Consider the following 288,358-nt stretch of genomic DNA (forward strand, 5'->3'; position numbering starts at 1 on the left):
AACAATAATTTGCACGATTGACTAATATCTCAATTATCTTCTTGATTAATCAGTTAATTGTTTGCATTTCAAAATGTCACGGAATAGTTTAAAATGTCATCACTATTTTAATATAGTCCACTAAGGTGATTTCTTTTTTTATCACTTTACTATCACATAGCACACTATGGGTGAAGCTAAAAATTAATTTATGTTATTATTTCTTGAAAAACAATTCATTTATAAAATTGGTGTTAATTATTTTATTTAAATTTTCTGACTAATCAGCTAATTATTCTACAGCCAATCATTTGTTTATCCTTACAGTTGGTATACACTATGGGTACAGTAGTCCAAGTGTTTTCTATAAAAAAAACTGTAAAAGTGAGGGAGGAAACATATAACATTATAATAAATGCACACGCATCTTTTCTCATGTTGTAGACATGCCTCCAGACCTCAGAGCACACAGGTAGAGCAACTGTAATGACCAGACCAAAGACCATCCGGCCTCATCCTGCATATTCATGCCTTTATGGGGTGAATAACCCTGGCAGCCAGTGTATCCGCTTAATATCCTTAATCACCTGCATCTCATTGTGGGGCCTGGACACACCTCCACTCATTAAAATGATGGATGGAGGCATAAGGGGATGCTCTCCCCTGTTCCAAATTTGTTCTTGTTTAGAAAGGTGCTTATTAGAGAACACCTGGGGGAATGAAGGGGGAAGGGAGCTCCAAAAGCTGAGAGAACAGAGGAGGAGAGAGAGGAGGAGGAGGGGAGCGGGGTTTCCGAGATTAGAGTTGTCATAGCTAAATTATTAGGCTATAAATTACTTACTACCAAATCATTGTTTTAAAAAAAATGCTGTATAGAGGGTTGTTTGGCTTTTGATTAGATCGCTTCTGTAGATTCCTGTATTCTTACATTGAAAAAATTGTGATCTAAACACAAAATCAAATCAAAATCAAATTAAATGTCTTTGAAAGGACCCGCTTTAAATTGTGGCAGTAAATGAATGTGGTGCATGTAGAATCGCTCGTCGCTCTGATGGCTTTCAGCAGAGGACTCAGAGCGCTCAGTCTCACGAGGCCCCAGCATGTTGAGGTGGGCAGCACTCTTCATTAACTTGTAAAAACAGGACTTCCATTCCAGTTCTTTGAGACTCCGGGAGGGTGTATAAAGGGGAGGAACCATCTCTTTTTCTTCATCACTGATGTTTGAATAAGCCAGGCAGACAGTGGTTGACATTAAAGACTCCCATAGGCCAGGTTATTGCCTCTGCGAGGACAAGCAGTAGGCAGGTTAGATGTAATAAACTGGAACAAATGTATTTCGGTCTCCAATTAGGATAAGTCGCTGTCTAGAGTCGCTCTGTGGAGATAATGTCATCTTCTGATTTTATGGATATTTTGTTTTGCCGCGTCAGCAGCCATCGCACCAGCTAGTGAGTGATGAGAAATAAGATGAGTACTGTATTCTGTCTCTTATGTAACCTCATTGGAGCCTCCTTACGCCTAATTGGCAGCAATCTAGGCCTGTCAAATTGAATATAATCCCTTCACCATTGGTTTTTAGCTTCACTCTGTGGCTCCAGATGCCTTCATGGAATGACATGGGATGGTGATATTGTGAGTAATGGAGAACACTAATGGAATTGGCATTAGGTAATATATTTGAATAGCTACTGTACAGAACAGAAATGGCTGTTTAGCCTCTTAGCTGAGGATATTGATAGTTCCCCCCTTGATAGTGTTGTTGAAGTGCATTGTGTCCTCTCTGGTGAGGCCAGCTCGGAGGATTTCACATTCACATGCAATAGATGCAATGACATTGAGCTTTATTATGATGCTTTTCAATTATAGCTATCATAAATATGTCAGTAAAATTGATTGATTACGTTTATGAAAAATGTTTCCTATCTCCACAACATTTGTGGAGATAGGAAACAAGTGTTGTGTACTTTTCACACATTCTTAATAACAAAATCAATACAACTTGAAGTTCTTTTTGTGTTTATAGTACTTAAAAAAATCGTGTTTTTAAAGAAAGATGAGGATGAAAAAGCTGCTATATTTGTATAGCCAAGAAAAGTCTAAAACCAACAATGAGCGGATTGTACTCTCAGCTGTGTAGCCAAAGCCAGATATAACTTGTACCTCTGTCATAAACCTCCATTGTTGTCTAAAAAAACATCACTGTTGCACTGGAAGTGATCCTTAATTACCATGAACTGGGGCACTGTAAGTGCAGTGTTCTGGGGCCTGATGTACATGTACGAACAATGTGTACAAGAACCGTGAATAAGCTGTTTCAGAAACAGAAATTGATTTTTAATTATGTAATATAATAATGTAATTATGTTTTGATGTGAGTGATATAAATATATAAGCTAGATCGATTACTACATTTAATGATGGTAATTGAGATATTACTGGTACAGATACACAGTGATGGAATTACGAGGGCAATTGGGGGTTGGACCCCCCCCCCCAAAAAAAAAGAAAAAAAAAACAAAAAGAAAAAAAAAACAAAAACCAAAAAACAGTAGGGGGGGGGGGGGGCTGAGTCCATTGGAGTTGAGCTCTGTTTCCTTCAATACCAGCGCGGAAAGCACCATGCGACCCTCAGTAAAATCAGTTTGCTCTGTGTTAAGTTTAAGGCATCTACAGAAACACACGATGAGTTTATAAAACAGCCACATCTATGTGTAATGGCGCAACAGCTGCTCCAGCACTGTTGCCGAAGCAACGTAATCAGTGACTCCTTTGTAATTCCCTTAAGACTGGGGGAGCAGGCATGTTAGGATAAGTGCGGTCATAGAAATCAAGCTCATTTTCCAGTTATTGATATCTATTAAAACAGTGTGCATGAATGGCTTTGTAGATCTGATGACAATGCCTGCACCTTTAGTCCTGAATTTACAGCTTTGTGGATTGATCCACAACAGAAAATAGTCCCCAGGACTTGCCCTGTTTCTCCACTTTCAGTGTTACATGTTTACTAAAAGCACCAGTGCAGGTCCAGCTGTTTAGGAAATTTCCTCTCTTCAAATTTTTTATTCATCTTTTTTTTTTTTTTAATTGTGTCTTCAGTAGGAATGAATGGGCTCGAGTTTCACAGACAGGATATTAAAATGGCAAAATACTGAGTGACAGAATGATGCATTGTTGGTTCTGGCTTTTGTTGTTGAATTTGCTGATGTTAAGAAAAATCTAGAAGAATCCACCCTTATTCTTTCACAAATCTTTGACAAATGACCAAAGGAACATGTTTAGTTTGAACTTTTTTATTCATCTTTTTTTTAGTTCTTTTTTTACTTTTTTGCTTTACGAAACAAATGTTTGCAGATGTCCTATGAATAAACAACAGCACCCTTTCTCTTCAAAAACAAGGATCCAACACCCCTGTCTTATCAAGAAAAGAGACCCTTCTTGTCCAATAACAACCTCTCCAGATTCCCAAAGTGACTCTTATTTCCTGTACTTGAAATTCATTTAAGTGCATTAGTAGACAACATTACCGTTTCGATTAATGTGCAATAGCTGAGTTTATGGTCAATGCGAAAAGATATTTACATTGCAGCTATGACTCACATTAACTGTCTGTTTTATCACTTGAGATAGCATCAGAACTGGAGAGGGAGACAATCACAACGCAAGGAGTCTCCTTTCAAGCACAGCCTTCGTAAACAGCAACCTTTACCTACATCATTATCATCACCATCATCAGGATTAACTAGACTCTTTTGTCATACCTGTTTTCCTCCAGTAAGACAAAAAGGTTAATAGATAGAATGGTTTAAAATAAAGTTTAGTGATTGTGCTTTTAAAACCAAAGTAAAACAATTAACAAACATTGACGACAACACGAAACATAACAGTGCATTACAAAAAAAAACAACAGAAAAGAAAAAAAAAAAAGAAATTTCCCAAAGTGGCACTTTCTTGGGGCAGCTAAATAATATTGCAATTTACAACATGAATGGAAATGATAAAATAATATTTATATTTACTGGCATAATAAAATTAGAATTTGCAAAATAAAACAAGGAAGACAAATTTGAGGTACCACAATGGGTAAAACAAGAGGACATCATGTATACACGTATATTTACAGTCCACCCCTGCTTGCAGCTATTTTATTACAGTAACATCTGACTGTATGGGCTCTCCAAAGTTCTTGTCAAGGCAAGCCGAGTCATGTCAATGACTGGAGCAAGATTTTCACTCCATATTGCATTGGAATTAAACATAAATATACTACTGCGTATTTTGTTTTGAATGCACCACTCTTTTATCTTCAGACACGCTTTCCTTTTTTTTTTGTTGTTTTTGTTTTTCTTTTTTTTTCAAATGGACATAAAAAAATGAATAGTTAGAAAAAAACCATTGGTCTGTTTTCCAGATGTAAAGAAACACTACTGATGTACAGTATGATGGCAGCCAACATGATGGTGAAATACTGAGATATTTAAAATTGTAAGAGAAACAATGGTGCTCCACTCTTGGAAAATCAGGACAGTTCCTCCTTTTATCCCCTCTGTTCTTCAGCTTTCTACCATCTGGGTAAAGACACAAAAACAAACATTTTGGTTAGCATCCATCTTCCATAACTACAGCTCGACTGCTAAATCAGCCAACATTAGCTTTTTGTAGACAGATCAGTGTCAGTGGATATGCAAGCTGATAACAAGGAACTGCAGATTGCAGTGTTGTTATGTGTTTGTGTTACAAAAACTGCCATCAGTCAAAATATTGTCACTGTATTTCACTAAACTTCCAAATATCGATGTTGGGCTATATTCATATTCTCATCTGCTACAGTCAGATCTGTTGAAATGGCTTATGTACTTGATTGATGGTCTGTACCTCTAGCTCCTCATCTCCTGGTTGTAAGGCCCCCGTGGTGGTGAGGCCCATGTCTGCAGGGTTCCTGCGGCCTCCTTCTCCTCTCCGCCGTCCCCCTGAGCCCCTGGAGGACATGGAGCTGGAGGAGCTTGGATCTCGGGGGCTGTTGACTGTCGGGAACTGTGGTCGGCTATAGGGCAGAATGTCCTCTGAACCTTGGGACAGACAAGAATTGCAGAAGGAATTGAAGCTTGCATAATCAAAAATACTCCACACGGCACTAAAGGATTCCCTCACGTTGTATTTGCTGTAGTACCTGCATGTTGGCGTGCCTTGCTGGCAGTGCTACCCTCATGTCTATTCCCTTTTTCTCCATGAGCAGTCTTTTGTCTCTCCTGAGCGTCTTTGCGTTCAGATGAGCTGGTTCTGTGGTCTGAGCCCTCCCGGGGTCTATAGCCCCCTGTTGCTCCTCTCTTGTCTCGACCCTCACCTGCTTTGGGGGAGACCACCCCCCGGCCCTCCAGGGCTGCCTTGGATGGATGTGTAGGGGACTTAAGCACCGCTGGAGGTGGGATGGGTGGAGGTGGGAGATCTGAAGGATAAACACAGGAAGTGAGAACGCATTAACAGCCAACATCAAAAACTAGGGTTTAGATAATTGCACAAGACTGAGGAGCAAGAATCTGTGTACTTTAGTGTGTATCATCTGTCATTCAGCTGTCTCACACCTGCAAGGTGATACGCAAACACAGCTGCAGTGTGTGTACATACACTCATGTCTGGACACATGGCTGTGCTGAACAGAAACCTCCTCCTCCTCCCAACAGACAGTAAACAGAACGGATGACATTAGACAGGCCGAATCTGACCACAGAGTTATGAGATTTGAGTGAGAAGAGAGAAAAGGGGAGCGTGACGGTCAGCAGCTGGCTCTCTGACCTGCTCGACTTCCTCTGTTGATGAATCAATGCTGCTTGTCCTTGAGCCATTATTCATATGAGGCCAGCCAGTGGGCTGCCTAGCCTCACACACATCACACAGCCATGCAAACAAAACGCCCAGAGAAAAGCCTTGTGTGCCTGCGATCGATGGCTTTTCATCTTCTAATCAGCTTCCTACCTGAAGGATGGTTTTGTCGGCGGCCAGACCCATAATCCACATAGGATTAGAAAGTTAATAAAGGTAGCAAGTGCCAACTCACCTTTCTTGCATCCCAATGGCTGCCTTACACTTTTAAGATTGCACAAAACTGGACTTTGTGAAAAATAAAAGCTTTTATTTTACGCTTTTTTTATTCATGTTTTTTTACAAATGAAAGGCTAATAGGGCAGGTGATGTCTTTGCTGCATCCTGTTGGTGGAATCAGACGGCTTCAATACACTTTTCTGATTATCCTCCACCTCCATCCACTCCTCCTGAATACAAAAGGGGGCCAGTCAATATCATACAGCAGAGAGGCGTCTGCAGTTTTTTAATATCTCTCTTGCCTCCTGAGTCCTGCCTCAGTTCGAGTCCGATCAATGCCACCGTCTGTGAGATATAGCTCACTACAAGGGAGGAGCGGAGTGCCTGTTAGATTTATGAGGAAATATTGTCGAGGACAGAGCTCAGGTCTGAAAAGTGTCTCCGGGCTTGCCAAGGAGGGTGTATAGGAGGGCCTGGTGGTTAATTAAGCAGACAAGGCCGAGGCAGACCAAGAGACGGGAAAGGGTTAAGTTCAGAGAGGAGGTAGACAAAGGTATTAGAGTCGAACGCAATATGAATCATGGGGGGGATATAACCTGGGTGTTTCCACATCCACTGTGCAAACAAGAGTGAAATGAGTAGGTCAAACAGGGGTAAAGGGTGGGGAAAGAGTGTTGGCTCCCTCGCCGGTTCACCTGTTTTCCAAATTTTTTTCCTGCTGCCTTCACTGGTGTTTTTCATGTATTTACAGTGATGCTGCCTGGAGAGTAGTCTGAGTGTGGAGGAGTTGGAGAGGTAGAGAGATATAAAAAAAAAAAAAAAAACGTAGAAGAAAAAACTACAATGCTATGTGTGAGTAGTTTTCTTTCTTTTCTGTTCTTTACATTTCATTAAATCACCTTCCCTCACCTACCACCTCAGCACCAGTTGTCCAGACCACAGTAATGTAGGGTGGGGGTGGAAAGAGAGGTGGGGGGTGGAGGGGGGGTACAGGCAATAACCTCCAAATGAAAAACAATCCATTCAGATCAAATGCAATCAGCAGGAGGACTGATGGACAGACAGAGCTGCCGAGCTGTCAGTCCGCCCCCTCGCTGCTCAAACAAAGACAGAGGAGAGGGGAGCAGGGAGAAGAGGAGAGAGTAGAGAGGGATGGAGATCACTCCAAAGGGAGGGGCAGCGGATGGGGAAGAAGCCAGGATATAAGGATGATGGCAGGGGGCGGAGGTTTGGGGGTGGGGTGGGGGGGGGGGGGGTAGCGTTGGATTTTCTGCAGTGATATAGCTGGTCTGGCTCCTAGTGAGCTGGATATTAAATCTCCCTGTCAAGTGCTTCCAACACTCAAGGACACCTGACACTAAGAGGAGAGCCAGCTCTGGGACAGCACAGACTGTACACAGCAGAGTGAGCGCGTGCACACAACTCACATATAGATACATCTTGAAAAAAGGATCTGTACACAAGAAGAAGTGCCTCTCTGCGGGTCGGATGTGTGTTGTAAACAATGATCCTGTAAAAAGTAAATTTCTCTTTTACTTAAAAAGCTTTTGTTGTACAGCTGCTCTGGTATTTAGCCCCTGTTTGGTTTCTGTCCGGCTCCGGCCGACACAAAGGTGGCACCTCAGTATGAGCCTGAGCACCTGGATCAATTTCATTAGTGGTTAGAGTGGAGAGACATCCCAGTGTCAGCACAGCAAAACTGGGCAGAGCTCCCCTGAGACAACACCCCCCACCACCCCCACCACCCCCTCCACTCCCACCCACCATGGCCCTGGCCTCCCGCCCACCACTACTCAATCTGTTCAGCACTGTCGCAGATTAGGAGGGATGCCATGTATGCATGTGCATAAAAGACGTGAAAGACGACGATTAAAACTCTGGCTCAGAGCACACCCGTGCTCCGTGTCATTTACGGACACTACATTACAGAGAACTGCACTTTTCGCTTCCATATCTGCAGAGGGAATAGAGGCAGAACCATTGATACAAACCTGGTCATCTGTGTAGTGGTGGGATACAGCTGATCCACGACTGCTGCTACATGTCTGTCTCTCTATCAGCGTGTTGGCTGCGTTAAGCTGTTAATGTGTTTTACTGACGAACACGCACATATAGCACCTGACTACTGAGAGTTTCTAAAGTAATGTGTTTTTTGGAGGAGTATTGAACAAGAAATGTTTGCAGCAAGCGTAATCACAAACTTAGCTACTGCACATAATGTAGTTTCTCCATTTGAGAAAATCATGTTTGTCTCTTGCTGCTTGTTGTTCCTGTCCACAATGAAACAAGTCATCCTCAGCTCATGTTCTACACTTAGCTCACTTCACATTCATTATTTGGGTAGGAATCTACAAGAACTGTACTGTATTTTTGTAATAATGAGAGAATCATATGTGTACCTTCATTATATGCTTCACGTCGCTGGTTCCCTGGATGGCATGCAGGATGTTGTTTCTGCTTTTTAGGAGGCCTCCTGTGTACCGCTGCCATACTCATGTTACTGTCTGTAGACACCGGGCTGCCAGGACGGTGGCCTGATGGGTTTATTTGGTATTTTCGTGCTGAGAAAAGAAACAGAGGATTCGTTTGTTTTTTCCATTCCCTCAGAATTCTCGCAACAACATTCTCTGTGGATGTGGTTGACTTCATAAATCCTACCTGAAGCTCCTCCGACTTCCTGGCCCTGTGTGTTGGGGTACTTGGCCACTCTGAGGCCTGAATACTCTGCAGCTGCAGCAACTGCTTGAGCAAAGTCGGCATCAGTGAAGAAGGATCCATCTGATGAGCTGACGGCACTGGACCTCCCTGAAGAGACATTATCCTCTTCAGAAGCCGACCCCCATCCGTTGATCATGGAGCCAGTCACTGAGCTCTCCAGGTCACCCATGCTGGACGCAGGCGTTTGCTCAAGCCCTCGTAGCAGCAACCTTCGCGGGTGCATCTGGGGATGGTGAGGGTGTGTGTGGGGGTGGGTGTGGTGGTAGTGCATCTTGGCCACCTCTGCATCTGTCTCGTCGCCCTCCTCTTCTTCCTCCAATATATCGTCCTCCTCGTCCATGCCATCAGTGTCCAAGGCCAATGGGCTGGTCATGTACCCATATGTGTGTGAAGGAGACAGGGGCCTTGGAGGGGGTGGGGGACTCACAGCATGGCGTCTGTGAAAAGTAAGAAACACACTGTATCAGAACCCCATCAAATGTAGAATATTTTGGACAAAGCAGACATAGAAAGAAAAGTTCAGTTATCATCGCTGCAGATTTAGCCAGTAAACTACAAATCGCATGTACTTTGTAATAATGCTGCTGATTTTCTGAGGTACATCTGAGCATTTTATGTTCAGGGTTTGAGAGTTTACAACAATGTTATCTGGAAATTGGGCCCAGAAAATAAACAATAACAAAACAAAAAAGCCAACAGTTTGGATTTGATAGTTAAAATTGCTTCTTTTAGCAGTTCGATCCTAAATTTATGATGTTTTCCTGCTACTGCAGGAACTCATTACCACGCAATGGTAAAATAGCTTTGACAAAAAAAATAAAATGGACTAAATTTAGACTGTGATGTATTACTTATTTCAAACGACTTGCAATTCGCTGGAAGTTGATTTTCAAGCTTGAAAGCCTGAAATGAATTGAAACAAATGGCTCCCTGGGAGGTAACAAATCAATCTAAAAGCTAAGATGTGTCTTTGGAAAGTGACCTACAGACTATATGGAATTTGGATTTAATGGGCTAAAAAAAATGGAAAACGTTTATGAATTTCAAACACTTTGGAGATCATGTCTCTCTGTAAGGATTTAAAGAATCTCCCGAACATCTTTACACCGGCTGCCCACTCTTCATTTTCTACTTGTTTGTATCGTAGTAGAGCGTTTGATTTCATGCGTGTACCTGCGTTCATGGCTGTCAGGTGCGTCCTGGAGCATCGGCTGCATCTCTTCCTGGGGTGAGGGGGTGAGAGTGGCTGTGGACTGGTGACTGTAAGAAACAGCGGCAGGGGAAGATGCTGCCCCTCGGATGGGGGGAGTGGGGCCCCTCTCCATCTCCTCTTCCTCCTCCAGCTCATCAGGCTGCAGGTACATGTGAGAGGGGGGCATGGGGCACTGCATGTCTGGGTCACAGCTGCCAACAGAGAGAAAGGAGCCTTGTTACCTTCACATCACTCACTGAAAACATGAATGTTTATATGCTGAAGCCAGAAAAACATGCACTTAATATTCATGCTATCTGTCTATCAAGGTTTGACATGAACCTAGCACTAATAGATAGAAAACCCCAAAGGCACAAACTTGGAATGAATGCGAGAAACAGGGGAAAAGGCAGGAAGAATGAACTAGTAGTTAAAAACAGTGTGTGCATGCCTGTCAGATTGTCTGTGTCTTTTTGTCTGCGCAGACATGTCCCACCTTTCTTCCATTGATAGAGAGTACTCCTCTGCGTTCCGACTCGGGGGTGGGTTTGCAGGGGGAGGGGGCAGCAGGTCAGCCCAATTCATTGTGCTCTGTTTGGGTAGTTTGGGGGTGCGCATTCCCTTCTTTTGACCCTGACTCCCTGTTTAAGAAAATGGGGAAAAAAAGCACTCAATCAGTCATGAGACACCTGCATACACACATACCTATATTCTCTCCATCTCTGAAAAACACATCAATTATTAATGTCGAAAAAACCTCAAGTTAATGAGCAAGGATATGACAGCAGATAAAATGCATTAACTAGACTGGCTGACAAAGAAAAGCTCGTTTTACACGTCAGAGTGGCAAGGCTAATGCAACCCTCCACTTTATGCAAGTGTGCACACATACCTCTAAGTTATTAAATGGTAGAAAATACTATTAACCACAGTAATTTCCATTTCCAGTGGTATTAAAGAGTACCAAGAAAAAAGGTAGGAAGAAAACGGGCAGGAAAGGATCCAATTAATACCAAACTATTAGAATTGTGAACCAATGAGCTGTGAGGTGCAGTGAGCACTAAAGGCTTCTCCTTAATGGCTTGAACTTCAAACGCAATATCAGAATGGATACATGGCATTAAGGTGGCAGTGTTGCATGCCGTCTGCAATGTGTTATCATTTGTCCTTGTCCACAGACAGACATTGAGGCCCTGATGAAATTAGGCTGCTGAATTAAAGTAAAGCCAATTAATGGAAGCAATGCAAAAAGAAACAAGGACAAACAGAGGAATAAAGTAGGGAAACAAAACAAAAAAACTGAACTGATAGAAAATAAGGGAGTTTTTTTTTATCTAATTTGCTTTAAACATCCCTTGGATGACATTGCATCCAAAAAACAAAAGGCACAAGCAAATTCCTAGCATGGTGCTCATGCCTTTGTTAGGAGGCATTGTTGTCAGTTTCCTCTTCTCCTTTTATTCAGCAATTTTCCACTTTCTGAAGGCATCTCCCTTTCAATTTCTCTTCAAAATAGGCTGACATGGAAATTAATCAAATTACCATTTTAAAGCAACCATTATTAGTGTCTCAAAGTGATTTATTGCTTTTGAGGAAAACTGGGATTTTCAAATGGAGCTGGGGGGGTGTATGTGATTATATGGTTCACAACTATAATAAGCTGGGAAAATACATTGGCAGTTAAATTGAAAAGAGCAAAAAAAAAAAAAAAAAAAAAAAAAAAAATCAAGAACAAATCCCTGAGTCTTTGGATGTGTTGGTTTTTTATAACCCATGACTGTCTTTCCTGCAGCTAGTCTTGTTGTCCTCTATGCCACAACCCTCTTACCGGAGGTGCTACTGCTGCCTCGGTCAGAGCTGTTATAGGAGCCCCCAGTATGGCTGTCATGGGTCTGGTTGTAGGGGATGGTGGCTGGCATAGGGCTGTCACCTCCTCTGTAGCGGTCTGATGGTGGGAAGAATGAAGTGTATGGTTAGTGTGGCCCCCGGGCAGACAAACTCAGAAACATTGAAGCAAAGCAACCCCTTCATAATGGACAAGGAAATGAAGAACTGCATTTGATTAGCAGCACAAAACCATTTCACAGTGGAAATATGAAAATATGTATACCATGAAATGACATTACACTGAGCAGTGTTCAGTGTTACACATGACAAGAGTCGTGCAGTTCATGCTTTATAGTTTTCACGTGAGTATGTGAACACATGCAACGTCTGCAGAAAAAAATCTCAAAACTATCACACCAGATGTGGTTCCTTTCTGCAGGTCCAACAAGGTGATGATAGCTTTGTTCAAAGCATCTAAAAAGCCAAGACTTATCTTTGTCTTGCCTTGAGAAATCAGACACCAAAGATAAACCTTCACACCTGCCTTGATCACAAAAAGACAACCCAGATACTGTACGACGACAGCAATTCAAGCATGGCTCACATTTAGCGGCAAAGATTATACATGATTGCTTGAAGGGTGATGAAGGCTTACATGAATGCCATACAGACAGGCAGAAAGAAAAGAGTGATGACGCCTATGTTGACTTGAAAAAGGACCGAGACAGAACCAAGGAGAATATGAGCATGAAACTCTTCTACAGGCTTCCACAGGGAAGCTGAAAGAGCCGCGAAGAGGAGAGAACAGAGGGGGGGGGGTCAAGCGGAGGAAGATCATAGCTCGGAGTTGACCTCTTTAACCATGGCTGTTGGGTATTCCACACACTCACCCTTGTTCAGCTTGTTTTGCTCCATGATGATGTACTGCAGCTGGGAGCCCATTTCCTGTTTCTGCTGCTGGACCGAGGTGGGCTTCCAGCAGTGTTTCTCATTCACCTCCCCTCCACCCCCGGGTCCACCTCCACTCCCTCCGGTTCCTCTGTCTGAGTTTATGTTGTTGCCCATGATGGATGACTGGATGAGCTGGGTGGTGGCGTAAGGTGTCGGCTGGCCCCCTGGACCCACAAAGCGTCCGTCTTTCAGGTTGGGGCTGTTGAAGGTCTTCATCTCATTGATCTTGTTGGACAGGTCTACATCCCCATACACTCCTGACTCTGGCACCATGAGGTTGGTCTGCTTGTTTTCCATCTGGTTGTTATAATTGGCGATGCAGTCGGCTGGAGAACATGAGCAGGGGGTTTAGTGAATCTCGTCTACTGCTGATCAGCTTTGCAGCAGTATGCCAGTTTGCTAAAAGCTTTGAAACAATCGGGCATCATCTTATCTACAGAGCTGAGAGTATTTATTTGAAGAAAGCAAGAGACATATACACATTCACGTCAAGCTTTTGACAGATCACTATGCCCACCAGAGAGAGCGAGATCTCTATTTCCATTTAAAGCCTCAGTTTTGTTTGGGAAATGATGATCTAGTTAAGGTGAGTGACACAGGTGGTATTACACCTTTCCCGCTCATTCTCTTCTCAGCCTCACCCGTGACTCAATGTGGGTGTCATCTCTGTTCTTTTCCATCTGACGGTGGGAACGTCTTTGCTCATTGAGAGGGACAGAGAGACATGTCTGTATCAAAGACCTGGAATGAGGCGCGCGGTAAAAGCACAGCTCCACTGACAGATCCAATTTTCCCTGGCTCATAAAATATTCAAATCCTCCAGCAGATCTGAGAGCCAGCCTTGCGGTAAATACCAAGAACGGCCATAGGTGCACGCTGCTCGTGCCATGCGCCTCACATTTCAGCTGCACGGAAAAGCTCGACACTTCAATGCTTGATCTGTGAAAGCGCCCCTATGGCTGAGATAAAGGGACATTAACTCCTATTTCTTTGCTCTGTCACCTAGTCAGTGATCCTCTTAATGTTCACAGAGTTTAGGTTTGGCACACACACAAAGCATGCGTCTGGCAAGCTCCTTAGTGTCATACAGCGGGGTGTCATGCGAGGAGTGAGGGTTGCCTTTAGCCTGTTATTCCCTGTTAAACATCTCACACCATGTTAAGGTAGAGTTAAACACTTCAGCCTCAGAAGGGTGATTAGCACAAAGAAAAAACTGCACTTGATGACTATAAAGTCTACAAAATGAATTATTAATCCTCATTGGGAAAGGTCTGAGGCAAGGAGAAACTATTCAATGGCTGGATGGATATTAGGCCGAACAGCTGGATAGGAATTATGGGCTGGGCTTAAAGGCATAGTCCCAAAGTGCATAATTTAGAACATAAAGCATTTCAATGCAGTCCAAGTTTCCATGGATAGGGCTTTTTTTTAAAGACTTTCATGCCTGAAAATTAATAACATTAAGTCCTGTGCCATCCACACTGAAGTTTTTGGCCACAAGTTTTGCTCTGCTCTCTTTTCAGGTAGGTCACTGTGTGCCTGAGTGTGTGTACATACTCAGTAGTGTATATTGTATAGCAGTAGCGTAAAGGCTTTTGAGGCCGAATGTGCTCCCTTTTGTTGACATCTGTAGCAGTGCTGAATAAACTAAAAGGCCACCTGGAGGTGTTCCATACGTCTCTTCCCTTTTTTTTTTCACCCTCTCCACCTAACCTACTTAACTTTATCTCATTCACACTCTCTCCCTCCGCCCATACATCTCTGTGTATGTTTTAGCATATACTTATTCTTCATCACTCCTTTCTTCTTTCCTCCCATCTGGTCTACCAGGTGCACCTCTCCCTCTCTCTCTCTCTCTCTCTCTATCATTCTCTCTTTCCTTCTTCCTCTGCTTCTGGCCACCGTCTGCAGTCCAGCCTTGACCTCTTCGCCCGCTGCACATTTCTTAAATAACTGAGCACTTAGGGGAAATTACATTACCGGCTATAACAACAGTATGGAAATCAGCAGAGCAATTCGATTAGCAACAGAGTAGGGCCATAAGCCCCTCTCAGTGTGCTCCTTTTATTTCCTGCCTAAAACAGCTCTACTTTAACCTCAGATAAATCAAACACACAAGCACACAGCCACTCTTAATCCTAATATTTCTCCAGGTTTTTCTCGTGGAGACCTACAGAAAGGAGAGATACACAGAACAACTCTCCAGGGAGCTAACCCAGATATCAGATTTTACTTCCTTTTGCACTGTGGATTCCCCCAGTGCCTATATTTCTTATCTCTACAGTTATTTTGTCAAGGACTGCATCATTGTCTTTGAGGGGGATGTTTATTTTGGTTGTTGCCTACGTATGGCAGGGTCGATGCAACATACCTGGTCGGCTGTATGTCGCCAAGTTGCTGTCGCTGTTACCATTGCCTGCAGTGCAGCAGTTGATGCTGCAGTCATTGTGGTTGGAGCAGGAGTTAGGCCATGTGTCAGCCAGCCAGGGCTGAGTGGCAGATTCCCCAATGTTTAGCAAACCAGGCCTGTAAAAAAAAAAAAAAAAAAAAAAAGAAATGGGACCAAAAGGTTAACAATAGTAAGAGACTAAGCCAACACCACAGTGACATTTATGTGAATGAACTGAAACACCCACAGTAACACAATATTTGAAAGAGAAGATTATGTGGAGTTTATTTATCCAGCAGCTGAGAATAGAAAAACTAGAAATCCGGCTTTAGTACTTTTTGCCTTTTGGCCACACACACACACACACACACACACACACACACACACACACACACACACACGTAGGCCCATGGCGCACATTAGAAAAAAGCCCAGCTAAATAGATTGTGTGTGCTTGACTTGCTCACAGCCGATGACACTTTCCCTGAGCCCTCGTGAGCATTAGCGATCCGCCTGGATTAGACAGCCAGATAAAATTCACTCTCAATGTTGCGAATAACGCGTCCTGAGCAGGCAGTGAACCAAAAACTCTCCCAGAGTAGATTCCATGGTGTCACACAACATCTCTATCAGTTTAAAAGTTTTTGTTTTTTTTAGCTCTGTGAAAGGAAAGAGGAGAAAGTCGCGCAGAGGAAAAACCCATGTGGACCAGTCTTTCACATCATCGCCTGGCCATCCATCTCTATTGTTTCCATGTCTTTCCATGTCCTATTTCTTCGGCTTTAATCCCAACACGATACAAGATCACTCGTTCAACAGGATTCTACTGTACAACCTGACCTCAGGCCAAACACTAAGCGTTAAAAGAGCTGAGAATAAATAAGCCTCCTATTGCTCATGAAATGAATCAATCTAGCATATGAAGAGAAGGCAGACTACTCTAGAAGTGCCATACATTGTTTCTGTATTCAAATCTCCGCAGAATGACTCCAGTTTGCATATCCCAACACTGAATTAGCATTGAATTACGTTTCCTCATTCCCACTCAAATGACTCATTTCTTGGATTCATTTTGCGTAATGAACACATTTGTCTTGTACAGCCAAATACAATCTCACAATAGCTCCTCAATCACCCCGGCAGTTGTATGTTGATATTAAATGGCCATTGTCTTTGCGCAGAGCTGACACAGCCATGCTGCATATGGGATTCAATCATAGAACTGGATAATATAATGAATATGGATTTACTGCTGATGGCTCCAAGCTAACTATTCATTAACACGTGAACATCACATACACACACACACTCGCACACACACACACACACACACATGTACACTTACAGTACAACAATGTATACATTTTGTACTCTCAGTAAAGAGGGGGCAACAAATGAATATACATTTCCTCTTTTTTTGTCTGCACTTCCCGGCTGTATGAAAACATGCCAAACGCTATCCAGTAGATATTCAAATGAGTATTAGCAAGTTTGCCCAGCCTAATTCTGTACAATGTTTGTGCACTATTCCACAACACGAGGAGGTGTGTTGTTGCTGCTGCTGTATGTGTGTGCGTGTGTTTCTCCATTATATATGAGTTTTATGGTGATGCTATGGCACAGCCTTGTGGTTGGATGTGGCTCTCCACTGTATGGGATGGGAATGGGGCTCCTGGCAGACTATAGGGCTTTGTTCCTGTTTGTATCAAACTTAGTGCACCTCCTTACTGCTCCTCAGCTCTCTGCTGCTTTTAGAAAGGCACAGCACTCCCCCTAGTGTTTGTCTAACAGAAGTACACCTGCCCAACCCTCATCTATTCATAGGAGATTTAACATCCTTTTGTATATGTGATTAAATTCCATTTTTCGTCTAATTTGCTAAAATGTGGTAAATATTTAAAATATTATAATATACTTTTATTTTTAAACAGTAAATAAACTCTTACCTTCCAGCGCTGCTTACACCTTCTCCACCTCTCTGATATGCCACTGAAAAGAGAGAAGATAATGACTTTCCAACATGAATTCACTTCTGTTACCACTGTCGTCACATCGTCATCTTCGCCATTGTCATACCAGGTCATCACAAAATTATTAATTTGATCCTGAATTGTCAGGTTACCAAGTGATGATGGAAATGCTTCTTTTTACCAGCGTGCGTGTCTGTGTATGTGTTATTGTTTCTGTTCAAGTGAGCATGTGCACGAATGTGTGTGGCATCATTTCGGCTGAGTCACACAAACAGCAACAGGCGCAGGAGGAGGATATGTAAGAGGCTTATGAAGAACAGAGAGGCAGAGCTCTTTGGTTGTCTGGCTCGGGTTCAGTGCGTTTGAAGCTCCGTGTGCTGCAAGTTGGACTCTTTCAAGGAGCTCTAAGCTGCCGGTGTGTGAAGGGGAGATAAACTTCCAACTTTAATTACAATCTCTTCCCTGAGAGGAGAGATGGTGGAAGAGGGGTAGGTAGGGCCTTAGCCTTATGTCGATTCCCTGTCTCTTTTTCAAAACAGGAAGTGTGGTTTTGGCCTCTGCATGTAGCCAGAGGAGCTCTTAGATTAACTCTCTTTAATGCAAAGTATAACAAACTCGTTTGAGATTAAAATCAGCATAATTCCCTTTTACATCCTGGTTTTACACTGGGTACCAGGGCAAGGAATTTCTTCTTAAAGAGACAGAATCCTAACCACACAAGCAAGGAGTGTGTTTCGCCTTCAAGATTTCCAGCAGGTCATTAATCAAACTTGCAACTGCAAAATTATTCTACCTGATTGCAAGCCTCAGGGCAGACAGAAACAACACTACTACTGTAAACGTACAATCTCTGCACAGATAGGATCAGTTAGTGTAATCACAAACACACACTGTACAATACTGTCTTCCCCACTTTTGCTTCCTCTCACCCATTCACTGTTTCACAACCGCCACTGCACTGAGCCCTGCCAACACCGCTGACACACCTCTGAGGAAACAAAGAATTTCAGATGAATGAAAGTCCACGAGTAAAGGAAAAGGGAGGAGAGGACTGTAAATACAGAGTCGCAGAGAGGAGAATGATAGAGAAGCACAGAGGGAGCTTTTCTTTTTTCTGTTTTACGCCGTGTCACTTCGGTTTGCAGATAACCTTCTTAGCTCTGCTGCCACTCGCCTATCTAATTGGTGTGTTGGGAGTGCTGGTGGTGTGTCATTCTCTTAAATCCCATCTGAAGTTGCCAGCAGCCCTTTGATCAAGTTACCACTAGTTTTAACAGCTTCTCAGTAGTGTGGCCTGCTCCTATTTGAGCATTATGTTCTGACACGACACAAACATTTGGTGAAACATTTATTTCTAAACGGTGCCAATGACTGGCTCCTTTTACTGATAAACATCAAGAGTCCCTCTCTGACTTCTCTACATTCAAGAGCCCGTTTTATAAGGCGGGAATGTCGTTCTGTAGGAAAGGTACGAATCAGGAATCGGGGGGGCAATGTTGTTGTAGCAATAAGTGGAGCCAGATCAACTTGTGTGTAAAAGGGAGAGGTGGTACAGCAGGACAGACGCTGATGCTCGTGTTGCATGTCACGCCACCTGAATGCCATCAGGAACAGCATCTAAAACTGCATACTGAGGCAGTGTTATTCCAGCTTTGTTTGGTTCAGTGTAAACAAGCTAAGCCATCTTAATGAGGGGGTCTTCTTAAGGGCAATATAGCAGGATCTATGTTTAAAAGAGGCCAATCACTCTGAGAGGCTGTTAAAGGTGGTGTTTCATGAAAACAGAGAGAAGGCTGGTGCACAAGTACAGTGAATGAGTAAAAACAGAATGAACTTACTGTTTATAGAACGAAAAAAAAAGAACCCAAGAGATCAGTGCTTACCTGTTGGTGTGAAAGTAAAGGACGGCACTGTTGGAACAGAAAAAAAGGAAATCAAATTATTGCTGAATTATTGTGCATCTGTGGTGTGGAATCAGTTCCTGTGAGATGATTTTTATGCTTCATAACCATATAACTTCTGTCAAAGTACATAAATCTATAAAAAGTATTTTAGCCTGTATTCTCATGCTCCTTGCTGCCCCCAAGTCTTTGATCCCCTCAGACATCCCTGGACCCTGACTGGGGGAAAGCGAGTGTTGAACCAGCTGCTGGTTCAAATCCTGGCCCAGACTGTCAGAGGCCCTGCTGGGTGGGGGTCACACACCAGGGAGATGTCTGTTGCTATCTGTAACACTCACATCATCACCCACACGGCTCAATTACTCACACTCTGGCATGGTCCTTCTGCAAAAACATCCACCTACTCTAGATTCTGTAATGGGTGGATATCTTCTGTAAAATTTAACATTTTCTTTGTCGCTGCCTTCTTTGAAGAAGTGAAGAATGCTATTTGCAGTTGATGCAACATTGCACCATGCTGGTAGTCATCCAGTACACTGCCTTAAATTAGACATATTGACATTTGCCTTTTAACTTAAAACTGCATCTGAGAGAAACATCAGAGAGGACAGATACCGCTGTTGTCACATTTTCATTTCCCCAAACAATCAATTCATGCAGCACCTGTGCAAATAAGTATCCTCTAAATGCCACAATACTCTTGCTGTGTTTGAATCTCTCCTCTTGATGCTCAGAGAAGTCTAAAGATTTGAGTAGTTGGATGTCTTTTATCTGTTTGCTGAGTGCCTTGGAAGAGGAGACACTACCACTTGGTAGGCAAAGCAGTCTGTGAGAAATGTAAACGTGACTGAAATATATAAATCAGCTTCCCGTTCTGTCACAGACGTTCACTCCCAGGCTTGATGAAGCTGTAGCTGATTATTTGGATGCTACAGTTTTACTTTTTTACTTTTTTTTTTTTTAGCTGATTTGTTTGGGCACCATGAGGTTTGTACGACTGGAATCATTGTCTCAGAAATAAGAAAAAGTTATTTGACTTTTTCTTTTCCTCTTTTAAGTTGACAAATTGAAATACATAATCTGTTAGGAGACAACACTTGCATACACTATAGCACACAGACGTACACAGTCAGTCCCAATCCAACCTATTTCATCCTGAGCGCAGATTGTTGCTTCATGTGGTTGCAATTATACTCTTTTCAAAACATTCTTAGTTACCAGTTCCAACAAAGACCATGGCCTCTTGTGGTCTGGAGACACGAGGAGGAGAAGAAAGGGGAGCGTGACTGCCTACTGTGGCCCTGCAGAGCTCTTTGAGTTTATGTGAGTAAACATCAACACAGAGCATCACACAGGGCCGGAGGGTAATCTCAGCCTACACCGTACTGTCGTGTACCGCCTGGCCACAGATCATTACTCCACTAATGAAGCGTTAGAAGTTACTTCTTCTGTATCAACACATTCCCTCAGAATGACCTTTGTTTTTAAAGAACACAGGCAATTTTTAATTTTGTTTATGAGGGTGTTGCCTTGGATGAAGATGTCTCAGATTGCAGGCGTATCGTTTCCTCACGTAGCGGCACTGAAATGTGTTTTCAAGGTAATCTAAGCTGTAATGGAAAAAAAGCAACAGTTGTGACCATTTTAATCCACACAGGTATTCGTAAAAGACAAGAGAGCCTAAGGAAAAGCTTAGCCAAGGGATCTCTCACTTTCACATGACTCACAGTTCCCGCTATTAAGAGGAGTGCTGTGGATTCAGAACATGGATAAACCGAGTTTTCTGTGTGACAGCCACAGATTAGCAACAGCTATGTCAGTCTATTGCCTGTGTGTGTTTCAAGGTTGAAGGTGGATCTCCTCTAACCCCGGTAGTCGGGAGTAAACCTGAGTCCAGAAGTGGGGATGGCGCAGGTAGCACTCACAGGCAGCAGCTGCACAGCCCAAGGCCACACATTAAGCCAGCCTACACATAAATGAGACTCAGAAAGAGAGGCTAATAGCTCTCTTTATACTCTAACAATTGTGGGCAGAGGTTGGGCAAGTCATGAACCCTGTCACTTCCACTTAAGTCAGGTGCAAACCCACTGGGTTACGCTGTGGCTACTCTAAGAGGGTTGCACCGCAGCCCAAACACCCATTGGCAGGGATTTTTGAGATTGTTAAGAACATAGTAAGCAGACACTATGAACAGGATTGCTAACTGCTCAACTCCTTCATGTCTAAAGGCCTCTCTCTGATAGGACAGCAAGAGTACTTCAAACGTGCGAAAATGTCAGTATGTCCTTGATAACGATGGCGGGGTATTCTCTCCTTCCCGACACAGTCGGAAGGGAGTTGCTAAAAGGGGAGTTGTTGGACCTCAAAATATACTTTACTGGAAACACTCCTCACACACCCTTGCTACATCAGCATGACAGAAGTATGAAAAAGAAAGAAAAGACGTCTTCATGCAGCACTCTCAGTGGGAGTCACATCACATCTTAAAGTACTCTACTGCAGAGTACTTTCAGTTAGACTTCACCCAGAGTGCTCTACAAAGACATCCCTCTGTGTGTGTGACGGGGAGGATGTGAGGGAGGGTTGGCAGCATTTTGGATGAAGAAAACAGAGAGGACTGGATCGAAACACAAGTGAACACGCTAATAAATACTGCATTGCATTTCCCACCACACACTTTGTAAGTGAGAATACCTCTTGCAACCTCAAACCAGCACAGCAAATCAGAAATTCAAGTGGATCAAGTCAAATGTTGCACGCATGCACCGACCTTTGCGTATGCCTGCATAGCTGCTGGAGAGGCCGTTCCTTTTCTTTCGGTGTCTGTACAGCCAGATGCTGAAGACCATGAGGATGATCCAGCAAGCAGCTCCTATGCCTGCTATGAAGGCTGGCTGCTTGACCACATCTGAGATCTGCTGAGACAGGGGGTTCTCAGGGGACTCAGTCTCAGTCATCCGCCCAGATGCATCTGAGGATGGGGAATTGGGGAATGGTTGGAGGAGACGTATTAAAAAAAAAAAAAAAAAATTTAGTTAGTGTGCAGCACAAATCAAATGAAAGGAGTTAGGCATGTGAAAGCAGAGGAGGTAGGGAGGGAAAAAAAATATTTAAACCTAAAACTCAAACCAAGTGGAAAAAGCCTGAAATAGGGAAAATATGTTTAAAATAAATGGAGTCAGAACAGCACATAACTGTGAACATTCCTCTTTCTTCTGACGCACAGAAAGAGTCTTCATCTCAGTGGGTGTGTATGAGGCTGGGTTGAGAAAGCGGAGTCGTCTCTCTCTATTATTCAAAAGGCTTTCATCGCAAATCTCAGTCAACAATGGTGAGCAGGCGAGAGCAACCAAAGGCATTCAAACACAGCCTGTGCACCACGCCAGCCTGATGGAGCCAGATAGGAAAACACAGAGAGGCATCATGTACACTGAGCGGTGCTGGTTTCATAATCATATAAATAAATCCAGTGAGATCATCCTCAAACACAGGCACCACAGTAATTAGCAAAACTGAGACGCGTCTGTGAAAAGCCGAGGTGTGAATGCCTTGAAGCTGTTCCTACTGTGAGCTGCAGTGTACAGGCACCGTCTGTATGGCAGCTCACAACAACCCGCGCTCGGTCTGTTTTTCTCATCTGTCTATTCTCTCTGTGCTTTTCCCTCATGTGTGATACATGAAAGCCTTCTCTAGGACGCCCCACACCCCCATCACCCCGCCCTCCTCCCTGCCCCCCCGCCATTCTGAAGTTTCTTCATGTTCGTGTTACTTTGTCTTCATCTCTTTTCCTCAAGTCTTTCATGTTGTGGCCACTCTCCTCTATCAGCTCTCTCAGCCAGAGGCAGAAACACTTCCCCACAGAAACCAGCTCCACGCCTTCATCCCTCCATATCCTTCTCTCTGTCTTTGTCTCAGCCACTCAGTCCATGTCTCCATTCGGGTTTGCCTCTCTGCTCACTTCTCTGTCTTCTCAATTTGTGGCTCTGTCTGGCCCAGTGAAGGGAGTATGCCAATGTGACTAAGCAGCCCACAAGGGACTGCACAGGTATCTAGGCTGGGATGACGCATACAAGCTCAGAGTGTGACAAATGCATTTGGGTGAAGCGCTGGTCCCCGAGGCACATTGTTCCACTCCAGTGTTGGAACATGGCAACAATCACCACAGGAACTCTTCAAGTGAGAGAAATTGTATCAGTCACAGCCGATGCTTCTTCATGCCCATCCCAGCCCACTCAATCTCACATTTAAAACCAGAAGGAGTTCTCTGTCTGTCTGTCTGTCTGTCTGTCTGTCTGTCTCTCTCTCTCTCTCTCTCTCTCTCTCTCTCTCTGCCTCATCCTGCTATTCATGTGTTTTCCATCCCTCTCTCTTGAGTAGGCCAGCTCAGAGCTTTGGGGAATAAAAACTGACAAAATATCCTAAAATATCTGTCTGTCTAGACTAAGAGGACAAACAACAAAAAAAAAGGAGTAAATTACAACAACTAGCCCCAGCGCAGTCTACACTGTGGTTCGTAGTATTAATAACATGTCATGCCTGAGCCCAGAGCGCAGGGTTCATTATTGCCTTTGCTGTTTGAAGTGAAGCAGAGACAGAAAACATTGCATCCTTGACTGGAGACTGGAGCAGGGTGGGGCAGCCGGCTCAACAGCTCTGCCACACAGGAGTTGAATGTGCCCGTGTTGCTCACACTGCCAGCTACTGAGGCTAAAGGCCATTTCAGAGTGCGCAGAGACTGTGAAAGCTCCCTGTCATTCCAACTCATCACACTCTCCCGTGGCAAGTTTGATGATGTTTGTGTAACAGTGTTGACTTCAATTACCGTTGTCAAGTATCGCTGTTGATAATGAAAGGAAAAGCAGGCAGAGGCTTGAACATGTCCGTTACCACAGAGAAAGGAATTACATAATTGCCTGTTTACTTGCCAGAAAGTCATATTACTGAAAACCTCTTAATTTTAGATGACTGGATTAATGCGATAATTATTCATCAGATGATTGATGGCTCTGTGTACAAGGATTGCTAAGGGAGAAACACACCGGAACACAGCAAATCCACAAGAGGAAAGACGAAAAGATCATATAACCTCCTGTGAGAGAGAAGTAAAACTTGTTTTTAACTCACCAAGCTGGAAGAAGGTGACTTCGCTCTTGACCCCGGGACCTGCCCCGGTGCTGGCTGCTACCTCCACACTGTAGCGGATCCCCGGGGCCAGACTGGGAATCATCACAGATAAGGTTGTGCCGTCGACTGTACGGTTGATGTGGTACCTGCTCTCGTTCCCCAAACACCAAATCTGCCATAACACAGACAAAGAGAAAGTGGAGATTGAGGAAATGTTATGAGGGTTTCCTGACGACATTCGGTTTGGTAGCCGCCACCAGTCTGTGCCTTTATAATTGGTTGGTGCTGCTAGTACAACATTTTAGTGCACCGTGGGTATTATGTTACATCTCTGAGGTACCAAAAGATTTTACAACATGGCTTTATGTTTTACAGGCTGCGCTCAACACAGGGTCAGTATTAGCTGAGGTAGCCATAACATCTCTCAGTGTAGCCTTAAGCCCATGAAAAACAAATGGGGATCACGCCTATAACCCAATTTCAGTAGAAACTAAGTGCTGTCAATCACACTCTCCCGGGCTGACTCAAACCAGGGTCACAAAGACGAGTATACATTCACCTCAGCATGAGACCTCCACATCCTGAACCCCTGACAATCTGCTTTCTTTGCCACCCACCTCCTCCCAGCAGTTAACTAGGTTAACATACACACTTCCTTGGGTGTGTACTATACATGTGTGCATGTTTTCGCGCTTCTATGATAAACCTACACCCCCCTGAAATTTTCATGTGTATCTAAAACATTGCGGTGAGTGGAATTGCCGCTAGGGACCGGGCTCGGTAATGAGCAGGGAACCCTCTCAGGCTGGACTTAAAAACCATGAAATGACTCTATCACTCTATCACCAGAAACATTTACCTGGAAAATTAACAGCGGCTTAACTTTTTCACTGGGTCTGCTTCATCTTCGCTTCCACCACTAACCTATATTCCCTGTGACATAAAAAAGGCTTTCCAATTAAAATACAGGACTTCTACAGCATAACGAATGAGAGGACAGTGCTGTCCAAAGTGAGGCTATTACAAAAAGAGCACACACTGTCAAGTAAGGAGGAGGAAAAAAGAATCACTGTAGATTTAAGAATGCATTAGCACAGCTCCAGACCAAAGAAATGACTGGAATTATAATACACGTCTGTCTCTTCATTGTTATGTCCTTCCTCTTTATTGTAGCTTCTCCGCTCCACAAAATACACTTTTAGTTGCCTCTGCATGGAGGTCTCCACTAAAATATCTGCGTTTTATTACGTTTTATGAAGTCTGTTCTCTCATTCTTTTAATTTTCTCACTGAAAAGGCTCCTCACTAGAAAGCCCCTTTGAAACCCCACAGGATGTGTAAGTCTGCTCTCTCCACCTGATGGCACTGTTTCACAACAGTTTCCATCAGCTCTCCTGCTTTTGACTCCTCTCCTCCTCTGTCTCTGAGCCTCCACTGCACACAGAGGAGTAACACCGAGGAAAGGTGTGCCCCCACCAGGAATTCATTACCTTTCCATGTGTGTGCATTGTCCCTTCCTCTGTTGACTGCTGTATCTCTGTTGGTTTCTCCTTTGTGTCTCTACAGTACGAGTCCCACTTGCTCAGACCTGAGGGAGCTGCTGGCTGTTTTGTTTTTTTTTTTTTAGCTTTTTTTTTTTTTTTGTTTTTTTTGTTACCTTGTACTCCTGGACCACCCCATTCTGCTCCTCTTCTGGAGGGGGTTGCCAGGAGACCATGATGGCGGTCCCATTGTCCCCACTCTCCGTCACTGTAACCTCACGAGGAGGGGCGCTGGGGGCTGAAGGGGGTAGACAAAAGATTAAAAAAAACACACCTTCATACATGATACTGTTTTTTTTTCCATAACTGCATACAGTCTCGCCCTGCCTCCCCTCATCCCATTCAGCTGTCAGAATTTGTCCTTTATCTCTGTGTGAGACTGAGGTGAGAACAAAGGACTAATTATCAGAATTATGACACTTTTATCTGTTTGTTTAATACAAATGATTTGGTGGACAAATAAAAGCAAATAACTGTTTCCTTAAAGTAGACAGGGAGTTATGATAGTGGGGTGCACGGTGGTGTGTGATCGCCAACCTGCGGTCCAACAGTAATTACACTGAGATAATTATGAATGCAACATAAAAAGAGGTAATCAAAGTGTGAGTGAGTGTTATAAAAATAAGCATTTTTCTGCTCATGGGAGAACAAACATTATGTATAGAACCCTGAAAACAATTATCAACCAAACTGGGAACAAAGGAGAATCCAGGAGAAAAAGATCAAAACACTCCCACACACTTAAGACACACAAAAACACACATTCTCTGGTAAACACTCTGCACTCACACTTCTCTTAAGTGTTTGCTACAAATTAAAATTCGCAAATGGTTTTTAACCAAACCTCATGAGACTTCCACAACCACACTCTGTGAAAAATTAGTACAACACTCGCACTGGGGTGTTGTGTACAGGTTTCCATAGGGCCTTTTAAAGAGCCGAACGTCCACACCAGCATGCTTGAGCGCACCACATTTGAACAAAACATAATCCTGCCCTCACTGCCTGCTGTGAACAGCTGTTGTATGCTCACACACATACAAGCTGTGCATATAAAATTGTGTAAACATGACAACATGCATGCGCACATGCAAGCGAGCGAGCACTAAAGCGCACTTGCACATAACCACACACATTCACATCCCCCCACCTTCCTCCAGCGTCTTGCCGATTTTGACATCACTGTCTGTTCCCTGGAATTCATTGAAGAAGGGGCGGACTTTGAATTCATATGTGACTCCCTTCCGAAGCTGCGGCACAACGGCGCTGTCCTCCCCGGGGGTGCGCACCTCAAACACAGCCCATTCAGTCCTCTGCATCGCCTCCGGTGAAGGCCTGTACATCACCTTGTAGCCCTGTATGTACTGTGACTGCTGCTCCACCTAGTGAATGGCACAGGAACACAGACAAAGGCAGTGTCAGCTTGACTTCATTATGTGCTTCACAGTTCACGGTGGAAAAATGATACAGTAAGTTAATAGATTGTAGCATCACTGGACAGCTATGGATTCGTGCAACTGATACAGCAGGCGCTGGATGGTATGGGGGTGCTAACTCATCACATCACCCCTCTGTTTATCCATCCACATCTACATCTCTCTTTTCGGCTGTCTGTCTATGCGCCATTTGGAGCAGCAGCGATTTGTGAAAACCACAGTATGAGGTCATTGGCCAGAGGTTCCTCTATGTCTGGAGCTGGTTAAAAAGGGCCCAGGCTCCCAGAAAAGTCTGTCTCATCCTGTCCTGCTCTCCAGTGTACTGAATGGCTGCTGAAGTCAAGGAGGACGAGGAAAAGTGGATCTTCGTACGGAGAACCAGAAGGTGAGAAGTTAAACAGTGTCTAATGTAGCTAAATAAAGACAGCAAATGCAATTGGAAGGGATTTGTCTGTTAGTTTAATCTAGGGATAATTAATGTTGCTTTCTGATCCAGCATGGTTGGAGAAAAGAGTAACTGCTAACCGGTATGCTAATATCCCTACAAGTCCCTGTGGAAGGCAGGCAGCACTGGCTTGTAAAGATTTTAGTGATTTCTTTATCCCTCCCTTGTAAAATATGCTGCCGGCTCAGGTGGTCTTCATTAGCCTGAAAACTGTGCAACCAGTTACCACAAGACAAAGGAAAATGTAAAACCAAGAAACTCCACACTGGGAATAGATTTAACACCACAAAACCAGGGAACTGTGGCGCTTTACTACAGCGTTTTTCATTTTCCTCGTACCGCGTGTTTTTCTGGAACATTCCTGGGTGACAGGGCAACTGGGCAGTTATGTCTTAAATCAGTCTTGACGTGTCACTATCCTTTTCACGTCTCCTCAGTCCCATTCATCAATCACGGTGACACTTCATAATACCTGGGAATATAAGGGTGGCCTCATGTCAGGCTGTTCTTTGCCTTCACTAAGCCAAAAATATAAAATTGTACTACCTTGTAATGGAAAAAAAAAAAAAAAAACAATCCTGAAACTAGATTTATTGCAGTTGGAGTACAGTACATTTCATATTCAGCTTGTACCAGCAAAGAAACACCAACATAAGCGCCCAGTTCTACTTCTACTTCCTCCTCTTCCACCTATCCGTTTTAACATCTGTAAGCCATTTCCACTTAAGAGCATGAGTTGGCCGCCTCTTCCTTCTCACTCTTGTATTATTTTAACAGCCGTCAAGTGTTTTCAATCTGAGAGGGCACAGACTGGCACGCCACACACTGTTATATGCCACTATATGGCCTATTGCAGAAGGCTGGGCTCTGTAGTTAAGCTTTTGGGCAGCTGAGTGGTCTGCTGTGGGCAAAGCTGCAGATTTTTGGTCTCTGGCCAGCTGACCAGTTCAGGCTCACACCAGATGGATGCTAAGAACACTTGGATTGTGTTCCAGCCTGCTCACTGCAGTGTCCTTGCTCTGTAGGGTGCTAGGACGTTAGCACATTAGCTCGGCTGAGTTGCCTGACAAATTGACCGTAGGCTTATCACTAAACTAACCTTGGAGCCTTGGTGGCCAGTGATACCAATGATCCATATGGCAATCTGTATGTGGCTGCAGCTCTGTGAGAATGTGACAAGAAAATAATGCATTCATGAAGAAAATGATACTCACTGTCCACTGCACCCTGACAGAGGAGGAGGAAAGAATGGTGGGGTTGTGCAGGTGGATTAACACTTCTCCCAACTCCCTTTGGATCTGACGATGGTCCACACCCTGGCTGGTGGGAGGGATATCTGTGTGCAGAAGCACAGACATTAAAAATGAATGATCTTATACACCAAAACACCAAGTGTACTGTTCATCAAATTCATATGAGTATGAGTGCGGTTCACACCTTGTGTTTTCACAGCATCAGTGATAGGACTGGGATCACTCAGCCCGTAGGCATTGGCTGCCCGTACTAAGAAGAGGTAGACTGCGCTGGGCTTCAAGCCCTTCAGTACAAACGACTCAGTTTTCACATGCTCTGCCAAGGTCTGCCAGCTGCTCCCTGATGCATGACTGAGGAAACAACAGAGAGAATGAAACTTTAAAAGGTTTGAAGAAAGCCATGGAATAATTAGTTATTGATGGTCAAGTTGATTTGTTTTACCTGAAGGCCTCTATTATATAGGAGGTGGGTGTGGCTCCAGCATTAAGGTTAGGCTTCCAGGAGAGGGTGACGGAAGTGCGGGAAACATCAGTGACCTCAGGTTTAGAGGGGGCACTGGGGATCAGGTTTGGGTCAGTGGGTCTGTTTGGCTGGACTGCAACTCCAAACTCTACATGCAGAACAGAGAGAGGGGAAACAAACAAGTACATGTAATTTATTGCTATTTTCCAAAAACCAAAGCCATGAAAAACTCTCAAGCATTTTGTTCTTTCATCGATCAGAATAAATAATAGTAAAACATACCCACTAACTGAGAACAAAACTAATGGTGAAAAACCTGGACACTATTGGATTAGCCTTACCTTGAACCTCTAAATAGGCTTTCCATGAGGCCTCTCCGCTGGGTGTGGAGGCAATGCAGGTGTAGGTCCCAGTGTCACCAAGCTGGAGGGGGAGAAGGGAGGATATTCAGTTAAATGAAAATCATTGAAATGTGTGTTACAGTTTCCTGAACTGGTAGTAGTCGCTTTTTCTCTTTCAGCCTCTTTCTCTCTCTCTCTCTCTCTCTCTCTTTCCCTCTATGCACTACTTATTGACATTCTGGTGGGGTCAGTAGCAGGCAGCTGTCATTGCCTGATAATCTCAGTATCATCTTTTTCATAGCAGAAACTGGGGGTAAGCAGCTGGAAAGGCCAAGTGACAGCCATTCCTAGTCAAATGGAAAAGGTTTTCACAGGATCATAGACTAATTGGAGACCTTTTTCTCTCGCTACCATCCCCCTGAGTATCAAACATGGAAGTCACTGCCCCGTTCAACAGATGTGGTGACAATCTGCACTGAAGATATATGTTCAGACCTCCATTATTTATACGCTTTTAGACATAACTTTGCAGGGAAAAGTGGGGTGCACAGACTGCATGTTCGTTTCGGAACAACACAGGAAAGCACTCACAGAGCTCATACTTCCCTAATCCTCTACCAAGGCTGAACAATCTTCTAAGTTTGTTATTTAAATAATGGCAAATGTAATCTGCATTCGATCTGGACCTGCATCAAAACATACAGTGAGAGACAATCATGTGGTACATGTGCCAGATTTTTTTCACTGAAAGTGCAGTAGTTCATGAGAAGTTTCTCTCTAAAGACTCTTGGATCTGAACCTGAATCTGAATCCAGAACAAAAACAAACCATTGCTTCTTGGCTCATGAACCAAATTTCCTCCAAATTGAACTGAAATCGGTTGATGACTAGCTAGCTAACAGGCTAATAAACGAAACGCAAAACATAACCCTGCTGGCAAAGGTATGTGGCATATTTTCATACCGCAAAATGTTAAAAAAATGTCCGTCCTGTCAACTGCAGTAAAGGTCTGTGGGTAAGGCAGATAATTCTGTTGTGGTTTGTTGTTGATACATTGTGTGCTATGGGCTACTGTGCTGGTGTTTAAGCAAAATAGAGAGAAAAACATGTCCTGCAAATGACCCTCAGGATGTGTATTTTTTTTTTTTTTTGTCTGGCTGGTAAGAAAATCTATTAAACTCTATAAATTACCTCACGCATCAAAAACGTTCTGATTAAAATGTTGTCGGGGAGAAATGACAAGTTCATTAATGCACAATGCCTGCGGTGTTGACTCGGCTACAGCAGGAGAGGGGTTCAGACGCATCCCCTCCTGCCTGCCTCGCACCGGCAACCCAATCACACCGCAATCTTGTCACCACAAGACATGCCAGCATTCATCAGAACACCACAAACTGACGTGAACTCTGACCCCGTGACGCCTCCGTCTGGAAGACACGTCAGCACCCCCTGCTTCTCTATCCCTGAGAGTGTGTTCGGCATCACACAGCTTGCCATCTCGAGCGCACACACGCATGCTCGCACACAAAGTTACACACAAAACCCACTGTGTTTGCTGACTGACAGGAACTACAGACTCTTCGACTTCACAGACTCCATTTCTTACCCGCGACAACTGACTGACAGCCCACTGAGGGCTGGTTGCTGGCAGGGAACACATGCTTTATTTACTGACCAGCAGGGGTTTACCCAGCACATTATGGATGAGATATGTACAACTTTGAAGTTTATTTGAATGGCTTTAGACATTAAAGGCAGCCTAATAGAAAATCTCCATTAAAAACATCATTATTTTTTTATATAAACATAGAAATACAAGGTGAGTTTATACTTCCGTAGTCAAGTTACAAATTAACTCCAAATGTCACAGAACAGTACTGGGTCCAGTGTTGCATGTTTACTTTGCTTGATGTTAAAAAGGGATCTGAGCGTGTTTGTACCTGTGTCCAGGTGTCTCACCTTTGCATAGCGTATCTGCAGCGCGCCTGTGTCCAGCTGTTTGACCCTGGAGTCGTGAGTGGACACCAATACACCATCCTTCCTCCAGAGGATGGTAGGGGTGGGATTACCCGTTGCCACACAGCTGAGGACCACTGTGCCATCCACAGCCACCGTCTGATTGGTTGGGCCTTGTCGGATAACTGGTGGCGGGCGGTCTGACACGACTGTGGAAGGAGGACGGAGAATGAGCAATTGTGTGGAGAGGTGGAAGGAGCAAAGCTGTGAAGGTGTTCATGTGGTGTAATGGGGACCGAAAGAACGGGGGATTAAGACAATTATATCCAGCTTGTGTGAGAAAACACACAAAAGGCAGAGAGCGTAGTGAGAATCTGACGAACAGCATGTAGCAATGTAAGCATGTGAGAACTGCAAGGGTAGTGGGAGAGGAATTAAATCCAATTGTAAGAACTGGAAGCAATTTTCTAATCATTCAGCAGCAGGAGTCAAACTCAGCCAAATAAAAGCAGCGTAATTAAAATGAAACAGCCTCAGATACTTCAGTCCTCTCGCTGCAGCTCTACCAGATGCCTGGCGCTAAGCATACGAACGCTCGTGGCCAACAACCCCATGGCCCATCCCCCAGCCATAAAAAACAAAACAAGGGAGAAAATGCTCAAAAACATCCAGCCAGAACTGACAATGTTATCAGCATGAGGACGCTTAAACTCCTCCTCCCTGACTCACAGCCTGTGAACCCCGGGTGTTCAACCAGCAGACACAAACAACAAACAAAGGCATCGAGAGAAAGCATGCATTTGACGGACAGAGAAAGGCAGGGGAGAGGAGGAAAAGGGAGAAGATGTTTTTCATTTTTATTCCGTCTCTACTGTGTGTGATTCATCATGTTCCTGCTATAGGTTGTCTGCCTCCCTCTGATTATTATTATTATTCATAGGACTATTGATGACCATTGCTGTCAGCTCCACTGATTTACAAGCAAGTTACAGTCAGTGAAGAGCAATCAAATTAATACCAAACACAATGTAAAGGCAACACATGATGATGTATGTATGTGTGCACGCATCCTCAGAGCCATGCTGCGGTGTAATCTCTGGGCCGCTTTGTCTTTGCTTTTGTGCCGGGGATGGTGCAATTACTAAAACACTGTCAGCATGACCTGTAATTACCAGATCTGCCTGCGGAGAAGTTGTGGCCTCAGAGCGGCCTGCTCACTTTAATAACTGTTATTATTATCCAGAGAGCACGACAGAATGAGAAAGAGAAGAGGAGAGAGAGATGGAGCACACCGTCGTAGGTCTGAAATGAAGAAGGACATTTGGTAAATGAAGGGATGAATCTAGGTGTGTCATAGACAAAATAATAGCTGCCCAGATCTCTGTGGGAATGGTGGAAATGAAACCAAGGTTAGTCCACCAGGCTGACAGGGATTGGCTAGCAGAGTAATTAGAGGACCCAATCCAGACCTCACCACACAGCCACAGTCTTCCAACGGTAGACAGCAGCAAGCCAGCCATGGAATACCAAAGGAGACGTAGCCAGTGTGAAGCCAATGAAGCCAGATACTGAGCCATGGTCTGGGTGCACAGGCACCAGAGAGTCTCTACCTCTGACAGGAACACACTGAACAGGCCAGACCAAACCTCACAAACCTCAATTCAGATATTAATATGCTCTACAGTAGGACCACAGCATTTAAGATGAACAGCTTTAACCTCATGAGCCAAAGACTATCTGAAATACCAATATTCATCCACTCAGTGTCCCTCTAATTCTCTCTTGAGCTTTGCTCTGTGCAGAGACTGAGTTTACAGGGAGGCTGCTTACCATCAGTGACCTCCAGCAGAGCCTTGGTGATGACGCTACCAGCGATGTTGAGTGCCTGGCAGCTGTAGTAGCCCATGTCTGAGCGTTCGGCATCAGTGATGGTCAGGTCCCCAGTCTGAGATACAGAAAATCTGCTGGAGGGTTGTGGAGGCTGGTAGGAGAAGAGCAGGTTCTGTGGGGTATGAAAACAGATCTCAGTCAGGCTTTTATTTTGCAGGAATGGTATAGGCATGCAAACATCTGTCTTAGCTATCTACTGAACCATGCCTACAAAAGGACTAAACAAGGAGCAAGGAGCATTTTGAAATGAAAACCTTTATCAAAGTTGATTTTGTTTACCTGACTGCCTTCCCGCTGCCAGAAAATGGCTGGCTGTGGGTTTCCAGTGGCCTCGCACTGGAAGGTGACAGTTCTGCCAACCCCAACCACCTGGTTCCTTGGTCTCACCACAAATGCCGGGGGCACTAGAGGACAGTCATGACAATGGTTAGCCATTGAATAGACAAACACACCATAGTATATTATTATAGTTGTCATAATATAACAGTTACAAGTGGTTTGGGTTATTTGAATGAAAGAAAGGAAATTTGACTGCAGCTCTGAAGTCGTATTCAAATCAGATCTTAAGAGTATAGGCTCTCTTTCAAAACTTTGCATGGTGTTTGCACAGCAGATTAAACAGGACGCTGATCAAATTCAAAATGCAGGTAGATTATAGATGTAATGAACAGAAAAAACAAGAGTTACTCCCATGCCCCCTTATTTGCATGGGCAAGGGCATGCACCATTAAAATTTACATGGAAATGGGGAATAAATTTGAGCCATCTGTCCATGCTGACACCCTCCAACAGCACAGGCCTCAACCAGAATGCAGTATCCATGCATCTTAATGACAAATTCCATCTCAGACTAAGTGTGGTGTCATAGCCCAATGTCACCCATGCCCCTCTACAGCAGACACAAGTCCTTGCCGGTCTAATAGGCCATCTATGTGAGGAGACACACCTGAAATATAGATGTTGAGAGGCAGGGCAGTTCACACGTTTACTGTGGATTTGGATATTTAAATGTCTTAAACCTCCTAACATTTGAATCCATTTTTATAGAGGCTATGCTATACATAAAAAAAACAATCTGAAAGCTGCCATTTGAAATACAGACATAATTTGTCCATTAACAATCCGGCGTGTTTGGTAATGCATAAAGGGGGGAAATAATAGAATGAAATGATGCGGCTTTACCTTGGAGGCCCAAGCTGAACATATTTTTACCCATTAATGTCCTTTTGTCACTGTTGCCCATGACAACAGAAACATGAGTGCTGATTGGAGGGTGGAGAGGTGATGGGAGGAGGATGAAGGGGGGTGGTGACAGCTTCCTGTCTCTGTCAGGGCGGTGAATAGGTGACGGGTGACATTTCAACTTACCAGACACGACTAAAAAGGAAACAAAAACACAACAACAAAAAACCCAAAGATGAATAACTAAATAATAAACAGCATGGCAGAGAAGAGCGATAAGGAAAATAACAATGTGATGTCCATGAGCACAAAGAATCATGTTGTTATTTATTCAGTGAATAAAAGACATGTCATATTTCACCCTCCACTCACACCCTAGGGACTACATGATGCAGACAACAGAGTAATTACCATAAGTAATCAAGAATGCATTAAAAAAAAACACACACACACAAGAGAATCACTGGAAGAACATCTGAATCAACAACAACAAAAAAAAACACAACGACAAAAAGGCAAACAGACAATACCATGAAACACACACGACAGATGTTTTATGCCGAGCAACGTCATGCTTTGTTTACTTTTTCCCACTCTTTACCTTCTCCATCTCTTCCCAGGTGTTGTGTGAAGGTGAACATCCCTGTACCGTTAATGAAGTTTAGAGCACCCCGAGGAGCAGCTAGATCACAGTCCCTCAAACACAGCCTTGCAAATGTACACCCAGTCCATAAAAGCACAAGGTGAATGTTAACTGTCACTCTTTGGCCATAAATCTCCCCCAGCCAATCACTCACCTTATCTAATCTGTCTGCTCCAACGGCTCCCTCGGAAACATAAACGCTGTCAGTCAGAGTAATGACCAGCCCCTCCCTCCTCCCTCTGCCTATCGCTGGCCTTTAAAATGCAGATAAGACTTACATCAAACACTCCCAAAAGAAGACGCTCACCGCTACCCATGTGTGAGAGGGGCTAGATACACACGATCGTGAGAACGCACACACCCACAAATACACAACCCCCCCACCACCACCCCCCACAACACCCACACACATCCATCCATGTGTGTCTAAGCCTTTAATTAGGTAACCCTACCTCTCCCATGCTGCTGTGATCACAGTTGCGGACCTGGAGGGAGAGGTGAGCCTTAAATCTGACCGGGCTACTTTGTTGTGGGATTTCTGCGAGCTTACAGCGCAGAGGGGCATCTCCATCAATAAGCTGATCAGAGCGGCTGAGGAAAACACACTGAGTATTGTGGCCTCCAGCCCAATAGGAGGCAGGCTATGAACCAAAGACTTACAGCAGAGATATTAATGGGGATTTGAGCGGTGCTGCTGTTCAGTCTGCCTGACATCCACACTGGAGTAGGACTGCATGCAGAGGATTTGGCATGATTAATAGCTGATCCCACTGGGAGGAGTGTGGCATTCTTTAAATACTCTGCCCCACTCTGATATTTTGTTTACTGTACATCAGCTGAAATGTGGCTCTCACAACTTTGTGGTACGGAGTGACTCAAAGCATCAGCTTTTTATACATGACACCCAAACAGGTCTTGGTATTTATCATCGCTGTAACAGCACACACACTGCTGACAAGAAAGTTCCTCTCATTCACTCTCTTTTGGCACCAGTTCCAAGTCTCCTTCCAGACCCTTTACATGGGTTATTAGCAACGCTGCTCTGGGGACTCCCATTCCATTCAAGACCTTACAACACATAAATCACTACTAGCGGCAAACTTAACCAGCTGAGAAAAAATACATAACACGTTGATTTTTTTTTTTAACTCTGTCCAAAACAGTCTGAGTCAGTTCCTATGGCGGAAGTCCGCTGGTGAGGTTTAATTAAGAAAATACTGCGTAAACATTATCTAACCATACCAGACCCAGATCAAAATACTTTCATCTGACGCTTAATCCTTTTAGAAATACACGTCCACACATGTACTCACACCCAAAGCAGACTTAAAACCCATCTCACAACTACAGTCTCATGTGGCTTAGATTAATGATTTTACGATGAAACTATAAATACGCCAGAGTGACTTGGCCAATTATGCATTTCTTCCATCAATCAATGAAATATTGTACTTGACATATTTATAAGTCCAAAAGAGGTGTAGTAGACTGATAAACACATGTGTAAGACAATAATTCATTGATTAAGTTAGTAACGAGAGCAGAGCACGTTGAAAGAAAAATAGCCCAGGGCGCCATTCCCACAGTGTTGACATTATTCACTGATAGTCTCGCCATGGAAGTTGTGAAAATCCCCCTCTGTTCACACAAAGCTGGATTATTCTCATAAACTGTCCAGCTCTTTAAAAGGGTTTATTTAAATGACAATATCTTCAATTCTGTGTGTCTTGCTATATTTCTAATATCATTTACACACAATATAATGCTATCATAAGCAAATTGCATTAAGGCTCTTCAGGGAATTACTTCTATATTTAACCATTCCTTTTTTTTTCTTCTTTTTTTTAATTCACTGGTTCATTCATTGGTTTTATCGTCCATTTACACATCAGAGCAGATTTAGCAGAAAACTTCAAGAGTTCAAAGAGTATTTACATTAATTCCACTTTGGTCTATTTTACCCATTCTTTGGTGTAGCTCTCTGTGCCAGTAGTTCACCACTGAAATGATTTTATTCAGCTGCTCAGTTATTCTTAAGCCGTGGCTCAGCACTCTTGCCATTCTTCGACTCTTGATGTTGAGCGACAGCAGTGCCCACTAAACCCACAGACTAAACTCTTGCCCCCCACATTACTGTTGTCTTCACTACTACAGCGACATCTCACTACCTATACATCGTTTCTGCTAGTTTCGCCTGTTTAGACCTACAATTACCAGTCTTTTCTTTCCTTTCCTGTGCCCGAATCTGTAATTAGAAGCATGTCATTTCCGGGCGTGGGACTGTGGCCTGCTTGTCTTTAATTAGCTGGACTATTCAGTGCCCACAGCTTCCCTGGCCTCCTCATGTCCTGGTCTGGATGAAGCTTAGGGATCTGAGGAATAGATGGAAATGTTTCTAGGAACTTTGAGAGCTTGAAGGTTCAGGCATCAGGCAGATTGAACTGTGACACTAGGATTCCCATGATTTATGTTACGCGACTGTCCTTTTCACCTGATTTTACAAAGCACCAAGCATTTGTCCTTCAAATCTATGGCAGGGCTTCTTCTTTGCTGACGTGTAATCAATTTAAGTGCTTCTCCTGCAGTTTTCACGCTTGTCTAACTCTTATAACTTGGGGGGGTTGAAAGGCATAATGTATGAAAAGAGGGTCAGTGCCTTGATTCTGCATGCAGGCCACAGGGAATTGCCCTGAGGTTAAGACATTTTATTTCCACTGAGGACAAGGGAGGTTTAAGCTTTTCAAATATGATTCTAAGCCAAGAAAACAGCTTATTGAACCAGCACATCAATGCTGTTCCCTTTCATTAACTAAGCTTTCATCAGGGAGAGGGAAACTGTGTAGAAAGGCAATAAGAGAAGTAGATATATTGATGGGTGTATTGGCAGGTGTGCCTAATCTTGCTCCTCCAATCTGTGTATGGCTGTCTTGAGGAGAAAATCAAGAAATAATTGCAGGGCAGCCATGTGAGGATGAAGTATCTGTGTTTGCAGGTGGGGGTCGGCAGAGGGATAGAATTGCCTTGTTTCCTTATGTCTCTGCTACACTGACTCCTGCGAGTGACATTAATATGACTGACCTCACCGCAGAAACCCCTCTCCCCCTCTCCCCCTCTATCCTCTTCACCACAGTCGCCCACAGCCCCAATTCCCGACCCGTTCTGCATCAGTGGTGAGCCGTCACCAAGACCAACATATTCACTGTCCTTCCATCCAATCCCACTCTCCATTGCCGTCAGCCTCCTCCTCCTTCCCTCCCTTCTTCTCTCACCCGACTCCCAACATTCCCATTAGTTTGGCGTTAAATAGCCCCTGTGTTCCTCTGACTCTCAGGAGGTTTTGGGGGGTGATCCCAGCCCCCCAGTTCCTCTGAATGGGTTCTTTCTGAATGTTCACACTCTGTGACCGGCTGCTTTATATTCCAACTGTGTTAATAAGACGTCCAATGGAGAGGGCCACAGGAGACACAAAGATATTTCATAGGTTCACAAATAGCACACAATGTCTTAAAATGTGAAGGAAGACAGGCCTCCGGAGAAATGCCACTTGTATAGGGCAAATGAAATCGATTGTTGTTGAGATCCCACATGTGCAGCTCTACAGCTGTTATAGATTTTTGCCTTTCTTTTTATTAGAAATCAATCAGCTAATTGAGAGAGAATAGCTGAAAGTGATGACCATGTAGCACTAAAGCTGAAGGCTATTACTGCTATGTGGCCGAGCTAAATTGCATTGGAATCAAGCTGCACAATAAACCGAAATGGAAATTAATTTATAATGGCTGTCCATGGGGCTGTAAATGAAATATTTTGGTCACTCCACAGTGTGAAAGTGTGTATTCTGTCTTACCGTGGACGGTGAGCGTGGCCGATGCCTCCGCCTTGCCCACCAGGTTCTCTGCCACACAGGTGTAGGAGCCAACATCAGCTGAGGTCAGACGACGGATCTTGAGGGTGTGGTCCTCACGAATCTCGTATCTGGATTAAAACGGGTGTTCATGTTGTCAAACTTGACACAAAAAGTGTCCACACAGACTCACTCAATGCAACATGCGTCAGCTGACAACACAGACAATAGCGAGCAGTGGATCAAACAAAGGCAGGGAGAAGGTGAGGGAGGAGGGTATTGTGTGAGGAAAGGTGACAAGCTGTTGAGTCATACCTTCCTTTGGGCAGGTCACCATCGTCTTTCCTCCAGCGCACGGTGGGAACTGGGTCGCCGCGGGCCTCACACCTGAACTCTACGCTTTGGTCCACTAACACCACCTGGCTACCTGGGCGACGCACAAAACTGGGACGCTCTGCAAAGATGAGAGCAGCACAAAAGTTAGACATCACAAAGCAGAGACCGAATCTGCATAAAATCTGTAGCTTTGAATCCTTCGACAAATCTTGCTCTTGAGCTACTCAGACTTTAGAACTAGGCTTGAAATGAGATTGAAAACTGAATAAAACCCAGTGGAAAAATAACATCTTGGAGAGAAGCCTAAGTTAAATAATTCAATTTAAGGTGTCCTGGAATGAAAATGATGCAATCATGTGAAATAATCTTTGTATACAAAGACGTGGCATGACAACATAATAGTCAATTTATGATTAACAACCCACATTAGACAAAAATACAGTCTAGACTTATAGAGACTAGACGGTACACTTCAGTCAAAGAAAAAACACAGGGCAGGAAACAGTAACTACTTTGTGGTACAGTATATGGCTTTAATTACATGTGACACGACACTAGATTAATTGAAGACAGGATGCCCTGACAAAAACTCTAACTCCTTTTGTCATCTTGTTAACCGCAGCAACCTTAGGTCCAGCTCTGGCCATCAAATCCCAGCGGTACAGGGTCACCACAGCATGTCCAGTGTTTATTTTTTAGATTTTCCAAGGATTAAAAAAATCATAGCTTCCAGTTGCTCTGAAAACATTCCTTCAGACAACACTAACCAAGGTGGTTTATGATTAACCAGAGTTTCTGTGTTGCTATACTCACTCATGTGGACAAACACAAAAGCTATGAGCTGACCTCATTCCAGCCCTGGCAGTATTATTTCAGTATGATTATTTATCCTTGCGAAACTGCCTTTTGTTGTTGCTCCTTCTGACAGATTATACGAGGTCTCTGAGGGAAGGAGGTGGAGGAAGTGAAAAAGCCGGCGATAAAATCAGGAGTCTGGACATGCTCTCTGCTTGGGACACAGGAGAGTATCAGGGTCAGAGGTCACTCATGATGAAATAGGGGGCAGCTGATGGTGAGGAGAGACGCTGCGGGGGTCAGTGTGGGATACGTAGCGAGGTGTGAGATTGGAGGTCGTCTCACACTCTATCTGATAAAGGTCAGTGACACCATTTACTTCCCAGGGAGACAGACAATCAAAGCTTAACATCTGGATTCTGTTTCGCACTGCAGAGAAACAGAATGTGTGTGGATGTGTGTGTGTTCATGTTTGTGGGTTGTATGTGGACAGAAAGTAAAACAGAAAACAGACTGAAGTACTGCAATAGAGAAGAAAAGGGGGTTAATTACCAAGCACTGTCAGTTCAGCTATTTCACTTTCACGTTCTCCAACCATGTTTGTACCGACGCACACATACTTCCCGGCATCACTCTTCCGGGCATTTGTGATCATCAGCTTCCCTCCACGTATCTGCGGAAAGAGAAGAGGAGGTGAGAGGTTAAACAAGGAGAGGAAAAACGGTAATATTAGAATCAGAGAGACAGTTGGGGTCTGCGGTTTGACACAGAGGAAAAAAAGAAAACAGCATAGCTCAAACATTACAAAACATTTCCTGATTGCTCTCAACAATGCCTGTGAGCATTTACCAAAAGGCCATTACAATGCTATGATAAAATGTGCTCACAAACACATAATGGCTTGATGCTAAAGAGGTATTTTATTGGGTTGTGGCTCTGACCTCACGGAGACAGAGACCATCTTTTGTGCTGTTTCTCGCTCAGCCTCCACTTGAGGCCTGAAGCACTATCAGTCGGCCTGCTCTTCCTCAGGGTAAGCTGAGCCAAAGAACACTTTCCCAATCCAACACAACCACAGGTCTCTGAGGGCACACCTGAGGCACTGCAGGACCGCAAGCACCGCTCCAGTCGCCTCCAAGAGCTGGAGGACACTTTTGTCTATTATTGTCAGAGGAATGTTTTAAAGAATAGGTTTCTTGAATTTCTCTCTGTGTGTGCATACAGCTACAAGTGAGAGCATGTTAACATACATTCAAGCACATATGAACGGCACACACACCCAGCAGTGAATGTGTGTTTGTCCAGGTGAATGTCATGTCTGTTATTTCCCAGGGCTTTGATTACAGGCTAGAGGAGGCGCTTTGTTCTCAGGCAGTCAGAAAGGCAGCACAGACCCCAGCACAGGCCCCTCAGCCCTTCTCCCAGCTGACAACCATGCCAGTCACAGCAGACACGGACAATAGCACGGTGCACCCATGATCTCCGTGCCTTGATGGAGCTTAAGGTTTTAAATGCGCACATCAGCCTCCAAGACCAGGACCACCACCTGCAAGCATGTAATCGATACGCTCATTAGGGAGCCACTGACAGAGAACTTGACACACAATATTGCAAAAAAAAAATCAGCTTTCTCCGTGACTACCCTGTAAAATGCAAGCCCTTTTATGTTTATACTCGCATGCAAGCTGCGTCTCAGTAAATCTCCATCACTGCACCTCACATACCTGAGCAGTCAAGTTTTCACCACGAGCACATGACGAACAAACTTCAGAGCGTGGATGGATTTTTAGTTTTTATGAAGTCTAAATGGGCAACGTTGCAACTGGACACATTCTTCTGGTTCAGAGGCATTCCTCAGCCCTTCACCCCTGTTTAATATTCATGGTAAAAAGCAGGAGGCAGAGGGAAGTGAAGAGGCTGTGCAAGGCTGGCTTATTTGGGGGGGTACCCCGTGGTGCTGGAGGGGTTTGAAGTATCATTATGTTACTGTTTGTTTGAGGAAAGGCTTAACAGCTAAAACACTGTGACACTCACAAAGGCCCAAGGTCAGGGCAGACCATGCAGCAGAGAGGGGGGGTGGGAGGTTGGAGGTGGGGGGGGGGGGGGGCACTGTTGGTACCACAGGGCTTTGACATGAGGATCCACTTAAGGGCCCGGCCACTCTTTCCATATACTTACCTCTGTCTGTGGCAGTTTCCCATTCTCCACAGGCATATTTGGAGTGCCAGAGCAGCAGGGGCTCTGAGAGCAGGCTAAAGTAAATGGATGCAGCAATGGTCCTCTTTTTCTCCATATGCATATCCTCTGCACACAACACAGTGCAGCACACAGGCTGCTGAAAGCCCCCACAATCTGACCATTATCCCTGCATTACAGGGAGATGGCTCTATCCTGTTGCCTTTTGTCTCATGTCATTTGGCAATGCTGATAATGCAAAATCCCCCATTCAGCATGCACTGGGTTGGTACTCTCACAGCAGTTCATTTTCCAGGCTGATAATTAGCCACAACTATTGCACAAAAGGAGGAGGACAATGTGCTGCATTTTGGCCATTTATAATGCTGCCGACAGACTCCAAAGACAGACAATGGTCTAGGCTTAAATACTGGCAGTTTTCCCTTTTCTGTTTATTTATCCTTTCCTCATTGTTCCTGAAAGACCAGTTAGACAAAGTTGAGAGGAATGTGGCCAGCTGCTGCGAGTGGCACAGCAGCATTACAGGGTAATAGACGTACCTCACATTTTACGGCTCAGTGGGAAACTTTTCACAAACGCCCCACATGAAGTCATGAATATATGTGAGACGGCACACAGCATGTCATTGGCGTTTACACACAGCTGACTAAAATAGATAGAAAAACAGGAGGGTTTCCTCTGATGTGTCTTTCTCTCTGAAGTTCGCTCCCTCGTCTTTATGCTGCAGCCACCAAAGCCAAGCCGACCCATCCCAGCAAAGTGCAGCACTGAGAAAAAAATCCCCACTGCAGGTGGTTAGGGACCTCGCTCTGATCACCAGTGATCACCAAGGAGACTGCACGTTCCAGCATGTTGCATGGTGGGAGGAACTGACTGAACCAAACACAACAATGCAGGCTGGACGGGGGGGCTTTGACGAGCTCAGCTGTTCATCACATTATAAAGATTCCACCTTCTGCTTCCCTCTCTACAGTCGTGCATTCACCGTACCCTACACAAATTCTTCACATTGCCCCACGATCATCCTATTTCTAATACAACCTGATCTTTTAACATGGGTGTCCACAGGACATCGTCCAGACTCCCGTCTGTCACCACAGCTGGTTACACATACTTAGATGGTCATACGTGATGTCGAGCTCAACTTTGAAAATGGTCATTTGGGAACACTCAGTGTGTGAGGTTTTGTGCTTGACGGGAAGTTTACAGTGAGCAACACCAGCTGTTAAATCTACCAGACCCTGTTTTCAGTTTCAACACTGCTGCAGGCAACAAGGACACAACTCTGAGTCATTTAGCCTGTGTTACAGAGGCAGCGTTCACAGCGTTTACTCAAAGGATTTCACCCATCAGCGCACAAAACCACATATACAGCACTGAGATAAATCCTCACTTCCACCATGCAGGAGGTAGAAATGATGTTACAGTGGAAATGATTTATAAACAACAGAGATAGGGTGTGTGTGTGTTCAGTGGGGATAAAGTATAATTCTGGGAAAGGCCATGTGTGCGAGAGATGCTTTGTCCACAGTGTACCTTGCCTTTAACACTCCATAGTTAACAGTGTGAGGTAGTTTGTTATTGGATAATTAACTAAAAAGGTTAATTGATAAAAATAAGCGAATGCACGGAAGATCTAATCTCCAAACTGTATAGTCTTTAACGTCAGTTTAGGAGAGAATGGGATGTTTGTTATATATATCTTCTATACTGCAACAGTGGCCACAGAGAGGCAGTCAGCTGAATGGATGGCTGAATGTGTAAACACAAGACAGAAAGTAAATTCCTCTAAGGCTGCAAGAGTTCACTTTGTGGCAAAGAGGCTGCGTGCTTATCAGCGACTACTGACTCAACTCAGGAACAGATATGATTTGATTCTCTGTAAACTAGATTTTGTGCTTGTTTCTTTCAATCATGCTGCTCAGCAGACAGACACGGATGCTTCATGTTTTGCCTGTGAATCTTAGAAAATAACCGAGAGACGCAGAACACTCGCACTGTTCAGGAGCTGGAATGAAGGGCTCAATGCGCTCAAACTCAACCAGACCTCACGGAGCAAAACTGTATTTAGTCATGTACGGTCCTCCACTGAAGACAGCCAACAGCAATGAATCACTGTTTTGACTTACCCAGTAATGAAAATGTATTGAGCACAACTAGCCCCGGCTGGACTTCAGCACCAAGCTACAGGCACACACACAGTGGAACATCTTTATTGGTACCTTGTATTTATTATCTGGGGAAGATTTGATTTTCCATGACTGTACTGTAAAGTTAGCCATCGTCAGCACTTGGGGGGCAAACTATTCGACTGCTCCACAACTGCACAATGTGCAGTCAGACCTTCAAAACCCCAACAGTCAGATTTGAAAATGGGAGCCAGACCCACTGCAAACTGCTCACAACCTGCTTGTGTTAGCTGAGTGCTGAGTCAGAGTCTTAACTTCCCTAAAGCACACATCCAATCAGAATAATCAAACACAACTAGAAGTCTCTTCCTGCTTAAAGAAGAATGAACGGACATCAAGTCGTGTTTGGCTGAAACAGCTGGAGCTAGGATTATTCAAGACAGATCTTTAGTAAGCAAGCATGTAGAGCTGATTGATACAGTAGTGCTTGGCTGTGTGCTGTTTTAATTAAAGCGGAATAATTGGTGGTTTGGTTGTAAATCAAATGTAAAGAGTTGTTTGGATTCTGCAGGTGCTGCTGCTGCTGAGTACAACCTTGTCCTCTTTGACTCCAGTCAGCTCATTTCTTCTTCCTGATCTTTGCTGCTCCTGGTTGATTTCCTCAGCAAGCCATCTCAATCAATGCAAGGCTGCTGACTAATGATGCAGGACCTCTGTCATTACAGGTTGTAGCCACCAAAATGGGTTGCTTAAAAGTAAATCAGTCTTTCAACAAACACTGAGGTCATTCTGGGTCATTATATCTAATACAGTTAAACACATCATCCCCATATACAAAATATAAATTAGGCTACATGTGCGCAATAACAATGTTTAAGTCACCACAGTTTAAGGAAAAAAGTCAGTGTACTTACAGTGATCCTCTCATCTCGGTCGTCAATGTTTACGCCATCTTTTTTCCATGATATGGTGGGTTCAGGGTGACCACGTGGAGGTTGACACTCCAGAACCGCTGGCTCTCCTGCTGCCACGATCACATCAGCAGGGTTTTGTCTGAAGTCGTCACGTAGAACTGCAAGAAAACAGAGGAAGAAGAAAAAAATTAGCAAAACGTCATTATGTCCTCCTTTAGGAAAAGCACAGCAAAGGAACAGTTAATGAAGCGGATGACTGCATTGAAAAAAAAGAAAAAAACAACAACAACTAAAGCTGTTGCTACATTCATAAAGCCGACGGCAGCTAGTAAAACAGCAGTCAAGGTGTTTAGACACAGATAATTAGTTCTGCACAGACGACAAAATGTTGGGCGGGTATCACTATTGATTTACTGAATCCCGCCCACAATGAAAACTGCAATAAGGCCATCAAAATTTTACAGCATATGGCACTGACTAAATAAAAAACATATGCATATAGTGTAGACCAGTGTCTATACAAGGCTGATACGGCTGCTGTTTTTAATGGCCTGCTTTCTTCCTCATAACATTCCTGTCAATAAGCTTCAGAGCAGCAGTGATGAGCACATATTTGTGCCCATCATCATGTCTAATAGTAAATGACCTTCTTCCTTGTTGACTGTACCAAACAGATCTACATACAATCAGCCACACACACTTACACACTGATCATCACCTCTCCATCATCACTTCTTCATCTCCCCCTGACACTCCGTATTTACGTCCTCCTCGCTCATACACCCGCGCTATCTTGACATAGATGAAAATCTACATTAGATCCAATCTACTATTGCTGCCTTGGTAAGGACTCAGGATATGGTTGTTATTTGCATTGATTTCCCCCCGGTAAAGGTGTAAAAAAGATGACACAGCCATGAATTTTCATTTTTCAGACATTAGAGGTCCACAGCTTCTCATTCCTAGGTCTCATTGGTGATACAAATTTGACACTGAATAGATAAGAAGGTTTAGAGAGATTAACTGAGCAATTCTGATTTTCATTTGGGGCTAACTGCAAAATTACACCACCTGCCTCACCTAAAATCATTAGTCTTAGCCTGCCTGCCTTATCTGAATGTCACATCAATATCATTACGAACTGGTAGTTGCAACAAAGCGGATCAATGGATATCTATTTTCTGAGGGGCAGAGGCGCAGCATATCTCTGGACTCCATATCTGTAGCGTTAGAGATAAACTGGAGGTTTATTGAGAGGGGAGAAAGTAATGAAAAAGCAACAAACTCAACTTCTGAGGACAGCGTGCCAGTAATCATTTTCCCAGCTCCGCTGCATATACATATAAAAACATATGAAAACAGTGCTTGTAAATTTCAGGCTGTAACTCAGGCCACACACAAAGTGCGTGAGGTCAGCGCAGTGTGTGTGCATGTGCATTTAATCCCTCTGGATGCATGGAAAAGTCATGCGAATGGATGCTTGTGAGTTATTTCGTCTGTGTTTTGGGGATAAAACTGAGCTTTTGCCGCCTATTGTCTCACGCTACTCGGTTTGCTCTAAAGTCACCTCAGTCACAGATCAAAGTCGGACTCACCCCAGGACCCCTCACCTACTGACAGCCAACAAATTCCTGACTAAACCCTTTAAGCTGTTTCTGTTAGATACTGCTCTCTGCTTCTTCTAACGTGGAGTGGGAATCCAGTCCAACAGTAGGAACCTGGCTTTAGAGGCAGATGGGTGGTAATAGCTTCCCCAGTCTTTTGCTGCATAATCAAATCCAAATCTTCCTATGAACAGCTGCAACGTTACCCAGCCTCAATTCTTAAGCACAGGAGCAGTATTCACCAGAGACAATGCAAAAGGATTCATCGGATATTTTCAAACTTGCATGCTGTCGCCGCCAATGAGGAGGGGACATCTACAGATATATTGACACTGTGCTGCACACAGATGAGTAATGATTATGACCATGTGCATTTTCGACACTCACTCTGATCCAACTCAAAGTCAGTGGTGCAGCTGTGCGGTGAGTGAGCTCATTTGGTGCGTTTAAAAGCAGATACAGTCATCCAGGAATGCAAATGTAAACACCAACCATCCGATCCATTAGAGCACCAGCTCCAACTGAGGAAACACTGCCTCTGTTTGTGTCAGCAAGCTCGACCTGTTCTGACGAGAAGTCAGCCATTGAAGATGCTGCTTGGCTCAGATAAAATGCAAACTTTTTTTTTTTTTTTTCATGTTCAAACATCTCTCCTTCTTGTTTTTTTCTGATAGTAAAGTATAAAAGTGTAAACATCCTGAGTCAATGATAACGATTGAGCAATATCCTGCTGATGAGGACTGTGAACACTTAAGAACTTAACAGTGAAGCGTGGGTGAGAGAATTCATGCTTTTTCTGCACAGTTAATTCAAAGTCTGTCATAAACGCTCGAGTGAGTGAGCTCAGCAACTTTGACTGTAACACGAAGTGCACCTCTGCCTCCCCTGCTGGCCTCGCTGTAACTCTCTCAGCTCACATGCAGATGCATCTGTCCCTCTGGAAAATAAAAAGGGATGTGTGTGGTGGAAAAGAGGAAGAGAAAAAAGGGATGCTGTATTGACTAGTTGGAGGCCAGAGGGAGAGCTGGCATCATCCAGTGTTTACACCAACAGCGCAGTGACCTCCACCCCTCCTCAACAGCACTCACTCCCCCACCTCGCTGCCCTCTCTGCTCCTCCAAACCAACACCTCTTTGTTATAAACACAGCTGAGTGCAGCGCAGCAGACAGTCCCGAACATCTGTGTAGTGAAAAAACAAAATCCTTTGGGACGGAGGCAGAGTGAGCAAGAGGGAAGCAGAGGCAGCCAGACAGTCTGTCAGACAGACAGATGGACCCAGATCTGGATGGGGTACAAAGCCCCAACTCTTCCGCCAGAAGCCCTGTCAGATCCGGAGCTGTGGTGGAATTGGTTGCCTCTGGCCCCCCTGGTTTAAATAAGGTATCCAGCGTCCCTCTTTCCTGTATATGTACTGCATAAGGCCCTGCTTGCCTGACTCCCTCACTGGTCCTGTTCTGGGACCCAGAATTGGGTGAAAAATAGGGTAGAGAGGCTCTCATGCTGTGCGCTATCCTGAAAGTAAGTGTGTGTGTGTGTGTGTGTGTGTGTGTGTGTGTGTGTAGTGTGGTCTGTGTCTGTGTTTGGGATAATGAGCCTACTCTCCCACTCTGTCTCTCTAGTGAGCCTGCAGCTGTCCCCTAGCAGATAATATTTCCTTCGCTATTAACAGGGAGGCCAAACTCAATGTGTGCGTGTGTGTGTTTGTGTGTGTACAGAGAGATTTTCAGTTTGTGGCTTAATATGTGGAAATGGGCCAAAGTCACAGGTCCCAGCATGAAGACGCCTCTTTGTCCGTCCTGGATTTGCTCAAATATGCTGATGATGGGATGAAACAGAGTGAACATCCGGACCTGGACAGATATCAATACATTTAGGCAAGGTAAAGGGATCTGTTCTGCATTGCACTTCCTCTTTTCCTCTTTTCAGTAGGCTGAAAACAAAACAAATCATCTCTCATCTGGATGTCTCACTGCAAGACAAACAGCTGACTGTACATAAAACAACCATACCTATCAAAGCAGAGCTTTAGTTTGCAGTGGCAAAAATCTGTTGGGCCCTGCCAAGCTGAGTCTGACCACACTCTGCTGTACGTTATGATAAATTGCTCTCTCAGTTCACAGTAGCAAATTGGAGCTGTGCTGAGGCTAACACAATTAGCTGCCATTATTTTTTACACCCAAACCCTCCTTTAAAGGTCAGCTGAGATGGCTGCTCTCAGCTCTGAAAACTCCAAGGTTCATCACCCCCACAAACTATCCCCTGTCCACCCACACACTCACACACACACATGCAATCTTTGCCTCAGGAAATTGAAAACAGATGTTTAAATGTCAAATTAAAATGAGATTCCCGTGCTGCCCCTCCAACATTAATGAAAATGAAGACTTAATGCCACACACAAGTCTGGGTGGGAAGATCAGATGAGCTTTGTTCTGAGGAAATTAAACCAAGTACAACAAGCTTCCCCACAAATCTTTGGAAGGATACAAAAACAGACCCACTGGGGAATTAAAGATTTATCAGAAGGCACCCAGAGTCAGTCCTGCAGAGACACAGAGCACAGCATGGGTCTCGCCTTTGGCTTTGGATTTTTCTTTGAAACAGAGAGGACATGGCTTGCCCCATGAGGGAAGAAGAATGAATGATAACGAGAGAGAAAGGGCACTAAAGACAGGAGGAACAGTAGAAGCAAAAAAAAGCTGTTCCATATAATGGAAGATGATCTCTCTCTCCTCCTTTTCATCTGTCCTCCTGGTTTCCTGAAGGTAGTTCTGCTTCTTTTGTGCGAGTTGCTCCATTTGCTTCACAAGCTGCCATAATGTCAGGCTATCAGGGGTCAAACATCATCAAACATTACCTGAGGATATAAGGTAGGGATGAATGGACAGTGCAATGAATACCAGGAAAATATCAAATGGCTAAGCAGCGCCAGATGTTCTTGGTTATTTGTGACTGCTTCCAGCCCCAGCTGCAGTAGACTCAGTCTCTCTCTCTCTCTCTCTCTTTCTCCCTCTCTCTCTCTCCCCCCCTATTCATTTTATTTAGCTCAACAGTTTGAAACAGCGACAGGACAAGTTAATATACGAGTAACAGCAAAATATAATTGAACATAAAAGAAATAGGTCAAAGCCTGGATGTTTCAGTTATATTTCACATGTAAAGAAAACCGGATCATATTAAAATCTGCCCCATTCTGGTCAACAATGACAGGTTTATGTGCATTAAAACAGGGCTTACATTGGTTGAGCTCCCCTCCAGTGTATTTGTGCTTATTGTACAACATAATTCCTCTGCCCCTTCCAGAGTGTTGTTTATGCCATAAGCAAAAAATCTGCCTTATTCACAGTGCGGCTATGTTTGTGTGCTAAGCCCTTCCATACTGATGCTCTTCACCTTGCCTCCAGCTCTGTCCTGTGGGACAAACACCTCTCATTCTCTCCCTCTATGTGCCTCCCACTTTGTCTCTACATTTCTCTCTCCCCTCTCAGCATTTGACCCCCTTATCTTACCTCTCTCTCTCTCGACTCACACACTCGGTGAGCAGCTTGCATCAAAGACACGCTCATAGCGATGGTGTGTTAACCCATGCCACTCTACTGCAAAGGCTGTAGCAGGTGGATAATTTGCCAGCGGCGTGCGTACAGTGTGTGTGTGTGTGTGTGTGTGTGTGTGTGTGTGTGTGTGTGTGTTTGCACTGCACAAATCTGTAGTTTGCTGGTGGGTGTGAAGATAAAACAGGACTCCTACTGTACTCTGGAGAATCTCTGCCTCCCTCCCTCCTCTTCCTCTCCCTCCTCCTTCTCATTCCCTTATTCCCTCCTGACCCCACCACTGGAGAGATCAGATTGGACATGGCAGCCTCCCCTCTCTTTCTCAATCTGGCTCTCGTTCTTCAGCTCTGAGCTCATGCCCTCTTGCCCACCCTGTGGACACTCTATCCTATCCTGCAGCACACAAGCTGCACTGAGCATGCCCGTAATACTGCCAGGGATGGGTGATTATAGATATAAACTTCACAGTTTATGTGCACACACACAAATATAGAGGTAAAACTGGCAAATAGTAATAGCGGTAGACATCGCGATAAAGCCGTCACGCTTTTTCCACACCTACATGTTTTGTTCTTTTAGGATTTAATTTATAGATTTCACATTTATTTTCAAATGCTCCATTGATAAATCATTTTGAAAACAATAGCAGCTCTCTAGACAACCGTGACATTCAATACGAGGTCACATCTGTGGAGGCGCACTGGCTAAAAACGCCTGACAGCCTAAGTGCCTGGTTGACCGCAAGATACCTTGTGGACACCCGTAAATATGTCAACAAGAGCAGACAGACTATTACCCAACTGGCCTTTAGGGTTTGCACCTGCACACCTTGAACGCCATGAGGTCATCCTTCACACTCGGATGTGATGTCATGTCCCTGAACATAGACAGGATGTCCCGATTAACTATTATAAACATTCAAAGTCCGAATAATAAACCATGTGAGTCCATTAGTAAATAAACAAAGCACAGACTGACACAGTATCTGCTTGTCAACATGTTCTCTCAATGTGTCTTACTTGCTGTGGTAGAAACACTGGAATAAATGCACATTTGAAAATCATTTGAAGACTTCGACAGTTGTAGATCAGATGAGACCCTGACACCGTGTTTTGATCGGCATCCAGAGGATGAGCAGCACACGTGCTACTAACTGTAGAGATGTACAGATGCAAATGTAAACCAAGCCATGTAGGGAAAAGAACCAGGCTGGGCCTGCTGCTGTGTGCGTGTGTTGAGTGAGGCAGGGGTAAAGCGAGGGGGGGTAATGGGATTTACACTGTGATGTGCCAGGTGATTAAAGTCCATACCTGGCACTGGCAGCCGGGGCAGATGGCTTTGTGGCCCTTTCAGAGGCACAGCAGAGGCCATGTCTGCACTCACAGTGGCCCAGTGAGGCTGCAGAGAGCCCAGTGCAGAGGGCTCAATCGCAGCGCTTCACCCTCTACCATACACACTTCAACAAACACATGCAGACCTCATGGGCATTAGTATCCAACAGCAATTATGTCTGTACATGAAGAAACACAAACATGTGCGCACACAAAGGCACACACAGGGGCACACTCATACACCACATAAAGGAAACCCTGCCACGCAGCCGCACAGACAGAGAGGCCATTGAGTGCCTGTGTTTGTTTAAATGGTCGTAAGTCTTCTCGTCAGGCTTGCAGAGGGAGATGGCGTTTGGCGAACACGGCGAAAAGGCACAGAGGGCAGCGGGGAGGCAGGTTTATGTGAGTGACTGAGTGAGTGAGTGACTTGGCACCTCATAGTTCAATAAACAGTGCCTGTTTGATTGGAGTGCTCGGAGAGCAGGAGTTGGACTAAAATAAAGAGTGTTATCGAGTGTCGGGGCAGCACAGGCAGGAATGTCACAGGGAAAAAAAAAAACAGCTCCAGAACCAGTCTCTCTCTCTCTCTCTCTCTGTCCAAAAATGTTCTAAAAAGCAAAATCATATAAAAAAAAAATACAAACCCCATAAAATCCTGATAAGGAACACCCACTGCCACAATGTAAACTGTGTCATAAACATCTGTATGGGATTATCACATTTAAGTGTAATGAGTGAAAAACATCAACGAGCCATTTGTGTCCTTGTCGGCCCCTGACAGATCAGCCCATACACTCTGTCTGCATATGAAAGTGATTTCAAGGCTGTTTTGATTCTCAAGGAGAGCCCAGTACCTGTTGTGGAAAAACAGCATCAACTATTGTGGTTACTAAATGCACTCGGACATATGTAGTTTTCTCATTAGGAGCTGGCCAAGCTAAATAAAATATTCAATTTACACAGCACAGAGCTGATGCCAAATTAATTCATGGTTTCCACTCTCGGATGCTGTTTCAGGAGTTTCACATTGTGGAAAGTAACTGCATGTCCCTTGCAAGAACAGGTAACTTAACTTAGGGATTGATGTTTATGATCTGCCCCCTTTGGCAGGTCTGGTTGGAGTGGGTACAGCCTATCTTCACTGCTGTAAGTCTTGTCTATAGGTGGAGCTCTGCCACCTACTCCCAGGGCAGGAGGAAGATCTGAGAACCCTGGTAACCCTGCTCTCACCACTCACTGCATAGCCTCAAGTCTGAAGCGAACAGACACAAAAGAACAGATGTAACACTATCGCGCACACAAACATGTACACCTGTACAGTATGCTCTCTCCTTCTCTGTCTCTTTCTCTCCTTTCACACACAACACAGACAGAGGCAATGGGGATCTGTTAGTAGCCTTTCTGCCCTCTTTGAACTATGCTCAGTGTATAAAATGTTTTCTCCATACACCTATGTAGATGAAACATACACAGTGTACACAAATGTGGCTGTGGCAGCCAGAAAAATCTTGAAGGCAGAAGAAGAATTTCCTCAGTGTAATTTGCTGTTAGTAAATGACGAACCTCCACAATCCAAACATTATTTGTTTTTTTAAGTTTGTCTTTGATTGTCTGTCAGCATTTGGTTATACATGTGCTAAGTGTTATTATAAATCTATATCAACAGACCTCAGAGGAGGTGATTTCCTAATAACTCTATCTCCCTGCAAACATTTCCATTGGAAGTAAATTCTACTGAAGAAATGTTTCCTTTGGTTTCTCTTGAAAACTGCTGACACTACGTTGTGTAGATTATCTACAGTAACGGGAACATTGATTCTGGAAGGAGAGTTGGCTGCCGAATTTTTAAATGCTACCAGCACCATAAACAAAATGCACTTCTTTGTATTGTGGTGGAGGCTAAAATCTCAGAGATAGCTATCCCAAAAGCTGGCCAAATAAAACAAGCTATCAGTCGGGCTAAATGCTACTTGAGATAAGCGGGGAATATATATATATATATATAAAATTTCTCTGCCTCTAAATTTCCCACTCCTTTCTCACAGCTGTTCTCTCCTCTCTGCCTGTGTTCAGCTTCACTCGATGGCGTTAGTCAGCCTGAGTCTTCACACTGTAATAGGATTTTACACAACACAGAACTGGTGAAAATATGCAGATCACAGAATTGTCACCATAGAATGCTCATTACAGTAAATCCCTTTACATCCAGAAAAGCAGGCGTAAACACGCCAAGAGCCATGGAATATCTTTATCCACTTGTGCCTAAATCCTGCTACGTGTTTCACACAGCTCAGTTCACATTGTCTCACTTATGTTTGCTGACAATATCTCACTGTGAGCTGCCCTCCCGTCTGTGTGGCCCCACCGGCGAACCCTCTCCCAGCATCTGCAAAGATGAGGGCCTTATTAAAACAATCTTCCCAATTAACATTCCTGGCCCCTGGAGCCCCCCTGGACCTCCTCCACTGCTCCTCCAGACCTGACCCCTCCTCAGCTCCACGATGACAAAGAAGCTGTGTAGGACTCAGACGGGCCACGGGACTCTTATATATGACTATGACTAGGGTGAGAGGGGGATGTGAGGCAACTTGTTTTTCTTCCTGAGAAATCTAAATCTGTGTGGTTGTCTGTTTTCACATGAGTGTTGTTTGTGTGTGTGAGAAGAAGAGAGAATGAGGGTGAGAGAAGGAAGATACTGGAATGGATAAACGAGTTAGCACCAGTCGGACGGCACAGTCATCACAAACGCTCCTAATTTGATGTGACACACAATGATACGGGCTAATTTGCAAAGGGCGGATTGCTCATGATCTTGAGCGGGAAGGAATAGCGTAAGAGGAGCCTGCTGGCTGGCTAACTCACACCATCAGAGAAATTACATCCATAAACACAGCACGCTTTCGTGACATCTGACCCGCCGCTTACCGCCATCTGAGCATTTTTAAGACACAAACATCTGCTGCAGATCTTTTCACTTCTCTATTAGCCTGAGATCTAACGAGCAGATAACAGGATGCTCCACAATCTCTCGCACATCTTCCAAAAACAAAGACATATTATGGACAAACAACGGTGACTGACTGAGTGTTATTCTGTGGTGGCGCTGTGCAGACGGGAGGGGGGCAGAGCGTTTACACTGACTGGGGGTCTGCCTTTGCTTCATGTCAGAGATAATGTAAATCACAAACTTTATACAGCTCCCGCTCGTCCCTTTGCTCAGCTGGACTTTCCAGTTTTTAATGTGCAACAACTTGTGTGAGCACTCATGTGCAGGCAGGTGTGTTAGCTTGCGTTTTACTTCTCCCTACTGACTATGCTGCCAGTCTGTTTGGGCTACGACTTATTAATGCATGCTTAATGAGATCCAGCGGACACGCAATACGCGGATGTCTCCGTAGCATATGTCAAACAAGCTAATTCAAAGCAGAAGTCGTCTCTCTTTCATCTTAAATTGGTGTCATGGAAATGTCAGCCTAATGCACTTAGTTTCCAATGAAAGTCTAATTTGAGAGTGGTTTAGGAAACGGTAGGAGTGAACGATTGTTCTGGAGAACAGTGCGCCGTGGTCGGGACGGGACCATAAACTTGGATTACATCAGCGGCTGTTGCGGAGGTGACTGGAGAAGAGTAATATGATAGCGGCTGTGTGGAAGGAAACAGGCAGGCAGAGAGGAAAATGGGGAAGGAAAAAACACACAAGGGGATCCAATGCAATGTTACAGCAGATCCCGTAGCCTTTCGTCATGGCCACTTTCATTTCCACCATGCTGATCCCTCTCCAATCACTTTACCAGGCATCAGGGGAGACAAGGGAGAGACGGAGGGAAGGAGGAAGAGGGACAAAGGGGGGGAAAGGTTGTACAGGTTAAGCAAAAGTGTGGAGGTGGGGGGTCCTCCAGAGATATAGGGCACAAGAATGTTAAAGAGGGTGAGACAAAGCAAATAAGGATACTGGGATCCAAACATGTGCTGCAGCTCCAGAGGGGCACATCTTTCTCTGATCAGTTGCCGTCCCTATTTCAATGGTTTCCACATGGACCCTAAACTCTCCCAGATGGGCCCTGAGAAGATGAAAAGATGTCCATATCCCTATCGAAGAGGGGATCTGTTACAGTGGGAAGAGATACCGAAAGGAACGGAGCGAGGGAATGCTGTCAGAGATACTGTGCCAGAAAGAAATAGAGAGCTGAAATTTCATCTGTAGCACTTGTCTACCACGTGAGCATGTATGCCTACGTGATCACTGCCAAACACTTTGCTGCTATAGCTTTTCACTGCACTTGTCAAGTTGTCCAACATGCAATATTGAGCATGGCTGATGCCAAGGAGAAAGTTTTGTGAGTGTGCCAGAAATTACCCTGATCCCTGTGAAATTGACACTGTGTAAGGTTTCAAGACTGATGTTAAGCCCCGGATTTTCCATCTTTACATTTTCATTAGATGGAGCACAGACAAAAGAAAAAGTGCGTTCATAGTTTTTCCCCTTTGTTTTATGGGATACTTTGCTACTGTTAACATGGCTGAAACATCCTGGTGAGGTGATTTATGATCCCTCTCCCCAGGGTACAAAGCCAGGCCCTGCAGCAAAGGAAATTTAAGGCTACTGCACCAACTCTGCTCACAGAGGACTCTAAAATATCTACTAGATTTATAGATGTGGGGGAGAAATCTTTTCCTCCTCTGAGGTACTTTTGTGTAGACTCCCTGAATTGAAGCCTGCCAGCCGGAGACTTGCCTGATGAATAAAGAGGAGTGCCGAGGTGCATTTGGTCTAAGCATACTTTATGTGGTGATGTTGGTTTCTTAACTGTATCTCTGCTCCAGTGTCCATTCAAAGTCTGTCTTCTCCATCTTTTTTATCCCTGGCAATGCTTTCATGAAGCTCATCTTTCATAAACCGCAGGGAAAGACGTCCCCCGTTTATGTTTTTTCAATCCAATCCCCAAGACAAGAGATTTCTGTCTGATGAAAAACATCTAACTCATACAAGCATGTCTGTTAAAATCGTTTTTTTGTACATTAGTACTTATGATGTGTGTATACTGTGACCGGTTGATATGAATTAGCTGCTGATGTTGTCAATGAAAGCACTGACTGTCATGAGGAGGACATATAATAAGACATTTGAAAAATATAGAAGGTGCGATTGAAAAATTACCAGGAGATGATGGACGAACTGCTGGCTTTACTGGGTGACATTAAAAGAGAATATTAAATACTGGTCTCATATCTTTTCAATCCCATCCCCTGCAGGCTCTCTCTGTAATATAGCTGCTGATGACTCTTCAAAACATCGACATCTGAAAAATTAATATATGAACACCTAATCACATTGAAGGAGCTTCCTCTGGCAGTTAATCCTCTTGGGAGAAGAGAAGCTCTGATAAGGATGGTATAAAAACCTATCAAATGCACAATATGACGAACTTATTAAAGATCAGCTGTTGGCATGTTTCAATTTTCTTTTAATAAGGGCAACTTATCCTCCTGGTTCTACTTTGTATTTTATTTTCCCCTTTTCATTTCCCTGTTGCCCAATCTACTCTGTAAAAGTGTGTGTAAGTGGGAATGTCATTTTCATTTTGATAAAAGTTATTCTTATTTTTCATTAAACCTCGGCCCTTAATCTTATCTCTTCCCCTCTCCTCCTCTTCTGCCCTGTTTTGCTGAGCAGGTGTCTACAGGAACAACCACCGGAAGCAGAAACCTCTAGTTCACCCCTTCATGAAAAAAAAAAAGAAATAAATAAATCCTACTCAACACGGATGCCATTCCCAACATCCAAAAGGCATGTGGTCAGCCCAAAGCCCCTGTGCATCGTAGACAGATTACTCTGAAAGGAACAGAGGAGGCCATCTGGAGCAGAGGAGGGGCGAGGAGCGAGGGGGAAAGGAAATTTAAGAAATGGAGGAGAAAGAACTGGCTGGATGATTTGGAGGATAAGGGAATGCAGGGCAGAAAGACGGAGAAGTGTAGGGGGGTGGAGTGGGGACAGATGTTTAAGCTTTTCTGCCAAAGGGGGATGCAGGGATGCATGAGAGATCTGGACTGCGGGAGCACCAACTTGGGTGTGCAGTACAAATCAGGCTATGAAAGAGGCTTGACAAGGTAAAATAAGAGCTCACGTGAAGGACTGTTTTTAAACCTTGGAGGTCCGGATTATTTAAAAATACTCAGGGTTAAATATAATCTCATAAAACCTTTATGACACACGCAGTATAATGCCAGGGAGGACTTGGCTGCTGGGTACTTGGCTGAGATAGCAGTGTGTGTTGGCCTACAGGTTCCACACACAGGTCTGAGGGAGTGACAGGTTCACTGGGTGTTTGAGGTCAGCAGCCGTGTGTACACACACAGCAGTGTGTTAAGAGCTGCTGGGTTGTGTGGTCAGTGGTTCATCTCATTAGCACCTGCTGACCCGACCAGCTCACTGCACTCACGGAGCAGCGGAGCTGGGGCGTAAAAAACAAGCGAGCGTGAAAGCAAACATAAAACACTCGACTGTGCCAGCAAACAAACGGTCCCCTGGCAGAGAGAGAGGAAGAAATCAACAAGCAGAGGAAGAAGCCCCCACAACCATCATCCTCTCCCTCAGTATCTCTGCAACAAACGGAACATCCTCAGCACAGAGGTCGGCACTCGGCGAACAGATAAACTCTCCCTCCGTTCTCCTGAGATAAGACATGCCTAACGTGCCTCACACAGGGAGACAGTTTACCACAAAACACTCCCACAACCCCCCCCCCCCCCCCCCACCCCCCGAGCAAATCATCAAATACATCCATGTTTAGTTTCTGCCGAGCCCAAATATGCCAACAAAGCCATGATAAGAGAGCGTGCAGCTAAAAAGCTACATTGTGCTCAACAAAGGGGAAAAAGCAAATCAGGGCTAGGATGTGACAGGGCTTGTTGCTGCTCTGGAGAAGCAGATGAGGGTGCTGAGTTTGTTGTGGAGAAGAGGAAAATAAAACAGAGCAGTTCACGTCATGCGGGTGAGACCTGCCTATATATGGGTGACATCAATAAAATGTTCCTGCACTATCTCAATTGCAGGGAGTGGACGTATCCCAGTATGGCACTGAGCAAATAAAGCACAGAGCTCTCTTTCATGCACAGCTGCAAACATGCCAAAGCACAAGGTATAAGGTATGATGTTGGTGGTGGAGTCAATCTCCTGCCACCTCCTTTCCAATCACCTACGGTTCAGCACACAGCCATATACTTCGCTCTATCTCTCCGCCAAATCGTGGCAAGAATTTTCAGACTGTGACTGACACACAGACCATCTCAAAAGGCAAAAGTATCGTGTAGTTTCATGCTGGTGGAGCGCAGACAGCCAGACACTCGACAGGCAGCTAACGGCTTCATTCCACCTGATTTGCATCTATTTGGAATGTGGGATGAAACTGGCACAGCCGGGTCACATTATGCAGGAAGGAAAACTCTGCTAAACACTGCACATATTTTCACATCACATTCCCCTGACCCGACTGCATCTGCCCGCAAAGTTGAGCGCTGATTACAAACACCACCAACCCCCCATCCCCACCTGCAGTACCAGAGTCCACATGCCTTCTATTGTCTGAGTCCCCACCATGTTGTCTGTATCTGGGAGAGATAGCATCTCAGCAAGTCCTTCTCTCTGGTGCTCTGTGGTTTTCTGAGACCTCCAGAGCCCGTGGGAGGCAGAGCACCTGCACAGCAGACAATAGCAAAGTCTCCTACAGATTCTGCTGGTCTTTGAAGTGGCAATGGATGTGAGCTCAATACCTCAGGCCCTCTTTTATCGCACGCATCACTCTGTGGTTTCACCGCACAGGCTTTGTGATGAGAGACGGCTTCGAGATGAGTCGAGCAGAGCTTTTAAGGACATTCAAGTGTTTGGTTGACCAGCCGTTCCACATCAGACAAGGTGTTCACATTAGATAAACACAAAGAAGAAATTACTAGGATGTCTGTAGAGGGATACATGCTACTGTACACACCCGCTGCGGTCTGATCTGCCAGTTAATTGGCATGGGGTCAGGTATCAAAATAGAGATAGTGAAAATATACGTTTATGAAGGGGGGGGCAGATCATTGAAGAAGAGCTGAGCGTTACAGCGTATTTACGTTGTGGAGGGAAAACACCACACACACAGAACTTTACATTCCTTACCAGAGTATCACAGCCGCATCTACCGTCTCCTCCTTCAGTCTCCGTTGTTAACCGGCTGTCTAACAATCCTCCTAAGCATAAACTAGCTGTGAAATATGGCATCATAAAAAGCAGTGGGTTTTTTGATTATGAAGAATCCATGAATTATTCAGAGGCAACTGATGGCAATTTTTTTTCTCTGCATGTAGCTGCTTCCATCCCTGTCTCATCCCTTCTCTATCTCTGTTTTCTCTTATACTGCTGCTCTGTTTAGATTTTTCTCTATGTATCACATTTTTTATTCTCATCTGTTCATCCCTCTCTCCTTCTTTCTGATTTCCATCCTGTGGGATCAGTAGCACAACAATTGAGGGAAGATGTTCCTGAAGACAAAAAACAAAAAAGGAGCAGAGGGTGCGGCACTGTGACTGACTGGCGCTAAAGTGGACACCTTACTGCTTGAAAGAGCTACGACAAAGTCAAGTGAGTGGAAACCTTGACTAGTAAACAGAGACATCCCGAGCATGCCTGCCCCAGCGTCAGCTCTGTCATCATGTGGCTAAAACTCCGACAGTGTTGTCCTTAGAGTCCCAGTGTCTGACCCTCTATCTGTCACCATCTATTTTACCATGCCCCCTTAACTACACACCATCAGCCTTAGAATAAAGACTCTCCTAGTGTACATCACAGTGGTTTACTCTGCTTGCCTGAGCGTGATAGTTTAGCAGCCACGGGGGAACGAACCAGTCACAGAAGTGCATCTTCTCTCAGCAGTGACAGACAAGGCCGTACAGTGCGTCTCTGCACAGTGATGAGTAATGATCTCTCTGGGGTTCTTTGCTTCGCCGCCTCTCGTACATACATTTCACTGTATGTCCTGCTTTCTAGCTGTATGGTTTTTCATCAAGAAAAATTCCTGATAATAATTCAACTACGACAACTACTGCAATGTCTACAGTGCTTTAAAATGTTTCATTTTAAGGATGCTTGGGGTCAAAGGTCACTTTTGTAGACTGACTGTTACCCAAATTTAGACACTGTCGCGACATTATCTGTTCTCGGCGGTTGTTGCTGGTTATCAATGTTGGTCTGTTTGCATTGTAAGCAAAATGACGACTATGAGAAAAAAAAAATGCAGCTCAAAGTCAGCAGATCCATATCCAAATTTGGATGTGTACTCCGCTCCAAATTCAGATTCTACATTCTTGAATGGTATATGTAGAACAAGATAATGTTTTGCCTCAGACTTCTTAAAGGGATTTATAAATGAGTTATCTGCACAAACTTAACTTGTTTTTGGCAGCAGCCTGTACGGAACAAATTCATTTTAGGTCAGTGTACATTCTAACAAAGCCTACTCAGCCGCTTGAACTCCACACTGGAATGAGTGAATATTTACTTGGCCCACTTCCAGTTACACATTTCGGGTTGAAATTAAAGTCACCAAGGAAACGTGCATTATATGTGTTTATCAAATGTTTATGCTTCCAAGTTTTCTGTGTTCTCCTTCCAAGGATGACAGTTATTATTACTGTGCCAGATGGTGATTATCAAAGTTATAAAGAATATACTAAGATATGATATTCTCTTCCTTACCTGCAGTGTGTTTTCTTAGATTCAGAAAATCATGGTGGTGGAGTGCCAGTCTAGCACATACAGGTACAAGGCCAGCGACAGAGGAGGATACAGTCCATGAAAACTTAATTTCCTGAACCAAAGCCCATTTTTTTTCTTTTCTGTAATAGCTCCAGTAATGAGAAAGAAAATGAAATAACTTCTAGGAATAAATGAAGCATGACATCCATTCACCAACTCGGCGACATGCTCTGATTCTCCCTCTGCCTCATTCAGGCCTTCATATGCATAAGTAAGTATACATACACACTATTGCAAACGCCACACAGGCGTAAGCAGGACACTGCTGCTGAAACACTGCTGTATCTGTCACTAATGTACTCCAAATGATGTTCTTCAATTCAAGTCAGCACTACTAACAAAAGCCTTTGTTTAGAATGGGTGAAGTAAGAACCGGCAGTGATGAACCTGAATGATGTAGTAAGAGCAATCCATGGCCACTCCACATGAGACAGAAGAGCAATGCCCAGGCTGAAGAGGCCCTCCACCTTCTCATCTGTCCACTAAAAGCCCTCTGTCGCTGCTTCATGCATGCATCCTCGTCCACCCACGCCCTCTATAAGCCCATAATGAGCCCTGGGCTAATGCATAGAACAACACAATTAAAGACAAAATGGACAACTCCCCACTCCAGTCCTCGCACGAGTACGCAAGAGAGCACTCGCTGTGGTGATGTGTTTGCGTGTCCTTCGATGTGAGCTTGACCACTCGTGCATGTATATTGTATGCCTCTGTGTGTTTGCTCTAAGAAGCAGAACGGGGTTGACAGCTCCAGCCAGCAGCCCTTTGACCTGTGGTCTGAAGGCCTAACATAAGACAGCGGTGCTGGTTTGCAGTTAGTTCCTCCCTCTGGCACAGGATCCTTGGCCGGTCACCATGAAACACAGAGGCCACAGGCACATGGACCTGATCCAGGATGCCACGCTTGGTTTGAACTCTCTCTTGACAAAGAGGCAAAAAATAATTTCCCTCTAGAAAATCCTAGAAGAAAAGGAACTGAGGAGCAGTCCAGCAGCAACCAGCCCCAGCTCATGACAATAATTTCAAGGAGGCAATATTTGCTTCAAACTACACTATGTGCAAGTTAAATTGTCTACACAATGGCATATTTGTTATGGCCCTGATATATTTGTCTTCTTCTGTCTCACTTTACTCTGGGCCAAGAGGAAAATCATTCTTGGTTTCTGTGCTGCCTTGCTTTTCCCCGTTTCTGTCACAGCTATTATTTCATGAAATCTGACTCCTGGTATTCTGTTTCTTTTCAATTTCCCTTTCAGCAGAGCCCAAGCGTTCCCTCCTCCCGTGTCAAACACCCCTTATTGCACAGCACAATGTGCCAAAAATATCTCTGTACCAAGAAACAATCTTAAATCTACATTCAATGAAATTTGCCATTCCAGTTCAGAGCAGAAGGAACACGCTTTGCTTTTTCCACAAAAATACAAAACTACTCATGGTGGGATTTCAGTCTGCCTTTGTTCTTTGTCTCTGTCAGTTTGTTTATTTACTCCTCTGAGAGTGTGTGTTTGAGCACTTGTTTTGGACAGACAACATGAGTTCAACAGACTACCAAGGAGTCCCTGACAGCCCTCCCATGATTTCCTTTTCCCAAAGATAATATACACTGTAATGCAGAAGAAGAAAGCAGCTAATTGACCTGAAATCAAAGCTAATTGGCTTCTATTTAGCCTCTTCCTGTCCTACAGCAGTACGGACACTGGGGGAATATTCTGTGGCCCACTTCACAGAGAACCACCAACAAACAGCAGCAGCCAGCAGTGGGAAGTGTGATACCGGACTGTATCTGTATCTGCAGGGTGTGGTGGGCCCCTGGCTGAGCTACTGGGTACAGACAACCTGACCTGTGTTTGCCTGCATGCTGCAGACTTAGCTGATAGACATCTCTGTCTCCGGCATTTCCCACCATAAAGTCTCATTCAATCTTCCATACTTCACCAGAGGAGTCACCCGAAGACCTGCCCCCAACTTCCCATGGATCTTTTTGTAGATTTCTTTCCGGCATGATGTTGTTCCACTTCCTAAGCATATGTGCATGTGTGCATTTGTGGTTATGTGTGACCAAGGGCGTGATTTACACTGGGGAAGAGAAGGATATGCCCTCCCCCCTCTCTCACTCAAAATCCTATTTTTGTTCTTCAGCTTTTACAGGTTCAATCTGACATTGACCCACTAAACTCCCTCTCTTGATAGGAATGTTGAGACGTTCATCTTTGTTGCTTTCAGTTATTACTGTAACAGCAACAAGCTTTACAAACAGCAGTGAGTGGACTTCAAAATTATTTTTATGCCCATGGTTTTGCCTCTCAGACATCATAAAGGCTGCCCAAAAATATGTGGTGGCCCTCAATTCTAAAAGCAAACTTATATAATAATGTGTGTCTGGCCTGGAGAGATACGTTGATTTGATTTTATTTAAGCTCCTTGGGTGCAGCGAAATAGCAGAGACAAAGTGGAGCAAAAACACTCGATTTGATCTACGAGCAACAACTGGAAGAAAATTCACAGTACACAGTGATGGGTAATAAAACAAATGAAGCAAGACCCGAGTGCTGCTTGCACTGTTGTGGCTGCATGACCTACATCTGCAGAGTGGAGGAATGCTGATTCTTATCTAATGGAGGATATGGCCTGAGGACAAGACGAGTCATCCTGGCACACAAACCTGTTATTCACTGTATCTTCTCATTCACTGTGTTTGCAACTACAACAGGGATCTTCAGAGTCGCTGAGTGTGCCGCTTTAATTGATGCAGCAATAGAGTTTGATTCATGTTACGTTCTACAAGGAGAGCCATGAAGTATCCGATGAGAGCCCCGGCAGGCTTACATTAAAGGCATTCCCCTGAACCATCAGCACTTCACAGCACAAGATCCCGGTCTCTGTTTCCCCCTTCCAGACAGATGCCAAAGTCATTGTTTTTCTGAGCCCTGTTTTCAGAGAGAAAACCCGATCCCACTGGCTGCCGGTGTCACCAGTGGCCCCCTGTCCTCCCCCGTCATTCAATCCCATCTCCCCTCCTTTCAGGAATGCACTTCAGTCATTCTTGCTTATTCTCCCTCCCTCTTTTCTCTGGACCATGGTGCCCTAGGCAGTCTGGGGGAAGTGTGCGTTTGGTCGTCCCAGATCTATTCATCCTCTCTGGTGAAATGGGATACAGTGACCTCCTCTGTGTCCGGTGGTCCCGATCTCAGGCTCCTGTCTGGTTAAGTGTCAGGGATCAAGAACCTGTGAGGGGAGGGGGAGGTATCTGGATGGCTGGTCAGGAGACGAGCCCAGAACATGAGCCTGTCGGGCACCGCTGAGAGATGATACTAAATCTGAGAGAATGGACCAGCAGGAATGTTCTGCAGTGAGTTTATGTTAACTGTGGCTCAACACTGTGGACCGAATTGTCAGAGCCATCTGTTGTGCTGTCATCATCTCACTCCTGCGAACAAAGCAGCAGAGAATATCCAGCATCCACACTATGACTAATAAACAATGTAGATTGGTGAAATGTGCCACACTGTACCACAGCAGGGGATATGCACATAAATGTGTCACTTTCTCTGCTATTTTGATACACTGTGACATCATCGCCACGAGCAAACCCTTGCTTCCCATTAATGTACAAAACTAGGGGCAATTACAGGTATGGTTCCTCCATTATAAAACGGGATATATACGGCACCCCCTACCTCATGAGACACGACAACCTCTCTGCACCTCACATTAGCATAATCTGCGTTTGCCATGCGAGCTGCAATTTGTCTGGAAAATCTTTCCCCCCACAGGTTCATTATTGAGAGTGTGTCCATTAAAAACAACTGAATTACCATCACAATTGGCTCACCATAAGGTACAGTGCTGGCACTCTTTGCAAGAGTAATTGGATCCATTAAAGCAGGAAAAAATGCAGGAGACTGTAAGATGCATGTTCTTTTGTGTGAAGCATGTATGTTTGTGTGTGTGTGTGTGTGTCAGTGGATATCTGAGTAAATGCCAGTACATGTCAGTTCCTCTCGACTTTTTCTGTTGAAGCTGCTGAACAGTGGTTAATTGGGACCAATTAAGATAAGGTTTCATAATTTAATTTGGTATTCTTTGGGTAGTAAGTCATTTTTATTTCAATTCTCAGCAAAAGCAGCACAGAACAGACATTTGACTGTGACTCTGTCAGACACACAAATGTTCCTCACAGTGTGAATCCCAAGATAGAAGCCTTTTTATTTAATGCAAAATAACTTAGAATAAACACCTCAATTGTGTTTCAACCTAGACTTTTCTATATTATGCAGAGCTGGGGATAAAATCATCATTCTTAATGCTTCAATTTTATTCTATGAGGACAATCCAACATGTGGTACTGCAGTAACACACTTGTGTTATATGTAAGTTTGCAGAGGAAACAGTCAAAAAAACCCAAAAAAAAAACCAAAAACAAAAAACGAAAACAAGAGCAAGCAACTAGCATGATCCATGCGTAGACTGGTCACCTGTGTGTAGCAGCTCAGTGATGCCAATCCATTTACAGTTTAGCCTTAATAGAAGCCCCTCTAACTTTGCAGCACCTGCAGCTCTGGACAGCTCATCTAGCTAATGTGAACAAGCCGAAAACACGAGTTGTGCTCCGTGATAAATCTGACCTCAGCCGGAGAAAAGCTCCTCCAAACAGCCCTTCCCTTATGATGAATGAACAAGCCTGCGAGAGTCCTTGAAGCATGGGGGTTACTAGGAAATGCCACAAACCTATCTGTCTCAATTGTGTTCAATGGCCTGTGATTTCTGTGGCTCCATGCAGGAATGTGAGCGCCTCTGTGTGTATGCCCTAAAAAAGAATGAATGCTGTAAAGCCATTACCTGTCTGAAAGGGTGGCCCAATTATGATAGTCTCCTTCAGCACGCAGCCTTGCAAAACCAAACGCCATGAAATTGATTACCCACACACCTGGACCTCATTTGTGACTGTTTTTCTCGCTCTCCCCTGTCAGTGACTCTCTGCTGTGTCCTGTTCATTTCCAACCAAAATTTTTAAAAGAAATGCTTTAATGTTGCATGAACACAAAGTATTCAGATATTAAATCCTAGACACCAAGGCAACAATTGTTTTGGGAGATGTAAATGCGAAGAGAATTAATTTTTGCTGATACATAAGAAAAATCCAACAATAGCTTTTTCACAGCCAGGGCAGGAGATGAATTCATAGATACTGAATAATCACCAGGCTGCCACAGTTGCCCTCCTTCCTGCTATCATTAGCAACCCTGAGTCTTTTATTCCCTCATTCAATTCTGTATTCCCTTTTTTAAAAGACCCCCGCCCCCCAGCCCTCCGCTTCAGGCTGACCTCCTCCATTAGGCTCAAGGTTACTGGGGTGGGCACAAGGACATTCCTTTGAGACAAACAGCAACGCTTGGCTGCCACTAAATAAACAGAGATGTTTTATGGGTGCTGGTGACAGTAAAACTATATGAGATGACAAATCTGCCAGTTGGGCTGTTCTGAACACGCACAGGGGAAATACGTTTTATCACTGAAGTACGGATGAATACTGAGAGGTTTTACAACACTTAATCATCTCTCAGAATATACAACCGTGATCTGTTTTTTATTCATTCATTTGGTGTGGTTGAAACATCAGCCCCAACAGTGATGGGGCGCACACTCAGCAGCTGCCAGCAGGACATCAGTGATGGCATTTCAGTGTCCGACCTTTTTTCCATCTGGTCTCTGCCTTTTGTCTTCGTACTTCCACTGTGCTTCTCTGTGGTCTGTTATAATGAGCTCTCAGTTCTCAGTGGCTGATCAGTCTGAGAGGTGCACATACAGCTCCTTAGGAAAAAAAAAAAAAAGCCTATTTGTGTTGCTGTTGACCTCCGTCTCTCAGTGGGAAAATCTCTGGGGACTCCCTTCACTCTCCATCTCTCCATCCTTCCGCCTGTCCATTCCTCCCTTCATCGCTGACTCCCCGGTAGCTATGCATATCTGCTGATAATGTTACAGGGCTCACAGGGATACGTTGCGGGGAAGTTGGATGACAGCACAGTCAAGTCAAATTGCACACAGATGGCTTATATCGCTGGTTGTTTTCAAGCAAGCACCAGTGTTGAGTTTTTTTTTTCCTCTGGGTGCAGTTTCTTGGCTTGATCTAAGTTTTTTCTTTGATGGACTCCAGGGACTGTCTCAACTCCCACTCAAATGTGAGTGGATTTGGTCTAACTTGCTGGCTTTGCTTAGAGTATATTGATGAGCTGCATCTCAGTAAACAAAGCTCTGTTAGCGGCAAGACCAAGACCTCTCAAGAGTGGCAGCTGGTTGTAGACACAGGTTATAATGGGGAAAGAAAGAAATGACTGCAATACAAAGCTCAGGTAGGCAATGTGACTGATCTATATGGTGATGTGTGTGTGAGGTAAGACAAGCAGCCACGCGGTGGTGGGTCCCACACAGCAGTAGCTGGTGAGTTAGTCTGGCGTAGGGCTGACTGTGAGGCGACCTCTCCTGTCTCTCCTGACCGTTGTTTTGCATTCTTCATAATTAGAAGCGCCCAAGCATGCCAGGCATTCCTAATAGAGGTGTTTTACACTAGCGGCTGACACCATCACTCAATCTGAAGCCAATGGTCCTTTCCCAAAGGTCAACAGCTCAGCCCTCTCCTCCTTTGAGCTGCCTCCTTCCCAGAGATGGGGGGGCCCACTCGTCAGTGTGACAAAGCCACACGCCTCCTTCTTTTGTTCCCTCCCCCCTGCCCTACCTCTGCAAACCCTGACAACCTACACCAGGGCTCGCTACTAGTTAAACCAAGACTCCCCATAGTGACGGATGGCTCCTCTGCTCCCTATACCAATGGAGACGAATGCTAAGCATGAATTATTAAGGGCCAGACCAGAGTGGAATATTTTGATATTGAACTCCTTATGAATAATTCCAGCAGGGCTACCCCAAAATGAATTACCTAGTTCTCTATGTATTGCAGAAGGAGATGCAGCCCTTTGTCTCCAGGGGTTCAGGTAGTGGAAAGAGATGTTGGATGCAATATACTGGTTAGAAAAAAAAATCCATGCCATGCTGATATTTGGTACTGTAAGTGAGGTGAGAGCAGTCAGGGCTGCAAAGTATTTGGACAGTGCAGGATTGTATATTCCTTTTGATCCAGTGGTCAAAGACGGGGTCCATGGAGAGACCCACACTGGGATGAGAAGTGTGGGGAATGCAGAGGGGCCTGCAGTGATTGGGATGCGAGGGTCGGGGTTGCATGTCCAATTATCTACCAGGCAAGGAGAGTGGGGAGCTGGCCAATTAGAGGGGAAGGGGAGAGACCTCTGCCACAGACCTAGTATATACTCCCACAGAGAGAGACAGACAGGCAACCAGACAGAAACAGAGCCTATAGAGACACAGGCAGGAAGAAAGAAAGGTCAAGTAAAGAAAGACAAAGAAATACAGACACAATATATGTATCTAATAAATTCCTGAGAGGTGAAGGAAAAGGAAAGGTGAGCAGTCTAGGGTGATCCCTGTCTCGCCTTACTGTATAATGTAGTATATTGAATACTTTATTATGATAGGTTCATGACTAATTCTTGCATAATATCAATGAATCTGGGTAAAAGCATACATTTCACCATCTTTTCATTCCCTGGTCATATGTCAAGACTTTCCTGTTTGGGTTTCCAATTTAAAGAACATACTGTACGGTGAATATCGTTACCATTTAATGCACTCGATCTGTTGACAGTAAAATCAAGAAAATTATGATTATGACCCTCGAGAAACTGCAGCCAGCCAAATCCTTGACTGAATAACTCTTAATAGGGTTATTACTTAATAAATAATGTCATGTATCCACCTCTACAAAGCTCTCTGTGCTGCTGCCAGTGTTCATGGGGTTCACTATAATTTACAGTGAGGCTGAATATAATTACCCACTCTCTTAAAGAAACTTGTCAGAGTGACTGGGGATTAAATCCAGGGGTAAACAAAGAGGAAGACAAAGTCTGCTTTTCACTAACACAATGCTGTTCTGTCTCCCTTGGATACTTCATTCCCTGTCAAGTGGAAAGATGCTGCTGTAATTCAGACCCCGCAGCACATCTGGAGCAGAGATAAATGCAGCGATTAAGAATCATCCATTCTCACTTTCTAATTAAGGAGGTCAATGACTTATTGACTTTCAGAACATAACTAACTGGTGGAGTTAACAGTACGTAAAGTCTTTCAAAGTTTGAGGTAATTTGATTTGTTTCTTGTAAGGAGGTTCAATGGTTGGAGAAACACATGCTGAACTTTCAAGACTCATAGTTGCTTTTAAAGATATGAGCAGAGGAATACTCAGTCACTGCACGGTTGACAGGCATAAACATGAAACATGGAGTTAAGTGTTGCTCAACTAACTTAGTCATTCACCCACAACGAGCACGATAGAAAACACCTAAGAACCTCTACAGTTCTAACACCTCAGTTCTCGGGAACATCTCACGTCCCAGTAAACACTACCAATATTTGTGGTAACCCATAGATCTTTCCACCACCTTCAAGTCATTATTTGATTACTTTCCTCTATCATTACGATGCCCTGGACAATGCAGTGTGATTGCTCACTCATTTCAGGAATGTCTGGTGACTTCCCAATGTCTCATTTAAGTCTAAGCAAATTGAGGGGTTTTGAGCTAAACATCACTGCACTCCGTGGCCTAGTCAAGTCCAAACAGCGGATTCTGTCGTTACAGACCAAGTGTATAATTTCTGACACCACAGGAATGGAACCACAGCTCTAAACTGAGACAATGCTTACTCGCTTTGAAAGAAGACTAACACTGCCCTGCAGTCTGCAGTCTGCCAATGGACTATCATACACTGCGATAACGGGAAATGGTCTTCACCGCAATCATGAGCGTGGCATTCTCTCTTGAGGCACCTGCATTGCAGATTATCATCTGCTTCGAAGACCGGAGGACATGCCCAATCATCATCAAAGCAGCAGCCTCCATTTCTGTCTTGCAGGAATGCTCCTCTCTGATACTGAGAAACGTTTAGGGGCTACAAACAGGATATTAAAGACCTTAGTCCTCTAGTCTTACAGCTGGCTCCCAGTACAAAGGCTCTCGCAAGCCAATAATTAGCCACAGGTCCACTTCACACACTCGCCTTGACCTCCGACCTTTTTTACTCACCACTACTTCCTGTGAGCATATTTAGGGTCCTGTTGTAAATGGCCCTTTGATCAAGGAGCAGCACAGATGTTTAATACATGCAAAGTCATTAGCAGTCCTTTGTCCTTTAATACATCATAATGTGGAGTTAAGCAGACAAAGGTCAAGAGAGCAGCCTGACCTGACCTGGCAAGACCCTTGGTGCTTGATTAGTGGTCAGTCTTTAACAAGCCTCTTCAAGTAGAGCTAGTGTGCTGGCTAAGAGAGGAGTGGCAAGGGGCTGCTTGGCGATGTGCGAAGCAATACAATTTACTTCACATCAGAGCAGACATTAGAAGTAAATTGGAAAAGGACAGGGTCATCAGTCTTTTAGCCCTCAAGGCCACTCCCCCTTCTTGCATAGCCACTTCCACAACTGCTCCTGTATAATTATGCTAAATAGAAAACATACAGAAAATGAGCAGAAATGAAACAAGCCATCTTTCTATATAATATGGGGGAAGAAAATGTTGAGGTTTGGTGGGGAATAAGTCTCAAGAAAATGTGCATCTGTTCAAAGCTTTGTGAATACTTTTTGGGAGAATTCCTCAGATGTGCAGCCATTACAGTTGTATGTACCACAACACACGCACAAAGCAACAAAAAAAACAAAAACAAGTGAATCGTCGCTGGTCCATTGCTAATTAACCATAATCATGGTTTTATCTTCTCTTTTGTTTTGTATCTCAATTCTCTCCACATTCTGTCCGTCCTCTGCCTCCACTCTATTCCCTGGCCTTCTGCCTCACACTCCATCTATCTCTAATGTCTATGTTGCTCTCAAAACCACATGATATTTTACACGCTAAATTCTACAGTATGGGATATATTTCCCTGTAATATAAGGAGGACTGTGATAAAAAGGGTACATAATAGGCCCTTTCCATTTTAGGTCACCCGAGTAAGGAGTTAATTATTGCAGGCACACAGATGGGTCCAATGTAAATCATCAGAGGGGCAGCAGTTTGTTAAATGTGCTGATGTGGATATATAATGAAGACATCAATAAAAATTTGTACAAAGTCTGAAAGCACATTAAGAGCTATGCTTTTAATAAATCGATCTATTTCTATACTGTGGCAAAATAGCAATTTCTCTGTCAGGAATTACAAAGCTGCATGGCGCGCTCACTCAGTCATTTATCATCAAATACCATGATTTATGCAGAACTAAATAGCTCTAATAATTCTAACCCCTTCCCCGGCACTCAAAAGACACTATAAAAACTTGAGGCAGCTAAAACAAGATGTATTAGCAGAGGACGTGGAGTGGGAGAGGAGGATTACTTGGTGGCATCTGGACAGATTAAGATGCAGGAATTTTACAGCTCAGCATGTCTTTAGTGTCCTCAGGCTTAAAGAAGACCTCGGACTGTGCATCTCTCTGATTGTCATCTGCGGGTCACCGCAATCAATCAAGGCCTCTGTTTGCCAGATCAATGGAGGACAACAGTAGGTGATAGGAATTTATCATGCTGGAGTGGCTTTGGGAGTGTGTATGTGCGTGTGTGGGTGTGTGTTACAGCATCTCAATGCATCCTTACACACTGTAACAGCAGAACAACAGTCCCCCCTCCATTGCCACTCATCTGACGAACTAGAAGAAATGAAGGATGATTGGCAATCATACCTCTTACTGGTCACACCCCAGGAGCTGCATCCATCAGCAAGGAAGAGCATACACACATACACACACATGCACACACACATGCAAAGTCATTGTATACAAAAAAGACAAATTTTATTGTTCAATAGTGTAATTTAACATAGAATATATTGATCAAATATTTTGTTCTAGCATCTTTAAATGCAATTTATATTTTATCAGAATAAAATAACATTATTCATTAATTCTTTAACAATTCTAAAATCCAATCCAAACCTCAAATACGCACTTTAGCATTTTAAGCATTTTAAGTTTTTGGGAAGTGCGTAAAAATCACCAGAATGATTGCCTGCACACGAATAAAAGGCAACGATGCGATGAAAGGAGCAGTGTCCATCCATAAAAGGCTGGGCTCCAAGAGATGAGAGGAGAGAATGTAGGTTACTAATCCTCCAAAATTAAAGGCATAAAAGAGATTATGTCTACCAAAGCTCTCACTTCTAGGCCAGTACACTGCTGGCCCCTCTGCTCTCAGCTTGACTTACTTCTGTGTAATCAAACATTTTTTTTCCATCCCACTTTAATTCTTGCAAGCGATGCAAAAAGATAATGAAGATCAGATGTGCATCATAGAAACATAGTAATGAAAAGACAAAAAAAGTAATGGGAATATATGTAAACAAAGTCTTAAATCTTGTACACATTCTAAACACATAACTTTTACACAAATGCATGACACATGTGTGCCAACAAGTGTGTGTGTGCATGTGTGTACACACATTATGCACGCTCGTCTAACACCACCATGAATGCACTGCAATTAGAGTAATAAACTGTGTGGAAAGCGCCATAGGGAAGACACTGTTGATGATTTACCAAGGGAATATAGCCCATGGAATATGGTGGATTCAGTGGAATATGCATGTAAACACTACTTAGATGCACTTACCTCCCTTTTAACACCTGTCTAAATACAGCACAACATTCAAATGGCTGTTTATGCTGGAGCGTAACGCCACTGACCTTGCTTTTATCCTTGGGAGAATTTTAAAAATAGCAAACCTCATCCAGCTTGTGCATATGTTTAACACACATGCATAGTGACCTAGCTTCAAAGGCAAGCACGTTTTAGAACCGGCTATTTAAGAGGAGCTTCAGCTGCAAAGTGTGGAAAAGAAACACCCCACCACTGACCTGACTATTTTAAGTCATGACCTTTCACCTTTAGACAAGGTGATGTCAAACATTGAGCAAAACCAAACACAAACTCCAAACCTCTTTTAACAGCAAGCTGCAAAAGTCTGTAATGCTTGTAATTAACAAACCAGTCAATCACAGAGTAATTCCATCGGACTGATGAGTATGTAGGCTGAGCACGCCTGTATCATATGTGCATTACATTTCAGTGAGTGAGACAATTCTCTTCCAGTCTGCAGAGCATTGGCTGCTTCTTTTCATGTAATGAGGCTACACGATGCAACTGCTCGTGGCGAACAGCACAGAGATGAGTGTAAATACCGTTCACTCCCAGTTGTGTCTGCTCGCCTCACTAAGGGAGCAGTGGAGGGGGAGAAGAAAATGCTAACACAAGACCAGGGAGCAGATAACCTGAAGCAGTGCTCCTCTAGCATGACGGTTATTTGCATGCGGGCCAAATAGGAGAGGAAGGAAGGGAAACTACAGAGAGCGAGATGCACCACAGACCCACCTCTGTCCCAGGTAATGACAGAGCAGCGCCTCAAAATGAGCAGGTGTGAAGAAACATGTGGAAAGACAAGTGAGTTAAAGTAGGGAGAAGGGGAGGAAGGAAGAACTCACAGGCAGAAATGTTGTCATCTGCTGCTTTTCTGACTTTTTTTAATCTCCAGAGGAAAAGTTACCCAAAGTTTCCCTTTAAAAGAAATGTTCAAACGAAGGAGGATATCCTCAAATGTCTGCTGCTTTTTCATTGTAAACCTAATTATCACTAACACATCTGTCAGAGAATAAGGCCTCAAAGAAGAGTTTTGTCAGAGAAAATACATAAAAGATGAAAAGAGAGGAGGAATAGACGAAATATTCACTTTGATGAGAACACATTTATGCTGGTTATGGACGTCTCTCCCTGTGTTGTGTTTCCATTGCCCTCCCTCATGTTCAGTGAGAGTTTAAGGTCTTCTGGAATCTCCCAAATCTCTGTTGGCAGAAGGGCTCCTTTGAGAGCAACCACATCCTAAGAGAAATGCATGATGGGAATGCTTTCATCCCTCAGAAAATTGTCTCTCTCTGCATGAATTTTATCGTACCAGAGCTGATACACACTGAGATTCCGCCCCTGCAGAGTTCAGACGGGTTCAGAACAAATGGATCGGTTGGTTTTCCAGGAGGTGACTGTTTACAGGTATAGTCTCTGTGCAGGAAGACATAAATAAAAGCGTTTTTCAGTGAAAGTCATTACGTCTGACGTTAGCACAGGGCTCATTAACAGCAACACTATCATCTTGTGTGATAATCTCTGCCTGTCTCATCCCTCACACTCTCCTCCCTGCTTTTCTGAAAGGTTAAGAGGAAGGTGATTTGTTATAAGGAGAGGATTAATCCAGCTGTCTGACTACCACTTGGCTGCAGGACTGTGCTGATAACTGTGCTGCCTTCTTGCACAAAGTTGATGTAGAAAAATTAGTAGTATCCATTTAACAGATACAGAGGTAGATTCATGATGGAGGAAAGCAATGCCACGCAGATTCATCTTGAATGAGTCCATTTATTTGATCAAATCTGAAGAGAAGACTCAGCTACATACGTGTGCAAACATGGTGTGTCACATGTGAACATGTGCATGCAATGCACAGCCTCGTGGCACAGCTCTACACACAGCTACTCTCACAAACTATGACATGAAATGCGTTGCCTATCTCCCTTTATATGATAATTCGCCACAGTTGACGTGCTGGAAGCCAGATAAGCCGAGTCAGGCTGAGAAGATAAATGTGACAGGGTTCGCCTGGGACCATTGCTAACATATACTGAGTTTATTTGGGGACAGTCTGGCGTGAAAGTGAGGATATGGCCCAGTGATCTTTCTTGTTCCAGGTGAGGGCTTTGGCTATTACATTTAGTTTCATTACAGCAGCAGCTGACATCCATGTACAGGGAGCCACAGCAAAGATCACAAGCAGCCTCGCACAGGTGATGGGGAGGGAACAGCACTTGAGTCTGTGATTCGAGAGTAATCTAACAAGACAAGAAGCTTTGTTTATCTGGGGGCAAATTGACAGGGCACACATGCCCATGTTAAGCAATGCAGTGTTTTACATTCAGCCAACAGTCTGTCGCTATTGGCCACTGACCAGTTCCACTTGCGTAGCTGGAATTTAAAAGCACCTCAACAGCAGCTGTTGGGAAGGCGTCAAGCATGAAGGTGGCGGTGCAGTGGAAACTAAATTGAAGCTGGTATGCTTACATAGGCAAAACCTCCTGTTTTCCTGTGGGGAAAAAAAAGACGATTGATGGGATCAACCTTAGCGAGGCGTGTCAGAGACTGATCCTTAGCAATTCCCCCCTTACCCTGTGTTAGCAAATCCTATCAATATAACTAATGTGACTGAAACTGTACAGCAGGTCACCTACTGTAGCAGGCCTGAATTATAACCCATTATGGATAACTGATCCTCATATACTGCTCTAGTAAAGATAGCTGGGGTCACGAGGCCAACCTTGGCGACCGATTTCACTGCTATATATCAGTAAAAACAGCTTAGTGATGAAACAGATGATGGGCAGGGATAAAGGGGTAGGCTACTCCTCTGAGTTCATGGGCCTGTATTTACTTCCGTCAGTGGACTCAACCATCAGTGTGTGTTTTTTTTTTAATTTTGTCCCATAGAGACTTAGTGGTTTCACTGAAGGTAAGACATTACAGTCAGGAATAATAGTGCGACTGCAGGCAGGCAGGGAAGCTCAAGGATCTTTTGCTGATTGATGAACAGACTGACAAGTGCTGTGGAACACTGATACGCACCTACTGCAACCAAGGGGGACCAATTAGTTATTACGTACTACAATCATTCACACTTACCTGAAGATAGTGATTAAGTATCTTTCAGCACCCCTCACTTTATCTGGGTGTGTGTGCGAGTGTGAGAGAGGGAGGGAATGCATGACGGAGGGAGACAGAGAGATAGAAGGAGGGGAGAGGGGAGAGATTTCACACACATCCCATCAGACTTTGAGGTATGGTGATGAAGTGTGGCAAACAGACCTTATTAACACAGAGTTAAGCTTTGAGGCCGCCCTCGCCCCATCTCCACCTAAACACAACAAAACAAACAGGGTGACCCTTCTTTAACCCTGGCTCTGTCCATCCATCACCCAGCAGCGCACGCACACACACACACACACACACACACACACACACACACACACACACACGACTGAAGCCCATATCTCTGCACTGTCGACATCAGGCCTACCCTGTGGAGAGATTCATGCTGCTTCCCTCCAACAGCTCCGGCTCACACACACAGTTCACACCGTGAGCAGTCTCACAGCGCTCCCACATTTGAACAGCTTCATATGGTTTCTTCATTTTAAGAGTTAAAAAAAAAAAAAAGCTTGTAAATTGACGACAAACTGTTCAAATTAAAGAACAGATGTTCCAGACTTTTACATTTAAAGGCTTTCCACCTGCTCAGGAACAGAGCTGCAACAGTAAATGTGTGCTGTGCTAAAAAAAATATAGTTCCACGAGAATTGTTCTTTATTTCCTGGAACATATTTTTACTGTGAAAATGTACTTTCCAACTTTTACAAGGAATTTCTCCTAAAGACGAGAGCGGGCTATAATAATCTCTCTCTCTCTCTCTCTCTCTCTCTCTCTCTCTCTCTCTCTCTCTCTCTCTCTCTCTCAACAGCCTGCATTACTGCCAGTGCTCCCTCTGATCTCTTTGACTTTGTTTACCAGTCTCTGTTTATTGTATTTCTAAACTATGGGTAGAGCAAGGTAGTTAGATGGTACGTCCATTGCTCACACCAGCAGACAGACAGATAAAAGATAAGGGCTGAGACAGTCAGACGTGGTCAGCAAGGCAGAGGAAATCCCTGTCATTTGTCTAAGGCCCTGCAGACGTATGTTCAAGCTCAAGTCTCAACCCCCCCTATCTCTCTCTTTGCTCCTCTCACCAGTTTAAGGTTCACGTGGAGGTGAGGGTTCCTGCCCCCCCTCCCTCTCCTGTGACCCCTTGCTCCCTACGTGTCTCAGTGTAGCAACAGACCCCCTCAGGGATCGACCTCTTTCTCCTGCAACCAAAAAAAAAAATACACACATACACACGTGTTGCTTTTACGTGCTCTGCAGGTGTTGCAACACACAGTCAAGTATGAACATTCCCAGCACACACACACACACAGACACACACAAACACACACTCACTAAGAACACTAACAAAGGGCCAGAGAGAGAACATGATGATAGTACGGGCATTGTTCCTTTTCCAAGAACAAAAAGAGATAGGAGCTGACATTGCTCTTACTCTGATGTCTCTACCCCTCTTGACAATAGCTCTGCTTAACCCGGGGGTGAAGAATGACAAGAAAGACCAGGGTTTTGCCTCAAATGGCAGGTACGGTCTGTGCCCTATTGTTCATGAGTGGATTTAGAGGATTTAGACAGTGCTTGGTGTGCCAAAAACTTTGAGAGGAGGTAATTATTGTAATGTGATCCAGAGTGGCGCAACAACAGAAGAGAAACTAGTACGACTGCTTGGTGGGAGGGCGTTTCAGGACAAGGGGCAGAGAGACCCGGGATGACCCTGTGATGCATAGAGAGAACTATCAGTCAAAATGCCACAGTGACTTTAAATCACCAAACATTTCACTGCTTCGCCTGTCTCCTAACACATGTGATAAGGGATGTTTCACAGTGTGAGATGCTGTCCAGGTCATGCGTGTAGTCCCACTTACAGCCGACCCATAAACCCTGCAAATGTCTCCTGTTTCTTCAGGTCTGTCCGTCCTTTTCAACCAAAGAGTCCCAGTAAATAAAAAGCTCTATAAACCGTTCCCTTTCCTAAAACACACTGTTCAGCCACACCTACACATGATTGCAGTTTCCTTGTGCATCCACACAGATAATTCTGTGCAAGTCAAAGAAGCTCAATCAATTTTCATCATCTATAATCAATAGAAGAGAATATTAAGTTCGCTCACCCATGAAAATGCAATGTGTGATTTTTAAATATATACCTGGGTGTCATTGCAGGCAGAAACAGCATTGTGCCCTGACCCAGCTGCCTCACCTCTCAGTGCCCTGGCAGCACCCCTGGGTGTGCGGTGGTAATGAGAGGGCAAGGGGACAGGCAGCAAGGTTCACCCACGGAGCAGGGAGCAAGGGGCAGGCAGGAGAGGCCAAAGGATATGCAGGCCTGAGGTGCATACTAAAAAGGCATCAATTACAAATTCAATTGGCAGCAATCTTTGTCAGTCCCATCACAGCTAATAAAACTGCCCTGTGATCCAAAAACCCTGCTGAGCACAGAAAATCTAGAGGGAGAGCTGTGCATATCTTAATCCCCCCCCTCGTCAAAGGCTGCACATCTTGACATTAACTGTTCTTGTCACCTGTAGTGGGGAAGGTTGATAGGAGGAGGGAATCTCTTTCCATCATAGTGGCAAAGGGGAGATGAGCAGACACACATACCACTCCTTGGAATATTTTATGATAACACAATGAATATATTTATTGATCTCTAACACTAACATATGGACGTTTGAGACTGAGACAAACAGAGTGTATGTTATGTCCTTTATTTCTGCAGCAGCAGTTCATTCCCCCACAGGACTGTGGGTTAAGTGACAGCTTGGGTCCATCACTAAGATGAATGGTTCTGTCCTACCCAAGGCCTTTTAATTAGCTCCACAAGCTGCCTTTTATAAAGAACACACACACACACACACACACACACACACAAAGACACCCCCACACACATGGTGTTATGCACATGTGTTCACAAACATGTGCCCACAAGCAATCTCAAAGACATTTGGAAACACACATTTTAGGTTTTGGATAAGTTTGAATGGTTGCATGTTTTATGAAAAACATTTTTTTTTGTCTCACCACAGACAAACATGACAACACCAACAACAACAGACAACAAACACCTTTGGCAAACCCCATTTATGTACAACAAAAAACTGTAGGTGTTAAAAGTCATTTCCGCTGGTTGAGATCAATCCATCATCATGCTAGTGGCAGAAACAGGGGGTGGGTGGGTGGCAGTTGGTGGATGGGGAGAGGCACTGGAGGGGCAAGCAGCCTGGTAACCAGACGGGTGCCATCAAGACCAGGACAGGAAGCAAGAGATCACACTCCTCCTCCTCTGGCTCCCCTCCATTCCCTCCCTGTTTTTCTCCAAGAATCTTCCTCCACACATGTCTGGGAATGAAGAGTCCCATCCGCCATTAGAGCGTGGGTGGGGTTGTAACAGGGTCTGGGAAGGCTACAATGAACCACCAGGGCTGTTCCAATTACAGAGTGACTGATACCAGATGATGAAGCTTGCGGCAGCTCACATTAACATCCACCAGATCCGCAGCATCTGCCGAGATGAAGGGCTATGGAGGGACACTGAGCTCCACGCACATACAGTACCATCCAATTAGTGGGGCTGCCAGCTATCCAGCATTATGTTGGTGGGTGGAAAAATAGAAGACTATCTGAGGAGGAAGAACTCTGTCAGACCTGAGCCACTGAGCAAAGAAGCTGTTATTTTGCTACATGCTTTCATTAGCTAAAGGTTGTCTGCTGGGCTGCAGCATACCAGCTAAGCTATGTGTGTGTTCAAATGTGTGACATAGAAAGAGAAAGGAAGAGTCGTGGAGAACGAAAGAGAAAGAGAGAGAGAGAGAAACAAAAAGAGAGGGAGAGAGAGAGAGAGAGATATCTTTTTTTCCTTTCATTTGATACAGCCAAAGATGGTCAGTGAAGTGCACATAATGGCTTGATCTGCCAAGCTCGTCCTTTGGAATGTTCCCCCTTTTCATCCTCCTTACCCGACTCGTTCAACCACTAACACACACACACACACACACACCCAGACACACAGTCACAAAACACATAGACAATAAAAGCAGCAAAGGGGCTTACAGTACATCTGTCACACTGCTGGAGCAAACACTGAAGCCTCGCAAGACACCACCAGCTGTTCTTGAGCCCTGACTCAAGGTTTGTTTATAGCCCATTGTTTTCTCTGCCCTGTCTTTCGCTCCTCAATTTCAATTTACTCAGATACACGCTAACACAAAAGAGGGCAGTGTGTCAACGCCCACAGGCCTTTGAAGTGCAGACTGAATGTTAGTTTAGACATCTGAGAGCAGCTTTCGAGAGAGCGCGCTCTCCCCTCTGTCTGCTCTGCACCCATTCATTGCACACATATGGCAAGATACAGGACACTCGGAGAATGAGGAAGGGATGGAAAACGCTCTGCAGCTCGCTGCCCAATTCACCTGTCAGCTGACCCAGGCTGTATCACTCCCAAAGATATAGAGGTGCAACAGGAGCAACCCAATGAGAACAAAAGCGTGAGCACAAAAATATAATCTATACTGAACATCTTGGAGTGGTATGTGCTTCTACCACTTATTTCCTAACCTGCTCCCCATGGAAATAAACATAACTCTTTATCAGAGCTTTTTTAAATACTGACAGTCCTATAAATCTGTCAGGTGCACTGTGAGTAACTGCATCCTCTGTCTGCGTGGAAAATGGTCATAGCTGCCGGGCAAGTCAAACAGATTTGATTTCACTTATATCTAGTAACAGTACGTTTTTCTTTCTCCTGCACTGGCTGTAACAGAATATGCCTTGTTCCCCTTGGCCTCAGGAGAAATATTCTGTCTAGCAGAGCTAGAGATGGACAGAGAGAACCCTGACTGACTGTGGCTGGCGGCAGGTCTGTGGGGAGCGGGCTCATCAGCACTCTGTTGGAGAAGGAAAGAGGGATGGATGGATAGAGGGGAGGGGGGCGAGGAAGGTATGAAAGGGGGAAATCAATGATCCAGCCAAGTATATCAATTTCTCTCCTATGTGCCGATCCAAATTTCCCTTTTCTCCCCTTCGTATAAAGGGATGGTCCAGGGCACTGAAATCACAGAACCACTCAGAAAAAGATATCTAGAGACAGATATTGTCCGAGTACCTCGGGAGGACAAATCCAATCATACACCACAGAGAACTTCTCTTAGTTTTCCAGCAAACATTGAGCCCAAACTTATTGTAGTGAGAAGGTTATAGTGCTAGATATATCTACAGGCGCAAACTACACCAAAACCAATATCACTGAAACAGCCATAGGCTGCTTCTTCCAACACATCCATATACAGTATTCCCCCTGTTGGGTATTTATTCATTTCATTAAACACACAGACTTTCTCTATTTCCTTTTGTTTCCTCACATCAGTGTTTATTGCCCGGATGTCTCGGTATGCATCTAATCCTTGTGTCCCTGAACTGTCAGCATATGTGGAATGTATAAAGCTCCGACTATGATGAGACATAAAGAAGCTGGACTCCTGAGGGATGACGGTTAAAGACAGCATCCTCTGACGAGTGTCCTGACACCTCTTCGGAGACAACTCAAGAGCGCAGACACAGGAAAGAGGAGCTCTTTCTCCAACTGAAGAAGTTATTCTGCATTTGAAGCTAGAGGCGAAATATATTACTGAGCAATACACCCATGTCTGACAAATTCTAGGTTGAAATCCCACTCAATGTCAATGTGTTCAAAGGGCATCTCTGTTACCAGCGTCATTAGGACAGAATGCATTAGTCAGCTTGGCATTAGGACACTTAACCTCTGTCCATGAAGCCAGCAAACGGCCTAATCGATTCCTTCAGATCAGTTAAGAACAGCAAACAACGGCCAACAATCACTGTGAGCTCAGTGCTGAGGGCAAGGCTGTAAGCCTCTCCCAGAAGGTCAACATGGGAGCCACTCTACCCTGATAAGAAACCAATGGGTGATAAAGAGAGGGCAGAGGCGGTGAAGAGTTGACACTGTGGTACTTTACAGTCAGCCTGATTCATAAAGAAGACGACCCCATATCCTGTTTGTCTTTGTCCATCCAGCCAGGTCAAGAATCCTGAATCGAGGCAGATGAAAAGATGGTACTACCAAGGCTTTGACTTCTATTTGTAGTACAAGAGCCCTGAATCTGCCTCATACAACCTACAGCTCCAAAGTGGCAGCTAAAATCATTGATCCTGACTCTTGTCAACAAAGCTTTGTCACTGTTATTCAGACTTCATCTATCTGAAAGGGCCATGTTTGATGAAAGGACAGCTGTCATAGTGGGGGACCGGCATAAGTAGTATGATGACAGAGTGATGCTGAGAGAAAAGGAGGTCATGTAGCTGAGAGGCACTTAGGAGCCCTGGACCAAGAAGGCCAGGATATTGTTCGTCAACACGACTAACCCCACGGGGCTCACAGAAAACAGTCTGGCTCTCATTTAGCCTGTCCCTGTCTCTCCAAGTGGAACCACATTACAACAAACACACCAGCACTTAAAAATGGATATTGAAAATAGAGATTCACTGGTACGCTGCATGTTTTTCATTCCACATATTATAGGTCATTAGGTCGAGAGCATGTTGATTATGATTCAAACATTACTGAATGTTAGGATTATAAAACATGAACATGCATGATAAGATGAGACTCAAATGGTCTCTAGAGAGAACATAGGTATTACATGCATGTTGATACTGCATGCACAGACCAAACAATTATATAAATCAGATTTTAACTGGAGTATGAATTAGTTAAATGTCAACATCTGCTTCAAGCCGTACCTGAGAACCTACTGTGTGAGTCTAACTGACAGAATCACACTGTAATAAGAGAAGAGTCCCATTCCAAGTAATTAATCTAGTCTGTTTATCAAAGTAAAATTCATGTATTAACTCTCTGCTCACAGGAAATGACTCATAGACACACAACCTGTTTTTCTTTTCAACAGAAGCATTGATTACTCCATCCAAAGAGAGCTCCACTCACCAGATCCTGACACAGTAAGGCACCACAGACTGGCCGACTTGTTAAACATAAGCATGATATCTACAGTTCACATTTTCCTGGCGGTGTTCCTGGTAATATATGTTTCAGTTTTTCAGTTTTCTCTCGCTGCTATTTGAAGCCACCAATGTGTGAGTTGGCCAGCGTAACCTTAAGTCCAAAAATAAAGGAAACATTGAACAAGCCAAGGCATTAAAATTAAACCTAGACAGTAGCAGAAGAAAACACAGCAAACACTGGCTTGTGTCTTGTTGGTTTAGTGTAACATACAATCAACTTGTTTTCTCATTTTCATCTTTATTCCTAACAAGGGCTTGCAAAAAAAAAAAAAAAAAAATCCTACCTCATTCGAACAATAGAGTTATGATTGTTGTGGGCACACAGTGAAACTTATCTGTCAAGTATCCCCTTCCAGTATGCAGCGCTGAAGCCTTTAGAAGGAAAAGAAAAGCCAAAAAATGTCCCTCTGGTACAATGGCAGCCTTTGTCAAGCTGCCGGCTGATACATAGCAAACAAAATGGTAAATGTTTGAGCAATGAAACTGAATATGTGCTCATTGCTCAAAGCAAGGCCTGACCTGCTCAGTTGTTTGGCAGGCTCTTTAAGTGTCTGGGGAGAGGAGAGGAAAGTAAAGGAAAGTGATGGAACTTATAAAAAGCATTTTCAGTGCTTTACAAAATACCTAGCTATTATCAATTTAAACGCTCGCTCCCTCTTTCAACTGTCTGCCTTTTCATTTGGTCTGAGGCATAGCTTGTAGCATGGATTTTTTTTTTCATTGCTAACCAGATGAGTATACAGTATTTCCACATTTGGTTCTCTGGTGACAAACCTATGTTTGACTTTTGTGCTCTGTTTGGATTTGGGCCCCTGATCTTGTATTGCCAACACATACAGAACAAGTTCATAAGTCACTCAACTGGCTTGTTGAAGGAACCAAGGCACTGAGTGTTTCTTTAGTCCAAGTGAAGAAAAAGCTGAGATGATGGAGGCTTTGCACAGGACAGATAATGACTACTTTCTTCGGGTTTCTGACTCTATCTAGATTTTGGATGAGGGCCCTGCAACATAAATGGACTTTGATATCAGGGCCCTGATTTAGTGATTTGGTACCAGCCTTTGACATACTTGTCCAGATTCAGAGCCACGGTCGTGTTCACTCACCCACTGAGAATATCCAGATTTATCCTCTTTCACAAAATCTCAGGCAGGGATACAAATTGCATGTGACATCACGCTGTAAAGACACTGAGCAGAGCTGCAGCATGAAAGGAGGTATGGACAGGAGGAAGGAGAAGATGAAAGGAGGCACCAGGATGTCACAGTGAGTCTATTGTGGATTTTTTCAAGACCCAACGTGCCCTTTTGTAGGGGGAACTCAACCATGTCTTCCTGTGCATGTCTGGTAATGAGGGTGTCCAACCAAGCTAACAACTACCAACAACCCAACACACACACACACACACAAACAGCTGAAAAAAAAAAATTGTCAAAACATTTTTAATACTGAAAGCAGCTTTGCTTAGTCTACCTATTCACATTGTGTAGTCCTGGCCCATAAATAGACGCAGCCAAATGGTACAACATAAACTTAAGACCGAGTTGTGTCCCTCAGCAGCATCTGCCACAGAGTAAATCTGCCCACAGCCTGCAGCTGTCAACAGGAAGCCCAGAATGACCTCCACAGACACACACACATGCTGAAAGAGTCAAACACACACTCAGAATTACACACACACACCAGTCTTTCATCCATACATGATTGGCCCAAGTCCAGCACTGCACTGCATATCAGTTCCACTCCCTTATAATAAAAGTTAATATTCAGTCTTGTTCAGCACAACTCTGGGTTATTATTATTACGGCTAAATGGAATTAGCGAAATAAATTCTGTCAGCGCACTGCTAGAAATAAGCAAATGAAATAGTGCTATTGGACATTTTGTAAACACACGCTATATTTAACTGCAGTGCCAGCCCAGATGCCCTGTAGCAGAGTGCCGACAAATGCACGTTCTCGAAGGGGAGACGGGTTTCTGGTTTTTGTCAGTGCAATAGCTCCTAGCACCTCAAGTGCTGCGCCTCAATTGTCAGTTTGCTCATATTTTCCCCCAGCCTGTTTGCGGAAAATTTACAAGAAGCGTTTTAACAGTTTGTTATTTCATGGGCTGGCAGAGTCAGTTTTGCTGAGAGCCTTGTAAATGTGCTTTAGGACCTCCAATAATCAGTGGGGATATAGGCCCTTCAGAGAGTTGAGAACATGAAAGTAGCAGTTTCCAATAATCTATCATGGAGACACAGAGGGAAAGGAGTAAAGTAATTGGTGTGTGTAACTGTGTGCCCGTGTGTGTTTGTGACTGACATCATGTCATGTTTCATAACTGTCCATTTCTCAAAGCATATCTGCAGTTTTTAACTGTACTGAACGGTTTTAGAGAACAGCCTCAGCAGCTACCCTGCACAAACCACTTCTCTCATCAGTCTTCATTAAATAGACGACCGAACTGAACAGAGTCAACACCCTTGATGAAACAGTACGTACACATACTCAGCCTCACGTGCAAAGCAGAACAGACCGAGAGCGATCCATTAACAGTAATGAGCGTATACTAGTCAGGCGGATCTCAGGGTCTGACAGCGGTAGAAAGACAGGGGGTGTGCACCCTGTTTCAGTGCCAACCTGCCATCTGCGCCCAGCACTGGCTGAGTTAATGAGGGGATTAGGCCCACATGCACAGCCCTGGGACAGGGCCCCTACCTTGCCACTAGCAGGAGCCCACAACGCCAGTGCTTTAATATTGAAAAACATGACAGAGGTAAGGTGGACTACTGTTCACATGCTGAGCAGAAACCCTACAGACTGTCAACGTGCAAGGACATGTGGGTCGTCTGTTTGGCCATTCCTTTATAGATGAGATGTGTGTGTGTGTGTGTGAATTTCATGGACATACTAATAAAGGAATATGAATCTGAACATTCAGCACAGGGAGCACTGGGGATCACAGGGACTCTCTCCTCATTTGGCACAGACAAAGAAGCTGCTTGATGAAAGGAAACCAGGAGGCAAAAGAAAAATCTGTTCACCTAGAACAGATTAATATTAGGGGAAAGGGACAATCTGTTGAACAAAGCAGGAATATGTTAGCAGCTCCGTTAGGCAGTGACCCCTGCCAGCACTGGGAGCAGACCACTGTTTACACCCAACACGCCATCAGCACCCTCCAAACCACCTCTTGAGACTGCACGTCCTGAGGCAGTCAGACCCTTTACACCAGCCCACAAGGAGCACAAGGGCCCTCAGGCCTTCCCAGCTAGTGTGTTGTCCCTGGCTTCCTCCTCCCTGCCCATCCCCACCTCTGCCCAACATATAACACTGAGGAAGTGCTCTGTTGCAGACGAGGTGAGGAGAGGAAGGCTACAGCCAAGGACACAATGGCAAACAGCCACAGAGACAAATTTACCATAAAAAAAAGGCTGATTACAAAATAAATCAACAGATAAATGAATAAATCCACTGACCTTGGGTGCAATTAGTCCTTAATTACTACACACTATCTGCCCTGGGAGATACATTAATTAAAGAAGGATAATGGAAGGCAACAAGGGAGGCTTTGTGTGGAAATACCTGCCAGAAAAAAGATCCACCACAAGCATCCAGCATGATGCTTTCTATGTGAAGAATGCTGTGTATCTATAATGCATGTCATAGTGTAGTGTGGTGTTGATGGGCTGGGAGTGAAAAACGCAAAAAAACAAAAGTATACACTAAGAAAAAAAGAGTGGCTGGCATTGTAATCCAACACTCAAACCTCATGAAGCTCTGAATTTATTATTATGGCTTTGGGAAGTAATGAAACATGAAATGACACAGAATACTCATATGCCACTGAAAATGCCTACCATTGTAGGTATTATCCGCAAGCATCTACCAGCATTCATGTTGGACGTTTTAATTCAAACCTTTCATGGCCAATACTGCCTCCTGACCACAGCGAGGAAACTTTAACGACTAGTCAAATTGGGTTTTGGCAAAAATGTTAATTTGCCCTGTCCCCCCCTTTCTACTCTGTCTATGTCTAAGCTCGTTTCAGTTCACAAGCTGCTGCTGGTCCTGCTCCTGCAACTAAGATGGACGTTGTTTCCTCCTTCTTTCCTTTATGGCTGTGGAAAGTATCATTACCGTGCCCACCACCCATGCTACAGCACTCCTCTGTGGATGAGAGCAGAGAGAAAGCCCAGTCTGTATATGCATCATATCATAAAGGTCAGATGTAACCATTACTTTTATGATTTGGAAAACATTTTTTCTTATTCTCTTTATGCCATGTGAATTCAGCAGTCTTAGGGACTAAGTGCCAGTCTTCTTATGACCCTAAAGGACAATTATGTTTATGTGATGACCATCCCTTTCTCCTCCCCCCGCCCCCTCCAGTCTGACTGTCTCTCCACACCGGCTGATCAAGGCCCTGGGAGCCCAGCAATAACAGTCTGTTTAGACACTCATCACTGATTGTCAATTAGAGCCTCTGTCTGCTGTGACCCCCAACACAGAAACTTTAAGGGGCTGTTGACAGACTCAGTCGTCTCTACCTGGTTAGTCACCGTCCTATTTAAAGACCATGTCACCTCCAAACATCCACAAACTGCTGAGCGTCTCCAGAACTGCCCAGACAAATGGCCACAGTTTGAAACAATGTTAGCAGACGACCAATAAAGAGTAATGCACAAAGCTAGAGCCTAATGGCTGAATGCAGTATGTGTTAAAAAAAATCAAATAAAATCACTGGCACTCTCAGAATTAGGAATGAGTCATCACTGTTTCACCAAAGCCTAATAAAGAAAAACAGACCCCAGAATAAACTGAAATGGAATGAATGGCATGGCTTTTCTGGGACTCATATACAGCCTATCAGGCCACTGGTGGAGCTGGCAGGACATTGTCCAGCGGTGGTTTTTATTGGAAGCTTGTATTTGTTAATGTGTCTGGGCCCCTGCACTGTTGAGAGAGAGAAAGTCGAACAGAGAGGCTGTTGTGCATGGGTCTGGCTGAGCTCCACTGTCCCCTCCAGCCAAACTACCATATTCACACTTTTCTTTTTTATTTTTTATAAAGCCTTATGAACTGGGGGGCACTCTGTGTGGGTGAATAGTCACTCTACCTCTTCACACATAGAACACTTCTTTAGAGTTCACAGTGTCAGCTGGGCTGAGAGCAATTGTTCCAATGAGAGTGCTTTTGCTTTATTTCCATCACTGTTTCTTGTCCAGCCTGCCTCTGTGTCTTTCCGGGCTGCTGAATGGCTGCCTACACCCTCTCTTTCATGGTGCCCTCTCTGTTGCTGGAATAGTGACGCCTAGGCAGGGCCTGGGTCTTAAATAAGGGCTTGAGGCCTGACACATGTGGCCCGTGAACTGACAGCAGCTTTGTGGCAGAGGCAAGCAGGGTGGGAGTTTGGGGGCCAGGGGCCAGGGACACTCAGGGAGGAGAGACAAGCTGAAGGAGCCCCTTGAGAAACAGCCTGGCCCAACAACCACAACAACACCTCAACAAGGGCTCCAGTCATCCAGCGGAGTTGAGATGGAAGGAAAGGAAGAAACGGTACCGCTGCTAGATGCCAACAGGAATCAAGACAGCCTGCGTCAGAGAGGGAATTGGAACACTAGGACAGAGGGAAACCGAAAAGAGTGAGTGGATAGGTGATGGACAGAGGGTTGGAGAAAGGAGGAAATAAGGTGAGGGGAGGCTGAAAGGAAGGCAGACACTTTTGGTGGGCTAATAGCCTCAAAGAAACCCCCTTTTCTGTTTGTCCCAGAGAGGAAGCCAGGATAAATTCTCGGGTAAGTTGGCTGAGTATAAGGGATGTTGTGAAGAAACAGACCGAGACAGGTGAGAGAGGATAAGAGAGCAGCTTGGAAGTGTGTTGAGTGTCACAACACATTGACGCACATATCGTGGTACCTGTGAAAAGGCCAGCAGGGAGATAAACAACTCCAGAAGACAAGAGGGAAAAAAAAATAAAGCAGCCTAGAATAGTTCAATGTGACAGCAGGGAGAGAACATAACAACAAAGATAACAACAAATTAAAGTGAAAATGCATAAGAGAGTCAAGTTTTTTTTAGAATTACATAGGGATCAGCAAACTGTCTCCGCAACAGAAAAGGTATTTAAGATTGATATTATTGGTTATTAACTATGGGATTTCAGCAACAGACCTACAAAGCTGAAAACAGTTCAATGGGAGGGAGAAGGAAAAGGCAAGGAAGAGGAGGAGGAGTGGGTGGTTTTCCAGGAGAGCAGACAAAGAGAAAGACAATTACAGAGGCTCTAAAATCTATTCAGTGCATTTTGCTGGGAACCATTCCTCCTCCATCTTTCTCTCTCTCCCTGCCTCCCTGAGTCACTGCGCTCTCCTCTGGCCTGATCCCAGCCTAATCCTCCACTTTACCTCCATCTCAGATGATTTCACAGTTGTCAGTGAACACTGAATTTCCTCTTTCTTCCCACAAATGTTAACTGGGGGACATGCCAACATGGCACAGAGATAGTAAACTAGCTAGAGGACGGGAAATGTGTCTCTCAAACTGGCAAATGTTTCCCTCACGGTTGTTAGCATTCTTCACAAGAGCAAGTTAAAACTCTTGGCGAACGGTTTCATTTAGCAGGTGAAAACATCCAGACTGGAGCGGCTGTCCTTCGGAGAGCCAGAAGAGCCGTCACACCAGATGATGCCCTTCGCCTGACATTGGAACCATCAACATTTCAGTAACGAGACAAGAGACCCTCTGTGAAGCTACACGTCCAAGTCTGAGGACTCGTCAGAAAGACGCGCAGGCTTGCAGAGGCACACAAGCACGCTGAAGGTCATGATGACATCCCCACCTGTTCCCAACCGATCAACTAATGTCCACACATTGTAATGGCAGTGGTGTCTGTCACTGGTCTTGAAGGGGCTGAGCAGGGGCAGACTCCCTGTCTAATCACAGTTACAGAGGTCACTGTCCTTCCTGCAGCTAATGTGGATTTACTGACAGTAAATCCTGCCTTAACGAGCCGTGGAATCTATCTGACACAAAGATAAAAAAAAAAAAACAAAACACAAAAAACATACGGCTGTGTAACATGGACAATCTGGGTAACAAGACAAGAGACGGTAGCTAATGGTTTAAAATGCCGCTGGACAGTAAATCCCCCCTGTCATGTCCACAATTGTGCCCAGTGATTCCCCTCTACAGCTGCAACGCTGTTTTGTTTTCTACACTTCACATCTCCTGAGCTTTGTGCCATGAAGCTATGCCACTGGTATGTGACCGCTGCGGGCGGTGGAGTGAATTAGGTTTGAAAAAGGGGGTCAGGATAACCACGCTGGGGTAATGTTCTTGGCATAGAGAGCGCCATGTGTTACCCTGGCCGGTTACCGCTACACACAGAGGAGCGAGGTGTGGTAACAGTAAACAGCCCAGACGCAGGAATGCACAGGGCAGTAAAACGCTATACAGCACCATTCATCACAGCATCCGCAGCTCAACAGGGGCACAAATATCAACAGGGGCACAAATATCCCCCCCCCCCCCCCCCCCCCCCCCCACACACACACACACACACACACACACACACACACACACACACCCTGTTCCACAAACAGATTTCAGCATACTTTTAGTCTATAATTCTCCCCCATGTGCTTTACTCTCCATAACTGACTGCTGCCTGTCACTGATGTGCTCCTCAGTGAGGTTTTTTTTTCTTTTTATTAATAGCTCTGTGAGTAAACCATTTGAGGTTTAGCATAATGCCACATAGGCCACGGTGGTGGATGCCATAGGAGTCACCCCTGGGACAGAACCTCAGAAAATGGCTCCAGAGTGGAGGGCTGCAGCAGCTGAGGATTGAGAGCTGGGTAACACAAATGTTTTCAGGAGGGGCAGGGGGACAGGAGATGTCACTCTGAATGACACTGCAGTAAATTGTGCCGCACTGATAGGCAAAGATGATAATATATGTACAGACTGACCTGGTAGATTCAATAAAAGCAAGTGTCTGTGACCAATGAGAGGAGGTGCAGTCCATATACAACGCTATGGATCATTTAGTCCACTGTCAACAGAGGAGGGCAGAAGAAGGGGAAATGTGTGTGACATTCAGGAGTTGGAGGTGTGTTCAAAAACCGAACGTTACGAGCCCCCTCCAACGCATTCGGTGATAAATCCAAACATTTCTGGCCAACTTGAGCACAACACAAATCTGTCCTCGGAGCCGGTCTGCAACAAACAGCCTCAGGGACAGATGTGTGACGGAAAAAAAGCAACGTGTGACAGTCAGCGATCTATTCTCCGCTCAGCGTGTCCTTCCTCATGGCGAACACAGTCACCGTTTACCTCACTAAAGCTTTTAAACTTTCAGTTCCCACCGTCTCTGGTTTCCTGTATGTCACAGTATATGTAAAAAAAAAAAAAAAAAAAAATCTAGCAAGTGTGAGATCCAGAATAATATGTAGCTTCGTGTGCTGTGCTCTTTCTATTCTTTGAGAGATTCCCAGGGATATTGGATAGGCAAATGATTTAACAAAGAGCCAGGATTAGAAGAGTGTGGAACAAGGTGCTTGAAGCAAAAACAAAAAAAGGAAACAATGAGCGATAAGGAAGACTGTGCAGGGAAGATAATTAATGAATAGCAGCATCAAATAATACAAGCTGTAACAGTGGGACCTTTTGTCCTAATTCTGCTGTGCATTACACACACACACACACACACACTAATATGGGGGGAAGAAGGAATTAAGAAGCGATTCCAAAAGGAATTTAATAGTAATTTACCAACAGACTTTCCCATGAAAATGTCCTGAGGAAATAAAATATGAAACAGCATTAAGGGTCGTTGGGAAACACAATGAAAGCAGAGGAAAGCTGGCACACAGTGACAATCTAACAAAAATGTTGGTGAGGCCACATTGCATTTGGTCAAACAGTGGTAAAACCCAAAACTTGGGGTGATGTGGGGGTCAGGGATTTTGTCCTGCAGAGGGGGTTTTAGAGTTCACATTTCTTTGTTATGCTGTGTTGGCCAGCCGGGGCCACAGGGGAAACCGACATGCCCCAAAAAAACACTGGGCAGAGGCAAATGCCCTGAGAACTGTTTTATATGGAAATCCTGAAAAGACGTTTGCATTAAAAATGCACAAAAAAAAAAAAAAAACCCACATCGACCAGGCAGTTCACGAAACCAGTTTCCAGAGGTGCATATTTACTATATATGATGTGATTTGTAAATGAATATTAAAATATATTTGGCTCATGGGTCCTGCCTTGAATTATGTGAGGTAATTTTGCCTGTGTCAAGAAAGTGCCTTATTTCTGTGGCAGGTAATTGAGAGCAGTGATGTGAATAGAGTGTCGGATATGGTGAAAGCCTGACTCTCCCCTCAGCGTCAATGTCTTTCTGAGGCCCAGGAAAGAACCATTGTTCCATCAAGGGACACAAAAAAGGGATTAATTTGAATTTGGTTTACAATGCCATGCCTTTCAAGTTAATCCATCTGGCCTGTGCCCCGGAGTTGCCAGCTACTCCCTCCATTCCCCATTCATTCTGCCAGCGCTCTTTGTCTACAGGAGGGGTAAATGTCAACTCTACCACTGCTTGGACTGACAGAGTCCTGAGAGATACTGAGACAGAAAGAGAAAATGAAGACAGAAAGAAAATAGCCTGCGTTTAATTCTAATCCTTAAAGTTGATCTTATTTACAAATCACTCTCACATCTGTCTCATTCCCATTTTGTGCTACATATTTGTAATCTATACACAGTCAGATGTATCCGATGATAATCTCTCCATATGCAGAGGAATTTTTTCACAGCAATGCTGTAATTTTGCTTTCACAGATGGAGATCTGGCTCTCAGATTTCATTAACAACAGGCTTTGAGAAAAAACAAAATAGTCACGTCCTTCCTTCCTGTGAAGTTACTAAGTGGCCCGCATTATCTGGCACCCCTGCTGAGAGTGTTAAGATGAGTCTCCGCATACATCCATCATGTCTGTTTCCTTCCCTTCCCCCAGATTCTACCAAATTACTATAATGGGCTGCTGAGGCACAGTTTGGCCGCTATTTGTTTGTTTGTTTTAGTCTAATTATTTCTTAAAAAATGTACTTTGTGTCATTTAAACTCTTCATCTTTCACATTTCCCAGACGCTGTTGCATTAAACATTAAAAACATGCATGTGGTAAATTGAGCAGCTAAAAAGCAGAACAAAAATTTGAAAAAAAGAACCCCAGTACTTGATGCAGTCACTTCTGAACTCTGGTTTCCAGTTAAGTATCCACAACTTCATATAATTATATTACATTATCATGACAGGGTGACTGTGAGGCTGCAGTGGTGGAAGCATCTAGGGGGAAAACTTATTCTCTACCATCACAGGCCAAGTAGTACAGCCTCTCCTTCACTCGCTCTCCCGTATCCTGTGGGTGCTGCCAGGGGGACGGTGAGACTACTGACCTGTGGTTTTGCTGCACAATTCCCAGCACACCCTTGAAGGACGCACACCTCGGCAGATCTACAGAGGACAAAACTGAGCAGTTGCAGCAGACATCTGCATGGTGAATGTGATGTGGCGAAACAACAGAGGGATACAGATGGGGTTTTTGAAGTCTCCTGGCTGTTACCTACTTAACAAGCCTTTCAATTAGCAGGCAGAGCAATCTACGGCGACAAATACCACTAAACACAGAAAAACGGTTCATTTGGAGCTGAACTTAATTAATACAATTTATCTAGCTCCCGAGAGAGCAAAGTAAAATACAGATAATATATACAAAGAACAACAGCGAGGAAACACAGATTTTAATTAGAGATGTTTTATCAAACAACTCTACCGTCTCAGCTGATGTCCTCCTGGCACCACTTAAATACTCCTCTGCATTAATCAGGCAGCTCACAGTAGAGTAGATTATGCACGGAGGTTGTCAGTATAACTCTCCACAGATTCAAAAACATGGCAAAAACTCTCTACTTTCGCTTCAATTAACTTCACTTCCAATAACAGTGCTTCTTACTTTGTCCTTATTACAGTGAAGAGGTTTCAAAAAAAAAAAAAAAAAAAGGAGCCGAACAGGCAGGCCACTCTCAGAACAAATCCAGATTAACAAAGCCCGCTTTGATATTTTATTTATACACACAGTAGTTATATGCTGTGCACGGAGCTTTTCAAAGGCTCGCTGCTCTGCACAATTTTCAGATTCATTCCCCAACTTTACCTTAAAAGGTTTTGTGAAATTGGATGTCACAACAATGCAAATGTAGACAAACCATCTTCAGGATATATGTAAAATCCACATACAGCTGTAGCAAGACTTTTTTTCCTTTCCTTTTTTCCCTGGAGCAAGACTGATGATGAAGACAAAGAAAAAAGAAAAAAAAAGTTTGATGATCTAATTAAATCAGGTCAAAAACAACAGTAGAAGACCAACTGTGATGCCTACAGGGGGTACCGTACTCCAATTACAGATTTGGGCTTTTTTTTTTTTTAGGTCAAATCTCACTAGTATGGTGCGGATTTAACTAATATTCAATTACACAGTTGCTTAGTTCTAATATAAGCCAGCCGATTTAGCTGTCACTCAGTGTTTGACAGCATGCAGCATGTAAAACTGCAATAAATGGACATAGTGTTGTGGTCATGCCAGATGTGTTTAACCTACAAAGATCCTGCATCCTGCTTGCACTTCCTGGTACACAAGCATGCTGTCAACTTTGTTTACCAGAGGGTTTTTTTTCCACAGGCCAAAAAATGTCACTTTTCTGGTCAGTGTCAAAAGTCAGACTTATGCATAAACTGCAGCGTGATTTCTTCAATGCTGCCATTCTTCAGCATGAAACTTTATAATTCAGCCAGAAGTACAAAACACCGTGAAGCTGAGAATTGGAGAAATGCAGAGTGCACAGCCCCCCACACAGTAAAGAGGTGTATTGAGGTAGACAGCTCATACCACCCCACTCTCATACCCCATTAGTCCTGGCTGTGTGTTGCACATTCCAGCCCCCCTGAGTGTGTCAGGGAAGTGGGGCCCCTCCACTGTGGATCCCATCTATAGAGTGCTAATCCACCGCTGGGCCATGCAAAACAGGAGACGACCAAACATAAATAAATAAGAATGAGCTGAATCCCTGTCTACTTTTCCCATTTCAATCAAGTGCGGGGATGGAAACCAGACGGCACGGTCACATTCAGGGGTCAGTCCAGGCTCAATTAGAAAGGCCCTCACTGAAAACAGTGTGTGATTATTTTTAAGCCCTTAAAGTGTCTCTCCCTGCTGACTGAGAAGTGGGGAAATGGGGCTCAGGAAGATAAAAAAAAAAAGTGCCCCCCCCCCCCCCCACACCCCAGACTTGCCTTTCTCTCCACACCGGCTGTCAAAATGTATAAAGTTTATAAAAAGAGACAGACAGGATTAAAGGTGCAAGGAGGGAGGTCAAAGAGAAGGGGAAGGGAGACTGAGGACCCCCAACTCTCTCACTGACAGATACCAGTCACTGGCAAATGGCAAACTGCGGCTGATCACCAAGACCACACTGCTGTGGAAAAAAATAATAGAAGACTGCAGGACCAGTAATGTCTGGAAACTTAAACCCACTCTATTTATTCTTATCATTCGTTTAGCATTCAGTTCTGGGCCAGTATATGCAGTATAATGACAAGCAGAGGCACCAGGCGGAGGGAAAAAGAGTGGAAAGAGTGGAATACATGGTAGTGTTCCTGGTTTATATTCCCAGGGAGCATTATCATGTAAATGGTAGTTACTGTACAGTAAAAACCCCACTTTTACAAATGATAGCAGCTGAGCCTCTGAGAGGGAGGGATGTATCCTGAACATGAGTGCTCTTCAGGGACACCATCCCTGCTTTTTGTCTACTACATCAAAGAGATGCAGCTGAAGAGCTTCCATTTCCATTGCTGAACACTATGTACTTTGGCTATGAAATTTCCCATATTGCTTTTTCGCTGACAGTATCCATGTGCATGCACAGGTTTGTGAAAATCTATGATCCTATACCTGGGCGATGTAATGTCTCCTATTATTCCTCCTTCATTAAAACTCTGCATGATAGCTCAGTTCATTTGATTACCTTCATGACATCCAGCCAGTTTTATGTTCTACAGCTGAACACTATTAACGCACTACCTCTATCAGGTTTCACTCATCGCTCGAAGTGTAATTCCACCCTGAGCATTGCACAGAGCACAACAAAATTTCATTGCCTCAATCCCTGTAAATTTGTTTTGCAAATATGGCGGTGACACCTCTTTGGATCAGGAACAAGGGGAATCCTATTGGTAAGAAAAGGACAACTGGGGGCAGTCGCTGTAGTTCGGTGAAGCAGCATGCATGGTGGGCAAATGAAGTCCAAGAAATCTGAATCAATTCTATCCTCTGTCTAAGTGGACCATTGCTTACTGTCTATGTTAGGGGCACAGAGTTCTTGACCCAAGGGTCAGACCGTGGCATTGCCCACATCGGCCTGAGCACCTCTCCCACTGGTCTAGTCCGGACACATGTAACTCCGTTACTCTGCCCAATTACGGCCCAGTGCTGTCAGCGGAACAGAGCGATGCTGGAGCTCCCTGATGGATACAGGCATGTTGAAGATATAAATCGGTTTCACATGGAGTCTGCCCATACATCCAAAGTGCACATACAAGTATGCACATGTGCACACTTCCACACCCACACACATCCCTGCTGAAAGATTTTCCCTTGGGTCTCATCTGTCTCACTTTGTTTCACAAACTCACTTGTGATCGTTTGCAGAAAAAACCTTAGTGAGCATCTGTTTAACTTAGTTCTACAGGAGGACAGCCCAACAGCCTTTTAACTTGACATCAAAGCTGACTGATGAATAAAGTCCCAAAAGTACTTAGCCACTATGAAAACTTGCTACAGATCAAGTGGAGATATGGGACTAAGATGAACTATGATTACCATATTCTAAGCTGTTCTACAGCGGTTGTACCTTAGCAGAGCTCTAAAGGTATAAACAGTCTCATTCTGGTACATCCAGGCTAGCTGAAGAAAAAATCTGCTGCAAATTGAGTGAAAATGTTGGATATATTCATTTAAAATGATCCATTTGAAGAATGACTCGATAATCCTTTACCCATGAAATGTATCAATTCCTTTGGCATTCCCTGTCTCCTCAAAAATATTCCCAAAACCTCAAGACAAATGGGAAACCTGTTTTAATGTCTAGTTTTCTTTCAGCAAATCTTTGGTCTACAAGCTGGATAGATGCTCATTCTCCATCTGTGGATGAGGGGATTAAAAGAGGGGCTGAGGGAGAGTCTTATCTCACTTGCAGAGATAAATCAGAGAGAAACACATGACACTGCTCACACAATGCTCTGTGGAGCACCAGAGAGCGAGACAGAGGCATTTGAAAAAAGAAAAGCCACACACAGCCTCCTCGCCAGACTGTTTGTTTAAAATCTGCTTTAAGGGTTTAAGCTCTGTTCTGCATGCCCTCAGGAATGAGCGGCCAGTGACTATGGGCTGCAGGGTTGTTTGGAATGGGCAGGATGGTCACATTGATCTCCTCTCCTGTGACAGTTTCCAGACAACATGAGACAAAAAGGTTGTCTGCCAAGAACTTGGCCCAGTTTTTCTTTACCTCGGACCATCCTCTGATTTTTCACCTCTCTTGGGAATGTCCTGACACCTGCTCACATAGCCTTGTTTTGTGGTATAAATACAATCAAAAGTCCTGCTGTTTTAACCATACAGAAAATCTGTGAAATGTGTGAACCTCAGAAATCAAATTTATACATAAAACATCAGGAAACACTATGACACTGCCATATATCTGACATCTACATGTGACATCCACCGCACAGACTTAAATGTACAGTTCTGCATCACAAAAAAGTAAATGCCAACATTTCCCCTTCCCTGCTTGCCAAAGTGAATGTTATAGGACAACTTTATGGTCAAGATGAATAACAGTTGATGGTCAGAATGAATATATTTATAGTTATATGAGGACAGCTATAATAACATCTGTGTGTCTGGAGGACAAAGCTGACTTTATGTGGCTTTGCCTCAGGGGAAATAGCTTGAATGTCGTGAGGGATGAAAGGAAACCATATTCTCTGATACAATTCAAGTTTGAAAGCACTGCAGCAGAAATTCTTTTTTGTGGCAAAGGGAATCTGAAAAAAATGACCCTGTCTGTGCAAGTACTGTGTGATCTAGGAGTTGCTAAGGATTTCTTCTTGCAGCACAGTCATTGCTGAGACTCATCATTGCTGGTATTTTTCACACAAAAACCTAGATTACTAGGGATGGCCACAATTTTCAAATTTTTGCAGTCAATAAATTATTAAAAAATCTAATAGTTTATGCAACTATTGTCTAAAAGGAGCTATTTGTAAATGTTGCTATGGTTACATAGCCAAGGTTCACATTAACATCTGTTTTCTTACCAGTTTTGCCAAGAGCTTCAGCCAACATTGTATTTATAACACAACAAGGCTATAATATGTCCCCTCTGAAAGGCACTACTTCTTCAGGATAGCTACAGTGACTCGGTATCAGAAAGTGATAAGACACTCTGGCCAGCCCGAGCTAAGGAGTTAGCATGGTAGCTTCAGTAGAAGAAAGGAACCAATAAAAACAGAAACAAAACAAGAGTTAACATCCACTGCTTTAGACAGCTGTTGGTGAACAAAGGAACAAGATTTGATGCTGAACTTGTAATGTTTCTTCTTGACTGTTAATGTGAATATTGGCTATTTGGCAATAGCAAAAACTTACATATAGCTCCTTTAAAAAAACATGTATTTTCCCTTGTTTTTACTAGCACCTGGTAGTAAGTCACATTAAACAACAAAAGAAAAAGAAGGGGTGCCAATTACTGCCAGGCCCAGGTAAAGGGGTCTGGTGCTGTGAGATTAGATGTTTCTGTACAAACAGGAGAAACATGCAAACCTAGCTGTCGAAAAGTTCTGTGTGGACCTCCTTCAGATTTTTGAAGAATGGTTGAATAGTTCCCAGTGAATACTGAATAGTATTTTTTCTTGAAATGCTTGATCTCTAAAGGAGACACTCTAGATTGAATTTGTGTGAAAAATGAAACTGTTATTTTGCAACAGAAAAAAAAAATCTTCTCTTTTTTTATATTTTTGAGCAATTTCCATTAAGAGGTGGGCATGTGTGTAAAACACCCCAAGCAATTAGAAATTATTGATCTGCAGAATTGTCCTAACAATTGTCAATTACAAAGTGCTTCAGTCTAAATGATTACCTGATGAGATGCACATTTCAGAGAGAATAAGCTAACAGGAATCTTGATAGAGTCAATGTGCATAAATGATGAAATATGTGTGCCCAATGGACTGAAGGCAAGTGTAATTATGGTCTTGAAGGGATGTTCAATGTCATTATGGGACTACTTTAACAGCTGATTAGATCAGGGATATAGCCCATAGCTGTGATTCATATGTGGTGGAGGCTATAGCTTATAATCAAGACAGATAGGGAAGAATATATTTAGAGAACGGTGGAGAGTAGATACAGATGGTGCTGGTGCAGAGAGTTCTTTGATCTTAAAACACTATCATTAATTTTTGCATATGAAAAAGTTCCATGCCACAAAGAGGGAACCCTAGTCAAGGTGACCTCTGGGGCGTGAAACATCAATGGATCAGGTGCAGGACAACTGCTCTATTGAAGGTGGGAAGCTGAAAGGAATCATGGCAACTTCAAAGAAACCACTGGCAAAACAGAAAAAAGAGGACACTTATAACGGTTGACATCAATCACTAATGGTCTAGGATATAGACTCCCATTCTGTTGACCAAAAGCAGCGCTGGGGGGGGAATCTTTATTCTAAGCCTCCACCAGAGTGCCATTGCCATGATGCATTTAAGAGCATGAATTACAATTAAGAGCAACGTGCAGTTTGAACAAACTCCGCAGCACCGAGGGATAAAAGCCAGCTGTCAGGCCACAGTGGTAACTGAGTGCTTCACCACTGAGGACAGTGTCTGTTTGCCAACAGCAAATAACTGCCTCTGGCCCATTTAGTACCATCTCTTTTTCTTTTCTGCAAACAAAAGCAGTCTGCCACAGCGATGACACGAGCCCTTCTCAGTGACTAGCACTACACAGCCCGATCAAACACAGAGCTGGATGTGGAGCAAGCCCAAAGCCAACACAGTAAAGAACTCTGAACTAACCAGAGCACATGAACACTACATACTGCCAGGCCAACACAGAAGTATTTGAAGTCTCCTCTGTTTCGGCTCCATTGTGATCCTGGCATCTAACTCTGCATGGAAAAGTGTTCACTGGTCATGTAAACAAGTTTATGAGAAAGACAAACTTAACACAAATGAATAAAATACATTTTTATACACCAGACAAGGAAAGTACTGAATTTTGTCTGTTTTACAGTGAAACAATACTTCATACAAAATACTAGACCTGAAGTCATGACAGAAATAGTAGCAATAGTCCAACAGTATGTCAGAGCCAAAGTCCCATAAAAAAAGCAGGGAGCTAGGTAAGTGGAAATGGAAAATAAACATCAGACTAAGTAACATGAACAGACCACTCCTTAAGTTTGAAGTGGATCAGAACAGGAGTGAACCTGCTAGGCTTTCACACACTATTGCTCCACACTGCAGTCCTAACACACAGGAAGAAAAATATTCCCATAGGTTGGTATGAAATGGCCCAATGCCTTGAGGCTGCCAGTGAGTACAAAAGGCACAAAGACACAGTAAGAAAAAAAAATAGTCTAGGAATAAGAGTTGAGACATGACTTTAGGGAGATATCTTCACTGGCAAGTGCTCAAACTACCACCAAATGCAGGCACATGTACCTATAAACACACACACTCACAAAGAAATGTCACACAAACGCGCATCTACACACTCAGGGACACGCACGCATACATTCTGTGGCAGCACGCTTATAGCAAGAGAGTTGCCAGCTGTCGGAGATCTTTGAGAGAACAGAACACCACCTGTCCCCTTATCTTCCCCTCACGAGCCAAGAGACACTCTTCGTCCAACTGGAGCCACCTCCTTCCACTCTCTCATCCCGCGCTTAATGGCTGCTTGTCCGCTATTTTCTCTTCCACAATTTATCCCTGTCTTTGTTGTTCATTCCCATCTCTCCTCCTGCACATGTGATCTCAAAGCACCAGATTCCGTGCAATTATTTTAAATCACATCAAGGCTTTTCCAATCAGAGACTAATCTAAATGTTATACCTGTAGTCCTGCTAGTGATGAGACCTGATGAGGTTTAGATTTGGATTCGGGTGAGGGTGGACACAGATGTTCCTCCTGTTGTTGCCAGATAGAAATTTGGCCGTCAGGTCAGTGACGGTGTGTGTGCGATGGGGTGCGAGGTCAACATTTCCCTATCTCTGTGTTTACATTATCCCACTCTCTCACCTCTCTCCTCTCTGTGCCATTGTTTTGCTTTTGGTTAGCTGAGTATTTGGGTGCAGACAGGTTGACAGAAGCCAGGCTCAGGCACAGGCAAAGTCCACCCGCAAGCTAAACCCGGTTTTGCTGCTTTCTGTGTTAACACAAGCTAATGTGTTACATTCACAGCATACTTTGAGAGTAAGCACGGCGGGCAAGAGGTTTTGGTCGTAAATGATAGCACACGCAGTCCAGGCTGGCCACTCTGGGGTTAAAACAGTTACTCAACTCTGTTACATGTGCTGAAGTGGAGCGCAGTGTTAACGCCAGTTGTGCTTGAAGGTGTTAATATAGGGGAGTGTTCTCTCAATCTGCGCTGGCGGCGAGACGGCCATCAGTCAAATAACAGCAGCATGAGCAGTTTCCAGGTAACCAGCCGTAGTGAGAATATGTATATGATGGCAGTGCTAATGAGCCAGAGTTCCTCTGAGTCGCACACACACACAGACCTTCCTGTTCATACTGTATACACATGTACACACTGCACAGGAGCACTAAAGCCTGGGAAAGGCGAGTGGAAGAAATGAGTGATGGTCCAACCAGCTGTCTGTGAGCTACGGTCTGAATCGTGGAGGCCAGGCTGATGTTTTTCAAACAACCTGAGCAGCACTATAGCAGATGGAGATCACCACTGGGTAGCATAGCTAAAATTAACCCAACAGCTTAGCATGAATTAAGCTGGGCCCCTGGGTGGGGAGCCTGCATCCTACAGGATTTAGGAGGGAGCTGGGCAGGGAGTACCAGGCCGGCAGGGACCAGACCGCAGCTGAGGAAAGGTTTTTATGAAATCAGCAGGGTCCTGTCTTTCTCAGAGCAGTCACTCCAACTCCTCTGAGGTTGAGCGTGAATTTACATGGCAGTGGTGAACCTTGGGTAATGTGATTAAATCCTGGCAACACACTGAGCGATGATTAACTTATTCTCTCCCCTCTCTGTGCCCTTCCATGCTGCTTCTTGCGTCTCTGTCAGGCAATCAATAAGCTATTATAGCTCCAAACAGTAGGGTAAATTAACTTATGGCTCCACCTGCAGAGTCGGCACTCTCCACTAATCCCATTGGCAGGGAAAAACGAGACCGGACGCAAAGGCCAGGCCCTGAGATCATCTGCTACCACACCATGATTATCGGCACGATGCTCGCAGAGAAAACAAATCAGGCTCTGAGGTCCAAACATGGCCCTGGTGTTTACACTGTAAAGCTGCGGGGAACTAAGGGAGTTGCACAGTGCCTCTAATGAGTGAGTAACACAGCACTACAAGCACAAGAACGGGATACTGGTTAAATAAGTGATGAAAATTGGCATTGGTGAGTGACACAACCTTAGCTATCTTTAGGGAAGTGAAGAACTCTGGGAAAAGGACTAGATGTATCCCACCCGATCACTGAAGGGCTTTTCTATCCCATCCATCAGTTGGGAGCCAATCAGCTAAATGGAGCTGAGGCACCACTGACAGATTAGAATCTGATACTGGTGCAAGGCGGAGAAAGAGAGGGAGGTCTGGAAGGGAGAATAGAAATGTCACCCTGGAGCCTAACAGCAGCACTATGGTCACACAATACCGGGCCTCACTGAGTCAGATGTCAGCTATGTCAAACTTACCCACAGCAACACTGACTACTGTTTGAATTTTGAATGGATCCTCTCTACTTTCCTCCTTTTACACATGACGTCCTCCTGTCTGTCTTTTATCCAACTCTTGGCAGTATATGGTTACATGGAGATCCTTTTGTGTCCTAGCCACACCCTGTTCAGAAAGGTCAAGCAGGCACAAAGAAGAGGTGAGGGTGTATCTCCCCTATATTCACCGTTTAGTCGAGCTGCCCTTCTCCTTATGGTCCTAATTAGGCTATTGTACATGTTTACATACACTCCATTGAGGATGATTATGTTCACCACGCATCTAGTTAAGCCTGAGGTGTGTAAACAACATTATCTAAGTTAATAAGATGAGACAGATGTTTAAACAAATCCTGCCAAGATATGACCCACATACTTTCAATTATGCTCAGTGTTAGTTTGTTGCTGTTCTTTGTTCATCCATTTCTTTTTATGTCCCGTGTTATTAGCACAACATTACTGCTGTAATGAAGTCAGGGCCTCCATTTGTAACATGAGACCTAGTATGCTGAATATCTGGGGCTTGGAAGTGAACTGCTAGCATTACAGAAAGGTCAGGATAACAGAGAGCTTGCATAAGAGCTACACCGCGATAATGAGCAACAACTCTCACTCATACCGGACCTATTTTAGGACACACTCTTACATCCGTGACGCGACAAGGAGAAACTCATTTTCTCCCAATTGTTGCTTTAATGATCAGATTAGCTACCACAGCAACCAAGGACAATTAGATGACAATTGAATGCCATCATCTATCCCCTGTTTGCGTTTGTCATTGCCTGATGGCAGGGCTGCGACTACCCACAGTCAGGAGCAAGTAGACTGCATTTCATTTGTAGTCAGATAGCGCAAAGCAGATCATTATCAGTGTTTGGGTCTACTGCTTACCTCACCAGCTCTTCCTGCCTGTCACGCTCCAGGCTCAGCAACAAGCTACAACTCTGATAAAATTTCAAACGTCTTTTTTTTTTTTTTTTTTTTCACCCCCGTCCCCTTCTCCTTCACAGAGGTCTTGGAAATACATCTCATCTCTCTTGCCTCAACCCTCCTTCTCTCTATCAATTCACAGGAGACAGAGTGAGGGAAAGCAACATAGCGCGGAAAAAAGTAGAGGGGAAAAATAGAGAGGAGAGAGAACAGAGGAGATAGTCTGTTGAAAGGAAAGATATATCAGATAAAGTCTGATATAGAATGAGTGCGGCACAGAGACTGTTTCCTGTGTTATCAGTCCATTGAACCTGAAGAGAAACAACCTGCCTGTAGATGGCTACTGTTGGATGACCCAAACTTTGCTCCTTAACGCCCCAACAAACCATACAAATATACAAATTATACACTATATGCCACCCATATCCTGGCTAAAACAAACTCTGCAATCAACATGAATGTTCAAGTTTCAAAAACTAGAGGCAGTTTTGTTTCCCTTTGCAAAAGCAGCTGAGACACAGTATTCAGGGAGTATTTTGAGGCAAGCTTGTCGAGTATGTGCCTGACATTTCACTGCTCTTGTTTTGTACCCTGCTGCACTTTAACCAGGAGTTCACAGCTCGATGTCTGCGCTCAACCGAGAGTTAGAGGGTGGCTGAAAAACTATCAATAGGTGGTGAATTGGTGGTCTGTCTCTTGGGAGTAAACAGTGAAGACGAGGGAAAAAAAAAAAAAAAAAAAAAGGCCATCACAAGGTCTGTGCAGGCTCACCTTAAGTTGACTGAGTGTGCCCCTTGAGCACATTTTTCTAACTTTGCCAAAATGTTGGCTGAAAATCCCCGAAGTTCCAGTCTCCAAACCCCTTAATCCTCCCTAACTCCATCGTCTCGGATCGAGGAGCATGATAGAAGGTTTCAAGTAAGGGCTTAACCCAGGTTTAATAACCAGAGCATGTCCATCGAGCAGAACGCCTCGTCATATGACCAGACACCAGAATGCTGGCACGTACGCACACACTGACCTCGCAGACGCATGAACACACATACGCACAAGCCTCTCCAGCCACAGGAGAGGCTCAGACCAAGAGGAGATTACACCTCACAACAAGAGTAATACCCAGGTCTCCGCAGAAGAAGTGGAGATTAGAGTCAGCAGCATACATTCATCTGCTTCTCACAAGCACTGACACACAGCTTACCACCGAGAGCATTTATCACACATGGATCAGAGCCAAACACACACCTCAAACAAATATGGAAACATGTTGATAAAAGATGCACATAAAAAAAAAATACACTTAGTGCTCACTGAAACACACACACACAAGCACCATGGATCATTTTTAAGAGGAGAGGAAGTGAAGGTACTCTGCTATCAGTGGTCCTCCAGAGTGCTAGCAGACAACCACTGGACTCAAGAGCTCACATACTGTATCTTATCTGCTCTAGACAAGCACTTCATAATGTTAATATCATACTCCACTATCCCAGGACCCAGCACCCATCCTCACCCATGTGTTCTCTACTGTAGCCAGAGGCAAGGATTACATAGACATGAATAAGCAGTCACTGTGGCGACAAGAAAAAAAAAAAACACTCTGACGCACAAGAGTTTAGGGGAGTGTCCAGACACCCAGAAAGTAAGCTGTGCAGTAGCGCTGGTTTTTCAAAGACATCCCTGAGATCTCTGGGAAATGTCACCCTGTGCAAATGGATGGACTGCTGCAAAAGCCTCCACAGAAACAGAGGAAAGTGCTTAAAGTGGACTCCATAAGTCAGCATCCCCTTGTTAACAGGGACAAGCCATTTCTTACATGAATGCACACTCAGAGGTGATCTGAAAGGAAAAAAAGACATCAGTGTGAAACAGCTGTGTTTAGCACATCTAATGCATTTCACTCTCTATTTTTATAGAGAGATCTAACAGGAAAATATCTATAACACTAAAGAAACTAACTCAAGTTTTGGCAACTGAAGAGTACTTCAGGTGGCAGTATTTATGGTGCAGTTTCCTCATGAAGTCCACTGGTGACAAACTAATAAAGCAGATGATAAAGATACAGAGTGGGAATGAAAATGATTGACTGATTGATCACATGATGATCCTTCGTCTTAAAATCTCAAACAGTGCTCAGCATTGTCTTCATTCTGTAAAAGAGAGGGTGTACTTTTTGAGGACATGTCCCCCCCGTCTTGCCTCGCTCAGTGGGCTGTCAGAGACGGGTGGAGCATGGCGTGATTGATGGGACTTTGGGCAGGCTCCTTTACCCATGTCTCTACACCTGCGCCTTTAGCTTATTTACAGACTTCTTCACACAACCCTCTGCTACACATTGTTCACTAGACCAGTGTACACACACTGATTGATGGAGTCAAACACATACAGAGACACGCACACACTCTCCCCAAGCACAGGAAGTCCTGCCTCACCCAATCCTCCTCTATCCGTGGCTTCATTCTTAAACCGATCCATTGGTACTACTTCCTCTCCCTCTGCAGGATGTGTGATCTCTTTAGGCACGGTGCCAGTGTTCGCTGTAAAACAACGCCAAGCTCCTAAAACTCTGTAAAAAACGCTGCCCTGCTTCTCCGCTCTGGCTCTTATCCACTGCTACGCCACTCTTTCCCTTGGTGAGCATTTTCAGCGCTTGGCCTCGCATCTAGCCAGCAGTATTAGTTTTTGGTGAGGGAGTGCTATGTGTGGGCGAGGTTGCGCTCGTGTGTTTTGCGAAAACCACCGCTCTAAAAATAACAAAATGAGTGTGACGTTTGACAGATTCTCACATGAGTGAAAGAGACATGAACATCTCCTTCTCCTTCACTCCGGGCTGCTGTCACTGCAGGGAGTGACAACTGCATTTTAGGTGAGTTCTGTCAGCCAATATCTGCCAGCTGGGATCTGTCTTATGCGTATTTAGTCAAAGTCTGAAGGTAAATTTCCAGGTTACTAACAAGCACAGCATGAATCTCAGAATATCAGAAGCACCACACATTTCTGGCCTTTCTGCGTATCATAGAAATTCCTTGCTCAAAATGGCATTTAGGTATTGACCAAACACATTTAATTAGATGCCTTGCATTGATTTATTCAAACACCCTCAAGTGCTAAATATGCTACATTAAACAGGCCACACGCAATGTGCATGATAAAAATCCTTCTCTGCATATATGGATTTAGAGACCACTTGACATGCATGTGCTGAATGTGTCTTCTCAGCAGAGGTTTCAGAGAGACTGACCTGACAGTTATGTGCTGAGGGGAGGGGAACTAGACAGTAGCCAGTTGTTTCCCATGCTGTAGTTTCAAGATTAACAGCATCAGACTAAAATAGCCTGGACCGGTGGCACGCACCCAGCAAGATAAACTAAACACACAGTATAATTCATTAATGAAAAAGAGGCATTTGTTTTAAAGCCAGCGGCATGCATGCAAAACTTTTAACACTCGTGTAAAACAAAGAGTTTTCTTAGCGAGCAGAGTTCGGCGTCGACCGCCACACACACCACTGGGCTCTGAGGTTGTGGAAGGGGCTCCGCATTCCAACATAAAACAGATTGGAGTGGAGGCCAAGGAGAGTCTGTGGTGTGGAGCCCACGCCTCAGCTGCGTGTTGACTCATGAAGCAGACCCTGGCTGTGCCGTTTGCACCAATTTGCTCTGAACCTCCCTGAGACAAATAACTGCCACAGAGCAGTAACACACTCTGCCTCCAGTCTCCTGGCAGCTCGCCAGCACACTCACTGCTGATTCTGCTGGGTTTTAGCTGTCCTGATTTTTTTTTAGCGGCCTGCTCTGGCTCTCTGCTGTTTCTTTTTCTCTACTTCACTCACTCTTTCTTACCCTTCACCTCGTAGTCTCATTTTATGTTTGGAACTTCTTAATATTTGCAGAGCAGGAAAAGGAGGTTAACAGTCGTCTACATGACGCCCCAAAAATAACAAAAACAGAGGGACAGATGTGAGGGAAAAGTCAGTGGAATTCAAAAACAGAGAGCTGCCGAACTATATCGCCACTCTTAATGAAAGGCAAATACCATGACAAATAAATAATTACCCAGCCACCAGGTAGTGGAAGAAGCGGTTTTGGTCAGAGGCTCGTTCTGTTTCAGTGGAGAAATAATCAAGAATAAGGAGGAGAGACAGGTGGGGGCAGAGAAGAAAGAAATGAGATAAATTAAACTTGGATGGTTTGTGTCAAGAGGAGTAGTTTAGTGTGGGAGGGGTTGAGCTGAAGAGGACAACATAAAGACCCCCGAGTCTTTGTGAGCCAACAGATGTACTACAAGGGATTTCCTGCAAGAAAGACAGGCGGATCCTCAGATCAGTGGGAGGCGACCATGCTGCCTTTAGACTGGTGCATGCCAGCCAACTGTCCTCCGGTCAGCAGATGCACCTTAGGTATGGCCCCAAATATATCAGGGAGAACCCTGCCTCCTTCAACACATCCGACAGCCCGACCTTCCCCCTACTTATCAGTCAAAGAAAGCCAGCTGGCTGCACATGGTGACAGGGGTTTCACAGAAGCATCCAGATCAATGAGAGTTTGAGATAAACTTGGCAGAATAGAGTTATATGCAGTGGACCAAATTCAAGTCAACATCCCTTTGCTTCTGTTGTTCGTGGCTGTAAAAAGTAAACCCTGCCTCTGGAGAGAGGAGTCTGTATGTGTATACAAGGACTGCAGCCAACCCTGCGCGGTCAGGACTGTGCAGTCGGCCAGGCCACCAGACAGCAGGCCCTGAGGTTATCGCCTGCTCGAGTGGAGCAGTGTGCCGTCCATTACCTCACTTTACTATCTCCATATCCAGGAAAAGGGAAACAAGCTATTCATAGATCCTCTCAGGACCTCATGCAGAGCACCGGCTGAAGGAAACTACTGTGACATATCACAGAGCATCCAGTATACTGCACACACACTGTATGCGCCTGTCACTAATGTCTAAATAAAAGTGGGCACATTTGTTGCTCACTGATGACTACATTTGTATTCATATACATAGTACAGATATATATTAATGAATGAATGGCTATTTATTTCCCCCTTAGTGGAATGGTGCTAGCAGATTTTAATCAATGTGTCGTATTTTCATCACAAATACATTTAAAATGTATTTAAATTCACAAATGCATATTCTTTTCTATTACTTTTTTATGCTCTCACTGTTTTTTTAGCATCTTCTCTACTCGGTGTTTGGCAAAAACACAAATGGCATCTAATGGTACACAAATCAATTAAACATTATCACAATGTTTCAAATATGTTTTTTTTTCAATGAGGCCTTACTCGTAGTTCCTTATCAACTGTCAGTTGTTCAGCACGAAGGAAGTTCATTATTTGACGCTGACATCTCTAATGCAAACACAACAATAACACAATAAGAAAATAATCCTGGCTGAGCCCGTTTGAATACACAAGGCAAACAGGATTCATGGTAAATGCATTAGCCTTTGGGTTAGCAGGCTGAGATAGAGAGATTGTGGGCTGTACTGTACATGTGGTTAATGATAAGCCAAACAAACTGGGTTAGCTCTCCTAGTCTGGCAAAACAAGATTTGTTGAAACTTGGATTATGCTAACAATCGCTGGTGAGTAAGGGAAACTGTAAAAGCCGGGCTCTTAAAATAACATTTCCAAAAAGCTGTGTTTTTAGCTTTTAAAGTGAAAACGTTTGAGGGGGAGAGCAAGGCAAAGCAAACACAATTAAAACCACGACTTCCTGCTTCGGAGTTTCATTGGAAATTAAAAGCTTGGTTGTACCCAGTGTAAAACACACTGTCTACAATGCTCAGCTTATAACAGTATTGGTCCGACAAGCACCTTTAAAAGCAACAAAGAATCCAAAAAGCTTTAAAACTTTCTTATACACCCTCATGAGATCAGATTTATGGCTTGTAGTTTCTTCACTCTGCCTTGTAAAGAAAATCTCAGTTTCTGGGCTTTTTCTTCTTCTCCGGCCTCTTTTTCTGCGGCAGCCTTCCATCCTGGTTGCTCCGACAACATAATTATACGTAGTTAAGCATGAGTTGCAGAGAGGGGGGTGAGAGACACAAACTAAGCGAGAAGGAGAGGGAGAGCTGGAGCACAGTGGCTTGTCATTATGGGTCTGTTTGAACCTTATACAGAATAAGCAGCCCAAACCTGAGACTGAGCCAGTGCTGCTCTGCACTCTCGTCCTCGCAAAGCCCTGCCAAGTGTCCTGTTTTTCTACTTGAAAAACCCACCTCTGAAATAAACACTGTATATCACCCACTACTAGGGAAGAGTATTGCACTATGACCTGTGGCAACCTCTGTTGTTTTTTGTTATGTTTATTCTTAGTCTAATTAATTTGCCTCTAAAGTAGTTTGGATGGCTACATTTTTAATCTCGCCTTGACCACCCTGCATTTCTGCAGTCCATCTCCTGTCTTATCATCTAGAGGGATCCAAAAAGCAAAGCTTGGGAAATTCCCCATTAAAACCAAGTTTATGATCGGGAGGCCCATAAAGGCCCCTCATCTGATGCTTCTCACTTTACATTTCATCAACATTGAAGATGGAAAATAGCGGAAGCAACACTCGCAGCAGAGAAGTTTTGTGTCACCTTTACACTCCAGAGATCCCGCTAATACAACTCAAATGCAAAAACACACAGCACGCAGCCACACTCTATCTGAGCACCACCTAATACCCAACACCATTACCCTCAATAAGCCAGCAGCCCATGCCCAGCCCCGCAACATCCAAACTCCACATCCACTCACCCACACACACCATTCTTTCTTTCCCCATCTTGATTAGATTACAGTGAGCGGGTTGGTGACAGCCTCTGGGCATGCTAGAGGAGCGGCTGATATCTGAGCTTTCCTCCTCAGCCTTCACTCTCAGCAAGTCAAGAGAGCAAAGAGATAATATATCTGAAGAGCTGACCTCACCAATGAGAGCAGCCGTTAAAGAATCATGGGAACAAATTTGTCAACACAGATCACCACTCACCAAAAGACCAAATTGTTTAGAAAGCGTATTTACTCTTCCTTCATGGCATACCTGCTGACTGTCAAACACTCTCCATGCTGATATGTCTCCAATTCTGCTTGCTGACCCCAGAGATGCTTAAATCCACTTTACATCAAAGCTAGCCTGTTGCTGCACAAGTGTAGCAGACAATAAATTGACTCTGATATTTCAGTGAAACAAGTGGGAAAGCTCTTCATTAAAAGATGACTAAACACAGATGCAATGATTGCATTCCTTTCGATATATATAACCTTCTATTTGTATCTGTCTCTGACAAAAATCAGAAGCAGGACCAAAACAGAAAGGGCTTTGTTCTCATTGTAGCTCCTGACCACCTACCAAGGGCCCTTTAGAGAAGCACTCACCCTGGAATGATCAGGCCACTTCTCCCCCAAGGCTCTGCAGGCCTGCAGAGACCGCTGGGCCAAACACATCCTGCCCATCTCCTGAGAGATTATTCAACTCAATGAACACATTGAATACAGAAACACTGGAAGAAACTGGAGCCTGCTATTCAAATGCATCTAAACCCAAACTCCTCCATTCACACCCACACTCGAGGCCAAGGAAGAAGTAGGGAGACATGCACTTACTGGCTACTTCGAGCGAGGCATTGTGGCTGACAGCCTCTCCCAGGTAGTTGCGGGCGACACAGACATAGGAACCTTCGTCCGGTTTGCTCCGTCGTCCGTGGACGATGCGTAAGAAGAAGAGGGAGCCACTAGGCAGCAGCATGCGCTGCGAACGGGGATTGTCCCTGTCTGTTTCCACCCGCTCTCCATCCTTGTACCACTCCACTGTTGGAGTTGGCCGCCCCTCTGCTTTACAGTTCAGAGTGGCCGGCTCCCCTTTGGATACAATCAGGTCAGATGGGTGCTCCACAATCCGGGGTGGGGTGTCCTCTTGGCGCAGACGGGATCCTGAGAAAAAAACATGACAAAGATGAAAGTTGACATTTGCAGGGATTTCTAACCTTTGAATGGATTCTGAAGTCCTTATTTAACTCAATTTTAATAAAATATAGAATCCCGGACATGTGTTGACGCAATAGGACACTGATGTATTTAGCAGCTGATGGTGGGCATCTTTGCAATACCTAGCAGAAAACAGTTTACCACACAGGGTCAGTAGATGTGTTGCAGCTGTTGCCCACATTCAATTCTGCAGTTCTACCTATGTTTCTCTTCATGTTCTACTTATTGACATGTCATGTATTACTATGGTGCCTTTTTGTGCCTTTTTGATCAGCTCAAGGGAAACAAACTTCAATGTGCTAGGATAAATCATTTCCTACATATATCACACACAGAACATACTGAGTTATCTACAGTATATCACGTTTACATACAGAAAAAAGAATTTGAAAGTAGTGGAACGTATTCTTTAAGGTACAATAACAGGTAACGCTGGTAAGTCGTAAAGACTAAATAAACTACCAATCTGTGTGTGAAGTCACCCTTTAATTACAGTAAGAGCTCCTTCAGTGAAGCTAAGCACTGCTGCAGGATGACTCTGTCATTCTTCAGATGAAAGAGAAGAGAAGAAGAAAAAGAAGGGTAAAGAACGGCAAACAAGAATATGAAAGGTAAAAGGAAATTAAGAGATAAAAAGATATAGATGCACTGCATGTCTTAGCCACAGAAGCAGCAAGCTCACAGCAGTGCCAACAGCAGTGCCAAGGGGGTTAATACCCCGGTGCTATCTCAGGTCATTATTATTGCTCTCTGACTAGTCAGCTGTGTCTATCAAACCTGCTTTACATGCAAATTAGCTTCCTGTTGTTAATTCCTGAAGGGAGGGACTTGAATGCATTGTGTGCCTACATACAATAGTGTGTGTGTGTGTTTGTGTGAGAGAGAGAGAGAGAGAGAGAGAGAGAGAGAGAGAGAGTTCTTCCCTCCTCACCACATCTCCCAGCATAGGCCTTTGGAGCTCGTTCAGCACCAATTAAAGAGAGTCGGGTCTAATTGGAGGCACAGGCCTGCAATTAATTTACCCAACATCCCGTGAACTTGCCACGCTACCTCATTTCTGTGCCCTCCACCCATCCCCCGTTACCCTCGAAGTCTGGTGCTGAGAAGGCATCTTCTGGTGGTCGCCACATATTTTAGGTAAAGTCAGCATAATTAGTGACAGCTCTGTGGAAAGATTAATCACTTCAACGCAAATGTGTAGCATGGTCAATGAAATGTAATTAATCCAGTAGCCCAACGAAGGACATCAGGATTAAGGGTCTTTTAAAGTCATTCCGAAAGGAACGTTCATGGCAGGCTGGGGCTGTGCAGACTTTTTGAAAATGACTTGATCAGCGGTGATGGTCAGAAATGGACTGACTGTTATCAAGGATGGAGTTTGTCCTTAAAGCGTTGACTCTGGGAAATCATCTGCTACACCTGTTGTTCATACACGAATAGCCTGCAAACACTGGGCCGTCCCACCACACTTGACCTTCATGTTTATACGCTGCTCACGTGTTTTCTACAACTACTGGTCACAAACTACAGTGGCTATGTATGGCTGTGCGAATGAGCTACTCCTAATAGGCAACAACAGGCAGTGGTGCTGGTTATTTCTTCACATAACTGCTTCTTTTCAGATATAGCCTATAGCTAAAAATAATGAAATGAGATACTGTATTTAAGATGCAGTGCAATGGATTTTATGCCACAGAACCCTGCACTCAGAAACTTCCCATAGATTAACAGCTGCTGTATTTGGAGCAATTAGAGTAAAGCCAATCAGTTGATGTTTCATTATTTAGTGCCAACATGACACATAAGAAAAAGTCTCACAGAGAAATCCCCGTAATTCTTGGTGCTACATGTCATTGTATAGATAGTCTGTGGGTATGAAAAATAAATCAATGGAGATTAAAGCATTTCGGAGATACAGACAGATGGGAGAGAGAGAGAGAGAGCGGCACATCAAGCCTTTAGCGAGAATGAATTAAACTGCTATCTGATGCTGAATAAAGTTTATAAAAAATACATATTTGTGCTTCCTGGCTGTTGGAGCTGTCTGAAGCACAACTAGGCTAATTAACCCCCATTTGTAACCTGCTCCTGTCACACGCTTTTGAACCTACAGAGCGTATGCTGAACAGGCCCCGCCCTTTGGTCGGGCAGCACACGGAGCTAACGCCCCTCACTACGCTAGCATACGCAGGCCCATTACCACCACACCAACTGCAGCTCTACCAGCAGCACCCTTCTCCAGACAAGGCAGGCTAATATGTTTTATTAAACAGGACTTTGAAGAGCTCTGCCACTATCTGCTCTGCCCATTCCCTTCCTGATTCAGATAGCTCCTCTCTAATTTGAAATGGTCTGAAGTTTGGGGTTTTAAGGCGAAATCATTAACTATTTAGATGTGGGCCCACTGTGAGGAGAGCCGTGCAGCAGGCAGTGCTGTGTTTGATCAGTGACTGTTTACTGTAGGTGATTACACGGGATCTGCATGATTAAGATGCAGACTGAGAATATGATAGTGGGTCGCAGTATCATGTTACAGGGAAGCTGCTGAGAATATGCTGGCAGATAAATATTCAGCACTTCATATAAGTCTAATAAGTGTTTTGTGTCTGATTCCTAAAAGGGTTGTGTATGTTTTGGGCAGAGGGTGGGTGCCAGCATGTATCAGTTACATAATGCTATTATGCTGTCTCTGTCCCTGAGTGAATTTGCTGTATGTGTGTACGTTTGTGTGCATGCTTTGCCGTGCTGATCCCCACAGACACTCCGAGTGACCCTGGTTACTTCAGCTCCATTACCCCTCGTCAAGGGAAAAAGACCCAGGCGGTGTAAAGGATTATTGGTGCATGCTCTTAGAAGATGGCCAGTGAGCTAGATTCACTCCTTCCTTCCTACCAAACTCACTGAAAACCAGAACTGAGTGCACACTTCACTGCCAAGCCAAGCTGTTCAGCGTCTCTTTCTCGCTTCGCTTTGAGTCGTCTAACGCTCCCTTTATTTCAAAGCGCTGCCCTTCCTTCTCCTCTGCTGCTTTCAACCGCCCTCTCTCCTATTCTCTATCCCCCTCTTCCCCCCGTCTTCGCTTCCAGACAGAGAATGTGAGATGAGCTAATGCAATACACAGCCTCACCAAAGGGAAGCTGGGACTTCTACTGCAAGGATCTGATCGATTGGTGCCTGAGGCAAGATTCTCCTTCTCCCTTAACCCTCTCACTTGCTGGAGCGCTCTCTGTTTCTTTTCTCTCATTTACTCACTCACACACACACACACACATGGAAAGTTAAACTATGCTTGAGGGAGCCTTTGCTCGCTGTGGAGGTAATTAAAAAAACCTACAATTCTCTGTGACTTCTCTCTCACTGCTAAAAGCAATCTCAGTAATGAACAACAAACCACAGGAGCCCAGCAGCAACACTGAACACAGCACACTGAATTGAAAAGACTCTGACCCATCAGTACAGCCACCACAAGGGTCCAGACCCAGACATTGACCCGTATGCTCACAGTGTCTGTGTGCATCGGAGGATTCATGAAGACCTCCGGGGTATTTGCCCACTCTGAAACGCTCTTCCAATCATTGACAGACAGGTACGATCATGAGATTTCTGATCTTTCTCAAGAAGCCAAGGTCATTCTGTTGGCCATTAGATCACTAGGCATACATTGTATATTAACATTATGGCTACTAGCTTCATATCGATTAATCCGTGTCTTGGGGCTAAACTTGATTTTCACCCTGCAACATGAGTTGATGCGCTGTGAATCTATATTCCAGCAGATCAGCATCCCTCCTCAACCCGATCTTCATGCAAATGTATCACAACATCATGTGGCCAACAGAGCAGGGCTCTCGAGCTGCAGTGGACATAGAGCTAAAATATTGACACTATTACAGGACCTGTGCCATTAATTGTATAGAATTACATAATGCCTCTTCGAGTAGCAGAATTTCATTGAGAACATTTACTGTCAGTATAAATAGCTAAGATGTCAACAGCAAGAAAATGCAATAACGTCCACAAGTTTACAAATCTGTGGTGCAACAAAGCGTATGTGTCTAAGAGGCAGCAATCGATATAACTACTCCGACTTAAAGTATAGAAGAAGGAACTCAAGACAGGGTCAGCTCTGTCTGAGCAAGGGTCCTTTCTCAAACGCAGCACGTTTGCCCTTTGCAATTAAAAGCTCACAGACCCCCACAGGCAATATCATGTGTATTGCATTTCTATTACGAATCACTCTGCACTGAATTAATCCATATGTGAAGGACGGGCATTAAGACGGAGAGGGGCAGAAAGGTAGGCCAAAAGGCAGACAAAAACAATCACCTAGCTGCAGTAATAAGTTCAGGTCCAGTGGTTTCCTTAACTTAAAAAGTAAATGTGTCTGTCTTTCGCAACTCTTTTCCATGGCTACTATCTTGGCAGAGTGTGAGGGAGAGGAGGGGAGCCAAGCACCTGCCCTTTACCCTGGAGAACTCACAGGGGAGAGGGACAGTGAGGCAATTTAGATCTGTTGTCACTGTGGTCCTCTGAGGCAGGGAGACGGGATAATGTGTACTTCCTTGAATGATAAAACAATTCCACAGCGCTAGGTCATTCGGTCCATTTCTTACCATAAAACAAATGATCCCAGTCGCGGATTGCATGTCATTATATGAGCAATATCTCTGCAAAGTTCAATTTGCCCCATAAAGATTTTCAAGGTTGCAGAATCTCATAAAGACAGATGCTAAAACTGAAAGGTGTTGCAGGAGCCCGCACCATATCATCACACCCCATATCAGATGTCCAGCTGAGCAAAGGCAGAGATATGGAATATGGATCAGTGATAAGGAAGGCCAAGCACAGTAGGGCACTCCCTATCTAGAGCCCCATTAATCTGTGATTAGGGGACTTAAGAGGGATTTATGGCAGAGATAAGAGCAGAGGGCGTGTCCCTCGGGGAAGCCAGGCGGAGACTGGAGCCACGCCTGCTCGGGACGGAGCCAGCCAATAAATGGCTGAAAGCACAGGAAAAGGCACCCTTCTCTGTTGAATTAGAGAAGATAACAGAGAGAGCAGGCAGAGATAAGAGGGAGAAACATGGGGAGAGACGGAAACAGAGAGAAAAGGCAAGGTACCATGCTCCTGCTGATCAGATGACATTAACAGGAAAGTGAAACGGAATCTTTGACTGTTTCAGCATCAGGATCCCACCCTGAAATGTGCCGCATGAATGACTTTGCCAGTTGCATCAGATCAGGCCTGTTTTTAATGTTACACAAGGCTATCACTTACCCTCCTAAGAGGAGGGATTAGAGCCCTGTGTGTGTGTGTTTGTGTGTGTGTATGGGGACCCAGAGGTGGGGTGATGGAGGGGGATGATGGATATCTTTATGGCCTCTTTCTTTCCTCATCTCTTTGTCTCCGTTTACCAAACAGAACGAGGTACGGTTACCTCGCTTATTCTACAGCAGCACTTGAGACCAGATATCAGTTTCCAAAAAATAGTACCACTCTCCAAATCTGTGCTTTTTTTTTTAATCAAAGCCAACCTGTAACCCACTACCTATGAGTTTATACACAACACTGCAACTCAACACTACACTGTTTGATTGTTTATCTGTATTTGCTGTTATAGAAACTGAGTCCACACACTCACAGATGATTACAATGCTGCTATTGATATTTGAGTGAAATACGGCTTCTGCAGACTGTAATGCAAACATGACACAAAGCTCCTTTGTTATTACCGAGACTAAGACACTGGACAAGGTTAAGGCAGTAATGAGAATAATTAACAACAGTCCCCATACTGTGGTGTCTCTGCAGGGCTCTCTACACCATTTTCCAATCATTTATTTCATTTCAAACAATAGGAGGGTAGGATAAACAGGAGAGATACCATTGGGTAAAAGTAAGAGCGATGACATCTTCTATATAACCTTTGGAAATAGTTTGTAATTAACTATTAAGACCTGTCAACGTCACATTATCACTGTTGTTGCCTTTGATCACCCTGTTGCTTATTTGTCATGTACAATAATGAGGTGACAAATCTGCTGATGACACCATAACAGGCCACTCTCCTTCCCTTGCTCAGGGCCACAGGTTAACAACACAAGCTCCGGGGCTCTGGCAATAATCACAGTCGCTCATCAGGTCGGGACCCCACAGAGGTTTTAAAGTCCTGGAGCACCAGCCCCAGCTCCTGTTGGTGTCAGCTGGGAAACACATCGCTGCCTCTCCCCTGGCAATGCCGGCCAGGCTGGGAGTGAGACAGCGCAGCAGAGTGCTCCTTTGGGAGGCTGGCGCCCATCCTGCTCTGGGGCCCCCATCTGGAGCTAAGACAATAGGAGCAGTATTTCCACTTCTGCTTCAGGCTTTTCCCAAACAGGCATGACACATTTGGAACCAGGCATGATCGCAAGTATGATAAAGGAGTGTTGATGCTCATGAAACACCTCATAGGTCAGCTGAAGACAACAAGGAAATCTTTGTTTCAACTGTCTTTAAAAACTCTTGAACAGAAATTCAATAACAGAACAGCGGTTCCACTTCAGTCATAGGGATGCTCTCTATTCAAATATCCATAGTATTTTCACATAGACTGTCAGCAACACAACAACATGGAATGCCTGTGAAAAGACAAGAGAAAACATACTATACAATAATGAATTTTCATCAGAACCCCAGGGGACACAATTGAGGATGAGTTGTAGCTCCTCCTGATGCCATGCTGCTCCAGTGAGTGTCATTACACACAAATAAAAGCTGTCAAACTCTGCACAAGGCCACGAGGCCATTCATTCCTGCAGGATAAATGCAGTTCCTATGCTTTATTATATCCATTCACTGAGACAAGGAGGAAATCTGTAGTGGAAAAGACTGGAATGCTTGTTAGGAAGCTGCCAATCAAATTGGCTCTGGAGACCAGGCAGATGGGCTGAACCGAGCAGGGTGGGTGCAAGCAGAGTCAGTCAGTCTGTCTGTATGTGTGTATGCCAGTCTGTCAAGTATCTATCCATCAATCTATTCACAATGTACATGTCTGTTTGTGACTTTGACCAGATTCTCAAACTCCTCAAGCTGACCGGGCATATTCACAGCCATGACCTAAGGAGAAAACCAAGCCTACATGTTTCATGAAAGGACTCCAACACCACTGTCAAGGATGCCATTACTCCAGCAGGGAAGAGAACCCATCAAAAAAGCTGTAATTAATATGGAGGCCAGATGTCAGGCTTAGACCCTCTATTAGGAAGCTTCTGTATGCGGCACGGTCAAGGTTTGGAGCATCGGTGGGGGATTACAGAAAAGGAGCACAAGGGAGCACGAGTGGGCAATTACTCCTTGTTTTTGTTTTCCAGCATTGCCAGTTTTTAATGAGGTTTGACCAGTGCGATCTCAGTGATACATCAAAGCAGCCTGCAACAGCAGGGTAGAAGAAGCAGGGGTAATTGAATATGCTGGTACATTTATTTCCCAACAGGAGACAGCGAGAGTCTCACTGCTGACTCCTTCCATGAGCTGCGAGACGTGAAATCCTTAAGAGATTAATAGATTGCATTTCAGCAAAGCAATTAGTTCAGTATTTAGAAAAACAAATATACAGTTAAAAGCTGGCATTGTGAGCTTTTTGACGCCAGCAGATGTTTTATTTCAAACACCACATTATGCAATGGTTGCAGAAGAATCGGAATAGCACTGCAGGGTTGATGCAAATGCTGGATTTTATTCAAAATCTGCTCTCTGCTCAGTTTTGTGTCCACAACAATAAGGTGCAGTGGTTTGCTCCTCCCAAGGTCGCTCTCTGGACTGGCTGCAGTATTTCTGCTCCTGCAACTGGCCACGAGGGGCCTGCGATAGGTGGCAGGGAGCTGAGGGAAGGCGAGGGAGGGGCTGGGGAGCAGTGAGGAGGAAGAAGGACCAGCACACTCAGCTGGCACAACCCAGCCACAGGGAGTATGGCATTTGGGCTTGGTGCCAAGAAAAAGAACAGCTCTGAAGAGATGCCAAAGTGAATTGAGGCAGGCACGGCCAAAAAGCACCTAATGCTTTTTAAATGCTATTTACTTGATGGCAGAGGCTGATACAGACCCACTGTTGGACCAGTGTTATGTTACAGTCCCTGAGAGCAGAGCCGATGACCTTAACCGCTTATGTAGGCTATTCTAAATGTTCGGCCAAACACATTCTAAAGCAAATCTCAGACAGCTGGGTGTTGAAAGGGAATTTCAGTTACAGCACTGAGCCCGGGGTACAACGGTAATGTCTGAGTACAGAAAGTTGGCACATTTCCTCCCATGCCCTTTAGGTTAAAAGGGTAAGCACGGAGCGCATAGCACTGAAGTGTCAATGTGTGCAAGCTTGTGTATGTGCATGCATATATGTAAGAACGGTTGGTACACTGTGGCTGTGGATACGAGGTATGATTAAAGTGAAACGTGGCTCCCAGAGCGAAGCGTAGGTTAAGACTCGGTGGAGCCAGTTTCTCATGTGGCAAGATCCCAGAGCCACCAGCATGGGCCTGCTGAGTGGGGCATGGCCCCGGTCCAGCCAAATGGAACACAAATCGCCCCAAACTGTTCAAAACCTGGCCTGGAAAAATGAAAGTGGGATGTAAGGCATGCCATGTGATGCACAGTAAATATTTGGTCAAAATTAATGAAGGGGCAATGTCTGCCAAGAAGCCTTTTTCTAGACGTCCACAGAGGAGAGACTGTGCCCAGTCTGGCATTAAAATGAAATTTCCTTCTGCAGACAACTGCTCACTGGCCTGTCTGCTTTCCAGCACCCACTTACCACGTCCTCTCCTCAAAACACATACCAACTGTCCAGGTACACAGTGTATCTGACCAAATACTGTTTTCTTTTCATGCTATTACCAAAAGTGACTCGTTCATAAATGTTTCCCAGTTCCTTAATTCCCATCTGTCACTTTTTCTTCATTTGACAGCAGAAACACTGTCAGACATTTGAATAAAACTGTTGGAGACGGGGGGGGGGGGGGGGGGGGGAATCAGATCTGTGCAAGACAGCTGTGATGACAAATGCAAGAGAGGAAATATCCCTCTCACCAACAGCCTTTCAAACTGTTTTGTAAGTAGAAATAAGCACCCTGAGGACATTTCTTCTTTCCACTCGTACTGGATTTCATCGATTTCCCCAAACTTCCCCCTTAAAAAGTGATCAGTAGTGAGGCAGCCAATAAAGAGCCACATGACAGATAATACTTTGTATGGTCCATCCATCATTTATGCTTTAGTAATATCTCTCAGGAAGGGTGTAGCCTGCACAGTTATACTGAACAGAGACAAATAGAATATGACAGCAAATATGAAGCTATGGATGTCTGAATGAAAATGAATGAATTTCTATCATCCAAACTTAAGGAGGCTCAGCTCAATCAAAGTCACAGGGTAAAGAAAACACTTCATTTTGGCTTTGGCTAGTCAGAAAGAGGAAGCCAAATACACTTCAAGATGTCGAAAGGATGCCCAGAATTAAAGCAATGAGCAGAGGTGGAGTTAGAAGTGAATAGCATGCTCTGATTAGAGGACATAATGAGACGGGATAAACACCAGCTGTCAAGACTGAATGTCAGAAAGAATCACAACAGTCAAGTAGGACAGCATTTATCACAGAGCCACTCCAGACATTTTGCAACAGTGTCTTCTGAGCCAAAAAATGTCAGATTACTGAGGCCTGTATGGAAATGAAGGTGAGGCTCTGAACCTCTAAACTGCACTTTTAATAGTTTGAGCTCTAAAGCTTCCGATTAAGACTTGGTGACAGACATGCAGCCAGATGCAAAAGCAATTTTGTGCTTAAAGCCTGAAGAACCTGTCTCTCACTCGGTGACTACAATTGTTATTCAATTAGAGCTTTCATTGTGTGAGCAAAGAGAGGGGATGTGGGAGGGAGAGAGAGTGACTGCATGTAAGGGAGGATTGTACAGTGAATGGTGACAGGGAGGACTGATAAACAGCTCCGCAAGTCTTTTAAAATGCAAAGGTACAGTTTAGAAGCTTTTTGAAAAGGTGAGAATCAAGCCTAAGTAAAAAAGTATGGTTCCAGTTCAAAGGGTTCCACGCATTTGCACTTGTTACAAACAATAAGTGGCACCACACACATTACGCTGCAAGGAAAATGAAAAAGAAACAGTTTGGGATTATTGTGTTCATTTCAATGGTGACATCAGATTTAAGGGAAATGTCACCAATTTGCAAAAAGTAGGTAAGCCTGATAATAGATCAGGATTAGAGTTAATCTCCCAACTCAGAGCGACTCTGTATTTACATGTTGGAAATTCACCCAGTTATTTGAATCTCCCTCACCATGGTAACAGCTGAATGGTGGGAGCGCCTTCAAAAGCAGTTCTGTAATAGTAAATTTCAAGGTCACCTTCTCATTAATTATGTTTTCCAGCTCTTCCTCTTAAATAGAGAGCACCCCTCCTACTTTTATCACCGTCTATTGTGTGACAGAATTAGCCCCCAGGAACTCGCACATGAAGTTGCTGATGCAGCTCTGGATGAGAGTGTCTTCTGACCATGAATCTCCTAATGCATCAGTTGCACTGTGTGGATTCAAAAAGAATATGTTTGGAAATATTTAAATAAACAGGGAATGATGTTTGATAGGAAAGGGAAGCCTTGTCACCAGAGGGAATCTGCAGCTACAACAATATAGCTGAGAGGGGGAGGAACCAAAAACATTAATCAACTAATTAGCAGTCCCTCTTTTAACTGCTAATTTAATCTATTCCTCTCAGCCTCTTTAATGGTATTTTCCCCTGTCAGTTATAACCAAAGAGAGGTTTAGCATTTCAAAAGTGTATCCAGGCCTTGCAATGAGAGGGTAATAGAATGGTCACAGAGGCTGGGAGGAGGCCTGAGCTCAGGGAGTGGGAAAGAAAAGAAGGATACTGGGGAGAGGCTGTCCTCAATGCCATCTCTCAGTCTCCCCAGTGGAGAAAATGAAAGGGAGGGAGGTCTGAGCCTTTTTAAAATGCACAACGCAGAGCACCCCACGGTAGCATAGCTCCACCACCACAGCAAACGCCAGGCCCAGGGCAAGCCTTCTGGGAGTTCCTGAGCGTGCAGAATTTAGATACATGAGGGACGCTGGTCGTACCGCATTACACCAAAACAAACCTTCAGTGCCGCACTGAGGCTTCGTACCGGGATCTTTTATTTACTCAGCACTTCTAAAAATCAACCTCACCTCTCCCCAGATGTCCATCTTTAAAAGAAAAAAAAAAAAAAAAAAAACAACACCAGCATCCTTGCCTCACAGTTTTCCACCACTATCACCCTAATCAGCACTTTCGCTGCCACGAGGGAACAGTCAGAATATGCAGTGTGAGCACAGAGAGCCAGATCAAGAGTATTCCCTGAGCTGGTGTATCATGGTATGTTTGACTGCTACGTCCACCACTTCGTCCTCCACCCCCTCCCACCCCCTTCCACACCCTGGGGTAGCCTTTGTGTAGCCGCACCCCCTCCACCATCTACACTCCTCACACACCCTCAGTCCCTCGTGAACCATTCTCCTCCCCTCCTCCATGCCTTACAATCGCCCTGTTAAGGCAACACAATGTGGCCTCCCCGTCCCCACAGGCTTTTTTCTGCGTGTCGGCCGGCTTTATTTAAGAAAGGCTCTGCGCTGACCGGCACACAAAAAAAGGCAGGTCTTAAAAAATTGGGCCAGAAAAAAAAAAAAAAAAAAAAAAAAAAAAAGTGGGGGATGGGTAAGAGGATGAAGAGATTCCTTAAACCCCCTTTCACCACCCCACACATACACAAACACACTCCCCACCTCCCAGTTCTTCCTTCTGACTCACATCTATATTAATGGAGTCACGGGGAAACTAATCCACACCGAAGCTACATCCAGTAAACATGCATATGCAGTGTACAATCAGATGTGGATTAGTATGATGTAATTTGCTCATGTGTCACTGTCTGCAATACAAGCTTTTTGCATTTTTCAAAACAGGAGGCAAAGCTGTGGGAATTCAACGCGTGCCATTTGTGAACCGAGACAGAAACCAGACAACACCTTTCATCCTGTGAGGACACACCATTTATCACTTCTGCACCAAGTGGCAGCAGGGAATGTTTGTCCTCCACGTCACTGTCAGAACAAGATGCATTAAGTATACTGACTGACCCAAGAGTCTAATATCCTGGACACGCCTGCTGCCTCGCGGTATCAGGCAGCTCCAGACTAAAAAGCTTATATGAAGTTATGTTCCAGAGTATTCTCGGTGTAGACGGCTTAACTCTGTCTCGCTATACATTTTTAGATCTTACACTGACAGTCAGTTAAAGTCCTACTTGCTAAACAAGCCATACCAACATTATCAGCAAGCAGTGAGCAATACTGTCCTCAATTCTTATTCCCAGTCTGAGCTGAAGCCTGGTGAGACACTGCAGTTCATTTCTAAGGAATGTGAAATACCAAGAGGTTGACACAAAGGGCACTGGGATGTACCCACAGCGTTCATAAAATGATCTCAATCCTCTCTGCAGACATGCATTTTAGTCAGGCTACGGCCATGGCAAATTACAACCTATTGACGTCAGATGGATTTGTTAATTAATCCAATTAAGCAGCGCTTTTAGGTCATTAAAGGAAGAGCAGTTGGGAGAAAGCAGATCATTAAGAGTCACCGCCTAATTTATCTGCCCTCAAACAAACTGCTCTGTAATGTTTATCTACTCAGTCATTAATGACTTAGCCACGGTTCTCATGAACAGGAAGAGGGCACGGGCCGCCCTCCCACATTCCTCCATGTGGTTTCACTAAGCCAAAGTCTGCCTAATCCTGGATCTTAGAGTGTGAAACGCTGCTTGATTTGGATTAGGATCAGATTAATGTGTATTAGCGGAAGTTATAGAGATGTAGCTTTATGGGCACTGTCACCTCACACAGGTGTGAGATATTTCCACTCAGGTGAAGAGGTGACACAGCAGACGTGAGACTCTTTCTTCGATACATTTCTCAACACAGCCACTGCCCTCGCACAACATCCGTACCGCAAGGTTAAACTCTGAAAAGCGTCATGGTTTCTGGGCTATTTGGAATACCACAGCACTATTGCACAATGCTGATGAAAAAGAGTGGGTAGCTGGCTGTGAGAGAAGGTGGAGGCAAGAGGTTGGCTTTAATGAGTATGTTTTCAGGCCATGTGAGCGGCGATAGTGAGAGGACAGGAGACAGAGATGGGTCTCACCTGTGGCCTGCGGTCATTAATTGGCTCTGCAGCCTGCTGTGTCCTGTCATACGGGCATGATGTAGGATGTGCGAGATCTCTGCAATTTATCAGCACTTACGACTCAATTTGTCAAGACCTCAGCGGCTAGGTGCTGCTGGGGCTGGGGCTCATTACCGGGGCGCCACTCCCACTGCCCGCATTTTTATCAGCACCGTTACATCCTCACACTCACCATTCTGCTTGGATATAATCAGCCAAAGGATTCGCATTTTAGAAAGAGGTCTGATATTTGCCTGGAAATATATATCTCAATATATGTTGCTCTAACAGCCCTTATCTCCTCAGAGTAATCTGGAGCGTCACATTGAGTGTGAGTGTAGCCACCTCTTGCCCTCATATGACTGGCACCTCTGAGGTGAGTATAAGGTCTGAAGAGCACTTGGAGGAGAGATAACAACCATTTAGTGCGTAGCAGGAGGACAGATCACCTGATAACAGGGTGAGACGGGATAGATGAAGGTATCTATTTACAACCTTCAGCCAGGGCAAGGCAGCAATAAGCAAGTCACCACGAGTTTGACAAGGTCAAAGGTCATCTCATCTCGCTCCCTCTATTTCACACATAAAAGTGGTATAGAAATACTTTCTTACAACGAGACCAGCAATGTGACAATAATCTTCACGTGATCCACATATGTTACTGAACACCATTAGGAGTTTATTTAAGAGATTCGATACCTCCCCTTCACTAGAATGAAGTCGTTAACCCTCCAATTAGCAGCAAATATGAAATCTTTTCCTGGCAAGTGGCGTATAATCCAATTTTCCTAACACTAGTGTCTAATCCAGGACCAATCCTTTGAGTATCTTCTGTCCAGTCCATCTGTATTAGCAGGCCCTATTCTCACACCTCTCCCCAGAAAACATCCCCAGACATCTCCACAGCTAGGCGTAATTGGAAACCCTGGTGTCTGACAGTCTTTCTCACAGGACAGGACCATTACTGGCTCAACTCAAGCTCAGGATCCGGCTAAGGGGAAAAAAAGCAGATGGAGCCGCCACCTACAGTTCTCAATGCACCTCACCTCTGACCCTATTTCCTGTTTAGGTGCTACAGTGTTTCCTCAAACTACTCTGGTGTCGCCGGTTTTCCCTATCTCATATCTGCCCCTCTACAGAAAACAAAGACCCAATTCAGGAAACAAATCAGGAAGCATGAGTAACATTTAAATGTGCATGATGGAATTCAGCACAGAGACTGAATAAAATGGACCACAAAGCCATCAGACACTGATTTAAGACCTTTAACAGAGGCCATCTGATATTTTACTGGATGTGGGGTTTAAGATGTTTTAGGATGTCCTATTGAAAGCACTGGAGAATCTACAGTCATTTCAGTTTGAGCATGATTGAGGTTCCTGACATTCACACAGAAAGACTTCACTTTTAGAAACATCTGTAAGCAGACTGCAGGTGAGCCATGATGGCTTTTCAGGTTTAAACTTGAAAATAATTACAATGACTTTTACTTAGGTAATTACATAGGTGTGTTGGAGTTACAATAAACAGTAGCAGAGGGCCTCGATGTTATTACTGCTTCTCTGGTACTGTAGTTTTGTTATGAGTAATATGTAAATAGATTAACTACCTTATATATTTCATGTTTGTTTGTCCTTTTCTCTTTAACGATTCTATTTATGATTGAGATTTTAACAAATTTGTGTAAAACACCATACTATGTCCAGTTCAGGACACACATCTCATAAGGTCTTATAATAGTGCAGCAAGCTTTTGCTTCCTCTTAACTAAGAAGTAAGTGACACGGAAAACCCCAGCTATCAAGATCCATGAGCTCTGTAAAGACACCCATGTGATGGTTGAGGAGGAATATTGTTAAAGATGATAAGGAATAACAGAGATGACAAAGAGAGGTGAAACCAGACAAAGAGAAGTGAAACCAGACTTTTGTAGCTCCACTTAAACTCTATAAAATGCATAAAACTGAAAAAGACACTGAGAATTAAAAAGCAATGTCATTTGATATGCTGCAGATTTCCAGCTTAAAAGCATTTAAAAAAAATGTTGCACTCAGCAATAAAAGTCATCCATGGGCAGAATCATGACATACACGGAAACATGGTCTCCACAGGGGCTTGTGCTGTCTGTTTGACCAATGATAGCTACTCTCTCCACTGATCCCACATGGGTACAGCACTTTATGTGTGACTTTATGTGTGCTCAGCTCTTAAAAATTTAGATGACCTCTTTGAGTTGACTTTCCTGGACAAGAGAGAAAATTTCATTGGTAGGTATCAGAATTGCAAGATCCTCATTTCAAAGCATTAAACTGTGACTACACACCAGAGATGAGCCTCTTATACTGTAAATCAGAGCGAGGCCTAACACACTCTCACTGTTTTTAACAAAAGTCCAATGTTCAAAATGATGGTTGGGAAAGTTTGTGTCTACATTTGCCCTGCAGCAGACATTTTTCACTGAGAAGGCATATATTTTATTAATATAGACTTCAATGAATGAGTTTAAGTGAAAGTGTTTTGTTCTGCAGCTTTACAATAACAATTGAATAATAAGAACAGGATTTTTTTTTTAATCCTCACAGATAAGAAATGAATTGGGATATTTTTCTCCTCTTACTTTTTTTTGCTTCAAAATTCAGCTTATAAAATCCAAAAAAAAAAAAAAGACTAAAGCAACCAGATGACTGGTAATAATGACGATTGACTTACCTGAGCACACATGGAGAATTACATGGAGAAATACAAATCCAATAAAAGTTGGAGACATCATTCAACGTCTCTCTAATGAGAAATGTTCTAGTGTAATCCAAATTATTCAAAAACACACTTAGGCATCCACTCCTTCATGTCAAAATCTCAGAATCCAGATTTTGAAAACGTAACACCCAGATTTTGGTTTGAGGGTCACAAAAAAAAAAAAAAAAAAACCCAACAAAATATCACAACAGTCCAGGAGCAGTTTTATCAGGAGCTGGCTTTGGCTTATGGTTATGGATGAGAAGAAGTGTGAAAAAAATGGAAAAATAACACAAAAAACTGTTTCCAAACAGCCCGGAATTTCAACTCAGGTTCTGCAGATCAGCTGAACTGAGTGGGAGCATGTGTTAAAACCGTGGAAGAATATCAGAGCAGAGAAGAAGCACAGCTCTATCCTTTCTTTGAATTCATCCCGTTACTGCCGAGCGCTCAATGACCAGCCGGGCGATCTCATTCAAACCATTTAGTTCCTTTGTGCAAAAAGAAAAAAAAAAACAACAAGAAAAAAACAGGATCAATAATAAATCCACTGCAAACTTAAAGTTAACTCAAAAGTGAGTAAAATGACGCGGGCGGTCGCTGGAGTCCAGGCTAGAAGGCTGCGTCCTTGCAGTCACATTATTTCAGTCCAGTTTTGAATCTGTCACTTGAGATCGGAAACTTTGCGAGTTGGTCCTGTCCTCCCTCATCCACCGGATCCACACGCACAAGATCAGTGCAACTTTTCCATCACTTTGCCCCCCGTTTCTCCTCCGCTGCTGCAACTCCGACTGATCCCCGGACCTCAGGCGAGAGGGGGGACACACGGATTCATATTCACAGCATTTCATTCAAGGAAAGCGGAATGCCTCGACAATTTGGTATGCGCCTTTCTACCCCCTCCATAGACCCGGCAATGTTTCCCAGAGAAGAAATTTAACCTCTTCCCGCCTGGATCCCACTGAGCAGCGCAGTTACATAGCGCGCACTGGCAGGATCCTGTATTTTCTTTAACTATGTCCAATAATAAGAGAAAGCTTATAAAAGTATTCGGACATGTTTTTTATTCCTTCTGCGGTTCCTGACTGAAAACAAATTTAACAGCCTGTTCCAGCGATATTCCTAGAGGGACTTAACACAGCAGTATGTTTTTGGAACTCAATAGTTATTATATAACTGGTTCAAATATACTTTATGCTTTTGTTTTGTCTCCTGTGGTTTCATAGTCCATTTATATTTCAACATTAGAAACTACTTTGGCTATAAAATGCTATTTCTATCCTTCTGAAATGTATTATAGGACTAAATCATTTGTCTTACAACTGCATAAAAATGATATAGTCTACTGTAGGTGCACCATTTTCATTGAAACTTTTTTTTTTTTTACATGTAAAACCTGATGCCTCTGGGCTGCATGCAGGCCTGAATTGCTTGTTATGGACAGAGAGCTTCATTCATGACGTTTCAAAACAGCTCTCAGTGCGTTTTCCATACAAGCTTCAGATATAAATCCAAAGAAAACTAGTTAATGCGTATTAGTGCTCTATTTGAACTACAAAACTACAATACAAACTGCTTGTACTAGCCGGCTATATATTTAAATTTGGCCCAACAATTTATGTGGTGATCAATGTTCCTCATTTAACATATTTAACATTTACCCCCAGTGTGACATAAACTTTGGATTCACCATGCAAATTTGTTTTTTATCTTTTTTTTTTTTAAGTTCAGTTCTGCCTCTCTACAGCGGCGTGATCACTTCATCCTACAGCCTGGTCTACGGGGCTATTTTATAACCGCACAAATCATTTTGCATTCAGAGTAAATGTAAAATGGGTAAATGTGTGGACGGCGGGGAGGAGGGCGGAAAGAGAGAACTGCAGAAGACTCTCTGATCTGCTCAAAGCCTCTGTGTCGGCTTCACCGAACATTTGTTACCAAACAGCGCCCTCCAGTGAAGGTTGCCTGAATGAATCGAGCAAGAGCTGTCGGATCCTGCAGAGACCACTGAGCATATGTCCTCTATAGTGCCTGTTGTAACACTGCCATCTAGCCCTGTGGGTCTTCAACTGTATCATGTGTCACATAGAAACTTCTCTCAGAAATGCAGTACTGCAGGCTGGGAAACAACATATAGAGTCATAACCATAATCATTTTTTCACATCAAAAAACTTACATTCAATGAAATAGCTAAATTCAGCTCATTTGTGCTGAATGCAGTGTAACAGCATGGCTCTATACAGTATCTTGTGCTTCCCACACTGCTCTCAGAGAATGACAAGTCAGTGCATAAACTAACTTCCATCCCTATTATAAAATGTGAGCACGTGGCTGTTTTAAATGATGTTTTATTAGGTGCAAGGACTAATGTTTCATTGTAATACGCACTGTCAGAAATAAAGAGAGGAGCCTATAAATAGCCCTTATTCTCTTGAGCAGGAGCATGACAGCGCTTCATTTAGCACATTGTACAATACAAGTACAAATACAAGCACTTTAAACTTAGTCATCAGAAATAAGGAACAAGTTCTCCTCATACAAAAAAAAAGTACTTATATCTACTTTAACTGTTCATTACTTTCAGTTTATCCCCCTCAGTGATCCTTACTTGTCTCTGTTCAGTCGTTTGAGACTTCTGCTGGAGTCTGCACGATGATGAACGCTACCCAACTTGCATATTCAGACAAAAATCTGTCTTTCAACTCCAAACATGTTTTTATTTCTCAATCATCCATGTGTGCATTATATTACAGTTTTACACACTCCATTTCCACTTGGTCCTGTTTTGCTGATAGCTTTTACAGCCCTGGATCTGCAGAGTGGCTGTTCAGCTGAGCACCACCAATCAAATCGTAAAATTTCCTCTTGCCAGCAGCAGGGAACTGTAACATAGAAGCAATTATCAGCATAGTCCCCACTTAGAGCCACCAGGATAGGAGGGTGTCTGGAAGGGCTGATTAATACGAGGGGATGTAAGCATTTTAAATGTTTGATGTGGAACAGCAGAGAATAAAAAGCCGACATAACGCACAAAGCAGATACTTTTATCACGCAACTCTCAGTGCTCTCATTTCTCATTTTCTCACATTCAATGCAAATAACAGAAAAAGGTATGTGTAAAAAAGTGAAAAACAGGCTGATATTAATTATTATTAAATTGTTATTTTTCACGCATGCTTAAGTTTCAAAGCACAGCCCATCATAATGAGCAGTATGCTTGCAGGCTGCTCTTGGACTTGACCATGACGTAAACATTTTCACCACAATTTCATAGTTTAATGTTGCATCAAACCCTTTTGTATTCAGGTTTGGGTTCACCCTTCAACTATGGTTGTCAAAAAAGAAAAGAAAAGAAAAAAAACAATCACAGACTGCCACAAGTTATGGCGTCTGAGCCTCGAGAACTGGGAGCCTCTCTGTCCTCTCGCTTCCCTCTCCCTTGCATCCTTGAACAAACCAGCAGAGGCAAGAAAAACAACACATTGTCAAGGCTGTAATGGCAGAACAGACAGCAGAGAGCTTTTAACATCACAACCAAATCATTTCACACTAAACAACTGCCAAAAATATACAAAGCACAAAGGGATTAAAACTTGCCCATCCCTGACTGCAAAGCATTTCAGGGCTTTCATACTCTCACAACCTCTAAAGAGAAAAAAAACAACTGTGAATGTTATCAAAGATTTGATGTGTCATTATGTTTTGGATGACAGTTATGTAATGTAGCACTTCCTGTACTTACTGTGATAGATCTGGTTACATTTGTGTGGCTTGTTGTGGGAGTGCCTCAAAGTCTGGTGGTTTTGGTGAAGTCCTAAATTATTAGGCAGCCGTTTGCACCAGTGAGACTTCTGTGACCCGGTGATGTGATGGGCTCCGTGTGGACCCTTATGGTCTTTAGGAACTCCCAGCATGACCAGCACGGCGAACAGCACCACCAGCAAACACACAATCTGCATGGTGATGTGTGTGGACAACACAAAGCCAGAAGATGTGCATATAACGATCATGTAAAAATACACCTGTCTTGATAGTTCAGTGGCTGCGGTCTGGTCTATCTGCAGAGAAATGTTAAAGCAAATTCCACAATTCGCTGCTGCCCTAGTTACATCTCAGGTATTCCATGAAAAGAGGCAAATAATAAAAATCCAGTCCAAAGGTCCTCTTGAAAATTCCCAAAAACAGCAACAAACTGCAAACATTGCTGCACTTCCCACCAAGAGCCCTTCACACTGCTACCCTTGAGATCTGCCAAATACATAAACCCCTGCAGTCTTGGCTGGTCTCCTAAATCCAGTGACAATGTTTCCCCCCGGAGGATGATGGGATCTTAATGAGGGCAACTCTATATACAATGTGCATTGGTGAAGTTCACTCCCTTCTCCATCTCGCCATCCCGTGGCTCAATGGAGAGACTGTCTCTCATCTTCCCGGCCTTTTTCATCTCCGATAATTCTCCCTTTTAATATTCAAAAGGAGTTTGTGGAGGTTCCGTCTTTTCTTATGATGTTTCTATGCAGGCAGCAGGACGGGGGATCCTGTAGGCTACATGCTGAGCCTCTTTTCAGATGTGTTGGACTCCCACACAAAAACGTAGGCCCCCTCAGCATAGAGGTGATGGGGTGACACACAGGCAGGGTGAGGCAAAGGAGCCCACATTCCCTTTTCCCTGACTAAGACTATTTAATGGCTTTCATTTCCATCTCGCCAGCTCACCAAACAAGATGGCTTTAAACAAAACCTTTCCCCCTCAAAAAGATACTCCCTGTTGAAAAGCAAACATAACACTCCCAGCAGACAGAAAAATAAGAAAAAAAAAAAAAAACTTTTCCATCCTCAGAAAAAGTCATGCAGTCTGGGATTTCACACTCCGCTGGCTGAAGTTTTGCCTCCTGAATATGTCAGGAGGTAAACAGAGACTTGTCAAAGTTGCAGCTGGAGTCACCTTGGACAGAGTGTGACAGTCACAGGTTCAGTATGTTTGATCTCCCTTCAGACACCATAGTTGGATGGTTACCATACTTCACTTGCCTCACACTCACTACAGCCTTTTATCATTCGTGTCCTGTCCTTGAGGAGCAATCCTTTTATTTATTCATTATGCAACTCTGTTTTTTATAAACAGCAATTCAAATGTGTAGCCTTTGAGAGCTGGCAATGGGCAGCCATCATTTCATAGCTCTGTCCACTCCTTCTCCCCAACAGAGGCATCTAAACATATGGAATAACATTTACTCATCTGACTCAACATTTATCCAGTCGCCTTCAACATATGGGAACCTCTTATTTTTAAAACTTCCTGTAGGAAGTCACTGTTGCGTGATTGATACGCGTGGTCTGCAGGATGCATCATGTTAAACGAAGGCTGCTTTGTCATGCAAGGCGGAGAGCTCTTCCCTCTCTGTCGTGGCACCGTGGCGACTGAGACGACTTTCAGGTGGGATGACAGATTGTTAACATGGGAGAAACACAAAGGATGAGAGGAAGGGGTGAGAAACAAGAGGAGATGTGAGGCAGGAGAGGAGAGATGACCTGCAGCCCCGAGGAAGTTAGATCACATTGGTGTTACTGTGCCACCGCTAAAAATGGCAACTAATCATTTCTAATCGGTCGCTGAGGGAGTGATGAAGCTCCAGGAGCACAAACCATGTCACAACTAACTGCACAAGCCCCTGTCATAATAAGGAATCAACAGTGATTGACTTGAAGTGACTTTCTGTAATGTTTCTCACTGCAGACCAGCCAAACACTTTGATACGTGTCTGTGATAAATGAAGATGGCTTGTGCTTGAAGTAATGACTGATTAAGGTTAATTAATATGGACTAAAGTGTAGAGAACACATCAACAGAATTTGTTGGACATTGGTCTTAAAACAAAGCCAAGAGCCAAAAAACTGAGTTAAATTCAAAGCACAGCTGCAGGTCAGCTAAAATCAAACATATTTAGACATTGCCACATGTCAACAGATACTAAAAGTGAAGCATTAAGTGCAGCCTTGTCATATTTCTGGAACAACTACAGCAGTAAACCTCAGTGATTGTCAGGCCATTTCACCTTACCTGTCCACTGTGGACAGTACTCTGGCCCTCCAGCTCCACATGAGAACCAAAGAATGTATCACTCTGGGCACCAACCCAGGATAAATACAATTAACCCACTAAGACAAACCTCAGAAACGAGCCAAAAAGTCTTTTAAAAAGCGGAGTAGACAAAAAAAATGTCTCATCCCTATTATATTGAGAGCATGCCAGAGAGCAGAGAAAAGGACGGGCGAAACAAAGCAAGTTAAGATGCAAAGCAGAGTGTAACACAACATAAACAGGAGAGTGAGAACATTCTTCCTCTCACTATAGCCTCTCTGTTCAGCTTTCAGACATGATAAAAAAAGACAGGGGTCCAGTGAAAGAAAATGACAGAAAACTAAACAAATCTGTTCCTGTTCAGGGAATGCCCCCATGCATGACGCAAGAAATGTGAGGCGGGGGCGGGTTGGGGGACACTGAGGAGAAAGAAAGGGGTTGTGGGAGGGGGGGGGGGGGGCTTCACAGGATGCCGCGACGAGGTTTGGAGCACAAAGCAGGATGAGGCGATAAACAGGCTGTTGCTTTTCCGCTTGCCTGCACACACTGAATCCCTTTTTTCCCTGTGTCTTTTAATGGGCCTCACATTAGCATCTGTTTAGCGTCAGCCTCGACATGGCCTGTGGAGGCTGATTAAAATAACCCAGCTATCACATAACATCCTGGCAGCGACATCAAAATACAGTCAGTCGCTGGAATATTTGCGGCGACGGACGCTGACGGAGTTCGCGCTGGTGCTCTGCAGTTCTGCTGTCAGAGAGATGTTTACTAGTTGCTTCTGTCGAAGCTCTGCTCCTGTGAGATTATGTGGAAAGATGTGAAGTTTGTTATGTTAGTAGCAAGTATTCAACATTAAGATTTGCTATGCAGCATATCAGCACCACAGTATACAATTTGGGAATTTCCATGCATGATTACTCTGGCATAACAGTAAGCACAATTAGACAATTTAAAGTATCTCTGTCCTTGAACTACTCCTTTTTTTATCGAATGCAGCTGTGTCCTTCCCTCATAAAAATGCACAATGGCAAAATCAAGCAGCATTGTGTTTCATGCCTAATTGGCTTAATTGGTTTCGAGACAGGAGAGCTTTACTGACTCACTGTGGGGCTCAGGGTGACGGAGCTGAGGGATTCCTTTGTTCTTATCACTACTGGACCTCGGCCAATCACCCGATCCCGACCGAGAGTGGAGCTTAAAAATCTCTTCATCATTGCAACTGCATTATATAAAAGTCCAAAAGTCTGAGACCATTTTCCCATTCAAGTGACTGGGAAAGTGGTCTTTTGGATCCCCCTGTATCTGAGCTTCAGCTGTTAAGGTTTAGTTTTTGAAAAGGGCCTTTTGTTCAGTGGGTAAATATTTTCTTGGTGTACAGATGTGACAGCACTGACAGTGACAGCTGAAACAGCTCTGTTAGTGTTGAGTTAAAGAGAAGCAGTTCCACATTCAGGACTTTGTCACTAATGTGAAACCATACAATCGACTCTTAGACTTGGCAAACTAGTAAAAATGTTCAGTTCTCAGACTCGAGACAGGAGTAATGGAGGAAGCATCATTCTAGATGATCAAATATTTACACATTGCACGTGTGTGTGTGTGTGTGTGTGTGTGTGTGTGTGTGTGTGTGTGTTGATTCCCTTGTCGTTTCATTTTGAGACAACAGCTGATTATCTATCACACTAAAGCCCCTGTCAGGATGTACTTTTTCTGCATTGAGCAAAATGTTATGTCAACATGCTAATATGCTCACAATGAGCATATTAGCATTAGCACACTAACATGCTGTTGTTTAACAGGTATAATGTTTTCCATGTTGACCATCTCAGTTTTTAGCTAATGCTATGTCAGTGTTAATGTTTAGTCCTGTTGTGTAGTTAGCACTAAACATAAAACAGCTGAGGCCAATGGGGATTAGTTTTGCAGATATTTGGTCATAAATCAAAATAGACAAATATAAACTATGACTGACGATGGCACAGGGTGAAAACTCAATCCAAGTTGTTGTGTAGTTGTTGTGTTGCTTCACTCCAGACAGCAAAGTCAGTCTCATGTTCGATGAAAAGGCAAACGATCACCAAGGTCATTAGGATTTATCCTGTGGGGGTCATAAATATCTGTACCAAATATGGAAATTTCATGGCCATAGGCTGCCCAGATTGAACTACTTTCTGCAGTTTTTTGGGGGGGCTACATAAATGTTCCTGATTCTATGTGGTTCTTTACATTTTTTCTTCCATATTATTAAAGAGAAATCAATCAAACAAGTAAAAACACAAATAGTTCTTTCAATATTCTTGACAAACCTCAACTGCAAACCCATAGTGCCACAGAGTTGAGAAGTGATGGGACATTAATTTTGTTTTCCTCAAAGTTGTAACGTCCAGAAACTTTCCAGAACTGTACTTAGAATATCATTCTGCAGTAGTTGTGGTTTCAATGGGGCCTTAGAGCCAACATCAATGACGGATCTCTCTCTGAAGACCCAGAGCTGAGAAAAATGCAAAGACACTGCTCATGCTAAAAGCATTCCCCCGTCTCTCAAATGAAAAGCCTATTCTTTCTCTCTCTTTCCCTGGTGCGATCAGCTGCCAAAACAAACTGAATGTAATAAATATGATCGATGGGATATCTGGTGCGGCTGACCTCACACCATGCGCCAGGGTCTTGGGAGCAGGTGCTGCTCAGATTTACAGCCCCCCCCCCCCCCCCGCCCCCTCCGCAATCTCCTGATATTCTCCCCTCTGTCACACAGACCCTGAGCCCTGCTGAGACTGAGTCACTGTGCTGAGCCTCCACAGCCCCCTACAGCTCATACTGGTCCTGCTCTGGCTGAATGTTAACATGACTATGCATGAGTCATATCACTACTAATAAAACCAGCAATGATTTTACAGATCGTCAAGCCGTCACTCATGGATGACAGTAATTAGAGTCATTTCTGCTGGGAGGAGTTCACAGGGCCGTCAGTAAGGTGGAGAAGCTCTCCTTATGTGTTTGCTCATAAAAATGGCTAATTGATCTGAAAGCAAAGGCACCTCTGGAAAAGAACACACAGACTATGAACACTGTTTTGTCAGACCTAATAACAGGGACGCTGCTGTGGGCGGGTTATTTAAAAAATCTTTAATTTATGAGGGAGCTAGTGTCTGTTTTTCACTTGCAACTAGGGTGAATTGTATGTTTCAGTTTAACAAGTTAATTATAACTTGTATACAACAGGTGCTTGTCGGGCACATGCGTCATGAATGTTTTGCTTTTATATCTTCGGGCAGAGAGAGCATGTGCACTATAGACTTGCTGTGGTCGAGCGGGTTGACCTGCTGGCTTCCCGCACACATGAACGCACTGTGATTAGATATAATTACACTTCCATAGGTTTAATCAGACCTAATGGATCAAATTCTGTGAATGCGAAGAGTCATTTTTCCGTGTTTATAATGCTGAGAAAAATTTATTCAGTGTCCCAGCTCTTTTGTCAAGATTATGGCCTCAAAGCACCACACTGTGGCTTATGTGAGAATAGTGTCGGTACCTGGGGGCATAGTATTGACACTATTGTTGCTGCATGGAAATTCTGTTCTCTCTAGACACTTTATGACGAGTACAACAAAGTGGTTTGACATAGATCATCAGAATATATTTTCTAATGCTCTAAGTCTGTGTAACTGCAAAGATGTTAGAAAATAGTATTAGTATTGGAAGACAGAGAGGTCGCAGATTACACAGCCAGTGTGTGAAATGTTAAATATATAGTCAGTGTAAGGGAGCCAAAACATTTTTCCCTCTCCCCTTTGAGATGGGGAAGAATGTGACACATTTACATCCTAAGTAAACAATCATACTCTCACTGAGAAATTAAAGTGTGTTTGACGGGGCAGGAGCAGCTGATTATTAGCACTTAGCAAAACCCTATCCAATCTTTCTCCCAATTATCATGAGGACACTAGAAACGTGAATCTGAATATTCTAATTTAATTCTCACATCATAGTCTTTGTGCTTTTGACCTCTGCGTGCTTGTGCTAACTCCCATCTCAAATCTTCAGTGCCTCTTGACCACATTACTCCACTTGCTATCCTGACAAGAATGGCTAATAGACCCATTTGTGGATCAGGGAGATGAAAAGAGATTGGATGGGGAAAAAAAAATCCTCTACTGGCCTCAGCAGCACAGAGGCTGTGGGGAAGATGCATGCAGGGAATTAGTGCATGGTTATACCTAATTATATCTCAAGTGAATTGCTCCTCCAGGCGTGGCCAGGGATCTTTCTCCGTTGTTGCACTGGTAGGGAATGAGTGCTGCTGCTGCAGTGGGGATAATGTGTGAGAGTGCAGCTAGCCGAACATGTAGCACCCTCTTTCCTTCCTGTTTCATGATTATCTGGGCACTAAGACTGATGAACACGAGTGAGGGTCGTGGAGATGTGACACACCGATGCTGTGGTGACTCTCGGGTAATATATGTGGGGGGTGGCACTGTCAAGGAAATTGGTTTTCAGGGTGGGGGACTTAAGGCCGTGCAGCACAACAGCCCAGTAATGAGAGCACAGGGCGAATAGAGAACAGAGCTCTCCATCTCTCTCATGGAAAAGCTGTTAGTGCCATGTATTTAGACACAGACCTCCACCTCAACCTCAATAAGGAGAAGACAGGCAGCCGATCTCCGCCTACTGAAGTTCACCTCAGTTCCCACTGAGGTCCAAGAACATGAAGACTGTGTAAGCAGCCTCTCCGTTCTGAAGCTACACTTGTGACCTGTTCTATACTAAAGTTAAAAAAGGATATTGATTCTCATTGCAGTATTAAATATGGTTAGATTTACCTTCCCTGTAGTTATGAAAGTGAAATGAGCTGATTTTTGCTTCTTGTTCCTCTTAACCTAGCTTGGCTGTGCTCAGGTGGATGTGATTGTTTCTTGTACAGCGAGTGACTGTGCAAAGCACAACATATCATTTAAAGTTTAAGTCGGTCAGGTTAATATATGAAGAAACTCAGAGGGAAATAAATATGGGCATAAATTATTCTCAGCGTTGGTGACAGACGTGTGTTTCATGATCTATAAATAAAAAACAAATGCATACAATGATTTGTGAGATTTATGGTGTTCACAACTGCATGCAGTCTGATCCACACACAAATAACAACCAATGTCAACAAATGTAACAATTAACTACATCTTGACTTGAACAAAAAAAAGTAGGCTATTTTACATACAGGTATATATTTCAAATGTATATATTATACTGTATATATATATATATATATATATATTTATATATATGAGTTTTTTACTTGTATTCACAGATTGTTAAATGTGTGTGTAAGCATTGTCTTATGTGTGGATTGGGTTACATTTGTGTGTACTAATACTAATGTCCACTAATACTAATACTAATAATATGTTGCTTAGTTATCTGGCATGTCAGTGCAGTCATGTGGGAATGGTATGGGAAAGAAAATGCAATAGCTCCACTTGCCTAAACATCCAGAATAATGGTGCAAATGCTTCAGTGATACATGTGCAGAGAGACTCGAACAGTTAGCAGACTTCAAAAGGATTGCCAAATTTCTGTTTGCTGACACAACAGTTGTTCACTTAAGTATACACGATTAGAATAACTGGATACGCTCTTGTATTTGCTCAACATTTTGCTTTGGAAACATTGAACAAGTTCTATGATACCAGAGGATAAAAGAAGCTGGAAGAGACATGCTTGTGTGTTTTTACTAATGCTGTTGACTGCTCTATTTGTTTTTATACTTATCTTTTAAATCTTTTAATTTTTCTCATTACTTTTTGGGGATTTTTATGTGTTTATTTGACAGGGACAGTGAAGACAGATGGGCAGTGTGGGAAAAAGAGAAGGGGATTTATATGAAGCAAATGGTCGGGCCAGTCTGGACTCGAACCGGAGACTCGCAGCTCAGGGCATTTACACCCACGTATGCACCCTCAGCACTCGCATGTCGGGTCGCCCCAGATGTTTAATTTTTCAGTCACAGCTGTGACCTTACAAAAACCAGTAGGTTCCCATCACCTATTACAAACACTCACAAGTGGCTTTGTGTATAGAACTTCGTGGCACACTGGATGACACATTCTTATGAAAGTATAAATAAGGCTTAAGGCTAATGTATCCTTTAGTGAAAATGTGTCATGTGACAAAGTGTCAGCTGACAGAACTGTGTCACACAACACTTTGTGTTCATTATTCAGTGATAGCAGACTGTGTTCTTGCTACAGCAGCTAGAGGTCAAGCTCAGCTGAGCTATTCTGAGTATATTCTGTAAGCAAGATGTCAAGATGCTTAAATGCTGGATATTTTGGAAACAAACAAAAAAAATGTTTAACCTTGTTTACAGGAAGGAGAAGGATTAGGGAGAAAAGGGAACATACATAAAAATGCATAATAACTGTTTTGGTGGTCTAATCCATCCCGGTGGTCTATGTATTAATCACCATGGTACTTACACCAGCCTGGTATGATTTTCTAAGTGAATACTCCTACATTCAATCACAGCTGTGTGAAATATGCAGTATTTTGGAGTCTGTGATGTCTGAGTCTTGGATGAAAGCAAAACTGACTGAGACACAGTGTTGAATCATTTATATCTTGCAACATGTCAACTAGCACTTTTCACTGAAGTATAAATTAGGATTGAGTGCTCATGGTCTTCTGTGTGTGTATGTGTGTGTGTGTGTACTGACACAGAACAGGAGAGACTTCAGTCAATAGCATCAGCTGCCCTGAAGGTGCAAATGTGAACAGTTTATCAAAGTTACACAAATACTGTCTTCATTTTTATCACTGGCTGTGCAGCTTTCATATTTTCACCATAGAAATGTGGAGTAAGAGCCTGCACTGCACTGAGCGTGACAATGGATATTCTCTATGCTATCTCTTAAACCTGTGATTTGTTCAGCAACATTAACCTCCCTGACTCCACAGCTCTTAGTTAGACTTGCTCACAAATGACTTGTCTATACATCCATCAGTACAGTTCAAGGACGACCAATTTGAGAGAAGATAAAATGCTGTATCACAGCAGTCTGGACCCCTTCCTTCTGTAGCCAATCAGTGATGACAGCGTGGCAACCTTCAGTTCCCTCACTTTCACCTTATCTTTATTTCCATAACCTCACAAACAGAGCAGCTCTCTGAAGTTCCCGTCCTTTGTGATCTATGGGAAACGCAATGGTAGCTGTCAGTGGAGAGGGAGGATACGAGCACTGATGTGCTCTCTGAAGTCACACTCGGCTTTAATGTCAAGGCAGAGGAACCAAAGACCTGTCTCCCCTGTGCGTTTGCCTGCCAAGCAGCGGCCAGCAAAGTGTAAGTGCAAGAGTTTTAGTGGGCCTCTCTAATCCACTGCCTTCACACAGGTCAGCCTCATTTATTATGAATGAAGTTCTGTGCAAAGCTCTTTGATATCAGGAAACAATTTAGATCTGGCTGAGAGTCAGTGTCTTGTGGGACCAATAAAAAACACTTTTAATGTATTGCAAGCTTCAGGTCAGCATGTGGTTCCTTATAAAATTCACAGTGGACTGTATTAGTCCCAGGAGACTGTAAGACATTACAATGTCACTGCCTAGTACTGCACCAGCTGGTTTTAGTTTTATATGAACTCAAGAATGTCAGGTTACTGTACTGGTTATATTGGTCCAAAGTTTCTGCCTCAACATCTCTATCCTGTATTTAAGATGCTACGACAGGCTACGAGGAAGAATGACAAGCACGTAGCACTCCTCTTCCTCAACGTCATGTGTAGAGCTTACTCATAAATCAATGCATCTCCATGAAGGTCACTGAGATCACATGGCAAAGACTCACAGAAAAAAAAAAAAGCACTGCTTCACTGTAGCACTTGAAGCTGCACTCCATTTTCACCTTAGCTAAAACTGGCAGCTGTCAAGTTTATCCAGTCAGCGAGTCATGCTCCCTGAAAATGGAGTCTTTGGCAGCCGCCCACTTTATTCTATCAGCGGCAGACTGAGGTATTAGGGCACATTAGTCTCATTTCCAATTCACTGACTGGGCCAGATCGCTTTCCTTCATTTTCATGCACAGATGGGATTAAATGGCCAGATTAAAGACGAACTCTTGGCACTGTCCACCGGACAGATTTATATCCTCTAAAGATGAACCCAAATGCAGTGAGGCAGATATGACACGATTTTCTTCTTTTAAAGCCTCAGTCAGAGCACGTGAAGTCTGTTAGCGACTGGGAACTGGGAAGATATGCTGACTCAGAGTTTAAATTTAAAGATTCAAGTACTATTATTTGATTGGGTTCAAACTTTTGAAATGTTTTGACGCTACTGATGAAAGACACAGTGTGATACTGATGATAATTGTGTGGTTTTGTCGGCTATTGTCTGAGTTTTAAGCAAAATAAACTCCAGATCTGCCAAGCTACCGCACACAGTGGTGAACATCACAGCAGTTTCAGCAACTCATTTGGACTTCCTTTGCACTTTCCTGAAGCTGTGCGAGGTCCAGTAAATCACCTAGAGAGGAGGGTCTCCTTAGTGCAACAACACACTGCGAACCCCCACCCACCCCCCACCCCTTCCCCTTCATGCTTCGTGCTTCATCAGTATTTCCCTCCAGACTTGATTTATTTGTGTGTGCTCGTCAGTCCCTCAGGTGAATACCCCCCTTTTCCGGCTCTTCATTTCCCAGCTCTATGGTCTGAGTAGATATATCAGCTACTTCAACTGATGCACTCAAAGTGGTTCTTTGTGCCTCCTTTTTCCACAGTTCTCTTCCCACACTCAAAACTGAGAAACTCTTCACAGCAGCCACAACGTGGAGATGGTGTTGAAATATACATCTGCCATGGAAACACATGTGGAAACTGGTGTCACACTGAAGCTTATTTATTCTGTCCAAAGACCTTTCAAATGTGGGATAATGTCTGATTGAAAAATGTAAACAACTGGCCTCCAGGTGCTTTTTGCAATCACTTTGATTGCAATTCTCAGCAATGACATGTATACTGAACAAAAATATAACTGCAACACTTTTGTCTTTACTCCCATTTTTCACGAGTTGAAATAAAAGATCTAAGGCGTTTTCTCTAAACACAAATGATACACACTGTGATGAAATCCTGAGACCCATTGTCATGCCATTCTTGATGTATCCGCCATCGCCTCATGTTGCAGCATGATGTACACAATTCCTGGAAGCTTTAAACATCCCAATTCCTGCATGGCCTGTGGAGTCACCAGATGTGTCACCCTGGGATGCCCTGGATCTGCGTTGATGCCACTATGTTCCACTTCTTGCCAATGTCCACCAACTTTGCACAGCCACTGAAGAGGAGCGAAGAGGAGCGGTCCAAGATGCCACAATCAACAACCTGATCAACTCTGTACAAAGGTGTCGCACTGCATGAGGCAAATGGTGGCCTGACTCTTTTCTGATCCACAACAATCCCCCAGGCATGCTGTGATGATGATTTTGGCCAAGGAGAAAAAAATCACAAACATGGGTTTAAACACATTTGTGAAGACAGTTTAAGAGAAAGACGCCTTTTGTGTGGTTAGAAAAAGTATTAGACCTTGAATTCCAACTCATGAAAAATGGGAGCAAAAACAAAAGTGCTGCATTTATATTTTTGTTCAGTATGTACAACAGGTTTGTGTACCTGGTGTGATAGACAACACATGCTTTCTGATTATATGTGAATGTATCCTGCTCCAGTGCAAAAGTTTGATCTAATGTAGCAAATAACCCAGAAACATTTCTTCACCTAGGATCAACTTATTATTTACGTACTATGTGTATGTATGGAACAATTTCACATTAAAGATCCCCTCCACTCATGTTTTAAATGTTCTGATTGGAATAATAAATTTATATCTGCGCCTCGATCATTGGAAAGTCCAGAACTATGAATAAATGCACAAACACTTGAAGTTTCCCTCTTCACTAAAAATGCATTCTGAGTCTATGTATGGGGCTTTCAAGTTTCCACATCGCACTTGTGAATGTTACATATTCAACCAATGATTGGCTCCAAACTAGCTGTGATGTCACAAAATGATGCTTGTAGGTAAACGACTTAAAGTCAGATTTAAATTTAGCACAGAGAAACTCGAATGTTAAACCATTCTGCACACACATACATCACTTGGCACCGTGAAGGTCAAACATCCAAGTGAAGTAACAAATAAGCAACACATTTGTGAGTTGAGGGGGAAGTGTAAAGTGTCATGGGAAAGCAGCAGCAGTACCTGTGTAGCCCAAAGAGTTGTCATCCTCATGTTCAGTGGTGGGAGCTGGTGTTGCCTCCTCGCTGACCCCTTGCTGAGCGACTCCCATCTCTGTCAACAATAACACCACAGGGACTGAGAACCCAGAAGTATTCTGCCCACTTTCCCCACCCACGGTCCAAACCTCTAGCCCTCTGCATCCTTGGAACAAGCAGAGAGCAAACACACTAAGAAGTGCCAGGTTCCTTCCATTAAAAATTTGTCTCTGACTGCAGAATTCAGACACCCACATTGCAGTAAACAACCAAGTATCCACAGTCTCATCGGTTGTGTATAATTCAGTCTGTGTTTCTGGGGCAAAATGAAATGATAATTTCAGACACGGCTCAATCAGCTGTTAGGTATAGATCCATTAAAAGGATGTGGTGGTGCAGTCTCCAGTCTTCAGCTTCTCTCTGTGCTCAGCAGGAGGTTGTCCTGCTGTCCCGTGTTCAGCTTGAGTCTAAGTGTGAGGGTGTCAATGGCCATAAGTGGCTGCACCCCTAAGGGAGCACATGGGCAGGACGGCAGGACAGAGGAGGGAGGGCCAGGGCGCACACTGCATGATTGACAACGCCACTCTGCATGCACATATACACTGTGCACACGGTCCTGATGCAAATACAATGATGCACCATTAATTGCTAATCAGCTACTTTTGATTCAGGTTCGTCTTTGTGCTTGTGTCTTCTTCAGTGTGACAGGTTGAGTGTGTGTGACAGGCGGCGTGAGGGCGGGACAGTGGGGGGAGGCGAGAAAAAGAGAGGCCTGCAGGGCTGACTGGATGTGGCTTTTGGGGGAGATGGGTGGCCAACTGTGCGCTTATGAGGGCTCTGTGTGAAATAAATCAGACTCAGCCGTGCCCTTTCTCTTTGTGGGCCACTGACAGGGGGTTAATGTGGGCAGGGTGGTTGGGGTGGGGACGTAAGAGGAATCTTAATCAAAGTGCATCCAACCCGTTTCGCTAGCTGAGTGGCAGTCTGTGGAAAGTATCTGTTTCCTCAATGAGATCTGGCATCACTTCTGATAAATAGCAGACGGCCGGAGAGAATTGTTCATTGGAGAGTACTTTAGATCACCGGAGTGCGAAGAAGAGGGCGACCCATCATTTCATCTGTCCCGCCCACCATTAGAGAATTGACAGCATAAATCAAAGCAGACTTTGCAAACACAGTGATGACCCCAAACCCCCCACTTTACAACAGCTTTGGACACATTAATAACAGTAAACACAAAAAGACATTCAAAATGTAGTGATCATGTCCTGTGCTGCTCCTGTAGTGCTGCAATTAATGTAACAGTTAAAGGATCTCATGCTGGGCCAGAGCTATTATCTGGCACGTCGCTCTCCCGGTCTGTTTTTCCAAACAGCAGCGTCTGACAGACAGCGCGACAGGAGAGCAGGGCCTCTTGTGTCACACTAAAATAACCGTGTCGGTTACTCAGGCACATGCACATGAAGGAAGCGCGATGATGATGATGATGATGATACACACAACACATGAAATGAAAACGTGCCCGACACGAAGAAACACAGACATCAATCAGAGTCTGATGCGCAGTCTGACACTTGCAGCGTGACACCAGCAGGATGTACAGTACGTGGCGCTCTCAAACTGTTGTAAACAGACAAATTAAACACAAATGCAACATCTGCGTCTGACAAAATAGTAGTTTGGCACTGACAAGCAATTAAAGGCTGGAACAAGTGTGTTCAAAAATAAGGAGTCCTCTTTTTTTTTTGCAAAAACACACAGGTACTACAGCTAACAACCATTTCCAAACTACAGCTCATACAAGAGCTGTATGTTCAGCAGTCTGACACAGTGTAGTCTCATCACAATATATGTTCAGCCAAAGAATGAAAGAATGAGGTTACATTTTGACTTCGGAAATGAATCATAATAATAATCTTAACTCATTTTGTCACTATCCTGTAAAAAACATGTATCTCTAAAACATCAGTTTTATATGAGGTAAGAAAAACAGCGAGTTTTCAGACACTTGATAAATAGTAGAGTCCTCATCAAAATTAACAATGTTATTATAATTAATTTAATCCATTTGTTAATAGGATACAATTTTTGACAAAGTGTATATTATCTGTTTTGTCTGCAAGCCCTGTAAACTGCATGTGGCCTTTATGTCTTCATGTGGACTCTCCCTCTGTCTGATTCCCTGGGTGGTCCACAGTCAGAGGTCCAATTAGTGACCACTTCAGAGCTCATTAACAGGTGGCGTACCCAGCTGCCCCTGGGGCATCAGGATAGAAAGTCGGGACCTCAGAGTTGCCTCGCTACCCCCTCTTAGCCTCAACACAGCCCCTAGCCCCGGCTCCCATGTTGGCTAATTAATGGGGCACATGTGCAGATAACTGACTGCTTACCAAAAGATACAAAGGCAGGGCCTGTCCCCCCTCCAGTCATTCCTCCTGGGCCCCAGACGATAAGTCCTGGCCTCCAGGCCCTCCACAAACATGAGAGCTTGGCCATAGGCCTTTCTTTATGGAATAATCCACAGTGCGCCAGGCAGGCTTTTGGCTCTGTTTTCATATTGTAGTCATGAATTATGAGGTTGACTGGAACTAGATTTGACTAGAGTGGGTGTTTGCAACACTGTGGACGGATGTGGACCCATCAGCGCTTTAGCGGCTATACAACCTGACATGACAATAAAACTGATGTCTAACTTATTGCCCTTGTAGTCGAGGTTGTTTAGTTTGACAAACGCTGGGAGCTCTTAATAGACGTGAATGAAGGAGCTTGAGAGGCTAGCTGTTGTCTCATTGTTATCTTGTCATGTATTGGCAGCAGCGCTCCGGCTGCCATGGCGGCTCGTATTAGTGATGGATGGATTTAAAATGACGAGTGTGGGGAGTCTGACTCTGGGGCTTGTTAACAGGACTGATTGATTGTTTGCTGTAGGACAAGTTCCTTCACACAGCCAGATCAGAGAGGCGGCATATTTCTGTAACATGACCTCAAGCAATTTCAGTGATTAAATTGGTTTCTTGGAAAATGTTCTCCCCTAACATCTGTTTACTTTTTGTCTGATGATGGAAAGAAAATATGAACAGCCAGCAAGAATGCTAATTGTGGGACAAAGCCGATGAGATTTCACCTCTTACATTTGCAGCCTCCATTCTCAAAGCTGAATGTTTAAATGAGGTTTCTGCTCCTGAGAAGCAACCCCATGATAAGACAATCTTAGTCGTATCTTCATCATTTTAGATCTGGATTCACTAGTCTTCAACATTATTAAACACAGACAAAGGGAGACAAAAAGTCTTGCAAAAAAGAGTCTTTTTCAGCAGAAGCCAGTCTGTCTGCTCCACAGCACCATTACACTCATTTCCATTTTGATTACACTTTCTTTGTTTTCTGCATGACTAATGGAGTCTTAATCAGGCCTTGAGATAATACATACATATGCAGTGAGCACACACTGCTGGAGAGAAAAAGAAAAGGACAATGTCAAAGTGGAGTAGATTTTTTTTGTCTATAACTTCTGAAATAACCCTCTCTCTCAAAAAAAAAGGTAAGAGCAACATTTAACAACAAAGTCAGCAGTTAGCTTAGCTTAGCACAAAGACTGTTAAAAACATTCGCACCACTGCTCACTAGTTTAGAAGTGAGTTCCTTGAGCCTCATTACTAAACTAGTGAGCATAGTGATGACAAGGCCCCAGGAGGTTACTGCTACTGGCCGAGAAATACTCAAACACAACCTCCTGCATCTTGTCATTACTGCTGGATAGACCCAGGCTAGCTGTTTCCACCTGTTTCCAGTCTTAATGCTAAGCTAAGCTAACCGTCTGTAGCTTCATATTTACTGTATAGCTATGAGAGTGGTATCAATCCTCTTATGTAAAGGATATTTCCCAATATGTCAAACTATTCCTTAAAAAGAACTGGATTCACAGTGTAAAAAGTTGTGCTGCAGCTGTCGTTGGACAATGGAGCAAATAACACACACTCACTCTCATACACACACACACACACACACACACACACACAGCTCTGCAGACTGAAAAAAAATCTGCCCTCACTAACAGTGTAAAATATATTAATATCTAATTGATAATTAACTTCAAGCATGAAAGAATTACTATTCCTGAGTCATGTGCTGTAATTTATATACCATCATATAGATAACTGTGGGATAGAGTCCGACCTAAAATATACAGTGGGGCCCAAAAGTCTGAGACCAATGGGAAAGTGGTCTCAGACTTTTGGACCATGGCAATAAAAAGTCCTATTTACGTCTGCATGTCTGCATTATAATTACCAATTTATTTAGCAGTTAAAACATAAAGACTGACTTATTAGTATGCTATAAAAATAAGCATGACTCACATACTGGAAAATGATAGACACATTTTATGTGTTTTTTCAAAGTGCATGCATTACTGAAAGCATAAGTAGAAGAAAGAGCAAGAGAGGGAGAGTTTTGATTATAAGCCCCAGTTTAACTTGACACACTCTGCTATTATGTCTTCAGCTGCTATTTAAGATTCTACTCATAACTGTGACAGTGACAAAATGCAATAATTAGGACTGTATTAGTTCCCATGGGTGAACTGCAGTGAAAAGAACATTTTAGCAAATGTTAACATCAACTTATTTTACAGACATTTTCCACAAAATCATCTGACGTCCCGAACTGTTACACTTTCACTGCTCATTGCTGGAGGAAACATTAGTGCAATGACAAACAGTTAACTATTCTGATCAGGCTCGCCAACTTCTGAGTGAGTGGATGCACACAGGATTTTGCTGTCGTCAGTTCCTGCAGTTGTGTGTATTGTGTCTCACCCCAAAACACAGTTTGGTTGGTTACAAAACCCACAGCAAATAACATGTACGTCAATCCTCAAAGCTGGAATGTGTCTTGTCTCTGAATCTCTGAATGCATGATCGGTTGATTGTGGTTAAATAAAAGGGCAAATGTCAAGGAGGAAAGATTTGCTTGGAGGGCATCAGCAACCAACCACAGAAAGACAAACAGAGAGACAGTTCCAGGACAAATAGTGGCGCTTGGCTCGAAGGGTGCTAAATATTGCATGGTCACTTGACTGAACTTCTGTGCAATCGCTCAGTGGTGAGCAGTCTCACAGTGAGTTAGCAGCTCACACTGTTGCTGTCACAGCTGCTGTCAGGGCAGTCTTATCCCTGCCAGCATGTTAAATTGAAGGAATGGCTCTTATGAAACACTTTACACAGATATCTTGTTCCCACACCTTTACATTATGCAACACATTATTATTATGCTTACTTCAAACTTTGCTTCTCAGCTTTGGTGAACAACACTGATGTCAAGTATATTCAAAGCCTGCGAGGAGTCTGACCTTACTCTGACACCCCGGTGGAGCTGAGGCAAGCATCCTCCAAGCTGCCAAAAAGCCCAGATGTCCATCTCCATGGCACTGGAATACTTTTTCTGGCCAGAGAGAGACAGACTGAGTGAACGGGAACGGAAAGGGAGCGAGCAAGAGGCTTTTCTTAGGTAAGAAAAATGAGGTCTTTCAAGGACTTAAAGTGCTATAGCCAAGGTGAACAGCCTCTGAATGCCTGTTATGTTTCACTCTGTTCTGGCATTTGCAGCTCATGGTCATGACTCATAAGCAGCTTGTCAGCACCCACGCCGCCAACAGCCGACAGACGAGTGACCTTCTGTGACATCTCACTGTAAAAGCTGCTTCCTGAAAGTACTGTAACCTGCATTCCCCTCAAAGGCTGTGAGATTTATTTGCATATGGGGTCGATTTGACCGAGGAGTGACAGCTGATACTTTTTTTTTCTTTTATTCCATAGCCTTTTCTGAAAACATTCACCATTGTCTCCACTACCCCAATTACAAAGAGGACAAGAGATAAAAAGAGAAAAGGAAAAAAAAGTCATTTATATGAGGAACTGGATGGCAAATGAGTTCAGGGGGCAGTGGAGCAGATAATTCAGACCTCATTTCAAGGCTGTGGCACATTAATGACGAACTGCAGTGATGGTACCTCTCCCTGCTCTTTGGTTTGTGTAATCAGGCACATGTGCTACAAACATAAACACACACATACACACACAAATTCAAAGGGAAAGGAAAGAGCCCTCAAACTGAATTCACATATGTTTTTTGTATAATCTTTGAAAATTCCATCAATATCTTAATGTGAACAGTTTGTTCCCAGGCCTACAGACCAAAATCCAATCCTCTAATCTGTCATCCCTCCCAGCAACATTTTCTGGAGCTGACAAAGTCAGCCTTTCCAGGCACGGGGACATTTTCTCTTCAGCTGTTAAATGAGACGTATTCCACAGTGGTGGCAACTGTTTCTACCAGTAAATGTCTCCATAACCATCTGACTTCAGACTCCAAGACTTCTTTATGTATTTAGAATTTAACTGTCCTGGTTAATCTGCAAATTGTGTTGAACATGTATATGTTAAGTAAATATGCAAACAGTTGATAGTATTTTATCATCCCCAGTTCACCTGTGTCCTCAGTGCCTGACAAAATGCCTGGTAAATGTCTCCAGGCTGTTTGTGCCATCACTGTGAGCCAAGGGGAATTCTGCAACTTTTTAATTAGAGATCCAGAGAGGGGGAAAAGATCCAGCAGTGATGCATAACCTTCACAGTCTTTGATGTGATGACACCCAGCTTTCAGTTCACCCCGAGAGCACCTATTAATCTACTTCTTCTCTCAAGCTGTGTTATGGCCAAAACAAATGAGCAAACATTAAACACACCTTGGTTTGGCGGTGTTTCTTTTTTTCTTTGTTTGCTGAGCTCCGCTGACATGAAAAATGGCTTTCTCCTCATCTCCACACACAAAAACAAAACTGACAATCGAGCCCCTGTTGAAGAATACACCTATATATACATTTGTTAGCAGAATTTCTTCAACTCTAGGCTCTCTCTCTCTATATTTTTTATGAGAGAGGTGAGGTCTCTCTATGTATATTTAAATGGGTGGTGACTGTCGCTTGGCAAGAGCTTCAGCCATCGCTGTCTTTATGATACCAGAGGTTATAATAGGCCCTCTGAGCAGCACTAAGTCTTCAGGGCAGATTGGAGGCTACAGTGAGCTGCTACTGGAAAGTAACAAGACTGGCTGGGGCTAGCAGGTTAGCATGCCAACTTCAGTAGAAGAAAACAAGTGAAAGAGACACGAGTTAACACTGGCATTGCTCTCCACTGCTGGAGACTAGCTCGTGGCTAGCAAAGGAATGAAGTTTGATGCTAAACTCACAATGTTTCTTCTGGACTGGTAAGTAAACAGCTATTAATGCTAATATTGGCTATGTAGCAATAGCAAAACATACAAATAGCCCTTTTATTAACATAAAGACAAAAACAAAAAAACTTTTAAATCTACAAATCAATGAAAACACTTTGATAGATCAAGAGAAAGCAGTTCAAGATAGTACAAATGACAGATTCAATTTCTGTACAATGAAGTTGGCTTTAAATCATGCAGGCTCAACTCTAAGTTAGATGTGTGTTAGACGTACCTTCATGGTAGTAGATACGGATGTTTTTACCGTCTTACAATGTGCACCTTTAACCTTGTATGTTCCAGCTTTAATCCATCTACATATCACAATACTAACATGCTGACTGCACCAGTGACAATGTCTTGATATTTGGCAGGTATAACATTTATATTAACACAATATTAGTTTAGTATGTTAGCAAGCTAGCATATGCTAATTAGCCCTAAACAAGTACAGCTGAGAGTCAGCAACAACAGAATTGGACATTCGGATAGCGTTTGACCCGGTGACAGCACTAGATACAAAATTAAGGGATCATCAAGTGAGTGAGTTTTGGAACATGAACGTACTAAATTTCTTGGCAATACATCCAATGGGTATTGAGGTATTTCATGCTGAACCACAGATGTTAGCCTCATAGGGGTGCTGGAGGAAAAGTCAGTCTATCAACAGTGTCATTACAATATATCATCTGGAAACCATGAACGTCTATTCCCAATTCCATGGCCTTTCTATCCAGTAACTGTTGAGATATTTCATCCAGGATCGAAATGGTGGACTGGCTTACGCTGCCATCCATAGCCATACGAGTGTCACTAAAAATATAGAGCTGACAAACACCTACAAGTTTCCTCTTTAGTTCAGTCTTACCACTAATAGTCACTGTCTAATGCAGGAGCCTGAAACTAGTGCTCAGATGATAAAAAGTAATTCACAATTGCACCACAGATCCTCTCTGGTTTTGTTTAGAAACATGCAGACAAGACATTTTGCACACAGCAGTTTAGTACTGACTTCAAGGTACTGACTCTGTTCATTTTCCTGTGTTTGCCTGTGTCACAGTTCAGTCACCATCTGATCTGAAGTCAAGCAAATTGAACAAACAGCAGGCGCTATCTCGCTTTCCCAGCCTCTCTCTCCCTCTACACACATATATACACACACACAAACACACACTCTTTCCACCATGGATTGGTGCTTGTCAGGGAGGAACATGTGTATGCTAATTTACCAGAGCACACACTAACTATTCACAGTCCAATGACAGAGCGTAGATAAACCAACTTATGCTCTCAATATGTTTAGTTCTGATTAGAAGAGATGGAAATGAGGCCCTGAGAAGATGTGTGGTGAGAACAGTGGAGGCACGTGGCCAGTTTCACAGCACTCCTGAAGAGAAAGCTAACAATCTCAGCAGACTGCCAGATCAATACTGGCAGCTTAGGCAGCAGAGGCGAGGCTGTGCCAGGATCTCAGCGCTACATGTCCACAGATGTGCAAAGTAGCAGATGAGACAACAAGGGGAACAGAAAGACGGTCCAGATCTGCAGGCTGACATGACAAGCATCGCTCCTCTGTTGTTGTTCTAAATTACATTAGTTTACAGCTGGGAATGTGGATGAAAGTAAGCCTGTGGCATGGCTTTGATTCTGGTCTATGTGATACTGGATAGGATAGTCAGACACTTCTCAAGTGTGTCAAACAGTCATGGAGAATATGTGAGATGATATATATATATATATATATATATATATATATATATATATATTTTTTTTTTTTGGTAAAGAAAACCCAGGGATTAGTGTTTCAAACATCCACTAACTCACTGGAAAGGAATGTAAGAGAAGTTGTTGGTGAGCCAGCTGAGATTAGACCCATTCACTGTCCTGTCTGTTGTTAAGAGAATGCCTTTGGCATTGTCGTGCTAAGGGAAAAACAGGTGATGTGTTAAAATGTACAGAACTGAATTTCTTTTGATGGCTTACGATGAAAGAAATATATTCTGTATTACCTAAGGCAAGTTTTGAGTCAAATATCTTAAGGATGAAGGCTGGAGCAAGATTTATAATGTGAGAACTCGCTGTCTGCTTCCTCTGACAGGTTAAGACACATGTTCTCCCATGGAACTCACAGAAACACTTGTAAAGCAGTCAAGTATATTTTGTTCAAATCATCCAGAGGATTTAAAAAAAAGAGAGATGTCAACCCAGCTCCCCCCTCAAAGCTCCTGTAAGAAAATGACTATTACTGAAGAGATTGCAGCTGCTGACAAAATGACCTCAAATCTGTGATCTTTCGTGTAGTCCTCCAAGTGTCACCTCATTAAACCTTCCTTTCACCTGATATCATTCCAGCGGTGTGAAGACATAATTATAGCTTTTATATAAAACACTTGAGGATATTTAATTTGCCCATTTCAATACACAACTCTTCAGTAGGAATGTTGTGCAATTAATTCTCAAGGAAATATGTCTTTCAAGATATTTATTACCTCCTAACTTTCATTATCATAATCGTCAATGTAATATAAATTGGTCTGCAGCTGTGAAGGGAGCATGAAGTGTGGGCACAGGATCTCTCTATACAGACATACAGACTGCTGAATGAGTCATTTACAAGTGACTATACAGAAATGGACAGATACCAGCTGGGCTATCCAAGCCAATAATTCATATGGAAATGACATCAGGAGGGGCCTCGTGTGTGAACATATGAACTGCAGTTGTGTTGACTGTTGCTGACTTCTCTTATTGTGTCACTCTGCTGTCTTGATCATCTTCATGGGAAAATTATTTCCTTATCGTGTGCTCTCAAATCAGAAACTCTTGAAATGCAGAAATAACTTCTGCTATAACCTGAAGAAATGATATCACATTAATCATTTCCAAGAGCTGCTAGTGTCAAATCAACCCTGCAACAGGCTTCTCAGGCATGATGGTTTTCACTCGCTACGGAGCAGTGGTGTCACATGACACAAGTGTCGAGGCATTCGAGAGCCAGAGGCTGTGGGAATCAGATCGTAAATCCAGCAAAGGCCAGAAACGCAACAAAAGACAAAGTGCAAAGACTCCACACCTCCCATCAAGACCTCAAACAGCCCCTCCTTCTGTCACACCTTCACCACACAAAAATCTGCCAAATTTATTAGAGGCAGGTGACTTTCTGGATTGCAGCTACAAGGTGCTACAGCGTGGGGTATTACATTACCATCTGTTTGTGTTAAGCTTAAATGCATCAAAAATCATTTTTTGTATTTTTATTCCAAAGAGACTAGTCATTCTGTCCTTGAATGATGAAGCTGTAAAAAAGGGGCTGCACAGAATACAAGGCCCAATGCAATTGTTCATGCTTTATTACAGTAAATCCACAGCATTGTGAATCACACAAGACATCGACAACATTTTTGTTACATTCATGCGTTTATGAGGGCTACGGGGGGGCGGGGACGAATGCCACGATGTCAGACATCTGGTGGTAATATGTCCAATAGTGCCTTCATGTGGCGTGAGACTATTTCTGTGCTGCTGTCCTGCTGCAGTGCTGCATTCCTAATGCTGCGTAGGTCAGTTTGAAACATAACAGAAGAGCGTGCAAAATTAAGTAAGCACATCAAACAATGTGGTAACGCTGTGTAAAAGAAATGCAGAGCCCAAACGTATGGCACTTCAGATAATCACAGTCGTTTCTTAATCCACCGTTTTTTCAAAATGAAGAGACAAAGAGACTGCTCAGTTTAATAACACCAGCCTCGTCTCATTCCAGATTTCCAATTAGCAAATTAATTAGAGGGGTTCATTTCAGGTTTTATGGTGCGAGGCTCCACTGTCAGTCTTCATTAGTGCTGATTAGTGCCACTGCCAGGGCTGGCCTCTAACTCAGTCATAAGTTGTGGGTGATTCCCTTTTGGTCCTCCATTCACATTGCAGCCATAAAAGCCAGCGATATATTGCTATCTTGACATTACAGTGACGCCGTTACAGCAAGTCAAGCCCATCTCATTTTACCACTTATTTCCGGCGACTTTAAAAATGTTAAAGCTGAAGCTGGAGATGAAATACTTTGAAGTGTAATTTTCTGTGGTTTTGCATTTTATGTCTGCTACACATGCTGAGAGCGGAGCTCAATTTAGCATTAGGGATGTAACCTAAACTCAAACTGGGATTGTGCATCCCCCTCACTGATGCCAACTGACATCTCCTCTCTGTCTGTGTTGTGGAAACAGATGGTTCAAATATCTTTGCACAGATGCAAAACACAAGCGCGCAGTTAACCAGTGTTTTGTGCGGAATGTATTTCCATCGTGACTGATGCTGGTAGACAGAGCTGGGGATTGTTGTGAGGAAATGATGTGTGCAAACGCTGTGTCAGCGACGGAGGGATGCTGATGCACAGACCCTCTCAGTTCCCACCATGGACGACCAACCACTGACACAGCTGGATTGCGCTTAACGCTGATGTGGATATGCCACAACAGCAGCCATGCAGACAGCAGAACTGGAATAGTTATTAAGCTGATTTACAGCAGGAGCAAGGAAATGTTTTTTTATTTGTTCATTGCTGGAAAAGATTCTAAAAGTCCCAAGGAAAAAGGTATAACCATTTAGCCATATTTGTTTGTACTTAGATAAAGCCTTTCATTACAATTATTCTCTATTTCTGTGTGTGGATCATATCACATTGGTCCAAACACCATAGTCACAAAGCAGGAATTTCCCTGCTCCTGTGTGACCAGAAGCAGCAACAGCCTTTTCTGCATACTTGCTCACAATCCTCTCAGCCTCTCATGATGCCTCTGGTCAATACTGTGACCAAAATGTGTCTGAGAGAAGCAAAACAACAGAGTGCCTTGGGCGTAAAGATGCCCTGCTCTCTGGAGGTGTTAGGCCTCTCCTATAATTACCACTTCATCAGTGAAGTCAAGGGAAAACAGTGGCTCCAGCGGATTTTCGTCTGGGATGGTAAACAGCTTGTCCCGTCTTTGCTGTGGTTGAACGATGGGCTTTGCTGCTGTCAGCCAGACAAACCGCCTGACCTATATGTGAGCCTTTACGTCTGAGTGCCCCACAGTATGTATTTCAGGAAACCAAGCATGGCCGTCTCTCCGGCATAAATGACACTGACAAAGACTTTAAACTGAACTCATTCTGTCAGACGTGAATATTTCAGTGACTATGCCGACAACTATAGAAAGAACTGAAGCATTGCCTTCAAACAATAGCAGGAAGCATAGGACTTTTTAGCCATCTACATTTTTCCTTTTCCCTTGTTCACCTCTTCACTTTGGTACTGCCAGATTTCTGGTACTGCAGGTCTTGTCATTGCTTACTACACTGTTGGCCTTTTTTTGTGACTTTCCAGTAGGAAGACTGATCAAGCATAACAGGGTTCACACTGAACCCTGACCAGCCAGTATGGCCAGTGCCGGAGGATACTACTGTATATACTGTAATTACACTATCAGCAGCTTTTTTTCTTTGATTTTAAAATAGGTACAATTATTTAACACATTTAGCTGATTCTGATCAGATGTTGTACCATAGGAAACAGCAAATCATTGTTTGGTAGCTAATTCATTACCACAAACTTAATTAATACATTACAATACAATACTTTAATACATACATTAAACATGATTCGCAGCCTACAACGTTCTGCTGATCAAACTACCAAAACTTGTTCAACCTCATCATATTTTTATGTTGAATTTCAACTGAGCCTATTATATTTAAAAAGCCAGAACAACTAATTCCCACACATTTGCAATCACCTCACTTAAAAGTGTTGCCAGCATGGCATTACCATTATGCATTATCTACACCCAACCAGTTGTGAGTCATTACGTAGACTGTTAACTTCCAACTACATTGTTTGAGTATCAGCCGAATATATATCTGGACAAATAAAATTAATAACTAAATATTAATGGCAGCCACTTAATATCATTTCTGCTATCCATTTTTCAAATCGTTTATGAATACGGGCTCATTATGTTATGCAAGTGTGACTGTGACACAGTTTCTCAGCCTGAAACATGACAGAAATGCCCAGAGTAGTAAAGTGTAGACTAAGTGAAAGGCGTCTAAGTAACAGATGTCAGGACTAAACACAGAACACAAATCCAAAAAAGCATGTGTTTTTTTCTTCACATTTTATATGTCTCAGATCCAGATGTGGAAACCCGGGCATTTGTATGTGCAAACATTTGCCTGTAAAAACACTGAAGTGAAAGTGGCGTGAAAGAGAAGGAATAAAACATCAAGAAGTGGCACCATTTGATTTTTAACCTCTAACGACCTGCTTCACAACTTAATGACCCTTGACCTTGCATATCCTCAGAAACCAAGACCCCTCTGCTTTCACTCTGGCCCACGCCTGTCAGAGCTACATATTTATGAACCATGTCTGATCACAGTGTCCACCTGTTTTTTCACTTCTCTCTGCTAAAAAGTTTCAATTTGACACATAATTCACACCATACAAGGTTTTATTGTCTATGTGAATGCAACAAGATACCAAGTGCTGCATCTTTCAGCACAACATCCATAAAAACATGCTGACTTTCTTTGCATGACTCTAAAGTCAGCAAGAAGTAGCCTCACAACAGGGATAGATGATGCATTAGTCCTCTGTGAAAGTGAAACACCAATATTTCTAGTTTATTTTTCACACATACTGAGAGAGTCTTATATTTTGTGCACTATAGTAAGATGAATGTTCAGATATTACTGACACCGAGGCCCTACCATCCACACCATCTCCCTTCCCCTGCCCACCACACCACTAACCAACCCTCCACAGCACTGTCAATGACCTTGTATTTGATATGCAGTAATTGAGATTCACATTGTTACCTAATTAAAATAGTCTGACCCTCAGAAAAGTACAGAATGTCCTAAGTAAAAAAAAAAAAAAAAAAAACAGCCAGAAAGAAGACAACATCTGGGCCTTGGTGCTCATTAACACCTCTAATAGTGAATTAGAGCGTGAATATGAATTTTTTAATGAGTTTTTAAAATAAGATAGAATATTAAATAAGAAATATTAAAATATTACACATGGAAGAGTAATGTAAGATGGACATCTGATTACAGTAAGAAGAGATTTGGGCCCAATGCTCATGGGAGCTCTATATACATCTTTTATACACAGTGAGACATGCAATAATTGCTCCACATGCCTGCGAGGGTCTACTGGTTTGGGCCATGTTTCTGATGACAGTGTGTCTGTGGTGAAGACTGTCTGGACTCCATCTGGCCTCTGACCCAAACCGCAGGATTCAGTCCACAGCTCATTAGCACTCATTCATTCACTCCAGGGCTTGGATGTGACTGTTGCCATCTACTGGATACATGATTTCATGTCCCCTGCAATGGAAAACAATTTACACTAGCTACAGCTAAAACTGCTAAAACTAACTATTTACAGTGCAGTGTTGGTAAAGTTTCAAACTTGTTCATAAGGAGGTCTCATCAAGTCGGGCAAATGAAACCAGAGACTTATCCAGGCCAAAACCTACTGTCTGTACAACTACACATCACTAGATAATCTGGCAAGACAGTCTTCCAGGCAGTACTATTTTTGTCACACAAATGTAGTACATGACAGTATGGCACTACAGCAGTCTTTAGTTTCTTGCAGGAATAAACAGCAAAGATCCAAATTCTAAACAGCATCCATGGAAAGTCTGTGGTACATCTGAAACAAATACATTTTTTGTGTTTTGTACTACATTCTGAGAGACAGACAGTCATATTTCTGTGGCTTCTATTAGCATCCAGAGCAGAGTAAATCAGCAGTAAATCCTATAATCTTCCTCATCCATCACAAGGAGGAGACTCTGACAGGGAGAAGACCCAAAACCCCAGCAATCAGCACGAGGCATGCGGTCTGTTCTGTGGACTTGTAAGAACAAGCTGGACCAAAGCTCATTGTTATGCATGAATATTGTAAATATACTGTATTAATTATAAATGATGATGTCATTTTGAAACAGGGTCAGCCCATCAGCTTGCAGCAACACAACTAACCCACTCCTGAGGAGTCCCTCTGATTTGTCCAACACATTGTTGTAAAAACTAGGAAAGCAGAGCATAAAGTTGCAGATGTTAAAGGAGGTATATGTAAGTATTTATAGTTTAAAACAATCAAAAATTAACTAAGATTATCAACAGAATGTGAAAAAATGAGAGTTTAAATGCTATGTCAAAGACATCTATGTATTGTGTTGTAAAGATATCCACTGAAGTTAGCATACTAACCTGCTATCCCTGGCCCATCCCATCTTGTAATACCACTTTGTACCTCAGGAGACAATAGTGAGACACTGTAGAGCCCCATCTGCTCTCAGTCCAATATGATGAAGTGGCACTAACTGGGAGAAGGCTAGAGACCTTTGTTGTAGCCATCGTCTTTTAGCTGCTCTGACTGCTCCGCCTCTTCCTCACATTCCTCCATCTCTTGTGGCTCATCCTCTACTCTGGCCACCACTACATCTTCCCTGTCTCTCTGACTGGGCAGACTGGGTGTGAAATCATCACTGTCAGAGTAACTGAATGTTCACATACTCGCCCCAAATGACAGGTAGGCTACACAGAGAGGGCTGGGAAAAACTTAATCGATCTTCTGACGTCCCACCGATGCAGCTGCCCACCAGGATTTGTCCTGCTATGCCTGAGGACCAGTCTTACAACCAGTCTTACATTTCTTATGATAGCGGCGGACCCCCCAACTTTCTAGAAATATGCTTCCCCCTATTTTGTTATTTGTTATGAATTTGACAATTGAGTAATTCTTACACATTGTCCCTTTAAGGAAAGGATTGTACAGGGAAACATATCTGTTGACTTGAGGAGACAACTGGTCACTACAAATAGAAAATGTAACATTTTACTTATCATCTATACACACTCACACGTACATACATACACTTAAACACCTGCACTAATCCTGTTTTATGTATTAGTTCTACTGTGGGTTCATGTACTGGCCAGTGTATGTGTGTGAGAAAGAAATGCTGAGACACAGAGATAGTGTGTCTACATAACCTATAAAAGTGCACATTGTGCTCTGCCAGAGAGAGGTGCTCTGCCTTGCACAGTATAAGAAGAGATTTAGTCTCAGGTAGCAAATAACAGCCGGTGACATTATCACTTATATCAGCAAGCCCTCACGCATATCACGATGTTCTTTGTGGGCTGCCAAATGGAACATTTGTGTGCAGACTGCAGCATGCCACATCCAGTATCCAATAGATGAGCGAGATAAACCCATACACATTTTTATAGGTAACGTTTCGCATTTTAGTGGTTATTTCAGATAAAGACTTTTTTTTTTATAGATGTATATATATGCAGGATAAGGTGACAAGATTAGAAAACATGAATATGACACTGCCACAAGAGAAAGGTTGCAGTGATTATATCATAACATGGGCTGGGATGAAATACAAAAAGAAATGAATGAGGCAAATTTCAGTGATACCAGCATTTGATTTTTATGTTAACCAGAGCAGCATCTTCCAAAATAGATTTGTTCCTGTTCAAAGTCATGCATAGACAAGAGGAAGTACAGTAATAGGAACATTTAAACCTGCATTAAAGGTGCTATATGTATGTATTTCAGATTGAAAACATAACTGTTTTGATGTTATGTCAGTTTTGTGTTATAGAGATATCTACTGAAGTTAGCATGCTAACCAGCTAGCGCCAGCCCGTCCTGTCCCAAAATAGCGCTGCCCAGAGGGCAAGAGACCATGTTCGGCAGCAAAGAAAAGAAGTGACAGAAATTCAAACAAAGCAAGAATCAAAACTGCTGTTGCTTTTCACCACTGGAAACAGCTCTTGGCGAGTAAAAGAATTAAGTTTGGTGCTGAACTTGCAACCTTTCTTCTATACTTGTAAGTAAACAGCAGTTAATGCCAATGTTAGCTACGTAGTGACAGTGTCAGCACCTTTAACTGATTTGCTGGCCATTTTGGAGAAACAGGAACAAATGGCAAACACAACATTGACATCTGGTTTTAATTTGGTAAGCAGACTTGTTAGCAAACAACCACGGCTTTACACATCAAGCATATATAGAGCAACATTAGCATTCATTTGGCATCACCTGGCAAATGTAAATCACACTGCTTTTAGTTCAGCTTTGCTCCACAACCACTCTTGAAGGAACTATCTGACTCTTCAGCAGCTAAATGCTCCACTGTTATCCGGTAAAAACAGCTGCCTGCATGGTGAAAGAAATCCAAAACAGTGAGGTTGTGGGCCGTAAAACAACCCACTCCATACACACAGTCATTTGATCCATTGGTAATACAAAAACAGATTATAGCAGCTTTAAAGATGAAAACACCTCAGTAGCTAAAGTTGCACTACCACCGATAAGCATGGAAGGCCTTTGTCAGAAAACTGTAAAGTAAATTTGTAACGTGTTCTTGGACTCAGGGCTGTAATCGGAAGCTGCACTGAGTTTCCATGAATGTTAACAGAGTGTGAGCCTCTCCTCCAGGGTCATAGTGAGGTGTTGGTTCAAGTTCAGGATGGCACAGACCTAGAGCTCCTGACCACACTATGAATTTATAACTGCTGCTGTAAAAATGCACGTGTTATCAATAAAGTTGATTTACAGGGAGAATATAGACCTGCTTTTGTGTAAGTACAGTATTATTTCTCTGGTGCAAGTGAGTAGAGGTTGGGATCAGAGAGCTTCTCATATCACGTCTCACATGTTACAATTATATCATATTACATATCATATCAAAACACTCAAACCAAGCCATATTTGTGTAATTGCTCATCAAATATCAATATCCAAAAGTCACATTCTGTACAAAAAGTCACATCAGTCATAATTTGGTCAAACCTGAACACACAGACACAATACACATATTTTTAGATTTTGTGACTTAAACTTCCCAAGAAAACAGTTATAAATGTCAATAAATCTGCTTGGAAATCAAAGTAAAGAAAGAGTAAAGAAGCTCCTAATAGCTTCACAACTTGGCTGGGAATGATCATGCTACAAAGTTTTCTTCAATATCAAAGAAATCCAGTGGTAGTTGTCAGTATATCCACTGGTACATGGCAAACAGGAAATTATGATAGCTCGTTCAGCATACTTAATTTTCAAAATGTAAACAAACATAGGCTCACACTGCACCTCGCCCTTGACATAAATACACAACATAACTCATTTGACTAGCAACAGCCTAACAAATAATTATTTGCTGTTGGAGAGGGTAAGGGAATGTGTTTTACTAAGCATCCATGGTGTGTACAAGCTATATTCTCCTCTTAAAATGGGGAGGGAACCACCAGTACCACGTTGGAGACCCCTGCTTTATTACATGCTCAGAGCCCTATAAAAATCCAGATAGAATATTTTCAAATATGAAAAACAGTCTCATTAATTAAAGACAATGTAGAATCAATACCTTTTTTTAGCAGCAAAGAGTGCATTTGAACTTCCTCCCAGTTCCCCTCTCACTGAAACTCATTTTTGAGCTGTGCTGATTTAAACATTGACAGTGAACTGGGAAGAAACTATGGGACTATTGCACTATACAGAATTAGCAACTGCATCCTCAAGTAGCTAAAGATAACACCAAACGCAAGACTTCCGGTGTCATTGCCATCTAAACCTGCATAAGATGTCACTTTCCAATGCCACCCTGAGACCAGCTTATGCCTCCTCGGGAAGGCAAATGACCTGCTCTGGGTTGACTTAGTGCCTCTTCCATCCCATTCCAGTCATTTAATCTTGGAACAGTATCAAGATAGTGATCTCCCTTTAACCTCCACAGAGGGGACGGACACAGAAGGACACACTTCCCACTTCATCACTCAGCGTCAAGCAGTAGTGGCATGCCAAACAATCCCATTAGCCAGCAGCCAAAAGCCCGGGGACAGCAGCAATGTCCTGAATCAACCGCAGCTCTCTGCTCATTTCAGCATCCTCTCTCCTCCCCAACATCCATGCACTCATGTGTCAGCATATATAATGAACTCACTCAAAGCTCCACTCAGCTTTTACTCGGAGGAAATAGGCAGCCCCATCACTCCGAGTAGCTTTTTACAACTCAACACTGATCAATTAATGACTACGAATGAGACTCTGAGAGATATTCATACAGGAATATTGGAGTGATGCTGAGAGGAAGAAGAGCACAGGGAGCGCGTTAATAAACTATGAATTGCAACTTGCAGCATATCCAACAGCAGAGAGGCACTTTCACAGTCACGTCCGTGTTGATACCTCTTAAAGCCAGCAACACATGCCAAGGTCGCTGGCCTCATATAGAAGATTTATTTCATTCTCATATCCAGGTGCCAGCCACAGAGAAATGAGCTGAGACTCAAACAGCAACCAGAGCAATCAAAGTGACACACAGTGTTTAGTGCTTCCCGGTTCTCACTTCACAAGTCCAGGGAGTGAAAATGAACAGTAAAACAAAGTACAGGAAAGATATTTGAGAAAGATAATCGACCCTGCTGGACTGTTCACAAGCTGAAAAAAATGCAAGAGGAGGAGAAGACAAGAAAGCAAAGAAGGAGGAGAGCAAGTGAAGTGTAGCAAGGGGAGGAGGAGTTACTCACGGCTCCTATCACCTTTCCACCTCCAGCTTCCCTTGTACTTCCCCGAGCCATCCCCTGGTACACAGACTCCACTCAGGACCTCCGCCAGCACCACCAGCAGCAGCAGGGGCATCCGCCCACTGGCCATGCCTGCCTCTGAAGCTTGCATCTGCGCTACAGCAGAGAGTCAAGGGCCATGGTGAGTGCTGTACTACACTCCACAGACATGTCTCACAGCTGTATGGAGAGATCCAAAACAATAACACGTCCTCCTCGGCTTCCCCTGGATATTTCGCCCTGGGCCACAACACTGACGCCCCACAGGGGTCACACACTCACAGCAGACACCCCCCTTCCTCCTGGGGGATTGGAATGATCCCTTTGAAAGCAATAGCTTCACAGACGGTAATTCCAGCACTGGCAGATAGACAAAAGTAAGGCTGGATTTCTGGAGCTTCACTGTGAAATATTGATCCCTGACTTTTTCTCTCTCCGCACGCTTCTTCTTTTCAGTGCTTCTTGGAGTTAAGGAGATATTTACGGCAGTCCTGCTCAAAGCCTCACGCTGACCTCAGTAGTAACAGTTCCCATGAGCAGGGATAGCACAGGCAGAAGCAAATTGTTGTTCCTCTCGCAGAGCAGAAGTTGTTCGGGTCACAGTATGGACCGGTGACACCGACGGTGACACATCACTGATCCAGCTGCAGCCAACTCTTGTCACCCACACCAGGCACTGACTGTGTGAGTGAGTGTGTCCACGAGTGTGTATAAATGGATGTGTGTCCTCCTCCTCTGTCTCTCTCTCTCTCTCTCTCTCTCTTCGTCCAACTACCACTCGTCTCAGATCACACGAGGCAGTGTTGATATGAAAATAAGGAATAAATCACAGATAGTTCACTACAGAGCAGCCTTGACTTTGTCAACAGAGCATCTGACAGAGAGGGAGAGAGAGAGAGAGCGAGAACATCTACGAAGCTAAGGAGGGAGGGAGAGGTGGAGGAGAGAGACTGAGTGAGACGAGTGTGGGGGGTGTGAATAGCAATTTCTCAAGTGCAATAGCTCTTGCGCTTTTGCACGCTCATGATGTCTGCTCGTAAGAGTATTTTCATCACAGACACCCCACAGCTGGGCTGAACGGGTGTAACCTGTGCTTTTATCTGTGTCATCTGTTTGTGTGCGCTACTGATACAGGATTACAGTAATATAATGCCATCCCAGATTTAAAACAAAAACACCGCTGTACCTGCACGCCCAACCAACCGACCCTCCCAACATGCACCTGCATAAACAAGCACACAGAGCCGTTTGACTGGGCGGTTATGTGTGCGTGAGACATTAAATCTGTAATTGATGCAAATTAATACCAACAACAGTTTTAGAGTGGGTGTCTGAATCATACCAGCTTTACAAAACTGCTGAACACTTACTCTGTTAGTAACAGTTATTCAGTAGTTTCCCACCATGAAATCTGATGCATGCCATTACAGTTCATTTATTTAGATTTGCATTGTGTTGTCTCGGTACTTGCACTGTGTGCAGTGACAATAAAGTTGAATCTAATCTATCTGATCAAATCCAATTTATTTGCATGCACAAAAGGTTTGTAATGAGCCTGATATAAGCACAGTGACTGACTTCCTTTTAATGACAGAGCTGAAACTGAACTGAAAAAACTGAAACTGATTTACATACACCTTTAGTGTGGTGGGAATATTAAAGCGCTGACAACCTCAACCTTTCTGTATCACATTCTAAATAATTCATCTGTAAAGACGGTAGTAGTCTCATAGTTATTTGCACCTGTGACACCAAATATTCTACAGAACGGTAACATTTTTCTTTTGCAAATGCATGATCTGATTTGTCTTTAAAATGTATATGGTACCATATATACAGTACGCATGCACATACATACACCCACACACACCCACCCACACAAGACTATTTTTGTAAAAAACAAGCTCAGCAAGTCTGGGTTTAGAGTTACACTGCTCGTTTCCTCTGCCTGCCCGGGCTGTCAGGAGGCAGGTGAGCGCAGGTTAACGTGGGAAAGTGGAGGTGTCAGCAGCACCTCCCCCCTCTGCTCTCCCCCGTGCCTCTCTCATATGCCCTTCATTAGCGTTGTGTAAAATTCCATTACTAAGTGTACACTGCCCCTAAACAAACATAACGTAACCCAAATGAATGAGACTTTACAGTGTGTGAGGTCAATGTGAGGAAAACACAAGTCGGTATATTGACTTGTTTGTTTAATGTTTTATGTCACCGTTGTAAAATATAGTGTGCAAGCCTCCTGCTATATATACACTGTTCCTAGATTAAGTCTGATTACTTGACGTTCTTATTTTGTCGAATAGTGTGGACAATGCCTCACCAGAGTGTCCCTGTTCGTCAGTCATGTAATCCTGATGTAGTGGCCCTTCAGGACCATGCTCCTGGAGATGTAATTAATCACGTTACATTAGCCACTGATGGAAGTCTGATTAAAACAGCTCTCTAATGATTAGACCTCTGGAATAATTACCACTGCAGTGAGGATGGGCCACTTCAACCCCTCAGGATGCCAATCTAACACTCTTTCTAGCTGCGAAATGTCACCGCTAATGCCAACTACTGACAATAGCATGCAAATTCTATACAGCCCGGATAAATGGTGTGGCGAGTGACAAGAGAGGCGGCATTTACAAACCGTCTCCAGGTAGCCTCATGTGTGCTTTTAAGGTGAACTGTATCTCTGTTAATATGCAGCCTGAGAAAGAGGTTAGCTCCATGTTTACAGACAGCAAAAGTTACACCACAGGTGGATAACATGTCTGGCAGAAACATATAAATAACTTTCTTTGTCATTTTACAGAGAATAGATACATTGATATAAGATTAGCACAGTTATTATCGACTTAAGTGGTGTTCTTTTGTTCTGTGCCGGGGCGAGTACCGACATGAAAGCCTGATGTCACCTCTGCCACTAAGAAACTGTTGTAACTTTGTTGAACTGCACATGTGACGCACCTGTGGTTGTGCATTTTCATTTCTTGCTGCTTTACAATTCAAAGTGCTCCCAGTCACTCATTTCTCAGCAAGCGTTGTTGCTAACATGCTACTGTATGTATCCATTGTATTACTTCGATAGGACGGTACATATTAATCACAGTCTTACATGTCATTCTAATTTGCATGAATGCATAAACATGACATTACTTTAATTTCTTGGCCTGCCATGGCTGCTGTGTTCGGCGTGTTTAACATAAACCGTAATGTGACTTCAGCTAACAAACGAGTGTGTGTGTGCACAAATACATCACATACATACTGCTGAACAAATGACTTTGACTCATTGACATAATCACACACAGTGCCTGGCTCTGACATTTTTGCTAATTAACATTAAAATTATGGTTTGCCTCACAGCTGGTTACCATGACACTAACTGCCAAGCTACATGTGTTTTTCACTTTTCAAACTGAGGTCACTGTAAACATCCATCTAAAAAGGACAAATATGAAATAGCCTACAATATAGCTCAGAAACATTGTACCCTCTCATAACTCCATAATACTGCTCATCTCTGGCATCACCCTAGACTTGTTTATCACTGCATCTGGCAGAACTCACAGCTCCTACACACATGTTGTCAGCCATGCTGCTCTGCAGGGTCAAAGCTCTGCCTTATCTTGTCATCCTCTACATGTTCCCAGCTGTTTGTGTCAACAATGAGCATGAATTGTCTTTGAATTTGCACGCTGATAGCATAAAATAACACAGATAAGCTGTCTCATTCTGAGCCTCAGCAATATTGTGTGGCAAAAAAAAAAATGCCTTGAAAGGGTAAAAGCAAGGATGAGGTACAGTTATTCTTAGCATAAGACCAGGTCACACACTGCCCAATGACATATTAATCTCCATCCATTATCTATATTGCTTATCCGTTGCTGGAGCCAATCCCAGCTGACACTGGGCAAGGGCAGGGTACAGCCTGGACAGGATGCCAGTAATATAGAGACAAACAACAGTTCACACTCACATTCACACCCACAGGCAATTTAGAGTCACCAACTAACCCAAAGCGCCTGTCTTTGGACCGTGGGAAGAAGCTGGAGTACCCGGAGGGCACCCACACAGACAGGGGGTGAACATGCAAACTCAGAAAAGTCCCAAGGCTCGAATCCCGAACCTACTTGCTCTCTTGACAGTGCTAACCACTGCACCACCCCACATATAAATCTCCTTTTGTGAAAAGAAAAGTTCTCCTGCACCTCTATCACAAGTCTTGGTGTGAGGCTAGATGCACAATTAACCTTTGAGAACTACAAGAAAACCTCCTTCCTTCACAGCATCACCAGATTTCATCCCACTTTTAACCTCAGCTACAGAGGAGCCAGCCCTCAAGGCTAAACTACTGCAACACAGTCTTCACTGGGATCCTTGGCAGGAGTCTCCAGAGACTCCAGTGTATTCAGCACAGCACTGCCAACCCCAGAGTGAAAACACTATCAAGCCACACCCTTTGTGCACCAGCTATAGCTGGCTCCCAGCTCATTCACCTGACTGTTCAGTGCAGCTACAGACTTGCCTGCCTGAAGAAGTGCACACCTCTGCAGTCCTCAAACCTCCGATCAAATGCCCACCAACAGGAGTGAGCATGGTAAAATGCTTATGCTTAGAAAAGCATTAAAATGCTTAGTATTAGTATTATGTCCTTGTACTCGTGTAAGTGGAGCAACAGTAAGCTGCATACTCTTTCTGCCTAATGGTGCCGCATAATGGTGTTGAATGGCTTCATGAGCCGAAGGGAGAAACAAGCACATCTTACTTTAACACTCTGAAAAATATTCTCTCAATGACCTTGTGCATGAAAATGATTTAGCTGCTGACATCTTGTGCTATGTAATAAACCCTGGTCAAGGTGGCAGCAGTGTGTTTACAATGCTCACAGAGAAATGTAATTTCCTCTGTAAACTTCAACTGTAACAATATCACTTTCTGGAGTTAAATATTTATCTTCGGCCAAGCAGAAGGCTCACATAGAGAAAATGTAATGGAAGATAACTACATTGCATACAATACCTCAATCCCCCCCCCCAGTGCATGTCAGTATGATGCTCGCATTCTGGCCCTATCGGCTCTGCCAGCGCGATGTGACAGCAGGGTTGATGGGTGGTACAAAGACACCCAGCTGGGATGAACAGGCGGAGGACCGGACATTAGCACACAGCTTGGAGCACGGCAAGAGTTTCGAGGGGACTGGCACCCACTTTGAGTCAATCACACAAACTCACACAAGAAAAAAAAAAAAAAGGAAGGACAAAAAAGCTCACAGGCCCACAGGGAGACAAGCTACAGTGCAGTCTGAAATTTTACTTGGAAAACTGGACTTGGAAAGAATGGTTCTTCATCTGAACATCCAACAGCAATACCCCCCCGGTTTCCAGTTGCTAAGTTAAGCTAACTGGCTCTAGTTCCATATTTAATGATTTAACGGACAGACATGAAAGTGGTATCAATCTTCTCATGTAGAAAGAAGGCAAACGGGTCCAACTATCCCTTTAAATCAGAAGCCCCCACAGTGAGATACAGTTTCCACCTCTATCATAAACTCCAGGATATCTGCTCAGTGCTCTATTGGAAGTGGTATTAAATTTACACTGTAGCTGATGAACTGTTATAATAAAAGCTCCCATTGCAAATGTGTAAAATTAAGCACAGTAAATCTGAATATGTGCTTTTTGTAACTTTATAGTTTTTCAGTGCATTTGATTAGAATTTTAATTATAGTGTTTTGGAGGGAGGCAGATGGAGCATAAATTAGCCATCGGGACAGAAACACTGTGTGATGACAGACTTTTTTTTTTCTCAAGCAATTCATATTTCATTACTGCCCCAACCTGAAGAAGGCACTGAGAAATCAGGATCTGTCCACATTTCTACAGACGGTGTAAGAATTACTGCTAACACGCTGCACAGTGACGTCCAATCTACAGGTTGTAAATACAGTTCAGCACTAAGTCTGCAACACTGGTGCTCCAGTGTGTGTGTGTGTGTGTGTGTGTGTGTGTGTGTGTGTGTGTGTCCATCTGCTGCAGAGCCCCTGCTGTTTCTGAATGAGTTATGTCCAGCACGTATGGAGGGTGATAAACAGGACCACACCCAGCACTCCCTGTACGGCCCGGTTACGATGGCCCACTCAATCAACACCACTGTCCCACCCACACCTCCAGCCCCCTATCCGTCTTCTCTGATACCCCCCCCCCTCCAATCAATGAGAAGTCGCAGGAGGGACCTGGCTGAAGGTTAATGTGTGCAGAGGAAAAACACGTGATCACTTACAAAGACATGGAGGGGAAGAAACACCTCATCCACATTTAGCTGCAGCTACTTTCAGTCTAAATAAGAAAGTAATAGGATGTGTTGTTTTCTTATGTTCACTCATAATCCCTAAGAAATAAAGGGGTTGCTGTATTTGTGTTACAGTAATTCAGTCTCTCCAAGGTTTCATGGAGGTTTACTGTGGCTGCAGCTGTCAAACTGTATGATTTTGATACAGCTTTGGGAAATAATGTCTGTCAGTTTGCTCTGTTTGCCAAAATACTGAGGAAGGATCAACCTAAAGCTTGCTGACCCAAACAAACGCTCATTATTTATCACCAGTGGAGTTAAATACTGATTTCTTCAACAGGATCTACCATCTGCAGGAATTATCACCAACACTCAAGAGAAACAGAGACTGACTGAAATGTTGTTTATATCAACAGGATTTGTCTATGATAAACTGCTGTGCTAACAACTAGCATCTGCTCTTTTCATAGAGACAAACTGGGCTAATGCCATTTGCCTCCCCACCATCCACCCCTCAACCTCCACCCCTAAAGTCCCGCTCTCATTCCCTGTAATGGCTGTCGTCAGCGGTCTCACCTTGCGGTGAGATTCCAGCCTGCAGCACTATCGTACAAATCGCACAACACACCGTGATTTACAGCTGCTGTTGCTGCAGGGCCATCTGGACCATAACCACTCCTGAACACTCAGCATTAGGCTCTACATCTCTCTCTCTCCTCCTCTCTCTTTTTTACACTCTCCCAGTATGTGCTGCATGCTTGCTGTGTGTCTTTTCTTCTTTTGCATAAATACATACTCCTTATTTCTTATTTTCTTCAAACTCGCCCTTTAGATCTTGTTTTCTCTCTCATATCTCTGTCCTCACACACACACCATCTAGAAACACTGTTGCTCACTTTCTCTAGGTTATTGAATTGTACCTGGATTCAGATGTAGAATAAATTATCTAGTTTGATTGTGTTACTCATGTGAAAATGCATAAGACAGAAACTAAGAATGGAATTTAAACACACATATGTTCATAAAATGTGGCGCATAAGAAAGCTTGTCTTAGGGAGAAAACATGCAAATGCCAAAAGAATGAAATAGGATAGTATATGAAAGCTCAGGTTATTAAATGCCTTGGGTGTTACAGTTGAATCTCTCTCTTTGTGTCCCTCTGTTTTAAAGATACTGACACAACATCCACCACTAACTGCTCCACAGTCACAGCAGGGGTCAATTTGCTCATCCTCTTTCAAAAATTTGCTTTTGTTTGCAAAAAACAGGCTGCCAGGAGCTCTTAAGTCATAAATTATCAGTGCAGAAGTCCCTTCAGTGAGGTTGCACTTAAGACACCTGCACCATCCAAGGTGGAGACCACCCCATCTGAACCCCGACACACCGGCGAGCTGGCTTTCTCCCAAGTACACAGGTGATAATCACATAACCCTCAGTGTAAATGTGCCTCATTCACTATTATGGGAGTGTCATAACGGAGGATCTGCATCTTTTAATGCCCTGCGCCTCTGATTCAGTGTGTCTCTAAAGAGCCTTCAGCTGCAGCTCGTGCTCACTGGACTGCGTGATGAGAACCAGGTGAAACATCTGGTGTCATATAAAAGGTGTTAGAGCAATAAGAGCAGAGTTCTACAAGCTTCAAAAGAGCTGCTGAATATACTGCAGATGTAACGGAGGGTGCTGCTGAGGTCAGCTCCTGCAATATGACCATCGCCCAGCAGGAGGCAGTGTTGGGTTCAGTCAATATCAAGGCCACTGATTCCACCCCAGGGAGGTGTGGCGACACTTGAGGCAGGTCAGGGTTTAGGTGTTGGAGTGACACCTGGCAGCTGGGTCCTGAATTAGGTCCTTTTAGATGAGATCTGTAAATTAGCTGCTCTCTATCTACAAGATCGCTCACACCACAGACTGATTGGAATAAATTATTTACAGCACATATACATGTACACAACCCTCTATCCTCTAAGAGCTTCAAGGACGAGCGCTTCCTTGAGTTGATCAGGTGGAGGAGTGAATCATCTAAGACCCACACCCACAATGAATAGTGCCTGACAGAGCAGTGAACTGATTTGTTGTAGTTAATCCAAGGACAGGCACATCCTGTGTTTAGCACAAAAATATTAACTGCTATATTTCACCGACCCACATAGTGTAGCTGAAAAACATTAAGTCTGAAGGAATCAAATAAAAGTATATGTTTTGTGTGAAGTGTGTGTAATCCTTCTGCTTGTGAGAGCTGTGGATATGCAGGCAGACAGGACAGATGTTTAAGGAGACCAGGAGAGATGCTTTCACTTTTATGATTATTTTTGTTTTTCTTTCTGCCCTTAAATTCACTTCTCAGTTTTGAAAACCTTGGCAGGAGATGTCCTTACGTGTGTCCATGTACATATGCACGTTCAGCACATGCACACGTTTATATCATCTCATGAGAGTGTGTGTGCGTGTATGCGTTTCCTTATTAAATTTTGTGTTGCACAGAGGGACACTTCGAACAGAACTACATCTCTTTTTCTCTTTTGTGCTGCAACTAAGATATTGCTCACGCCAGAGCGACTCTCGAAAGGGCTGCAAAAGTCGTCCAAATAAAACATTTACACCATAAAACTGCGCAGACTTGTCCCACACATAAAACAACAATATTGAAGCTATATTTATTTGTAAATCAAACTTCAGCACCTGCTGTTGTGTGCGGCAGAAGATAATGGGAAGGGTATATGAAATACACCATCTATCCAGGAGGTGGCACTCTAAACCAAGCTAAACCTCCAACTAGGATCTGCCACTGAGTGGACTGGTCCAAAGTTAGTTTGCTATAGACTGCTGAAGAGATCTCTGGTCTTTAAAAGAATAGCAATAATGAAAAGAACAGGGATCATGAGGAGAGGAACTCAAATTTACAGACACATTACTTCTGTATTAAAAATCAATGTATGCATCGTCACCTCATGCAACTGTCTGGGTATTGATGCAGAGTACAGGATGTATATTAATTTATTTGTGTTTTTTTTTTTTTATATATATATGTTCCACTTTTATCTTTGCAAAATTTGAGGGTTTTTTTTTTCCATTCCAGGTCTTCTCATGTGTCATTGTGTCTATCAAAAGTCTGGAGTGCCTCAGCTCTGATATAGTGGTGATTTTCTCTCCACTTCCAAAAGAGGGCAGTAGAGTCTCATGTTGAGGGCTGCTCAGTCCTCACAGCTCTGACTGCTCACCGTGTACTTTCCTTGACCACATCCTCTTCACGCTGTTTCATTGGGACTAATTACAGTGTCCTTCATCAAAAGCAAAATGTTAACGATTGATCCCAAATTGATGCCAAAATGGCTGCATTGGCTAAGCGTTCACTAATTGGTGAAAGCAAACACATGCATACATGCTGACATGATGCTCGCATTAAATACTGAGGTCTCGCTCTCTTCTCCTCTTCCTTCAGACGCCCCTATCCGCTTTATTTTCCCACTCTTTTATACTGTTTCCTCTTTCTCTCTCTGAGAACTGACAGACCAATAAGCCTTTAATCCCTTTAATACAAACTTCCAACAGAATCACTTTTTAATTGCATAAAATAAACACTGAATGCGTAACCAGATCTCCTCTCAGGATAGATTTAGTTCGGCTACAGACGGCGGATTAAGTTGAAAAGTAAGCCTGCAAGTTATTTTGAGGGGGGAAAAAAAAGGATGAGAGAGTGGAGAATAGCACAGGATGTCACAATAATTCCTGTGCAGCAAGGAGTTTGCCAACACATGAGGAGAATAATCATATGGAGATGATGGTGGTGGCTCTGTGATTAATGGGCCCATTTTCTTTGCGCAGCTTGGATAGTGGGCCTACTTGGCCCCATTAGGAAAAAGCCTAAAGCCACCCGGTTCCTCTGTATGCCATTCATCAGGGAGATATGAGCAACAGAAATGGTTTATTCTCAACATCCATGAAATGTGCACTATGAAATATACAGAAACACATTCCTGTTTCCCTTTCTTGCCACTTCTTGATATGATTTATGCAGCTGAATACCTGTGTCTGAGAGTATCACAGCTCTAGTATTCAAAGTGAGGTGAAGAGAAGGGACGCGGCCGAGCTGCTATCTCTCATAATTGGTTCTACCCGCTGTGCGGAATTGAAGGCGCGAGCGTGCTTGTGTGTTTCCTTCCTTATTTGATGGGCTACAGGGAGCAGGAGCAGCAAACACTGGCCAGACAGCCACAGAGACATGCCAGTCCCCCTTTTAGAGCAGTATGCAAATCCACTGTTAAATTTCATTTTTCTAATCCCTTTAATCAGAAACAGGGGAATAAAGCCAGCTGGTAGGAACCCATGTTAAGATGTAATTAAGCATCTGATTGAATTTCAGTGCATACCAGAGTGTGTATGCCAAGGCGAAGGCGGGAGTCGGAGGAGGAGGAGGGGATGGAAGATAGTAGGGGGGGAGGGATGGGCACTTGTACACCAGATTGAGCGTTGGGGTTGGTGGTAGTGGTTGGGGGGGGACACATTGCCCAACGATGGGGGACCTGGAGCTCGCGGCAGGCTTGGTATTTTCCAGCATGCTCCACTGCATGAGTGAACAGTGATCAGAGGCACATTTTTATACATTACTAGGAAGGCTCCCATGTCAATCACCTCCCCGCTGGCATTGGAATAGTTTTCTACCGCCTGAATCTTAACACAAGGTCCCAGAAAATGCACACCAATGCCATCATGCAAGTCGCCTCTATCAGCAAACATGTGGAGAGAAGCAGTGCAGAGGTTGTTATGGTGCATTGTTTGCCTGTTAAGTCAATTCTGACACAGCCTTTTTTCCCCTTTTCCATCTCATTCAACATGGGTTTGCTATCACTACACACTACTCTGTAAGGGTCAGTGCTGACAGATATACTGCATGGGCACATTCTGCAGCCCACCTGGGAACATGTACCCTAATCCATGTGGAGTTGACACAAAGCGCATGTGCAGGAGAAGACACACACACACACACACACACACACACACACACACACAAAAGGGTCTGTAATGAAATTCATTCACTCAAAATGTATTCACTCCCAGACAGAGACAATATAAAGCCTGGTCTGGGGAGAGGGAAGAGCTGTCACACCAGTTTAGTTGGGCTTGGATATAGAAAAGATCCATTACTGAGGCCTTTCATCACCAAACATTGCACGCTACCTGTGGGGCTCTGAAGCAGAGCATGAGAAGAGGAGGGGTGGGGTGGGGGGTGGGGGGGCCATGGAGGAAAGAAAGGCGGACAAAGACAGGTGACAGAAGTAGACAGGTTATCATGTGTGTGCCCTCCCACCATCCTTTCCAAGTTATCCTTCACCCTTGCTCTGTGCTATGGCTGTCAGTGCCCAAAGCCCATCTGCTGAACAAGCTGCCCGGAGAAAACAGAGTTAAATGGAGACCCAGATTGTACCATCATGACCTCAACCCGGCCAAATGTGATTGTTACTCACAACTTGGCAATTATATGATGGAAATTTGTTTCATCATCTACCTGTACCTAACAATTTAGCCTTTCACTCTAACATCCAAAATGTCAAGTCTAAAATAGTTAAATGGTTAAAAATGCTGATTTAAAACTGTATTTGCAGTGGTCACCCCAAGTCTTCTGCATGAAATAACTCCATTACTCTATTAAAAACACAAACCTCAATATGCAGTAAGTAAACTTACAGTTTCTTTCAGCAGCATTTTCCATGGCAGTTCGACCATCTTTCCAGCACTATTTCATTTACTGCTGAACTAAATCTGCACACTGTGACTTTTTTGCCACAACCAAGAAAAATGAGAGTGTAAACCAGAAACAAGAAAAAAAAAAAGTCTTTTCTCTCTGTGTCATTATACTGACAGATTTAATTCTGACATTTTCACATCCACTTACTGTACGCGTACGCTACTATAGATAGCTCTTTGTCCACAAACCACAAAGAGAAGTGGAACTGTTGTGTGTTTGTTTACACTTCATTGCTGGAGATCCACAGCCTCTTCCAGGGAGACAAAGGGACAGAGGTAAGCAGTAGTTCAGAGAAAGGTGATGTATGATCAAACGTGAAAGCAGTATTGATTTTCCTCAATTGTGTTTGCTCCGTTTGCCACTATTAAATATGGATTCTGCGCAACTGCCATCTTGACTTTGTGTTGAAATCGACACTCTCTCTATAAAGGGCTATAGGTTTTTCAATAAAGCCCTGTGTCAAGAGAGAGATTGGCCTGACACAGCCAGAGACTCCATGTTTGATTTGCTTCAGAGGCAGCACATCAATGCCACAGCGGCGCTCAGGTTAAACCACGTCAAGACCAGCGGCAAGACAGTAGAACTGATGAGAACCAGTGACAGGAAGTGGGGAATGTCGCCCTAAAAAGGACAATGGCTGCACTCACACTTTTAGTGAGATTATTAATGCGCTGTGCCCATGTGTGCACACACACAGGCACAGTTGTTTAATGACAAGAAGGTTATGAAAATAATGGTCATGGTAAGTGCTTCCCCCCCAGTGACATGCTCCAAAAATAAATACACCAGGCCCAGTAAGTGGAGGAGATTAATCTTTTTTAAGTTGGGCAATGGCTCTGCCCCAGTCCCCCAGTGATGGTGACACTGTGTCTGTGTTCCCTGCCCACTCCTTAGTTACCGCTGCTCCCAAACTGACCTTCAGCTTCAGCGTTATCAGGCAGAATCTGTCCAACAGCTGAGAAAGGAGAGCAGAAACAGGGAAGGGGAAATTGTGCCGTTATATTTTTCAAAGCATAATGGTTTTTATTTTGAAAATAAATGAGATTAAATGAAACATAAATGAAACAGGGCCTTAAGCGAAATAAGTTTGTCTAAACACTGTATTCCTGGTGTGTTAGGACAAAAGCTAATAACACATAAAGCAATGAAGTGACCATTAAGTGAGGACATCCATTTCAAAACTATATCCTGGGGTTAAGGCATGTTTGAGTGATTCCTCTAAAGGAGGAGCGTCTCAGTGAAACGTGGCAGCAAGCACACAACAAACGCTCCCTGCAGCATCCGTAATGGCCAAACATCCCATTCTCTGCTGCTCCTGCCTTTGCCTGGAGATGAATAAATCTAAGGCGATGTCCATCTAATGCACTGTTTAAAGCCATTGCCTGTGACGAACTGCACATTAACCTGGATGCCATGTCCTTGTGAAGCTTTTCCTACATTGTAGCATCTGTTTGTTTGATTAATTAAAGAGTTTCTCTAACCATTAACACACATTTCGAGACTGGGTGCAGCTCAGCAGAAGAGCACCGAACAAAGGAAGTAGGAAGTGTGAGTGATCTTGGGTTTGACCATTCCTAAAAGTGACAAGCTGATAAACCTGCAAACACCTGTTTTCACATTAAAAGGCACAGTCCATGATCCAAATATGGATGAAAAGGTAGTTCTGCCACCACTATGATAAACACAGGACTGTATTATCCAACAGTATGTGGACACACCAGTCTGTTTTGAGTCCGGGGCTTTTTTTCATAGTTTGGGCTGCCAGTTCCAATTATGAAAAATCTTAACATTAATAATACAACAAGCAATAAACCAGGGTCCAAAGCCTCCCCAGAGAAGTGCAGAAGGGAACAACTCTGTAATAATCAACAAACACATTACAATATTAATAATAATATAAATAATAAATAACAATAATAACTTTTTTTTCTAAAGTAAAAGTAGTAAAACTAATATACATGTAAGTGATGAGGTCAAAAATGTTCCAATTCATCCTTAAGTATCTACTGCAACAGCTGCCTTCCTGCATAATCTCCCTGTAAAAGCGGTAAGCAATTATTAGAGGGCAACATGCTAGCACCACATTGAAGACCACACATTTTGACCTTCAGATTAGTGCACACAGACTCACAGATGTATCCATACTGAAATCTGCAGACAGACACTGACAGACACACACTGGCAAGTATATGCTCATACAGGTACGTTATCCCTACAAAGCTGGTCTCATTATTCTGTGTCCCCTGACATTTCAGCAACGCAGTGAGCTCCCATATTAATCTTTAACTGTGCGTCTCCTGTTCCCCACACATTCCTGCCCCTAATGACAGTTTTATCATAACTTATTATTGCCGCCCCAACCCTGAGCTGAAATTATGTAAATGCTGCATGTTTGGTGCGGAAAACATCTTTATGTTTTGCTCGACGGTCGCTCAAGCGGGAATCTAATTCTGCTCACCGACAGCCTAAATGAATCGGCTTGTTACGGTTTGAATAATGGTCTGTGCAGCGGGAGACGGGGTCGGCTGGCTGAAGGTTGAGAAGGAGAGACCCACTTAGTTAGGTGCCGCCTTATCGGATTGTACCCCTGCCTCATTCATTACTTTCCATCACTTCCCTCATTTGCAATAAGCAATATCATTACAGGATGATTTGCCTCTAACGTGGGGTTGAAGTAACATCTTGAGGCAGGAATAACTGCTCCAAGATTTGTAATTTGGGCTGCAATATAGGCCGGTAATAAAGCTTCAAATTCACTCTCACCAACTCACCCACCCTGCCCTCTTTCTTTTACCTCTGCCTCTTTCCAGCACACACATCAAGACAGGCTATAATGTGGAGAAAAACACAATACCAACGCTTTAATAGGATCTTCTTGCACAATGCACAACATCTTAATTGCCATAAAAGCTTTACAGGTGTCCAGAGCCTCTGCTTCTGTCTATCTTCTTGTCTCTCTGACTCTTAATTTGTGAGCCTCTGACTCCTTGATTTCTGTTGCTCATTCTCTCCATTTGTCTCTCTGTCTCTTCGGGGTCTCTGGTTTTCCTTCTCACTCCTAACAGGCCCATTTGCAGTCAGTGACACCGGACTCTTGCCATCCTATTTATTTGGGTAGTTAACTGAGCAGCCTCAAAAGGCAGCTGGCCTGATTTCCAATTACGCCGCATTTTTCTGCCTACGAGAACGTCTCTGGCCTTGAGAAGCTGCTGCGGCTCATCTTCATGTGTGAAAGCCTCGAACCTCTGAAGGCTACGCCGAGATTATATGTTCAACGTGAGCGATCTCCATGTAGAGTCTGGATTTAAACATGAAACGATTTCTCTCCTGCCTTTCCATTTCAGACTGAGGCCGAGTTGAAAACAAGGGGTCTTGAGTACAGTTAACTCAGCTTCTTTTTTGGCCACTGGTGTGCACGTCTAAAGTCTTAATGGTATCCCACATGCTAGAATCCCGTCCTCTGTGATTAGACACATTTCCCCCAACCACCGTCTCATAGCATGCTAGCATGGCTAAGTGTGTGAGTCCCAATAAATTAGCAGCCTGTGATGAAATTAAAACGATCACGGACCTATTTTGAAAACTAAGCCCCGGTCCCTATCATCCATCACTCGCGTGGCACAAATGAAGTTCAGGCAGGAATGCAAAGTACAAAGTGTGATATGCCTTTCGGGTTGACATTTAGCACCTCACACTTCATTTCCTGTCTGAAAATGTCACTCCATGAAATTAGAAGTTTCTAAATCCTTGCTCTTTGCCGTGAAGTTGATGCTGAAATCGCAGGTGTTTGGAGGATAAAGTTGGTCAAGTGAGAGCAGGAAGGAAACAACATGACGCTAATCAGTGGTTAACACTTACACAGGGGTATCACCGATATGGAATTAAACTGGAGGATAGGAAAATTTGGAGCTGGAGTAAAGGGTGCAGCTGGTAATCCCCATGATGAACCTATACCGTTTGCCGTTGTGATAATAATCAGTACTGCAAACAAAACAGATCAGTCTCACTGCTGCCTTGTCTGCTACAAGGTGTTTGTGTGTTTGGGATGGGGGATGGGAGCTGGTAGAGGACAGTGTGAGCTACTGGGGCAACAGACAACAGACACAGGGACATAAAGACTCACACCTGCTTATCAGAATTGGAGGTGGATGGAAGCACCTGCTGTTTGGGGCATTTCTCCCCTTTCGTCTGCATGGTCATTGACGGCAAGACAGCTGAGGATCAACGCAGCAGCCCACAGGCACGGACAGATGGGCCGGTGCTGCTGGGGCACACCGGCAGCACCAGCTCTGTCTCCGCTGTCAGGGCCTGCCGATCCCAGATGGGTGGGAGGACAGGGGGACATTGAATTATGAGTGATGCAGAACCACTGCGTAAGCAAGCCAGAGCATTTGTCATGATTTGGTTAGGTATATGGATAAGGGAATGGCTTTTCAGAGCGGCGTAGAACACTGATAAATTGATAGAAAATAAACACATAAATGTACATCCAGTGCGACTCCCAGGTTGATTTCCCTACATGCTCACACCAGGACATGGAGGACAAAGTGAGTGTACTGACAGAGCATTTCAAGCTGTGTTTAAGCCGACTGTGCTTGGTACAGTTAGTATTTTCCTTGTTTTCCAGGTCTGTCTCAGACATACCCTGCTCTCTAAAAATAAACAAAGAATGACCTCTCACCTCTCTTGGCACACACACAACCATGCAAACCAACACAGACATATACAGCCTCCTACCATCTCTCCTGAACTGGAGGCAGCTTCTTATCCTGTAGTCATGTCTGTATATTTAGGGGAGAGGACCTGTGCTTCTCCTTGGCTCTAGGTCAGGGATTTTATTCCGCCAGGGACTCAGGCTTCTACAGGCTTCTCAGTACTCTAATGGGGCACCGAGGGAGAAGAGGTTTCAGTCGGGACTATCTACCTCCTGTGGCAAGCTTAATTGGGTATAAAGAGATGTAACCCTCCCTGCGCCCTCCACCTCAGGGTAAACCGTACGATATATTTAAGTCAAGGCTCTCGACGTGGCGTGCAGGTTAAAGCTGGCTTTGCCTGGAAGGGAAGGACAGCACCCGCCTGTGCCTTTGTATTCTTGAAGTGTGCAGGACGTTACTCTCAGATGAACAGTTTTCAGTTTTTCCTGATGACCACAGTCGTGCACTTAGGGCTCTGTTGGAATTACTCCTGTTTCAAGGGGAAACTGGCCTTTACATTGATGAATGGACTGGAATGTCACTGCTCGCCGCTTCCTTCAAGTCCTTCTTTAAACAGATAAATCAAGTCAGAAGACATCGGGTGTGTAGCGGCACTGGGGCATTTCCAGGGGGCCAGTACTGAACATAAAACCTCCACACTTGCAGAAAAAAAACAATCCCAATAAAACGGTGGATAAATCACTCTGAATCTGCAGGTCAATAATATTGAACAATAAACATCTTTTTTACCGTTCCTTCATCAGAGTTAGGAGAAGGGCTAGCAGGACAGATGTGGTGGGGGTTGGCTCAGCATCGAGGTAAGTGTTAATGTGTGTTAATACACTAAAAGCCATGGGGCCTTTTCCAGGTGATGGATTGTCAGTACTAAATTAGTGTGTGTGACAGCTCTGAAGCTGCACTATAGGTCAGGGAAGAGTTATCAGCTATGGCAGGTAAAGAAGTCTACACAAGTTAGCTTTAGGTATATGAGGAAACCTGTGGTGGGCCAGGAATCATTCAGAGGGGTGCATTTTTTACAGGTACAGTGAAGCAGTGGTGAAGCATTACAGTGAGTTCACGTACTCTCTTCAGATATTGATTGTTTTATCCGAGCTGATACTGAGTACCGAGCACATACACATACTTTCTTTTTACTCCTGTTTAAACCTGTCAAATTCATTGAGATTTTTAAAATAGACCACATTTATATAGTGCTTTTATCCCAAGCACTTTACAATACTCCAACAAGAATATAGTTCACCGATTAGCATGCACACTTATGCGTACTGCGCCTTGTGCCCCGCCCAACACCACTGCTGTTAGTACTGGATTGACCGGTGAAAGAGCAGAGCGTGTCAGGCCAACGGAGGAAACATCCGAAAGATTCAGCCACAGACTCAGGAGTTTATTGAGGAGTGAGGAATTTGTTTTCAGTAAGCGTACTTAACTGTTTATATTGTTTGTTAGCTTGTTAGCTGGCACAGTGTTGATGGCTGTGCTCATGGAAACTCTTCCTCCCTGTACTGACACGGTTTCAGTGACCAGTGAGAGAGCAGTGCATACCCAGATAGTGTTAGAGGATACATCAGAGAGACTAGCAGACATATCTGAACGGTTAGCATATTTAGCATCTTTTATTGTTTATGCTGTTTGTTAGCTTGCAACTAGCAGTGGCTGATACAGTGTTCGTGGTTGTGCTGATGCAAACTCTTGCTCTCTGTACTGACAAGGTTACAGGCTTTATTTTGCCCACCCCCTGCCTCACAAGTTGATGGGATTGGTTCTTTAGGTATATGATGTATGAAACCCTGGCTGTCTGAATCTGTTTTTACGAGACTGTCAAGGGTTCACTGCAGTTCCAAGGTAGAAATACACATGGTCGTGGTGTTGCCTGCTTATTTCACTCATGATATGTCTTGTATTATAGAACATGTTAACAAGGTAAAAAACATGATTTTCATCAGAGGGGGTCTTTAATATTGAGTGGTTCTTACGGTAAATATTGAGATTGAGTCTGATTCATAAACCGGATTCACAAACCTGGATAAGTTCTGATCTCGGTTTTGAGAAACTTTAATATGCTACCTGCCATACTCCAACAGAAACTACGGTCATGTAAGCACCTTACCCAGGATTCTGATGTCTTTGTCATGAAGGGAACTGTTTTCACAGTTCAAGTTAGTCAGTCAGTAATGTAAAAATATAATCAAATGATATAGTGAAGTGGAAGTGAAAGTCTGACAGCGGTAATGTGGAGGAAAAATGTTTATTGTTGCTCCAATCTTCCATTACTGCTGATCAGCTGGAGAGGGCAAATCAAGCAGAGCAGTAAATGTTCTTGTAAATGAATTAACTGCATCCTCAACTGCTGAGGTAACTCAGTCAGCGCAGAGATGGCTGATGAGACGAGATGAAATGTGGAGAAATCAAAGACACACCCATGCATCTATAAATTCTCGTGCAAAAGTCTGGACACCTATGCACCAGAGATAAATTCTACAGATTACAAGTTTCATTCACAAATAACAGACAACGCCCACTGAGGCAGTAAGAGACAAAAACAGTGGAAACGTGTGAATTGACCAAAAGAACCCATGATACTGAAAGAACAGACAGATTTCTCATGTTTCATGTGAATGTCATATCCTGAACTCAATCAGAACCAGATTTAGACTCAAAACTGGGATACCAGAGTGCATGTAAACACATTCAGTGAAACTGATAAAAGCACAAAGAGAGGAGAGTCGCTCAAGGGTAGGCTTAGAAAGAGAGAGGACAAAGAGTGTGCTTTGGAAAATGCAACTTAACTCAAGAAGAGAAGCATTATTTTGACACAAATAAGTACGGCATGTTCCATTCCCCCATTATCTATCCATTATCTATCCATTCTCTTACGAGACATGGAGAGTTTTTCTCAGTGCTGGGCCCAGCATAACCACATGACTGATGGTAAATCAATACCAAGCGGCCCAGTTCTCAGTGAACATATGGCAGGAGAGCAGAAACATCTGGAAATGTCAAGACTCCTGAAAGCTCCAGCAGTGGAAGACACTGGCTCATACGCCAGCCGGTCGACAGGTACAAAACACATAGTCAAATGTGTAGCTGATTGTAAAAAGCTGACCTGACTCACATGTCACACTCCCAACAAAGAAAGCAATGAAATGCTATGAAACGGATGTAAAGCTTTCCTGCAGATGTCTATAGCGCTGACGCGGCGCAGCGGTGAGGGGTCTGTGTTTGACGGCACATGTCAGATGTAGTGAGGACATGTCATGCAGGAGTGATGCGAGCCCTGTCAGCTACTCACTCACACCCCGTCCCAGCGCGCTGCGTCAGCTACCTCGCTATTGATTGTCAGGCTTCTTTGGGGAATTTGGCCCGATCCGTCGTTGCGGGAGCAGCAAAACCAATTCAATAGAGAAATCAGATGTATAAATAAGCAATGTTCTGCACGAGGGCGCCCAGGAATGACACAATGACATAGTCACCTTGACATAACCCTGCAGCTCGCTCCCAGAGCAATCAGCACTGACCAGTCCTGTAAAGCCCTTATGCACTGACACATGCACATCGCTAATGACCATCCATGTGCTTTTAAATAGACAGAGTGCCAACATCTTTCACTGGGTTCAGTCAGAGGCTTTTATTTTCAAAATGGCAGAGAAATTTCTCCATCGATTTATATTGCTACTATAAAATTATAGGACAAGTGTTGAATATGTCGTTAAAGGGCTCATTAAAGTCTGTAATTGCTAAGCCGGATACATTTGGTGCTGTTAAAAAGAGAGTATCCTGTCATTCGTTATTGTTACCGTCACATGATATCTAAGAATATGTATAGCACTGTGCCATAAGGCTCAGGACCGACTGGCTTCCTGTCAGCCAGTATAAAAATCTAAAGAGGGAACCTTCTTCGAGCAAAGCCCATTTGATCTGTTAGAAAGAACGTGATGAGGGACAAAGATCTGTGCCTGAACTTAACCCGTATACCTTCATGTTTGTGAAGAAACGTAATCGAAGATGACAAGAGAATGATGATGATGACAGATTAAAATGTATGATTCTTTTATTCATCCCACAGGTGGCAATATGCACTTGAAGGAGATTGAAGCAGCTCGAGCATGCAGGGCCAGAAAAACATTTCGGTTTTGTTATTCCTTTCACTCTGCAGGTAAATCTCACTTCATCACAGCTCATGAATAACGTTTTCTTTCACTGCTATAATTCGTTTCTCTGGGATTTATAGGCACTTTCCTCAAAACAGCCGAGTTAACAAGGACACATGAATGAAGGATTAAAGGGCATTGTCTCAAATGGGAATTTCTGCAGTTCAGAGTTAGACTGCAACTTTATCACTGTGGAGTTAAGAGTTGAGAAGTCCTGTTCTCATCACTATGCTTTGCTTGCTGCTGCTGCTGCTGCTGCTGCTTCTTGCTGGGTCAGGAAACATGAGCTCAGCACCTTGGCCTCTCCCTCAGACATGTACAGAATGGCCATGTCAGCACACTGTGAGGACAGTTTCTACCATGGTCCAATTGTTCAGCATGCAAAAGCCGTTAGCATGCTTCACTGTGGATGTACAGAAAGTGGAACATCACTTCACAGCATCAGCTACGATGCATAAAGAGCTCGAAAACGCGACGCATTTTCATGAAATGACCGAAATATCAGTGGAAGGGCTCAGAACAATGAGTTGTTTGCCTCTTTCACAGTTCTACTTTCGAGTATGTTCCAGTCAGTCACAGGTAAAGATGAGCAACCCTGTGGGTCTCTGTTGGCTGGCCCTGCCTCCACTCAGCGCTCTCATCAAACACAGCTCTGATCAAGTGATTAGATGAGTGGTGTGTGAGTGGAAGTCTCAGAGAGCCCGGCCACCCTTTTTTCTCTGTGATCACAACCGCGGGCAGTCAGGACAGAACTAGAGCACAGCGACGATGAGGCAAAAGATACTTTGAGTGACAGCGCACAGACAGCAAGATTAATGACCCAACACACAAAGGTCTGGAGCGGCGCGGCCTTTTGATAAGACACCCTGGACCCCTTCCACCACCTGGCCGCAGTCCGTGTAAATCGAAGTCCTGTAGATTCCAGTCACCAATTAATGAGCAGTCCCTGGCAAATGATACTGTCCCTCACACCCTCTGTCCCCGCCAGCACTTCATCTAGAGAATCTGATACTGCATCACACACAGAGGGAAGAAAAAAGACCTGTCAGAGATTGTGAAGGGCAGCTATCTATGGTAATGTGCTGGTTTTAGTATGGGCGAGTGGAGTGGAGTGTGTGAGCAACTCTGTGTGCGCACACGTTGGCGTCGCTGCAATTTATGAGCAGAGCAGAGGTAAGTGGGCAGGTTGAAGGCCTCTTCAGCGCTGTTGTTCATATGGAAATGAGAAATAATGAAGTCAACACTGTCAACTTCACATCTCTCTGCATTGTTATAGCAATAAAGGGCACTAGAGGTAATTAATTTCAGTCAGAATAGTGAATGCAGAATGGCAGGGAAGTGATGTCAGAGACACTGAAGAGGCTGCATTGTGTTGTTGTCAAGGTTTATGTCCTCACAAATCTGTCACAACAGAAGTCTTTAACCATTAATAACTGTCCATACTGTCCATTTTTACATAAATTTATGCAAATGAAGGAGTGAAAGTGAGTGAGTGAGAAGGAGTGTCACAGCTTTGCCAAATCTCTGGGGCCAGATGCAAAAAAAGTCTGTGCACTTTGAAGAAGCCAGTAAAAGACTGTTTATGCACAAAGGCAGAAATATGCATGAGCAGCCTCTGCACCAAATGTGTAATCCCTTGCATACGCATTGTTATACATCTCATTATGGCCTATATCTCACTCATCATACAGCTCAGTCATTGTAAAATTATGCACATGTGCAGGAGCTCACTACCACAGTTAAACACTTAGATGGATGTTGACACACCCCCAATTCAATGTTTGGACATTAACCAGATTCATTCTGACCTTCATCTGGCACAGCAACGTCCTCTAACTCTGCCAAAGCAGCCTCCGTGTTGTTACACACACACACACACACACACACACACACACACACACACACACACACACACACACACACACACACAGCTATTATGCATCAGCGTGTTGTGAACCACAACAGCCTATTGATCGATGACACGAGTCTAATTTATGATCTGATGTGTGCCATTATTTCATGAATTACTGTGATTTGACTGACAACATCTAAATCTTCTTAAATGTTTTTGAATAGCGGAAAAAGCATTCAGAAAAAGGGATGTTATTGTGTTCATCTATAAATGTTATTATGTGGAACTCAGGTCTAGACATTGTTGAGACCTAAAGTGTGCTGAAAAGGCTCTAAGATAAATAGTTGCTCCAATTCCCTCTTTTACTTTAATCCTCCTATTTGCCTCATTGGTATATTTACCACTTGCCTCAGTTCACTCGTAAACAGCCTGGTGTAATGGTGTAAAGCAGGTTTGGAGGAATACACTGCTGGTTCTTAAAGGAAATGTTGACACTCTTTTATAAGTCTGTCTTAAAACAATTCTAACATGCTCATGTGTACATTCAGTGAGTTATCAGAGGCTGCAATTATTCCCTTTCATCTGTGCTGGTGCCGAAGAGATCGGTCAACACCAAAGTCCACGGTCCTCTTCCAACAATACATCCTCAAACTAATGAGGCCTCAGCAGTCTGAGTTAATCTTCCAAAGTTACAGTTTTTTTTGTTACTGGTTCTCCATGGCAACTCCATGAAACTAAGACTGCTGAAAGCTCATATTAACTTCTGCTGAATTTTACAAAGTATTTTTGTACAGAAAAGGAACTGTGGATTTTGTCATCTATCACTTAAATTGGACTTGATTGGATGTATCTTTTCACAGCAAGTATAGACAAGAGGAACAATTACATCGACTGCTACCTCTTTCAGTTTGCTACATGGGTGCGTGAGCACTTAAAAAAAACAGTTTGAAGACACCTTTTGACAAGGAAAACATTTTCTACATTATCTTAGAACTTAAAAGAGATTTGCAAACACGTTATGTTCGATAGCGATGAGAAACATTTTGCTATTTAGCATCTTCTCCAACATCTAAATGCATGAGATTTGTAATGCTTGTACCTGTGTATGTACAGGACTAGGTCCACAGGGATACACTGGTAGACCTAATAAAATGACCAGAAATCCTCAAAGAGTGGCCAATAACTTGCTATCAAATCTATTCAGGCATAAAAAAAAAACAAACCTGTGACTAATACTAATGTTATACCAATAAAATTGGCGTGAAGGATATATCAATATATCGTTTTGAATAGCTGCTGCTCACGGGGCACTGTAACCTTCAAGCTACGCCTCGTGCAGCCAACTCCACAGAGCTGATAAAAGTGAATGCTGAGCACACGGCTGCACTTGTGCACCAAAGCCTGAAGGTGTGACAGACACAGGCAATAAAACTCAGCAAAGAACGGCAAGATGGCAGAGGCAGATCCGTCCCCGCTCACCCTCACTGTCGCAGACATGACATTAATATGAGACAGAGCGAATGGGGGGAAGTGCACCGTATGGATTCAAGAGGGAGGGAGGGGAAAGAAAAGGAACAGAGCAGGGAAGCCGACACTTGACATAAGTCACCTGAATGCAGTTGAGGTTCAACCAGCATCAGCAGCGTCATCATCACCATCACCATCACCATCAAGCTGTCCGTACAAACAAATGTGTGTTGAATGTACAAGGTGTTTGTGCGGGTTTGTTGAGTGTCTGACCGAGTGCACGCGGGCTTCCCCTTTCCTTGAATTTTGCGGCCCAGCTGTGTGTTTAACCCCCCACACTTGGCCCTGCCATATCCAGGCAATCACATGACAAAGGCCTATGTCCTCTCAGCACCCTTGAGCGCCTGTGATGGGCATCCAGCCGGTGACTGATCACCCGCTCGTTCCCTCTCGTCAGCACTTTCGCTCATCCAGCTCCTCATCGATGCTCCTCGGTAATAAAACCAATGTCATCCGGCTCTTTGTGAAGTTCACGTGGAGAGATAAGGGGAGACAATCTGCCACTGGCTTTTTGTTCCAAATTAATTTTCCACCGTCTTTGTGTACACCGTTTCCTGGGTGGCATTTAGTGCTGACAGCGAGCTAATCTCATGTTTCATTGCCTGATTTCGGCCTTCATTAGGAAAATTTGCTGCTTTAAAGTCATTTTCCACGTCCAAGTGTGCGTGTATTTGTGTGTTTCTAAACAGGAATAATTGATCAGGTGAGCTTGTTCCAGAGCAACAGGGACACCTCTTTCGTTAATTAAAGCTGCATGAGGCTGCAGTAAACATTAGGGAAATGGGGTTGTATATCAGGCTTATGACCTGGACAAGAACATCAGCGCGTCATTTTGTCCAGGGAAATCTCTTAAAGGCCATCAAACAAAGGCTTCGCTACTGCTATGAGCTCCTGGTCTGTCGGCCTCAGGAGAGGAAAATGTGATGGTGTGAGGCCCGAGAGAATAGCAGTCACACAGAAAGGCAAAGACTGAGAAATGGAACAAAAGTGTTGGTTCAAGTTGGAGTTGTGTCGGGCCTTGTGTTCTTATTTTTTTTTTAAATCTTTCTACTTACATACTATTATATCAAAACAGGAAAATTCCTGAAGTTTAGACAGTAATCCTATCTTCCAATGTCCCCGAACATTTCTTATCCAAATCAGTGTGCAGTAGACGGCAGCATGTTGGAAGGGTGGTGCCCCTGGAGATTATGAGGGGGCAGGTGGGACAAAAACATTAAGAAGAGATAAGAGAAACTCATAAAATAGTAGTGTTTCATTTCCTAAAAACACAACAGATCCCTGACAGACTACTATCAGCTGGTCTATAGAATCATAGCGTGGTTATCATTTCTGTGAATAGAAAGGTAGACCGGCACCACACAGGCAGCTGTGGCAGGAATGTTGATGCTAAAAAACAGGCAAACTTTTTTTTTTTTTTTTGATTAGGGAAAAATTTTATTCCAGTGAAGCTAAAAATGTAGGAGACAGTTCAGTCACTGCCTCCTGTTGCATCCTGATTTTAAAGCTTCTCTCAGACTCCATAGATTCTCTTCATGAGCCCTGACCTTCTGCTTCAGAAGCACAAAGCACATTAATATTTCATATCACAAACACACATACACACATTTCTCCTGACACCTCGGTGTTGGGAAGCCTCTACAGCACAGCGTACAGCTACCTCCTCACAGTTTTACAGTGCATTCACACAAACAGATACAGTGCTTAGAAAAGCTACTCAGGCACCTTGGAAGTTTTCATATTTTATTATCTTACGACTTTGAATAAAACAAGATTTATTGTTATTTGGATGTTTTTTTTGATACATGGAAAATATAGAAAACATCATTGGTGTTGGTTTCTGAAGTCACAGTTAGATAAAAATGAGAAAAATAAACCCTAAAAAACTTCCACACTTCTCTGGACACTGCACAGTTGGTTGTCTCTCACTGTCACTGTATGAAGCCTTGTGAAGTAGTTCATTTCCCAAACACTGTGTCTCCGTGCATTGATTTTCTTATTTCCATTCTAGTATCTCATTACATTTACATCATAAAGAAATGACAAGAGTTGAGTGGAAAACACCTCCGTGTTTCAGTTTCATGAGGGAACCAAATTGAACACAGATGGTTTTTGTCAGTTTGTCACTTTGGTGTGTCACAGCAAGGAAGCAAAAAGTTGTATCTTTTTCAACTTTCCCCAGATCACATCACTGGCCTCCTTTTGTGTCTTTAGACAGCAGGACTGGGAGGCATCAGCATGTTTTGATAGTTAAATTTACAACAAGAGTCATCTTGTGACATCTCTAGTGTTTAAGTCTGTATGTGTGAATGGAGCATCAGACTAATGGGGAGGAAACACTCTGAATATACTGAGGGAATTACATTTTTCAGTGGTAGCTGCTGTATTTGGTTGGACATTTATTTCTGACTTAAGCTCTGTGAAATGTTCCTTTAGATCTATAGAGTTTATAGATGACTATAGGGTGTGTGGATGCTTGTCCTATCATTATACACTGACTCTTGGACTATCTCTAACAAAAGATGTGTGATAAAAGATCAGCCCAACCTTTCTAATACTTTTCACCATGAAAGGACACTGAGGAAAAGCAACTACAGGTGGATTTCACCCCCAGTGCTGGATGTTGCAGTTTTCACTTTGAAAGAGGCTTAAAAATGAGCAGACCCCTCCTTCCTCCTCTCCTCTTCCCCATCAATTGTCCGCATGTCTGTGCCTCAATGTCTCATGGCAGCAGAAGCCAAAGTGATAGAGACAAAAGGTGGTTTGGGTATTAATTCAGCGCTCACGTCTTCTTTCAGGATCCTTTCACATGCAAAACGCCGGCCTGCGCATCGGGCAGAAGGGGACGCTGACAATTACAGCCTCACATTGAGACACCGTTGGAGACTCACTCTTCAGACTGATTGACAAATGAAAGAGCCGAAATAGCTTCCATTTAAAACGGCCACTTGCCAAAATTGGGGGGGGATCATCTCAATATCTTGTCTCAAATGGGAAAGGGAAAAAGATGAGCGTGCATGGGAAATTGAGCTCACAATTCAGTACTTTACAAAGGCCATTTAGGCTACATGCATAGAATACCCTGTGGTATTGCAGAGCCTTTAAAGCTCAAATTCAATGGAACATCAAGATAGAGAAGTGACTTTCTGTGGGGGGGATTGCATCCAACTGTTCTTTTCTCTCAGTCTAAAAAAAAAAACTTTTCATGCTGTGCTAATCCACTCCCCTGCACATGCACAGATGCACACAAACATACACTGATTAGCCAAAATCGCTTCGTTCATAAAGTGAAAAATCAACAAATATGTCTGAAAATCTCTGTGTGTGATTTCTGGGAAGACAAAAACAGGGATGTTCATTGTCCTGCCAAGCACGTAGACACATAGATTTCCAATCATGGATGTTGCTCAATTTGTCTGCGAGGCCCTCAGTGTACCCAATCTACACAGCTGAGAGCAGAATCCAAATCAACAGACGGATGCCTGTTGTGCGCCTCATCACACGTGAAACCAGAATGACATGGCTCCCACGTGTGTGAGAGGTGACAGTGTTTTCTTGCCAAGACCGAAACTGAGGAATATTCTACGGCCCTTTCAAACTTAAATTTCTGTTGAGATACGAGTGAATAAAACCAGGCCGGACCCACAGGAACACAACAGCACAGATATGCAGAGTGAGGTTTTAGCTGCATAAACATGTCTTGGAGGCAAAGATGTAGCTGAGGCAGAAGTAATATGACTGTTTGAGTTAAACATCATTTAGTGGAGTCAAAGAACCAGAAAAAAAGAATAAATATAAATATAATACAAAAGACAATGACTACGATTTGATTGCGTTTAGAGGATGAGTTATCACTACTGTTTGTTTGCCTGTGCTTTGGCCCTCAGGATGTGTAGCATGAGGAGCAAGCTGAAAGCAAAAAAAGCCTCCACAGTGACTTGGCAAACTCTAAAGAAAATCAACTGTCTTGAGGCTAAAAACAGGTAAAATAACTGGAATTATCCATTAACGTGTGAACAAAAGCACATCAGAAAAATGTGGCAGGGCAGAATCAATCTTACTGTTATGTGCATAAGAGGCAGGTAGCCAGAGCAGACACAACACAGGTATAAATAACAAGTACTTGTGTCTGAGAGCACAAACAGCTGCAGGGGAGTGCTGCGTGCTGCTGCGGGAGCACAAACAGGTTCTTTAATGGAGAGAGGGATGTGAGGAGAAATTCATTTGTGAGATGACACTCTCCCGCAGCCCCACAGCACAAACCCCGTGAGAGGGATGTTGTGGCTCGGAGGATGGGGAGCGGTGGCGGCGGGTGGAACTGTCTGTGTGTGTGTGTGTGTGTGTGTGAGAGAGAGAGAGAGAGAGGGAGGTGGGGGGGGGGGGGGGGGGGGGGGGGGGAGTGTTGGCAGATTGAGGTACGGGGTGAAAAGATGCAGAGGTGCCCGTGTCATGTCTCTATGGAAATCAATAAACTCTGCTGCATGCACAACACGCTATAATCACACATGCATACAAGTGTACACACACACACACACACACACACACTCTCTAAGAAAGAGGTATGAAGGACTATACTGTTATTGTATTATCTGTTCCAGTGTTGCCTTGTATTCGATTTAAAGGCAATGATATAAAATGAGAAGCGATGCCATTGTGTTTTCATTCAAATGTGTTTATCAATAAAATCTTTATGAATCCCACTCGCTGTGTCATCCTGAATGAATATTCAACAGAAAAACACTGGATTGCTGCTTGAAGGATGTTGGGAATTAGATTAACAAATGCCTCAGACAAGGTTCCCTAACTTTTTACTTTGAATGCCTGAGAGGTTTTGATGCTTCTGTAGGTGGTAATGACTCCTCAATTAGTCAGCATTTTTTATGATGACATTACAACTTCAGCCATTTCTGTTGATCTTGCTTAAACTGCCGGCAATGGTGTGTGCACACTTGTGGGCTCAGAGCATCTGATCTTTTTTGCAGTCTAATCAGAGTTTATCTTGATGTCTTGTTTCTTGTATTTTGGAGCTTCACAGGAAGTGCGACTTGCCCTAAATCTAACCTTCCCCTTGGACTAACTCTGTTATAGAGCCAGGCTTAACAGTGGTGAGCTGAGGTTCGAGGTGAAGTCACACTGGATACACGTGAAGCTGTGACCGAAGCTGTGGAAAAAATAAATGACACAATGAAGCTCAGGACAGCAAATATCAAGCCTGAGAGCAAAATATGAAAGAATAACAGAAGCTGTGCAGGCTGTGTTAACCCCCCTCTCTCTCTCCACACACAAACGCACACCTCCATGACGAAAAAGAGAAAAAGCTACAAAATAAAACGGAGGAGAATAATAATAAAACAAATGCCAAAACCTCCTGGAGCAGATTCTTCATCATTAAATGATGGCCTGAGGGTGGAGGGAGTGTGATGAGGAAACACTGGCTTGCACCCTGCTCTGTAATTAAATGGTGGCCGGATGGCGTGAGAGGCAGGGAGATGATAAGCACTGGGCTCTGTGCCCCAGGACAGAGAAATATTGTCTGATGCTTTCATTTACAATAAGGTTATCTGTGAGCAAAAACAAAGATGGCAAACGGCCTGTTGTTGTTTTCTTATGGAATCACTGCAGAATCTCTGGAAAACATGGGAACATAATATCAAAGAAATGTGTTGACTGAATACTAAATATGGAATATACCTGGTAAAAACTAACAATGAAGATAAAATTGGGATATGAGAATAGCAGATTTCAAGTGGGTAACAAATGTCAAAATCTATAAGGAAACCTACGAGAGTACACTCAAAACTGTCTAAAAAAATAAGATGTTATTCAAAAGGATATGTCAGGAGATTTTCCTTCTGTTTTTACATGTTTAGCAGCAGTTGGACAAACACATGGATCCGCACGGGTCTACATGCGATTAGAAATTAGTTCAGTTACTAAATGTGAGATCAATATGCTTCTCCAACGACGAATGGCTGCTCTAACCAAGATCCACATTACAGCCTGTTTAATGAGTACGACTGTGCAATAATGCGACACCAATATAAATATTTACATGAGCTCACAGCCACACGATATGAATATACAGTAGGTAGGATGGAAACAGCAGCTCCAATAACAAATGTATCTGACATTTATTGATCTATGATAACAAAACAGAAATTCTTCAGACAGTTTTTGAGATGTTTCACTTCAAACTGCAAATATCAACCTCACGGCCTCAGAGCCAGGCTGCTAGCAAGTCAAAAGAATCTCTCCAGCAGACTGCATCCCACAGGCAAATCATTTCCATCTTCATGAGAGAAAAATGGACAAAGAAGTACCAGTTATCGAGAAGCACAGGAGAGTCCCTGACTTTTGATTCAAGGCCCCAATAATGAGTTTAGTTCCAGTGTAAACAAGTGCACTAACACGCCCTGTTGTGATTCCATTAAAACACAGGAGCAAACATTTTGCTCCCTTAACATAAATACGACCATATATCATACTTAGTGGTGCTGAAACAGATTAAACCTCACACACAACAAACAATATGGTCTTGAACACACAGTAGAATGAACTGATGTAGTGTCGAGGAATAACTGACTGCCAACTGGGATAAGCACACGTGTAGTTTCAGCTGACGCGACTCAGATTGTTTTGCTTTGACAAATCAGAATGACAGAGTTTCAGAGAAAAGGTTTACTGTAGGTTTTTTTTTTTTTTTGACAAAGCTTTTTAATATGTCTTAATGGAATGAATGGTGTCACTAAATTGTATTGTTCTCCAAAAAAACATTCTGTCACAAGAATTTCATTATAGGAAATGCCAAGCCCTCAATCGTTTCCCTTCTCCAATAATGGCCCAAACTCTGCTGTGAAAGAAGAACTCTGTGTTGAAAAGAGGATTTTTCACCTAAATACAATTACAGGACATTTTGCAAAGTGCTGTAAAAAGCAATCAGAAATCACTCTCAAAAGTTGGCAAAGAGAAAAAAATACTTTGTTTTTTAACGTCTGAATATTTTATTTTGACGTTTCATTTGTAAAAAGCTTTTGTCTGCCCTTTGCCAAGCAGAGATTGTTGTATCACTGCCAGTCAGGTTTCGTATTCTCACTGTGGGGATTGAAGATGAGTACAGTCATCCCTGAGAGATGGCTGTGACTTCATGGAGTCATGCGACTGATGCCAAAAGTGGACTGCTTCATTTTTCTGGCTTCAGTTTTAAATTAGATCAGACATCAGAAACGACCTTCACATATCTGCAAAGCCAAAATGCTGACTAGGTTGCATCTGAGAAAAAAGCCAGTGATCAAGATTTATGGAGTGAAGCTATACTGTGTCAAGAGTGATACGTGTCTCATCAACAGTGAAATGAAATGTCAAATTAGTTTGTGTGGGTGTGTGTATGTGTGTGTGTTTCAGCCTGTCTGCGAGAATGCGCTAATGGCTGTTTGCACACAACATGGAGAGACAAAGACACAAAAAGATTCGCCATCAAGTGAGACCCAGAGTGAGGGAATGAAAGGAAAGTGTGGGTGTCAAATAGGGTGCTTATAGTGCAGAACACTAATAAGGAGAGCGTCAGCAGGACAGCAGCAGCAGATCCATTCTCCTCCGGGCTCCATCTTTGGCAGTACCTGTTATAAACTTCCTCTGCCGTCTTGCACAATTGGTTCTGTAATTTAAAAAGGTCAGCATGGCTCCTGTGTAATTCAATACTCTCATGGTGCTGTATTAACCACATATTTAATCACCCTTGGGGTGGTGTGCGGGCTGAATACCTAATGTAAAAGGAAGATGTGGAGCCCACAGTACAGCACAGGGTCCGGCTCTCCCACCTGATATATGTGATTCACAGCACAGTGGAAGAGGAGCAGTTTATCGTTGAGTAGAGCTCTGCGTTTCCACTTTAGTTACAGGACAGGGAAAAAAAATAATAATCTGGGATATTTCAAACAGGGAATTCATTCACTGCATAAAACAAAACTGGATGGTCTGGGAAAAGAATTAGTTTTAAGTTGTTTGCACAAAGGAAGAAACATAACACAATATCTTCTGTTATGGTGTTTGGTTGTGAAGACATTAAATTGAATTAAAGGGCAGGTTCACCAATAAAAAACCATCAGTATTATGAAGTAAAGAAAATTCTCCATCATGACGCATTCAGACATGAATATTGCATGTTGAGACAGATAATAACACAAAACTTCACCATCCAGGGAAAATAAGAACATAAAATCGCTGATACAAAGCAGAAATTTTAAGTTAAACTGAAGGTAAAACATATTTCATATGGCTGTATTGACCTCCTCCCACACAACCCACCGTTAGAAATATGAGGCACCTGTTGCATCGAGGCTGGCGTGGCAGTAGGGGAAATTAATGATACTGCAAACCAGAAAACCAATCACCAGGTAAATTGCAGAGAGCGGAGGACCACTTTATCTTCAAATAAAGGTCTTCTACACATGGTTCTATATGCTGTACATACAGCATGCTTAGCTGAGCAGACGACAGTCCCGAATGTAGTGCAAAGTGAAGCCAAAGAGAGAAGATGAATGAATATATTGGTCTGTAGAAATCACCTGCAACCACTTTACATGTATGTCCCTTCCTTCAATATGCCCAACAACATACAGAAAAGATCAAACATGTCAGGATGCAACCAAACTCATAGTATATCACAGCAAAATCACAGCATGTTTGGGGTTGAATCTGGTTAAATGAATGTAAAATGTTTAGTGTTATTAAGTTTATGTATGACATGCAAACTCCAAAACTGTAATATTAATCACTTATTAGATACACTGGAAAGTTGTGTCTCACTGACTGACTGACTGACTGACTGAGGTAAACCCTGTGAGCTCTGGCCTTGAGGCCTACGATGCTTCAGGTCTTCTGTCGCAGTTATGAAGTCCTAGCTAATAAGTGAGCCACCAAAGCTTTCCTCTGCCTATAGACGACAACAAAAAAGAAAAATCTGATCGGATAAATCCATTTTCATCATAAACCTTTCATTTCTGAAGCAAACTTGATAGAAAATGAGGCTAAAATAAGAGTTAGAAGAGAATAATTTTAAAATAAAAGATGAAATATAACATATAAAATGCTGATATGTTTGGCCTTCTCTGAAGGCCTAAAAGGCCCTGAGGGTTTTCAACTGGAGGTTACTCACCTGTATCCTTGACAATAATGTCAGTATTGGGTAATTATGTTTAATGAAAATATTTTTTTAATGTTCAATGCCAATGTTTATACAAACGTATGTTACTTTCAGGATTTCAATGCAGACACCAGTGAAAATCAGACAAACTACACACCCATCCATCATGCTAAAATTCCCACCCTTAACCATGCACATTGCTAAAGACAGGGCACACTACTTCCTGCGCTGGCCCTGAATGTTGGCACTGGATATAAATGATGAGGAGCAGGATCATTCAGCATAAATGTTGATTCCTGCAGTGAGGATATTGGCTTTTTACTAATGAACCTGAGAGGTGAACAAAATACCTCAGAAAAACCCAGAGGATGGAAATGCCTTTTAAAAATGGAACAGGGAGCAGAGAGTCATTGCTTTTGGGAACTGCCAGTATTTACTTTAAAGCAAGGAAATTAAAAGAGCTGTCAGTCAGTGAGTATGCAAAGAAATATAATCAAAGTGATGCCTTGACATATCTCTCTCACTGAGAGACAATGGAAGGAAGACACAAGCAGAATATAGATATTTATGACCGTTTTTTGTACAATGCCGACACATTTGCAGAAAGTACAATGCGTGACTCAGATCTGACATCCCTGTATGGCTTGGGTGAATTGTCACTGAAGCTCAACACCTTGCTGGAGGCATTGAGTGCCTTACATAAAGAATATCTATTTTTCAAATCTTTGTTCTTAACTCTAATACATGCACAGATACGTACTGCTGCAGTTAAAATTCTTCTGGATATCTCCTTGTATCTTTTCAGCCATAACTAGAGCAGAATATGAGGAGGAAGTGATATAGACAAAAGAAAAGTCCTTGGTTATAACACTCTGATGGCATCAGAGTGTTAAGCAGAAGTGTCAATTTACCTCAAGTCTAAAATAGCTCAAACCGCTGCCAGTCAGAAATCCTGCTGCACGGGTGTGATTGAGAGCATTTTTGCCAAGGTAGTGATCCCATACCCATCCACACACATGTTCACACACACACAAACACACCATTAAATCAAAGTACAGGGAGCCACACACTGCCCTCTGCTTGACAAGTAAATTGCTTCCTTGATAGTGTTGGCAAACGAAAATACGGAGAGAAAGAAGATGGTGGCATGAAGATGGTTAAAGAAAATGAATGAGAGGTGAAAGGCAATAGAAGGAGGCAAAGGAGCCAGAATGAGCAGATAACAGAAAGCAGCGGGTGTAAAATGCTCCGCTAAGCAAGACTGCATGGAGCTGTCATCCTGTCTGATGAGAACTGGCCGGAAAGGGGGTGAAATCAACATAGTGTAACTGATGCGACTGCCAATTGTGGCATTAAACATCTGTAGGTGATTCTCTTATTTCAGACAGGTCTTAGAGACAAAACTTCTTCAAACACATTCGTTCAAAAGGTCTAACTGAGCCATGTCCAAACAACGGTATCTGCTATATATCTAAAAAAAAAAAAAGAGCTTTGCAGAGTACAAGACATGGAACAGTGGTGAGATATTTACAGAGAAACTGAAGAGTATCTTCAACTGGCACAACTGATTAAAAAGTGCACACTTCTTGGCACTTGATGAGAGAACACAATGACATATTGCAGATCTTACTAAAATCCATTAAACTTGATCAACAGAAGGAGCACAACAGACATTACCACAGATCTCTTTCTTCGACTTCCTCACATCTTTGTTTCACCTTATTACATTTTCCATTTTCCGATGAAGATCAAAGGACGGAAGACCATGTATAATTACGTCTATTTCCATTTAGCTACATTTCCCAAGTATTAGTGTGTTGAGATAGCATGTGTTGTAGCCCAGCAGTGAGCTTCTCAAGTTCTTAATTCAACATATTACAATTCAGAGAGACTATTTTAGTGTTTCTTTGAATTAGATGTATGACAGTTGTATGTATGGGTGTTTTAAGTGGCGGCATTGGATGCTAAGGAAACTGTCTGAGTTTGGGGGTTTTAAAAATGACCGCCACAGAGAGAATATTATCATAAACGATTACCATATGCTGGTGCAGTGTCAACTCAAGCCAAAACACAGACTCAAATGAGAAGAAGAGAGTGCTGAGGTTGTAAACCAGATGTATACATACTGTACTGACAAAACTTGACATGACAGCGTTCAAGCCACAGAGGATCCACAGTATATATATACCTCTAATGTACTACATGCATTCTGTTTTATGTTCTCGTATGGATAGCTGGAACTATTAACTTTGAAAGCTGTGTATCTTCTGGGGAATCAGGAATGTTTCATTCACATTGTATAATGTCACACCAAAAGAAATGCTTATGTCTTTCCTGAGGCAGGTAAGTTGTCTCAGAAAATCTTCTGTCAAAGACTATAAAGGAATATGAGCTGCTGTTTGCCAAGAACAATAAAACAATGGCGGTGCCAAATGACTGATGTAACTCCTCCAACTTTGAGGTTTATAGTTTCATGGCAACAATAAATCACTGAGGCTACGGCAAAGGTGTCAAGCTTACAATAGTCAGACAATCACACAGACTCACTGACAGACCATGATGATGGAGCCAGACCATGAAGCCTTTATCACTGATGAGACGACATGCAGAGAAAGATCATGTGTCTTACCCGGGACTGATGGAAGCTCTTGGCCCTGGGCCAGCCTGAGCAGAACCATGATGAAGAGGGGCGTGAACCCGAACCACGTGCTATGCATTGTGCTGCTCACTGTCCTGGCATCACGAGGCATCAGTCTGAGGAAAGAGAAATATAAAACAATTAAAGACTGGTTACTGTAATATCTCTCTGTTTACTGGGTTTCAAAAATAAAAAATAAAAAGGGATGTTCAACTCATTGTGCGAAAACAATAAAATACCAGTGTACAGAAGAAAACAGCGTGACCACAATACCTAAAACATCCCATTTCTAATAACACTTTAAAGCATTATTGAACACAAAGCAATCATGACAAATGACTCAATTTTCTATTGAGCTCCTTTACATTGTAGTGATATGGCAGTTGAATCCATAATTTATAATCCCGAGAGAGTTCAGTCTGAATGCTAAGATGATTGTGAATCGACTTTCTCTGTTGCTAAACTTATGCTCAGTATCTCCTTTTGTTCACACACACACACACACTCACACACACACACAACAAATGCCTCCATGTCAAATTGATTTCAGACAGGTGAGACAAAAGCGTCAGAGTTTAGTGGTGTGTGCGAGACAATGCTGCCGCGTTGACATCACCTGCGCATACTGACAGGGACCGTCTGTAGCTTGGAAAAAAATCGGAGGATTGTCCGGATCAGCCATCTGTGGAACAACCTGTTCACCCTTGTTTGATTACATCCAGCAGGCCAGGCAGCCTCGGCTGCTCCATCTATCGCTCCGTCTCCTGCTCTTTCTCCGTCTCCTGCTCTTTCTCCGTCTCTCTCTCTCTCTCTCTCTCTCTTCCACAGTCTCCTTTCTGCACTGCTATGCACTATGATTTTCTATTCGCAGACCTTTTTTTCCCCAGCATGACATACTCCTTGAATTGGATATGCTTCAACTAAAATATGATGGACTAGCTTTATCGTAAGGCTCTACAGTGGTGACAGAGTCCCTTCAAGCCTTGCATCTTTTGAGATGATGAAGAGCTTTTAATATCGCCTCCTCTCAGTAAAAAGGTGAATATATGCGATAATAAAAAAGGGAAAAAAAACACTCTTTTAGCAAAGCTGCCAATGCTCACAAAGGTGTAGCACTGTACAACACATTTTTCTCCACTACATATGGTACTCCACTATGTTCACTTCCAATCATGTGTTAAATGTCCCTTTAATTCTTCAACACTTTCATGTCCTTCTAATTCATGCAACACCAAATGGGCCTACTATTTGTCACTTTTAACTGGCAGCTGCTTCTTTTTATACCAGCCCTTTCTTCCCCTCTCTCTCTCTCTCTCACTCTCCTCTGTGTAATAGGTTTGCAGGAGAAAGGAGGCACAAGCATACCAATTTGCTCTTATAGCTTCTTATCTTCAGGTACTCAGTGGACACTTCTGCATTTCCTGGTCTCAGAATTAGAAGAGCCTCTGAAAAGACTGTCTATCAGATCTCAACCATGGGGAACTCATTGCTGCAGTGTGTGTTATCATCACCTCTCATTCCTCCAATGTCACAGCAAAGCCCGAAGAATTATGTGTTGTATTTGCACAATTGCGGCATTTGCATGTGATGATGATGACATGCATATTCCCGGCTAAATGTCCGATAAAGAAGTCCCTGTGGTTACACAAGAGGAGATTCCAGTGCTTTCACTTCCTCCTGGCCACCTCAACCAGCAGCACAGCAGGATCCTGGAGGAGCAGTGGACTACCCCCCCCCCCTTCATTTTACGTGATAATTGTGTCAGATAAACACTGCATTGTCCTCTTGCAGGCAATCTGATAAATACCCAATTACCAGTCAGGAGATGGCTGTGACAAGTGGGCGCCAAGGGTCTTCGGTTTGGGAATGTGGGATACATGGCGGTGATACAGCCTCCTCAACCCAGAAGCAAGTGGTGGGGAGCTGGACTTGTAATTCAACTCATCACCCTATTCCATTTGATTAATGAATGGATGGATTAGAGATAAAGGAAGATTTATTTGAGCCCTCCCTTCTGGAAACCACAAACACGTATGTAAAGATGCATCACAGCCCAATCAATGACCGTTCCTCTGTCGTCATTATTAAAGCTGCTTCCATCAGAGGAAATGAGCATGTTTTACAAGAGTTGTTTCAGTGGCCTCCTCTGCATTCACCACCAGCTCAGTTAGAGAGGAATGAAAAGCCCTTATTGTCTGTCTTTATCTGACTCAATGACTGCTGAATGGATTGAAGCCAATTAATCAGGCAGTGACAAGAAGCATTGCTGCTGGCTCAGTGACCAACTCCCACAAAAGACAGGAACCATCAGCAGAACACTCACTGCCCGCAAATTGATTTTTGGATGCCTACTAAACCGAGACTATGTCATTCAAAACCTGCGGTTTCTCATCGGGGGGCTTCCTCATGACCGAGGCACTTAAACTCAGCAGAGATCAGACAGATGAGCAAATACATAACTTTTCCCCATTTATCTTGCAAATGACAGAAGTTCAACCGACGCGCTAATGGGATGCAGGGCTCATGTGCAACATCCTTGAACCTGGACAGGACTCAGGCGAAATGTTTAAAGGGAGGATTTGCAGGTAACTCAAGGGTAAGCTAGTTGGAGGCCTCTGAGAATAAGAATGAACTTCATATTACCTCTGACTGGGACCTTTACACCTCACTGCTTAATCTATTTCTCTTTCATCTTCTGCTTTTGTGATTCTGAAGCACACTGCACATTCTTAAACTGACAAACCAGAGGTAAGGCAGAACAGGAAGCAAACGTATCAGGATGCAGCAAAGAGGACAGGAGAACTAACACAGTCAGTACAAACACACTGAAGAGTATTTATGGTTTGCTGTAACATTAAAACAACATTATTTTGTAATACGAGCTATTTTTTAAAAATCCTCCTGTAAAATACAAAAGAATGAAATGATTTTTGGTTATTGTTCATCACATTTTCTCCAAGATACTTACAGGACTGATCATGTGAATCCAATCAGCTTTATATTAGCTGAAGCTAATATAAGACCTGTTGGGTATTATCTACAGTTATTGTTTTTTCAGTGTAGAATCCCTCCTTGTGTTTCTAGCCAAAAGTGTTTCTTTGCTGCCCTACAGTGGAGGGATACATCCTGGTACAGTCACATGCAAGTTTGTTTTCAGGACACAACACCAGCAATAAATCTACAGTCAGCTACCAGGTCAAAAAGACCCACCTGATTTAGCTAAATGAGGCTGCTGAATATTAGCGTCAGTGAAATGATAAGAGCTGCAGATACCGTCCCTCATTTCTGACAGTCATGTTACACAGGCATTGAAGAGGAGGGAGAATTACAGTGTCCAGCAACTCTCTCAGCATAATACAGCGTGTGGTTGTTATATTCAGACAGACTTTAAATAATCCAAACCTCTTATTTATTTGACATATGTGTATTAATTCCTATTCTGCTCTTCTTCTCAACACAGCTGGGCACAGCTGGAATTGGCCTTGCCTGTGTGACTATTATAAAGATTTTTTTTTTTTTTTTCAATAAGCTGCCCTTATGTACTGTACTTTGCTGAATAAGAAGAAATGTACTTCTCTACTGGTTCTGTACAACCAATATTACATTTGTCTGCACTGCTAGTATTAACCCACCCACAAGAGAGCAGAGAGTATTATGCAATTCAAGTTCAATATCAACAACTAAGTTTTAGACTCCAGAATTCAGCATTACAGTGTGCCACTACATGTTTCATAATAGTCTTGTAAAACACATGCAGCGACAGTAGCAGGGGCAGAAGTGGAGGCTACGAACAAAAGAAGAGAAGGCAGAGGGATTGCTCAGTATTTGATGAATCACTGGCTGCAGTTCATTGAGGTGCAGCAGCAAATCTATTTAATGGTTATGTTGCGTGAGATGATTTTGTTGAGGAACTAGATACTTATTATTATTTGATTGCACTAACTACTTGTAAAAACAGTACAAGGTTTGCGTAATCCTTTTAAAACTATTGTTTCAAACTAGTGAATTATAGTTTAAATTGGGTTGCACCATTAAAACTTGGTTAGCGGTTAATGGTTAACTTAAGGTCTTATAGTAGAAGATATTAATGCAAAAGTGGAGAGTCATTGTATAATTTATTCAATATCTTTCTAGAATAAGAATTCATAGGGGCCAAATGATGTGGCCATCGGTGTAACGTACACACCCAACAATCCTAATAAATGTATGTATGACTTTGTTTTATTATATGCATATTTACAGTACAGTATGTTCCTTCATGCAGTTTTTGGCTGAGTGGAATCTGGAAAATCTGTGGTGATGTTGATCAAATGATGATGATTTTTGTTGATTTCTCAGTCTGAGAGTAGCGCCTGCATTTAGCTTTTAACTCCAATACTGCAACAATTTATTGCAACTACAGTAGTAGGTAAAACATATTTTGTTACATTAAATCTGTGTGTGCAACTCATTTTGATTCAGTGAGTCATAAATATCCATTTTCAACACTTTTACTATAACTCGGCTTAGTTCAAATCTACAGACAAACGGCTCCGAAGAACTGGTCGAAAATCACACTGGAACATGTGGATGGGAGAGCGGGAGAAATAAGGGGAATTTGTGTTGAAGCACAGACACGCATACAAATCCCCTTCAGTGTTGTGTTGTGCGTTTGTGTTGTGCTTTATGTCAGCATCATGTTTTGATGGATAGTTCCTGCGCCTCTCAAGCACTCTGTTCTCTATGTCACCGAGGCTACTCCTTCCTCATAAAAATGCCAACACTGGCTTAAGCATCTCACATTCACAGTACATTATGCCCCTTCACTTCATTACAATAAAAGGATTAACCCGCCTGGGCTCTGTAAAGTGATGGGTGGGGAGGGTGGACAACATGAGGCTGAACTGTCCTTCCCCCTTAGCGTAGATCACATCTCTTGTGCTTCTGCAAGTCGTGCCACTAATCATCCACACTCCTGTGGCAACACACAGGGAGAGGAAACAGATCTGAAGCTATTAGGACACCTTGCAGTTGACTTACATAATAGCATATGCTCCATCCATTCCACAGGGAGAGACCCTGCTTCACTGTCCCACTTTCTGTAGTTACTGCATGTCATGTGGTGCGAACCAGTCACTAGAAATGTTTTTAATGGTGGAAACTGTTTCAGACCCTTCTTGCTCTGTAGATGGAAGTTTTATAATCTGTGGTAGATGTTAAAATTGCTGTAATTTAATAGAGGTAAAAGGTCTTTTCAACAAAAAACTGGCAAAATGATGATATGAGTAAAACCCAAATTAGAATAAATTAGAAGAGCCGAAAGCACTCCAGTGTGACTGGGGAGATGAGCCTGGTCACATGAGGCCTCCCCACAGTGATCCGTCTTCTCATGAATGTGATCTGTGATAAATTAAAAGCTGATTATTTCCTGGAGGGAGAAGCCAAGCGCTTGGCCCCCAGCCCCCTCACTGGCGGTGATGGATTAGTCCACAGTCTGCACTATGGACCTGTCCCCACTGACAGCACAGCCACGGACGCCACAGGCCTAAGTGCCTCCTATCAAGATGCCATCTCTGACAACTCATAATTTATTTGAATAAATGCTCTGCTATCTCTTTAAAGGACAATTCCATTTTTTCCTGCGACAGATGGATGGTTCTTTGATTTTTCTGAAGCAGTATTACCATATAAACATCCAATCCTATTTAGCACAGAAACACTGTATAGACCTACTTATAAAGGCTGTAAAGAGTGCTCAATTTTTGTCAAGAAAACAGGGATTTATTAATTACAAACACAATTGTATTGGAGTGACCTGAGCTTAAGAATGTGGGGTTTCATGTTTGAAAGCAGAATTTTCCTCATGGTTTTCTGTTAAATTTTGTAGCCGTATTATAATATGCACTCAGAGCAGCATGAAGGGCACAGCAGACAGGCTGATTCCCAGCGAGGAACGTCAGTATTATTGCAGTCAGAGATCACTATAGAGCTGTAGGGTCTGTGAGCGAGCTCAGGTGCACTGTCCATGAGCTTCCACGTAGCTGAGGTTTTTTACATTAAGAGCCCATTCACATGTGTCTGAGCCACTTCTCCTGTGCCAGTATCATTTGGATGGCCAAGCGCGCAATTTGTCTGCGGTGATTGGGTCTGCCTGTGTGGGAACAAAGGCAGTCAGTCCAAGCTATTGTGTCCTTTTGTGTCCCATATGTCAGAAGTCCGCTGCACAAACAATGCAGCAACTGCCAAGAGCACAATAGTCATTATCTGCTGTAGAATCACTGTCATTATGCTGCTGCAATCATAACTCTAATTACAAAAGTTGCTTTGTAAGCAGGTAGATTATGCAATGTTAATTACCCGTGCACAATATGGCAAGCGCATGTTCAAATGCCACTCACTATTGTGGCCCGCACAAAAGCAGCACGCGTTTTACCCTCTGCCATATGCAAAGCAACGCCGGCGTCCCTTGGTGGCTGGCTTAAGCCCTCATGGTGCAATCGCACATCTCTTGTCATTAATATTATCTCATTAATAATACTTGTAATGATTCTCCCTTAACCAGATTATCTGACTTAAACCAATATGTCTGTGTGTGTGTGGCTTTAAGTGATGAACCTCATCCTATAAACTGCTCCGTCTCATTACTCAGTCTCCTGGAGGGAGCTGGGCGGAGCTGGGGGGTATTTTCCAAGACTTTAGGCTCAAACACTTGTGTGCTTTTTCATTCTCAAGGTACCACTTCCCTTGTTCCTGCATATAGATACGTTGTTGACCTCCTTTCTAACACACTGAGCTTTAAAATAGGTCACAGCCACCATGGAGCAGGCACAGAAAAATACTGAAGGGGAAACAGGTTTGAAGGTTTACAGATAAAGCTGATCGAAACTTGACTCGGGTGGGCTAGCCACCGTACTAACCTCGCATTTCATTTCAGAGCTAAAGAACACAGATTACAGCCCACTTTCAACTGTGAATTCTTTGACATACAAATACATCAAAGGTGTTCAAATTTGGATTTTGTCATCATACACCTGGGGCTGAAAGTTGTGCATTCATGAAAACTCTGAATTTCTATAAACAAGCTAGACCCAGGAGGATTTCCCCCACAAACAGCACAGCGACCTTCTTGCATTAATCACCATAAAGGTGCACTTCGCCAACCCACTCTGGCAAATTAAATCCTCCGAATAATATCTCCATCAGTACTGTATTTCTCCGCTCTGACACAAACATCTATCTGGCTTTAGAGAGCAGTGCAGCGGAGCCTGCCAACTCAGAAAAGACCTGAAACCACGGGGCAATAAAAAGTGACATCAGCAATGGGAAAGTTAATAGTGTGTTTCAGATGCACTTTGTGGAGGACAGGAGCAGCAGAGGTTTCATTCACTGTAAGTGACAGCGGCTGGCAATCTCCCTCTGCCTCCTGTATGCCCTTATGAATTTCAACCTGCTCTCTGTAATAACTTATAAATGGGTAAGGCTTCCAGAGGGGCTTGTGTGACAGACTATAATGTCTGGGCATCCACTGCATTTACAGTCTGTGTACAGTGCTGATGGTAACAGCTTGTTTTGCTTGTTCATCTATTCAGCGTGATGTTTGATCGCAGGCGGCAGTTCCCTGGCGTTGTAGGAGGTGTCACACCAGTAGTTGTGTAAGACTGTTATTGGCTTCAAATGATTTCTAACTTTGAGGAGCTGATTTGGGCGCAGCTGTCAGAGAACGCCTCCAGCTGAATAAACAGAATACAGAAACGCACAGGCAGACTGACGACAACATGACTGCAGGCGTCTGTTTCTGGGCCACAGGCACATTTTCTTCCTCAGAATACATGTTCTCCTGCTCATTTATAACCTGACACACTCTTTATTGTCTGTGTACTAAATTATATTTTATCATTCATCTAAGTTAACCTGGCTGTCAGAGCAGGGTGATGTATGAGAGCTAATTCTGCAAACAGAGGTAGAACAAAAGATCCTTTACTCTACAACACAACACACTCTGCTATAATATAACACTTGTAAAACTGCTCTGAGCCCATATTTATCAAACTTATAAAGAATTCCAGTGAACGCTCTCAAGAGCCAACCTAAGGGCAGTCCGGTAATTGGTTTACTTGTCTGGAGGAGCTCTATTCAGCCTGTGACAGCAGGCGTGTAATATCTTCTGTGGCTGTGGAAGAGCTTTGTCAAGTCTGAGAAAATAACCCTGATGATGTCATAAGGCTTTTTGATCATCAGGGTCATCTGGGTCGGGGAAACCAGATCTTTAACAAAAAGCCTGTGTTACAAACATGTGGGTTTGGGAGGGATCTAATGAAAGATGCTTTTGAGTTGCATTATGGGAAGTGTGGGAACTTTTTTTCTATTTTAAATTTGTCTCTTATGAGTGCTCCAGCTTTGGGGAAGTGCAATACTAAATGGAGTACCCCTTTAACCTACTTCAGGCCTCTGACATTTTATTTTTACTGTAAATTTTCAAGTGAAGTTTACGAGTATGAGTAAAAGTATGAATATTTTCTGGTGTGGTCTCAGTAATTCTGTATATGTGAGGAGATAGACTAGTTTAAATCACAGCTGTGAAACTGGTGCAGTTCTTCTTTCCCTTTGCAACATTCAAACCACTGGCCCTTAAAACTCATAGTAGTAAACTTTCATGCTCCAGAAAACAGCAGACAAAGATCAAACATGTGATATGAGACATGAAAACTATACAAGGATAAACAGCTGCAGCTGCAAAGATCACCACAGCGCAGGAACCAAAAAAAAAAAACAAAGCTCAGGTAGATAATGAGAACACAGTGGGTTTGTGCTATCTGAGCGCTGACAGACAGGAGCAGTGGTCCTGAACATGTATGTGGTTCAACAAGCCTCCGACATGGTGAGCCCTTCTCCTCGGGACTGTCAGCCTTCAGCAGAGCACATCATCTCTCCATGAGGATTTCATCACATTAGCCTAAGCCAGGCACACAGATAGCAGCAGCAGCAGCTCCAGTGCACCATTCACAAGCAGACACACAATCACCAATTAGAGCTATCACACATACTGTAATTAGCAACACTGACTGATTTGAGCTTGTGTAAAATGCATTCATATTAACCAGATTACAAATAAGCACATTCATCTAATTAGTTCGCATAGCTCACAAGCTTAATTAAAGTTAATACATTATGATACCCCAAAATCCAGAGATTACAATACTCCAAGGTTCTAGTTAATTAGTGTATTCACACATTGACAGACAGGGACCACGGCCTCCTTTTCCCTCAGCCAATTAAAACAGAGGGGCAAAGTGTGTTTTCTGAGATTTTTCCACAAGCATTTGTATATGTGAATAAGTTCAAGGTAACATTATTCCTACCACACTCTCCTTCTTTTGCCAGAATACCGTCTTCCTCTTCCAACCCCTCCAGTCTGTGTTGCGTGAAATGGTACTACCAGCCAAGTCAAATTGGCAGTTACAGAGCCTGTCATCCACACGGCTCCTCCTTAGTGTTTGTTTACACAGGGCTTACAAAAAAAGGCATTTTCAGATTCCTCCCTCTGTATTTATCTTTGACTGTGGCAAGCAAACAGAAAGAAATGCTGAACTGAATATTCATCTGTCGAAGAGGACTTTCACACTTCACAGAATTAACTTTGCACTCACATACTCTGCGAAGCTGCATTAACATAAAGTGGCTCATTACGGTATTGCACGTCTACGGGGCCAGCTTTGTTATTAATGGTGTGGGGGGGGGTGGGGTGGGGGGGTGGGGTGGGGTGGGGGGGGTTTGGGTGTTAATTTGTTGTCAGGATCCGGGTATCAATCTGAGAGTGCAGACTACAGCCTCCTGAGATGTTGCCCTTGTTACCTCGAATCTCATCCTCTCAAGAACAGAACACGCCCACACTGTGCTGAAATGGTGACACACACACACACACACATACACACACACACAGTCTGACATCTCTTCTGCATTTTATAATTTAAGGGCATATGAGGGCAGAGACGTCGAAAGAATGAAGAAAAACTGCCTCCATTAATAAAATGTCAAGAGAGAATTATGGTACAGTTCAAACACAGAAGTTCAAAGTGTTTCTGCTTTTACACTTAAAGGAATAGTTTCACATTTGGGAAAATAAGTTTATTCTCTTTCTTGCTGAGAGTTAGATGAGAAGATTGATACCACTCTGTATAAAGCTACAGCCAGGAGCTGGTTAGCTTACGTTAGCATAAAACTGGCCCGGTTCTGTCCGGTCTGCCCACTAACCCATCTGAAGTAAAAATCAAACTGCTCATTTCAGAGGCTATGACCTTCCTCTCCTAACTTAACATGCCTTGCCCTCCCTGACCCTGAAGGTGGCTCAGGAAGGAGGGCAATAGGTGAGAGAAAAGAGGCTGAGAGCTCATGTCTTTGTGTTTTATGGCTTTATTCATTCATTTTATCCTCTACATGTTGTCCTTTGTAAAATCAGAACAGGAAGAACACAGGTTAAACATGAAGTACCTACATAAAGGAAAGAGAAGGATATCATAGAAAATACTACTGGAAACTATCTGTTTAAGCAGTTAAAACATTAGGCTATACTGTAATTTTCCAACAGTTATGGCTCTTTATTAAACCCTATTGAAGCAAATTTAAAATATACTTAACAAGGTACCTGGAATTTGAAAAATCTGTCACAACATCTGCCTCTTTTAATGCAATGACACGCTCATAATACCATGGCTATGCTCGAGTTACAGATGCTGCTCTATCATTATATCTACTTGACTCATTCTTAAAAGCTTTACTGAGTGCTGAGTTTTAATGCTTGGGGATTATGAGAGGTCAAAAAATATCATCACTTGAGTCAGTTAAACACAAAATGATGAGAACGAGAGTCATCCATGGCACCCAAACAAGACAGAGCAGGCAGAGGTCTGCAGCGATTTCTGTTTTTAGGAAGACCATTATGGATACAACAAGCAGGACCGTGTCTGTCTCACAGCACAAAATGACTGTGTTTATGGAGGTTTAACAGGCTCCAACATGGCTAAATGGGGAAAATGGAAACAAATGTAATGGATCAATAAAGTTGATAAATGTTGCTTTCCAGTGTACATTATTCTTAGAGGCTACGTTTTCAACTTACATTATTATATTTAATATGTATAATTCAATTAAACATGGCTGAAAATCATTATGGTCTCTCTGCTGGCCATCAGGTGATGCAAAAAGCATCATTATCAGCAGCACAGAACTGTACTGAATTACAGTCAGCTACCTCCAGCTTACCTCTTAAGAACTGCAGATCTCTGGGAAATCATTCTATCCTGTTAGATTGCTAGCATTAGAAGCTAACATAGCTCAAAGACAATAGCTGGTTGAGTCTGCATTTATATATGCACATAACAGTTGGTTTGAGGCATTCAGGAGTACTCCACATCTGAACATTAGCTGTTTTTTTTCTGCAGATGAAATGGTCATTCAATACAATTAATATCCCTAAGTATCTAGGGATACAATAAAATGTTATAAGACAGAAAATGCAGAATGCTGATCAATGGATACCAACAGAAAAAGAGTAGTGTGACTTTACAAGTTGCTCATGCATTACATTCAGATCAACAACCTCATAAGGCCTTGGGCTTTGTCATATTTGCATTTACTCCTCTGGGGATCTTAATTGATGCTGACAACTCAGAAACAACTGAGTTGGAATTTCTTACAGGTGGAAGTTGACAAGGGTTGCACCTTACTCACATCATGAGTGCTGAAGAGTTACAATGGAAAAGATCACTGTCGTTATCATTTGCAAGCATTCATGCCAATCAAGAAGTAAAGATACTGCCAAGACCAACTGTCATTTACACTGTGAGCAACAATTTAAGCACTAAAATAGATTGAGTACCTTGGGATTTTAGTACCTTGAATAATGAACATCAGCCAACGTCCATGTTTGGTTGCATTTTAGATGCTTCATTGCCAAGTTGATTACATCACTTTATCACACAAGTCTTTTTGGTCACCAGATAAAAAGGTAAGAAACTGAAAAAATGGCTCAATAACAAATTGAACAACTAAGAACTAAAATCCTCAGGGAGCAGTGTGTTAAGAAAGCACCTCACTTCAATACAAATCACACTGACGGCGGGATTTTACCCATTAAAGTTTTTCTATCCTATCTTTTCTATCTAGAAAATCCTACATAAAAGATACACTGCTCTATATATGTAACATATGACGTCTGCACTCTATCCTGCGCCTCAATTTCTTCATTTTTTCATGTCTTTTTTGCCCCCCCCCCAAAAAAAAAAAAAACAGATGTGCAGGACCACATGCATGTACACACAGACAAACACAGACACACACAAACTAGCAGACAGACTCAGAGGGTATTCCTGTCTCCTGCACGCTGATGTAGATGGATGCCCCTGGCTGCTGATCCTGAATCTACATTAGGTCATTACAATAAGCAGCATGGCCCAACGGAGCCCGCAAAGTGGAGGAAGCAGAGCAGCTTGGGAGGAGAACTACTCTCCCAGCCCTGTGGGGAAACAACCTTGACACAGTCATCTGTCTTAGTTACGCAGGAGTTAGACCTACTGACACACACACACACACACACACACAGGAGGGATGGGGCAGCCCCTGCAATCTCTGCTATGTTGTTATGATACTGCATTAAAGGAACTAATAGAGTGCATCTAAAAATATTGAAAATATCACGAGGAGAAAAAGAGGTTTGGCTCTGGGTATAATTGATGACAAAAGTGTCAGGGTGTTGGGGGTGGTTGTTTTCTGGTCAGCTGGTGGCAAGGTTAGAAATAACCTCACTTCAGCACAGGTGACTTCTGACCCTGGGCGTCAGGTGAAGGTAATGTGTGGAGGTTGGAGAGTGGACCAGGTCACGGCGGAGAGGCATGGAGATGAAAAGTCTGAGTGGGAGGGGAAGGAGGGGGAGAAAAGGCAGGACAAGGGCGTCACTGCGGTGAGCTCTCACTCAGTCACCCTGGGGCTGCCCGTGTTTACGGAGCTGTCAGTCACGTGGTGAAGCCTCTCCCAGGGGACACGGGCCACCAGGGCGATGAGAAAATAATAGCTCCTTCTGTCAGAGCTTCCAGGGACAGGGGTCTGATGGACACTGCTGGGAATTATAGCCAGCCTCCGGGACACATCCCGTCCTACACTTAAATACTGGCAGGACAGACAGTCACACACGGGACAAGGAGGAAGAAATACACACCAGTCTCGCCAATGATATCAATATCCATGCTAAGAACCTTTAATATTTGTGATGTCCTTGTGTGTGTCTTGGTGGTATTATTCAGATGTCTGAGGTAAAGGCAATAAACGCACAGTGTATGCTATTTCTTCAAGGATGATGCAGCTGATTTTTTTTTTTTTTTTTTTTGTCTCAATGGCCTTATGTTGGTGTGAAAATGTAGCTGTCACCAAGGACTTTTTCAGAAACACTTTCTAAGCACTTTCAAAGCTTGAACTTGAAGAAGTGACTTGCTAAACATTAGCAAACTTTTGAATCCAAGAAATGACAAAATTCTCTTAAACCCTCTCAATAACTGGATGCGTTCCCATCGTCTGTCTTCTGGGTTTGATTTTACGACAGCTCGGCTTGTCAGCAATGTCAGCCAACTCTCAAATCTGAAAAGACTCAATTCTTGAACGCAACAACAAAGAGAGTTTTCAAAGTGCTCGCAATTCAACTAGATTACTGATCTCAGAAGATATCAAGTCTCTGCAAGTTAATTCTCACATTTCATTGAAATGACGCACGATCAATGGCCACCTGGCAGGAAGGAAATCAATCTAAAAAAAATGATGTTTTGGAAGATGGTCATGTGTGGAGTATACACAATTTGCAGTGAATAAAACTACTGATTTGTTTCTAAAGCAAACAGTGCAAGACTCGCCCTGAACTCCACATAAGGACTGCAGAGGAAAGAAATACAGTCATGTTGTATAAAAGAGCTTCAGAATGGCCCTTGGTGATGAGCAGGATTGGAAACCACTGCTCCATCCATAAAATCAGACTTTAAATCAGGCTGAACCACCATTAAAAGGGTTGAAAGATAGCCTAGTGGAGCTCATCATTAGTACAAACACTCAGAAATCATGGGGTAGCATCTGTTTTCTGCACATCCTCCCACATCAATGCTCAGAGCAGTAGGCCTTAGGGAAGGGGGCGTACAGAGGGCTATTCCCCTGTCCCTTACCATGAATAACAATCTCTACCTCCAGGTAATTAAAGGGGACAAACGATGTCCACGGGGCCACGCCAGCCCATCATTAAGCAAAGCAACTATTACACAGAGAAAGTGTACACACGAGGAGAAATAGGCTCTCTACACAGTCCTGGAAACATAATGGTCATTGATTTTGAGTGGACTAGCAGAGAGCACATTTCACTATATCTATTACACAGATTAATCCATGTGTCTTTTTATCTACCTGCATTAATGCAACGCTGCACATTTTATGCTTTGTTCTCGGCTGCCTCAGAGGGGGCGTCTACTGCCTTTGTCCTCTGCCGGGAGCCCAGACAAGATGATGTGCTCCTTACTGATGACCTGCCCTCTGCTGTGGGTTCCCACTGATCCCACAAACCGCAGACACTTTACCGGGCACACTACAAACACTGGCACAGACAAAAAACAAAGGTGGATGCTTCTGCATTCTCACCGCCGCTGACCGACGCTTCGCATTCATGTGCGCCAGTGGATTTTAATAAAAGCAGCACACAAATTAACGTGCACACAACGTACATTGGACTCTGTTACAAATTTAGAGCAGCGCCGACATCTGAGTCACAGACAGACAATCAACACCAGCCAGCTGTGTACTCTTCCCTCATCCCATTTGGAACTGGGTATTGACATCAAACACTGGGCCACTGCTGAGCACGCACAAACTTTGCCGCTATGTTTAAAGATACTGAATCAGACAAACAGAAGCATGCAAATCACAGCCCGCGTCCTGAATCCATGCTTGCATGGACACACTGCAGAAGTGACCTTGCGGTGTGTTTTTGTGTTCTTTACGGAATACTTATCCCGTCACAAAGTGGACATTATTCACGATGCTATGTGTGGTACATGTAATACACAGCACATGTCAAGAGAGAAGAGAGTGAGGGAATCTTATCTCATGCAGGATAAGTAGAGTAGTTAGCTAGTGATCAGTTATATCAGACAGACTTGAAAGGGAGAATGTAGAGCCGGTGGAGAGGGAGGACGCAGAGGGAGAAAAAAATAAAAAAAGGGGAGGACACTTTTTTGCTGAGAAAAATGTTGTCCTCACCAGCCCTTCACTGCTTCATCCCCATACTTCAAACTATGTCTAAGTACATGCCAGACGCAAATCAAGACACTCTTTACAAAACCTCAGGAAGGAAAAACACCCCAAGTATAGCTCAGTGTCTCCCTCTGGGATCCGAGCTGCTTTGTGATTTTAAAACCTGCTAAATATTACAGCACCTTGCGGCAGAGAAGGAACACAGGATAATAGACCACAGATATCCTGCCAAATGTTGGGTGCTGTGTGGGTGCTGGGCATGTCCTGACTCTAACAGGCCTACAGATGTTTATCGCAACACGACTAAGCAGAAGAAGCAAGCTGGGGCGAGAGAAAGAGAATCAAGATATGGGACAAAGCTGTGCAGAAATGGATCTTTATGATATTTGTCATTGCTATTTTGGGGCGCGCATGTAATAGGACGTTTTCAGGGCATTAACACATTTATACTCACATTCTTCCTGCTCTGTGGGAAAGTACATAGTGTGACAATACTGCAGATATTGTGCATATTTTTCAGAAGAGGGTAAAACTGCCTAAGCTTCAGGCTTCAGGGTGGGTGTTTTTTCATGGCAACTGTTGACTGACATTTGTGAGCTGTCGTTGCTAGGAGACATCATAGCACATGTATAGGCTGTATATGGCTTTTGCAACAACACATATTAGAGATGATGTACTGTTTGTTTCCTTTACAACATTCAAAATATGGTCGGACTTTTCATGTCGGCAAGCTAGGCTGATGCTACATAGCTTAGCTTGCTAACGTTAGCACTTGCCTGACGTACGTTTCAGCACCTGTTGAGTTCTTACTCTCTAAGTGCTGAGTCTCACACACCAAACCATACAGATACTGCACCAACCAAGTGCTGAACCCTGATGAAGAGGAAACTATCATGGCGGAAATCTTAAATCTGGCATCATTTTGGTGATTACAAGTTTGACCAAATACAATCCAAGTCAAAACAAACACAGGATATATACCTACTGATTTCTTTCTTTTTTTCCCAGCATTATTGAATTTTAATTTCAGTTTGACTTTAACCTTTGACATAATCTAAGGCTATTAATCCCGTATGTGCTGCTCAGCATCTTCAGGTTCACAGTGAGCAGTGAAAGCCTTTTGCATCCACAGAATGGTTTTCTGATCATTTACATTCGTCTGTAAGCTTTTCTGTGTAAGTAAGCCTTGTTCATGCTGAGGCGGCTCACAGGCCAGGAGCTTATCGCCTGATGCAGGGGCATGAAGCAGCTTACAGCAGGTGTACAACACAAACCCCTGGATAGGACAGCAGCCTATCACAAAGGCTTGCTCCCAATACATACCCTTCCTTCCTATCATTTAATGCTAAGTGGCAAGCGGCAAAGGATTTTTAAAAAAAATAATTGGTATGGTGAAACATGGGAGTGAGCGTCTTAGTGCCGACTACTTCTGATCAAGATCATAGTTTATATGGGTTGTATTACTGGGAGTTGTGGAGCAGTGAATGCTCAGTTATCCTGGGACAAATCACCTGAGTACTGCGTCAGCTACATTTTCAATCTCTCCCATTTCACGCGTTATGCAGCTGTACATCAGTATGATATTTGGGTCAGAGGAAATTCCTCCTCCGTGACAGGACAGGGGACAGTATGTTGATGTCCATACTGTAAATATAAACCAAACCGGCCCAGTAAGCAGGAATACACTTAGTTTTCATCACCAGAGCTGCACAATATTTGAGTAGGTGCTTTAAAATGAGTGACATGTGAGCTATCTGCTAGCTGCACGCACACACACACACACACACACACACACACACACACACACACACACACACACACACACACAGAGTTTTCATAGAGCAATCTTCCAGGTACTTAACAGCATTAATCTCCATGTGGCGCTGCAGATCGTCTGTTTGATTTACACAATACTGAATCTCCTTGAGAGGCAACCGAAGGTATCTTAATCCATGCCTTTGATCAGCATCTCCTCTGTCCCATTTCCCCTTCTCTTCTACTCAAAGACATACATCCTCCTCTACTCGCCCTGTTGGTATTGTTGTTGATGAAGAAGTCAGCTATTCTTAACTCACGGCTTATTATCCTGCTTAAGTCCTCGGTGTATTTGAGAGTCTTTGCCATATGACAAATCAGCATAAAAAAGGAAATAATTCTTTCAAAGAGGAAACACTCCCCATAATCATGATGTAAAAAAAAAAAAGAATTCAAATATTTGCATAAGGAATTATTGTTAAATTAAAATAAATTCAAAGCTGGTTACTATGCTTTGGCCCTTTGTTGCTAATTAGAAATTGTAATCCACTTCCAGTGTGCCCCCACCAGCAGATGACTGACAAAATCCAACCAGCAAACATACCCCTACTCCCTCCAGACATGACTAATTGACTTGCCACCATGGGTGACTGACATGCCATCCAGAGGGCACCATAATGGCCGTGTCATGAGGGAATGATGAGACCTGCCGAGAGCTAGCATCGCCCGACCTTTTGCATGTGAGGTCGGGTGTCAGAGGGAACAGGATCCCCCCGCTGTTGGAACCACCGCCTCGGGGCCTCGGTGGGGATGAGCCACAGACGGCTGGGAACGGCAGCTTTTCAATCAAGCAACCTTGCAGGACAGTGATTTCATTCTGTATGGCGTCAGAATGAAAAATAAAAACAATAAAACACAAATCAATCGTCAGCAGCCTCAGGGCATTAAAACATTTTGAGGATGGAAGGAAGATGAAGTAGAGTGATGGTAACTTCCTCCATCATTTTCGCCTCACAAATGGGTTGTCTTTCTGCCATAGTTTCTGTGTCGGAAATGTTTCAGGTTTCGAGTGCAGGTCTGTAGGATTCCTCAGATGCTTTTTCAATCTTCTCAACAAGTGAATATGAATAAGTGAGAATGAGTCTTTTCACAAACAGGAAATGTCACTGCAAACATAATCATAATTCTGCAATGCACCTCTGGGGGATTTATAAAAAATAAAAAAGTCTGTGTGGCTTTCAAAGAATCTTTATTCACACATTAGTTAGTGTTGTTGGTTTTACTCACTGGGTATTAATGTCTTATTCATTTTACGCCTCCTGTCTTATTCCCAAATATCACTAATCCTGTTAGATGAAATCTATTAATGTTCTGTTTTGGCTGCCACACACAAAATTCCAATTCAGCCGATAAGACCCAAATTTGCCATGAAGGCATATCTGGTCCGCCTCTCTGGATTAGAGAGATTTACCCAGGCAACCGGGGACGTGTGACCAGCAGTGCACAGTGGGTAAAGTCACTCGTTCCACAAACAAAAGTAAGAAGAAGCTGCAAATAAAGTCAGTTTCATTTCTGCTATTATTCTCCATGAATATGGCCCTAATTTCTCATTCATTTCTGTGCTGTATCTGATCTCAGGTTTTGGACTTAATTGGTGCCATTTTGATCCTGTGTGATATGTCACATTCAGGATGTGGTCATGACAAAGAAAGTGATGACATAGTGACGTGTAGACCAGATCTGCAGTGAAAAGGTGGAGATAAGGTTAAAGCCAAGGAAGCAAAATGTTATTCTTCAAAAGCATTTTACTAGTAATGTAATAAATGGGAAACAAACACAAAAGAATAATTGATAAGTTAATGGAATCATGGTTATACAGCAGGAAGAGAGCTTCAGGCTGATAAAATCATTTTGAAAAACCAAGAGGGCCTTGCATTGGGAATATCTAATCTCATTACTGTCAATAATTGACATAAAAAATGAAAAGTCATAAGTGAAGTTCAAAATTAATTCCACACAATGCTGACTTGAAGCAAAGTTTTCCCTTTCCCTGATTGAGACCTTCTACCACTCTGCTCCCCTGCACTCTTCAGAGCTTATTTAAAAAAGAGAAAGAGACCAAACCCCCTCTCCCCTGTTTTTTTGTATTTGTATGTAAAAGAAATGGGGAATTGTTATTCAGTGAAAGCAAAGCATCGATTGAAAAAAATCCACCCTAAGACCCCCTCCTCCCAATCTTTTCCATCATTGCAACCACAGTAGAAAAGATAAAAAGAAGATAAAAAAAAAGAAAAGGCTCTTTGGTTCTCTGGGAATGTGAATCATTTTGCAAAGTACCACACTGGAAAACGCTGCCAAGACCAGTAAGACTTGCACAATATCTCACAGGGCTGACTACATCACAGTCTGGAGCATGAGCAGGAAAAGAGGAAATATGAGGCGATGCCGCTGCAGCTGCGCGTACGACCCTCCACCTGTCCACAGAAATCCTCACAGCCGTGTCGTAAATCTCAGAAGTGCTGAGCGGCAGATTAGTGATGGGAGCAATCACAGGTAGGAGGCTCCTCACAGTGGCTGACAGGGACAAACACACAGCACCCTGTACACCTGAGGTGTTACTGATGTAAAACACACAAGTCCTCTTGTGTAACAGAGGCTAAACGGACAAGCAGAGTCTTTCACTGCTGTGTGAATATAAGAAGTTTATACAACTGAACTGCAGCAAAGCAAAGTCACTGAAAACTTGACCATGATGTGTAATCACACAGTAACAGTGAGTGCCTTAAATGCCAGTGTGCGCTGTAAATTAAAGAGCATTATGTTGGCTGGTCACTGAGGGCGCCCAGTCTCCTGCTGTGTTCATTCACACTGCATCGATTCACTGTCCGGTGCAATCCCTGCTGAGATCCTGCCTTCAGTGCGGCAAGACAGTACTGGCCGAGTTACATTTACATGTACAACCCCACCTCCCCCCTACCCCTCCACCCCTTTCAAACTCAACCTGTGCATCATGCATTCCCAGCAGACTGATAGATAAAGAGCCTGACAGCCTCTGGCCTTTAAATCTTAAACGTCTGTCTATAGAAACTACAAAACCCATCTGCAGGTCGCTTCAGTCCTGTCTCTGCTTTGTGGCCAGTTGGGAAACTTTCAGCACCACAGAGAGGAGACAGCTCCGCGTCCCGTCAGTCAGTCAGTCTGTCAACAGGCTGCTCTGACAGCAAACACACACACACACACACACACACACACACACACACACACACACACACACATACACACACACCTGTCAAATCTCAACACAGCACTGCTCTAGCTGCGGAAAAGCCCTGACAATAAACATCTGATTTCACGGCACCATGATATGTAGGCTGCTCAGTGACAGATGCGGTTTGCTGTGGAAGTCTCATGTCCTGCGCGCTGTGAGGACAGAGGTCTGCCTCCTCCGGATCTGCGTAAAGGCTCCGTGCTTTACGCACAGCCCGAGAGCTTGTGTGTCTATAGTCTGAACAACTGCAGCCTTGCCTGTGTGAATCATGCAAACAACCCTCCACACCGCCAGAAACACCAACACGCAACATTTTTCACCAAGCTGCGCACACACACGCACACACACACACACACACACATGTGAAACCTAACTTACCTCTCCAAAATGATGCGAAGGCTGCTGCACGGCTTTTGTCACTTAGAAGCAGAATTGATCCATAGCAGCGGCTCCGTAAAACTTTTATTCGCTCTGCACGTTGCCGAGAACGAAAACCGGGGAGATGTAGAGGCTACAACTAGTGATCGAGCGACTTCAGTGGACGCTGATTATCCTCCTTTCTAGAAACAAAGCACTGGAAACTCAACATAAAACAGTGTCCTCTGATAAAGCTTATCCTTCGGGGAGGGGGGGGGGGGGGAGAAAGAATATCCTGTGCCGTTATGTATAGAGCAGTTAGTGCAGCGGTGGAGAGCCAGCGCATACAGATCTGTCCATGCTTCCCCCTGCAGGGAGCAGCCGCGTCAGCCTCCCCGGGTCCTAAAGCTGCGTTCAACTAATGACACCGGTATCAGCCTCAGTGCCTGTCAGGAGACTGTAAACAAGCAGCCTCTTCAAATTACTGGTCTTCAACAGACAACAGTGAAAAACGTCGTCAGTCCGCTACTGAATGGATTCCAAACACCTCCAAATCACATTTTTGAATAAAATCTCACAAAATGAGCTCACGAATTTGTTTGCAAGTCACTTCTAGAAGATTCCTACCATGAAACAGTAGAAAGAATTGAGGTCATTTCATTTACTTCATTGGCAAACAGCACAGAGTTTGCCACTTCAAAGTAAAACCAGCCTGCTCATGTGAGTAGCTTGAAACGTGTAGGATGTGTGGGCCTGTTTATGCAAAAATGTTTCTGAATTCATGTGTGCAGTCACATCCCTTTAACACAACATTTTACTGGCTAATGGCACAGGGATGACTCTTCAGAGTCTACAGACTGAACATCATGCGCCATGCACGCACAGCGTCCGCTGCGCAGAAGCTTTGTGTAAAGTGGAATCTAAACAGGAGGGCGTGGCATTAATTATTGTCTTAGTTGCATTACGCATCTCATACATTTTAAACAGCTGTGTAAAACGCACCAGGAAATGGATTTCCAAACTCAAAGCTGAGTTCTGACCAGAGTCTTCATTGTTGTTGTCTGGAAGTGGTGCAGAGGCACACTCATAATTTCTGATTCATTGAGATATATATGTAGGAAGGGATGTAGTAACACATAAGCTGTCAGTGCTTATGTCATATTTGGTTAATACAAATAGGTGGTGGGGAAAAGTTAATTTCACAGTGTGTATTTGTGTGAGTCTTTAAATATTCTGATCATTAAGAAAATCAGACCTCTTTGGAAGTACAGTTCAGACATATTGATGCCATTCAGAAATATCTGCACTTAATGCAAATATGTTAGCAATCTTTCATCATTTAAGAGGATGTTTATCTTTTTTTTTTTTTTTTTTTTTGCCAAGGACAAAAGATTCTATTTGGCTTTGACCTGAATTTCTATATTGATGCATTTATGTATTCCATCATGCTCTTGAATCATTCCATCAATTCATGCATTATGCTTCCTATTTCTTCTTCTCCCTGTTTGGCTATTCAGCGCAGAGCCATTTTGCACCCCGGTATTTTTTTCTTCTTTAACAATCTCATGTATTTCTATAAGGGAAAATATGGACATAACCTCTCCCCCTGTCAATCACTGCAGAGGCTGGCTTCAGAGATTCAGTCTGCTCCTCTCCTCTCCCTGCATCTTAACAGGCCTGTCTGGTGTGGACAGAGGGAGAGAGGTCATGTCCAGAGGGAATGGAGAATGGCAATCTGTCCTAATTCTACCCACAAACTCATAATCCCACACATGGACCTTTAGAGAGCCTCATCCTCTGCAAGTTGCATATGGTGTCTGTTAAGCAGGTGTGCCAACAAGGTTGGTGTTTCATGTCTAAATTGATTTAAATACATTGAAAAGATAAGAAGTGCTGTCTGTTCAGTTGTTTAATAACAATTATGCTTCATTAAATTTTAGACTAATTAGTTTCAAGGTCCTTGTTTGGAGGTTAGCATGACGAATGACTGTCAATATTGAACTGGACAACTGCATACTGCTGGAGTAAAGTGGTTTATTACCAACATCTCACCACTGAGCAGCACAGGTGTAAACAGCATCGACAGGAACTCTGCTTTGGGGTCTACTAAAATTCACCATTAAACACTATAACTACCAAATGTTGTTTTTCTGCTGAGTCATTTAGTGTTTAACCTAATGAAAAGCACCAAGCTAATATGCATCGACCGTCATAAATCTCCATAAACCATGATGTTTTGTAAACCTGATCGGAATTGCAACAGTTCTGTGAATACTGGATGGATTCTTTACTTTTATTCTTTCTTTCACCAAAACCTGGAGCAGAAAACATAAATAATCTATTTATATAACATTTGATAAATTTGTAAGAGTTCTCTAACAGTATGTACTGATTTAAAGGTTGGTGAACATTGTTAGAAATTAAAGGACCAATGCGTAGAAGGACCTGTTGGCTGAAATCGATTACACTATTCATAATTTTGTTTTTATCAGTGTATAAACATCTGGAACTAACAATTGATGTGTTTTCGTTTGCTTTGTATGAGCCTTTCATAGCTACATAGGGAGCTGGTTGTCCTCAGTTGAGCCCACCATGTTTCTACAGTAGCCCAGAACGGACAGACCAACACTGGCTCTAGAAATTGGGCCTTTCATGTTTTTACATCACCTGAAGGCCACCGTTGATTCTTCTACATGCTTGGAAAGGGAGGGAAGAGGGGAGGGGTATTCAGTTTCAAACTCAGCCTGCAAACTCACCCTTAGATGCCATGAAATCCGAAACACTGGTCCTTTAAATCATAATGTTGCTACATTGACACATGTTGATGGTAGAAGGCATTAAAGCTGCATTAGTTGATATTTGTGGCCACTTGGGGGCAGCGGATCAAGCTGAAACTATTTAAGTCACTAGAGAGCAACTACATCGTATCAATTTGTAGTCGTGTTTCTGGCCACCTGACAAACATTAGTCCAATATTCACACTGCATTTAGCTGTGTTGGTCTCCACTACCTTCTGAGAGAAACATCTCATTCTTTAGCTGCTATATGTTCCACTATGTCGTTTAGGGTTGAGCAGGTAGCCTCCACTGGATTTATCAAACATTTTCACTTAAACAAACTAACACCTGCTGCATCTAAAAATGCGGTTGATGAGAACCAAGGAGCTAAATGAATCTAGAATGCTCCATTGAACTGAGGGGAACTGCAGAGTCTGATGATATAAATAGCATAGCTGTAACTTTGGGGTATTTCATTATTGTAGAAGTTGGAAGAAAGGATGCTTTACTAAAAGTTTACAATCATACCTTCAGATTGCCATTTTTAATATTGCTGTATCAATGTTGGTCCCATGCAGCGTCATTCCTTGAGCCAGTGACCTGCCACCGTTGGTCCTACAACATGTCACAATGTGATTTTGAGAGGCAGCTAAAGTTCAAATGCATTTACATTCACTCCGTGTGCCTGGATGGAGGAGAAAAATGAGGAGTCAGCTGCTGAAGCCACACTTAATATGCAGGATAAGCGCCTACATCTGCAACATGTTAATCATATAAAACCAAGAAAGCAATGACACACAAATAGGTCAGGCATCAATCTTGAATAAGAGAATAATACTCTGTGATCCTTTATTCATCACTTGTTCACACAGACAGGGCTGCTGCAGAGAAAAGATTCAGGGATTTACCATGTATAGATATTAACAGATCGGAGATTAAATACATTACTGTGTTTATAGGATAGCTGCTCATGAGATGGAGGAACAAGCTGTGATAGTTAGTGTGATAACTTATGCAAACCTCACGTTGCATTCAGCAGGTACTGTGGCAGCTGGTAGGCGGGAGAGCGTGAGATTAAACTTTTCACTGATTCTAACAGGACTTTTAGCCGAGATCTGATCACGGCATCTATTCTTTTATGTTCTTTGAAGATGATGCACCATCACCCGACTGCCATCAGCATACTGAGGTCTAAATTTCACAGGTGCTTGACAAAATGATGAATGGAGAACTTGTGCTTTTCAGTTCAGTTACCTTACAGCAATACTTCTGAAGGAATGAGTGCGCGTGCGCACGTCTGTGTGTGTGTGTCAGTGGCAGTTAGTAGGACAGATGGAGAGAAAACAGAAGCAGTTGCAGATGGGTACGGGTTGACTTGAACATTAACTTGCAGACAGGCTGACACAGGTCAGCTTTCCAGGAAGACTGCCACATGTTCAGCTTAACCAGCCAGAAATTTCTTGCCTCTTTTCAAGTACAAAAATACTTCAATCCACACACACACACACACACACACACACACACACAGTGCATGGACAGAAATGCACAGATGTACCTCATCGTTATACTGTATGCAAGTCTGAATAACAGGACATTAACATGCACATCATACAAAACAAGTCAGTCAGAAAAAAAATCTCTTTTCACCACACAAGTTGCATATACGAACACAAGTGAACAGTAAAAGTCTGTTGCAATACCTGATGGGTAAAATGCGCAGGGAGACAGAGCAGAGTTTGGAAACGGAAACTGACTCAAAATAAATAAAAATGTAACCTCTCTGAGGAGTGAGGAGCCAAAGCTGTGAAGTCAGTTGAGAAGTACCACTTGGATACAGTTGGACTCGCTTTTGTTTACCGCCGCAGCTCACAACAGGGGGTGGTCTCTCTCCTTGTTAGGAGATGTGATGTTTTGGACAAAAATGTAAACACTTAAAGTTGATTTTGTTCTGGTGAAGCAAACTCTGACGCTGAACACAATACAACATAATCACACAATAATGATAAGAGCTAAATACCAAGCCTTCATGACGACAGCTGATGAAGTGCTGGACGGCTTTGCAACAATCCACTTGCTTTTTAGTCCAAATGAGAGAAAAACATTTGGAAACAAGCAGAGCTGCTGCTCTTCAGCATTTCAAAGAGCCCTTAAAATCAAGAATTGGTACATATTTAACGCAAGAAGTGTGTTAAAAAAATGTATAAACACATTCTGCCCATATCACAGCATACTTGCATAGATTTTTTTGGTACAGCTTATCTGTTTTCATGGGTCTTGCGAAAGTACAGTTCGTGTTTGGCTGCTGTTAATATTCCGTAGGTATTGTCTCACTAGCAGGTGAAATCTGGCAAGAGTTTGGAGTATATCTGGAGTTAGCGTTGGGAATATTCACAGGTTTATATTAAGAAAATGACACTTCTGAAAAGGTAATGCTCACTGTGAAACCAGGGTTGGATCTTTGAATCTTGTAATTACTTATGATCAGATTTTTTCTGAGACCATTCCTCTGCTAAGGAGAGGCTCGGATAATTAACAAGAAGATGCAACACTACAAACCTTGTGAAATGAATCACAAGCAGGTGAGATAAGAATATATTTATCCATTCTGCTCATATGCAATGCAGAGCTTGTGTTTAAGGGCAAATATAGTCTACTATTCTACTAGAAAATACTTAGTAATACATAACAAGCATGATAACAATAGGGTTAAGTGCTCTTAAGTTAAATTTAAAGCTCCAGTACGTAAAATTTTCACAAATCTTTTCCTTACTTTAAATATTCTCCAAAACATATCTCCCTATGTAAAGGTGATGTCAAAGTCCCAAGAAGGGAGCCCAAGGCTGTCAATCAATACATGAATTTGCTTCTTGTTTATTACCCCTCTTGCACTGAGGCTTTAAGCTAGTATTAGCTATTGGACAATGTTGCTATGGCAGAGAAGAGCGTAATGGAGCGGGGAGAAGGGTGCTGGGAGGAGCGGAGAGGTTCGTTTTCGAGACTCATGCTCGTGCTAGCTTGATTTCCAAAACTTTCATATTGTAGCTTTAACCGGCTTCAACATACACCACATTATATATGTACAAAAGTTGTAATCTTATGTCTGAATAAGTGTACTTTTAATATTTTTTATTTTATTAGTTTATTAGTTTGAGAAGTTAAAAGCTTTGTCCTTGAGGTGGTTCGTGTATGAGCTGAGCACGCCCCTCGCTCTAATTCACTCTCTATGTCACAGATGTTGCAGGAAGACTCATCTCTGTAGCCAACATGACAACACAAGTTTCTCTCACTGCCCTTCACTGCAGAAAGGACAAAAAAGGTTCTCAGATAAAAGGAGAGCTCTCTCAATGCCTGTTGGCTTGGTGCTCAGTGGGATAAAGACATGAAATACAGTACGTGTCAGAGGTTTTCATCTAACATCCTGTCTTTTTGAGTGGTGTGCAGTTGTGCTATGAATCCTGTCCTGGGGTGGTCTTCTATCCTCTCTGACTGGGGTGGATGGAAAAGAGAAAGTCATGCTCTGTCCTTAGGCTCACATGATTTTCTGTCTCAATGCGAGGCCTCAGAGCTGATTTCAGACTCCCTCGCTTCTTCCTACAGTCCTAATTGCTTGGCCCACTTATGACTGTGATGCTGTCATCTAACCTCGCGACAGCCTCCAGTGTACTGGGATCTGCCACAGCATGACAAAAATGCTTTTTCCCCCTCAGCCTCCCCACTCCAAATAAATGACCCAGCCTCCTATCCTGGCGTCGTGTTTACAAAAGAACGAGTATTTGTCACAAATTGATCACAGAGTTGACACCATTGTGTTTGCGTGTTATTTCCACTTCCTCTTGCCTGTGAGGGTCTAGAGTGCAACAAGGGGAAGCTGCCTTGTTTGTCCGATAACTGTTGTGGCTTCACAAAATATATGTTGTAGGTCACACTTCACAGACATTGTGTTATGTAAAAAAGATAAAAATTCCTTGGATTAGCATACATCTAATAAATAGGCTAAGCAGGATTGGCTCCCTCACAGTATACATACATAACTTAGAGATATTGTATTAAATAAGCTCCTTACATTCATGGATTGGAGGTAGCTGATCAACAACAAAATCAACAAGACTGGTCAGATCACTAAAGTCATTAGGAATCATCCTGTGGGCAACATGGATGTCTGTGCAAGATTTAATACCCATCCAGAAGTTGCTAGATATGAGTGGCAACCAACCAACTGACCTGCCCTACTTGCCTTTCCCCAGAATGAAAAATAAAAAAGTAAAGTTAGAAAAAAAAATTGTGCTTATTACCATTAATACTGTTGGTATTTATGTCTTGGGGGCATTGTTTGTATTCTCCATCACTTTAATTGTGCGAAGAGCCTCTCCCAGCACGCGTTCAGTCAAAGAGACAGGGCACAGGCCCAGAGACAGTGAGAGAAGAGCAGAGGTCTCAAGTACAACTTCGCCCACTTTCAAGGTGCATTGAGAGGGAAAATTGACTGACAATAAAGTCCTTTATACAACAAGTGAGGCTGGAGTTTGGACCTCTACAGGTGCAAATACACAGACACACACAAACCCTTTGGTGAACTACTTGAGGAAGCACTGTAATACATCATGCATGTCAAGGTAAAATAGTTTTGTTGTCTATACAAGAGACCGCTTGGCTCGATCATTTCTGACATTTTGTTCTACACAGACCTTTCTGCTGGCAGATATTTAGTCTCAGCAAACACAGGTGTAGGCTAATAACATTAATGATGGCTGCATTCCATTTAGCTGTGCCAGGGCCCCGGTGTTGTGCATGCTGGCTCACTGGCTCCGCTTACCAGGGCACTGAAATGGAAGTGCGCCATCATTAATGTTACATCTGTGCTTTTCCTGCAATGATGAGTAAATGTCTGCCATGAAAAAAGGTTGATTTAGTTCATCAACTTTTTTTTTTTTTTTTAAGCTGGAGCAAATTACAACCAAGTCTCAGCATGAAGCACTTTGCAGTCTTCATTCTATTAGCAGCAGAGGAAGTAAAGCATAAGGCATGAAGAGAGAGGGAATGGTGCTCAGTTCTACTGTGATAGATTCTCCTTAAAAGTCTAGATTGCATTTTTACTATGGTTTCCACAGTGCACAAAATCCATAGGCGTTTGGTATTTTACAGGCAAGCATCAGAGTTTAACCATCCAGCTGGGATGCTCTCCTGATCGCCATCTCCCCAGCTGATGGCTTCTTGTATTGGAAGCTAATTCTCCAGTGGAATTAAATTATAAACCATGTCCAAACAAATTAATGTCAAGCCGCAAGCAGGTACCTTTTTTTTTTTTTTTTGACAGGCTGCGGGCATTAGTAATCTAACGCATGAACCCTCTCTCCTCTTACCTCAGGGGCCCCAGCTTCAAAGTAACCCCCACCTCCCTCAAAATTCCCATTTCAGAAGCCATCGGTCTGGAGGTACATGGAAAAGAGAAGCACTACACTGCAGAGGGACAGATTAATGTGCCATCTGAGTGTGGATCTATAGAGAGCAGGTTTCATCCCTCTCCCAAAAGTCAAGACAGAAAATATTATCCAGCACATCTCACTGGGGCATTTACCTGTTAAAACATTTATTCTCACTTTCAATTACAATCTGGTTTCTCATCACAGAGAAGAAAATTACCATGTATGACATTGCCATGGGATACCGAGATAAATTGAGCCTGATATCATGTTTGATATTGCCAAGCAAATATTCCTGATATGAGTAAAAATGTTCCGTGGGCTCTTTTTCCAATCTGATGGTATTGAGTTAAAGCTGTGTGTGTGTTTGTGTGTGTGTGAGGCAGCTACATGTTGAACGATCATGATGAATGGTAGCTGTACCTTACTCCATAGTTCAGTGGGAGACGGACAGACAGACAGACCACTGGTCCCTCTGCCTGCTCCTCCTCCTGGGACCACACAGTCCCCAGACACCAGCTATTGATCCAGCAGGTTGAGCTCAGGAGGAATAAGTGTTTAACTGATCGTCAATGGAACAAGATTCATGGGATCTCATACCTAAGTCACGTGAATGAGATGTTTGAATCACACACACACATACATTTACAGGCTGCTCTTAATGAGATCTACATGTTACTCACTTTGGCTGTTGACTGCTCCATCATTATATTGGTTGCATACCCAACAGCTGACAAATAAGCCAGATGTTCAGTTTGGAGATCCTGCAACCTATTTAACAGCTCAAAAAAAACAAAACAAATATAACATATTCCTTTATATATACATAATCTATATTTTACCTCAAATGTGCAAAAGCCTAGTTTGCAGCTAAAGGCAAAGTTACCATGTCAACACATATTTTGCAACTATACGGCAATGATGTGTGTGAGAACTCAAAACAATGAGGAGCCAATTTTCACACAACCCAAGGGTGAAATATATCCTCATCTCTCCTGAATGTAGTCTGAGCCTCACCAGATGATTGGTGGTCTTGCATCATCTCGTTAATGAGGAGTATTAAAAAAAATATTCGGGTCATGAGTGATTTTATGGGAAATATCCAAACTTGGCTACACTTGACATGCAGCAACTCCAGGTTAGTGAAGTGATTCCAAGTCTATGTTTTCCACTGAAAAGAAAAAGACCAGGTGTGAAGAGCCACGTGAGTGCTGAGAGAGGCTGTGGCTGAAACAGCACTTTGAAGGGGTGGGGAAAGGTCATCGAGGCTATTTAATTATGATGAACAAAGCACAGCTTGTTAAGTAAATAAAACATAATGAACATGGAAATGCGGCGAGCCCCTCATGGGCCTAATGGATCTAATGACCTGACTCCATCTCTGCTCTTGGAGAGTTTAAATACTTTTGTCGGACTAATTAGTCTGTTTGTTAAAAGTTTTCAGACAATACGCATTAGCAGTCAACAGCTGTGCAGGGAGGAGATGAAATTGAACATCTCTCTTGTTATTCCACACAACATATTTGGTATTTCCTACCGCTCAGCCTGTCCTCTTCAAACAAAAGCGACATGTTTGCTCTGCCTCACTGTGTTTCTCCTTGTAAATATTGTCGGCTAAGCTCGAGCGCATTTGCATTCTCACATCCCTCTCACATGTGGCCACGAGCTCAAGAACCCTGCGTAGACTTTGAACTTCGTACAGATGCACATGCACACCGTCTGCAGGAGAGAGATGGCGGGAGGAAGACGAGGCGGAGGATGTAATGAACTTAAACGTGCGCTCTCCTCCTGGTTGAGCCAGCACACACGTAATGTACAGTCGGAGGAGGTTAGTGGTAATACTGGCACACATTGAGATTGAACCGGTCAAGGCTTGAACAGGTGGTTATCTGTGGCAGAATCACTTGTGAAAGGAGCTTTTGCCCTTTGATAGAGAGAAGATGAAGGGTGGGGATAAGAAATGGTTATTGATCGATGGTTGCTTTATCTGCCTCAACCCCGATGACCAGACAATGCAATCTAATGTGGTCCAGAAAGGTGCAAAGGTGCTGATGGGTTTTCAGACCACTTTATTCTCATTTGTACAGTTCATATCATCTCAGTTTTGTTATCTCGCATTGGAGGCATTTTACCTTTTCTTTCTTTAAGCTTAAAAATAGAATAAAATAAAACTGCTGTTTCCAAAACATTTTAAAAAGGAACATTGACACTTGAAAAAATTGATTGGCTCTTTTTTGAATTCCTTGATATCATTAAAGTTGCAATTATCAACATTTTTAATGAAAATATTAATATTACTATTAATTAAATTATTATTAATTATTATTAATTAAATTGCTCATGGTAGAAAAACCATACAGAAACTCTGCAGTTCCCCTCAGCTCTCTGGAGCTTTTTTCTTTTTTTTTTTTTGGTTCATTCTTACTGCTCTCATCACACCAAATGTTGCTCCCAGAAGTTGGTTGGGAAAATATTTGGTGGGAGTGGGTGTTATTTGAACATCTAGGTGATACGGAGCAGCATTTGCATTTATTTGAAGTTGTGTTTCTCTCCCTCTTGAGAATGCAAGTCCAATATTGACTCTCTTTTTAGCTCTTTCCAGCAACTCCAGCGAGAATTACCTGGCTCGTTAGCTGCTAGTCACTAGCTTTATTTGTTTGTCATTTGGTGCTGGGCAGGTAGCACACAGTGGGATTCAAAAATGCAAAATACAATACTATGAGAGCAACAGTAAAGTTGCAGGACTGCAAGACTTTTCAGAGTTGGGGGGAACTCCAGAGTAGGGTATTAATAATCAGTGGGTTATTTGTCACATACAGATAGAGATGGTGGAAGATCAATTGTTAATAAAAAAAGTATTGATTATAGCCGCTTTAATATCTTGTATCTTGTACATGGTTGGTTTCTTAATGCGTCACCTTTTCAAGCACATTTTCTGTTGCAGGAATTTACTTGAGTTTAATTTTGCTGATCAAACCTGCATCAAAAATATCCATACTGCCTGGCTGCACTCAACTATAGCTTATTAAGTGTGATTGCTTGAACAAAATGCATAGTGGGGGGGGCTGCCTTTGCATCCCCTACCACATTACCATTCAATAAACAGAAAGCATTGGTATCATGGGAGATGTGCGGTTTATAATGAGGAGCCACACTGCCGTTCTCAAATGTCCCATAGCTCACAAAACACACAAATCCACATGTATACAATCAAGCAGAGTACACCCACATACACACACACACACACACACACACACACACACACACACACACACACACACCATAAAGTCAATGTGTGTAAAGACTGCTCTCTCCTTTCTCCGCTCAACAAGCAAAGATCCTTCTCAGAACAATGATGGAATATGGTGAGCCCATGTGGCTCGAGGTGCATATCAATTAAAATGATGTATGGCCCCAGTGTTTTCTAATTGGGACATGGTGATGTATTTAATAACACACATTAGAACCCTAATTAGAAGTAAATTGAGCTGCATCCCATTGTCTACTAATCAACATAGTGGATTGGGTAGATAAATAACCTCAGTTGGAGGGTCTCTGTGTTTTAAGGTGCTCCCATTTCGAGAGACATCCATTTGTTTTCTCTGGCTGGGTCTGTGTGTGTCTCTGTGTGTGTCAGCGATTCACAATTAAGCTCTGAGTTGAGCAATTTCTTCGTCGGCAAATAACAATGTTACATCCTGTGCTTCCTGTGATGCTAACACTTTATTGGGACACTTTCACCTCCATTTAGAAAAAAAAAATCATTTCTTTAATACATTGTGAAATAAATGAATCCTGATTAATCACAGCACTCAGTCAGTAATAGTGCTTAAACACAGCTCCCCTCTAATGATTGGACGTGCTGCACCTCTCCGAATGATTTAGAAAAAAAGCACTCCTGATTATCATCTTTTCCCTGAAAATCATCTCCCCTCGTGTAACTAGGTGATTGCCAACTGTGACTTCATCTCAGGGCAAGAAACAAAGAAGGCGAATCAATCACATTATTAGTCCCAATAAAGCAACAAAACCTTTTCACTTGGCAGGAGGTGCCTGCCATCACAGATAATTGGAAAATGCATGGAAAAGGTGGAATGTAAAAAGGACTGCATAACCTTTCCAGTGAATTATTGTACATGTGCTGTTTGAACAAGAATTAATATGGAAAACTGACATTTTTTTTTTTACACACCAGCACAAACACAACCTCTCTGTGTTGGATTTGCTCCCCTGTTTCTCAATGTGCCCATGAAGGAGCATTCTAGGAAGGAAAATGTCCACTGAAGGAAAAATAGGTAGCCGTATCACAGGCTGTTGGAAAACAAAAAAAAAAGATTTTGTGTTGTTAAAGTGTGACTGTTTCTCGGGGAGTTTAGTAAACTGTAAATAGTAGTCATACATCCATGCTGACTCCAGCATGAAACCCCTCTGAGCGGATTTTATGGATTGGAGAAACATTTGACAAGTTCTCTGCAATCGGATGTGTCAGTATAAAGGATTGTGTGTTTTATGGCGCCTGGTCCGTGCAGCAGATCTCCTCCTATAAACATGCACTACAATTTAGCCCAAGGTGTGCACTGGAAAGGTTATCCAATCACCCCTTTGAAAGTGGCTCTCAAAATGAGTGAATGCATTGGCCGATGCAACACAGTCACAGTGTAGAGGTGCAAACAGAGCACTCCTCTATCAGAAGCTGGAAAACAAATGGAACTTTTGCCTTAAATATTCCTTCCTTCTCTGCCCGGGAACACTTTTCTGTTTTTTACCCTCTGGAGCAAAACAACTCTCTCTGCATTTTCTCACTTATTCACAAACTCACTTATTGATCGCCAACTCGCTTGTACTGTATTGGTTATCTATATGGTAATGCAGGGCTGCATGTCTCATTTTATTATTTCATCTCTCTCTGTCTTCTCATTACAACAGTACAGAGCTGTGAACACCTCCTGCGTATCTAGATAAGGCTATTTGAATGGATAATACATTCTCCTCTCCATACAAAGGGTTATCTTTAAAAGAGCAAGCCCACCTGCTCCAACAAAGCCATTCATCATTGTAGCTCCGTGTTCCTTTGTCTTGGGTGGATAATTAGCATAACTTGTCCAAAGAATCGCTTATTTAGTGGCAGAAAGATAGATAGATGGATATTATCTGTTGGACAAGTTAAAATGTCAGAAATTGTGCCATCGCCGGACATGTTTAGAGAGCCACTTAAACACAGATCCGCATAATGGTGGCCTTTTGCATTTTGGCACAATCTTCAATCCCATTTATATGGAAGTCCAGAATAGGGGGGTGGAGGTATGCTGCTGTATAACATGCTGAAATTCCACAGCTGGAATTTTTACAAATGAATACATCTGCAGTGCACCACAAACTTAGTCGGAATACCGCTACAAGATCCTCACCACCAGCAGATTTGAGATTGGAGACCTGAAAAATGTCTGTAAAAAATAAATAAATAAATAAATTTGTAGTTTGCTTCTTCACAGGAAACAGAGGCTGTGGACAGTTGGGCTTCGACTAGATTCACACGGTGACAAAATCAAAATGTTCACAGAAACTTTTTAAACAATCATGAGGCATACTCCACTTCCTCCCTGTCCATCTGTGAGCTCAGTATGTTTCCAAACTGTCACAATTTTTGCAGAATTTCTTGGCTAAATTCACTGGTTCTGCCTCAATTCTCACATGTGACCCTCTCTCGGTCCAAACCTGTTTCCCTGAAATTCATCTTACTTCTAAACCTCAACCTGAACGTTTTTTTAAATACATAATGAGAAAACCATCAATAATCTATAATATTAATACTTAGCATATTGTCAACTTGTTCAGTGATGTCGTATTTCATTCATTAGGCATAGCAAGGAGAGCATTGTTCATTATTTTGATGAGTATATTTCAACAAGTCCTCCAGATGAAACGACAAAAAGCTAATGTTTGTTTGCGTCCTCTAGAAGGACACATACAAGCGCTTTCCATCAGCTGTGCCTTACAAGCCCCCGAAATGAGAACAACCCAGTCTCTCGTATAGAAAACAAGAATGTGCGAGTATCTGCCCCTTTCAGGCTGCTCAGGCAGGTAGCTGTAAATTCTCAGGAGAAACAACAAGATATGCAGGTGCAGATAGAGAACTTCTCCTTCACCACAGTCAAGGGCAGTTCAGCTCTAACTGGAACAGTTAGTACAAAGGGGTTAAAATGAGGTTACATGACAGCATAGATATGATGTTTTTCCATTACAATAAGACAGGTAACAAAAACAATCACACTAATTTTCCACTACAACGCAGTAAGTGCTTTGGTTAGGGGACCTTTGTTTTCAAGGTTCAGGTTCGGGTCAATTGTAGTCATGATATTAAAACCCAAAAGAAATTTGACCATCAGTTTGGAGCAGGAAAGAAAGACGAGTCTAACATTTTGATGATCCATCCATTCACCTCACACTCCTCCCTTTGTGAGGTTTGTTGCTGTTGTCATATTTGGCCACTAGCAGCCCTTGTCAACTGAACGTGAAATAGGTTGCTTCGGGGTACTAGCTGAGCTGGGTGATACTGTTGTTCTTTTTGCAATGTCAGTCTCTCTGTGTTTAGCCAGTCAAAGCACCTTCTTAAGATCGGGGAAAGATAATCATATTGAAAAAGCCAAAGTCTAAAGTGCTTTTGTTGTCTGAACCTAACCACATGTAGGATTCAGGATGCAAAGCCTGATCTCCAGTGTCTAATGTCTGCGCTCTGCATGCTCAGCACCGACCACCTCTCTACTACTTCAGCGTGGTACAACAACATGGCACTTCCTTCTTCAGAAAAGATTTTGCCAATGGCCATAATTCAGGCAGCAATTACCTGTCACAACTGTATTTGCTAAAACATTCGAGAATATGGGTTACAATAGCATGGATGTGTGTGTGTGATTTTTTTTTTTTTTTTTTTAAATAGGTTGGACATCAGAGAAATCGATTTTGCTGTGGGAGTAGTATAATATTTTGATACCCTTTTATCCCCTCCGTGAACTCATCACTATGGAGTCCACTGTAACTTTTTTATATCAACCTTTCAAACATCTCTGAAAATCTGTATTGACAACGGAGATTTTAGTAATTCAAGTCTTTTCAAAGAAGCAGGAAAATAATCTGAGCAAATAAAGACACAGCAGTGAACATCGGCCCCTCTGCAGATTTCTGTATTTAATGTTCATCCTAAGATTTGCTCGTGGTCAGATAAACCTAATGAGGAGGCAGGTGTAATTACAGAGTTGTGACACAGTCAGTCTTTCTGTGCTTCAGGCCAAGTGCTGGCGGCGGTAAATATAGCTAATTACATCCCCTGCTCCACCGCCTCTTTATCTAAACTCAGCATGACACTGACCTGCCCACCTAGCACTTCATTACTGCGAACCAACCTTATAGGGAGCTGGTGTTTTTTACCAGCCTCACAAATTGCTTCATAACAGTCAGCGGCATGTTGTAAAACAGACAAAAGACTGAGCTAACCTTATCTAAACTTCCGTCCATGATTGGTTATGTTTGGTTATGTTGAGGCAATTAAAACTACTTGGTTAAATAAGGTCTGGTGCCGTCTCTGCTACTGGTAGAGGACAGTCATTATTTGCACAGCTACAAGGCTCCTTGTCAGGAGAAAATAAAGAAGACAAGTAAATGGGTCATAAACCCAAACACTTAAATGACTAATGCTGTTGTTTCTCTAGTGGAGCAACAACCTGTGCAAAAATAATCTGCAAAGACAATTATGTAAATTTGAAATGAGTGCTTGTAATATTTACAAGCAAGAACAAGAATTAACTTGCTGCAAAATACCCCCAAAAAAACTATTTTTAAATATTTAATATCAATTTAAAAATTTAACAAAATGGCTTGCTCAAAGCAAAAGTTATTCAGTCCAGATAGTTTGATTAAATGCCCATTTGCTTTACCTGTAAATCTACATGACTGTATATATATTAAGGAGATGGACCTGAATTAAAAATGAAACATTTGATCCAGTTATTGCTTTCAATTTTGAGCCGATTCTCACAAAATTAACTTACAAATTCCACTTTTGAAAAAAACAAACAAAAAACAAACCACTCTCCCTAGAGTCATAATGTGATTACAATATGTATTTAAATTTCAGTCCAACATATTCCACATTTCTTCGATTAAGAATATTTTATCTGACATCACTGGACTCAAAAAACAAGGAAATGAATGTGGCTGACAGGAAATGAATGAAAGGGAAAAGTTGTGTCTGCCATCAGCTCTTTTAAAGCCAGTCCCAAGGTCAATAGTTCTGCACATGAGGGAGAGCAAGAATGAGAGGGAGGGAGCGTGAAGGACTGAATTTCACACAGGTCAACTTCTTTAATGTGGATCACATTATACTGTATGAAAGGAGGATCATCTGGATGACATGGAATTCATTCCCAATAATTCCTCTGTCACATCCGTGACAGAGTTCATCTCATTTACAGTAGCTGAGAGAATTAATCTATATCTTGATTCAAATCCGGCCACTGCCTATTTCACACACTTGACTTTTCACCTTAGTATGAATACACACTGTCTGCCATTTAATTAAATAACCGTGCAGTACATATGAATTGGTAATGTGTACTCAAATTAATCCATTACTCGTGTTGAGCAATAAACCATTAATCATGTTATTACAGCAATCTAACTACATGTAACAGAGCAAGCAATGTGTGAATTCAGCAGCTCTGAGGTGTTTGTGTATAAAGGTCAGGTGTAAACCCGACAACCTCAGGGTACACATGCTTGATTTTGCCACTAAACAGCAACTCTCACAGCCAAATGGTGCGGTGCAGTACACGCCGCCTGACCACTCAAACACGCACTCATGTCATGTTAACGTCAGCGTGTTTGACAGCTCCGGTTGTCCGCACAGAGCTCATTGATCGCGATGCAGACACGTCCGTGAGGTGCACGGACCTAAAGGCTCGGGGAGCATTAGAGAGGTAAACAGGTCCACATCCAAACTGTGCTCACTGAGCAAATGGAGGAGGTGGACCAATAATGAATGGGCACATTTGTAGTCATTGTGTGAAACATCCTCATTTCTCACTCCCAGTGTCGAGCTCATTCACATTCCAGCCACACACACACACACATTGACACACACCTATGCCCCTGTGTCTCACACATACACACACGGCTCTTTCCCTGCTGCTCTTCTCTTTCTCATTCTTCCCTCAGCCTAGCCTGACTCCCTGTAGGAACTGGAGGTCATTTGGTGTTATGAAGGGGAGCTGCCAGATTCAGAGAAAGAGAAAGGGAGAGAGAATGGAGGAGATACAGGTTCGACCCACTGATTAGGTCATGTAGCCTCTGACTTTAAAGCCTTCACATCAGCCTTAAACATATATGTCGGAGGAAACTCAGAGTGGAATTGCCATTCATTGCATAATCAAAGGGTGAGCATCTCCACTGGGTATCCATCCACATTGCACACCTGTCAACTATAAATTAGGGCTGTCACAATATCGGGTTTTCCTGAAATGACTATCCTGACCAAAAGAATTCACAATAATAATATATTATTATTAATATAATTTATTTTCTATATTTATAGAGAATTTGAAAATAAAAATGAATAATGATTAGTCAAATTCATCTTAAACTGTTTATTTTCTGGGTAGTGAAAAGGCAACCAGATGAACTGATAAACAAGAGCCATAAGGCCTCACATCTGCCATCACAATATTATCATATGTATTATAAAGTCAATGTCAATATTTCATTTGTTAAATATCACAGTTATATAAAAAAAAAATATATATATATATATATATATTGAATAGGAATATCTCTTGGAGGAAATGTAATTGTTGTCTGGATTATTGGTGGGATTGCTTTGTGACTCCATTCAAATGTCAACATGTGTGGCTCAATGGGCGGATTTGGGGCTTTACTTTTCTCAGAGATATTTCTTATTATTTGCAAAATATTCAGTGTTTTGTTGGGAAATTTTCCCCATAGAAATGAATGGCTGGAACGCTCTGAGCCTTGAGCGGGAGAATGTGTTAAATTGTTCTGAAAAAGTTTTGTTTAACTCATCCTGACTGCCACAAATCTCACTCTTCACACATGTTCTTTCCCCAAAACATAGGAAAATGTGTCCCCTTTCACACAACGTGAAAGACTGCACAAACAAATACTTTCTTATTACTGCGTTCAGCAGAGTCTCCTCTCTCATAAATGTAAAACTTTAGATGGTAGGAGTTTACAGTCTTTGGCAAACCAAAGTTCGAGGGGTGTCACTCAGCTGAATCCATGTCTCACTCAGTAGAAGCTAAGCACTTTAAATCACCATGGCAACCTCTGACTGCCGCTGGAAACAAAAAACAGATTCAGATCAGCTGATTAGTTGACGTCTTTGATGTTATTCTGACACTTGACTGACATTTATGTCAAAGTCCAGCCACATACTGTTCTCACTGTTCCCACTCTGCGTGGGAAGACACGCGGGTTGACTCACTCAATTTAAATCAAAGTTTGCAATGTAAACCAAAATAAAAGATGCTGATCGTGAGGATATATAATATGAACATTTAAAAGAATCAGATTTTTTCAGCAGCTAGCAAAGTAGTACCACCATAATTACTTTAGGAATTGCAGAGTCAAGCGTTCATTGATGTTTTATACAGCACTGCTTCTGTACTTTGTTCTGTATCTGCTTATGTTTTGTGTATTTGCTGTGTTTCTGTATCTCTTGAATGTGTTGTAAAACTGATGACTATCCTTCTCACTGCTGCCGCACTCTCAACCCAAACATAAAAAAAGAATTATGGTATAGTTCCCAGGAAGGGATATTGTTGGGAAAACCAATAATAATAAAAAATCAGAATTAAAGAATTAAATAAAATAGAGGATCAGGTCTGTGAAGCCAACATCTTCAGAAAACATTCTGTCACTTATCTTAAATGTATGCAGTCCATGAAACCAAAATCATCTTCTCATTTCACACTCATAGATCTACATCATTTTATGCTGTGCAGTTGCTGCCAAGGAGCACAGAGTTTGCTTTCTGCTCAAGCAAACACAGATCGCCTGGGTTTACCATTTACTATGTTTTCACTCTGCATCGCGCCCCCTCACCCCCACCCCCCTCCTCTCTCTAGACAGTCGCAGTGGCCCCTGCCTCATCTTCATTTGGATCTCCCTGTTTAGAAATAAATCACATTCATAGAACACCTGAGCTGGCGAAGGTTGCCGGTGGGATCAGGGCCCCAGGTGGACTAATTCAAATAGCATTCAGTTCTGGCAGTGGGAACACACACATACACACGCGCACACACACACACAAACACAAAACATAAAGGTTATGGTCAATCAAAACCCCCTGTGCTCATGGGTCACACGTAAAAACTATAAACCCCTGCACACACATACATATTCTCTGTCTTTGTCTCTATCTCACTCTCTCTTTGTTTTGTTTCTTTCACTCTCTCTCTCTATCACACAGACACACACACACACTCACTCACTCTCTCTCTCTCTCTCTCTCTCTCTCACTGCCATTCATTAACTGACAGATCGAGACTCTCCCAGGTGGAATTGTTGGGGAGGGGGGGCAGAGGATTTGCATTTGTATTTTTCCAATATCTCCTCTGGACAGAGGATCATGGGCTTACCATGGGAGAGAAAAGAAGCAGGAAGGACTGCAGCAGACTGACTGTCTTTTTCAAAAGACATTCACCTCGTTTCATTTTTTAAAAATATATATATAATTTGAGAGAGGGCTCCTCGACCTGTTGACGGTTGGCTGTGGGGAAGGGCATTGTTGTTGAGGAGATGATAGGTTTTCTCTTCCAAATGCATACTGGGAGGAGAAACGTGCAGTTCAAAACGGACGTCACATTCATGTGAGCGTGGCTGTCCTTGTTAGCCGGCTCTCACCACAGACAAAGGGCTGCTGCTGTCAGTGTGTAACTGGCTATGACTAAACAGAGATCTCATACATGCTGGAATTTCTGGTATGGGGAGAAGATATTTATCTGAGAACGAACACCACCAGCATCTATTGCCTTCAGCAGACTACAGTTGTCCATTTCTTTCACATTGGATCTATACCACTTGATCAACTATGCGACTAGAACTCAATTAGGTTATGGTAAGTGATCAAAATCCATTTGACAAAGCAATGTCACCTAACCTTACGTGTGACCGGGTGAAGGACACAGGTTCAATCACAGCACAGGGCCAATTCAAATCAGCACCACTTACCCTCATTTTAACAAATCCACCAAATTAATAAACAAAATATGTCATTTGTTTATCTAGACTCTAGAATCACTTTGTGAGTGCTTTGCAAAAAGGAATCATTGGAAAAATAAATCTATTTTATGATGTGCCAGTGGTATGGTTAAGGTTTGGTTGTTGGGGTGACCTGATGGCCAGAATGATTAGGGCACATACCATGTGGACGCAAATGCTCTGAGCAGACGACCTCCCAGTTCGACTCCCAGCCAGCCGGACTCTTCGCTGCGTGTCATTCCCCTTCTCTGTCCCAATTCCTGTCACTCTTCACTGTCCCATCGCAGAATAAAGGCATAAAATGACCAATAAAAAAAAACTTCACATATGAATACTAAAAGTTGAATTCATGGACAAAAAGTATGGGCACTTTAGTATTATAACACTCCTAATAAAAAATGGGAGAGACTTTGATGCATGTCAGCGTTTGATGTTAATTGACACAGAAGAACTATGCAAGCTGCTCTGCTCTCTGTAGCACTGGCTGCAGCAAGTAAGACAATGTGTTCTGTCTAAGCACACACACACACACACACACACACACACACACACACACACACACACACACACACACACACACACACACACACACACATTGTTTAAATCCACACCTGCTAGGCTCTAAACAATAAAAAAAAAAACACACATTTCAGGGCCTGGCAGTTCCATTTGCATTCATTGTGAGTGCACAATAAATAAAAACAATCAAGGTTACAAAAACAGTATCTCTCTTTCCCAGCCCAGCTATGTAAAATAATTCATACTGCAGCTTATTATTCTCTGGCCTTTCTCTACACCCTGTGGCTAACAAATACTCTAACCACATGAGCCCTGACATGATCTGAGCTGGTTCTTCAAATTAAAAGTAACACCCACTTCTAAAAAAAAAAACAAAAAAAAAACAGAGAAGTGTTGAGAGGGAATGACAAAATGAGTTTTCCTCTTTAGTAGTCTGACGGCACATCATTTAATGGATTAGAAGAGAGTTATAGTGAACACAGATATAGAAAAATGTTTGAAATGTGAAATGCGTGATGTGACTTGTACAAGATGTACAAGACAACTTATCTATTCATAGTGAATTCAAGAAGGAAGAGGAAAATTGGAAAGATGTGGGGGTTTTTTATGCTGGGGGCTGGAGATAACGGTGCTCTCATTCATACTTTTGCACAGAACAGAACGGTGCAGAGACAAATAGCCTGTGGTCAGAAACGTTCAAAGAGCAGCCAGGAGTTAAATAGGAATTCTGCAGCTGGAGGATCTATTTATGATTTTACTTTGAGCTCTACTGGACTGATCTGTTCTGTCTGACAGAAGTACAGGGGCTCAAAACCTATGCTGTCGGTGCCAGAGCTCAGTTACTGCTGTCCTTAATGCTGATGTAAGTGGCTGGTGTCAGCGTATCAGATGGTTTATTATTCCAATTAGACCTATAAGAGGTTTCATTGAGGAGTATGGATTAGTCGGTCACCACTGGGAGACATTCACTGTTCCACAGTCTGACCGTATCAACTTCAGATTAATTACAGCCCCGTCCCATAGAGCACTTTAGTCACTCAGGTTAGTTACGACGACCAAACACTGAAATGATGAGACTCTCTGGTTTGATGTCGAATTGATGTTGAGTTGATGTTATGTTTTTACATTTAAGTTTGACAAACCCATTATAGGATTTTTATTTATAATTTTTTTTTTACTATTTCTACTATTTTATAATTTGTGCATCACAGTGTCCTTAAATAAAGCTAAACAACCTCTAGCAGCACTTACAACACTCTGAACACTTCCAGAAATACCATCTTGGTGGAAGCTATGAGTTGTGATATAAGACTACATATTGTCTGGGATTTTTATCACTCTAAATCCTGGTCTTTCTTGACCTTGAAGTTATATTGCAGCTATGTGATGCACTTTTCTGAACTTAAAGCGAAATGAAAAGTGAGTGCGTCTGCCTGCTTCTCCTTTATCCACATTATTATTTTTTTCCCCCTCAGATACCATAACAACCACCCTGAATATTGTGTAAAAGCATCAATAACCATATCCCAAAATAACATCAGAGTATCAACATCGAGGCACTGAATCAAAGATGTGTGATATTTGATTCCGTCTTTATCACCCAGCTCTACTCCCTGAAATGAAGACGCCCTTTTTCATTCACTTTCTGCACAGATTCAGATCTTTCCTGGATATTCCATACAACATGCATGGCGGTATGTGTATTCAATTCATCTCATTACATGGGGGCAGTTTAATCATTCATGTAGTGCAATGATTCTGAGGTCAGAAACATAATGGAGCTGGTGTTGCACCGTTTAATATAACAGACCTGAGGTTTTCTTTTTCAACAGAAGTCAGTGCTGAGGGCAAACCCTTATTCACAGTGTGAGGATGCTGTATTCCCCATCTGTAACATCCACATTGGCTGATATAAAGTTAAATCCTATGCAGTCTATGTTTAAAGCCTTTTGGGAGGATTGCACTGACTCTGCACTGACAGTCAACAATAACGTATCTTGAAAACATACAGTTGTACTTTAACAGGCAGTTAACTGTGAAACCAGATTAGTTTAATCAAAAACATGTAAAATATCATCTTATAGTTTCAAAGATGGATGGATTTGTATCTTAAGGTATCTTCATTGATCATCCAAATAATGAAATTATTCAGATGCCCAGGAGAAGAACTCCTGACTTCACATGGTCCTTGGTCAGGTAACATAAATAGAGATCACTTTAGCCATTTAAACAAACTAACACACATCGCATACCAAACCTCTCAAAAGATTCTGACCAGATTTCAAAAGTAAAAGTAAATCTCTAAAATGACTGAATTATTTGGATTAGTCAGATTCTTTATTTATTCAGTTAACTGTTGACTTCCTCATTTTACCAGGGGTAAACTCCTGAGTTTTGTGTTTCTTTTGTTTTTGGTTGGTCTAAAAGTAGTCTCAAATTTAAAAATACTGAGTTTTAAAAAAAAAATAAAATGGTCTATATGATGTTTACCGTGACTTAAAAAATTTCCCACCTTCCTAAAACTCCCAAAATCCCATAAAAATTACTGATGGTAGCTACTGCCCTGCTGATAGTGCAGGCTGCCTTTTAACTGCTCCAAGCCCCCACACATGCTACACTGTGGGGGAAAAAAGGGAAAACAGACAAAAACAGTGATTTCTCAATGTTGTCATTATGGAAAGGTAACGTACAGATACATTTTAGGGTTAAACAAATTTGCAAGAAGAGCATGGGAATTCGTTGAGAGAGCAGCCCCAACTCCCAAAGTTTGAATGTGTAAATGTCTTCAAAAATGTGCACAGCTGCATCACAAGAGTCCTGAACAACTGAACTGAGGAAGTCTTTGACATCAATGTGAGAGTGAAAAACAAAGCACACAATAACTGGACCAAGTCTACGTCTCCTCTTCGGGTTCATTTTTTTTTTTTTTTTTTCTTAATTCTGTGAAGTGTGAATTCTCAGAGACTGATTTTCAGAGACATGAACAAAACCAGCCCTCTTGAATCCATGTGCTCACACTACACTTCTCCCCTATTTATAGTTGTTTGAATACGTTCAAAGTTGCTCTGAGTTTCACCGAGGGGCAAAGACAAAGCCATCCATAACTGTATTACCACCAAGAAGAAGCTGGCAGGAGAGAGGCTATTGATTGTGTCACCTTTCCAGAGGCCCGAGGCTGTGAGGGGTCTCTTTGTGCAGGGTCCAGCTCAGAGGAGGACTCAGGCACTTGCACATGAAAAGGTTCAGTGTATAAAGCAGCTGGAGCTGAAGGGGAAAGCTGCATGGTGCTACAAACTCCTCTTTTATGTCTCACGTCACTCCTGTATCTTTCTTACTCATTCCCCTCTGCTTCCTCTACTTGCTCTCTCAGCTTTCAGAGGTTTTTATTAGGTCACACCAACAATATTTCATCCTTTCTTAATTCTGTAATTTGGCAGTTCTTCTGAGAAATGCTCTCCGCTCACCCACTGCTGGTCACGTAACAGAGCAGAGAGCAGCATATTTCTTTTTTTGCCAATGCTACAGAAGGTTTCAGTGTATGAACATTTTCTCAGATATGAAGGCAGTGATGGGCACTCGTTTCTGTGGCAACAACAGGGCAGCCATTACTGGCCAGATGGCTTCAATGGAGTTGTTTTACTGTGAACAGCGGTGTTTAAGTGGCACACTCTCACTTTAATTTGCTTTAGGATTGGACCTGTATTGTAAAAGGAATTCCTTTTGTCTATTTCCCTATTATGCTGTTGACAGAAAGGCTAATTAGCTCACTCGAAAAATGTTTTACAGAGGTGCAGGTGCTTTCAGGAAAAATGAGATGAAGCCCGTGAGGCCGTGTTTATCCCGCTGAGGCTGGAGTCATCTGCATTAAAGGCCAGCAATCAGCCTGCAATTACAGTGTAACCTCAGCTAATGGTTCTGAAGGGTCCACTCAAATTGAGTTTACAGTGTACACACTTCTCGGTCAGGTGCCGCTGCTGTTCAGGTCAAGTTCAGTTTTGAAAGATGAAAATACCAAAACATCCAGTCGTTATTTTTTCAAATATAATGACTGTTTTACTTTTAAATGACATAGTTGTGATTTATTTGTATGGTAGAATAGAGGCCATCATGTAACTGTAAATAAAAGAGCTAAACACTTGACTTGGAGTTACTGGCACAACTTTTCATGTTTTGTTGAACTAAATTGAATATTGTGATAAAGGTAATTTTAGCAATTTGCCTTCATTCAACAGACAGAGACAGGGAGCAAGGGCAAAGAGAGAGGGGTATGACGTGCTACAAGAGTCCCCCGGCCTGGAATCAAACTGTGAACATTGCTGGATCAGGATCTGCTGGTAAACGTCACGTAACCTCAGTGGAAGGCTGGAACAAGCTGCTATGTGATACCATGAGACAATGTGGAATGAGATGATTTTTTTCCAACCTTAAACCTATTTAAGGGACAGAAATGGAACCATTAAATAGTAAAAATCTTTAGATAGAAATCCAACTTTCCTATTCTAGCCATCATTAACACTGAGGTCTCAGAGACAGAATAAAACTCAAAGAAACACAAAGCACAGAAGCATCAGGTCAGTGGGTGAAACCACAGAGCCAAAGAGTGTCCGCCTGTTAATGAAGGAGATACATGTTAATCCTGAACCGCCTTTGTTTGAATTCTGATGAACTAATTAGATATTGTTGCGATGACATCGCAGGTACATGATCAAGGATATCTGGAATGTTTATTCTGAGCATTACTGGACCCAGAGTTGGATTACTAATTATCTTCCTACATTCTCTGCTTATTTACACCTTTTCCTTGTACCTCAGCTAAATCAGTTTCCGGATTGGCCCATGTCTCGGCAGAGGAACTCTCTCCCCTGCTCTGCTGATAAGGATTATATTTAGCAATGGATATCTCATTAATTTCTTCAGAAATACCATGTGGGGACAACGTCAGACCGCAGTGCTACTTGAACAAGGCCAACACGCCATAAACCTTGTAATCAACCCAGGGTACACGCTCCAAACAAAAACACAAAACAAACTGTGCTCACGCTTCTCTCCCTGTTGGAGCGACGCTGTGAACTCACAAAGCCACTTAAAGTCACAGAGGAAAAGGTCAAGCTGATTGAAGGGAAAACGACCTGGCTCAATGATACGTGGTTGCAGTAACAAGAGCATTCTGGTGCCTTCTGAGCATGCTGAATTGCATTAGCCACCTTGTCAGGTTGGAAACACAGTCAGTCCACCCACTGACCTGCTGTGTGAGGTGTAATTATCAGCTGCAGTTCTTCCGCGTTACAGGTAACTGACGCTTATTTCTTCGGGAAGGATTGAAATCTGTATTGATTGTCAACTTAAGTAGGCTAGGTTTATCACCTGGCTCTCTTCCTCCTCCCTGAGGAATCAATACAAATTTCACCCAGCTTTCACCATCCTAAGAACTGAAGGTCCCACTCGTGCTTATCTACCCCCTTAATTCACGATGCCTTCATAGCATAGTGCCACACCACAGAGCTCTGCTTCAGCTTCTTAACTCCCTGCTCATGAAATCTAATTACAGCCTCACTCTCTAATCTGGAATTAATTCACTTTAGATGAAGGTGATTGATAACAGCTCATGGAAAAGTCACCTAGGTTACTCGTCAACAGTCTGAATTCACAGTAAATAAAGGGGTTGAACTTGACTGATCAGGGATCTTCCAGAGGACAGTGGATCTGTTGGTGAGGACAGCTGTACACATTGCTTGAATTTACACACACACACACACACACACAAACACACACACACATATGCATATGTTTATAACTATACAGATATATATGCATATGCATGTGTATATATGTATACCAGCCATCCCAACACAGCAGCTTCCACCTGGTATTAGCAGCTAAGCAGCTCCTCTCATCAGGGACTGATAGTGACAGAGATATAGGGGAACAAGTTGAACAATGATATGGGCTGTATCCTTCCATAGAACTGACAACAATCTAAGATGGAGTCTCTGGCTGATGAACACCTCCTCCCCTGTAGAGTAATAATGTGCACTGAGCCAGAACCTCAAGGGAAAAAGCAGCAGGGGAGGAGGGTTGAGCATCCCTGCCTGTCTCCAGATAGAGCCCGATGAACTGGCTCATGGGGACAGACTGAGAGCTAAATCATGAGGTGAGGATAGTTAGCTTCTCCATTAATGTGCTCACCAACACGTGATGCAGCCTTTTTAAAGTCCAGTTAAGCCAAATCACAAATAAAAGATGGAGCTACTGTATCTTTGAGACTTTTGCTAAAGTTTTGGCCAAACTACTGATAAATGACTGTATATTAAGAAAATTCAACACCAAACACTCAGTTCCCATCATTCTGGATAACAAAGTAACACACTGTCAGTAATATTCTCGACCACAGAAACTGCCTGAAGTGACACTGGCCCTCCTGAAATGACAAAGTTAGGGAATATGTGGTCAGGGTATTTTTTTTTCTAACCCTAACCCACCACTGGAGGCAAGAAAATAAGTTGTATTTTCATAATTGTATGTTCTTTATAAGTCTGATTATTTGCCCTGAAGTGCCTACATAATAGTATGTTTTTGTTAGGTCTTGAGCTAGATTCAGACTCTATCAATCAACAGAGAACTCGAAGGTTGGAATGCAGACAAGCATTACTCAGGACATATGCTACCATGGAGACAGATTTCTACCTGGAGGCCAAGTAACTAATACCTGAACTCAGATACTCTGGTTTCGCCCCTTTCCAGATTTAAAATTGTGCAGGTACATACGGGTTTCACAGCCTAACACAACACCACACAGCTGTAATAGAATATAACACCCAGACGATCAATGGGCTCTCCACTCAAGATCAGCTCTGGCACGAGAACAGGGAAAAAAAAAGATAAAGATAGAAAGATAATGGGCAAAAGGCAAAGCATCACACTTCAGATTTAATGGACTCTAATGGCTCCATTTAGACACTTCATTTTACCTCGTTGAATGAATAAAACACAAACTATTTTGGTAAGAGCTTTGACTAAAAGAGACAAAGCCCAATTATGGGCAATAACAGAGCAGTAACTTCATGGCAGTGGAATTACCTTAAGTGAAGCTAATATCTTTGAACTGATGTCACTGAGCAGAAGCTGCACACACGTTCATTACTATTTTGTGAATGAACGTATAGTTATATATTAGTGTACTATCGTGCATCCAGAATCCTATAGGAAAATGCCATATTGTGTAGACTTTGATAGTTAAAGGTTATCTGTATAATCAGCTTTGGATAACAGATGGATGTTTTAAGTGTGTAATTCAATAGCAGCATACAAGCTGTGATGTTGGCACACTCAGATTACTTTCAGCTGTTCATTCTGGCCTGACTTACACTTGTATTTTTCATCTCTGAAACAAAGCTTTGCACTCGATCTCAGGTATCCTGGTTGGGGGTGAGTCAGTACTGCCCTCTGTCTCCTGTTACAGCGGCAGAAAAGGCTGAAGGGAGCAGAACAAAGGCAGGAATCAGGTTTTGACAGCAGACAAGTCACACATCTGTAAGATAACACTGATGTCGAGGTATTTCAAGAGTGACTTTGGGGATCTTAAATTACCGTCATGTAACTTATGAAAACTGAATGAGTTATGAAGAATACGCACAAAGGAAAGCCTCTTTGCACACTAATACAGCACCACATACTGAGCAGCACTGTCATGCCTTACATGTTTCTCTATTCATACAACTGTGATGAATATGCCTCATTTTTCCTTTCTTCTTCTTCTCCTCCTCCTCCTCCTCCTCCTCCTCCTCCTCTTCCAGAACAGCAGAGTGATCGCTGTGTAATAAATAAATTGTGTCTGATTTTTCATCCATGAAACGTTTTGCTCCCATTTAGCAAACAGTCTTTTTCTCCGTTAACCCCCATGTGTCATGCTGCCGTGGAATATTTTGTTCGCACATCTAAATATAAGTGGTTCACAAGAGTGGAGTGGTAGGAAATCAAGACATTTACACACCATCATCCTTTCAAAATAGTCAATTGCAAGCTACATGAAGGTGGTAGCATATAAAGCATAAAGACTGACTGATAATTCTTTTTTTTTTTACAGTAAATAAACACAAATCAATCAAGTATGTGTGTTGTATTATAGCAGAAAGCATTTCAATCAATATACAAAGAATTATTACCACTTACGGCTAAAAGTAGTTGAAGCATCAACCAAAGTGCAGCAGCAAGTCTTGCTGCAGGCAACAAGAATGAATGTGGCAAATCCAAAAGTCCCCAAGCACTTTTGTCAGTATTCTTCACCACAGACAAAGCAGTTTGAGATGTATGGGTCAGAAGAGCATTGATGTAACACTGGGTTAACTTTACCCAGTACCCATGGGTAGAAAACCACTGGGCCACCAATCCAACCCAGGACAATGGACTGTTTTGATGGAGTATTTTATAACTGTTGGGCTATTTACCAAAACTGAAAGACAGTTGCGAACTATTCTAGCTCTTTTTCAAATTAACAGTAAATCTGTGATGGTTTTAAGGTACAACTTGAGGTCGCTGTGTTTAAAACTGGGTCCACAACATCTTATCTTTGGTTTGACAGGTCATCAAGTGGTTTTCTATCCATGGACACTGGGTAAATTTGCATCTGTCAAGATCTTTAGTATGTAGGCAGGAGAGAGTGAGATGTGCTGTTTCCTGGAAACAGGACATACCAGTGCAGACCCAGTACATGTGGAAATAAAGTCGAAGTAGGAAAAATAACTTCATTATTTGCCAACACTAGATCACAGGACTCTATGAGATGCTGGAGATTAATCTTTAAAGTTGAATCTGAAGACGAACCACAAGCTTACACAGTGTAATCTGTGTGAGAGGAGGCTACCTTGGGACCTGTGGGTGGTTGAATGATTGAGGAGCTTCCTGCTTTTGCCTCTCTCCATCTCAAATGACACCAAAGGACGATGAGGGGTGTCTGGTACATCAAAAGTATCCCTGATTGCCAGGCCTCTCATAGAGAGATCCATCACTGACATTTAGAGTTTGTCTGATGGCCAGAGCTGGAAAGGTTAGATTTTAGATGTTTTAAGCTGAACTGCTCAGCAGGGATGAGGCAGATATGGCAGGGAAAGCAGAATATAAATTGGTGAATATCAATAGACAAATAAAAGGAGCAAACAAAGGTTGAATTCATAAAGATCTATGAAGAAGTTAGATGTGAGAGTGACAGTGAGATGCTAATGGAAAATTTCTTTTCCCTCCTGGTCATTGAATGTGTTGGTTTCTTTATCACAACTATAGCTGAGGGTGGAGCTTAGATGATGGGTAGAAAAAGTAGATGGAATTCCACAACTATAGCCAACAGCAAGCAATTTTCAGGAGAATAATAAAGACAGAATAAAAAAAAAAAATCTTCAAACCTCATTTGTAAATCTCTACTCAGACTGGGCTCCTATTTCGCACATGATAACATCACCAAACAATGGCTGCTGCTAACTGTTTATCAAATTGAGTTTTCTTCACTCACAATGAAGGGAAAGCATCCTCTTCCCGTGGACACTATCATTTCAGCATAAATTGTTGGACAAAAAGCAATTATTGATATGGAAATGCTTTGACCAGTCACAGTAATGGAAATTATATTTCACAGCTGTTGTGTTTTTCTTTGCATCATTTACAGTTTCATACATATTTGAATCCTGGCTTCAACAGCTGCCAGGGTAAAGTGGAAAAAGTCTATTTAAAGGAGACGACTCTAGAACTCTCACTGTAAATCTATATCTTGCTTTTGGGGATTGAGATTTCTTACACAGAGAGCTTGGCCCTGATCAGTTTCAGCTACATCGCTTGGAGATTAGATATATTTCAGGATGCAATATGCCCTAAATATAAAGAATTAAGGTTTAATTGATATGACGAACAGCTCCGCCTCCCAAGTGACCAAACATAACACACAAATGGTAATATGATTAATGCGAAGAGGACATTTTTAATGGAAGAAAACCACAAAACAAACCCATATGACATGCGCCATTCATGCCCTTCCTTACCCACCATGTTTACAAATGAGCACCGCTCCTGTCCACTGGGAACTGCTAGCAGCAATGATTTTCGATGCATAGCAGATCCCTCTACCATCTTTCCTTTGAAAGCCCACACTAATTCCCTTTGCCTGTGCACACTGGGCTAAGCAGGGTTCCCAGTGGACCGGGTCAGTGCAGGGCGGGGTGCAGCTGAGCCGACTGACCAAGCATGGGAGTCAATCGATGCAAATCATTGAGAAACCTCCATGAAGAGCAGGAAGGGAAACACAATCATACCAGCAGCATGTGCTCGACTATTTTTCCCATCCAGTTCAACCAGTTCATCGCTCATAAACACACCAGAAACCTCAGTGGTTAAACTGAGGTCACAGCATCAAAAGACTGGGAAACCAGCTGATGAACCCCTTCAAATATTGAAAACGTCAACATGACTCTGCATGTGCTAAATATGATGTTGATGGAAGTAGTGAACTCCTCACTCTTGGATAACACAAGCTCATTATATTATTCACACAAGTAATGACACAAGTCCACAATGTTGCAGAACTGAGCTCACACAATTAACCTGCTGCCAGAGAATGAAAGTAATCAACCCCAGCAAATCAGAATGTATAATTAAAATGCAAATCCTCAGGGCTCTCTAAATGGATTATTTCAAATTACCTGTCATAAAAAAAAAGGGTCATTAATATTGCATCCACTGATAAAAGTTCTGAGACAGATGGGGACATGAGTAAGTAAAGTCTGGTGGAGAAATGTGGTTTCTGGAAGCTGTTTTTGTGCTGTATATTCATGTCTTTATGAAGACACTTGTGCCACATGTGTGAGCTGAATCTGTTATATTTAGAGTTGTTTTTTTTTTTTTTTTCTCTAGTGATTAAAATTTCTACCACTGGAAGTTAAGCATATTTATCACTGTATAATATCAAATAACTTGTCATCTATTTACTGTAGTAGCTGAGAAAAAGTCAATAATACACATGATACAAGACAGTGGTGTTCAGCTCCCATGTGAAAGTAGCAGTTTATGTTGTTTCTATAATCCATGACCGTATTTATTTTAATCCAAGTAATAATCTTTTCCTAAACCTAACCAAGTAGTTTTAGTGCCTAAACCTAACAAAGATGTAACTGTTATTACAGTGACCATGGTGATGAAGGTAGGTACGCCACTCTCGATACAGTTGGCATGTTTATTTTTGTAACCATGACAACCACGGTGTGGTACGCCTGCCTGTACTGTTTCAGGAGATGTCGAATCAGAGGGTTCAGAAAAACAACCTATATCGTTCAGGTTGGAGGATTTGTTGCTATAAACACGACATCTGTAGTAATTTTGTGTCCATTTTCTAATTGTTTTTGTGTCTCTTTGTCATCATTTGGATCTCTGTGCAGTTGTTTTGTGTCTTCATGTGGTCGTTTTGCAATACTTTGGTGTCATTTTCCATCTCTTTGGCTTCATTTTGGATCGTTTGCTGTGGCTCTTTGTTGTTGTTAAGTGTCTTTTTATAGTTGTTGAATTCACTCTCCATCAAGAAAAGTTAGCAGCTCAAGTTCAAGAGCCAGAGCATCTGGCTGCTGGGCCCCTGACCCATTGGCCTATTCAGTAATCATAACACGTGAGGACTGCCTGACAATTAAACTACAACAGATATAAATTCACCTAGAATCATGTGCATTTTTAAAGCACATAAAGCTGAAAAAGGCAAACTGACTATTCACCAGCCTAAGCGCCGATCATTCTACGCTTTGTGTCCCCCCAACATAATGAAAACTAAACAGCACATTAAGTCAGCGGCGGACTTCTCAGCCATCTGCTGGTGCTGCGAGTGAATCTGTAGTTTAAACAGAGCAGTGTGGCAGAGCCCATGTGTCTGTTGCTTCACTGTCTCATGGTGAGCATGGGGGAGGGCTGTCTCTTGTCTCATCACTGTCATCGCTGAATTGAAATGAAGCGTGTCTGGGCATTTGGACGGGGGGGGGGGGGGTTGGCAGAAAGATCATGGCATTGCTCATTTTGCTTAGCAGATTACCAAGGGGGGGGGGGGCTCTGGAAGGTATTATGAAGAGTGATGAGCAGGAGTAGGAGGATCACTAAGATGTGAAGTGCTTCATCTTGTGCCTCACTGAGCAGTAAAGAGATGGGGGCCAAACAGGTGGTAGAACTCTCCATCAGAGACTTCACACAGTCTGAGCATCTTCAGTCAAGGCACTCAATTCAAACTGTGTGGGCAAGCGTGTAGCCACTGATTAGTTCCACTTGTTCTGTCTGTACCGAACATGAGATCTTGGATAAATATTAGTGATATTGCTGATATAAATTATTGTATTACTTTGGACAGCAGACGTTTCCATTAGAGTAAAGATTCCAAGGAAATGGGAGGATATTTCATTGAAATAATAGGGGGGGGCATTTGATCAATCTGATGCATTGCGACTTCTCTTTTTATTGATTTGCCATCAATGCACCAAACCCACCAGAATTTCTTGGGGGTGCACAGTAAAAGATAGTAGCTACAATGCTAGAGATAAAGAGCATGCACAAAAATGCGCAAACAGCTTTAATCAGTTGGAGGCTGTTTGAGAAATAATACACACATATGTGATACCTCGAGGTAGCTTGGGCAGGTGTGCAACTATTATATTTGCATAATAATTCAGCCCTTTGGTCAACACACAATCAACAGATGTATTGTGAACCACAGCACAGACCTTGGGCAGAAATTTATAAATGGGGTAAACTTAGTTCTGGGTGTTTAACAGTATGTATCTGAATGTAGGATAGTTTGCCCTATATACAATAAGTCTAAAGTCTTTGTGTGGATATATCTGTGGCACCTGGAACTTGGGAACATGTTGTTGGCAAACTCACGTGTGTAACCTCAACCCACCACTTGGTGTACCTGCTTTGTGTCAATAGATCGGACTTGGTCTTGCATTAGAATTTCAGCAGCTTGAAAATCAACATGCAATAAAATTAATAGAAACATAGACATATGGCATCTTTTATTAGACTCTCAGTGCCTGATGAATACTGACGCGTTTCAAACTCCATACTGGTTGTAATGCAGTCTTTTTGTTGACATGAGGAGTAGCGCAATGAGTAATCTGAATTGAATGTGTAAAATCGGTGGAACACACAAACACTGCACTGATTTCTAATGTTTCTACAAACAAAATTATATGCCATCAGAATCAATTGAAAGATGCTATAATCACAGACCATCTACACATCGGGGCTTAACGAGATAAAGCAAAAAGCCTCCTCAGAGGTTGTGGGTATTATCAGGATTCATTTTCAGGAAGTCATTTATGGACTCTCTCTCTCTCTAACACGAAAGTCTCCTGATGTCTTCCTCCAGAGTCTCATACAATAATCTCCTGCCCTCTTTAATTACTAACCCGTCAGGTACAGCACCAGCCTCAAGCATTTCTCACGCCAATCATTATTTCTACTGGAATCCACTGCCATTCTTAAGTGCCAGCAATAATTGCCAAGACAGCTCTTGAAATGAAATTAATAAATATAGTTAATGTATGAGTCAACCTGAATGTCTAAGGCTGACAGGGTCTGGAACTGTATAACTAATGGTGCCTTTTTCTTTTTTTTTTTTTTTTTACTGACAACTGAGTCACAGTAACAATTCAACATCCTAGTCCATCCTCCAGCAAATTGGAATGACTGAAAGAATGACATATCTATGTACAAGCATGGCTCTCATACCGCGGGGAAGTGATTCTGCATTAAATTGCTGGCTGTGATTGAAAATAATGCAGTGACTGCAGGACACAACACTCTGGCCAGATGGGTTTTTTCTTCACTAAAGGCTATAAGCCATTGCAGTGTGTTGTATTTTGTATTTTGAGTTGAAAGTCCACATTTTGTCATAAGGGGAGGAAAACATGTGCACAGATAAACAGCACGGGTGCTAAAAATTTGTCTCCTCCAGGCTCTCTACTATGGATTAAAAGTAGGGATGTTATCTTCCTGATGTCTAGACAGGTGGCAAGCAAAGCCCACAGTTCCACAGCCAGCCACTTCTCAGCCCCCACCCCTCCCACCCCCCTCCGCTTTCTGTACTTCCACAGCCTGAGGCAGACTGGAGGACAATGGACACTTAAGAGCCTGACAGTAACCTGCAGCACCATGTGAAGATGGCAAAGACACACACGCACACACACACACACACAAGTAACCAACAACCTCAAGGTCAGTGGTCTTATCTGTCTGAGGGCAGAGCTGTCCATCTGAGTCTGATTGTGACATTGTTTGTCAAGCATTTACTGCCGCTCATGTGTTCTTCTGATGTCTGCATGTACGTTTCATCAGTTCCCCTCCCCCACACACTTTCCACTATCTGGTCACAGCCTCCTGCGGGAGCAAAGATACGCAGAAGATATGCACTGCTTATGCTGGAAGCGTTGCTGCTTTACTTTGCATTCACAGTGATGCTCCTCTGTCTCACCGTTTCTCAGCTCTGACATTGAATTAGTTGCCTGAACAGATTGCCTGAACATGCTGAATGCAACAGCCAACAGTTGGAGGCTGTTTCAGCTTTTTTAGATTTTTGGTACCCTAACCCCAACCCATGCTGTTACTCATTTCTAGTTCAAAATGGTCTTTAAACTGCAATAATGAAGGTCCTGGGGGACAGTTGGAGCTTGACCCTCTGTGGGGTAATGTATGCAGATGATCAGTAAGCCAGACTTAAGCGAGGTAGGGGGGCAGCTGGTATGTGCAGCTCATGTCTCCATGTCCCACTGCTAGACTGGCCTCCAGCTGAAGCACTTCCATGGCACCGCTGACATGAAAGTGCTCACTGCCGGGCTGGTAGTGAAGATTATGCTATTACTGTGTTGATCATTAGTAATGGAGGAGGGGTAAGATAAATTAACTAAAGGGCATAAAATAGATTGCGCACGCTGCTGTGTGATGATATGTGTGAAAAATTGTAATGAGTCATATAGATTATCATCAAGGTAACAACATAGTTTCCTCTAATTAAGGTTTTATTGAAGCCTCAAGTTCAACCAAAAGAACACCAAAATGTTAGACAACAAGAATAACTTAACGGAAATTATGATAAATAAAGGTCCAATTAAATATATACACTTATATACAGCTATTCAAAATTCAAACACAACCGTCCAGTGACCATATTGAACTCAGTTTGATGGTGAAATTTGACATCTAAAAGTCTGGTTAACAACAAAAAGTATGAGACCCTCTCAGACGAGCTAAAACATTCTAAAACTTAATCAAAATGTTTCTAACAGCACTGGATCCTTTGAGTCCTGTGTTCCTTTACAGACTGACTGTCGACCCCTCATGCAACCCTGTCTCCTACAAATCACATTCATATTATACTAAACTGTCCATTTAGGTTGTGGTGGCAACATAATTGCTCACTGGATTATGTTGAGAGGCAACTTTTCTTTTTGAATGGATGAAGCGCTACATTATTTATAACAGCAGCAGAGACATCAGGGGGTGGCTGGGGTGGATGGTGGGCATACAAAGCACACGACTGTCACCCCACAGACTGGGGCTCATAACCACAATCCCGTCTGTGGTTGTGTTTGGTTGGACCTGTGAGCAGTTCAACCAAACACTAATGTTCCCAGCTCTGATTGTTTCACTTTAATGTTTTTTAAGTAAAATTATGATTTAAATTTCAGTGTGATTGTGAATGAGGTTTTATCACCTCTGGAGTGGAAGTTACAGCTTCACTCTCTTCTCTCTGACGTCCTTCTGGAATAAAAGCACTGTTCATTTGGTTATTATACACAACAAATTCATAACTCCCTGTTATAACTGTCAGGGGTTTGAACAACATTTTTGCAGTGACTGGCTCTTAACTACTGCAAAAATAACCCACGGGATATTATTCCACCAGCCTCTTACTGTTGGACATGACCAGAGGTTACATTACATCATATGGAGTAAAAGCCTGTGAGCCACTTCAGGCAGACAACTTGGGTTGTGCTGCTACACTCACACACTGCTCACTGCTGTGCATCCACCTGTAGGCTCTGTTCCCCATGTGGGAGTTTGTTACCGTCACAGCCTTGATGCCAAATATAAACTCTGCACGTACTCCGTGTTCACTTTATATTAAATCTTTTCCATGAGTTAGAAGTGGGAAAGAGACACGATCTCAACAGTTCGAAATATAATTATCGCTTCAATTTTTTTGCAATAACAGTGAAGGTATAACTATGTTCAGAAGAAACTAATTTATAGCAGTAATAAGTAAATGATTAAAACCAGCTCCTTCAGACTGGAATGGTTCACTTCACAACTACATATCCCCATCAACAGCTCTGTGAAGCAAATACGAGGAGCAGAGGAGGAGAGATATCTGTATTTGCTGCACCAATATAGTTATCTGCATGGTGACTTTTTAATACCAGCACTCTTCTCCAGTGGATCAGTGGAGATCAAAGTGTAAATCTATTAGAATGGGAGTCTAAGAGCAGCAGAAAGAGTCCGTAATCAGGCCTGTGATCAGAATTATCTTCACTTGACAAGTACATTTGCACTGGAAGCAAACTCCTATCAAAGGCAGCCACCTTTTTCCTTGTAGAATATTAATTTGCTGTGTGCAGAGGAAAAGTTGTACTGCAGTCCAACAAATGGTTTACAAACAATAAGAGGAAATGACAAAATCATGATGTTCAGGTAGTACTACAGACAGTCTTGCAGCATTTTGCACTGGAGAGTGACTGTTAAGGTGAAGGGTATAATTGTAGGGATGAATGTAACCACAGCTAAAGCACCTGAGGTAAAAGCACTGAGTCGACAATTGCTGTTTGTTTTTTATTTTTTGGTTCAAGTGTTTCCTGAGAGGGGTCAGGCTGCTGTCAGTCAACCCTTTTGTGACTGTGTCATATTTCCTCTCTGGTCTCATGCAGCTCTTTACTGGAGGACACCTGACAGGTGCAGCTGCTCTGTTGAATACACATATTAAAAACAAAAGCAATACCGGGTTTTGTTAGTTGCAGATTCTCTGTTAGAATTTCTCATCAAATATTTAGGTGTTTGGCCCCTTGATGTTTTGCAGGTAAGTTGATCTGTAACCAATCACATACTGACAACCAACAAAGCATTATTAGTGTGGTCCTAGTGGCAAACATTTATGAAATATTTCTCTTTCTGAATTATTTTTTTGTAACAACAGAACAAAACAGTGCATATAGATGATAGTTAGAGAAGGGAAAAACAAACAAGAGGGCATGCACCAGTCGCAGTCCTAGACTGCTAAGCTATTGTTTCTGTCAGAACCCCAAGCACAACCAACCCAACATCTCCCACAACTTCTATAAAGTAAGTAATCAGGGAGAAAGAGCATAAGGAAAAAGAAACAGAATAGGAAAAGGGGGAAAAAAATAAAAAAACAAAAAGGGGGAGGGGGACTAAATGAATGAAATACTTTAATCTCACCACTGTAGATGGAGACTACCTTACTAATGTGAGTCAACTACAATTATTAACACATAGAAACAGTTGGGGTATTCTCTTGGCAAAGTGAAAGACCGGAAAAAGACCAGAAGGCAGCCTAATAGCAAAAGCACTTGCAAAGAGGCAGGAACACTTTGACAGTTATACAGCACAGACTTTATTCCGTGACCTGATGTTTTGGCACCAGCTTGCCTTCTTCCGAGCTTAAACAACGTATCAGATAAAGGCTACAGCTTCCAGGGCACCCAGAAGTACAAGACAGTCCACGTCAAAAAGTTCAATTACAGTAAATACAGTCTTCCAGAATTTGATACTCAATGTGCAAAAACACAGGTTATATTTCCCAATGTATAGTAGTAGTAAACATTCTGACTGATTGTAACCTATCTTAAAAACTGAGACCTTTCCTGACGTGTATGTGATGCTTATGCTCGCTCCTGCCTTACTTCATTGCCTCTCCTCTGCCCCCCTACAGCACCAACATCGTGCAACACTAGCTAACATTAGCTTAGAAATGGAGTCTGCTATTGTTAACAAACAACCGGCACAACACAGACTTTAACACAAAGTCTACGTACGTCTACATAAACATGAAAACAAACATTTTTGTGTAGTCAAACAGGAATGTGACCAACGCTGGGGGGAAAACTACGGTCAGCATCAATTGATAATGATATTACACTTTATAAATACTATTTCAAAAAACACAACAATGGTCTGACATAGCCCCCCACCATCCCCCACCTAAGAAAAAAATCCAAGCATCATACACGGTTGAATTTCTCTCCCAGTCCGACCCTCACTGTTTGGATGCCCAGGTACGTGCTTCCATACAGCATGTGACTGGATGCTGACTGCAGTTCACTCAATGGCCAGCAGTGTCATTTACAACAGGGATTTTATGAATGTTACATACAGAACCTTTAAATTAATTTTTATTTTAAAGGCACAAAATATAAATGAGAGCAATACTGTTCAAAACATGAAAAAGATTGTGCCAAGTATTTTTCCCTTTTTGCTGCCAATTTATTTAAATGTATTTAATAATGTGCACAATAGACAGAAAAAATAATGTTTTTGTAAGTTTGTAAGTTGGGGAGCTTCTGAGAAACAGATTTTAAAATAATGGTCAAACTTGAAGCAGCAGAGGCCAAAGATATGCAGACCTTTAGTCTCTAGTATATGAGAAGCCCCAAAAACCATGGAGCCTTCACTTCACTTCCTCTGATGTAACTTGATAATGTCTTTCATGAGACCCGGTAAACACCCTCTATGGCAAACCTGTTTAACATTTAACAGGTTTCACTTGACAATCTCTAATTACATTTTAGACGACCACAAATGCATTCTGACTGTCATAGTCGAAGATTCATAATAATTCAAGATGTCTGCTATTGTGTCTAGGCTAGATATGTCCAAACAGATTGTGAGTAGTCAGATGTCCTTTAAGATCTATTTATCATGACATCACATTCAACATTTTATGACACACATACCAAATGATCAACAGAGACATCTGTAATTTAGTCAAGATTATTCCGTAAAGACGTCACAGAATTCAAAATATCGCCAGTGTAAGTTTGACCACTTCATATTTACAATAACTGGAACTTAACTTTGTAGTAATATGTTAGTATGAAGTATCCAAAGCACACCAGTCAAGCTGTGTCTAACTCAAAACAAGAGATTACCTCATCACAATTGCAAAGTGAACAATTTCAATGAAAAACACACTACACAGTTTAAAGCTTCAAGTGGAAAAGTAAGCATTAACACACATGAGCCGTTAACACATGACCTGCATCTGTGCCAGGTAGGGTAGTGACAGGAATTTCGATGGATCATGTCTGACTTGACTGAAGATATTCAGTCTGCAGAGGGGAAGCAGCATTGTAGAGGTTGTGAAGATTAGATTTCTAATATGAAACAGGTGCTTAAATCTTTAGTTAAATCATGCACACTGTTACATGGGAGCATGCTGAGCTGATGGACTTGTTAGCGTTAGCTGATGAGGCCCCTGAGGTTGGTAACTGTCATCTGCAAACTGCACTTAAAGATAGACTGAACAGACAGATATAGGCCATTACTCTGCAGACTGTTCACTGAATCTGAGCTATTTCTCAAGTTAGAGGAACATTATTCTGTCTCTGTCCCTGAAGTTTATCGTCTGTCTAGACATAGAGAGAATAACTGCAGCTATGGTGTAAAAAGAACAAATGGAGAAAAGTGTAAATAAATCATAACCTCTGTTTTGTATCACTCATGAACAAGAAAGAGAAGCAGAACGTAGCCCAAGTTTGAGCTACTGAAAATCGTCTCGCAAAACATGATATCAGGCCTCATAAAAGGAGCAGAAAGCTCAAAAGACTGCAGAGCTGAAGTGCACACAGAAAAACAAAGAAATGCACAACAGACATTTTCCTCTGAAACCCGACTGTTTGTCTTTAAAATGACATCTTAACACTGTGAGAACAGACTCTGATATTACAGTATAATTACTAACAATGCTAAGTGTCAGGCACGACTCAACTCAGGAAAAACTTTCTTTGCATTGCATTTATGTACTTTCCAATCGAACCAGCAGATTCTTAGTGCAGATTTCCACCGGAAGATCAAAAAAATAATAACAGTATCATATTGTATGTCAAGGTATTTGAGCACAAACAGTAGAAAAAACACGGATGTTGCTCATTGCGTTCTGAAGGGTCTTTTGAAAACCTCACCACTGATGTTTTTCACAATGACACAACCACAAAAAACCACCTCAAAGCAAGCATGAGTAAAATGCAGAGACCACAGGCCAAATTATTTTTGATAAAAGTAGTCTACTTTTAAAAGTGATTTAAAAGCTGTCAGTATTTTGGAGCCAGAAAAATAAACTTTGAGCTATGGAGTGGAGCCCAAGGTTAGGTACCATTTTAAAATCCATTCTCCAGGAGTGAGTGCGGCCTAGTGAGAATTGGCCCAACCTGCTCTTTCTTTAATGTTGTGGTTATCCATCTTCCCACAGATCAGACTCTGAATCAGCTGACGCCTGTGAGTGCTCTGGATGCCCTGAAAACAATCTACATGAGATGGAGGTGTGAATACGAGTTGTGCTTTTCTGCATCATTGTAGGTCAAAAAAGGGGAATGTTTCACAAATGGAAGACGGATGTTTTTGTGATGGTCTTGATGTGGGTTTTGAAACTTAGAAACGTATTTATTAAAACTTGATATTTCATCATATTTACATTTATTATTGATAAAAAAGCTTTTAGTGCAGATCTAAAAGCAATTATATGTGGTAATTCGCTCAGTAATAAATTAATGTGTCTTGACTGATGTGTCCATAGGTCGTCTGTGCAGCAGGTTTTTATGACCCATAGTGACGTTTTGTTGTTAAAGTACATCTAGCTGCCAAAGTAATTATAACAGGAGCAAAGGGAGAAGTGTTGGGGTGGATGGATAGGTCAACAATACACATGATACAGGAGAGCGGTGTTCAATTCCCATGTGAAAGTAGCAGTTTATGTTGTTTCTATTATCCACGACCATTCAACAAAGTTAACCATATTGTTGTGATTGTAACCATGACAACAGAGATCGTCTAATGTTGAGCAAGTACTTATTTTAATCCAAATCACAATCTTGTTCTAAACCTAACCAAGCCATGACTGTTACTATAGTAAGCATAGCGACGATGGTAGGCACACAACTCGCGATATAATCTGCATGTTTATTTTTGCAACCATGTACGCCTGCCATCGTAAGGGCGCTATTTGAGAAGACACGCTATGGGTCGTATCAGAGGGTTGAGAAAAACCACCTATATGGTTGTTCAGGTTGGAGGACTTTTGTTGCTCAAAGATAAAAAGTAAAGCAGCACAGTTCCTCTGCTGTGGATATTATTGTGGATTTTTGTAATACAGAGATTTTTCTTTTCATCATCAGTGGTGTGTGCACAGAATAAGAAGATGAGTCAATTTAATTTATACACTCGAAAAAATGACCCATGAACTATTTCTGGCTTGAGACAAGTTGACAAATTGACAAACTTCTGAAAGTGCGTCACACTTGTTTTTCTGCCTGAGTGGTACACTTTCCATCCTGTCCTCATTATGCTTTAAATAAGTATTGTTCATTCCCAATGCTAATGGAACATTAACAGCTTTTATGTGAGGTCAGTCTTGTAGCAATCAGACTCAAAGGAAATGAGTCATCAACAAAGCTGTATTACATACAGTACAGTGTATGTAAATGTGAGGCGAGTTTTTAAATGATTACTTCTGCATTAAAGCTGCTTTAGTAATAGTTTTACTAATACACTGGGAATTGACTTTGAATGACAATTTTATTTGCGACTTGTGCCACACTAGTGGAGCTTCAATAGATTAGGCCTCATAAATTAAAATCTGTCATTATAATGGAGAGCTTTACGTGTTAATTGTTATCAGTTTACTGATGTGGCTGAAAGTTATGGGGGTGTGGTAATGAATGAATGTTTCTCTTTACAGCTTCAATTTAGCCCCCCTAAAACTAGGAGGGTCATTAAGTCTGAGATCAGGGCAGCGGTCATTAAAGTCATGCGAGCCATTAAAATGGAGAAAGAACCTTTATCAGAATCTCCTTCTCCGTCCTCCCTCCTCCTGCTGCAAGTTCAACGCAGCATGAAGGGAAAACACTGCTTTATGCGAGCAGCAAGGGCGGCATCATGCATCCTTGCCTTTCATGGACCTTTTAGGGCAAGTTCCCCAATTAACTTTAATGGCCAATAATATCATTTTATGCTTTTCACTGTATTCTCTCTATTCGAACTCCATGAATCCATATTACTCTCCTCCTCCTTCTGCACAGCCAGCACCTCCTCTTCCATCCTCCTCCTCATTCACCTCTGTCCTGCAGTGTCAATGCTTTAAACGGATTGCTCATGCAGCCAGTTAACCTTCTCATCCCATAAAAAGTATAATTGGTTTACTATAGAAAGGAGTCTTTTCCATGCTAGGGATAATCCCTCAGCTTGATTAATGCTTCTCTAATCAATTGATGTCTGGGAGACCCGCCTCTTCAGTCACATCCTGTAAAAGGGGAACAGCTGGCCTTTCTAAAGGTCAGGGAGAGGGGGGCCAACTGAGGTCAGAGGGGCTGATGGATCAAGCAGGGGGTGTCAAACCACTTACACACGTTAACCAAACTCCTGCACTATTTTTAGGGAGTTGTCAAAGAGTGAGTAAAATAATCACAGGGTTTATGTTGCATTTCTTTGTGTGTGTGTGTGTGTGTGTGTGTGTGTGTGTGTGTGTGTCTGGTCATGCATGTGCATGTGTCACCAGCTTTTATGACTCAAAATGGCTCAGTGGAAGGCAAGCATTTTGCCACAGGATTACGGTTACAAGTAAAACGGTTATATTTTTAAGCTGCAGGGGTTTAACAGAACGTCTCTGAATCAGAAATTGGTTGCTGAGGGGGTAAAGGTTAAGTTTAGGTGTAGCGATGAGGGTGAAGGTTAAGGTCGCAGGGTCAAGGATTGTAATAGGATCTCCCCAAATGCATACTGCAAGTGTGCATCTATGTTTGTATGTTTACCATGCAGGCTGTCTCATGTGAATTCATGCACGTGTCAAGCTGCGTGAATCTACTTGATTTATATGTGCTGCACAAAAACAAAAATACACAAATAGATGGAGGAAAATACTTCATTTGGACAAAATTGCTCCAAGATGTCTTGTGCATTGACATCACGCAGAATGAGAAAAGATCCCCGGGTGTATTGCTCTTGTAATTTTCTCTTCAAACAGGACGGGCTATCATCCTCGCAGCCAGCACTGCTGAGGGGTTTGTGCTCCATTCAGAACAGATTTGAATAAGACTTGGAAAATTGACACAGAGCCTGCTGCAGTGTATGAATATCAATGTCACCTCTGACAGAGTAGAATGGCAGACTGGGAAATATCAATTCATTATGAGTTCTGGTTTGAGACAAACTATTTCGCTTTGAGTACAGTGATGATTTGATGTTTTTTTCTCTCGGGGACTAGCCTGCATATTCTCTGTGGACCAGGCCTGGTGACAGTTAAGTTGTCTTCACCAAACACTGTAATCAATACACAATTTTACCACGACAGACACTTAAAGATGACCGCACTGAACAAGACGTCACCCCTGAGGACTTTGAATAGTAAATAATGAATCACTACATTAGTACAATGTCTGTTGTATACATTAGCATTCAGAGTGGACATCTAAATTACTTTGAATCTATAAACGTCACTTGTCACGCTGAGGAGATGTACGCTTTTGTCTCTGACATGATCCTCGTGACTTAAAAGAGGCGAAAAGCTGACCTCCTTTACTGTACGTGAGCTCAGATAGACTGTTGGGTAAACCTAGAAATGAATGGTGCATTAATCTCTGAGATACGTTGACGCTAATAACCGTGGACTCTTGATGTAGCAGAGGCAGTGATGAATTATCTCACCCATCATTTGCTACAGATGTTTTGCAGCTATCACTTCACCACCGCTCTCTCATTCTTTGCCTCTTCCTCCTTTCTTCAGCCTTTCAACTTTCCACGGGGTGTCACAGCTGATCGGCTGGTGATTTAGTTAAACTTGTAAACAACAGCAGCCATCTGTCTCCATCAACTTTAATAACAGCTCAATGCTTATTCCCTTATTTATAAAAAAAATCCAGAGCGCGGACAGCAGGCGTTCTATGTTGGCATAGGGGGAAATCGCAGCGCAGCCTGTGTTAGTATGCACATACATGCTTCCCCTACACACAGACTCACTGCGACAACACTGCAGGCAGAGATGGGGGAGATGGTGAAAAGGGAGTGGGGGTGGATAAAGGCAGCAGGGGGGTAGGAAGGGAGATCAGCTTCTGAATACTCTCACCATCTCCGTGAGGTCAGTGGTTTGGACTTTCACACACAGAGAGAAGCAGCAAGAAGCATAAACAGACACACAGCACATCTTTAATTGGAAGCACAGCAAGGTGTGCAGAATAAATATTTCACCCACACACAGGAAAACACAATTGATTTGTAATGGATCTGCAGTGAACTAGTAAGCGAGCCTCTCATTGTGTTGTTTTATTATTAATACTCTAGAGCCAATGGGCTGTGCAATATGCATCGAGTGACCTGCCCTTCCCTCTTCTTATGCTAATCGTCATTGACATTTCCCGCACACAGCACACCCGTCCTGGCCCCTCTGCAGTGGACCAGAAAACCACCAAACATTAGCAACAATAAAGTCCCTCAAACGGTGCAATAATCCACCCGGAGACAGTAGCACGCTGGAATTACAGCCAGCAATATTCTACAACGTTGACCCCAAAGATTCTGTTGTCATCTTAAAGGTTTGACGGTCATGTATTCTTTGTATGTGAAAGGCTACAGCATTCATCTTCTGCCCATTTATCATTGCTGTCTGCTTTTCTCCACTCCTCCATTCATCTATCCGTCCATTCATCTCTCCATCCATCAGTTCATATAGCCTTTGTTCCACATGTGGATCCATCTGTCATGGCCTCTGTGATGCCTGTGTTTTTATATATAGACATCTCATTCCAGCCGTCCACCTTTTTCAAATTGCTGAAAAACACACAATTTTGGTGCAGATGCTTATTTCTGTTTTTTTTTGTTTGTTTGTTTTTATTATGTGAGGGTACAGAAAGGATTTTGAGCGATTTTTTTTTTTTTTTTTGGCAGACCATAATTTTGTCCATCACTATGACAAAAACCAAGTGGAAAGCAATTCATGTTCCAGCAATTCACGTAATTCCTTTGATTATATCCGCACTACTCTTTGGCACCACGACTCGAGTTAGACTGAGTCGTCTCTGTTGGAATTACAGCCACGTTATGTCCTTCACATTGCGTCCGGTATCATTTCTCCTGCATCATTAGGAGGCATGTATCAGTCTGTGGGCAAAGAAAAGCAGGATCATACCGGAGAGGTGAGGAACGGTGATTTTCTGGTGAAGAGAATCCTCTCCCACATCTGTTTCTTTATTTCCTCCACTATGCTGCCAACTCAGTCTTTTTCTTTAGTTAGAACTTTTAACAGACTAGAATTGGTCTTCGCCTGAGATTTCAACACACGTAGAGTGAATTTAAATGAAGGTGCAACAAAACGTGTTTAGCTTCTACAATGTCAAGGCTCGTCTGCACCAAGTAATCCAGCTGCCACAGACACTGTCCTTCTTGATCTTACTTGTAAAAACTATTATTTTGCGATCAAAACAAGGGGATCAATGAGTAGATGCAGATGGAATAGCAACCGAACTAATTGGATTTCCTGGCTCCAATACAAGCCAATTAACCTTACACTCAGGCAATTAACTGTGAATGGAGTGGTTCAATATCACAAAAGTGAGGCCCCCAGAAGTTATTTGCAGAATAGTCTATCTCTATCGTACTGCTTGGTGCCAGTCTTATGGCCACCACCACTCAGCCTACGCTGTAACCACCTCTGTACTAACTGCTAAATGTGACCCCGTGCCATGTCATCTTTTAATGATGATTCATGCCGGGCTTTCTGCCCCTGCAGTTGGATACTCCTAACCTCTCTGCATGTTAATGATGACTTTCCTTTCGACTGGGTGCTGTAGGTTCATCCAGGACAAAGAATGGTGCAAGGGTTTATACATGCCTCACTAGAGACCCTGCGCAGACCTCACTGTGATAAACACATGATTAGGGAGACAAATGATATTAGGGCCAATCATCTCCCGCCCACTGTGGTCATTAAAACACCACACAGCAACAATAGATCAGTACTAATTGGATGCAGAATATGACCATAACAACACATTACTCCCATCAATCACGAGTCTGTCTTTCAGGAGAACTTGAGTTTACCTAATGATTTACATCCTGGCTGTTGCTACTTTTTTTTTTTTTTTTTTTTTTTTTTTTCCAAGCACAACTATAAAAGTCAGATTGGTGGATGGTAAAAATTATTTCTGTTGTCCTGACAAAAGATCTTTGTAACATGGCATTAAACCTGGATTAGCTCATCTAATGCACATCTGGTAGACAGCTGTGTAGCCAAATCATGTGTAAGGAAATCTTTTTGAAAATTTCTTATGGTTTTGAATTTTGACAGGAAATGCTTGCATCATAACATGCATCTTCATATTTCTTAGCAGTAAGTAGTTTGTCTGTTCATTATTCATGTCTGTTAACGCAGATGTTAGAAAAGATGTTTTTGCTTCTTGTTTTCTTCAAGGTTATGCAGATGTTTCCAGTCTGGATTTGAAGACTTAATAGACTTAAATTGCCTATTCAAAATGTTACAAAACATCTTCTATTTCTTTTTTTCCCTATTTTATATCTTACGTATTGTTTCTTCATTTTAAGGATCTTTTTGAATGAATTATTGTTGTGGTGATTGTCTCAGGTGTTTGAGATTTAGCTTCTGTCTTCAATACAAAAGTGTGCTGCTTCACATTGTGAATTTGATGCCTGTGAAGCTCCATAATGGAAACACTGTGTCTCTAATAAACTCAGTGCTGGTAGTGTACAGGAATTCAAGTTTTCCTTTCTTGTGACATTATCATAAAAATACATTTTAAAAACCCCTAAAACATTTAAAAAGATACAGTATTGGGCTTTCCAAAAGGATCCGAGTGTGTAGGCGCCTTTGGCAAATTCATCTGTAATCTGCTTCACAATGTGCTGCCTCTCGTTAATAACATATCATTTAGTCCAACACCTCTGTTGATCAACATGGGATGTAGTCCTTCTGGACTGAGAGGAGACAAGCAGTCTGCTTCCTCTGTAACATACTGGGTGTTTTTTTTTTAAACAAATAAGCTTCTTTCTTGGAAAGTCAGCTTAGGCATGCCTGTCACAATCCAAGGTGAAAATAGAAATAAGGAAATTATTACTGCATATTAATGACACTGTGTGACACATATTTTTCAAAGTGTATTTTAGAACATAATTACCTAATTATGGGTCAATTCTGATATAATATTAGTTTCCTTAGATCCTTTTATATTCACTGCTAAACCCTCAAACCTTGAAATCAGTTATTTCAGTGCTTTTAACACTTCCAGGGAGAAGGTGTTCCTGGAAGAGGTGAACATCACACCAAATTTGGTGAAAATGTCACAGTTTCAGACATTTGGGGTAAAAATAAGGTCAAAATTGCTTCTCAGGTTATTATCAATAAATAGGGCAGGTAGTCCTAACCCCTAAATGACCTTCTCGCCCAACACGAGCGAGGGGGCACGGCCCTCATACCTGCCTCCATCCACAACCTCCTCCTCAGATACTATCATCAAGTCACAGATTCGCACCAATCACCTGTCAAACAGAATTGACCAGAGCAGCATAGGAATTCAATAGCAGCGCATTGTGATGATGCTTCCACACTTCTGTCAAAAACCTGGCAGTCAGTTGCACAGAATCCAATAAAGGTTGAGGCAAGGCTGCAACGGCTGCACTGGTTCAGTCGTCAAATAAGAGGTCAAAGTTCCAAGACAGAGGGATCAAAACCCGGACGTGTGCAAAGTCGAAACAAATTGCGATCAGATTATTGATAGGTGAGACGAAGGTTTTGCTATGATTGCTCTGGTGATGGAAGTTAATTCAGACTGTGCACTGCTGAGGAAGAGTAATGTTAGAAAATAAGTCAGCAAAGGATCAGACAGAGGGGGGAGAAATTCCACTGTGACTAACAACTATTGGTGATCACAATATATGGAAAAACCTGTCACCTGTTCGATTTCAGATTAGAGTATGTCAGATTTCACATTCATTGAAAAAAGACATGCTGCAAGCCAACATTTCTTTTCCCTGGCTTCTTTTGATAGTACTGTATCAGCTAAGTCCAAAAGTGGGAAAAATGTGCAATTTACATGAGAATGATTTATAGTTACAAATATTTAATCAGTGCTAAATATAATATGACGGTCCTGTAATTAGCAATGGTTGAATGATACTCCTAATTATCAATTAATGAACAAAGAAAAACAGACCCACAGAGCAGTATGTTGGTTAGCATACCAGCCTGAGGCCTGCCTGGCTTACATTGAGCCCTCAGGCACAGGTTGCATACTGTACACTATTGTTCCTTTAACTTTGTAAAAGAATCTAGTCTGAGGGAGAGTGCAGATGGAATGGATATCTGGACACACAGATGGACAGATGGAAGGACGTGGATATATAACTACAATATAAAACTAGGGCTGTCAATTGATTGAAATATTTAATCGTGATTAATTGCATGATTTTCCATCGTTAACTCGCGATTAATCGCAAATTAATCACAATTTTTTTTAATCTGTTCTTAATGTACCTCAACAGGATATTTTTCAAGTTTTTAATACTCTTATCAACATGGGAGTGGACAAATATGCTTGTTTTATTCAAATGTATGTCTATTATTATTGTAACAATCCAAAACAATGACAAATAGTGTCCAGAATATTTTCCAGAATAACCTCAAAGCTGAACATGTCGTTCCAAAGACCCTTTTTCTTTATTCATATCTGCTCGGGAAGGTTTGCTTCTGCTCAACATCCACAACGTTACTGCTGCGTTGCTTCCTGATTTCCCAAACTACGGGGGTGGCCCAAAGGTCTTAAACACATAACATGCGTGCGTTAATCGCACACCAAAAAAATGTGTGGCGCTAAAAGGAATTTGCGTTAACTCATTATTATCATGTTAACTTTGACAGCCCTATATAAAACATGCAGTTGTATGTTATATTTCTTCTTAGGGCTGCAAGTACCCCTTGCTTTCATTTTTCATCATTTTATTGATGACCTAATTCATTGTTTAGTTCATTAGCTGTAAAAGAAAAAAGGAAAGTAAAATACCTGTCACAATTTCCCACAGCCCAAATTGTTTGTTTTGTCTAACAAGCAACCCAATACCCATATTATTATATTTTACTTATCTATAATATAAAGCAAGCTAAAGTAGCAACTACTCAGATTTAAGAAGCTGGCACCAGGAAATATTTTGGCTTTTTTATTTGACAGATGTCTTAAATGATTGTTAAATTATGAGCAATTGATTAGAAGATCACCAGAAAAAAAATTTGTTCACTAATTTATCACAAACAAAACAGTTGGATTGGTTAATTCTCATAATTTCATCACTGAACAGAGCATTAAGTCTGACTTAGTAGACGATCATTTAGTTGAATATGTACATATATTATCAAACATATGAGCTGTGAGTCTAAAAAAAGTTGGTCATTCATTCTTATGGAAACATGTAGATGTAGCCCACCAAATGATGCATATGTTTCCTTATAAAAAAAAAAAATAAATAATAAAATCATTGTTTGGGAGGGAAAGCAACTCGCTGAAGGCATCCAGATTGAGAAGCCAGAGTGTGGAACGGCTCAAAGTGCAAACAAATTGATGGATAGGACCTCTGAAAGTGTGGGGTGGAATTAGATTGGAAGTGTCCATTAATTTGTGTGACAGGAAGCTCTCCTGGATTGTCAGCATGATCTCACCCGTTAAATGACCCACATGAAAAGGCTTGATAGGGGTTTGGCTCCCTCTTCCATTAACAACTGTGTCATATTACCTTTGAGTGGCTTTACTGGTAAACTCTCTCAGGCTGGAATGCAGGGTGTTCAAGTAAAAGGTTTGTCTGCTCATGAAACCTATGTTGTTTAAAAAGACCTAAAAAAAAAATTCTGGAGTTCAGACGTGTTGATCGTCGTCCAGTAACAGCTGCCAAATTCATCCGTCACTATGCCAAGTTACAATCAGGCCAAGAGACAAACTATGTTTAGTCAAAAGACAAATTAAAAGACCATGCTGGGGTTTAATCGTGTTTTATCAATTATCTACAAATTACCATCATTGCAGACCATTTTAAACATATCAGTGAGTTAACACAACACGCAGAGACTTTGGATACAATAACAAAACAGGAACATTTTGCTGTCTCTATTTGTTTGTCTGAGTTACATTATTGTTTTAAGCACATGCAGCTGCAGGCAGGGATGTTTGGCCTCTTTTAATGTGACATGACATTGTTTTAAGGTCATTTATTGATTTTTTTGCATCCTGCACTGGTCGGTTGCAGGGATGAATTTTAAAAAAGGGTATTCTTGGACTTGTTTTTCAAACTATAGCATGAAAACATGGACTAAAATGTGGGACAAACATTTGTTTTGTGACTCCATTCAACACAAATATGAATTTTGCATTTTGATATTAAACAATTAATGTTGCTAATTTGAATTAATTCTGCTCTCATTCTTTGTTGTTGATTGAAGAGAATTAATTTGCAGTTGTTCACTAGTGGTCCTGTCCTTTGCACAGCACCGTCTTGGTGCTAGAAATACAAAGAGGAGGTTAAATCTGAAAGTTGAGTTTCTGAAATCCAAAAATCCCAGCAGCAGACAAACTAACTACGCAGTCAGTGGTGACAACTTTATCAAATCCTTGATGATTTATTGCTGCCATTTCTGCTAAGGGACAGTAAAATCTTACTCAATGCAGCTTTAAGGTACAACAGCACCATAAAAACACCTCAGGGCGATGTTAAATCTTTTATGTGTGGGATTGGGGCACATCCAGCCTCTGCTTCTTCCTTTTACCTCTCAGTCTCACCTTCTGGACTGTGATGACAGTTGTTGAAGGGCACTCTGGATGAGTTTATTAGAAAAGTATCATCAAATGGTACTCAGGACCAACATCTGACAACTCGCAGGTGAGTAACTCCCTTTGAAATAATAGTTTGTCCTTCAAAAACTAATACCAAAGGCAGAAATATAGTGCATTACAGTCCAGTGACATAAAGTATTTTAGTGCCCTTCATAAAACAGCACTTTCTTCTGTGTCCCTCTTTGAAACATCTATTTTTCTTTGGGATCTAATGGCTCTCATTGGAACTCCTAATTGGCAGTCACTGTACCCACTGTCCTTTGAGCTGCAGTTGCTATAGGGGAGGTTTGAGCGTTCAAACCAGCTTTGAAGTCCCCAAAAGTGAATTCTCTCTTCACTGCTGTGGCAGCAGAAACAGCATTGACCAGATGGGATGGTAATTGAATGGGAGAGCTATAAATGGTGCCAGTGTCATAAGTCTACAACACTGTACTGTGAATCCACATCAGTGGTTTCTCCTTATTACCGTGGCAAAACTAGGGCCACTGCTTTCACAAAGGCCTACCATGTTCACTCAGCTTCTATTCCATATGGACCTTCACGCCTTTGTTAGTGGGTCTGAGCACTTGATGTTCAGAGAGTGAGGGAGGCCTTTCATGTCTTCCCTTCCAATTTCCTTTAAACAAACTCAAACTGTTAATTACTCCTTTTTTTAAACTCCATGGACCACCTTCACAAAGTCCAATGGTGCATTGCCCTTAACCACTTTTTTCTCCCAAATGACCTGATCAGCTAATGTGTAAAGGTGAGATCAGGCCTGACATGATCCTTTCTGGCTTTGATAGGTTTTTTTTTTTTTTTTTTAAATCAAATCTCAATGAATTTTGTCATGTGCTTCATACAATGGACCCTTATACAAATAACAACCAATAATCACAGTTGGTCTTTGAGCTAAGATTCATTTGCATGATGCAGCTTCCCATGGCCTGCATTTCCAGCTGGATCTGCACCTGAAACAATAATTCAGGCCAGGAATTTCACTCCATCCCAGTGGGCCACCCTCATGCATAATTTTGTAGGCTAACCCTGTTCGTTGATGTAACTGGTACCAGACTAGACCAGATTCGGCCACTATGTTCATCTGGAAGGAAAGTTATCCAGATTACAAAATAGAAAAAAATGTGACTGATCAAATAATATTAACTTTTTTTAAACCATTTCATCCATGTGTAGGCCACTATGTAGTCATAGCAGACACACCATGTAAGCTATAATAATGTCAATACGTTAATAAAGCATTAGGTGAAGGTCTCTCCCTCCCTCTCTCTCTCTAAATGAGGGTAAAGAAAAATCACATAAATCCTTTCTGGTCACAAGATTTCACTTTTCTGACTGCTCATTAACAATGGGTAAAAATAATTACTGATGGCCAAAGGCAAACTCAATGTATAAAGGCACAGCAGCTCAGCAAGGTAGCCCTCATACACAGGTGAGATGATGCAAGAGGTCCGTCAACTCACTCCTGCTTGTTAAAATGTCAGTGGTGAAGTTGACCAGGCCAAAACAACCCTCAGGCCACCAGGAAATTACCTGATGCTCCCAACGGCTGTCCACCACTAATCTGCACATGTTCTAAGCTTTATGTCCGTATTTCCAGGATATAACTACAATAAACTGTATTTCATTTTATTTTTATGTTCAACTAATATTTTAAGCAACTACAAAGCCTACAACATACACACTCAGCTGGAAGATTATCAGGTACAAATATTTAAAGGGTTCTGCAATAAACCCTTTCAAGCTTATAATATTCAGTTCACGTTGAAACCGTTTTTTAAACATGTTGATTTAACTTTATGGTAATTTTGAAAGTTGAAGGTTGTGGTACTATTCAATTGTATTGAGTTTTACTGAAAGGTGTTTGTAATATTTTGCACTAATATAAATGCGTTGTGTTACTGTGTGTTCAGACAGAACGTAATCAATGGACAGACACGATTAGATGTGACTTACCCAGAGCAGCACAAATTCATGCGAAGGCACGTCTGCTTGAGTTAAAATTGTTTCAATTTGAGCAAAAACAAGTCCTGGTGGGGCTTTATCACTCTGCTTCATAAACGTAAAGAGACGAGAGGGAAAAGGGGAGAGACGAATAGAACGACAGAAAGAAGTGGAATTGCTGCTGGGTTCAGTCAGAGGCTGAGCTGAGCACAGACACGCTTCCACAGAAACGGTGTCAGTTGCTCGGTTCCTTACAGCTAACGTCCATGCAGTTGATACAGCACATTGTTTGGGCTGTTTGGGGCCAATAAGTACAACTGGTCCAGCAGTCCAATTTACATGATTGATGTCAGAGGCAAAAAAATGTTTTGCCCTGTCTGAACACACCTTTGTTAGCATTAGTTTAAAGGAGCTATTTGTAAGATTTGCTATTGCTAGCCGGTGTTAGCATTGAGTTAGCAGTCTGCCCTGAAGAAGCAGGGCTGCTCAGGGTGCGCTTTATAATCTCATCTTGTAAAAGCAACAATGACTGAAGCTCTTGCCAAGATACAGGTAGTAAAGTAAACAGCTGTTAATGCTAACGTTGGCTATGTAGCAATAGCAAAACTTACAAATAGCTCCTTTAAGCTAGCTGTAGCCTATCTAATACACTGAAACTAAACAAAGGAGTGTTGCTCTCTGTCAAATAATTTTTATTCTGATTTCTATACCTTTTGTCTCTTAACAGGAAAATGGAAAGGGTTTCAATATACAGGAATCCATTCTATTTTGGAAATAAAATTTTATATAGAGGAAAAAAGCAGAGAGTATGCAGTGAAAATACAAAGTGCCCAGCAACCACCACACAAAGGATATTCAGCTGTAAATGTTCTGTTTAATGCTATCAACAAAAATCCTCACATTCCTCCTCTGCACTCTACAAGATGAATCCATTGACCCTCTCTCTGTGGCTCCTGCAGGAGTAGGTCTTAGAGTCTGAGAAACAAAAGCTGAGGCAGAGATGGCGGTTCAGCAGATAGGATTAGGCTGTAAATCTTCAAAGAAGTCCCTCTCCACCAAAGCAGCTCACTTCAGTAATGCTAATGCTGTTTTGTTTTTGTTTTTTTCTTAACCGTTTTTTGCCTGTCCCTTTTTTTTCTCCTTCACCTGTCAGTGGTGAGGAGGGGTAAAACATCATTTCACTTCACCCAAAATACACTGACGTGCATATTTACAGTGGGGGTGTTTAATACTGGCCCTGAGAGTGGGCCAGCTTTAATGCAGCATTGCAGCATCTTTGCCTGAGGCGAGGCCAAGGGACCCTCATTCTGACAGAGAACCCCTCCTCTAAGCCTGCACCGAGGGTTTTTTCTCTATTACGTCTGGGCTTTTATGCTGAAAAACTCTCTCTCTCTCTCTCTCTCTCTCTCTCTCTCTCTCTCTCTCGAACGTGCACCTATACAAGACTCTGGGGAAAATTAACATTTAATCAAAACCTTTTTTTAATGTCACTTTATGCCTATGCTCCCTGAACGCTTTATGAGGTGTTCAGGGAGCTGTTGTCATTCAATCAGTCAAATGTGCTGTTTCACTAAATCTAACAGAGGTCCTACCATGCATTATTTTTCTAGTGTCTGTCTCAAGAGCAGAATAGTTTAAAGTTCTTCTAGGTAAAATGTACATCAATATGAATGTTATTGATTACTATCTGGGTACTGAATTTTTTAGCATGTGTTAGAAAACTAATCAACTACGGTACGTTCACTCACTCACTCACTCACTCACTCACAGTGCAGTTTAGGCAGTGAAGTTTTCAGTTAGTCCACAGAGCTGTCAGGCATGGAGAACTGAATGCAAGACAGCTGACAAGCAATTAATATCAATTACAGGGGGAAAGTGTGTGAATGTGACTTGACCAGACGACTTTCCACGTTTATATGGTAGAAAACCACACAGACTCTCTGGCAAATGGAACCCATATATAATCGGGTCCAGTGCACTGTATTTCACACTCCACTAAAGGCGCTTAGAAGCAGAATTTAAGAGTGTCGAAGCCATGAGTCCCATTGCAAAAAGCCATCATATGGTTGCTGCTGCTATTGCTCTCCTCGTAATTGCACTAGTGGACTTTTCTTTTTCACATTGAATGGTATGAGTGACTGGCTTTGTGCACACCGTCTGATAACGGTAACAAGGGGAGGGAAGCAGCCGAGTGAACAAAGAATTATGTAATCAATATCGCTGGTCAGTCGGAACAGAGAGAGCGGTTGATCTGTTGACTCAAGTACTGTTTACATAGATTTTCTTTTCTTATGCTGCAGATGTCAAAGGAAAAACCAAGCCAGGAGGAAAATTAGAAGCACTTCCACATCACCAAAAAATGAGAAGTATAGTCGAAAGAAAACCCCAAGCTGATTGAAGGCACCTTGGAAGGTGCAGGGGCAGCGATCCATGTCAGAGCAGAGCAAGGTCAAGGCCAAGCTTGCTTACGTCTGTAAATTAAAACTGTCATCTTGAACAATGGACGGATGATTTCAATTAAATTGTGGAGTGTGTATGGACAAGATCTCAGGAGTCGCTGAAGAGCAAACACTATAGCTTTATTGTTTTCACATTATTCCCTGTTGTGACTAAACCCTCTGAAGTCCCTGAGGGTCGAGCTGATGCCCCCTGGGCAAACACAAATAGCGACTCGCTGGAATTTGCCAGTTTCAGTAAATTTAGTTTTAGTCATGTAGTGTTCATTAAAAACCTATTACTGGTTTTTACATTTTTATAGTGGCACTTTTTTGATATTTTGAGGACAGTTTGCTGCTTAACATTCCTCGATATTCCTTAAATAGCAGCAGCTTGCTATCTCAACTGAGGTGTCTTTGTCATGACTTGTAAAATAGTTGTGTATGACCTAATATTTAGAGTAGTCATATTGTGTCTGAGTGGAAAAGACAAAACAGAAAGTGATGTAACGTCTAATATAATTCTAGCTTTAAATGATGATATTTTATCCACATAAAAACATCACTAAAAGTTTCTTTTGTTTTGATAGTCATGAACAATTTTAAGACAATTCAAAACAAAACTTGCATTATTACACTATAATCATAATTTAATATATATATTTACTTCATATAACATATCCATGATATTTCAAACTTATTGTCAGCTTTGGGCTTCCATATAAGCCACAAACAGAGCTTTAGGCTTTGGTGTGCAGTGGGAAAAGATAAAATCTGTCAAAACCATTCATTAATGGCATTAATCAGTGCCCTCGATCTAACTGGCTGATTTTTTTAGTACACCAACATTGTAGCCAAATGTTAAATGTCCTGAAGAAGTGTCATTAGTAATTCAGGAGGCTTTACAGCAGTGTTGACTTTACTTTAATAATTTCTGTGATTAATAGTGACATTCTGTCCTTTGTGTTATGAGGGAGATATCTGTGTTGACACACAGAGATACAGAAAAATGTGTCAACAGAAGTTCCTTTTTCATTTTGGCAGTAATGATGTGGTTTGCAAACATTTGGAGATGAAAATGAAAATTGGTTTGCTAAGTTTAAATGCTGTCATACATTATGTGCACAAATGTGAAGAACAAAACTGTAATTTGATGAACAACTTCAATGAAGGTTTCATAGCAGAAACCTATGCATGTGTTTATGATGTAAGACATTCGCTGTGTGACTATGGACGCACAAAAAGGACAGCCTTATTTTCTTCACGGAATTTTGCAGCAAACAGCTCACATAAATTAGCATAATGAACATTTCTGAGACAAAAAGGTTTTGGTGTGCAAACATGCACAGGCCCGCCAGCGTAGGTGCGTGTCTTCAGTTATTACCGGTGATATCTAAGGGTTGAGATCTGTTGGTGTGATCTGACGGACTGACCTTTGCTCAAAAAGTGGCAGCTGTCACTCTGTCCGACCATCAGTAACAACCTGACCTTCACAAGATGTGAAGATCTGTGTTGTTTTACCAGCAGCCCTCTGCTTCTGTGGTCTGATAGTATCTTCAGTCATCTGTAAACTAACCTCATTTTAAAAATCTTCAATATAAAAAATCTTAATATACCATTTTTTTCCCCCCAATCACATTTCTTGAAGTAAAGGTGATTTCTTTGTTTCATCACCATTAGGGTCCAGTGTGTTTGGATTGTCAGATGGCCTAATTAAAGCGATTTCATGGTTGCCACACTTTGGGGGATTTTAATCTGAAATGCTCCACTGTGTTTATGTAAACGCTCAAAATTAAAAGCATATCCCCGAAAATTAGCTCCATTCGGTTTTTCTCCCCCAAGTTTGAAAGCCCTGCCTTAGGTAAACTGATGTGCCGCCCTCTAGTAGAGCTGAACGTTAGCATTTATTCTTCATAATCACATTTGCTTAAAACCTAATTGGCAGAGGCAAAGAGGCATAAATTGAGGGACAACAAAAGCTACAACAACTATAATTAGATCAATGCTTGCAAAGTGTGTCCGTTCTATCAGAGATGTATTGAAAGTAGGATGAAGAGGGTGAAGAAAGCACCTGAAAAACAAAGACCCTGTACTGTGTCCCCCACCCTTATGTGGAATAATCTGCTCAATGCCAAGACAAGAAGCAGCTCCCATGAAGCATTGCACTTCAGGCTCCTTTCCTCCCATTGCAATTAGAGGGTAGCACATCAGTTAACCTGCATACATATTCATATCCCATCATGAGGCAGATCCATGACTTGGTGCAGCTCTGCAGTCTCTGTGCAGCACAAAAGGCTGAGTTCTTCCACTGGGGAGGCAGAGAGGCCCCACACCCTGCAGCCACCACCCAACTGAAGAGGAAGAAGGAGGGTGTTGGAGGTGCTTCAGGCTGAGACTCATTTAAGATATCTCTGCCTTCTGACGGGTGTCACCTTTGTCTTCCTTCGACACCACCAAGGCCCTTTTTAATGAAACTGGACTGCTTGTTCTGCTCAGCAAGCCCTTTGATATTGTCCACAGGAGCCTTATACAATAGCTTGATGTTAATTGCGGCTAATAAATCCCCCCCTTATACACACACCCTCCTCCGTCCGCCATCTCACACCCAGGCGTGATCGGTGCCTGGAACACCTTGGATAGCTGCCAGGGAGCAGAGACGCAGCGGTGTAATGAAAAAGCACTGTGGCAGACACACACACTCACACACTTGTGTTAATTATTTGTTTAATAAATATGCAATAACTACAGCTCCTGGGGCAATAACAGACCCATCTCTGTTCTGCATGTCTCCACAGCAGTCAGTGGGCTTTCAGTCACACTTTCCCTCAAACTTCTGCAGAAGTTGTATTCTCACATCAACTGGAGGTTCACATTTGTCACAGACTCTGAGGGGAACTTGGTCTCTCTTTCTCTGTGTTGTTTTGTGGGCTAGCCTAATCCTGATTATCCATGTCCACTCATAGCACTGGAGACGAGACACACGCCCTCTCTCCCTGTCTCCCTGCTCCACAAATAGCTCAGTTTTTATCACCCAAGTCTTTAATCACCCACCAGTGCTCAGATCAAGAGTTTTACAAGGATGATTATGAAAGTTGGTGAGCAAAAGTACTCCAAAGATGAGAGAGATACAGTTTATCCCTGAGCCTCTATTATAGTGGTATGAGACTATTAAACTCACTTTTTAATCTCTGCTGGTGGATGACACAGCAAATCATCAGCAAACATGAGTGAATGATTATGTTAAACAATAAGTCACAGTCGATATTTCAAAGACAGATAATGAATAATGTGCTGACATAGTATAAAGTTGATTGCCAGATGGCCATTGCAGAAAATCCCAAATAACTCTAAAACTGACTGCATGCTTGAATCTGAAGTGCTGCTTTGCATCTGATAGCTCTTTCATAATTCCTGAATAGTCCAGAGAATGTATCTGAATGTTTACCAACTCCTGCGAGTGTGCAGAGACTGGTGGGTGTGCCTTGGTGTGAAAATGCACAAGGCTTCAAATTCTGTTCGGCTCATTCGTCACACAGCAGTTTCCAGAGCTGCGTTGACTGCTGAAGCACTTCTATAAATTAAGTTTGCGACGGCCCCTCTGCTTCACTCCGGCTTGGCTCCGTTGCTGTGCTTTCTCTCCAGGGCTGCAGGCGATGAGGAGTCCGATCAACAGCATGGGACACACCTGGGCCCGGTGCGCCCCATGCATACAGCCAGAGCAGCAGCAGCGGTCGGTGGCGGGCAGATGTGGTCACCACGCACACACCTCTGCAGTTTGTGGTTTTTCTTTGTTTTCACAGCACAACACTCACACGGTGCATTTTCATTCACCCACACTCTACACGACTGACCCTACAGATTTCTCCCATCTACTTTTGTGTTTTTGTTTTGTTTCTGTTTTTTTAAAATAATTTTGTTGTAAATAAATTAGTTTTTATGTGATATACCCGCGTGTCTGCCATTGTTTTGTTGCGGTCTAAGAGCCAGGCTGTAACGGCTCCCTGGTTAGGACTTCATCACACTGTATGCCTTCGTGCTGCGTTTGCCCTGATCTACACTTCAAAAGGAGATACAAAAGACTTTTTAAGAGTTGCCGGGATGACGAGGGGTGTTGCTTCTTTCATGACTGTGACTGTGATGGATGCTGCAATAGTTGTATTTGTTGTTATTGATCACCAGATGAAATATATTCAGATGTGTGATAAATATGAAGTATATTATTTTGGTTTAGAAATTGAGCATTAGAGAGGTGGCTGGAAATTCTAAGTATCAACATCCTCCTGCTCCTTTTTGCACTTTTGGTATTTGTTGGTCAGTTTAATAAAAATTAGTCGGTTATGTATTTGTATATGTATTATATCTTTTTGTTTTTAATACATATTTCAAAATAAACGATGAATCAAAATCTAACCAAAGTAATGAAGCCTGTAAGAAAACAATTCAGTCTGTTAGATTCATAGTTTTAAAAAAGAAAAAAGAAAAAACACGACAGTAACGTCATGTGACAAGAAGCTACAAGCTATAACTACCTCAATGATGATCGACAGCTTTTTATGCCAAAAATATTTCAACAACTTGGCAGATGAATACATTTATTTCAATTATGCAGAAACCTGAAGTCCAGGGCGTCCCTCTCTATTTTCAAGAATCTCTTGAAAACTCATCTCTTCCGAGAGCACCTCCTTAACTAAAACCTTAACTTGTCTAACTAGCACTTACTATGCACTTTCTGATGCATGTCCTTATGCAATCTCCCAGCACTTATCAAAAAAATGTAGTACCCAATACTTACACAAAGGTTTCCCACTGCACTGTAGCTTTACTAATGTCCTTCACTTGTAAGTCGCTTTGGATAAAAGCGTCTGCCGAATCACTAAATGCAAATGTAAGTCCATGCACATCAGACTATGAACTCAACTTAGACAGGGTGGAGACTTGTTTTTTTTCCTGTGCGCAGAAGTTCATGAGCAGATGTGAAAGGTTGAACCTTTAAAATGTCAATACTGTGTCTGAATTCAGTCTCCTGATTCACAGGTCACATACTAATGCACTGCAACACAGTTCTGAACATGTTTGAGATACACTCAGTATAAACTACACCAGATAACCTCTTGTTTCACAATCCCTGAATTGTATTCAGCCTCACAGTCCTCCACCTTCAAATGTACACCCTGTGGGTTTGGATTTTCTGCTGTCAGACGCCGCCTAAGGTTACTGTTTGCCCTCAGTCTTAGAAGATCCTACACCACAGACCTTGTTGCAGCTCTTTGTCACAGCATGATCGAAGAAAATACTCGGGATCTCTCACACATTTTTCTTTCAGCTTGTATTTGTTTTTTTCTTTTGGCCGTCCCTCCCCATCCAATAACTGCCTATTTTTTGTGATGCTCAAACAACCTGAGACTGAATGCCTGGGGCACCAACTCGTCTGCAGCCAGAGAGAGTGTGAAACACAGAGAGAAAGGGAGAAGGAGGCAGAAAGGCAAAGAGATGAAGACAGAGGAGGGAGTCAGAGAGAGACTGTGAGAGTCATGCTCCATTCCCTTTTAGAGGAGTGACTGGGACTGCACCAACATTTTCTGTGTTTCTGCGTCCTAGTTTTGCAGAATTACCAGATAGAAGCTCCTGCAAGTTTAAAACTGTGTTAAACTACTAAACAACCTACAATTTCTATGTGGCAAAAAGTATTTCATGGTTTGGATGGTTTCTTAGTGATTATTAAAGACCCCCTCTGATGAAAAATCAAGTTTTTAACATTGTTAACATGTCCATATTGAAATAAGCAGTTAATGCCATGACTGTGTATATCCACCTTGGAACTGCAGTAAAACAGTGACAGTTACATAAAAACAGATTCAGGCAGCAAGGATTTCATACATTATAAGGAACCAATCCTGTTAGCTTGCAGGACGGGAGGCAGGCAAAATAAAACCTGAAACCTTGTCAGTACAGAGAGCAAGAGTTTGCATTATTACAACCACTAACACTGTGTCAGCCACTGCCAGTTACAAGTTAACAACATAAACAAATCATAGATGCTAATTGTGCTAACCACTCTGATATCTGCTAGCAGCTGATTTTGGTGCACAACAGACTCCTCACTCCTCAACACATTCCCGAGTCTGTGGCCGAGCCTCTGCTCACCATCCTGATACGCACTGCTCCTTGACCTCAGCCCCGTCCAGCATCCCGGCATCTTCGGGATGAACTGCAGCTCAACCTGCAAGTCAGACTTTGTCGTCCAACATGTGGCTGACCGCTATAACGTCTATCTTTATGAAGCTGATGATGTTCAGTTTATGTTAACACTGTCAGAGTATGACAGTGTATGTATGAGTATGTATAAGCAAATTACATATTTTGTCGATTTTTGAAGTGAAAAGTAAATACAGAAGCACACCCCAAAAAATGAGCCTTCCTGTTAATGCATGTTGCTTTTATTCCGTGAATTAAAAAAAGTTAAAAAGTAATTACGGCATGTACAGAAGTAAAATTTGAAAAAAGGCTTGTTTTAAATTTTTTCTGTAGGGAGTGTATTTATTGTTCTTTTCCACTTCAAAAAATCAACAGAATATTTAATTTGTCCAAACTTTTGCATACAAATGTACATCATCATACTCTGAGGGAGCACATCCTCACTAACCAACTCTTTCTTAGAAACAAGGTTAAAGTTGCCATAGATTTTCTGTCACATTCTTCATAACTTTTTTCTTCCCCAAACCAATTAAAAACAGCCAAGGTTCATCCTTAACTCTGAGATTCTGTTGTTTGACCTGCTGAATCACATCCAATTATAGTCATGCAGCTGTTATTTCTGAGAAAATCTGGTTAGTTACAGTTACTAATAATGGAGACTCACTAAACTTTGCTTTGCTATTTACCTGAAAAGTGCCTTTAATTGGGGTCATTTTGAATGCTTATACTGTAACAACTGACAGATTCATTTTTGAGAAACTGAACGAGACCTACACAACATCTCTGTCTGGCACAGGATGAGTTGATGCTTCAGGCGAACAGAATCTCAGGTGGTCTGGGCTTTACAGAAAAAACGGTGGTGGTATTAGAGACGGGTACAAACAACCTTTGAAAAGGAAGAGAAGAGAGGAATGTTTGCGAGACCTAATATATTTCTTCACTCATGCTGTGACAAAAAGCTGCATGAGGGTCAGTGGTGCAACAACTTCTAAGGCAGAGGGCAAACAGAAACTCAAAGCAACCTTGGACAGTGTCTGACAAAAGAAAACAAAACCACAGGGAGTCTGTTTGAAGCCAAAGGAAAGTCAGGACAAATACGAATCTAAAAAAAAAAAAGATAACAATAATGGAGCTGGTTTGTTTTGCTTTGAGTTTGGAGTTACAGTTCGAGTTCATGGCAGGATGATGCTCTCAACTAAAGCAACTATGTAAAAATAAAGATTTCAGACTCCCTACTTGTCATATTAAAAAAGACATTGTGGCTGAGAGTAACGTCCTCTGCTACCCCTAAAGATCAGACACGAAGACAAAGAATGAAAGGCTTTAAAGATCACCTTACTCGTCATGTGGAGTCCGACTCCTGTGAAAAAACTGTTGATATAATACTATAATATGTTCTGTGGCTCAGTACGGCCCCTGACGTCTCAACAAATGACCTAGTTTTGGGCTTGCTTTCATTTTTTAACAGAAAACCTATGTTACAAGCTGGGGGGCGTCGAGACAGAGGCAGACATTTTCCAGGCACAGAGGTTTCAAATGAAAAATGCTCTCAAGTTGCATTATGGGAATTGTAGGATGTTTTTTATGAGATTGACCCATATAGAGAGTAAAACTTTGAATATCTCAGTCTTGCATATTTCCTACTGTCTGTCTCTTGTCTTTTCTTAACTAGAAAAGATAAAATAAAGTATAAAGGACTGTCAAATGGGCTATCATGCTACATATATAGTGGGATGTATGTCAGACCTAACTAAATGTGATCAGTAATGGAGGTTGGTCGATAGAAGATGACGTTTTTGCTATAACAAGGATCAACGGCTCGCTCTCCTCGCAGGTTTGGAGCCACTGATGGGACATAGTTTGTAGTCAGATAATGAAAGTCAGAGGTCGCTCAAAGCTTTGAAGCCCCACAGTACAAGGACTCTACCTGAGATTGTGGTTCAAGCACAGCTTTCTCTGTTTGACCTCAGTTAAGATGAAGTTAAAATTCATACAGATTCAAATATCACTGGCTTTCTTTTCTTTCTCTTTTCTACTTCAGGCCGAAACTCACCACTGTAGCACCAAACTTTTATTCTTCTGTTGCTGTTTTAAATATATATTTTTTTTCATTTATCTATCATCTTTAGAATTAAAGTTTTCATTGTAATTCATTTTCAAAGAGTGCACAAAAGCATACAACATAAATATTATATATTTATAAGCTGTAGAAGAAAGGTATATACATTAAGTATATTTTTTGTTTATTGGTTTGATTTATATGACCATCTGGACATTATTGGAAATCAATTTTTATGGAGAGGGGACAAAAACAACATATCCTCCATAAAATTAGCAATGGATAATTTTAATTAAGCCTGAGCAATTATTTCATTTATTTGATTGGCAGCCTCTCATTAAACAGCACTTAGGACAAACCATTCCATCTGCACAGGAAGGATTTCTCCCTCTCTTTCTTTCGCTCTCTCTCTCTGCACACAGCAGTTCTTTTTCATTCCAGTAAGTGATCACAGCATGCAGTCATTCACTGACACGAGGCACAGAGCCACTGACAAACTGCACCACAACCTTTTACCTCTGCCTGTAATTATGCCTCTGGACATGCAATACACTCAGCCTGATTAAAGCATGACAAAGACAAATTGTACCATTATACGTCTGACGTCCGGTCAGGTAAAAGTGGAATCTCAGAAATTTTCTCCAAATATTGTAAAATGTGTTGAAGGGTGAAAGCAGCTGTTTTCTTTTGGCTCACTGTTGCATTTTCCAGACTTGTAGCGTCAGCTAATCTCCCTCTGCTTCAGACACTGTCAGCACAAGAATGAACCAAAAGGCATTTCTGTCTGTTCCAAAAGCTGGATTACAGTAACAAGAAGCTTACCCTTCCAGCAACTCCAACAAGCACAAAAACAAAGCTATCATAATGCCTTTCAGTCTGTGCTGATTAATAGTATTCTCAACTCCACTTGTATTAATACAGTCCTTTGGATTACATGCTCAAATAACAAAGAATCCCTGTGGTGCAAATTAAGTATAATTCTCAGAATGCAGTTTTGATTTGTTTCACTCAAATCTCTGGACAATTGTTTGTTTTCCACTTTCACTAATTTCACTGTCTGCCTCGAATGATGCCGCGGCATTAAGCAAACACAGATCTTTTACATAATAGAACTGTTGTGTATTTCTTCAGGGTGGTGCTGTAATGATGTGATAGAGAACTGAGCACACAGAGGTCGCTTGTCTGTCTAACACACCCCTGACTGAAGCCCTGCGAGGTAGTGAGGGTGATCGTCTGCTGCTCTCCTCCTCCAGCCACTCATAAATCGAATCATTAGGATAGGGGTTCTTGAGGGAAGACAAAAGTTTTCCTGTTAACCAGCACTCATTAACCCAATTCCAAAATGTGGAAATGACTAACATGGGGGAGCTGCCCAGTTATCTCCTTATCGCACAGCCCATACATATTCACCAAAAGCTTGGTTTAAGGAGCGCCCTGGTGGCTCACCTGGCAGCAGCCCAGGTTCGAGTCCAGCCCATGGCTCTTTGCTGCATGTCATCCCCTCTCTCTCGCCCCAACTTTCCTCACTCTCTCACTGCAGCTAGAATAAAGGCAGAAATAACAGAAAAAAATAACTTAAAATAAAAAGCTTGGTTTAAATTCATAACACAAGATCCTGCTCACCATGAGCAGGAAGTGATCATTTTGTAATCAATAAATTATGATGTACATCAATTAACCTTGAACTGTCTGCAAACGGCAGACAAATGCTCCCCGGTGACTGTGTCAGAGGAAGCTCTGTCAAGTCCAGCATACACTGTGCTGCTGTGATTGACAGTATTTTAAGAGCTGCCTTTGAGGGAGGGACCCCATTCTTCTTCTGCAGAGAAGCCAAACGTCACTCATTTCAGAAACGTCTGCAGTCTGTAATCCAGTCTGCAGAGGCCTTTACAAAAGCAGGGTAAAAGGTCTGCCATATAATAATGATGATTAGTGCTCAGTGGCAGTGTTTGGTTGCTTTCTACTTTACACCTTCGTTCATGTGATGTGTCTTTAAGATTAAAAGCTCACACTTGTGCATATTGAAATAACTTTATGTTCAGATGAGATGTGACTGTAAAATCCCGAGGCCAACAGAGGCACTTAATCTTTCATCCTCCTCATTTGAAAGACATTCGTATAAAGCCAGAGGGTATGAGGCGCATGAAGTGGTCGCTTGGAGGTC

The 288,358-nt window shown here is 42.7% G+C and overlaps 1 protein-coding gene across 1 annotated transcript; it reads right to left on the reverse strand.

Moving 5' to 3' along the window:
* Positions 1–3,253: 3,253 nt before the first annotated feature.
* On the reverse strand, positions 3,254–221,742 carry robo1 (roundabout, axon guidance receptor, homolog 1 (Drosophila)). The gene is made up of 32 exons (XM_071496345.1): positions 221,488–221,742; positions 200,823–200,947; positions 144,875–144,964; positions 112,186–112,512; positions 45,451–45,608; positions 40,764–40,884; positions 39,396–39,534; positions 39,084–39,211; positions 34,780–34,788; positions 33,691–33,815; positions 33,352–33,523; positions 31,525–31,730; positions 29,566–29,647; positions 29,204–29,372; positions 28,946–29,112; positions 28,723–28,844; positions 26,778–27,009; positions 25,744–25,865; positions 24,088–24,259; positions 21,734–21,934; positions 18,946–18,972; positions 17,039–17,081; positions 15,075–15,229; positions 12,643–13,029; positions 11,754–11,870; positions 10,422–10,566; positions 9,907–10,137; positions 8,674–9,170; positions 8,415–8,576; positions 5,147–5,422; positions 4,852–5,045; positions 3,254–4,544 (listed from the first exon to the last, which is right to left on the reverse strand). The coding sequence occupies exons 2-32, from the start codon at positions 200,941–200,943 to the stop codon at positions 4,530–4,532; spliced, it is 5,112 nt and encodes a 1,703-aa protein (XP_071352446.1). The 5' UTR covers positions 200,944–200,947; positions 221,488–221,742; the 3' UTR covers positions 3,254–4,529.
* Positions 221,743–288,358: the final 66,616 nt, after the last annotated feature.

Source organism: Trachinotus anak, unplaced genomic scaffold, assembly GCF_046630095.1.
Source record: "Trachinotus anak isolate AG129_WGS33_773 ecotype Australia unplaced genomic scaffold, CSIRO_AGI_Tana_v1 ptg000014l, whole genome shotgun sequence".
Lineage (NCBI taxonomy): Eukaryota > Metazoa > Chordata > Actinopteri > Carangiformes > Carangidae > Trachinotus > Trachinotus anak.

What these genes read in the sequence shown, in the direction of transcription:
- robo1 (XM_071496345.1), bottom strand. Translation starts at nt 200,943, where the DNA reads ATGCCTCGTGATGCCAGGACAGTGAGCAGCACAATGCATAGCACGTGG. An exon ending in TGCCTCGCTCGAAGTAGCCA is followed by an intron (nt 45,609 to 112,185) that starts GTAAGTGCATGT and finishes GTTTTCTTGCAG; the next exon opens with TTCTACGTGACGACTTCAGA. An exon ending in CTATGCAGGCATACGCAAAG is followed by an intron (nt 18,973 to 21,733) that starts GTCGGTGCATGC and finishes CTGTTCCAACAG; the next exon opens with TGCCGTCCTTTACTTTCACA.